General features: G+C 34.8%; 1 protein-coding gene across 4 annotated transcripts in view; it reads left to right on the forward strand.

Annotated features, from left to right (window-relative positions):
- NLGN4X (neuroligin 4 X-linked) overlaps positions 1-4,011 on the forward strand; it is a 147,030-nt gene extending 143,019 nt beyond the window's left edge. For all 4 annotated transcript variants that reach the window (XM_015848830.2, XM_015848821.2, XM_015848811.2 and 1 more), the window contains one exon: positions 1,790-4,011. In XM_015848830.2, coding sequence (XP_015704316.1) covers positions 1,790-2,639 — 850 coding nt within the window. In that variant the 3' untranslated portion in view covers positions 2,640-4,011. The remainder of the gene's footprint in view (positions 1-1,789) is intronic.
- The last annotated feature ends 284,347 nt before the right edge of the window (positions 4,012-288,358 follow it).

A 288,358-nucleotide genomic window follows, 5' to 3' on the forward strand; every position in this document is an offset into this window, starting at 1 on the left:
TGTATTAGAATCAAATGCCTCAGTACTTGGAAACTGATTTTTTTTTTTTTTTCCTGGCTTCAACCACAGTGAATAATTACTAATAAATTACTATTTTCAGAATTCATATAATAAAGCAAATAATAAAAAACAGTTACCATTCTTGAACTCTTAGTTTATATCCTATTGAGATGTGAAATACTTTATCAAGTACGATATGGAAAAAAAAAATAAAATCAAACCCACAAACATAAATGAAACAAAGTACTAAAATTATGTAGAAAATGAATATTTCTTTATCTTGAAAATGGAAAAAGTGTTTCAGATAAACAGAGGAATGTAAGAATCATAAGATTATTAAAGCCAAATTACTAGTCCATTTTGAGGATGGTTAAAGAGTAGATCTTTATGAACAGCAAAGGAATACTAAATTTGGCAATCATGCCCATGAGCATATGGAAACAGAAATGAAAAAAAAAAAAAAAAATCTTTAAAATATGTAACAGTAGTTCTTCCTATTCCCATAACATCCTTAACAGTATATTGGAAGAAAAGGAAAACATTAGAATCATTTTCAATGGAAATAAACTAATGCATGTGGGAATGGAAAGGAGAATGGAAAGTTTTCAGAGCAGTGCAAAGAAAATCAATTATACGCTCTCAGTAAAATATATCACAAAATCTCTGAAAATATGCTTTACTGCTAGAGAGGATTAAAACTAATGTAGATCATAATAGTAAACTATTAGATTTATTTTAAACTCTATTGGTTCACACCCAATGAAAGTTATATTTATCCAAATAATGTTCACCAAAATTCTATGTGTATGTTAACTTCATTTAAATACCTATTGTGCTACAGACTTGTCTTGATTTTGAATCTTTGATTTTTTTGAAAGAAAAAAAAATGAGAAAAAAGATAGAAGTAACATAAATGCAGTTAAATATTTGGCTTAACTAAAGTTCAGTATGATAACAAAAAGATAATTAAAAAAAAAAAAATTGAATCCAAATGTTTAATTGCAATTGTTTTCAAACACTGCTGCTTAGTTAACTAATGTAAAATTTTTCAGCCAATATTGGTCTTATCCTTAGAAGGTAGGATAAAACTAAGGTTCCATAATACGTACATAGTTCCTTGTGCATTGAACACTTATTTAATTCAAAATGCAAATTATGGAATGATTTCTGACAGATAAATAGTTCAAAGGCTTTATCCCAAAGTAGATATCAGAACAAATGGATATTAATAGCTTGGTAAAGGAAGACAGGGACAGGTTGTATCCAATTACCTGTTCTAGCCCTGATAGTCTGTGTTTCGAAGTTTTTGTGTAACACACATCATTATGAATTTTCACACACATATATTTTCAACATTTTCATAGAGGTTAGGTGCCTAATTACAACAGTGGATGTGGTGGTATAGTAATTTAGAATACTGATGTCAAATCTCAAGAAGAGCTGAACCCTGAACCTAAACCTCTACTAACTCTGGGAGAAGATAATTAATACTTCTATAAGACTTTACAATGTGCAACTGCCTCACAAAACTCCAGATGAGCTTTTGATAACTGAAATACATCCTTTTTTTGTTTTCATTCAAGGAAGTATTGTTGAGTCAGAGATACACTGTACAGTAAGTACTTAGACTTTTGTTTATATAATAAAATGCATTATAAATGTTGGGAAGTTTGACTAGCTTCCATTTTTGGGTTAAGTGCAGGACTAACCCTTAACCAAGTGGCAGAGTTTTGTTGTTGTTGCTGCTGCTGCACTAAAATGACTATAACATTGCTTTTTATTTTTGTAGAGATCCAAACCAGCCTGTTCCACAAGACACAAAGTTCATCCATACAAAACCCAACCGCTTTGAAGAAGTAGCCTGGTCCAAATACAATCCTAAAGATCAGCTTTATCTGCATATTGGCCTGAAACCTCGAGTTCGTGATCACTACCGAGCAACAAAAGTTGCTTTCTGGTTGGAGCTTGTGCCACACCTTCACAATCTGAATGAAATTTTTCAATATGTTTCCACAACAACTAAAGTACCCCCTCCTGACATGACATCATTTCCTTATGTTACTCGACGCTCTCCTGGTAAATTGTGGCCAGCCACCAAACGCCCAGCAATGACGCCTGCCAACAATCCCAAACATTCAAAAGACACTCACAAAACAGCTCCTGAGGATACAACAGTTCTGATAGAAAACAAACGAGATTACTCCACAGAGCTGAGTGTCACCATCGCCGTGGGAGCATCATTGCTGTTCCTCAATATTTTAGCTTTTGCTGCATTGTATTACAAGAAGGACAAGCGGCGTCATGAGACTCACAGGCGCCCTAGCCCCCAGAGGAACACAACCAATGATATCGCACGCATACAAAATGAAGAGATCATGTCATTACAGATGAAACAGCTGGAACATGACCATGAGTGTGAATCGCTGCAGGCCCACGACACCCTGAGACTAACCTGTCCACCTGACTACACGCTTACTTTGAGAAGGTCTCCAGACGACATTCCACTCATGACTCCCAACACCATAACCATGATCCCAAATACATTAACAGGAATGCAGCCTTTGCATACTTTCAACACCTTCAGTGGAGGACAAAACAGTACGAATTTGCCCCATGGACATTCAACCACTAGGGTATAGCTCAGCCCTTCCCCCTCACAAGCCACCTGGAAGAAAGAAAGGAAGAAAAAAAAAACACAACAAAACAAAACAAACAAACAAACAAAAAAACCAAGAAGAAGAGGATAAAGTTATAATACCATTCATTGAACATCTTGTCCAAATATTAAATAAAAACAAGTAAAAGAGAAGGAAAGTCATTATTTTCTTACTGTTCCTTCCCAAAGAAACTCTGATGTTAAAGATCAAGTATAAACCCTGTGAAATGTGAAAAGTGTACATTGCTGTTACAATTCTGCTTTAAGATCTCAAACCCTTTAATTGAAAGTTGAGGCCAGAATAAGTCACTTAAAACGATGTTTTGAGCATAACAAGCAAACAGACTCTTCTGGAACACAGAGCCAGAGACTGTACAGATGTTCTGGTTTTGGCTTTTTTTTTTTTTTTTTTTTTTTAAATATTTTTTTTTTTTGTTTAGTTGGTTTTTGTTTGGTTTCTTTTTAATAAATAAAATTTAAAAAAAAAATCTTTATGTGCCATATGATGAATGGCCCTTGGTAAAACAAAGACATCATCACGGGCTTTTACCCAGCATATGAAGCTGTAATCCAGATGGGGGAAATAGAATTTTATTATTAATAGCAAAAATGGAAAAAAAAAAAAAAAAATAGAGAAGGACTGACTATGCAGTAAAATACGTATAGTTCTGTGCATAGAGGTGACTTGCCAGCCTGAACTATATTTAAAGAAACTTTGTAAAAATGTACATAGATGTGCGTTTAAAAACAACTACAAAAAAGAAGAAGCTTTTATTGATGTTTTCAGTTTGAAAAGAGCTTTTAGAAAGATTGTGCATTCGGTTGTGACCTATGTGTATATACATTAGTCATATCACCTCTGTTTCCTCCAAGGCCAAGGGAGGATTTTCTTCTTAATTACTAGCTGTAAACAAAAAACATGCGGTTTTTCTAACATTTCATTTATATGAGGCCATGATGTCATGCAGAGGATGAAGTTGTCTGTGTGACCTGCATATTTTCTCTTACAGGTTACACTTGTGCATGTTAAAGTATTCATAGGAGACTGCTGTTCTTTTCTGAAACCTTTTATTTTTTATTTTTTTTTAATTTTTATAATTTAATTTTGTGTTTGCTTTTGTTAAATTGCAACACAGCAATGGATATGAAAATGGAAAATAATACAAAACAAACAACAACAACAACAACAAAAAACAACAATTAGTATCATAAGCTTGTTGAACTGAACCAAGAGAGATATCCAGTAATTTGTGTTCAAAGAGTCCAGTTTGTTGTTCTTGGTTATTGAGATAAATTATAAATTATGAGTTATGATAAATTATGAGTTTTTGCCCCCACAGCAGCAACAAAAAAAATAAAAATAAATCTGTTTATATAAGCCTTTTAAGAGCAAAACTATATCCACCAGCAGTTGCAAAGGAATCTCAGCTGAGAAAATACCTCCTCAGCTTTGATAAACAAAAGAAAAAGTGAAATTTGAAAGTTGGGAAAATGATGGTTTGGTTGGCTGGTTGTTTCTTTAAAATAATCAGAAACTGTTCAGAAATAAACAGCATTTAAAAACTTCTCTGCCCACTATTCTGTTTTGCACTTGAGGAAAGAATCTTCCTGTCGGAAAACACTTTACTGCTTTATTAGACAGCAGTGCCATTGCTAGTGAAAATTATGGAAACAGAAGCAGAGATGTGATCAGATGTTCTGCATCTGAATGTGATTTCAAATTCCAGATAACACCATTGTCAGGAAAGGCAAAACTCTTCACTGTTTATTCCCTTCTGCCCTTCCTTCTCCAGGAAGAGCCTTGCAGTGCTATCAAACAAGGAACTTAGTAATTTGATTCGAACAACTGATTTGAATGTGAAAAGCCAAAAATAATTTCTCACAGATGAAGACTGCTTTGTATTTTGTCTTAGAAATTTAATGTGTCATCAAGAGATCGTAACCAAAGATATTTGAACAAAATTGGTCTGCACTTGAACATGGTTATCCCAGAAGTTTTTTGTATTATAAATTCGTGACTAAGCTGCATCAATACCATATGTCCCATAGTAATCTAACACAGGATGCCTTGTACCTCTTTTTGTTTTCTATTTTTATTTTATTTTATTTTATTATTTAAATAAGACATCTTGGAATAGTCCTTCTGGTGAATAAAGGTGACAAAGTGATTCACTGAAGTCAATACAACTCCTTGTTTTAGCATGTAGTAAAGCAAATTCTGAAAAAAAGAAATGAAAGGAAAGTTAATTATATGACAAAAATGCAACATGTGGCTGATATAATCCCTTATCTTTGATAAATGTACTTTTACCTGACCTGAATGCTCAGGTTGGAATGTGATGAAGCAACAAGCCCAAAGTAAAAGTCGTAGCAAGTGGAAAACCACCTTTTTCACTGATCCATCACATAATGTTGATTGATGCTGACTCATTGACCAGTCAATTGCCACCACCTATGTGATGCCTCAACAGAGATGCAGAAGTTCATAACTATTAAAATAATAATTAAAAAAAAGAAAAAAAGAAAAAAAAAAAAAGAAAAAAAGAAAAAGAAAAAAAGAAAAAAAAGAAAAAAGCTTTAAAAAAAAAGAAATAAGGTATTGATGCTTGGCATCATAATCAGTTGGATATGTTTGTAATGTGAATTACAGTATTTGTTTAGTACTTCCAATTGTCTTCTGCTAGCAATATGTACAGTACTGTGTCAGGCTTGTGACATTTGGGTAAAAAAAAAAAGTTCCTGTAAGTGAATGATTTTAGCTTTTAAAAGTAATTGCAATCAAGTTGATTTAATAATTCAATACATCTGGACTAATGTATGATTTATAGAGGGAACAGATTTATAGGGTCTTAATAGAATTCTATAACAATAATTACAAAATATTCTTTGAAAACTGTAAAAGAAAAACAAAAGTACTTTCCCAGGCTTATGTTCTTGACCTTATGAGGCACGCAGGGTTTAATGGTTTCTTCTGTTATTGTTTTGCGATCTTTTGGTTTTTTGCCTTAAGTAATGATAGAAGATATATATGGCTGGACACATATGTATAAACTTTTCAGCAGCATTTTTAATAATAAATATCACAGTATTTTCTAATGCTTTGTGCAAAGAACTACGTGTTCATCCTTTTTTTTAATAGAAAGTCTTTCAGAAGTACATTTTCTGCCCCATCTCCACTTCATTATCTAATGTAAATGATGCCTTGATACACAATACATATATTAAAATACAGAGTTTGCACCATTAAGTTAGCATTGAGTTTTCATGGCTTTTCGAGTTCTACAAGGCTACGACTAAAAGGAAATACGATGAGGGCATAAACTCCTTATATTTATTATCTGTATGCACTGCAAATCCCATTGAAGCAATGGTTTAATTGTTCTTTTAGTATTTTCTGTAGCACTGAAAAAGAGCTTAGGTAAGCAGCTTCCCATAATAATGTGTAACTTAGCAGCTGAAAAATATATCTTCCAAATTAAGGTTCAAAATGATTTAGAAGATCTAATACATCCAACCTCCACAAATAGATATACTTTCACTTCATATTTAAAATTTAGATAAACAACAAGTTTTGTTAGAAAAATACGTAGGAGTAGAAATATAAGTTACTCATATATGTTAAGAGAAATTACATATATTGCAGATATGTCAATATCATTCATCCTTCAGAGTTGAGTAAGCATATATAAGTTGTTTTTTTTTATGCTATTAAATTAAATTTGTGAATCAGGTTTCCCTTCACTGGACAGGTACATAGACATTTTATTAATTTTGGCTGGGTATTGTTTGCTTTCTGTCATTATTCTGTTGAATAGAGGTACTAATAATAAGGTTTGATGAATTATTAAAAAGTATTTGCAAAAAGCAAATTCTGAATGATTCATATCAGATTTTTGATATGAAAACCAAGCTTCTGAGATAGAAACATATTATGTGCCTACTGACCTAATCAAACAGCTTGAATTTTGAATATTCAATTTGTATATAAAGCTTTTGCAAATAAACTGCAGATTTAGAATTTTTCAGCAAATATGTTTAATTACAGGTAAACTGAAATTTCACAGCTTGCTTAGAGATAATTCATACACAAGAAAAGAGGCTATAATTGTGTCATTTCTGTAAACTGTTCACCTTAAATTGCTGGGTGAACTCAATAACCTTTTTGGCAGTTATGGATTTCACATTAAAAAAAGGGTTTGGAAGTTTGTTCTTGCTAACTAATTATTGTGTTGTTTTCTTTTTTTTGCTATCTGAGATATAAATCTGCAGATTAGTATGCTTCTATTTGCGCTAAGGAGTACAACAACTAAATGGTATTTTATATTACACAAAAATCATACAAGAGAATACCATGATAATTTTGTTCTTGTCTCATATTTATAGATACACATCTGTATTATTTAATTAGAGTTAACTATTTTTCATATTTTCATCTACAGCTCTTTGACATCATAAATCTCATCAGCCTGAATCTCCACAGGCCATAAGCAGCTGGTAAAACTGGAATATTATGCATTTAACATTATAAAGTTTAAAAATATTTCTCATCACCTCAAAATAAGTAAGATACTGACCTTTTATGGAGGAAAATGAAAAATAATGGAGAGGTTTGGAAATGCTTAAATAACTTTCTTGAGGTGTAGCATAACAAACAACATATCATTCAAACCATTTTCTTTGTTTTCAGCTATGGCCACCAAGGCTCTCACTGTTATTTATGTTTTTGGAAGTTATGCTTTCAGTTTTTTATGATCCTCTCAGACTAGTTTATCCAAATTTTACTGTGGTAATGAAACCCAGCTCACTCAGGAGTGATATATGTAGGTTCCTCCAAAAGTAATGCCTCCACCATTTGCTATGTGTTTTCTCCAGCAATTTAAAATCTGGGCAGCCATTTGGAACATGTCTTGTCCTTCATATCACTGTCACCATTGCTGAAATGTGCACCTCACTGTGCTCACATCCATTATTTGGTCTCCACAAACATTTGGCAATTGTCAACATATACCTGTGGCCAATTCATGGTGGAATTCAGTTCCATTCAGTTCCTTCCCTTCATCCACAGTTCCAAGCAGGCATTTTTTTTGTCAGACTGCCCCTCTACTGCCATAATACTAACATTTTTCTCTGACATCGTGGGCCAACATAAAAAAATAGGAAGCATTACTTTTGGATCCACCCTCACTGCTGCAATCCAGTCACAAAATCCAGATCAAAAAGTTCTGTCAAAAGCCAAATAAACTTCAGAGGTAATTAATGAGAATATATGTTAATATTGCAAAAACTGAAATGTAGAATAAACATGTAATAAATTATCTACATTTGCTGTTTTTCAGTTGAAAGTTGACAAGTGTTTACAATATGCACATTTTCCCAAGTTATTTTTCTGCCCCTTCCCCACAAAAAAAAAAAAAAAAAAACAAGATTTTTCCAGCCAGTATTTGTCATTTCTTGAATATCCACTTACGTAAATGAGAAACAAAACAGATGACATCTTTTTGTTTCCTGCCCTCAGACACTGAAAGCATTTTTTTTTTTTTTTTTTTTTTTTTTTTTTTTTTTTTTCTTTTTCCCCCACTCCTATCTTACTTCTCATCAGGAATTATAGTTTATCCAGATGCTTCAGGGTAATCCTGAAATTCCCAAATTCCTGGTTTAATAGTAAAGGAAATCCAGACCTAGATCAGACATATATTTACTTGGACTAGGAAGTAGTTTTCTTTCTCCCCCACAGCCAAACTATGGCGCAAAAACATTATGAACTTTAACTATGCTAATATATCTAATTTCAAGAGACCACTTTCACCACTTGTGGTTTCTCATGTCATGCTTTTTATTGTACCTAACTCATACTAAGTACATGCATTATCCTATATATCTTATCTCTTTTTCATTTATTTTCCTGAGAGCTAAAGATGGATTTCTATGTTTTGTGTGGTTGTTTTTTGTTTCTTTGCTTGTTTGTTTTCTTTCTTTCTTGCTTGCATGTGGGTTTTTTTTGTTTCTTTTTTTTTTTTTTTTTTTTTTCCCTGTCACAACAGTTCTGTTTGACCTCAGATGTGTTCTATTCTGTGTTGTATGACTGAGGGAGCATTTTTCATCTGTCATTTTCCTTGCAATGTTTTTACTGCTCAAAATGTTCTCCTGAAGGAATATCTACATAACAGTATTCACATAACAATTTGTAATCTTGGAGTCTTCATCTCTCTGCTGCCTGCACTTTGTATCAGTCCAACCGTTGTCATTTGACATGGTGCTTTTCCTAGTGGGGAGTGTCAGCTTGGAGCCAGGTTCTCTTGTTACACTGCTATCATTCACTCTCAGCATTTGTTTCTTTTTTCTTTTGGTTTTGAATCAAAGATGAGCTAAATTAGTCCACTGCAATATTGCAAACCAAGTTTTCTCAAATATTAAAATGTTATTATTCTTAACTCTTGTTTAGGTACAAGATTTAAACTACATGGTATCATCAAAACAATAACAAAAACAATATAAAATATTTGCATTTCTTAAACCTTTTACAAAAGGTCTCCCATCAGAGCAAACTAATAGATGCCTGGCACAGATAGCCTTTAAGGACAGGAATTCATGGTATATTTGAGTACTAACTCCCATCTGATGAAGATATTTCTTTCTAATATCTATGGAAATAAATACAATTACCATTTTCTTGCTTAACTACATTGTATCCAAAATGTTTAAACAAGAGCTAAGTTAAAGCTCTCAGAAACTTTAAATACCGGGGGTCACACTCTAGTATTCTGCACTTGTGGTTATTTTGCAAAAGCAGCAAGTTGAACTTGATAGAGAGTAGTCGCGCTGAGTGCTGTCTACTATCCAGTCACTGTATATCCCACTTCAGAAGACAGAATAGAATTTGCATGTTTTAGGCATAGAACACTGAGAAAACATTTTTAATGGAATTAGTGCTTTCAAACAGTAAACAGCAGTAAAGAAACTGAAGGGAGAAGGGTTTAAAATAAATAGGAATTAAATGTGCATGGTTCCTAAATGAATTTGACAGGCAGAAATACAAAATGATATGATACTCTGAGATATCAACTTAAAACAACATGACAGATTTCTATGCAGATTGGTCAACAGAAAAAAAAACGAAAAAAAAAAACCAACAAATTCTCAAAGGATGGGTTTGTACACGGACTAGTCAAATCAACTAAGTAGAGATAATTAGTTTATAATGGGATTTTGAAAAAAGGCATTGTGTTATAACGTGACATCATGTGGGTCAAGATTTGAATATAATCTACAGTACTCGTCTGGGTATTGAGAAATGCAAAATTAGATCCCAAGATGTGCTACTTTTGCCAGAAAATGCAGCTATGGTAGAAAATATAGAAAAGTGAAAAGTGCTCTTATGTCTGTAAATGACTAAAGAAACTTTCAAATCATTTAATTCCAAGAAAAGTGAGGTGCCAAACTTGATAAAAAGGGAATAATAAAAATAGAAAGCAGGCACAGTTCCCATATGGAGAACATAGAGGTTAACAGATAGGGATTATGCTCAAAATCTGCTTCTGTGATACAGAGGGGTGGAAAAGAAAGGTCCCTAGAACATGCTGTGTTCTAGTAACCACTGGCTCTTAAGACATCAAAAATAATATTTCTTAGAGTTGCTCAGATCTTGGGGTCTAAACACAGATCAGGTGAATATGCATATAGTTAAAATATTTTGTTTGATTTGCAACAGCTCTACAAATTACTGCTTCAATAAACAGTAAGTAAGTACAAAGATACTTTTTTGTTTTTTTTTTTTTTTTTTTTTCCCCTGAGTCTATGGATATGAAGTAATATATGCCAAGGACACATGGAATAACTGCCTGCAGCTCTCAGACCTTCAGCACTCAACTAAAGACAACCAACCAGAGACTCTAATTGCTGGAGGTTTGGGTAGCTGACAGCTCTACCAGGCATCAGATATTCATCAGCTCCTGCTACCACACTATCTAGAACATGTGTGTAAAGTATTTTCTTGTGGAAGACAGTCTGTTGCTATTGAAAACTGTCATCTATCTAGGGACCAGTACAGATTAAAACATGATTATAAACTGATAACTGTGCTGGCATAGCCAGTTTACAAACAACTTTCTTGGCACTCAGCAGTTTACTAAGACATGAACAATAAGAAATGCAAAAATGTTTTCAACAAGGATCTTGTGAAAGAAATACCAACTACAAAACAGTAAATGCAGACAATTTTGGTTAATGAAATCATCACAGTTTAAAGGAATTCAGCTATTTCTTCAAACTCTCCTGAATCTAGAAGTCAAATTTATTAACATGAAACCTGCATGTAATCCTGGGAGAGCAGATAAGCACAACAAGTTCCATCTTGTGGATATATACTAAACTAAGTTCTCTGTTTGTACTCGAGATGTTCCCTCATCTTTATCTGTCCCCTGGAATTATTTGGTTTTGATATCACCTAGCATAGTTTAGTAGTCTACACATATGATCTTGTAGAAATCTACTGTCATCTCTGCTCTTCCTGAAATTACAGAAATTAACCACATTCAGATTTTCCTTATGTTGCCTTAGTAAGAAATGAGAATGACACTCTCCACTTAATTTCACAGGAACAGCAGCAACAGTTCTAAAGCAGATGACTGTTATTATTATTTTTTCTTAATCTGTTAATAAAATCAACTTAAGGCATACTAGTACTTTTTTCCACTGGATGGGATTTGAAAATTTTAATTTTTGTTTATTTTTTTGTGTGGGATAATATAGAAGCTTATAAAACAAATGTGAGCTAATTCTAAAAAGTAAACCAAAACAGTTCTTAAATGAAAAAAAATACAAATTTAAAAATTTAAAAAAGATAAAATGAACAAAACAAAAGTATTGATTTATTTCTGAGACATTTATATATACATCAGTTTTAGCAATCAGTTTCAGAGCAGTTCTGTACTGTAAAATTCAAAGCATGAGAACACAGAAGTCATTTTATATCATATCACATTTGAGAAAATGTAAGTACGCTTTCTAGACAAGAGACCTAGAAGTCTACTTATTTAGACACCTGGGATTTCTACATCTACCGGTGTGTACAGATATGATTATGACATATAGATTTATATGGTTATTATTCACTTCTTGGCTGCCAGTTTTCAATGTCAGATTATACAACTTACTTTCAACTATTTATTGACACAGAATGTGCAAGATACCAATGCATTTCAGTGGTATTTTGGAACACATAGTATTAAACTTGTTTTTTGTTTTTGTTTTTTTCCTCAAAAATAATGTACACTTGTTTTTCCCACAGATTCACACAAAAATGTAAAAAATGTAAATAAGGAGTAGCTGACAATGTAACTTGTCTTTTCTTCACTAATTTGTTGAATATGAGTCCTCAGCTATCATAATTCTGTTGCAGAATCTAGTTCTCATTCATCCCTCAGAAAAAGAGAATGAATATCATTCACATGTGAAAAGTGTTATGGATAGAAGTGTGAGTAAAAGTGAGTGATCCAGAATGGACAAACCTGAGTCAAGAGAATGGCAAGAGCTACAGAAGAAAAGGGGCTGTTAGCGACAGACACTTGGCAGATAGGGAAGTGAACTGAGCCTGTATTAACTGAACAGAGGGAATACTGAAGGGAAAAAAAAAAAGGAAAAAAAAAAAAGGAAAAAAAAAAAAGAAAGAAAAAAGAAAGGATACACTAGAAAAGAGGAAGAGAGAAGAAACAGGAAGCACAGAATGAGCGTAGTAGTTCAGAAAACTACACAGAGTGAGAAGTAATGCTGTACTGCTAAGGTGCGTTTATGTTAGCATTTTCACTTGGATCAGGAGCATATTGTAAAAGAAAAACTCCCCATTCCCATTTGTCAGATCTTCCTCACAAGGTAAACTTTGGTTCACATTAAAAGCAATCTTGGGGCAGAGTTGGGCTTCATTTCTATGAAGATATCTACTAAGCCAGATGATCTAGGACTGCACCCCATCTCCAAGCCAATCTCTCAGATCTATGGATGCAAAACAAATGCTCTGACACTTCCACACAGCCCTGGCATCAGTTCTTGTCCCTCCTGGATTTTACAGGCTAGAAATTTACAAATATGGCTTTGGGGTATAAAATGATGGACATTTCCCACCCTGTTAAGGCTAATTCATCTTGCTAAGTTCAGTTCATGGTTCACTGCCTCTGATTTCAACCACAAAATTCTTCCTAAACTGTAAAGTCTTAAAGCCACTTGCAAAACATCTACTTGTCTTGAAATTCTGATCAACTGTATTAAAAATGAAAGCAGTTCCCACTGTTGACTTTAGACATACTGGAAAAGGGGTACTAGTTTTCCTTTTTTAATTTAAATATAGTAGATACAAAATTGATAGTAGGTCTAATTCAATTTGTTACCTACTTTTATAACACTAAATCTTCTGTTAAACATGTTAGTAGCAAAATACTTCCTCATTTTATTTTATATTCTATGTTCCTGACTCTAATGTAAGAATGCCAGGCACTCAAGGATGATGTGAGTGGGCATACACAAGAAAATGCTGCTAGTACTACTAATCTTCAGTATTGCAAAACTTTTTTCAAAATTAATGCCAAATTTTACTGTTGTCCAATGGCATTATCAAATCTAGACACTGCCATATTTCTTGTATTTTGTCCCTCACTTTGGTAATACTTTTTCTTATGAGATTTTGGGGATAATAATTCTGAATGTCAGTGTTAGGCTGTATAATTCCTCCCTGCTTACATCTTGTGATTAAATATTACAGGCAGAAACCACATATTTTTCACTAGAGTGTGCAAAAAGAATGGATAGATATACGTTATGGTTTATTTTCTATTTCAGACACAGTGAGTATTCTAGCGTTAAACCTGGTCTCTTTATCACTCTAGTTTTTCATATTTCAGTTATAAGCCCTGTTATTAAATAAGAAATATACACAGAACAGCATATTTTTTTCTTAGTTCCCTTATAATTCTGGAATCAGATCAAAAACTCCTAAGTTTGCTTGTAATCTACTATAGAATCTATATTTTAAAACCTTGTAATTTAAAAGAATGTAAAAACATACATTTTCAAAATATAAATTAACTTCCATCAGACTCATTAAAAAAAAACCAAAACTTAAAAATCCTAAAAAATTATGAATAAAAAAAAGTTATAAAAGGGATCCTATCCTTGTAGACAATACAACTTGTGTCTATTGCTGAGTATAGCATATTACTGAGTATACTAGCCTAAGCACATCACTTCTACAGTCTTTAAAAGTACTTATCAACATTGTTCTTTACCATGAGTAAAATATTGTTTGATTAAATTTAAATTTGTATAAATGATAATTCAAATCCCATTCTATTTCACTTCTCCTCTTTTCATCTATCAACTTATAATATAAATCACTTATTTAAAATTTTAAAAGCTCTCAAGATTTCTCAGGAACATGAAACCTTTAGAACAAATACTAGATTTAAAAGCACGTATATTTTTAAAGAATCTAAGAAAAACAGCTGTTTAGATAATATTTTTATTGTTTGCAAATGAAATTTTACTAATTAAAAAAACAAACAAAACAAACAAACAAACAACAAAAAAACCAAAACAAATACCTGACAAAAGGTAATTTTATCAGAGTGTACTGCATTAAAAACTAAGTTGCTGCATTTCTAGTGCTGTTTTAATTGATGGAGTTAGAACATTAGAAGACCTCAAATAAGCAAAATGTCCCATTTTTCGTTTTATCAATCCTACTTCACCGTGAAAAATTTAAGATCAGAAGGACTAAAAATGCAGTTTGCATAAAGTAATTTCAAGTCAAGAAACAAAACAAAAAAAGGATATCCTGAAGTCTGAGGAAAATGTTTTATTTTCTTTATAGGTCAGTGCAATTATACAAAGTTGATAATTACTTTACTCTGAATATATGAATTTCACATGCCTAAGATTCATTACAGAATTTTAGTCAGATTTATTTTCTGAAATCTGATTTCAAGCTTGCTTGAATTAAAAAAATAATACAGTAATAGGAAAGAAATCAAGACAGGAATCAGAAAAGGCTGTGGGGAAAAATAAAAATAAAAATTAAGAAAAAAAAAAAACAACTTTGATTTTAATTGCAGGAAATTTTTGAAGATCATGAAGAACTGAAGTATCTGGCATAAAATTGAAATCATTCAAGTTATTTTATTTGGGCAAGGGAGATTTGACCTTCGAATGGCTAGCTGTTTCTGTCACGGAGCCTTTTTTCTTGTCTGAAGTTCTTTGAATGTTTATGTCATATCTTGTCTGTAGCCCACATTAGTCATAGTAGAAGCAAGATATAAATATCTATAGTATGATAGTGATATTAGAAGAAAATGAGCCCATTTACTTATCTATAAGTCATACCAAGAAAATCCAAATATCTGTATCTGGATGTCAAAGCATTCTTTTAAAGTCCACTTCTCGTAATTCAATGCCCTATCACAACATGTTAATCTAAAATGATCAAAGCTAATTACCTTTTAATTATTATAAAATGGAAGCATATACATATAAATATACTTCACAATAGAGAGTGAAAACTGAATATTTGTAAATTCAAAAATGTGGTTTGCAAACTGGAAGCAGAAAAGCAATCTCAACAACAATAACAAAAAGCTTTTATTTTTGTTGAAGCATTTGGATAATGCAGGTATTCCTTAATTCTTTCTATTTATTAAGGGATGTCTTCCAGGACACTTAAATATTTATATACTTTGTGTCAAAATAATTTGCAGATTTAGAAATTACAGGTATTATAAGGAAAGTCTTAGTGGTTTAGAAAGTTCCTCTTGCTCTTTGCTTTCACTAGTATTCTGCTTCCCAGTTTATAAGTGATTGGTATGATTGCACCAAGGCAAGGAGTCTTCAGGTATTCAGGAAAAATGATGTAGCATTCAGCAGCTCTAGACTGCTCCATCATGGTTCAACTGCAAACATCCTTATCTATGTATGAAGTTTCTCTGATTTCTGTTCTGTGTATCCTAGTTAAACCTAGCAAATAATAATAATTATATATATATATATATATATATATATATATATAAAACAAAACAAACAAAACAAAACAAAAACAAAACAAAACAGAGGGAGAGAGAATCAAGAAGGCTGCTGTAGTTCTGTCTATCTACAGTCATGCAACTATCAAGGAGTGGAAAGGTGTAAGAAAGCAGTAGAACCCAAAGGGAAGATACACTTAAGGTGAAGGTAGAAGCAGAATAGAAATAGCATTGTATTAGGAGAAAGAGAAGAACAGAAAAGAAGAGTGGCTATGCTGTGGAATGTGAAGAGCCAGAGGTAAAACTGTTGGAGAAACTGTGAGAGAAAGACTGGTTGTTCAGGTAAATAATTAACTTTCAATAATCATAATTGAGTTGCTAATGTCAGAAGCTCTAACATTTTTTGTCAGACTACTGTAAAAAATATATGTTTAAATTCATACTTGCAGAAAAAACACACACTTATGCCTAGCTCTGATTGGAACCTGCACCACTAAACCCATGTGAGTGGGATGAGAACTACACCAAAATTTGGACTTCTTCATGGCATTTCAGTGTTAGTAGTTTTCAATGGCATCAAGGATAACATGTGATTCAGAAAGACACGGACATGGAGAAGAGCCTGAAAGATGATCTCATTGCTCTCTGCAATTTGCTGAGTAGGAGAAATGGAGAAGGAGGTGCTGGTCTCTTCTCTGTGCTAACTGATGTCGGAACATGTGGAAATGACATATAGATGTACCAGGGGACGCTAAGTCTGGGCATAAGGAAAAATCCCTTTACTGTGAGAGTAGCCAAATTCTAGAACAGATTTCCTGGAGAGGTGGTTGCTATCCTAAGGCTGTCACTGTTTGAGGCATTTTGATATTGTCTTTAATAATCTCTTTTTCTTTAGTCATGAAATGATCTGGCACTCAGACTAGATGGTTTTTGATGGTCCCTCCCAACTGAATCATTCTGATTGTAATCATGGGCTGTCTATAGCTAGCATTTCTGAAATATCTCTGAAGCATTTGTATTGAAAATTCATAATAAAAAGGAAACTGCTATCAGGGCAGAGTGTAAAGGCATAAAAGGACTATGCCAGAAAGACTGAGTAGATGAAGGGACAAGGTGAATGACTGCAGTCAGAAGTAGAAAGAGTACTTTTTGTCCATGCCAGAAAATAGATACTGCATTCTGTTCAGTTTTTCTTCTAAACTGTGCCCCGGTGGCGCAGTGGTTAAAGACGAAACTATAAACATACATAAGAATAATATGTCTTAATCATCACGAGGAGTGCACCATGATAATGTCCAATACTTACTTGCAAAGCAACTATTCTAATGTACACTTATGACTTTTTATTTGGAATTCTGAATGCTCACTATCCTGTCACCACTCCCTCAGGGGGTCTTCTAAATGAGTCTACAATCACTCCTTTGCCTAGTGCCAGACCATGATCTGTGAAAGCAGATCTATCCTCTCCTGAGCAATTCTGGGAGATGAGTTGATGGACCCGCGCATTTGCAAGCACAGGTTTTGTTTCAGTTACTTAGACAAGCATTCTCCAGCAGCAGAAGATCTAACAGATGGTAGATTAGTGGTAATTTATCATTATACAAGCCAGAAAGGATAGAATGAAGAGTAACAGCCTCAAGTGTGAAGAGGCACCTTATGCTACAAAGACATGCCAAGAACCCAGTGGTGGTCTGTCAAGGGTTCTCTTGGCTATGGTCCACAGTTGAAAAATGACCCTCTTATCTCCTTAGGACAATGAAAGTCATAGTTCCTTAAACTGGACTACTTTGACAATATCTTAAATATTTTCTTTCCCTTACCCCCACCCATTTATTCTTTTATTATTATTATGTTTAAATACATCAGAATTAGAGTTACTTATGTGAAAAGATTGCAAACATTCACATTGAAATTCATTCTTGAAGATATATATGGAAAATGTTTGTTCACTCATCTATCATAATAGGTTTCCTCATACAAGGTCAGATGAGCAAACAAAATTTAGACCTGAAGGAGTTATGTACCCATTTGTGACATTGGAAAGCACTGTGTGTGTTTCTGTAAAGGTCTAATTAGTAGTCTTTTTATCACTGATATATAAATTAGGCTAAATCTGTTCCCTCTAAGAGCAATGGTAAGTTTTCAATTATGTTCAACACTGATCAAGATATTAATGCTCTCTTAAAAATAAGAAAAATGTGTAACAGTTCCATTGACCTTTGTAAAATGAGACCATTTAAATGTGTTTTTCCTCTCTACTAGAAAAAGAAAAAAAAATAATGCTGGTTTTGTATTAATAATATATTTTAATTTTAGCTTATTCATTATAAGAAATTTACAAATACTTTTACAATATATTTGTAGGATTTAGCTTCTTCTCACTGAATCATATTTGCCCATCTTTTTTTTTTCCTCTCACTTTTTTTCTTATTTTTCCTTTTTTTTTAAAATCAAAAATATCACCAGAATTAGTACTCACACACTAAATCTCAAATTTTAAATCACTACGGAAGACTGAAGAGAATATTGACCATTATGAAACAACATTCAGTTTCGCTAGCACTTTACTGGATTAAATAATAAAGAAATAACACATTCAGAAAAGAAAATGAAGCCCCGGGAAAAAGAAGATATTCAGATTATTTCACTCATATTAAAGAATAATTTATTCCAGTGTTAGGATAAATTATCTTTTGTTATCTCATCACAAAATTCTCCTTTATATGGGAAATATCATAGATACATATATATTTATAATCCTTATTATTATTATTATTATTATTATTTTTAAATTCATATTAGATTGGGATAAGTCAAGAGAGAGAAATAACAAAAATCACAAGATTTTAAATGTAATCTTAGATATTAATATATGCCTGCTTCTGTCAATGTGTACATTTCACAAATAAGAACCAATTAATATAATAGTGTACAAATGTCTGTAACAATTTCCTACTCTATTTAAAAAGACGAGGGAAGGGGAATGAAAAGTGATTGAATTTTTATTATACTAGAAATTTTTCACTGAACTGTATTCATATTGAAATTTTCAATATATTTTTCCAAAAATAAAACAATAAAACTTGTTTTTCTTTGAAAAAAAATATGAAAACAGAGTGACTTATTTATTTTATTACTAATATTTTGTAAAATCAGTTTTATGTGTTCTAAAACAGCATAAGAGTAATGAAGGGCAGAAGACAAATGAAATCTCAGTTTTCATAGTTCATTTGTGGATTATGCACAACAATACTCATTTAGTCCAAAGAATTAAAAAAACATGGATAAAAAAGTAAAATATAATCCAATAGGTATAGAGTTATACAAATTGAAAATATGACTTTACACTGTGTCTCAGCTTACACACAAGAACAGTCTTTAAAGCTTCAGTGCTTCTCAGGATAAAGGGAGAGTAAAGGGAAAACAGCATAGAGTACTTGGATTATCTCATCACATTTCAGTTGAAAAAAAAATAGTATTTTTAAAATTTAAAATTGGCAATAGAATTATCACATATGATCTGACATTAATCTGAGAGGCTATTCAAAGTGAGAAAGGTAAGAATTTGCTTAATTCCATAATAATTATGGAACTGTCAAAGAAATAAATACTTTTGTGTTTCCTGCACGATGCAGGTGAATTGTTTAGAGCACTAACCATTCCACACTAACTTGTGTAAGATTTCAACTCATCTTTCTTATTTCACAGAAGAGGTTCAAGTGTGGGTTTGTTTTGATAAGGACATTTGTGCCAAATGGCATTTAATCCAGAAGCAGAACAAAAGAAGCAAAGAAACTAAGTGTACGCAGTAGGTGAAACAGTGTATTTTCTAAAGTTGATTTTGAAATAGAATTAACTACTCAACTGAATTGAGTGGATCTTTTTCTATTCATCGCATATAAAGCTTTCCCCTAGTTTTGCTACAGAGATAAATGTTTTTATTTTTTACCTTTTTCCACTCTAGTGTATATATATGTGTGTGTGTATATATATATATATGTATATATATATATATATATACACACACAGTCTTTCTATTGATGAAAATAATGTTTTGAAGACAGAATATAAACATATTATTGAAAATGCCAGTTCCCACAGTACTCTATTTCTCAAATTATTATTTTTTTTTTCCATTTTCATAACTTCTACCATATCGGTGTTAATTTACAGATAATTAAGGATACTCAGGACTATTTTTGTTGGTTTCCTATAAATATATTATTGACAAAATAAGTCTTAACAGATATATTTGCTGCATTTTTGTCTTCCATCTAGAAGTAGTGCTGGAATCTCTGCTTGTTATCTTCTCACAGACTATTCCTCTGTGCTATAAAGGGCATCTGAATTATGCACAATTATTATTTTACTCTTTTACTCTTTTTTTTTTTTTTTTTTTTTTTTTTTTTTTTCTCTTCTTCTTCTTCTTGATTGGTCTATTTTAGTACTATTCACACTGTTTAAAGTAGGTCATGTCAGGAGCAAAACTTAACATCTCCTGCCTGAGCCTTTCGGTTTCTTTGTGTTTGCCTTAGAGTTATGTTGCTGACAAAATCTAAATCGGTTGCAGGAAAAAAACAAGTGATCTTGACATTTATCATATAGAGTTAAAGAAAAAAAAAAGAAAAAACAAAATAACAACAACAAAAAAAGTGACTTACAAAGTGTTTTGAAATTATCACTTCCTAGCTTCCTTCATGCTTTTGAAAGGGAAAAAAAAAAAAAAAAAAAAGACTGTCTTTACTTCCATGCCATCATGCTTTTTAAAAGAACACAGAGAAAGTCTATTAATGAACATCAGTCATAACATTTTAATTGTTCCTACAGAAATTTCATTTGGCTTGTTTTCATCCTAATTTGTACTTAATCTTTGCTAGAAGTGAAGAGAACAAACAACATTATTTCCTTCTGCTAAATAACTGCACTTCTGCACTGTATTTTTTTCATAGATGCTACCCTGTTCCTGAGGGGAAAACAAAAGAGAAAAGGGTGAACATTAAGGAGAAAATTAATTTTAGTGTATTGTCCTTCAGTTTGCATCCATCAATTTTCTCAGTAATGGTCATGTACCACATGACAATAGAAGCTTGGCAGATCAGTTTTGATGGTAATGATAAGAAGATCCATAACAGCTTCCTGCGCTCAGATGAGTAATGCTATTAATTCTGTAACTCATCATTGCTCATAATCAAGCAGGACAAAAAGTTTCACAACCATAATGTCATCATTTGCCCATAGATGAAAAACAGTCATTTTATATAATGAGTATGTTATGTTATTTTTCTTCTCTGTCAGCCCTTCACTCAGCTCCTTAGTTCTCTCTGAAGAAGACCTTAAGACAATCCTTTTATTTCAGCCTTGCATGTCTAGATCTTGGCTTCCATCAGTGAAAATAATGACTGAACAGATTCAATCAGATCAATTAAGCACGCAGAAGCACAGAACAGCCTGGATCGGAAGAGATCTCAAAGATCACTTAGTTCCAACCTCCCTACGTTGGACAGGGTTGTCAGCCACTAAATCAGGCAATAGGTCAGTTACCCAGATCTCCATCCAAATTGGTCTTGAGCACCTCTAGGGATGGGTCATCCTAAGCTTCCCTTTCCAGCACCGCACTACCCCTTCAGTGAAAAATTTGCACCCAGTGTCCAACCTAAATCTTCTCTTTCAGTTTAAAATCATCTTCCTGAAGAAATCTTTCCTTTTTAAGTACTGATGAAAATCTAAATTATCAAGAAAACAAATGTAATTTTTTGGAAGTATGTTGGTGTTACATCTCTGTAAATGAAATTTTGATAAATTTTACAGATATTATGTGCACATTTGTGTATTTGTCTTAGAATGTTTTTCTTGATGTTTGTTGTTTTCTAAAATAATGTCATGTACAAAATTTTTTTTAAAAAATCAATTATTTGGAAACACATACACTATATACAACAATACAAAATATTCCATAGAATCTGAATTGTCTAATTTTGGAATTTAAACAGAGCTGCTTCTGTTGAACTCCTTAGGAACGGCCTGAGAGTTCTAAAACACATGTACACATTATCCTTCAATTATAAGTAACCAATAAAAAAGTCATATGTAATTTGAAAGATAATCAAAATTTCACATCAAAATATTCAATAAATAGAACAAAAATCAGTTTGTCAGAAACTCCAAGGAGTTCAGACTACATTATTTCGTATATATATATACACATGTATATATAAAGAAATAATAAGATATATATATAAGAAATAATAAGAATATATATATATATGATTACATATATACACACTAATATATATACACACATATATATACATGCTAATATATAATATGTATATATACATATTAGCATATTGCCAAAATACAGATCATGACTACATCAATGGCATTTAGTTCCACCTTATAGGATTTAAAAGACTAACAGTAGATCTTATATCAGTAGTAGTATTTTTGGTCATTTCCCTTGTACATGATTATTTATGATCCTTCTACTTGTCAGTGCAGTTTCTTATAATTTGTCATTATTCATTGATGAATGATGTATGTAAAAGCAAACTAAAGCAGTGCTGATTATCTGCTGCTGAACTACACCACTATAAGTTACCAGCATAGTATAATACCAGCTTCACTACTGTCGCTGACAGTGAAATAAGCAGGCACTGTATTGAAACTGGTGAAGTAAATACCTTCCACCAAGTAGAGACTTGAGACAAACTTTTGCTGTCTATTGAAAGTTATCCTCAAGGCTCAGTGTATAATAATTAAAACTGATAAAAAGTATTGTGAACAAAATGAATAAATGCCTGCCCCTCGAGCTCTCTCTCACCTGATTGAGGACTAACTGTAGTTCTTCTAAGACTTGGAGTAGGAACTGACAGAGAATGTGTTTTTGTCCTATCTCCAAAATCTAGAAAATTTATTCAATATTTATTTGTTTTGCTGTTGTAATTTGTTTGCGTGCTTATATTTTGAAGATACAATTTCACAGCAGTCAGCGGTTTACGGGCTGGTTTGGTCAAGTTCCATGACTAGTGGGGTAGAGGGATTTCGCAAAATCCATGCCTCCAGAGAAGGGAAAATGGGGATGCCAAAATAATTAGAAAAAAAACAGTGGCAACGATCTGAGGAGAAGCAAACTAATCTACTAAATTTGGTAGTGGGATGCAAGATAATTAGAATTGAAGCCAATAAATCAGATATAATGAGATAGTATCTGAAAGCTGTAGGCCTTGCAGTAATTGTGCAGTCAGGATGGGCAGCAGCAAAAGAGAAGAGTGACTAAGAGAAAAGCCGAAGGAAAGTGAGAGAATGCCAGTGACCCGCCACCACCTTATATGCGTTCCTCCTGTGTATGAATGATATCAGCACAGTGAACAGACTTCTGGGGAACGTAGTTTCTTCTCTTTGCTGTGTGGAACTGGGGCATTAACAGTTTAATTTACAGTACACTATCTGATGTGATGATATGGAATACCAATGATCATAAAACCATGACAACAGCAAATTAATTTCTATTTAGTAGTTAAACATACTGTGTATCATCCTTGTTACTAACCTTTGTATGAGAAAGACTGGTCTAACATATCAGCAGCATGCTGGAACAGCAAAACTTCTCCTACAGGACCACTGCTTTTGGGTTATTTGTACTTGACACTAATTTTCTTCTTGTTTTCCTCTTTAATTTTCTTTATGTATGTTAGGGATGCAATTTGTCTTCAAAACATGTTCCAAAATGATCTCCTATTCTGTCATGATTCATACTTGCTATTTTGTCCAGATTTACATGTGACCAGGTATTGGATGAGGAATAGGAGAAAAGAAATGACTGACAGTCTTTCCAGCCTGTTTCTACCCCAGAGAACTGTTCCTGCCACATTTGACTAGTCAAGTTTGCAGAAACATGAATTTCTGTGTCACATTCTTTATTCCCCAGCAGACAGGTAATGAGGTGAAGTCACAATCTGAGAGTCAATAGCAACATGTCAATTAGCTTTGAGATGAGAACACAGGGAAGGCTGTGTTTTCAATAATAATACTGAAAAATGTGTAGAAAACAGCTGTGTGGATGAGAAGAGCTTTCAGATATACTATCAGCAAGGATGATGAGCAACTTTTCTTAAAGCGCTTTTTATAAATTCAGGGAATGGAGCCCTGGGGCAAAGCTGTGATTTTCTGATTGTACTTTTGCCAAATTGCAACTATTTGAGAATAGAGATTTTTTTTTCAGGCAAACTTTTCTTGTGCTTTTCTCACACTGATTTATTCTATTTCATCTTCCTGTTCCAATAAGCAGGTTCCCTCTAAATATTAATTAAATTTTCTCGTACAGAAAACAATCTCTTTTGCTTTGTGATTGTTAAAGATCATGCAACTGCTCTAGAAACATGGAAATAATGCAAGTAAGTGTGTATGGGGAAAGAAAAAAAAATGAAGGAGAAAATGGAAAAAGCACAGTTCATATTGATTAAACATGAAAGATCCAGACAGAAGTAAAATATAGGGAAAATCACAGCTAACTCACAAAAGAACATTTTCCCCCCAGATCCCAGGGAAAGGTCTAGAAAGCTCTTTTGTGGACAGCAAAAATCAGTGTTTTCTATTCTCCTAACAAAATGAAAAAATATAATAAAATGAAAAAAAAAATATGTATTGTGTAATTATAAGCAGCCAGTGTCTTTTCAGCTGTGTGGTTGTTCTTTATCCAGAAAGCATGAGGATTTTTGGTAAATGTTGTTTTATGTGTGCCACTCTCATGCACCCAGAGATGTATTTAGTTTCAAAAGATATTAAGCGTTATATTAAGAAATATAATCCCCAGCATCATACACTAAAATGTGAAATCTTATTTTGTACTGCATCGTGGATGTAGTCATAATATAAATTCTATTCTGTGTCTATTTTTTTTGCTGGTGGTTTTTTTTTGTTGTTTTTTTTTTTTTTAATAATTCCCAACTGAAATACTTTATTATTTAAATTCCACTTCACATTCTTTCTCCATTTGGTTCTGCTTTTTTCATCTAATTAACATTTCACGTATCATAACTTCTTTTATAGGTTTGAGTAATTTAGTCCTATTAGCACTTCAAAAATCAGAGCTGTGAGTAGTTTGCTTAATTGTTTGAGTAGTTCCTTTGCCATTACATAAAGAACTCATACATACTAAGTGGTCTTTAACATTTAAAATTTCATGTGGAGATTATATTATGAAAGATTTTTTTTTTTTTACTAATTGCTTTTAAAATGATTTGAAAATAATCATAAGTAAAAAATAACATATTTTAGTGCTTGCTTTTATCAGAGATTTGCTTTCAATCAATATGCCACAGTTCCCTTAAAGTTATATTACTTCACCTAAAGCATGCACTCTGAAAAAAAATAGCCATCTATCAGAATCTTACCTTGAAAAAGAAAGAACATCTCTAAGAATGTACCAATTTAATTCATAATTTTGGCAGCATACTTTTATCCCCCAGGAAAATTTTTTGCTAAATCTCTAACCTAAATCTGTAAAACAAGTTACAGGTACTGCTTTGTCTTCTCTTAGAGTCATAACATTGTAGCTGACTGATTTTAATTTTACAAGAATATCATCCAAAGATCCTGGGCATCCAGATACAAGCTTCTTGTGCTTTCCTTGCTCAAAGGAGTAATATGAGGGAAGCTACAAAGTAAAGAGAACTAAAAGTGAAAGTCATAAAGAAGTTCTACTCCCTTAAAAGATGAGGGAGTGGAAGAGGAAGAAAAAGAACAGAGAACAGGAAGGGGACCAGGAGGACAAGCTAGAATTAAATTCTTTAATTCAACTACAACCCAAAATGTTTATCATGTTCAGACTACTGCTGAATGAAAACCAGATTGTGGATGCATGTAGGTACATCCTGGCATAATCAATAGAACTACTTCTTCAGGCTTTTTGTTTGTTTGTTTGTTTTCCAAATTCCTTTCTAATGACACTGGTCCACAAACAGCTGCTGTTCAAGGTCCAGCTGGAGTACAAACCACTGTCTCTTCTGTCATCTTCTGTTCTCCTGGGTTGTTCCACTTCTTTATTGCTATATAACCTGTTCATCATTCACTGTGTTAGAACCTGAGTTATCACTGCTTAGAGCCTGATATATTAAATAAAAAATTCTGCTGGTTTGCTTTTAAAATTGCAGAGTGAATCAGAACATCTTCAGTAGGGCAGCCATGTGTTCAGGAGAAGAATCTAGGAGGGAAGTGACTACAGTGGAAGAAAGAAAAAACCCTTCTTGCCTCACACCATGTGATTTCCAATAAAGAAAAAGACCTCTACATCCCAACTTGTGAAAGTAACTTAAGATAAAAAGTGTGAGCAGTACATTCTTGTATTAATTACTTATTAGGGGGGAAAAAAAATTCAAAGTGATTTTGATTTGGTTTTGTTTTTACACTTTGAAAATAAAAAGTAAAATGTTTACTTCTCCCTCTAGAGAAGGAGAGTTTTATTTAGGACAAATGCATATTTTGACATTTGATTGTTCTGAGGAGAATGAAAAGGAAAAGAAAAAAACATAGAGATGTTTTGAGTCATGTCTCATTTTTCTCTTTCAAATCTCATTAGAAAAATTCACTAGCACACACAAAGAATCAGTTTTTTGTACAGCTCTTCTTAGGAATCCAAGTCCCACTGAGTTTCAATGAGTCTTTGTGTTTGATAGCATCCCACTGAAGTCAGTGAGTGCAGGATGAATCCTTTTATCCCTTATACACTTTATAAATGTATGAGTCACACACTACACAGCCAGGGAAGTGTGGCTATCAGCCAGATTTGTCAGGACTGAAGCCAACACTGCTTTGTTGATATGTTCATAGGAAGAGCCATAAAAGAATGCAAATTAGTCTTTGCCCTTTGTTGAAACGAAAAATACTGCTTAATGTTTTTAGATGCCTCAGTACCAGACAAACACATTCAGAACACTGCCACATTCTTATTTCCCAGACTATACTTTTTAATGAATGTAAAAACACATCAGAAAATCTTACTTAATTCTTACTATTGTCTTTATCAGTTCAAAAAAGACACTCATCCTTCTCTTTTTATGACTGTTTTGACGTACATATCTATATGGTTCCCTTCTGTTTCTTTACTGTTTTAATGATAACATTTAACAGTTCTTGAAAAATAAAATGCACATAAAATAAAACTATTAAGTTTGACATTTATGATCATACTTCAGACAGAACTTAATCATACTTACAGGTGCTTACAGTGATCTTGAAAGTATTTCTAAAGACAAGTAAAACTGTATCACAGCTGCTCATCTACTTCAAGATATACTAATCCTCTACTTGTTCTTATAGAATTTTAAATAAAAATCAATAGAATTTGGGCTACAATCAAATGTAGAATTTTTTGCACTGCAAATAGTGCTACTATAGATGTCTTTATCAATAACAAAAGCACCAAAAAACCCACAGCATTTATGATATTAGGATTATATATTTGAGATAAATAATTTAACAGGAACATGTTCTGCTTGTAAAAGCTTCAGTTTCCATGTAACATATTTCAGCAAATCAATATGGGAGGAATGCTTGCTTTTAATGTGTATCCTCATTGCCATGGAGCATTTTTCTTGACTGTTCATTCAAAAATGAGCCTTTTATTGACAGAGAAGTATTATGTTCAGTGTATAGAATTAATCCAGCTCTGAGCTGGATTAACTGGCCCACAGATTCTTTGGACAGACCACCAGAGCACACAGGACAATCTGTATAATGGGACTTTCACAAATTATTTCCAGTCCAGATATATTCTCTTGTCTCTTCATACTTATGATCTACAAAAGGGAGGACTTGAAGCCTGCTGGCAAGTTAGTAACATCTTTGCCAAGAATCACAAGCACCAAATAATGACTAATTTACATGGGTATCTTGTTTTTGTATTTCAAATGGCCTGTTTCTCAAAACTAATAATTATTATATATCCCTTACAGTTCTACAGGACAGCCAGATCACAAACTTTTGGAAGGAAATATGACATTAATTCCTTAAAACTAACTAAAGACAAACAAAATTACAATTAAGTGATTTGAGGAAGTTCAAAATTTCCCCTCTGTTTGCTGCCTGGTTTTATACCGTGGATAGTGGCACATACTTGAACACAAGTTTCAAAGTTTTGCAGGTAGACACTGTGGCTATGCAATCAGGACCTTACAATCTTAAAGCTAACCTTCCACTCTGTCTTCATAAAATAAGGAAACTGGGATTAAATGAATTCCGGTTTGTGAATTAGCTAGGACAGTACTTCATTCTTTATCAATACACTTTTCTCTCAGATGCATTGAATCCTTAAGGAGGCTCAGAGGAGGATCACCATGCCTGACACAATGGTGAGAGAGCTAGACACTGAGTGACAACCCTCCCCTGTCATAGGTAAATTAATATTGTCATTGTTTATATGCACTAATTTACCCTTGCTACTTGAAAAATTCTTTTTGAGTAATAGACATATAAAAACACATTTATAAAGATGCTTCTGGCAGCCAGATTCTCACCAGACACATGCTGAAAGAACACAAATATGCAGTCCTTGAAGTAGTGCATCTTTAACCCTGTTTTTTTCATGAACTAATATGTCCAAATGGTTAATATTTGTTCTGAGTGGACATTTTGATATCCCATAGAGAAGCAAAAAATAAAAGTTGTGTATGCTGATACAGAAGTGAGATTGAGAAAATATTTCAATATTAATCTGTTACTAATTAAGAAAATACACCATTGCTGTTACTTTTTGATTAGAGCTCAGGCTTGCTAGTGGCTTAGCTTCAGTGGAAGGCAGGAATAAAGAAAAAAATCCTTTTTTCTCCTACTTATTCTTCTGTAAGTCTGTAGGTCTTCCTGTAAGTGTGATTAAGATCTTTAAAAAAGTGTGCAAAGTTTCAAAGTGAGTTAACTGAGAAAATGTAAAACTTACTAAATTGCAACACTATTTTCTGTTTGGCATGTTGGTTGTTGGAAAGGATTCTATTAAATCTAAGAGAAGATTGCTGGTAGAAAGAAGAACTAATGGAAAGCATCTGCATTTAGTCAGTTTTCTTTAGTATTTCTTGGCACCGTGATAATAAATGACTCCATTAGAATGGAAGCAGGTTGTATGCATTCTCTTGTCTGTATTCCAAATTCACATGCACAGGTGGTTTTCTTCTACTGCTTTTTCATTAAGATTACCTGACAACACAAGAAAACAAATCTTGAACTAGAAGTGAGTTATGTTTGTAGCTAAATTGTTTGCTTGCAGCAAAACAATGTATAAAATGTGTGTGATTCTTACCACTTACATTCCTTGTCCATTTTAGCCTAGAGTAATTTTAGAAGTGTAAGTAAAACCATGTCAGTCAGGCTTATTGAGGTAGATGTGAAACAGAAGTCATTTGAGGAAAGAATACAAAATACTTGTTACAAGCATCATATCTATCTGCTTTTCCAAAGAAGAGTCCATTTTAAAGTGATTCTAAAGGTATTACATTCAAAATATAACTTGTGTTAAAAAAAAAAAAAAAAAAAAGAGAGAGAAGGCAGGTAGAAGAAACACTGAAACACTGATGGGGGATTCTAGTTGTCTCATTAGAAAAGTCTTAATACATTTCCAAGAAAACAGTTTAGCTAGAGAGCTTCATATGGTTCTAATAATTAAACCAAATGCAGAGGGAAGATATTTTCCTAATAAGAACTTGAACCTTTCTGCTTTTACAAATAAGAGTGTTTCTGGATGAAGATCTGCAGTAATCATAGAGTCATAGAACTCTATGGAATGGTTTGGTTGGAAGGGACTTAATCTAACTCAAAATTTCTATACAGATCATGTCTGTACAGATCTAAATGGAAAATACACTGTTATGTCTTAGAATTTTTATTGCCCTGATTGCCTAGTCTGAAGAAGTAGTTGACAGGTGCTTTATAATTCCTGTTTACATACCCAAATTCCATAAAAACCTTGAAATCCAGCTGTAAAGCATGTGGAGAGGCAAGGAATCTGGAAGTAGCTGTGATATTTACTTTTGTGCTCTGGAAGTTGTGGCTCATATGTATTTCCATGGAAGCTATAATGGATACAAAGAGCACAATAGCAGTGCTTGATAGAATAAATTCTCAGCTATAAAACAATGTTTTCCAGCACAGTCACCACTTTCACTATCACCACTTTCACTTTCACCACATTTTCAATAGTAAGGAACAAGAACCCGCATGCTGCACTCATAAACATCTGCACCTTTGGAGGCAACCCACAGTTGCTGTTGCCACTGTTGAAATGTGCCACCCACCACTGCACTGTCCTTACACTCACTGTTTCATCTCCTTAGACATTCATCAAGCACTGATGTACGTCAGTGGGTATAATTTCTTTTTTTTTTTTTTTTTTTTTTTTTTTTTTTTTTTTGTTTCCTGCATGGAAGAATTGCATGCCTTTGCTTTCTCTGCAGTTCCATGTCAGACACTATTTTGTCATACCACCCCTCCATTGCCACATGTCACATGGCAACAACATGTAATGTAGAAGGGGTTTAATATCTACTGCCCATTACAACCAACATCCGCGCCTCTGGACTCGCCTCAAGCAACGTAATGCTTTGGAGCAACCCCACAGTTGCTCGTTCGCCACTGGTTGCAAATCTGTACTGCCCCCACCACTGCGCTGTCCTTACACTCACTGTTTCATCTCCTTAGACATTCATCAATTATTTTTATTTTGAAATAACAACAAAAAATATGTCAACAAAAACATCCAAAAAGCACAATAATAGAAATACTTTTTAAATGAATGCAAGAAAGAAGGAAAAATATCTGAATATATAGACCTCTTCCAAAATGTAATTTAACAAACTGTAATCAAGCACTCTGGGCCTAATATCAGCTGCATAATACACTTATTATATTTAAACAAGAGAGGAATAAATAAATTAATACATTAAATAAAACAGATATTTTGAGAAGAGTGTTGTAACTAAATAGTGCAGTCCTTCCTCAGAGTTTGGAAGAAAGAAGTAATCAGTAATAAACAGTATTTTTCTTTATCTAATCCTCATCTGTGTTAAGAAACATAGGAAAACCAAAACAAAACAAAACAATAAATGAATCAAACTACATATAACTGCTCTTTTGGTTAATCCAGTGGTGTGTTTAATATCTTGCATTTTCATTATTTGCAGTGGGTCAAGGAGGACTGACAGCTAACCAGTCGGCATAAAGAAACACCTCTGCTGCTTTACTGAAAACTTGTAGATAAGACAAAGTCTCATGTATGGCTTTGCATATCTAAACAGAATATTTTAACATCTATTAATTTTAGAAAGTTTGATGATCTTTTCTACTTTGACTTACATTACAGATAAAACATATTAACTAAACTTTCTCTTTCTTCTATCATGTATTCCTCTCTATTTGTGCCTTTCTCTCTCCCTCTTTTTTTTTTTTTTTTTTCTTTTTTTTCTTTCGGTTTAAATCTTATCGCTTATGTAACAATGTTTCTGTGTATTGTGTGTACTAAGGAAAAAATCTGAAACATATTGATACATACACCATTCAGTGCATGTAAATGCTGTCACTGCGGTATTGTCTGTAGACTAATAATAACAACAATAATAATTATGATAATAATAATGTGCAACTTCTATATCAACAAAATAGCAAATAGTTAGTCACTATTTCATGTTGCCACAGTGTTAAGCTCTTCTTTCCTACAGTAGTAGATTTGGTTTTGAGAATTTCACTGATGTTTATGAGTGTTCCAGCAATTAAAGTATCATTGAACCACAGAATTGAAGAATTGAAGAATGGAAGAAACCACTGTGGATCATCTTATCCAGCTCATCTGCTAAAAGGACCATCTCATCCAACCCACATCCTGTAACATATTTCCTAGAGCAGGTTACTCATGAAAGTGTCCAGGTTGGTTTTTAATTTTTTTTCAGCAGTTTGGGGAATGTGTTTTGTGTTTGGATCTCAAAGGAACACACATGCATCTACTGTACTACTAATAAAAAATCTGGTCAACACTTGAGGGGCATCTGAGGACAGCTTTGAACACGTAAGTCAAGCAGAAACCTTCAGATTGGTGGATAAATAGTTTACCATGTTTAAAATCCTATTGATACCAAGGAAAGTGACTTTTTATTAGATGAATGGGGCAACAAAGTCCTTAATGATGAGAAAGCACTCTTCTTGAACAAGACAGCTATAATTTAATAGAAGCAATTGGCATAAAGCCTTTTAATTACAAGAACACAATATATTGTTTCACATTACTTTGTGCAGTTAAAAAAAAAAAAAAAGAACAACAGTACGGTAAGACCCTTTAGGCAATTATTATCAATGCGTCTAGAAATAAATTATAGTATCTCTTAAGAAATTAATTATTTGAATTTTTCTCTTAGAAGAAAAATTGCCATCAGTATTTAAGAACTTATCCAATATACAAATCAATCTGTGTTATTTTAAACAACTTGAAAGGACATCTTATTTTCTAGAAGCAATTGTGTTGGTATATAATTTTGCCCCCTCTCAGTGTGGCAACTCTGATGTATTGAATTGGTAAATTAATGCTCCAAGGGAAAAAGCACATAATAAACCCCTTTGAAACAACTGGAGTGGAACTGAATAATTTCTAGTTTTAGTTACATTAATGAGACCTTAAAGGGACAGTGTAACTAAGATTAACAAAGATCTTATAACAGTGATGATTTACCATATCAATTTGGAAAATCTTTTTTATAACTCTCAAATGCATGGCATCATTTTCTTGTGATCAACAGACTTCTGATTTTTATCATTTTGTATCAAAGGCAGAACATAATTTGATTCATGACAAGGGACTTCATCTGGATCAGAGGAAATAAAAATTAAAAACTAATTCACTAACAGTTGTTTTGAACATAAAGACTTGATTCCTATCATGTGAAAAAGCAAAATATTCTGCTATGGAAGCCTATATATCATAAAATTTGGAGTAAAAGTATTTCAGTGTAAGAACCATTGTTTCACAGTTGGCTTGAAGTGTCCCCACTACCCTCATCTGAAAGGACAAATTTGGCCTCAGTTTTGTTTCACAGAATAGCTTCTTCTTTTCAGGTGAATATTTTGATTTTAGAACATGCATTGTATATTGTCCAAAGCATGTTGTGATGCTTTTCAAGGGAAGAACAGTCAGCTGTTGCTTATGCTAATGTTTTATGTATGATTTTAGGACAAACTTGAAAAAACACTAGATTAGTCTAATATAGGTTGATAGTAAAAGTCACATTCTGTACTATTTATTTTATTTTTTTTAATGGAATACATAAAGGCAAACTTTGTAAGCCCTCTACTTCCCTTCTTTGCCTTTTAGGGAAATGATAAATACTGTCCATTAGTCACTAAGATCCACTTCTATACTACAGCCTGTCTTCTCCATCCCTGACAGCCTCAGTCTTCTTTATTCAGTCTGTTTTTAAATTAAGTCAAGATCAGCTATGAGATATGGTTTAGTGGTTTGCTGTAGCTACAGTAATGGGAGGATGACTGGACTAGGTAATCTTGTAGGTCTGCATGAACTACATGATCTTGTAGGTACTGCATGAATAGCACCCAAGTGTAAAAAGATCCGTCTGCAAGATGAATTGGGAATAGATAAGTTAACACTTTTTACTTTTTAAAAACATTTTTATTTCCCAAATTATTGAGTAGTTTTCTTTTTGTTGTTGTTTTTAAGAATGTGTAAATAGAACTATTCAGGTTTCTTTCAGTCTGTGTCTTTATAAACAAAATTATATTGCAGATTGATTTTATCCCTACTAGAAAAGCTTTTCTAAGTATACAGCATTTTTGTCACAAAATTTTAATTTCCTATCAGATCATTCCATATTATAATACACTGTGTTCTCTTAGAGTTCTCTTAGTTCTCTTAATGAATAAGGTTCCACATGCAGAATCCTTTTACTGAAATATCTTTATCGTGGTTAACTTCAATTTGAACTTCCATACCAAGAGGTATCCTTGGTTCTTAGATTTTATGTAGGTTGCTCCAAAAGTAATGTCTCATATTTGTTACCATGGAAACAAGAGCTACAAAGAACATTATAACACATAGTGCTTACATACACTCTTTAGTCTCCCTAAACATTCAGCAAGTATTGATGAATCCCAATATGTACAACCTTTTTCTGAATGGAAGAATTCAATTCCATGTATTTGGTTCATCCACTCTTTTGTGTCAGATACCATTTTTTTCATACATCTCTTCTGCTGCCATGTGTAGCACAGCAACAAAATGTGATGGAATACTAGTGGGAAGGTTCAACCTCTACAATACCACCAACATCCGTCTCCATCATTGTTGGTCAACATAATAAAATAGGAGATACTACTTTAAGAGAAGCACTCATTCTTGGGAAGGTTAGTTATTGAAATTTTCAATTGTTCATTGGTTGTGTATCAGATTTTCCAATACATTATCACAATTTCCTAGGAATTTTAGTAGTTGAACCATTATTATTTCTTTTTCACAAGTTTTCAATAAAAAGAAGTGACAAAATTGTCACAACTGGCACTCCGTTTGTTTTTTATTGGTGTCTTTTTTTTTTTTTTTTTGTCTTCTCTGTTAAAAGGACATAAGAAATGTTAATATTTGAATGTTTATGTGCTATTACATAGTATTTCATAACTCCTTAATATATATTCAGCTTTTACCTTTGAAAGCTCAACTCATTTATCTCCTGCTTTAATTATTCTTTTTCTTCAAAATGCATTTCATGTGCTAAAAATGTAAAACTAATTTAACTATTTTTAAGAAATCTTATACTTCTCTGAAGTCAACAATTTTCTGGCATGCTATCTTTGTGACAAAAAGATACATAGCTGCATACAAAGCTCACTATAATTATTCATCTTAAAACAAAACATCAACAACATCTAGATGTCTTTTCTGTCAGAACCCTTAAGAAATGCAAAATATGCAATAAGAAAAGCAGAAAAAAACCTGAGCAAAACATATGAACATAGACAAAGCAAAAAGAAATCCTTATGCAAACAGGTACCTTAATACTCTAGAACTAAATGATTTTGTCATATGGTAGGGTCTGTGGTAAATGTAGTAGGCTGGCATATGGACATTTTCTATTTCACATGTCTCACATTTACAAAGAGAAAAATGAAAATAAATGAAATAATCTTGAAGTCACAGGAGTTAAAGCCTATTATATAACCAAATAAATAGGTTAAAAAAAATAAAATGTTTTTTTAAGGTATCTGTTCCACTGAGTTCCTGAGACAGTTATGCTAGAAAATTAATATTTTTGTAATCATAAAGTACAAAGCAGACAAATGAAGCTGTTTAGAAGCAAAAAAATTGTTTATAAGTATCTCTGGTGTATAATAAATCATCAAAACAAATAGATGAGGAATGTCAGAAGTGAAAGTGAAGGGTATGATTAAGATTGATATCTGTACAGTTAAAACAAATTAACTGGTAATTTTAGTACCTCTTAAAATAAGGTTTCAGAATAGCTTTTGATAAAAATTAAGAACCACCAGTTACATAGGCCAGCTTAAAAAAGGAGTTTTTAAAAGAAGGCATATTTTCTCACTTTATGATAAATTTGGGAGACAAATTCTTTATGAAATTTAGAATTTCATTAACAAGTTCAGATTCATTACATTTAGTTATGACAAGCAGTATAGTTACAGTAAATAAAAAATGAAAAAAGTGTACATAAACATAAACAATTCAGAAAGTTCATGATCTTGATCTTAAACTTTTTAAAGCTTTAGATAATGTCTATTTTGTCAAGATGCATTGGAAAATAATATTTTATGTCATCAAACAAAGAAGGGTTTGCCATCTTTAAAAAAAGAAGTACAAAATGATCGCTAGTCATGATTTTGGTCAACGAAAAATTCCTCTAGAGTTGTTACAGAAAATATCCAACCATAAATCATTGTCTCAAATTTCTCTGCAGCGTCTCCATGACCTCATTCTTAACTTCCTCACTTTGACTTTTCAGTCATATTACCTTTTGTTCTCATTATCATATTACCAATCAGCTGCATTACCTGACATCCTTTTCTAACTCTTTAATTATAAATCAAATGCATAGTCCCTCTTTTATCCTTCTCACTTAGACTTAGTTTCTGTATCTGGCAGAGGCCATTTCATCACATAATGATTAATATAGAAAGGGTTGTTGAAGTACTAAAATAGATTATGTTCAGTAAGAGAGAGCCTTAGGGAATTTTTGTTCCCTACGTTCAGTTGAGATTTTTTTATTATTATTATTATTATTTTTTAGGCATAAAATATAGCTAGATTTATGTATTTTCACTTGCAACAGACATTCCGTATATCATTTCTGAAATCTATGCCACTATTTTGAAGGACTAGGTAAATTTCCTACCGATAATGCTCCTAATATTGCTGCTGATCACACAGATCAGGATATGAAGCCAGAAACCACCATGCATCCTGAAAATGTAGGTCATCCCTTCAGTCTTCGGTGAAAAATAATAGGAATAAAAGGCAAGTCTAAGAACATGTGTAAAAGGATGTATTGAGATTAGTTGCCCAGGGCTGGCTGAGATATCCCAGAAAAGCCAATGTAGAAATCTGTAATACAAATACTAAGATTGTCATGAAATACTTGTAAATATCTCTGTGTGTATACAAATTGGTGAAGTGCACCATATTGCAAAGTTGTCTGAATAAGCACTTTTCAATGGTCCATAAAGTAGACTAATTATTCAGTCTTCACAGCAAAGCCAAACTTTTCAGATTTAGGTAAGAAAAACAAAGAAAAACAAAAGATAAACCCTTCTAGAATTAGAAGCACATTTTACTTAAAAGGAGTGGGAGTTGATACATGTTGAATTGTCACTGAATAATAAGTTGTATTGAGTGCAAAAGTGGAAATTTAGGGGGAAAAAATAACTAATTAAAAAGATTTTTCTTCCTTACTACCCATAATTCCCAGTTAGTGAGTTTCAACAAATACTTTCAACAAAATACTTTTACTCCTCAGGATCTAATTACCAGGCAGGATGCAAAATGGAAATATTCTCCACTTGTTCTTTAAGAAACCTGAAATACATGATAGCCTGACTTAGTATTGTGATGACAAACTCAGCTTCAGTGTAATCTGTTCTTTCACTCTGGTATGGCTCAAAATACACTGAAGTGTACTAAATAACCCTTACAGCAAACAAACAAACAAACAAAAAAAAAAAAAAAGGAAAGAGCTTTAGCAAGTATTTATGTGTATTGTCACATAAAAATGTCTCAGAATTCTTTTTATGGTGGTTTTTGATTATTTCATCTCACATGCATTTTCAGATTCCTTTACTGAAACTGTGTGTTTTTAGATTCTCTGAACAAAGACTTTTTAAAAACAGATTCTGGTTTACATGTTCTTAACGCAAGGACACTCTTTGGAATCCACTCCAAAATAAACCTTCAAGGAATTATAGAATGATAGAATTACCTAGGTTGGAAAAGATGTTCAAGATCCTCTAGTTCAGCTGTTCAACTAACACTAATATTTCCCGAGTAAACCATGTTCCTTAGTGTAACGCATAAGTGTTTCTTGAATACCTCTAGGCATGGTGATTCAACCAACTCCCTGGGCAGGCCGTTCCAGTGCCTGACCATTCTTTTGGAGAAGAAATTCTTCCTAATATCCAATCTGAACCTCCCTGGGTGCAACCTGAGGCCATTCTCCCTTTTTCTGTCACTAGTTATATTGGAGAGAAGGCTGATTCCTACCTCTCCACAACCTTCTTTAAGGTAGTTGTAGTGCATGCTAAGATCTGAGCCTCCTCCAGACTAAACAATCCCAATTGCCTCAGCCACTCCTCATATGACTCCTGACCCCTCACCAGCTTTGTTGCCCTTCTCTGAATTTGCTCCAGGGCCTCAATGTCTTCCTTGCAGTGAGGCACCCCAAACAGAGTTCTTGAGATGTGGCCTCACCAGAACTGAGTATAAAAGGATGATCACCTCTCTGCTATGCTGTCAAAACTATTTCCGATACAAGCCAGGATGCCATTGGCCTTCTTGGCCACCTGGACACACTGCTGGCTCATGTTTAGCTCAGCGACTAACACTCTCCAGTCCTTTTCTTCCACACAGTCTTCCAGCCACTGCAGTTCAAGCTGATAGAGTTGTCTGGGGTTATTGTGGCAAAGTGCAGGACCCAGCACTTGGTCTTGTTGACCTTCATCCCACTGGCCTCAGCTAAACAATCCAGCCTGTCCAGATTCCTCTGAAAGGCCGTCCTACTCCCAGGCAGATCCACGCTTCCCCCCATCTTAGTATTATCTGCAAGCTTACTGAGTGTGCACTCAATCCCCTTATCCAGGTCAATAAAGATATTTAACAGGATGGGCACCAAGACTGACTGAACAGTACTTCTGATTGGTCACCAGCTGGATTTAACTCCATTACTCACCACTCTATGGGGCTGGCCTTCCAAACTTTTCTACATCTATGTATGAATCTCAAGGAAAATGTATAAGGCATGGTTGACTGTAGTCCTAACATTTTATAGTATTTATTTCCATTGAAATCAGTGCTATATTTTCCTTCATTTTCCTTACTGCATGTCTCCCTCTCAATCTCTCTCTCCACCCCTTTCCCTCCCCCTCGCATCCCCCCCACCCCCCCCCCCTCCTTTTTTTTTAATGTATTTTTTAGTGCTATAACTTTGTCAGTAGCTTGGAGAATACTTTTATCCAGTCTTAAATCTAAGACATAAAATTGATCTGCTAGCACTTTTTACTTGTCTCTCTGCCAAATGTCAAATGGTTTTCTATCTGATTTGAGGCCATCTTTGGCCTACTGTACTTTCAAAAATCTCAAACTGTTAGACTTCTTATCACTACCTTCAGATACAAGTTCAATGCCTGACATATTTTATTTATCCATTTTATCACTGAACTTATTTCTAATAATGTTTTTTTGTAGTCACAAAAATAAATCCTTTCACTCTTTGATATTTATGCTCTTTAAATAACTGTACATTCATCAACTAAATAATAATATATACAAGAACTTTTCCCATCTACACTCTTATTACTTAGTATTATTGCTATTAAAATGTGAATATTTTCAAAGAAATCCAACTCACACGAGATAACTTTGAAGGAAAATAACATTTCAACATGTGTGACAATATGAGTACAAGCTGAAATACATATGGATAGTCTTCTAGGTATTTGTATATTATGGTGTGGAAATGTGAGTAAATGTGTTGAAATATGGTTGGCAAGATGAAGTAATGCTTTACAGGTAAAATTAATGAAATGTGATGTGTTGAACTTGGGTCAGGGAAATCCAAGAATGTGCACATACTGTGAGAAGAATTCACTGATAACAGCCATGCAGAGAAAGATTCTGAGATCCTGATGGATGAAAAGCTGGACATGAGCTATCAGTGTGTGTTTTCATCCTAGAAGAACAGAAATATCTTGGACTGCATCAGAAGAGGAATGGGCAGCAGGGAGAGAGAAATTTTCCCACTCTATTCTGCCCCTGTGAGGTCCTTTTTGGAGTACTGTGTCCAGGCCTGAGGCCCCCATTACAGGAAGGATGTGCAGCTGCTGGAGTTGATTCAGAGGAGGACCCCAGTGTTGATCAGAGAGCAGGATTACTTTTCCTATGAAGACAAGCTGAGGGGGATGGGCTTATTCAGCCTGGACAAAATGAAGGCTCTGGGGACGCCTCATTGCAGCCTTCCAGTATGTACAGGACGCTGATAATGAGGTGGAAAATCAGCTTTTTACACAGGTAGACAGTGATAGGAGAAAGGAAAAAGGTTTTAAACTAAATGGAGTGAAATTTAGGTTAAATGTCAGGGGGAAATTTTTCACAGAGATCATGGGAATGTGCTGGAACGGGTTTCCCAGAGAGGCTGTGGATGCCCCTGGAGATCTTCAAGGCCAGGTTGGATGGGGCAGCCTGATTTAGTGCCTGTCTTAGTGGGTGACAATCCTGGTGGTATAGCAAGGGGTTGGAATTATATGATTTTTGAGGTCCCTTCCAGCCCAAGCCATTCTTTGATCAAGCATTCTTAACTATATGACTTCAATGTAATATAGATGGCATAATGAAGATATGTGTATTGATAGTGGGTATTCTCTGGCCCTTTTGTACTGTGCTGTTACTGACCAAGGGTCTTAAAGAGAAGTGCAAATGGCACTGAAAATTCTGTGAAACTCCATATTTTGAAATAAAAGTATACATGGACCCACAGTCTTCATCACTGTTCAGGCTTGGACATCCTAACATGCAACATATCTAACATCTTAGTTCTATTTGTGCTGTCTTCTCCTTTTAATACAGAGTGATAGACTAGGAGCACAAACAAGACTAGTAGTTCACAACACAGATGTTGTCACACAGGAAACTGTTAGAACTACAACAAGCTGTACATATAGTTTGTGGACAAAAATTGGACAATTTACCTTAAAATGTGCAACAAAAACTGACTTATCTTGCATTGATTTGGTGGAATTACTGGCATTATTTGCATTTTGAAGAAATATGAGATACAAAGACATAATTAATCAAAAGGAGCTGGTTTTAATTTCTATGCAAGCATTGCATAACACTATAGGATTATAGAAGATGATTTGCAATTATATCTCTGGATCAGAATTTTACTCAAAAGAGAATGCAAATGTCATTTAGTATGAATTGCTACAATTTTGCAGTTCTAAACTGAAACGTTAGCACAAGTAGGTGAGAACACTGCATCTATTTTCTGGTGCATAGAACCACTGTTGAGAAAACATGCAAAGATTAAATGAATTATGCCTAGCAAACAAAATCATTGCTCTGCACCAAAAAGGTTTACTTACAATAATGTAAGCCAGAAGACTGTGCACAGCAGAACTAACAAGTTAAATAAGTCAGACATAATGATGGAGTTATATGCTTCCCAGAGAAAGCTAAGGTACTACAATAGTCTATTGAAAAATCCTGTTCAGTGAATAAGACTGAAAGCATGGATAGGATATTGACACTGGTAAGAAAGAAACCAACATCATTCAGTAACATAGAAAATGTAACAGTTTCATTAACATGTTGGTAATTCAACTCTATCTTAAATACTGCATCAAATATTTTAAAGGGATATTTTAGAACTAAATATTTGGATTATAAATTAAGTTTCTATTGGTGAGGAAAATGAAGTAAAGGACTTTATTCTGTGAAATGTTGGAAAGGCCTAGATTTTTTGATTTAGAAAAGGGATGATGGAGAGTAAATGTGACAGTTTAACATTAAAGTAAGGCTAACAGAACTGCATGATCAATTGTGGAGAATCTTTTAATCTGATGTTAAATATAATCATGTTTTATTTGATTTCAATCCTGGCTCATATAACATTTATATCATTTAATAATTGAAAATAAAATCTGGGACTGACACTGTAGAGAAAAAAAAAAAAAAAAAAAAAAGCACGTGTGAATCTGTACAAGAGAATGTGGATAAATGCATCTTTCACTTGGATTCTTGTTATAGATAGCTGTACAGGACAAAGTGATGATCCACATAATCTCTATTTATGTCTTTTTGTAAGAAATATATACTAACAAACTGACATGGCTAAGAATCTTCATGGTAAATTTCTTATGTAAGTTACTGTAAAATTGTGTCAAGACTTGATTAAAAAAACCCACTCTCTTAAATTAAAGATTGACCAAAGTAGATGTTACCTCTGACAGCCACTGTATCCAAGGCTGCACTGCCAGGGACTAGCGATCTGTATTCACTAGGGCCATAGCATCATAACACCAATATGGTGGAGAAGCAAATGGCATTTTATTAAGGCACTACAATTCATTAATACACATCCCACTACATCTACGCCCCTTAAGCATGCATCACACGTCAATCACAGAGCAGGGGAGGTCCTATTGCGTTACAACCCGATACCTCGTTAACGCCTACTACAACATTTCTCCCTCCCTGTGCTCAACAAAGCCTTGCAATCGCAACCTGCACCCTTCTATAAACTCTCACGCAACCTGTGATACTCCGTCCATTGGTCTATAGTCTTTTCCATCATTGGTCTCAGGCAGTTTTGCAAGCATCCTATAAAGCAGATCAAAATATATACAAAGATTGCAAGTCCTATAGAGAGAACCTTGAGCAGTTGTATTAACCATGAGCCCATTCCCCCAAATAGTCCATCAAGCCAGTTCCTGAAGGGAGCACTCTCATCCTTAATCTTCTACGTATGTCCCCACATCCACTGCAGCTGTTTTTGGATAGACATGCTGTGATTGAAAGTAGCCAAGTCAGCTGCATGGGAAACACGGCCCTTGTTGTTGTGAGGATATTTGTTGTTGCAGGCCAACAGCCACAACTATTGCCACCACCAACCCCTCGTTGGTCAGAGGAGCCACTTTGATCTTGTCCAAGACATACTGAATGATCTCACCTGGGGTACTATGTGTACCTGGAGCAGCCAGTAATAATGCCTTAATGTTATAATGTGATTTCTAGAGGTCCCTTCCAACCCCTACAATTCTGTGATTCTGTGATTCTGTAACAGAAATTTCATCCAGGAATACTGTAATGGAAGGGACTGCTTTTCTTAGACTATGAGAATTATACAGTAGGATATAAATTGTAAGCACACCACCTAACCTCCTATTCCTCACTGTTTCTCTGGGCCAACAGATAAGTCCCTCCAACAGCCACAGTACAGTAAAAATTTATACCCAGGCCTTTAGACATACAACACACTTAAAGTATTTATATACAAAATTTCTGATGGAAGCAGTATGCAGAGAATCTTCTCATTTAAGAGCATCTGGTCAAGGTCTTTTTGACTACTGAGGTCCTTGAGTATGGATTCAAAACTATTTTCAGTACAAAAGGGGATAATAAGGAAGAAGCCATGAACACGAAAGTACATACAGAGGTACAAACCTGACCGGGGGATGACAACACGGGGAGTGATGAAGACAAACCTGATATGATGCACTACTTAATACTTGGAATGGGGAAATGTTTATTTGCCAGTAAGACTTCCTGGCTTGTCATATTTGGATGATAAGGAAAGGGAAGGGGGCAAATATGTAAACCTTGAACAATTAGTATTAACGTAAACAAGCACAAGAAACCAACCTGGTGAGTTACTTTAATTGATGGGCAATCAAGAAACTGCTAGGAAAATTTGCAGCTGGAAAGGATGTGTATCTGATGGTCCAGTATGTTGGAGAGCTTCAGTTGGGGTTGTGAGAACTGATGAAACAACAAGCAGGGCAAAAAAAGTGGGGAGATCTGAGGAAGAGCAGACAGAAAGGGATGTAATAGGCTGCAATAGGGATCGTTCATATGTAAAACAAGGCTGGTCAGCACACTTCTCTGACCTAGCTCAGCTCCTAATCATGGCAGTTTGTACTGTCTTTTTATTTTTGTTTATATCACTCTGAATAACAACACTCTCTATCCTCTGTTTATGTTTTATGTGAGATCTGTGTGTAGGTGCTGTTAATAGCAGCATCTTGTCTGTACAGTCTGTTTGGCCATCTGCAACAGTGTCCTTTTTGCATCTGCCTATTTGTCTCTGGGACACAAACTCAGCTTTACTACCGACTGAACCTGCAAAATGAAAGGCAACAGCTTCTTCTCCCAGCCTGGGCAGAGATGCTTGTCTCCTGGGCACTGGGGTGGGCAGGGTGGCTGGAGGAGGCAGAAAGCCTTCTTTTAAATGCCATAGAGGAAAATATTCAGAAAATTCATATTTCTTATCTCTTATTAGAATAAGAAAATCTTCTTAAAGCTTTTATATTTTATTGACTCGGGTCTGTAGCATTTTGTCTGTGAATCTTTGCCTATCCCTTATGTGGATATCACCTTAAGGTGACAAAAATTGACACAATATTAACATAGCATTCAGATTTTATTTCTTGTCCCATCAAGAATTTATCTTCCTCTTAAAATGTACTGTCTGATACATTCTAAGCTTCCTATAGAAACTGATCAATTCATTTTTATATGCAATTGCATTTACTCATACTCTTTTAGGAGTATGTGCTTGAGAATTTGTGCTTATCCTCACTGTGAAAGCTTTCAGAAGTACTGGAAAGAAATAGCTCGATCTCACCCACTTCAGAAAGACAATGTGACAGTTGTTGAGTCAGGGCTTTGTAATAATCTCCAGCTAGCTGCAGTCTAATAATGTGAAGAAAAATCCTTTCCCTCTGTTTGATATCTGTACCACTTATAGGACAACATTTACAGTCCAGAAACAAGCCAAAACTGATTGCATTCCATGTCCTAACAAAAGAGTAAATTCTTGAGTTACAATATTCATGGGAAAAGACAGATGAAAAAAAAAAAAAAAAAAAAAAAAAAGTGTATGAATGCAGCATTTATATACAAGGATACTTGAGTGGAATGTTTATACTTGCTTACATGAAATTGAGACCTGTATTAGTTATTTTCTTCCTTCTTCTGAGTGGCCAGCCCCTATTACAGTACTGCCAAGTTGCATCCTATTCATAAACTGAGCTATATTCAGCTCTTGTTTATTGATCCATTTGGAAAGGTCATTATTCAGCAAGTCCTAGGCGTCCAGTGACTCATATAAGTACTTCATTGAAGCGTTCCTCTGTTTTTATTTTGAAGCGTGTTTTCTCTACATATTTTTCACATGCCCTCCCTAGAGGGCACAGCCTGTCAATATGTCATACTGCTGCTGGATTTCCTGGTTGACCCCAGCCAAATACTTCTGCGCAGTTTCATAGCAGGGATCTCATTGTATTCAGAAAGCTGTATTCCCATGTATTTTATGGGGACTCTAGTCCAACTTTTGTTCTTTCATTTCACAAAACTGTTTTTCATGCCTCTCAGGCAGGATCATTCCTTCCTACTAGAAGTGCTTTCAGCAGTTGATGTTAACAAACTCTGCTTTTCTCTGCAATGGCCACAGGAATATAATGAGCTTCTGACACTGTGTATTGACACCATATACTCTGCAAAGGCAGTTACAGCTACTTACCCACGAAAACAACACTATTATGCCTGAGATTTCGTCTCTTAAATAATCTAATCAGGTTAACGAAGGAAATAAGTCTGATTTGCAGTGTAACACTGATATAATGTGGGCCAGAACAAAGGCATATTGTTCATAAGCACTATTTAAACACTATTTAGAATATTAAATAAGACCATGCCCAAATTTCTATGAACAGAACGACTTACTTTCAAGTAATGCATATGCTGAAATCATTAATACATTTTTTTAAAATTTATAGTGCTGTAATACATATAACTAAATGAAAAATGACAGCAATTGAAAATATTTGGATAAATGACTTTTTCTTTTTTTTAAACTGAAGATGAATTTACAAATGAACATGAAAAAAATCAGAGTTTACAAGATATTTTAATGTAATTCATCATAGAAAATGATAGACGGTTTGTAAGGGTAGAGTTGAATTGATTCAATCAATAAGTAGCATAATAGTGTAGGTGCTTCTGAAAAAAACTTTTCAAAATATATTTTTTGTATGTGTATTGAAATATGTGAAGAAAATGTAGAAAGAAAAAGAGGTTTGGCATTTTTAATTCTGTGCTTGCCAGCATTCTGTTCTAAATTTGTGTCTGTCAGTTTTTTGTTTGCTTTACATTTTGCTTCAGCTCTGTATCTCCCTTTCTTTTTCTACCTCCAAACTATCTTAGAAAAATCTTCCTCTGAGCCCTGAAATCCATAGAAAGTTATGCTGGTCTTCTTTTAATTCACTGAGAGGGTGAAAAAAACTATTTGCCAGTAACTATTAATAAGATATATGTTATTCTGTATCCTCTGCCATATTTACTTTTCCACAGCCCCTTCTTTATGTACTAATAGCTTCCCAAGGGGGTGGGACAGTAATATGTATTTTCAGTTCACTTTCATTCTTTTCTTTCAGTTAGTTTTCCAAGTCTTTCTATTAAGTAACTGTTTCAAAACTTCATTGACTGCATAATGAGCAATTGACTTTCTACCACAGTTATTCATACTGTGCATGTGTAGTAAATGTTTAAGCTGAATACTGATAGTCATAGCATAGCTATTGACCACCATATTAAACTAGGAAGTCTATTTCACAGCAGGAAAAAGTAATTAGAGAGAACTGTTTGAAGGTGCCACTTTGTGAGATGGGATTTTGTTTTGTTTTGTATTACTTTTTCCTTGCAATTAGATTAAGAGTTATAGACATACATGTAAAATAGTAAATCCTTTTCTATTATACATGAATGACAATGCAGGACAACTGAGTCAAAGATAAAATACATGATTTTCTTACTTAGTACTGTATTTACAAGATGTAAAAAAACTACAGAGTAGCAAATGATAAAAATATCTTGCTTCATTCCTGTAGTTGCTTTTATGCTTTCTTTCTTTATCCCTTGGTAATATCACATCCATCTGCCTGTAGTTTCTCTATGTTAAGCTCATTTGAAACCACCTATGAAAACTAAGATGTGTAAAGAAACGAAAGGATACATACAGCACTTCTCTTTCTGTCTTTGCTTCCTTAAATCTGTCTACTTTAGTCAGTTTAAGCTGAGGAAATCTTCATTTCTTTCAGGGTGTGTAGCTCATATACAATTCTGTCCCTACATATCACACTTAAGTGCTGTCAACCTTGGAAAAATATATATCAGTTATCTGAACTAACTCATTTTTCTGGTTATACTGTTACATTAAACATCCTCACTTATGTAGGTACAGAAGTGAAACGATTATTTGCAATATATTTATTCTTTCCTCTACTTTTTTTTATTGAGCATTTTGGTGAGCCAAAGCAAATGACTGGTGAGATTCTAGCATTAAGAATAGCATTCAGGATGAATTTTCCAGTGCAATCCTTATCATGTCAGAATAAAGGTTAAGCTTTTCATTCCTTCCTGAGCTATTTATGCTCTTTTAGAAGATCCATACTGATACATTTCATCCATATTTTATTCAGAATCAGATTTCTTTTCAAACACCTGGAGTATACGAAATATACGGAAATGGCTTAGATTTTCTTTTGAGTATTGTTTTTATCTCTTATTTCATATCTTACATGGAAAATCTTTTCATCTATTTTCAAGGGTATTCTAGGACTATAACACTGCTCAGGGAGAAGATCAAGTTAAGGAGCCCACTCACGCCTCTGTAAAAGTATTAAGAATATATATAATATGCATATATATATATATATATATATATATGTATTTATGTTTGTATGTATGTACATCATCTTAGTCTCGTGCAGGTTGGAAGTGACCTTAGAGATCATCGAGTCCAGCCCCCCAGGATTTGAGCCTCCTGTGTAGCAGAGCGGCACTTCTACCACTTGCGCCACAGTGGGGATTCGAACCCAGGGCCTCCGGTGGTGCAACGCGGCATTCCTACCACTTGCGCCACCGGGGCACACATGTATGTACATGTATCAAAGACATCTGTATGTAAGATGGTCATGGCACTGAGGTTGTCAGGGCTTGAGATGCATTTGGACAATTATCTCAAGAATCTCTGTGGTTTGCTTCTGACCTGAGAGGTTCTATGAATTTATGATTGGAATGGGGTGCCCTGGAAAAATGTTGAGTTCCCATTCCTGGAAGTACTTAAGTGACATGTGGAGTAGTTAGCAATGGCACTCAGTATGCCAGGTTGATGACTGGACATGATAATTTTGAAAGTCTTTTCTAATCTAGGTGATTTTATGATTGTATAGCAATGTGGGACTTTAAGTGCATTTGAGCATTCAGATATATATGTGTAAATAAATATGCACATGCACATTGCATGTGCATGCACATCATATATCAGATGAGGTCTAGACTGGACATAAGAAGGATCTTGTTCTTTCAGAGAGTGGTCAGGCACTGGAATAGCCTGCCCAGGGTGGTGGTGGAGTTGCCATCCCTGGCAGTGTTCAAGAAGAGTCTGGATAGGGAACTAGGACATATAGTTTAGTGGTTTTCCGTAGATATGGTAAAGGGAGGATGGTTGTATTACATGATCTTGTAGGTCCTTTCCAACCTTGTGATTCTATGATTCTATGATCACACGGTTTCATTCTAGACCTATTTTAAAATATCACTAAATTAATTTTTATAGATTTCTTGTATGTTCCTACAGGCCAAGCATACATGTGTGTATGAATATTTTCAAATAGAATCCCTGGTTTAAAAACAGTGTATGTTATCTGATGTATATTACTGTCTACTCATGTATTAACTATGTTCAACTGAGATTGTAGGAAACTGTTTCTTAGATTATTATAATTATTTTTCTACTGTTTGATAGAAAAATACAACTGTTAACTGTAATGCCCTGCTAAAGCCTACTGCGGACTCTTGGTTAATTTGTGAAATGTCATCTGAATTATAGTTTACAACAGATACAGATACTGAACAACTGTATTACTGTTGAAGATGGTAAGATTTTTATTATAATAAAAATGGATATAATAATAATGGATAATAAAGATGGCTACCAGACTGAAGAATATACTAGGTTTTCAGAAATACGAACACTTTTGTATATGTTGAAAGCTTATATATGAGGTGATCATATAAACAGAAAACCTTTGAGTAGGAAAATATAATGGAAAACATTTCAAGTAATTCTGATACATTTTTCAGTTTTCTATTATTTAATTGAAGTAACTTATGTTTCTATTTTCTCATAGCATGCATGAATATTTTGAGGGTAAGGAATTTTTTGGCTCACAGCCCTCACTGAATATCAGTCAGAACCATTTTATCACCAAATACAATTCTGGACAACAGAACATTTGAGACATTAATATAAATTAGTTGCAGCTTTAGCAATAAATATTAATTGGTAAAGTCCCATCCATCACTATTTTATCCATGATGAAAACATTTTCCTTTGAAATAATGAATTTCTAAGAAACTCAAGCCATTGTTTTTAATCATTTAAAGACTTTAGCCTGATCTTCCACTTCCCTGTGGGAGACGCTTCTCCATTAATCAATGAGCAAATTGAATGTCTATTTCATAGTCTTGGAAGATCTTCAGTTTTACTTAAGTACCTTTGGAACTTCCTAGGCAAGTCTTATAAAGTTAGAATTTGGCATCAAATGATGATCAGAGACCCTGCAATTCCTCCATCCATGACATTAGAATGAAGGAAAAGTTCACTTGAGTAGTGAAGAGGAAAATTCACACAATATTCTAAAAATAAATGAGAAGTCATAAGAGGAAAAATATGTGATAAAATTGAAGATTAGAAAATGAGGAAAGGTCATTCAATTTCCTTCTTAATTTTGTATCTGAATGTTTTATCATGGTATATTAGTAATGCCAAGGAGAAAGAAATAGCTGCTTTCTTTGCAGCACTGACAATGGAGTGGAACAGAATACGATTTGTGTGTGGCAAACTACTTATGTGAAGCATTTGATCCTTGAACCTTTCAGGATTAAACACAAAATACTGATAGTAAAAAACCTGAAAGAAAGTCCACTGTAATAAATATACAATTATGAGGAAAAAGAAGAGTTCCACAGCTTTTTACCTCAGAGTCTTAATGTGCTTAACACAGAGATAAATACTGCTCTGTTTCTATTATGTGCTAGCCGTATACTGATTAAATATAGAAAAGGAAAATTGGTTGCATAGAGCAGTGCTCCTCAAGTTTGGCTTAAAGACTTACCCAGATAAGGTGTGCTCAAAGTCTGTCATTCAAAGTCTGAATCTGTTGTAATATTTATTATGACAACAGTACTACTACACAGCATAATAAATGGGGCTGGAATTAAAATGACATTTAAGATGATCTGTAGATATAGACAAAATTAACAACGACGCAATGTCCACATTTTAAAATGTTACGTTCACTCATTCATCAACAGATACTTACAGAACTTTACTGAATTTTGCTCCCTGTTGATCTAAGTGGTAGCTTTTGTTCTGTGTAGACAGCTGGCTACCTATTCTTTGCCAAGACCTGATATGAGATGCAGCATTAAGATTCTTAAATATATTCCATCTAAAATGACATGCGATAATATTCAGTCATACAAAGTATAATATTTAGTACACATATATATTCTTTGAATGTATATGTCTATATGTATATATGAAACTATATATATGCAAATTGAACTAAAGTAAAAAAACAGTTATAGTCTGCACATTGCCATGTAACTGTTTTGATATATCTCAAGTTGAACAGATTTTATTTGCAGTATGATGTCAACTACATATTTTAATGAATATTTTTCTGCCTAGAAAGCAAGACAGAAAAATGTCACCATAGTCAACTCTCATAAGGATGTGAAAATACCTTTCTGGAATCTTCAGGTCCATTCTCATATATGACCAGAAATGTGGGAAAGCTAATTGTAATGTCACATCGCTACTCTTCTTCTTTTTTTTTTTCACTCTTTTTTTTTTTTTTTTTTTTTTTTTTTTTTTTTTTTTGTTATCTTACTCTGATGAGTAGAAATATATTCAGGAAGAAAAACTGGTGGCAGTGTTCTGTATCTGCTTAATTATGAAAAAAATGAAAGTGATTTGATATTTTATCCAGATAGAATAAATGCAATATTTGAAGAGTTCACAATTGGAAACTATATACAGTTTTTGCTTCTATAAACTGTAAACATAATAATAATGCCCCAATATGTAAGGTGGTGTGGATGAAAAATCTATGGATAGCATGAACATCATTTTTCATTGTGCCTGCTAGGAATCATTAACTATTACTACAGGACCTGAGAATAGGATTAGTATTCAGGTACTGAGGAAACACAAAACTACATTGCACATCCACTGAGTGTTGTCAAAGTTTGTAAAACTTCAGATGTTATGGGACAAAAGCATATTGTTTATATAAATAGCTTAAACACTATATCAACAGTGCATAATTGATCTAGAGTTAGCAAATTAAGCTTATTTGTCTTCCCACTAAGTGTAGCCATTCAGCTTAACATTTTAAGTTGGGTGTTTAATTTTAGTATATGCTTTTCCTGTAGTCAGTGGGAGCCACTCATCTCTTCTAAAATAGATGTTCAAGATAAGCTGAGTGTATCACTCTTCTTGTAAGCTGAAAAGAAAACCAGGTGACAATAGAACTTAATTAATTTTTTTGACCAGCTAAAGTCAGATTCAGTTAATCATACCCTACAGATAGAGTGCTGATAAAAAAATAAAATAAATGCAACTCACTGATTCAGACAAAGACTGGACATATCAAATTAAAATATGTACCTGGCAGATGAATATCTGTGGCACCAACTTTATTTTTCAAATCATGTTGAAGAGAAAGAGAAAGAAAAAATCATGCACCATATCACTTTTTTTTTTTTTTTTAAGTTCTTATTGATATATTGAAAGGATTGTAGAGCACTTATTCTATATAGGCTGACAGCTTAAGCAAGATGAAGTGTTTAAAGCACTCATTGCCTCTATGCTGATGAACAAATTATTCAGTTACTTCACTGATAAAAAGCCTGCCTTGTTTCTGCATTCTGGTCATGAGGGATATGGGGAAAACTGAGATGCTCAATAACTTCTTTGCCTCAGTCTTCACAGGCAAGGACTCTAGTCTCACCACTCAAATTGCAGAAAGCAAAGTTAAGAGTTGGGAGGAGGAAGATCTGCCCACTGTAAATGAAGATCAGGTTTGAGACAATCTAAAGAACCTGAAGGTGCAAAAGTCCATGGTACCCAACAAGATCCACCCATGGGTGTCATGGTTTTATGATCATCAGTATTTTACATTATCATATCATGTAGTGTACTGGGAATTAAAGTGTTAATGCCCCAGGTCCACACAGAAAAGAGAAGAAATTACATTCCCCAGAAGACTGATCGCTGTGCTGATATCATTCTCGCACAGGGGGGAATGCATATAAGGCGGTGTTGGGTCATCTGACATTCTCTTGCTTCCCTTCAGCTTTTCTCTTTGCTGCTCTTCTCCTTCACTGCTGCCTGTCTGACTGTGCAATTACTGTAAGGCCTACAGCTCTCAGATACTCTCTCATTATACCTGATTTATTGCCTTCAACTCTAATTATTTTGCAATCCGATACCATATTTAGTAAATTAGTTTGTTTCTCCTCAGATTGTTGCCGCTGTTTTTTTCTAATTATTTTGGGATTCCCCGTTTCCCTTCTCCAGAGGCATGGGTTTTGCGAAATCCCTCTGCCCCACTAGTCACGGAACCAATCCAAACCAGCCTGTAAACCATTAACAATGGGTCCTGAGGGAACTGGCAAGCCACAATCCATCATATTTGATGGATATTGATGTAGCAGTTTCATGAAGTTGCCATTGATTGGAAAGGGGGAAACATAACCCCCATTTTCAAGAAGGGAAAAGAAGAAGATCCAAGGAACTACTGGTCCGTCATTCTCACCTCTGTGCCTGGCAAGATCGTGGAGCATATCTCCTGATGGCTCTACTGAGACACACAGAAAATAAAGATGAGGTGATTGGCTTTACTAAGAGCAAATTGTGTTTGAATAAGTTGGTGGCCTTTTATGATGGAGTTACAGCATCAGTGGATAACGGAAGTGGATTTATGCAGAGTATTTAACACAGTCCCACACAACATCATGATCATCAAATTGGATTTGATGGATGGACCACTCACCAAATAAGGAATTGGCTGGATGTACACACTGAGAAAGTTGCAGTCAAGGGCTTAGCGTTCAAAAAGGAGACTGGCGATAAGTGATGTTCCTCAGGGATCATTGTAGGGACAGGTGTTATTTAACACCTTTTTAGGTTATGTGGATAGTTGACTGCATCCTCAGTAGGTTTGTAGACAACACCAAGTTGAGTGGTGCAGCTGATGTGTTAGAGGAAAGGGATGCTAGATGGGACCTGGATAAACTTGGTAGCCCATGCCATTCTCATGAAGTTCAACAAGGCCAAGTGCAAAGTCCTGAACCTGAGTCAGGGAAATCCTAAGCATAAACACAGACTGGGAGGACAACAGCTTGAAAGAAGCCCTGAGGAAAAGGATTAGGGAGTGTCAGTTAATGAAAGATCCAACATAAGCCAGCAATGTGCACTTGTGGCCCAGAAGGACAACTGTATCCTGGGATACATAAAAAAAAGCATGACCAGCAGGTTGGGGGAGGTGATTCTGACCCTCTACTCCACTCTTATGAGACCCTACCCACAGTACTGTGTTCAGTTCTGAGGCCCTCAACACAAGAAAGATAAGGAGCTGTTGGAGAGAGTCCTGAGAAGGACCATGAAGATGATCAGAGCTCTGGAGCACCTACCCTGCAGGGATAGGCTGAAGGAGTTGAGGCCTTTCAGTTTGGAGAAGAGAAGGCTCTGGGGGGACTGTGTAGTGCCTTTCCAGTATCTGAGAGGGGCTGACAGAAAAGCTGCAGAGAGACTATAAGGGCATGTCAAGACAGGATAAGAGAAATGTCTTTAAACTGGAAGAGAGTAGGTTTAGACTAGATATTAGCAAGAAATTCTTTACTGTGAGTGTGGTGAGGCACTGAAACAGGTAGCCCAGCAAAGTTGTGAATGCACCCTCCCTGGAGGTGTTCCAGGCCAGGATGGAGCTTTGAGCAGCCTGCTCTAAAAGGAGGTGGCCTGTGCCTATAGCAGTGGTGATGGAACTAGAGGATTTTAAAGGCCTTTCCCAGTACAAACCATTCTGAGATTCTGATTATTTCAGTGGTAAAAACTGGCTTCTGGCAGTTTCAGAAATCTTGGTATAGCAGCATATACTTTAATTCCCTTGCACATCATTTCCAAAGAATTGCACTGCATAACCCTTAAATAGCATTAAAGAAATAGCCTTGTAGAGAACAACATTTTATAATTCATCAGTGCTTGTATTATTAGTCCCTTATTTCAACTTTGTGGTAAGAGGGATGATACAAAGCCTTTTTTCACCTCTTTCTAATGGCAAATTTCCTTTAGAAAGAAGCCTTGTGTGCATAAGATGACAATTATATTGTCACAAAACAAGTGATGGTAGGATTCCTTGTTTATAAAAGCTAGAGATCAACAAGATTGCTGTAATTCTTTAGAATCTTTCAGTTTTGGTATCTGTTAGATCTTCTAAAAAGCTAGCCTTATCAGATTGCTCACATAAATGTTTTCTTGAATTATATGAATTCCTATTTGTGAATCTACCTTCATATCATATAGTCAATCTGCTATGACCTGGACCTTAACACTTTGATGCAATCATGGTGAGTGAAACAAATAAAATAAACCGACTACTTATATGGTCCTGTCACTTTTTTTTCTGAGACACATTGTTTCTGTGGTTTCCGCTTTCATGTATTACTATTGTGACTTACCTAATTGCGTATTTTATTTTGGCTTTCCTGGGGCACTTGCTGATTATTCTGCATTAACTGAGTCTTTGATACATGTTTTAAATTTTTGAGATTTTTTTAATGAAAACAAATATTTCTTGACAGTTAGTTCCTCTTTCCCTCCTTAATACAGTATAATCTACATTTATGCATGTACTCAAGAGTAGTCATTCAGCAAAACCATAATTTATTTGTAGTTTAAATATTTTCTGTCACTACCTCTTTTCAGAATGATACAAAAAGAAAAGATGGATTATAGGAAATAGGATATAGTCTTTTATTTTCTACTAAAGTTTGTTAATTTTATTTTTCATCGTGCTTTCCAACATTTAGATTTGAGTAGTTTTATATCATTCAATTTTATTTTATTTTAAATGTTTTTATTTGTCTTAAGAGAACCTATGAGAAGAATTAGACCCTTTGTATTACTATTGTAAAATAATTAGCCCTCCAAAATAATTGTAAAAAATGAACTTTTATAAGACATCGTTAGTTCAGTGCACAGCACAATATGCCAATGAATACAACATCTTTAAAAATGTCTGCTACAGCTTACACTGTCATTTTAAAATCTGATTTTCAAATCTACCTCTGCCATAGGATTTTAAAGGTATATTAAAGAGTAACAGAAAGTATATGATCTGTGGGTACCATAAATAAAGAAAAAGATATGATTGTATTTGTAAGGATAGATTTTTGTAATAACAGTGTAGGAGATTCAGTCAACTCTAATACAAAAAGGGCAAGGTAGAAAATTTTAAAGGAATCTTATCTGTGTTAAACATCACATCCCTCTTCCCTAAATATATATTCATATAATAGCCAAGTAACTTAGACATTATTTTATATTTTTTGACAGATGACATAAGAATAGTAAAACCTTTCATCTTTAAATATGTTTGAAATGGTAGAGAAGAAAATATTAGGAAGAAGGGTGTCATATATATTAAATATATATTGCAATAGTAAAAACCGTGCATATCTATCTATATATATTTGTTCTTTTTTTAATTAAAAAAACCTAGCTATAGCTGATGATAATAAGCTGGATGATCTGGAAAACAAAGATACATCGAACAATTTGTGTTCTGTAACTTTTGGTAACCTCACACTCTTGTAGTAAATTTGGGAGAATATGCCAGAGAAAGACACAAAGCCTGGTAACTTCACTGTGGCCTTAGGTATAGCAATGATCTAAGAGGATTTATGAACAACAGTGACTTCAAAGTTTTTTGCGAACAGTCTAGCAGAAAACAAAAAACAAAACAAAACAAAACAAACAAAAAAAAAACTCACACAAAAAAAGGAAAAGTAGTTGAATAAAGAGCCCTTCTGTGTGGGGTAAGAACATGTCAGTCACAGTACAATAGGCTGAGCCCACAGTGGAGTTGTTACACCATAGGGGCCTGGATCTTGACTGAAGGTACGTGGAGGTTTATAGCCAACTAACCTTCACAACAGCAGTCTCTCACACCCTCTCCTCAAAGGATGGGGAGAAAAAAAAAAAAAAAAAAAAAGAAGAAAAACAACAACAACAACAACAACAACAAAAAACAAAACAACACCGTTTGTGAGTGAAGTGCAATGTAATTAAAGGAAAACAGAAAGTGAAAAACAAGTGAAGATTGTATAGAAGTAAAGAAAGAGAAAACAATTATTTTTTACTTTCCATTAGTAAGCCATTTCGAATCATGTTTTGGGAAGTAAGATCTCAGTAAGCAGTCAGGACAGACCATTATATAACAAGTTCAGCTCTTCTTCCCCTTTCCCCCCCTTTGATTGCTGAGCACGACATCAGATGTCATGGAATATCGCTTTTAGCACTGTAGTTCAGCTGCCCTGGTGATGTTCCCTCCCCACTTCTTGCTCTCCCCTTGCCTGCTGGCTTTCAAAGGTGGGGTAGATGCTGTGCAACAGACAGAACCTCAGTATGATATCAGCACTGTCCTATCTGCAAATACAGAACACAACAGCATAGGGTCTGCTGTGGGGAAAGTTTACTCCACCCCTGCCAGACCCAGTATAAAGGAGTGTCCATTCTCTAAGGTCCATGTGGTGTCAGATGGATATGTTGGCCAAGCACATTTGTACTCTAGAGATTCTAAATTGTTGATCTCTACAGGAAAAGAAAAGAAAAAGGAAAAAAAAAAAAATAAAAAAAAAAAAAATAAAAGGTAAGAAAGACGAGACCACTGAAAAAATGAGAGAAATAACTAGGAAATGCAATGAGATTATGTTATTATCTTTACAAATTTTATATCTACCATTCATATGTACAGTCACTTACCTACAACTCTAAATTCATATTCCTTCTCTTCCTCTTCTGTACTATTTCATCTGAACTACTAACAGCCTGACTGCAACTATTATGTTCTCATTTTTACCCTGGAGAATTTCCATTGATTCCATGCAGTTTCTTTTGATTTATATCAGGATGAGGAAGATGAAATTCAATTAATTTGTTTTCCGTTATAAAAGAATGAGGAAAACTTCACAATAGCCTTTTGACATAGTCTATTCCATTATACCTTCAGGAAATGATTGCAGTTAAAGAAAAGTATCTCTCATTCAATTTTTTAATGTCTAGTTTAACCTTTCCAGACACATTAACCTTTGTATTACTATTAGTATTTCAACCTTATTATTCATAAAATTCTTTTTCTCAAAATATTTGATATTAAACACATTTTAATGCTTCCATGACTTGAAAATTCTTATTAATTTACTCTTCCACATTCCTGACCCTATAAGAGGAGGTGATTTCCATTAGTGGGCTTGTGCTTATCTTACTCAGTTCTGACATGCAGAATTGCATTTTGCCTAATTGCTTGCCAAAATTCATCAACTGGCTAACTGATTTGAAGCTCTGTATGTTAGTGATAGCTACCATGGTTGGCTGAATAAATCCCATGATGGAAAAGAGCTTTAATTCCAATATTGTTGTTGGTTTGTTTGACTGTTTCTGTTAGACAGTTAGTAAATATTACTCATTGTATGTACCAGGAATAATAAGCAAATAAATCTTTGTTCTAATAAAAGAAGAAATAATTTATCTTCATATCTGAAATAATGTATATATATTTATATCTAAAGAAATTACCTGAGCCTAATAGATCACGGAGATACAGTCCTGAAAAAGAGCAAGTACTGTTTCCAGCCCTCTACTAAATAATTTGCGGAAAGTGATGCACAGTTGATTAACTTGGTGGAATATGCTGTGAAATTACATATCTTGAGGTCTTGGATCATTCATCTTTTTAGAGCTGATACCACATTTCTGATAACATTTGACAGCTGTCCTTTCATACAGCAGGGTAATTAAATGGCATTGTTCTGAATCTACTCCAGACCGACCTCCTATATTCAGCTTCTTTCATGCACTTAAATGACTGAAGTCTAATCATAGCACACACACACAGATCCAGGGATGTAGAAGGATAAGTGATAAAAGGCATAGAGCCTTTTATAAGATGCAAATAAAACACATTTAGGAATAGAAGAAAGATTATTATGGAATCATGTAAGTATCACAACAGGAATAGAGTACTGTATTTTACAGTATAAAGCTCTTCACTATATTCTCCACAGGTGTATGCATCTCTCAGGACTGATGCAAAAATTAATATTAAAAAAAAATAAAGGTAGTGTGCTACACTATCATCATAAATGGTTCCATTTGCAGAAGACTTAAAAGCTGAGAAAACTCTGCACAAACAAGGTTTCATATTTTAAGAATGAAAGTTATAAATTAACTATTTTACTTCCAGGAATGAAAAGACACGGTATAAAATTTATCTACTGAGTGTATCTTTTAGCTAATAAATCAAACATTATTTATTATTTGCTTGTTTTCTATTCTGTTACAGTTTTATGATTTCAATTATTGGTATTCCACAACATGACATCATGTATTGCACTGGGAGGTGAAGATTTAATGCTACAGTTCCGGGTGCCTGCCCCAGAAGAGGAGAACTACATACTACATCTCCATACTACTATGTATTTCCATTTTCTGGTCAAGGGGAAAGATAAATACTTTCCACAAAACATTGTCCCTCCCCTTTTTGATCTCAGCAGTGTGTGAGCTCCCAAGACCACCTCACCTCAGCATCAGAATGAGACCTTTGGCTTTCTGGAACTCTCATATTATTTGATTTTATTAGCTTCAATTCTAATGATACTGTGTTATATTGTATTATATTGTATTATTGTGTATTATTTTGCTTTCCGATATCTTATTTAATAACTGTTTCGTTTTTAGGCCCATCTCTTTATCTTTTCCCCTTTTTCCCTTCTTCCTCTTCATGGGGCAGGGGTCCATTTGGCCCTGCTAGCCACAGAACTGGACCAAACCAGCCAGTATACCACTGATATTAGTCATAGTTATGAAAATCAAATACATCATCATTATTTGTAATGTTTAACAACAACAACAAAATAATAAGTATGTCTAGGAAATTGGTGAGTTCTGCATGGATATTTATTTGTTTTCTCAAAAATGCTTAGCCAATTGCAATCTAAATATGAACTTCATTCATATAAATATTTAGTACAACCTAACAATTATCCTTCAATTATTTGGGATAGAATATTAAAAATATAAAATAATACACATAGAAGACATTCCAGATATAATTATTTTTGTTACTCTAGTTTCACTGACTTTCTATAGACTCCTGTTACTAAAATATTGCAATAGAATTTTGTAATCGTTTCTTCTGTTCTTCTCAACTGAATCTTCAGTGCATTTCCTAACTGCTTTATTCTTGCAGTATTGTTGTTATTATTGGTGCTTTTTTGTATTTTTATTTGGCAATAGTATACCATGCATTTTGTCATCTAACTTGGTTCACTTGCCCAGCTGGGAAAACCCAGTTGTCAGTCAATAATTTCTGAAATGTGAGTAGTTGAAAATGTTTATATTTTTTCAGTGAGGTTTTTAAAAAATCATTTAAAAAAAGAAAGAGATTAGATTAAAGAAACATAGAACAAAAAGAAATAAATGCAATCAGTTAATCTTGAATTTTTTTCTTTAGCTAGGTAGTGATAACATAGGTGTTTTTTGTTGTTGTTGTAGGTGATGGTGTTTTTTCTCCTTGTTTTCTTTTTCTTTTTTTTTTTTTTAATTTTAAAATATGTTTCTTTATTAAAATCTCTAAAGAAAAGACTGAACCCTCTTTAAAGAAAAGCTTCTTAAAATCCTTGACAATGTGAAGCCTTAAAACACTATATTCTCTAAATAGTAAACAAGTTATTCTAATGATTTCCAATTAAACAAACAAGTGAAGAACAAAGAACAAAGAAAAACCAACTCTACTGATAATTTACAATCGCAGAAGGATGTCTATATATCATCAAAAGAAATGTTTTTCCTTACAGTCTGTCTCTCTAAAATATTTAATGAAACACAAAAGTAAAAATGAGTGGGTTTTGTCATTGGAAATTTCAGCATGAGTTCCCTAAAAGAGCAAAGTACTTAGTTCATGAAACTAAGTACTAATTGGATACTCTCATCAAATAGTCATTTTGGGGTGTTTCAAATTTTCAGCTTACTGTGATAGAAGGCAGCAGCATTATCTTACAAGCAGTTTTGAAGAGTGATGTCAATGATTTATAAAATCAAATTTAAGAGTTTGCTTTTCCTGAATTTACATCATATTGAATGTTAATCTCCTGTTAGGAAAAATTGTCCTAAACTGTTTAGATACATGAGCAGTAGACATTAGACAGTATTTTTAGTTTTGCTTCCCTTTTTTTTCCACTGGAAAAAATTTTTGACTATTACTTTAAATTGAACTAGGTTTGAATTATTCACTGTATTTTTACATTCTTATAGAATAACAGCATATATTACAATAAACTTTTCTTTGCACCAAGTTACTCAAAATCAAGTGCAAAGCTATTCAGCATTATACATAATGACACTTCCACACAGAGGGGACTATGATAATTCAGAAAATGGGAAAGCCTGCTAAACATAAGTTTGCTTTGATTTTTTTTCTTCTCTTTTCTTAGTAGGAATATGTTCTCCGTTTTAATTTCTATGCCTGTAGCAATATTTCCATCAATTCTTTGTTGTTTGAAAAGTTCTCATAAACTTCATGCAAATGTCTACGTGGGCAGTTCTTGAAAGCCAAGCTACTTAACAAAGTGAGCTTTTATCAAAGCATTAAGCTGTTAATAAATGAAGAATGTTTATCCTCAGAAGAGCTTCAAAGAGTGTTTTGATGAAGATGAGCATTCTTTCTCTTTTGCAGCTGTCCTTGCTTGTGGAGGAGAGCTGGCAGGCCAGACAGCAGTGCTGCCAAAGAAGTAGGAGGAGGTGGGCAGGCTTTCAGTGCAGGTGTTCCTTTAGAGCGTGCTGTTTGATTACATCCTAAACTGTATCTGTGAAAGTAAGGCTGCTTTGTTCTTTTATGTATGCCCTATGCTATTTTTAACCATGATAATTAAATAATAATTTTAAAAAATAGAAAAAAAGGTGCACTTTTTAGACCTATGATAGAATCATAAAAAATTTCTTTCTTATTAGTAATGTTGCTAGGATCAGTCTTTTGTGTAACACATAAGCAGCAATACTAAATGAAAAGATTCACATATAACCAAAATTAAAAGTAATCAACTAAAAGATATTTTTTTTCTTCTTTTTGAGAATTTTGTCATAGAGGTCTAGTTTAATAGCTCAATAGTTGAATAGTTAGTTTAAGAAGCTTTTTAGCACTGGGGTGTTAATTACAGACTAAGTGGTTTAAGCAGAAGTTGAACTGCTGTGCTGCTTTCTGTGCCTGCTCTTTCAGACTTCATTACAAATAGAGCTCCTGAACCATTTCTCTCTCCCTCTTAGTTTAGTGTTAGTGTATTTTCTTTGCTTATGATTAATATCTTTGCCCTTTGTACATGTAATGTATATATGTATTTCAATCCGATTGAAATTGCAAGGCAAGTCCTTGGGGAAAAAACAAACAAACAAACAAACTAGAAATTATTCCATTTGTTACTGATATCTTTGATGCATACAGGACAAAGACACCTGAATATACCACCCATATGGACTACAGATCCATAATAAATCCAACCGTCAATAACATCTTCATCATCAGCTGCCCTGATAAACAAGATCAGAACAGTATGTGATGTAACCTAAAACATAGTACTGAGAGGATTACAGCCTCTTACAATATGTATCTGGAGATGTAACTGGAGATGTAACTTTTTAGCTCTATTTTTCTTACTGCAGAGCCAAAATGTTTGAAATGAATGCAAACCTGTCATGCCTCTTTAGGTGTATATTGCTTTGCTATGAAGAGAGAGATGGGAGCCATAAAACAGGTATTGGCCTTCCTTCTACCTACCTTTTTTGTCTTCCAAAAGGGAGACACATATTTCTCTATAATAGTTGCATGGAAAAGGAATTCCAGTATTCATACTACTTAAAAGTAACTTACTTTTCAATTTATTGTTAAATATGAAAGCTAAGGAGCAAATCATGTGTTATGATCTTCTTTAATTTTTATTTTTTTGTCCAACATGATGTATTCTATTCTTCCTGTAAAGAGATACTCTACATAAAATGCTTGAAATGAAACCATAGGACACGACAAATTAAATACACAAAGTTAAAGGTAAAAGCTATCATTTTTCTGACAGCAGATGTAAACAAGGTGACCAAGATTGTTATCTAAGCTACCATCAGGAGATATAGCAGCACATTTTCCAATGTCTAAGACAATAAGACTAGGGTGTTGTGAAGAAAGATGTTCTACTCTTGTAAAAGGAGCAAGCAGTCTTTACCTTCAGGACTAAAAGTCAGATGTCAGAGTCACCTGTAGGGCAGTAACCTGACAACTACAGCTCTAGGTGAGTATACTAGCTGCAAGGGGATGGTGCATGTACTTTGTAAACTTCTCAGTGTTTTTGATCAGAAAAGAACCCTCATATCTGAATTACCTGTGCATTTACTCTAACTAACAGTTTTCTTTACTAGTGACCATTAAAGTATGTTTAAAACAATGAAGCTTCTTTGGCAGAAAAGACAGCAAAAGGTCATCCATAAAATATTGGTGTCTGTCAGCAAACGAATGTTTACTTAGAAGAAAAAGTCAAGAGTAAATATTTCATCAATTCATATTATGTCAGTCAGGTCATTTTATTAGTTGTAAAGATCCTCTTTTCCACCTGCAGTCAATTCATTCAACCTTTGTCCTTCTCTTGACATCACCTTCCAATCATATCTGTTTTTTTCCCTGCTTTTAATTTTTAGGGCACTTTCATATCTTTTAACATTTTATTGCCAAAAACAGTTCCATCATTATATTACAATAGCCAGAAAACAGAATGAGTGTATTTTCTCTAATGTGAAACCAAAGGGAGTGAAGGTAAAAAGGCCCTTTGCTGCTATTTTTCTGACATTCTTTAGGTGTTTTTGTTTGTTTGTTTGTTTGTTTTTTTGTTTTGTTTTTAACCAGAAAGCATGATTTTCTATTTTATATGCTCTAAGTTATTTGTCAAAAAGATAACTCTCCTTAGAAGGTACTGATGAAGAAAGAGATATCTTATTCAGATATCATATTTAGACATCATATTCAGTAGCTAGTACTCCTAGTTAAAACTCTTTTTGAAACTGACTAAATACAGGAATATTATATGCCAAGGTCATTGATTATAACTATATTTATGGGGAACAGAATTACAGTAACAGAAGGAACTTGAACAGAGCAAATAAATACCATTGTCTGAAATTTGAAATTAGACAATTTTAGACAGGAACTGAGCACACATTACTTTAAAAAGAAGAAAATGAACCGTTATACAAACAATATTTTAATACAATGAATTATGATTACATTAAGATTTAAAATTAATCAGAAGTTAGAAGACTTTCATTTCCAGAATTAGGACTGCGGGAATAATTATTTTTCCAGTTTGATAAAAGTCTACTTGATTTGAAAAATCCCATTTACCTGCTTAAAGAGAAGACCAACAGAAAAGTTATTTTTCTTTCTCTTTTCAGTATAATCGTGGTAAAAGGGAAAGCAACGGCTAGTTTTAACTGCTTGTCATAGATTTAATTTTAAACCAACTCTGAAAATCAGTATTTACAGTCATTGTTTTGAAACTGTGTGAAAGAAAAACTGTTTTTCTTTTTTGTCTCAAAGCTTGCTTCATGATGTCTTTCTGGTGATAAGACTCTGACTGACAACTGCTAATTATCTAGGGGGGTGAATGGTGGGTGTCACCGTGCCACAGTACCTCTGCTTATGATTGTAAAGATAAGCAGAAGCAGGACAAGCAGTCTTTTTCAGGGGTGATGCTTGAAGGAGCTGACCGCAAAAGGCAATAATGCTTGTGTCTGGTAATAAAGGCACCACTCCCTGCTGGCTCATCTGTTGGACCTGGAATGTCACACTAAATTGAGAGAAAAGAAGAAAACCCACAGAAATGGGGGATAAAAGGCCCTCACTAAGCTAGGTACTTTGGAGACAAACACCCAAAGACACCTTTGGTGGAGAATTCCCTGAGGGGAAAACTTCTTCGGAAGAAATCCCCCGAGGTGTGCTTGCTGAAGAGCTTCCTGGCTTTCTCCCATTCCCCATGGTGATCAGACAAGTTCCTGAGATCTACTGACCTACTGTGTACCTCGCAGGACTCACGATGGTCTCTACAGAGACTCCTTGCTTACATTTCCTATCTTTCCTATTGCTCATCTTTCCTTCCCCATCTCTCTAAATGGCTAGGACTTGTAATAGACTGGTTGGACCAACATTTGAACTGTTGTTTCTTAATCTCATGCCATGTATATTTCAAAGAGCCTCCCCTCCCTTGTCTAGAGTGGCAGTAGTAATGGGAAGGTGGATTTTACTTAAATGATAGTTCTTAACTATAACCTTAAATTCAGATATTACTTGTTGAAGAAGTCATGTTTAATACCAATCTTTTTTTTGACAGAGTACCTACATAAGTATTCTTTCAGAAGTGTAGTAAGAAAAAAAGGGATGCATAAAAACATGTAATACTACTTCCAGTGTGTTTAATCACAAAAGGACCACTTTATTTCTTTTCTTTTTTTCGTATCATCTCGATGCACAGATTTCCTTAAAGTATTACAAGATTTTACTTAAAGATAAAAAAGGAAAGATTCTGTATATCTAGTATGGGCCTAAGGAAGAACTGATAATCTCCTGACAAATAGCTGAGTATATTTTGTCTTCCAGCATGCAATACAGTGGATGGTTTTATAATGTGCAGAGCAGTGCAGTACAGAAATATCAATAACATATCCACAGAATCACCAAGGTTGGAAAAGACCTACAAGGTAATCTAGTCCAACCATCCACAGATCACCAATAGTTCTCACTAGACCAAGTCCCTCAACACAGCGTCCAAATGTTCCTTGAACACCTTTAGGGTTTGTGACTCCACCACCTCTCTGGGCAGTCCATTCCATTGTTTGAGCACTCTTTCTGAGAAGCAGTATTTCCTAACGTCCAGCCTAAATCTCCCCTGGTGCAGCTTGAAGCCATTCCCTCTAGTTCTGTCACCAGTTACACTAGAGAAGAGGCCGACCCCCAGCTCACTACAACCTCCCTTCAGGTAGTTATAGAGAGCAATAAGGTCTCCCCTGAGCCTCCTCCAGACTGAACAATCCCAGCTCCTTCAGCTACTCCTCATAATGTCTGCTTTGGATCCCTCACCAGCTTTGTTGCCGTTCTTCAAACACGCTCCAGGACCTCAATGTCTTTCTTGCAGTGAGGGGCCCAAAACTGGACACATATTCATGTCCTGCCTTAAAATATGGTGCTCTACCTTGTGCAGAGTTCGCAAGGGTTTTTCTCCAAACAGCATCTCTGGATCTTTGCTTTTTCATTTACACTCTGAATGACTATCATAGAGGCAAATGCCAGTATTATATTGAACGCAGTCATGAGTGATCTGAATTGCAGCTAACAAACCAATCTAAAATACTAAAATGCCAATTGAATATATTTTTTATATTCATGCACTATGAATTGATTTTATAGAATCATAGGATCATGGATTAGCTTGGGTAGAAAATGCCTTAATGATAATTTAGTGCCAACTCTCCTGCCATAAGCAGGGTTGCCACTCCCTAGATCAGGCTGCCCAAGACCCCACCCAACCTGGTCTTAAAGGTGCCCACAGTTGGGAAATCCACAGTTTTTCTGGGAAACCAGTTCCAGTTCCTCTTCACTATCAGAGTACAGAATTTCTGCCTAACATCCTCCTCTTTTAGTTTAAATATTTTCTCCTTGTCTTATCACTATCATAATGTGTTAAAAATCAGTCTCCATCCTGCTCATAAGCTCCCTCAAGTACTAGAAGGCTGTAATTTGGTTCCCCAGAGCCTTCTGTTCTCAAAGCTATGCAAGCCCATTTCCCTCAATTTTTCTTCATAGGAGAGGTGTTCCTGCCCTCTGATCATCTTTGTCTGAAACCTCTCCAATAGCTCCAGATCCTTCTTGTGCTGAGGGACTATCCCTAAAGGGTGGCCAGCTCTGTTTAATTCCTATGTCCCTACAAACAATTTCCCATTGGATCCTAGACAATTATTCCTTAAACAGCCTTAACTTCACTCCACTGAAGTTTGGGGTACAGACTCTGCTCTTCACCAGCCCTGTATTTCTCAAGATCATGAGCTCAACCAGGTCATGGTCACTAAAGCCCAGACTGCCTTCAATCTTAACCCCTTTAATGATCTCCTATGCATTGGTGAGCATTGGGTCCAGTAGTATTTCATCTTTGGTTGATCTCTTCAGTACTTGGACCAGGTACTGAAGTTATGTCTGATGGACTCCAGAATTCTCCTGGATTGCTTGCAGCCTGCTGTTGCTTTCCCGTCAGACATCTGGGTGGTTCAAATCCCCCACCTGGATGAAAGCCTGTGAATATAATGCATCTTTAGCTGAAGCAAGAAGGCATAGGCAACAGAGTACCCTTGATCAGGCCTTGAGAACCAGATGTCCTTTATTGATCCTATCTTTAATAAGCTCTTTAACAGATGATGGCAGTTTCTCAGAGGCAGCTCTTTGCAATCTATTCACTTGTTAACACAGAGAGCAACTCCCCTGCCCCCCCCCCACCTTGCCTGTTCCTCCTAAACGGTTTTTAACCCTCAGTCATAGTATTCCAGTTATATGATTTATTCCATCGTGTTTCCACAACAGCAATCAGCTCACTGTTTTCTAAATGCATCATGTTTTCTGTCTTCTCAGGCTTATTTCCCATATTGCATGTATGTCCAGTATTAATACATAATAAAACATACATAATACAACATAGAAGCACAGGAGCTGTGTAAGGTACAGATATTGCAGGACATGCATTGTTACATTTTAAATTACCAGTTTAAGCTATTTTATTTGTACAAATGTCAGCAAAGAGAAAAAACGCCATACAAGCATGCTACACAGCTGGCTGACAGGTAGCCAGCAGTAAAAATCTGTTAATCTTGAAACAATTAATTAGGATAAAAATCTAAACTCACTAAATAAAACTCTCTCCCACCCTCTGTGCAGAGGGACTGCAGAAGAGCTGGAAATCACTAAGTGCCATTTAAACTCTTATTTAACGGCTTAGGTAGCATTTTAGTGATGATTAAATTTTATGTTAGTGTATGGAGGTGGGTAAAATGACTTAATTAACAAAGGTCAAGAAGAGAAAAGCATTCTAGTTTCCACTGCAAAGTGGAAAGATGGAACAGAAATCCACTCTCTCCATCCCTCAAAGTAATCCCAGAAATGTAACACTGACTTATTTTCAACAAAGGCTTTTATTCACCGTAGGCAGCAAAGAAAAGCAATTGCCAAACAACAATTGTCAGCATAGCAGTAGAAGAAGAGCAGTTCTACTCTAAATAAGGAATAAACACCTCTGAATCACTGGAAGGATCCAGACTTAATGAACAACAATCCAATCTTAATGAACAACATATTCAATAAGATTCTTCTGCTTTTTTTCTGGACAGTTTTGGTTTTTAATCATTATTATTAACTAAAAATCAATTAACTGAAATTTGGTATTAATGTATCTTCCAGTTTTTTGTTGTTGTTGTTTTATTTTTTGTTTGTTTGTTTTTCCTGCATCTGATAGTTCTTCTGACTTACGGTTACATGTTTGTAATCTAATTGAAAGTGAGAGATTGATTGATTGATTCTCTCCAGAAGAAAATATGAAATAAAGACAGAAATATTTAGCTCTTTCTTTTTGGTAAGAAAAGTAAACTAACATGAAAATAGTTAGCATTGCCATATAAACACAGTCCTTAGCATTGCAGTCTACCAAGAGAGAAAGGGAGAAAAATAGAACTGATTAATTCAGAATGTTATACCAATATTTAAGTAGATATAATGGATGCATTTAATGCCCCCTCCCACACAAAACAAAAATAAAAAACAAGCAACAGTCCTTTCTTCTCTACTATTCATGCTGCTGCATATTTCTATGTCGTAAATTTAGAAAAAATATAATCTTGTGATTTCTTTCGGTTTTCCCTATCAGAAAAGAAACAATCAGTCCATTACTAGCCTGGAACCATCCCCTCCATTTAGTTACTGAATGATCTCAATACATGTCCTGGCTTGTTCCTCTTCAATTTAATTTTATTTGATTACATTAAATTTTTCATACCTGAAACTTTCAAAGTAAAAAGACACTAAAATATATATTTGGCTTGTTCTATCTAGGTCAGCTGTGCTAGTGTCTGAATTGATATCCCTCCTTTCTGACTTGGAAACTAACATGATAAGACAGAATTGATGGGTTTTTTTTTTGACAGATTTCAGCACTGCTCACATGTTGCTCACATGCTATACACGTGAAAATGAAGGCATAGATATCAAAGGAGCTTTTTGTAGAGAACAACAACCGAGGGACCTCACCTGATCCTAGCAGGCTTCTGCAAATATTCATCTCAGGTTGTTGATGCCTGGCAGAGAGTTCGGTGTTGGATACCTGTTTTCAGTTTAGAGATAAGCTGGGAGACAATTTTGCCTTGTCTAGTCCTTGATTTCTGGCAGTGAATGCTTGTTATCTTCTTGGAATAACAGTAGAGACTATTGAATAACTGACCAGCAGAATTCTCTAAGGTCTGCAGGTGAGGCAGCTCGGGCTAGATAAATTACACTCATAAGCCTAGGCTTTAATTTAACAGAAGCACATATGTGAGAACATATTTAAACAGAAATAAGTGAAGAGGAGGTGTAACACCATGGATTATGTTCAAAGTTCCAGTGAAAACATGTACAAATTAAATGTACACCATGCTATTATGACTTAAGTTGCCAGATAAATAGTTGGGCAAGTGAGCTAAATTCAGTTGCTTCCAAACAGGCTGCAGCTGGGAGACCATGACTACCCAAGATACACATGCAGATCTCTCATTGGAGACCTATGATCTTCTGAAGAAGCACCAGAGGCCAAGAAAGTAAGCATCTTGGACAAACTGAATGAAAGCAAGCACTTATATTTAAGGAATTTCGATCCTGCTTCTTACTCTGAAGTTAAAATTATCCAGAAGCCAAAATAAAAATACAAGCCATTCCTTCCTTGAATTAATTTGAACATTTACCTAACAGCAGTTTTTAAAGGTGACATAAGGGTTGTTTTTTTCTTTTATCATCTTCCTCCTGTTCCCTCCTTCCTCTAGTCCCCTTTCAGTAAGCTTTCAGAAAATCCTCAGATCTAAACACCTTTACAAAGATGCATGCTTTATGAGTTGTTCAGGCTTTGTCTAGGCAATCAGACTAGTAAGATAATTCACTCAAGGCCTGTTCTGTGACAGGTGAAAGAGCAGCCCTCACATCCTCAGAGCTAATCTTTTCATGGAATGAGTGCCTCATCTATATCACCTATGGTGAGTAACCTCTGGTATATGCTGTCCTTCACCCCTCACTAAGGCATTGTTTGAGAGTGAGTTGTTTAGCATAGTCAGAGAGACAGCAAGAAGCTTTCTGATAAATAAGCAGTAGAGCTAGAGGAGCGTTACTGCCTGAGGTTGTGCTCAGTATGCAACACTAGACATAGTCTCAAAGTAAAATACTGCACTATTAGCTCTGCTTCTCTCAACTTCCGCTTCTGTTGAGTTTACTCAATGAAACTTCCCATCCTAAAATTGACTAGCGTTGCAAGGTTATCCACATATATATCCTTTTTTTTTTTTTTTTTTTTTTTTGCTTTCATAGACAAACTGGAAGATGACTGCCAGACAATAATGCAAGGAAGACCTGAGGGTCACGAGCATTGGGATGGGTGACAGTTCAACAAGTGACAAGGGAGTAACATCTGAAACTGCTGGGAAGGCACTATGCAACCAGTCACAGAAGCATGAATTAGAATTTGGCTATACAAACCCACTAAGATGGTAGAAAGACACTGTTACATGACTTCTTGGCAGCATGTGGAGGCTGAGGAGCAGGGGGAGTGTTTATGTACTAATGCCCAGGAGATGCCTAGAGGCTGCCTCTGAGCCTGCTGAGCATGAGATCTGCTTTCTGTCTAACTGGCTGAAGTCTGCCTTTTTATAACACCACTAATTCCAATATATGTAATTTGATTTATTTCCAAAAAGACAATTTTTTTTTCTCTAGCAATACTTGAAAATAAATCATGATATCAGTATAAACATATTTTTGATAACTCCCTAGCAGTGTCCATTTATGTGATTACAAGTACAAAACAAGGACGCTTTCTGCTTCTCTATTATGACTGAGTTATTTCTTTCCATTTTTAAACACTGTTATGCTGAAAACCACAATGCTTAACATTTCAATGCAATATTTTTTTTTTTCATCTTGAAAAGGCACGTTTTATCATTTTCAGTTTTAATTAAATTACTGCTCTAAATTACAAGGGGTTTGTCACATGAGTGGAAGGATCTACACGTAATGCTGTATAGCTACATGCTTCTTAATAAGGATCTTCCAGTGTGCCAAAGTCTACTTGGAAAGCAATTGGATCAAAAAAGAAAACAAATCCAGAAACCTGCAGAGATATAATCATGTTCTGGTTCTTTTCTAAACAAAGCAATTGGGAATTTCATATGACATTTCAAGACCCAACCAATTGGTACTTCTGATTAGTGATGTATAAAATTCAGAACTCACGTACGGCCTTTGGCCCCAGTTGTGTAGAATTTACAGGTGCACAATTGCACCATGGTTTCACATCAGTGGAGCATGCTTTCACTTATAGCTGAAAGAGCAGCTAAAATAACAGTCTGGTTTTAAATAGATTTGCCAGACAGATCAGTCAATTATTTCTACCTTTGAGATAAACTACATTTATACAAAGCTTAAATAACAAATATGTCTACTTCAGCAGCTGTCCTAGTATCCTGCTACAAGGATTAAATATAAAAACACTTGTTAAGTTTTAATCAAAGTTTCAAATAGCAAGCTCATAGCATACTCTCTTGTTGCTATTTCAAATGGAAATCATTAACACTTACTACACTTACTTCTTCATGCCTCTTGCTTTCACAATTATTGAAGATCTTTACCTACTTCCAGGTTGAAACTTAACAATCAATGAAGAATTATCCTCCCCCCCCCCCCATCACGGGCACAGATTGATCTAGATAACTCCATTATCTACATAACACATATATAAATTTAACTTCAGAGAGGATAGCTTGCATAGAAAAAACAACCAAATGGAAAATAATTTTATTTTATTTGAAAACATTTTATTATTAATTTGCCCTTATTAACTTTACTGCTTGGAGTAATGAAAAATACATGAAATTCTCATTTGAATATTTTTTCCCGCTGATTTTTCCTACCTGAAGTCAGTTGCATACCATGTCCTCATCTCAGAGGACAAAGAGGAGCAATTTGACTACTTAAGTGGCACTTAAATCATCAGATACTGATGTCTCAATGCAGACACACACAGAAGTAGAAACATACACACTCCTTTACTGCTGTCAGTAATAATCACCTAGTAAAGTAAATGAGCAATCAAAAAAAATCTGTTTTTATTATATACACACATGCACAATGGCTGTGTGTTTCAAACTAACAAACAGTATATCCAGTAATATTGATGTCATGACTTTTGTGAGTTGTTTGTATAGATATAACTGAGACTTCATATATAGTCTTTGCTTTGGACTATCATTCCATAAATGCCGTATTCTCATGATCAAAGGTTAATAAAGAGAGAAAGCAAACCAAAGTTGAAGTCTTCTGAACTACCAAAAGCAGGCTTTTGGATTTATGTTTTCTTCCATCCCCTCCAGACAAAACATATAAACAAACAAACAAACACAGTTACTTTTATCTGGGTGAGAGATATTCTGTGGTGAATCATCTGCAAAGCTGACCAAATTCAGTGTAATAAGCAGGTTAGAAGTACAGCAGTCAAGGAATAAAAGCATTTGCTGTGCTGCTGATGTTTCACTGATTTGGTTGCACTAGGTTTTGGTGATAAATATTTAACTCAGAAGCAAAAACACTTTAATAGAGTGGTACAGAAAAGGTGTTCTTTAGAATAAGGCTTTTCCATCACAAAGACATTTTTGGAAGTGTTGATTTTACAAAGCAAAGCAATGCAATTTTTTTTGTTGAGTAAAAGTAAATGTGTGACAGAATACTATTGCTACATATATGAACTGTTGTAGTCAGAGAAAGAACTGAGTTACAGTTCAGTCAGTCAAGTTGCTTTTTTCTTTTTATTTTTTTTACTCTAGTTTAAGCTGTTAAACATTTTAATTACAAAAAACTAATTTCAAAAAAGAATGGATTTTTCTTACTTAAAAGTCAGTCAGCTTTGAATAAAGACAAAATTTGGCAACAACTGATTTTGAACTAAATGTGTATTTATTTTTTTTAATTCATTCTTTACTGAGATTTAACAATGGAGGACTTTTTTTTTTCTTTTCTTTTTTTTTTTTTTTTTTTCCCCCTCATTGATATGTTCATTTCATTTTGATTCTAAGCACATATAAGTACACATTTAACCTTATGACTAAACTATATGTTTCAAGGCTAAAACCTAAGGTCTTCAAGTAGAAGTCATGGAAATGGGTATTAAACACTCCTGTCACATGCTGATATGATAGCATTCTTGCAGTCACTCAGAATAGAGGACTTCAGTGTCACTGGTTAGCTGTATAGCTATCCCTACTTTACTCTTTACTGCATTTAAGGAACATGAGAGGAAACAGTTGAGGTGCATGCTGATCTTAATTTCACAGCTGCACTAGGAAAAACTAAGTTTATTATCTGGAGGAGAAAAGGGAGACTATGTCTGTGCTGGATACCTGCAGCAACCTCTTTAACTACCATACGTTGTTGTTCCATGCACCTGCTGCTGTCAAGGCCATCTGTCATCAAGGCACCAGAAGAGATCCACAGTCAACTGATGAGTTAGAAAAATGAAGTGCATAAATAATGAAGACCTTGGAAATTAAAATCCTGAAATGGTAGTATTCTCTTTACCACTGGATAGGGAACAAGACATTTCTACCTTATGCAGATACATGAAGAAAGAATATGAGAAATATGGCGATCAGTCATACTGGATAGAAGGCTACTTTGGCTCACAGCAGCTTGATTACAAGTAGTAAAAGGTAGTACAGTGTGTCTGAAACTTTACATTTTCAAACGTGTTTTGCAAAATACTTTACCATTTGAAACTGCTATTTAAGCTTGGTGTTGCTGGTGGCTATGTCGTCACATTGCATTACTCCCAAATGAAGGCTAACAAGTCATGAAAATGTAGAAAACCAGGAAACATGGTTACTGTTAAAATACAGTGCATTTCTTACTGTATCTCATTTTACACTATTTTAATGCTTTTAAAGCAAATACTTTAAGTAAAAATATGAATGTATATAATTTATCTTTCCCTTTTCATAGAAAAAAATGTTTCTGGTGTGGCATAGATAAAGAAACAAATATTATAATTTAAAACATAATAAGTTATTGTAGGAAGAAAATCCACGACAGCTTAGATAAATGTCTGTGCTCCTCTGTGATAAAGGGAAGGAAATGTTATATATGCATGTTTGTCTGAGTGACTCTTTTCTCTCAGTACTTTGTGTTTGGCCTGGAGAGAAAACTAGATGTTTCCATATATTGTGGACAGAAGTTTAGTATACTTTAATGTAAAAATATATTTAAAATTAGATTTGTACAGTTGTATGCAACAAAACCTGGGTGAGATTTAGAATTTCAGAAGCCTGCACTCCCTTACTCTTGTGACTCTTATATTTCTAACTGCATGTTGTCTGAAAAACAAGAAGTGAGAATGTCAACTGGGATAGGATTTAATTACAGATACAGTTACTTCATAGGAGTTGTTCTGAAGAAATATTTAGAAGATNAAAGTAACCCATCAACAAGTGTGCTGAAAAGCCCCCGTGGGGCTCTGCTTCTTTGGTTTGGGGCAGTTTTTAAGCTAAGTTTTGTACTTAATCCCCATCTAATTTACATTTATTTTACATGCTTAGTACTGTTGTTTCTGCTTCCAGTTCATGGACACAGCCTCATGAACCTAACCAATGCCCTGTCACCATGACCTTACCAAGTGGGCACTGAATTCTGTGCTGGCCCTGGTATAATCATCAGTCCATTATCTGGCCCTGATCCTCTGCTAGAGGCTGTGGGACTAGGTCCTGGCCAGGGAGGGTCTATTATGACTGCTCCTGGCAGGTTATGTATTTCTCAAAGTTCCAATTATTTAGTTCCATTATTAAAAACGCTGGGACTGATAAAGTAAAAGCAATGGAAATTTTGTGTTTTGTAGTCTCAGAAAAGAGGAAAAAATTATCATTACATTTCAGGTGTTAGAATTAAATACCTGATTTGTCTGAGGTGAACATAATCTGTAGTATTGTAATGTAGCTGAGGCTAGAAATGTGCAACGGAAGTAATATAACATTTTTTTCTCCACAGTTTTCGAGCTAAAGAAATTTCCAACCATGAAAACAACAACAAAAATTTTTTGCTCTTAGCCTGACAGTACTAAGTTAAATTGTGCTTCACTGAGTATTTAGGTCACTTTTACTGATATTCTAATAGTTTACTTATTATTTGATCTTGTTTCAGTCACTCTGCTACCCCAACAGCCTTCAGTCTTCAGTCGTTCCTGTCATATATTCACTCATACGGTCTGGAGTATTTCCTTGTAAATTGTCTCTGTGTCTGTAGACACTTGGATGATTTCTTTTAGTGGCTTTGCCAAAATATCCATTTTTTTATGACTTTTCATGAGAGTTAAAGGAGCTTTAGAAAAGTGTGTCAGTAAGCTCTTAAACTAAATGGGTCTTTAATGGTTTTAAATTCTCTGGATTGCAGATTATAGTTCTGCTTCTTTTGGTTATTTCATAATGGCTGATTTCCTTCAAAGAAATGATTGCAAGCCTAAGACAGACAAGAATTCAACAACAGTTTATTCTAATGAATGAAGTTTTGAAGTATGTACTATGATAAGGGGAAAAAACAATCAACCATGATTTTTAACAAGAGCTCTAAAAGTTAACCATTACGTGTGCCTGCTTTGTAATGGATTCAGCTTTGGGGATGCCTGAAGGTGTTTTACCTTTCAAAGAGGATAATTCTTACATGGATATACATGGAAATGAAATGAATTAACTGAAGTGGAAAAACTGGGAGGAAATTGTGTCAAAATAGCTTTGCTTAAAATGTAGAAATACTGAATTTTTGACACACATACTCTCATGAAGGACAGGGTAACTATATGATTTAAGACAAAAATACTATCTTTTAGATAGTTTAATCGAATGTGGTATAGAGTTTAATGGAATATATATAAAAACTATCTCAAATAAAAAAAAACAAAAAACAACAAAACAGATCTTCTGAAAGCAATTGTAACTAAATAATTAATTGAAATCTACCTATTGTAATTTTGATCCATATCAAAATTTAATCATTTCAAATAACAGAGGAACTTTCATTGTGTGCATGCATCTGCATCTACATCTACATGCACATCTACAACATATATCTATTAGTATACACATAAATACCAAAATATGCATGTAAATTTGAATGGACTGTAGCCTATGTGGATTATGTGTCACATGTAATCTAGTACCAGCAAAAGAAAATTCAGCACAAGTTCATTTACAAGTTTCATGAATTTTCTCATCAACAATAGTATGATTTCACTAGGATCAGAAATTAGCAATACTAGCATAGGTTAATTTACTCTGTATTTACTATCCTAATAGTTATTCTCTATTAATTTATTTCCCTGCTTTGTTTCCCACATTTGAAGTAGAATTCTAGTCTTCAGGGTTAATGGTCTAAAATTAAACAAAACTATTGAAGTCAGTGGAAGCAGACATTATTTGAGATCTTGTCCTTATGGGCAGCTTTTAAAATAACATTTAAAAATACATATTTTCTAAGGTTACCTTTCTTATCTGCCCATCCAGAAATTCAGTCTCCTCTTCAGTGAGATAAAGGGAGAAAATAGATTCAGAAAGTCTCATAAAAATTTATGCAGTGTTGCCAAGTTGGGATTCAGATAACATTTTTTAAAATTATTGCTGCATGCATATTCATCTATTTCTGACCTTTACTTTAGCTAAGGGGCTGACTCATGGGTCTGATAGTATACTGGTTTAGTTTACATTATTGTCTTATATTCCTTTACACACGTGAGTGTAACTGTAGTCTCATCTTGGTAACTTTCTAGCATCAGGCAGAATTCAGCCCTTAGCAACCAGAAGCTAATTTGACACAGTATTCACTGAAGATTAAAATGCCAGTTCCAGGTTTAGTGCAAAACTCTTTCAGTTCAGTTGCAGTGTAAATATATGGCTTATATATCCATTTACAGAATCATAAATTCGTAAAATGGTTTGAGTCGGAAGATCATCTAGTTCCAACTATAAGCCAGGCACCTCCCTCTAGACCAGATTGTTCAAAGCCCCATCCTGCCAGGTCTTGAATGCTTCCAGGGAAGGGGCATCCACAACCTCACTGGGCAAGCTGTTTGAGTGCCATGCCATCCTTGAAGTAAAGAATTTCTTCCTAATATCTAGTCTAAATCTACCCTCTTTCAGTTTAAAGACATTTCCTCTCATTCTGTCGTTACCCATATTAAAAAACAAAACAAAACAAAAAAAAAACAACAAAAAAACAAAACTGCTATATTGTAGGTCCCCTTTAGGTATTGGAAGGCATATTCTGAATAGGAAAACATTCATATAGTAAAACATTTAAACATTTCTGCTCACATTCAATGTGTATTCTAAAAGCGATGCATTTCTAAGAGTTATTTTGATCTCATTATGCTGTACAAACCATGAAGCACTATGCAAAATATTATTCTCAAGATTGTATTTCCTTTGAAAATTCAGCAAACTCTGAACTGGTCAAATTGCCGTAAGTTCCTGTATTTTATCTCACAGTAGTGCACCAAAAATGAAGAAGTGAGACATCCTCCTTATGATTAGCCTGGAAACATCTGGACAGTAGAGCATTGCTTGAAAAGTAGTAAATAATTAAATTTGCAATTCTGTTTCTATTTCTCCATTCTGTACTTCATGGAAAAATCTTTGGTACTCTTGTTATGATTCACTCTGACTTACACACCACAATATTATCTCTTAGTCCCATATGTTTTCCTATTTCAAACTTCATCCTCTAATCTACAGCCTGCTAAAAACTTCCATATTTGAAATCACCCGAGTTTCCAGCTCCTTTTTATTTATACGCACATAAATAACTGACAAAACATCCCACAGCATCCTAGCATTCTAAACTATCAGGAGTTTTGCTAACTATTACTTCAGAAGCTAGAAAAACCACAAAGAAGCCAGCAACTGAAAGCCACTGCATGTCCTTGTATCACTGCTTAGCTGCTGGTTCTGGATTCTGTTTCCTTGGAAACAAATACTGGGCAAGTGAAAACAAAGTAAGGGTTTTAAAATTCTGACTCTAAAAACTGTTGCTATATTTGCTATATCTTATCCTGAGAAGCAAGAATGAAAATACACTGCATACTACTACTTTATGGTAAATCATTCCTATTGCTACTTCAGTGTGGATGGATACTGGAGAAGTTGTTTGTTCCTCCTATTGCTGAGGTTGCTTTTATCCTTCCAAAATATAAACATATGATTAAAGAGAAATAAAAATGGCTTGGAAATGGGCCAAAGGCCACAGCAAAGAATAAGACCTATCTGTCACATTCAGATGCTGCATGAGCAATACAATTACCGCCGTGGAACGACAGCCTACAGGCTCTTGGAAGTGCTAATTTCTGACATAATAAATTGAACAAGATTTCAGTTGTATCCTTACAGAAACATGATAACACTGTTAAAACACCTACAACTCTTCTAACACAGGAGAAATGGAGATGCCTATTTATGTTCTGCATATGTATCTGAAATATACATATATATATATATATGTACATATACATATCTGAATCTTGTTTCAGCAGGTTTAGAACAGCTCTGGAAAACTGACCAAACAGAAATTTTTAGTATTTTTAGTATAGATCCATCAGAAATACTATGACAGCAACATTTCTGGCAGTAGATTTAGTCTTGGCCGGAACTAAAAAGATTTTTATTAATATTAATATATATTTTTTTATGTGTGTGTGTGTTAAAACATGAACAAGTTGAAGGTCAGTGCTGCAGGAAAAGGATTATTCTTTTTTGTTACAGATTTGTTTGTGTCAAGTTTAAGATAAGAGATGCTCATCTGATTGACCTTTCAGTTAAATAGGATTTTTTTAGAAGGATGTAAAAGAGAATCACCTCTTTGCTCTCTAGCAAAGTTGGTTTAAATCACAAGGGCAATGCTTGGCAGTACAACACAGTCATTTTCATTGAATCTCTCTTAGTGACAAATGCAACCTTTGAGAAATCTTATTGTTTACACAGAATATAAATTGCTGCTACGTAAGTGTTGCGATGCCTGCACAACTCAAAACAAAATCCATTGTGTGTTCAAGATTTTTGAGCTTCCAGACAGTCACTTTCTTAACTGCAAGCTTTCATTCAATAATGTCTGCTTTTCTTTTATACTTCCTGGAAAAAATATGCAAAACTAGGGAACTAGTGGAAGAAATACAAAAGGTTGAGTTAAGATATAACTATTCAGAAATATGAACCACAGATGTTGCATACAGGCTGTTTACATTCCAGTTAGAATCTTTCAGGCTGTCAATAACCAGAAAAATGCATCTGAAAATGATTTTTTTCTCATCCTCCTGCTTCATACTTACTCCAAGCCAAGCTTTGTAGTACACATCGTCTTTGGATCACTTTTGCTCTTATTTAAGCTGTTGCAAGATGACTTTTACCATCACAGACCCCTTTTTCTATACTTGTTTGCTCATTTATTTGATTGCTTTTGTACTATAAATCTTTTAGGTTGTGTTGGTTTTGAGTTTTTCTTTCTTTATAAAGGCACTGGAGTGCTAAAAAATCTCAGTGTTCTTACTAAGTTGTTTCAGTGTATCCATTTCGGTGTTTCTCAATACTTGAAGCAGGACTTAAAGATGTAAAAAGAAATAGCATAGTAAAAATGTTTGTATAAAAAGATGAGACTCTGTAAGATCTCTATGAGACTGTGAATCAGAACTTTGCTTATGGTATGCAAATTAGAAAAGTTATCTGGCTTTCGTTAGAGCCTTATCTCACTCACTGCTATACCCAATATTTTCATGATCAAGCAAGTCGAAGAACCCTAGGTAAGTGGGATTTAATATCATTCTCTGAATAAATTGTACAAAGAGTTAGGAAGGTATGCTACACCAAAACTTCCTTCTTTGAGTCAAAAGAACACCAAACATATATCTATTGTGGTAGCAATGGTAATAGGAGGATGGTTGGACTATATGATCCTTCAGGTCCTTCCCAACCTTGTGATTCTATGATTCTATACCTACAACTTCTCCATCAGAGTTTAGAGAAAGGGATTGCCCCTTTACTCTTACACTCTGCTGTTTCAGAAATAATGCTGCATTAAGAGTAGTTTATCTCTACTTCAGAATTTACCCTCCCTGCAAAGAAACAGCATGAAATATGTTAATAGTAAAGTTTTGGAAGTCAACCTGTAAGCGTATAGATTCAATTGTCTTCATGAATCAACATGCTCATTTCCAGAATTCAGTTTCTCTATTCCCCTTCTGAAAGAACATTTCTATATACTTTAAGACAAAAAAACTTGAATGACTTGGAATCACAGAACCATCAAATCACAGAATTGTAGTGGCTGGAATGGAAGGGACCTTTAGAGATCATCAAGTCCAACCCCTCTGCAAATCAGGCCCCCTACAGCAGACTGCACAAGTAGGCATCCAGGTGGGTACTGAATATCTCCAGAGAAGGAGAATCCACAGCCTCCCTCCCTAGGCAGCCTCTTCCCTGGCTCCGTCACCCTCACTGTGAACAAGTTCCTTCGCATATTGGTGCTTCTTGTGCTCCAGTTTATGGCTGTTTCCCCTTCTCCTGTCCCCACAGACCACTGAAAAGAGGTTGGCCATGTCACTTTGACTCCCACACTTAAGACATTTATAAACATCATTAATCACTTCTGAGTCTTCTTTTATCAAGGTTGAACAGACCCAGTTCACTCAGCATTTGCTCACAGGAGAGATACTCCCGGCCCTTTAACATCTTTGTGGCTCTCCACTAAACTCTCTCCAGGAGAATCATCTTACCCATTCTTCTTGGTTGACTCTTGATTACTAAGTATAACCCTTCATGGTATCTTGATATACAGACTTGGTATACAGACTCAGCTAAACATGTTTTCAGTTCTGGTAAAAGAGACCTTCCATCAAGAAATGATTTACCTCATAGGAAAGCAGGCCACTAAACTAGGTACTGTATTCTTTTAATGACAAAAATGTGTGGTTTACATTTCTCATCAGAATCTAGTAGGACCTAAAATTATATGAGCTTCAAATGGCAAACAACAACATGTAGTAACTAATGGAGAGAGTTACAACAGCCAAATAGAGGAGCAATGATACAATTCCATTAAAATGTGAGAATTTATAACACGAAACCAAATCTTCCTCTCCTATTATTCTCATGAATACAAAAGCATTAATCAAGTGTTTGATAGCTTCAGGCACAACTACTGTGATAATGTTCTTCTTAAGACATAGAAACTGTATTGATATCACACAAACTTCAGATCTGGGCATGTTTATCTGATCTAGAATTAACTTCAAAAATAAAGGATGATTGATTAAATAGCACTGAGGCATAATAGCTTAAAGTACACTTGTCATATTCAATGCAAATTCTGGAAGCAACAAATAGATACTTGTCAAAACTTGTCATTTGTATGCTGTTGAATGATGATAAAATGTACCGTGTTTTAGGAGTCTCTTGTTATGGGGATGTAATTAACTGTGGCTACATTTAGGTAGTGTTTTTGCTGAGAAGATCAACAGCTCCGATTGCCTCTGCAGGGAGTGCATTTGTTTAGAAAGATTCTTAGCTTTTCTGAAACTGTCATCTAGTTCTCTCCAGGGGTTTCAAAGCAATCATCCCCCTACTCCAAGGAACTAGTAACAAAACCAAAGCATAACATACAAAAAAATTAACAGCTTCACAAACTCACTGAAACATACATAGCGTTTTGATCTTGAAAAATAATATATATATATACCCTCTGTTAAAAACAGTTTAGTCCCAAGCTTTGTTTGTGAACTGCCATTCTCTAGCTGCAACAGAATGAATAATCTTCAATAAAAATGCATGGTGCCTTGGTGAAATCTAACCCATTAGCAGTAAATTTTTCTGTGGTCTATACTGATAACATGTCTAATGAATAAAATAATCTTTACATCTCCTTAGAATATACTTAAAAGTCATGAAGTAATCTGTCAAATTAAGGTGAAAACTATACAAAAGACTTCAAATGCTTTTAATGACAAAACAACAATTTGTCTGTATAATGCTGCTTCTGACACCACATCTCTGTACCTTTCTTAAGCTGGAACTCAAAGGATACTCACAGGATACTCAGTATTTAACAGGTCCCACTATTTTCAGCAGCCCCCAAATCTGTCTCTAAGTGAAATTAGTGTGCAGTGTAGCTGTACTGAGTTTTATACATGTGAAATACATCTTCCTTGCAGGCTTTCCCTCAGTTAATGAGAATGCCAAGTGATGGAGTTCAGTATTTAGAAAAGCAAATTTTCAGGTTTTTTTTGTTGTTGTTGTTGTTTGTTTGGGTTTTTTTGTTTTTTTTTGTTTTTTTTTTCCTTTCCAAACCTGGTATGTCTGCATTATCTCTTCAAAGCAGAACTTTTTAAGGCTACATCCAATGCTGTCAAGAAAAACACAGACTTCCCTCATTTAAAATAAATAAATAAATGGGGTTTTTTTTAGGCTGGAAGGGACCTTGAGCTCATTGAGTCCAGGCAGGGACACCTATGACTGGTTACCCAGTCCAGGTAACTGTTGAAGCTCAGCAATGAGGGAGACTCCACAGCCCCTCTGAGCAACATGAACAAGTGCTCAATCTGTCACAGTAAAGAAGTGTTTCCTGATGTTCAGACACATCTGTATTTCAGTTTGTGCCACCTCTCCTGTCCCTGGGTACCAAATAATGGAGCCCAAGTCTGTTCTCTTTGCACATTCTGTTTAGTCAAGAAAAAATCTTTTCTTCTCTAGGCTATACAGTATCAGCTTTCCCTCTGAACCTTCTCTAATTTTCTATTATTACTACATATTATTAGATTTCAGAACACATTTTTCTATATTTTTAAATGAACTACCTTAGCTACTTTGCTAAGAAGTTCTGGAAGTGTAAAGTTCTTCCTCAAGCATCTTCTCATAGACTTCTTTTAAAAGAACAGACATTCATTTAACCATAGGAGTTGAAGGCATTTTACAGTAGGCTATAAAACCATTAGCATTTCTTGTAAGATTATAATAGCTTCCCAGCAGAAATCTTGTTTATTAATAGAGTATGTAGTCAAACTGCAATTTACAAGTCACTGTCTGTCACAGCAACTTGCTCTGGAACTAATATAGTTTGCATCAAAAGATGCAAAACATAGTTACATGTGTCTGCAGTTTAATATTTTGATTATATGCTATATATTATATTACAGATGTCATTTACCTGGACCTGAGCAAGGCCTTTGACATGGTCCCCCATCACATCCTCATCTCCAAATTGGAGGGAAGTGGATTTGATGTGTGGACAACTAGATGGATAAGCAATTGGTTGAAAGGCTGCAGACAGAGGGTAGTAGTCAATGGCTCTATGTAGAGGTGGAAGCTGGTAACAAGCGGTGTCCCTCAAGGGTCTGTCTTGGGACCGGTGCTCTTTAACATCTTTATTAATGACATCGATGAGGGAATGGAGTACGACCTCAGCAAGTTTGCTGATGACACCAAACTGAGTGGTGCGGTCGATACAGTGGAGGGAACGGATGCCATTCAGAGGGATCTCGACAGGCTGGAAAGCTGGGCTCGGGTGAACCTAATGAGGTTCAACATAGCAAAGTGCAAGGTTTTGCACTTGGGCTGGAAGAACCCCAGGCACCTGTACAGGCTGGGAGGAGTGGTCCTTGAGAGCAGCTTGGCAGAGAAGGACCTGGGGGTCCTGATGGACAAAAGACTCAACATGAGCCAGCAGTGCGCTCTGGCAGCCCGGAAAGCAAATGGGATCCTAGGCTCCATCAGGAGAGGAGTGGTCAGCAGGGATAGGGAGGTGATTGTCCCTCTCTACTCTGCTCTTGTGAGGCCCCATCTGGAGTACTGTGTCCAGGTGTGGAAACCTCAGTACAAAAAAGACATAGAGATTTTGGAAAGGGTCCAGAGGAGGGCCATGAAGATGATCAGGGGGCTGGAGCACCTGGCTGGAGCACCTCCCCTATGAGGACAGGCTGAGGGAGCTGGGTTTGTTCAGCCTGGAGAAGAGAAGGTTGCGGGGTGACCTCATTGCAGCCTTTCAATACCTGAAGGGAACTTACTCCCAGGAGGGGAGTAAACTCTTTGAAAGGGCTGACAATAGCAGAACATGGGGAAATGGTTTTAAGTTAAAAGAGGGAAGATTTAGGTTGGATGTTAGGGGGAAGATCTTCACTAGTAGAGTGGTTAGGCCCTGGAACAGGCTGCCCAGGGACGTTGTGGATGCCCCGTCCTTGGAGTTGTTCAAGACCAGGTTGGACAGGGCCCTGGTCAACCTGATTTAGTAAATGTGTATGTTTGGTGGCCCTGCTAGAAAGGGGGGTTGGAACTACATGATCCTTGAGGTCCCTTCCAACCCGGGTCATTCTGTGATTCTATATGAATGCTAAGGAGGTAATGCTTTAATTAATTTCCAGCATTTTGGAATATTTATTCATATTCATATTTATTCATTTGATTTCCTAATTCACTCTGACAAGGATAAAAGAACGGTATGTTTCCAGCAGCATCTTATATGCCAGTTTTTAATAATATAAGGTTTCCACCTTTCCAGCACACCATACTAATCTGGCTATTATACTCTAAAACAAAAAGAAGGAGAACAAAGACAAAGGCTGCAGGACATTTAGAATAGGAGGTCAAACTAGATAGCCTCAATAAGTCATTGTTGCTCACTGTTCGTTTTGCAAGTCCAAAATCTTTAGTTGAGAAAGCATTCCTTTGATCATCTTATTTGTAAAACTAAACTCTCATGTGTGATCTTGGATTGTTGTTGTAACACTTTGAAAGACTGTTTTTGTGGACTGACTTAATTTTTCTAGGTAAGTCTATTATTAACAAAATATGGACTCTACTTTTGTTGTTGTTGTGGTTATTGTTGTTATGTCAGAACAAAAAAAAAATGACTTATCAAATCAATGCATTATTACAGAAGAAATTTATAGACAAAGCAGTGTTATTTAAAAAAATGGAGTACTACCAAATGTATATCTAGAAATTAATCTCATTAATGCCATTCTGAAAGTAATGCTTCATATTTGTTTCCATGGAAACTAGAACAGATACAAAGAGCACAATAACACTGTTCAATACAGCAAATTCTCAGCTACTGTTTTTCAATGTAGACAACACCACTAGCTATGTATTTTTATAGCTATGGGTTTTTTTTAGTTATTTATTTTTGTAACTATGTGTTTTTGCCAGCAATGATCAAGTGCTGCATGCCACAGTCATAAAAATCCGCACCAGCTGCACATAGCCATCTGGAATTGGTATGTCTTTCACATCACTGATACCACTGCAGAAGTGCACTAACCACCACCTCACTGTGCTCTCATCCGCTCTTTGTTCTCAATAAACATTCAGCAAGCTCCAGTGATTGTCAATCATGGAGGAATTCAATTCCACACCTTTACTTAATCTACACTTCCATGACAGATGCCATATTGTCAGACTCCGCTCCGTCTGTTACACAGCACAAACACATAAAGTCATACTGGTGGGAAGGTTCAACCTCTATTGTCATGCCATCAACATCTGCCTCAAATTTTATGGGCCAACATAATAAAATAGGAGGCATTATTTTTGGAGCACACTCTGTATAATTTGCTTGTTTCATACACACATACACATGCATGTATATATATTCTATATCATATATCAGATAGCATACTGACAGAGCATATGCCTCTTTTTCTGAAGATCTAAATAAGTTTAACTCCAGAGATTATAATGTAGGAATGATAAAATGTAAAAGAAAGAAGTTATGTCATTTGGGTTTTTTTTTCTGTCTTTTCTTGTGTTTCTAGTGTTATTTTTTCATTTCTTTGTTTTGTTTTGTTTTGTTTTGTTTTGTTTTATTTTGTTTTGTTTTGTTTTTGGCTGAGAGAATACACTTCACTGAGATCTGCTGATAAAGAGCAGAAACACCTACATTCACAGGAACCCAAAAGTAACAATTAAAATGCTGTCATATGCTGCAATATTTTGTGGACTACTGCTTAGAATCCAAGAATTAATTTGCTGTCTTATGAATTAATGAATTAAATTTAAGCAGCAATAGTGTACAAATTTTTAATAGACTCCCTTACCTGAAGAATTAAACAGGAAACACACTAGATTTTGTCATAATTTTGTTAGCAGATCAACTGTTAATATCTTTTTGTTGCTTTTTTTATTTTTATTTTTTATTATTATTTTTGTAAGGTACCCATCCTCTATTTTTGTGTTGAAATGAGTTTAAAGCTATAATGAGAATGCACAAAAGGGAAAAAAATAAAATAAAATGTGTTGTTTTCAGGCTTGATGGATAGAAACAGTAACTGCAAACCAAGAACTAGACTATGGCTCAGATGTGATCTGTGCTTTTAGGATTTTTCCATCAGTAATACTTTGTGACATTTTCCAAAGAGTAGTCCTGCCACAGCAATGCTCATTTCCTGTCAAGCACGTGCAAATCTTAAATGAACACGAAATACAGCAGTCTACCCAGAGGAGTTTTTCACCTTGAAATAAAATTTTATTAGTGTCACATTACTGAAAGATCACAATTTCCTGTGTTTGCTGCGAACTGAACCAAAGCCACTGATCACAGAAATAAATCAGACATGTACATGAACAAAAGCTAAGTGACACCATTTGAGCTGTGTGACAGTATTTCATTTTATTCACAAATTGGGTCATTCCACTAACTGGAAAAGAGGGCACTGGTTGTCTTTCCATGGCTCCTTTTCGATTCTGTCATAACAGACAGAAAAGTTATTGCCCTCCTGGGCTGTAGTTTAGCACTTTCTTGGATCTTGCAGGGTTACTAATGCAATTGCTCTTGAATGCATTTCAGTCAGAATCATTCAGAGTAGCTAGTGTCTAAATGATTTAAGCTAGCCCATTTTCTTCTGTCTGCAACAGATTAGGGAACAACTGGATATACATTTTCATATATACACCTCACATGACATTTTAAGAAATTAGTAATAGTAATTCCTTAATTTAGGAAAACTTGAATCAAAGGAGAATTTGGGTACACACGTGCTCAAGCCATTACAAATACATCAAAGCAAACTGTTCCACATCTCTGTAGTCTTTCTTTACTTTGTGGGATAGAGCACAAATATAGGAAAAAGTGAGGAAAAGTTCTAAAACTATGACTAAAAATTTACACAGGTATCTCAAAATGAGTGAACACTGTAAATTCATTTAATTTGCGAAAGGCTATGCTGCTGTTTGGCTCAACATAATGTGTACAAGTATTGCATGCAAATTACATTGATAACTATTTGAACAGAAAAGAATATAGGGAATGATTAAAGCACTAGGTCCTAAGGATTAACAAATCTGCTTTAGATTAAAAAAAAAAAAACTACCAACAACAAAAAACGCACCACCAAAGCTATTACTGCAAAGTGATTTTATAGTTCTGACTGAAGAATAAACCAATGTTCTCCAGAAAACAGAAGGGCTGCTCTTGTAGAATTCCTCCTGAGTCCACAACAGTAAAATCAACCAGACTATCTACATTATTCAAGCTGGGACATTTTATTCTTATCCATTATCTCATCTGTATTACAAGATCTGATTATAAACATCACCATCAACAAAGCAGCTGTGTTTTATTTGATGGCTATAGTAAAGTTTATTGCCATCACATGTCCTGTATTTATGCTGTTCTTCAAAATATAACTGAATGACAATATAGATATCTATATTGTGTATTGCAGTATGCATCATACAGCAGGATACACTAAAAGCTCCATCTAGAGTAAAATGTTGAAAGTAGACTGAATTAAAGAATCCAGATGGATATGTAGAGTATCTGGAAGACGTGAGGAGCAGCGGTGCCGTGCAGCCCAGAAGAGGCCCATGGAAGAGCAGTTCACCCCCTTTAGCCCATGGGCACCATGCAGAGCAGATCTCCCCATGCAGTCATGAAGGAGTTCAAGGGGCAGTGGTGGCTGAAGTCAGGAAGAGGCATGGCCTGTTGGTAGCCCCGCAGGAGCAGCCTGGGCCAGAACTGAAACCCATGGAGAGGGGCAGCAGTGGGGCAGGAGGGCTGGGGGAACTGCACCTTTGGGGACACTGTGGGGCAGTGCCTAAAGGGTGGTCCCCACAGTATGGAGCTGTGTTGGGGCAGTGCTGGGAGAGCTGCAGCCTGTGGCTGTGTCCCCCCTCCATTGTACTGTGCACCTCTAGTCCCTTCACTGAGGGAACAGAGAAAACAAGTGGGAAAACCAGAAGGCTTTGATACCATGCTTGCATGTATACTCAACAACAGCAAAAATGGTGGTGTATTATCATAGAATCATAGAAAGGCTTGAGTTGGAAGGGATCTTAAAGATCACCTAGTTCCAACACCATGAGCAGGGCTGCCAACCACTACATCAGGCTGCCCAGTATCACATCCAGTGATGTGATATGAATGCCTTTAAGGCTGGGTCATCCACAACTTCCCTGGGCATCCAGCATGTCACCACCCTGTCAGAGAAAAATTCACCCCTGACAGCTAATCTAAATCTCTACTAAGAATTCTAGACAGAAATCCAAAACTCAGCATTGTACATATCTCAATCAGATCCAGTAACAGTTATTATTGGAGCTCCCTGGAAGAAGGGAAAGAAAACAGTGTTATAGCATACAGTCCTATTTAAGTCATTTAATCTGCCATATATAGAGTCACCTGGGCTAATTAAAAGAAAACACAAGTGAAACTCAGGAGAATATGCTTGTTTACTACTGGACTCATTGTCATTTCTTCTGTATTTAAACATGATATGTAAAAAAATGATGTCATCCAGTACAACGGTATTTTTACACTGCTGTTAAGAATTTTGAATTCCAAAGAAAAGAAGAGGCAAGGTACACTGATAGATCTGGAAAAAATAAAAATAAAATAAAACAAAACAAACAAAAAACCTCTGGAAAACAAACAACAACAACAACAACAAACCTTTTTGGTGAGATATACTTGGTATACCCTATCATGTTTCCCAGTTTATCTAATGACTTGAGAAGTTTACTGACAGTAGAGCAACACAGTGGCCAATAACATGCACAACTTTGCTTTGCTGATAACGGCAGGTGTCAAGGGAAGCAAAAATTATGAGTTTTCAAAGTGGCCTGGGTTAGCAAACTAATTTGCCAACATACTAATTTAATGGCTTACAAGAAACTGTTTCTCTGAAAAGAACATGGCATGCATGTCCAAATGATTTCTATTCAAATTTCTGCCCTGGCAGAACTCCACTGTTCAGATCATCACAAGAGACTGGAACTGCAAAAGTCTGGCTTCTTTCTTCTGTGGAATGCTTGGCAAGGATCAACAAATGATACAAAAAGGAAGGATGAAGTAAATCAGGAAAGAAACAGGAAATGTAAATGAATGCCATGAATAGGATAAATGTATTATAGGGTAATTTATGGCACTTGATATTAAGTCAAAATTATCTTGTAGCTCATATTTTTTCCCTTGGTAATATTTATTCCACATGTCAACTTATTTATACTGAAGAATAGTATCCCCTCTGAGCTTTTATTTTGCTGGATAAAACAATCCAAGGTTTTAAAAAACCTCCCATAAAGAAGGCTGTCCATGCTCTTAATCATGCTGGCAGCTTTTCTCTGTATTTGTTTTAAACTGTATTAATTTTCTTTTATTGTAAACTGTGCATAGTATTCCCAGTGAGAACTTATGCATTTTAACCATCTCTACTGTATATATTGTATGGCTTGGATATCCAATAGTCATTTGTCTCTTTTTCATAATCCTATTCTTCTAATCAGTTACAACAGACAAAGAACTGCTTCTTGTTGTTAATCACTTTGAAGATTCAAGAAGTTTGCATTCTTAATCCCTTCATTTTTGAGTTGCCAAAGACTACTCTTTCTATTGGTTCCACTGTCAGGATCAAATAGCTTTTCTGCATAATATGCTAAATCTGAACTGTTCTTTTTTTAATGCATCAGTGCATTATTTTCAATAAAGTGATGAGGGAAATGAACAGTCAAAAACAAAAACATCTTAAATGTGAATCACAGAATTATTCAGGTTGGAAAAGACCTCAAAGTTTATCTAGTCCAACCTCAACCTAACCATAGCACCTGAACTCTAACAAGACCCTGCTAAATACCTCTTCTTTAAAAGTGGGTTTGGAAATCATTATATGGGATTCCAGAAAACGTAAAAATGCTAGTTCAGAATACAGCATACTAATCTGTATATAGGTTTGGAGTTTGTAAAGAGGAAGCAACAGAGAAACTTCCCATCTTTCAATCTGCCTTCTTCATCCCCAGAGAGAGAGCAATTTATAAAACACAAGAACATGTGTATTGTACTGATCAGTCCTATAGCTGGCAAGTGTGCAGTGGTTTTCTGTTCTCAACCCCTCAGGTTTCACTTCAGTCTTTAATAATTATTGGCTTTAGCCCTAGAGCCACAAATTTAATTTTAAACCATTATATTTATCCATTAGTTTCAACCACCTTTCTTGTTACATAGTATTAACTCAAATGGCAAGCAGCTGAAAAGTGAATGCCTTTAACACTATGTATCAGCCCTTCCTGGCCAGGATATCATGCAATTTCCAATACTGCTAAAACCTTGTTGAATATTTTCAGTATAAGCATTATTTTCTATATTCAGTAAAAAGAATAGTTCCAGGAACTGGAAGGATTCCAAAACAGTAAGTTGAAAAGGGTATAACATTTTTATGGCATTATCTGAAAGAGCATAAAGACAATCTGCATTCCTACCAAAGTTGTGCTGTAAGTAGGCCACAAAGCCAGCTGAGATTGCATTATTTCTGCCTCACCAGTTAGCACCTTTTGATGAGAAAGCAGATATGATTTATGGTGGAACGGAGGATGACAGAGCCCAGCTGGAAACATTCATACTACAGGAGTTGAAATGCAAAAAAAAACCCACAAAAAACTGGGTTAGTGTTGAAATGTAAAATGTAATCTAGGTCATAAAAATGTAGAGAAGTAATTCATTCTCACAACACTGCCAGTCAAGGACTCTAAAATCATGATGTTTTATTTTTTATTTTTATTTGATTAGAGATATATATATATATATATTTCCCCAATAAGAGTATTCCTCCTTCCTCCTATCACATACATTAAATGCAAACTAAACTACTGCAAACAAAAATCTATTGCTGCCTGAAGGTTGTTTAATGACCTATGATAAACAATTACTAGCTCTGTTACAGGTGAGAATGGACATGTTTCCACATATCTAACCTTCACATTTGGTATTTATAGCCAAGCCTGTTGTTTAGATTAAAAAAAAACAAAACAAAAAACAAACAAACAAAAAAAACACATATTCATGTTAGTTTAACATTTACTAAACTTATTTCTATAAAAACAACAGTATTTTGATTTAATAATACAAATCATACTTAGAAAATCTTTTTGTTTTTCAAAGATGTTAGAAGCTGTCATGGTGACAATAGACTGATGCACAATTTTCTGCAAGAAATTAATTTGTAAGCTCTTTTTCTGTTATTTGCTGCCTTTCAATTAATAAAATAAAACTACTAGACTATTTAGAATGAATTCTGAGCACAATCTGAGAGTTTTCTATTTATACATTAGTAGTCTTGCCTGTAGGCTCTGCCACTTTCTGCCTTGGCTGTCCAGCTCCTTGTGAATGTCCTGGATAAAAGAGAACTGCAGAATATTAATCTGTGAAGACAAAAAAATCAATATTTCCACTTCTGCATAACTGCAGAATTCTACTTACCTCATTTGGAACTAAAAAGTGTGATTAGGGGTTTTTGTTGCAAAGTTATGAGAAAGGAACTCTAGCTATGGTCTTTCATGGGCTGTAACAGTTCTACACATGATCAAGTTATGTGACCTGTCTATAGTGGGCCGAAAATATAAAAATAGCAAATTTTTGTTTTTTCTTGCCTTCCTTCAAGGTGTGTATCTTTCTCTGAAACTAATTATTTTGCATTGTCCTCCAAAAACAGTTTTTTCCAACACAAGTTTTCCCATTTTACTCCATGTTCTTACAAGATAGAACTTTATAATATTGTAACTAGTGGCTCAATTTGCTCAATTACGCCATGTTTATTTACTGCCCTCTTTGTCATTGCTTCTGTTATGCTATAGAGTTGGTACATGTCCAGGCTGCTTTCCAAAGTTAACAGCAAGTTGCCACCTGTATTTGCAGTCATAGGGCTCCTGGAGTCATCTGGAACCTGGACTTCAGAATCCTCTCATATCATCCAACTCTTCACTCCGGTGAAGATCTTCAAGGATTGTCAGAATACAAGAAAAGCTGTTCAGTGCAGCAGCTGTGGAGCAAGATAAACAGCATAGGATAGGTAATTGATAATTCACTGTACATAGAAATAATTGCATAGAGGAAAGTATGTGCATAATATTTTCTCAGATACATATTATATTTTACAGAAAGGTTTATAACTATGGAAACTTATCAAACTTATTTTAAATATCTGCTTCAGCTTATGCTAATGCTCTCAATAGCAAATGCTTATCTTTTCTAAGGAATAATACAGCACTGAGATTCCCAAGTATTTGGATAATACTTTCAGAAATATGGTCTTATTTTTGGGTGGTCTGGGTAGAGGCAGAAGTTGGACTCTGTGATCCTTATATGTCTCTTCCATCTTGGGGTATTATATGATTCTTCGATTGTTATTTGCTTGAGCATACAAAGTGGATTGCAGTTGTTTCATCAGCATAGTCTTCAGATTTAAAACCTACAGAGAGCCTTGTAAGAGAAAAAAGTGTAACTAAATATATTAATCTTTTTATTTATTGTTCCATGTACTCTGTGGCCTGATGGGTAACAAAGTCAGGAAAAAAAAAAAAAAAAAAAAAAAGCATTGCTTCTAAACATATGTACAATTTTAATTTAACTGCTGCTATGGCTCTCCATCATCTCCATCATATTTGAGAAGTCGTGGCTGTCAGGTGAGGTCCACTCCCATATACAAGAAGGGGAGCAGGGAGGACCCAGGGAACTACAGGCCGGTGAGTCTCACCTCTGTGCCTGGGAAGATTATGGAACAGATCCTCCTGGACAACATGCTTGATCACATAAAGAATGACTATGTGATCCGAGACAGCCAGCATGGCTTCACCAGGGGAAGGTCATGCTTAACTAATCTTGTGCCCTTCTATGATGGAGTGACGGCGTTTGTGGATGAAGGGAAGGCGACTGATGTCATTTACCTGGACCTGAGCAAGGCCTTGACATGGTCCCCCATCACATCCTCATCTCCAAACTGGAGGGAAGTGGATTTGATGGGTGGACCACCTGATGGATAAGGAATTGGTTGAAAGGCCGCAGACAGAGGGTGGTGATTAATGGTTCTATGTCCAGGTGGAAGCTGGTAACAAGTGGTGTCCCCCAGGGGTCTTGGGACCGGTGCTATTTAACATCTTTATTAATGATATCAATGAGGGAATGGAGTACGACCTCAGCAAGTTTGCTGATGACACCAAACTGAGTGGTGCGGTCAATACGGTGGAGGGAACGGATGCCATTCAGAGGGATCTCGACAGGCTGGAAAGCTGGGCTTGGGTGAACCTAATGAGGTTCAACATAACAAAGTGCAAGGTTTTGCACTTGGGCCGGAAGAACCCCAGGCACCTGTACAGGCTGGGAGGAGTGGTCCTTGAGACCAGCTCGGCAGAGAAGGACCTGGGGGTCCTGATGGACAAAAGACTCAACATGAGCCAGCAGTGCGCTCTGGCAGCCCGGAAAGCAAATGGGATCCTAGGCTCCATCAGGAGAGGAGTGGTCAGCAGGGATAGGGAGGTGATTGTCCCTCTCTACTCTGCTCTTGTGAGGCCCCATCTGTGTACTGTGTCCAGGTGTGGAACCCTCAGTACAAAAAAGACATGGAGATTTTGGAAAGGGTCCAGAGGAGGGCCACGAAGATGATCAGGGGGCTGGAGCACCTCCCCTATGAGGACAGGCTGAGGGAGTTGGGTTTGTTCAGCCTAGAGAAGAGAAGGCTGCAGGGTGACCTCATTGCAGCCTTTCAATACCTGAAGGGAACTTACTCCCAGGAGGGGAGTAAACTCTTCGAAAGGGCTGACAATAGCAGAACACGGGGAAATGGTTTTAAGTTAAAACAGGAAAGATTTAGGTTGGATGTTAGGGGGAAGATCTTCACTAGGAGAGTGGTTAGGCCCTGGAACAGGCTGCCCAGTGAGGTTGTGGATGCCCCGTCCCTGGAGGTGTTCAAGACCAGGTTGGACAGGGCCCTGGACAACCTGATCTAGTAAATGTGTATGTTTGGTGGCCCTGCTAGAAAGGGGGATTGGAACTACATGATCCTTGAGGTCCCTTCCAACCCAGGTCATTCTGTGATTCTGTGATGGTAATGATTATTCTACTTCCAAAATGGCATCTGTCTGTCCCCATAGCTATATGACATATTTCACTCCTACTCAAGTTCTTACATTTTCTCAAATTTTGCTTTGAAATTGAGTTTATTGCTAACATCAGTTTATGCTTTTCTTAGTTTTTCATTTTGTACTTACATTGAAACAAGTCTTAGTTTAATAGGGTAAAGAAAATATATTGCATCTTTGATGCTATAAGAAATGAGAATTAAATAACAGGCTCAAATGCAGGCAACCAGCAGTGTGATGCTGTTTCATAATAATGTATTCAAGAGGATGAAATTCTGTCAGTGACCTGCATGTCTAATCTTGCTTTTTCAAAGATACTACAGAAAGAGAGTGAGAATTTTACTGCACTAAACTCTGAGGGGGGAAAGATCCATTTTATAAAACATCACTGTAAACTTTCAGATCAAATCTTGACCTACCACTGGTTACCACTATGAGGAAATGATAGGCTAAGATAAGTTGCTGTTGAAATATAAGCTTCCCCTTTCACTCTTCTGTTTCTCATTGCAACATGCATTCCTTCAGTTCTCCAAAATAAGCACAGCATGTCTTCCCCACACAGTGATATGCTGCATTTTTTGTGAATTCTAAATCTTACACTCTTCACTATTCTTTTTCCTTAAAGAAGAAAAGAAAAAAATCAACATAACAACAATAAGGAAATCTATAAATAGCTAGGAAGTTAAATGTTTCTGGTGCTATCAGTGAGTTTTCAGAGAGCTGGTGATTTTGATGGGCTAGCAAGTAATCTCAAATTCAAAGCTTCCATAAGGATACTTTCAACAAATTCTAGCAGTAGGAAGACTATTACTGATTTCAGTAACATACATGTAGTATAGTAACTTCTGAGAGAGAATACCAAAAACATTTTAAGATTAACTTCCTAAATCTTTTCAGGTGATTTCCATTCAAGAAATAAATCGAAGAAAGCTAAAAGAGTTATCTCTGTCCTTCTCCTACTTCTTCAGTTCCATACCTTTTAATTCATTTATGAAATATATTGAATCTAAGTAGCATGTTATGGTTGCATTTTCAGATGACTGACATCTTCTTGTAGACCTACGTCTATCATAGCCCAGGTCTGACACATGTATACCCTAATGCAATGTGGTAGTTCTGCTCTCCCATACCTGTTTCCCCATGCTTCTTTCAAAAATGGTTTCTAAAAGGAATTCTCCTGATCCTGGAAATTAGCAGCGAAAGAAATTACCATTTATTATGTCATTGCTTTATCTTCGTACTGACACCACTAAATTGTCAGCTCCAACAGAGAATAAAAAAGTAATTTGCATACAACTTTTCCTTAAAATAGAAAACTGGGACACTGTTTCAAGTTTTTGTGAAGTAAAAACTGTTTTTCATTGGTTTACAGAAGTCTATTTTGTCACATATTAACTTATGGAAGATGAGATTTAAATATTTTACATACTGAATAAAACCTTCCCAGCTAGCTTTATTTGGTTTTGTTTGAAGAATAATACTGTCTGTACTGAAGTATACTCACCATAGCATCCTCTAATTAGGAAAATAGAAGGACAGAGACAAGTGTAAAAATAATGTAATAAAATTAATAAAGACAATTAAGATAAGAAAAAAAAATTGTGCAAATATTATAAATGCAAAATAAGTATGGTGGAGATAACAGAGGAACAGTAAGGAAGCAACTAAAATAAGTGAAGAAATCAGTGTACAAGAAAGTTTCAGAAAAGTGCAAAGCAGTAAATAAAAATGCAGAAAAAAAAGCAACTTAAAAATGGAATATCATATATGAGTCAAGGGAAAAAATGGCAAGTAAATGCACGTGTTATGAAAAATCAATAATGCGTATAAAAATAGAGCACAAGTAGAATAGGAAATGAGTAGATCAGGAGGAATAAAAAAGGAAGAGAGGGAGGATAGTGATACAGTAATGGTATGCAAAGGATATGATGACAGCTCTCTGTGCTGAAGGAGATCAAAAAGAGTGTGTGTGGTGCTTTCCCCAGCATCTGTAGGAGACTTTGGGATACACATTTAAAATTCAGTTTTAAACCCAAAATGACAGTTTTGATATAGGAACCACGCATATTTCTTGCTTGTTCAAAAAAATATGATTCACTGGATGTAGCATATAGCATACGAAACAGCATTTACAAATGGTTATGCCAAATTTCACTTCTTTCCCTCCTCCAATCACATTTATTATTACTGCTGAAAACTTGACTATTGAACAGTATCCTTTACAACCCTCTTCTGGGGTGGAAAGGTGGGTGAGAATAGTAATTTTTCCTATATATTCTGTAGCATATGGAACATTTTTACAAGGAAGTGACAGGCCTCCTCTTCCTAATTCTCAGAAATCCCAGCCATTCCCAGCAACCTGTTCACCTGTTTGCTCCTGAAGTCACACCCCCACCATCTGCTCAGCTATCATTACCTGGCAAGACCTGCCACCCTTTCTTGTGTACCCACAAGTACATCCCAAGAGCTGCTTTTCCTTTGTGCTGGCCACCATTTTAGAACACAGTACTGCTATTTAATGGCAGGGATATAGAAGATGATTACTAATTGAAACAATATTTGTTATAAAATTCACCCTGAGTTCACAAGACATAGATTAAGTCCAAACAGCCTAATGGGACTCAACCTCTTTAAAAGGCAACTATCCATGCTTATACAAGTAATGTTCGTAAGTGTAAATACATAAACAGTTATCTGCAAATTTTAATCAGGAAGAAGCTCAATTGTCTTTTCCAAATATCTTCTATACCTATCAGCTGCACTTTCCACGTGGGCTAAAAGTTAAAGACTTTGTTAGTTTTTAGTATTACTGGCTATTTCTTTGAATAAAACGTTGCTTGACAGAATATAAATAAAAAAAGTGGTGGTCTCATATGTCAAGTACTGTCTGATTTGCTGTAAAATTTCCTCAGTGTAATGCTTTTGCTGTGACTAAAATTAATGAATAGAACAGTTGATGACCAAAAAAGATTTCAGCACAACACTTCCTTAAAAATTTGTTAATTAATTTTATCCCAAATCTGAACTACCTATAAAAAAGGAATCCACAAACAGCTTCAGTGCTTCAGCCAAGACTTTTTATACTAATTTCACTGTGATATGTCTGTGTAATTTGCAATTTTCTTCAGAGTGATGCAATAATGGACACAAATTGCTAATTACACTGTTTAAAAAACAATGTTAGTATTCTGTATTTCCATAAGAGTGCTGACACTACTGGCCACATTGTTAGGAAATAATGCTGCTGATCAGCAGAAACTGTTGCTAAGACTCTGAAATTTGATTTTACAGTAACATTTGAGGAAGAATGGTAGGAGTAAACTCCAAAGTTTAATGTGCATTAATAATAAGTATTACACATTACCAAGGCAAAGCTGGAAACTGACCAAACTTTTTTTTTTTTTTTTAATTAATTCACTTAAGATAATTCAGTACTGATACACCAGAAATCTGAACTAGTCTGCATTTTGTATCTTGATTTACTTACAGGAATGGCATGTAACAATAAATAACATATTGACCTTTTTGTTACTGTAGTTTATGTATTTTGCTTTGTTTTGTTTTGAACAGCATAGTTAACTTTAATTGGGACTTTAAGTTTCAGATTGAAAGCTGAATCATAATTAAAATGAAATTGTATTGAATGCAGAAGAGGACTGAATGCAGCTGTTCTGCTTGAAAACATTTTAAATGGAAATTTATGTATCTAAGTAAAATCAGGTCTTCTGTAAGTATGTTGACTTGTACGATGATCAGAATGTCTCACAGACTCTTGGAGGAAAAGGCAAACATTTTCAGTTAAATGTATCCTATTGCTGAATTTAATGCTTTTATGCAGATTTTATTTAAAGAAAATCATCGTGTCTCTCAGGAGGAAGCTGTTTAAAGTGATAAAAAAGTGGAATCAAGATTTGTTGTTGACTGCCAGTAAAATGCACAGCACGTCATCGATCTCACATATAAATAACTTTCATCAACTAAATGTATGTCTTTAGCCCTTTGATGCCAAAAACAAATAAACAAGCAAATAAATAAGGGTGTCTGAGAGTTTTAAGTGTAACATAGTAATTCAGAGCTTTAAAGAACCACAGTGAAGTAACAAATACATTTCTGAAATGTGAAAAATTGGAGAAATTGAGATGACTGCAGCTGTTTTTGACTGACTGGGTAGCACCTACAGCTACTAGCTGACAATTTCAAACAAGGAGGCACTCTACTTAGCTTGGTTTTTTGTTTGTTTGTTTGTTTGTTTTTTTCTTGTTTTGTTTTCATGTTATGTAGGCCAATGTTAAGAGGCAGTCATGTGTTAACTTAGAGAGAAAATGAATCTGTTTTAAAAGTCAAGGTTTAGAGTAAGGCCAGTGGATTTTCTGACTAAACTGTTGGCCTTCACTGATGGAGTGAGTGATGGCAGCAGTAGACAAAGGAAGGGCAACTGGTGTCATGTACCTGGATATGTGAAAAGCTCTTGACATGGTCTCATACCGCATCCTTATCTATAAATTGGAGATATATGAATTCAGTGGATAAGGAATTGGTGAATGGTAACAGCTAGAGAGTTGTTGTCCATGTCTCTATATCCAAGTTGAAGGCTGGTGATGAGTGGTATCACCCATGAGTCCATCTTGGGACCAGCGCTCTTCAGCATTGCTTTTTGATGATAAACTGGGAGATTGTGTGTACTCTCAGCAAGCCTGCTGATGATGCCAAGCTGAATGGTGCATTTGACACAATAAAAGGAAGGAATCCCAACAAGGGGGACACATAAAACTGTGGATGTGAGCAGAGTAAAGTGGTGTGCAGTATATTTAGGAAGTGGTGACAGTGACATGAAGACGAGCCATGTTCCAGATGACCCTGTACAGCTGTCAGACCAGAAAATTAAGATGGTCTTGATAAGTTCATCCATGCAAATCATCAGGTTATGACCAAGGAACTCTGTATGGGGAAGAGTATTGGCTTCAGTGTGTTGGAAATTATGCTGACAGTGCTGGAATATTGTGAAGTTTGTGCCAAGAACACTCACACGGTAACAGAAAGAACAAAATATGCAATTTTGTCAGGACTTATGGAACCAGTACAAGTCCAAAGGGACCATTTCCTGGATCACATCATTACCAGTGACAAGATGTGTTATCTCCACTACAAGCCAGAATCAGAACAGCAGTGCATGGAGTGGCAATACCAAAGAAAAAGTTTGAGACTGCAGTTCACAGATGGTAAAGAGATGTGCAGTGTATTCTGAAATAGGAAAGACATTGATTCTTCTAGATTTCCTGGAACCCCTACAAAACATCAAGTCTGACTACTATATTGTGAAACTGACTAAGCTGAAGGTTTGAACTTCTAGTCAGGCAAGAGAAGGAGCCAGCCCTTTTCTTTCAATGCCAGGCCTCACACCAGTTTGAAGACAGTGAAGCACATTGCCAGTCTTGGCTGGACTATCCTACCACACCATGTTGTCTGGTTTTAGCCCCTTCTGAATTCCATCTGACCAGGCTGATGAAAGATGAACTGTGTGGGAAACATTTTCCCAGCAACAATATCATTGTAGCAGCTATGAATTATTGAGTCACCTACTCTGGTGCAATTTTTTACCAGTGCAGTACGCAAGCTCTTGTTATTTGCTGGCAAAAATGAATAGCTGAATGTGGTGACTATGTTGAAAAACAGTTTATTGTAGGTGAGAATCTTCTCTATCAAACTGTGTTATTGTGCTCTTGTATTTTCTGCTGTTTCAATGGAAATAAATAGGAAGCATTACCTTCAGAACTACCTATCTAGATTGATATTTCCAATTGTTATATATTAGAAAATAATTTTACAAATGATATAAAGACTAAGTTTCACTTCTTGCTTGCTGTTTAAAGTGGGCTTCTGATCACCTCAGCCTGACTCTTTTAGTGATCCTTGACTAATAGTGAGTAATACTTTATTTATGCAAAACTGTGGTCTGAGAGCATGAACAAGTACTCCCAACTGTGTGTATGTTAGAGGCAGTCACATTGGATTATATAAATAATTTATTTTGTTTAGGATTATGTATGTTAGCCATCCTTTATGGTGGCTAGGACTCATCTAGGAAGATGAGAAAAGATTCTACAAGGTGAAAATTATGTATTATCTGCCCAGACAGGGAAGCTTGTTCTTTTACCAAAGCAATAAATGGTTATACTTAAACACAAAATACAGAATATCAAAACAAGACTTTACACAATGTTGTTAAATTCTTAAAGGGCACTGAAGTAGCTATGCGGAAACATGCTGAAAAGCAATTGGAATATTTCTTGAAGCTGAATATGCTACACATTCTTTGTTTTATGGACACTGATTTTATTTAAACATACCAATTGAAGAATGAAGAGAGCATTAAATGCTATAAACTCTTTGAAATTGACTGAGTTTAGGATACTGCAGGTTTTTGTTTTTTTTTTTCTGGAACATAGACTAAAGTATTGTCAGTGGTACAGGAAAGAAATCTATCATATTTTATTCCCAATGACACAATGTATGCATATATTAATGAAAGAGAAAATGGCTTGGGGAAGAAATATGTTTCAGTTTTAAAAATTATCACATAGCATTGAAATTATGAAAGAATAGTGAGAAAAAGGAGGTGTAATATTGTCAAGGAGGAGCACAGCTGTCAGATGAAACTGAAGTGTTGGGATGGGACATCAGCTTCTGGGAGGTAGTATGCTAAATTCATGGAATGAAGATGTTTAAATTTTATGAAAACAAATGACTGCTACTATGAAATTCAAGATGTCACAAATGTTTTTCTTGTCAATGAAAAAATAATCTTATTTTTTATTGTCCTATTGCCATATATCAGGATTGAAGCGGAAGTTTCAAGTCTTCAGGGTCATTTATATTGCTTTTCACCATTCCGAGGATATACTAAACACCTAGGTCCTTCTCTCCAGAGCTCCCTTCCACATGTCCAAAGGTTTTCTAGTACGTTCCTAGCTACCCAATAGTGTTTTCTAATACATAAATGTCCAAAGATTTCCTGAGTTGCATTTTTCAGTAGAAAAATTTCATATGAAATTTTAGTGTTTGAAAAGTTTAGACTATTTTCACTCACTACTGTCATGTTTCCAACAATGAAATATTTGCTTTTAAAGTTACCTGAAAGCAGAGAAGTATTTATTAGTCCATGGTCAAAAGTCTTTTAAAACTTTTTTCTTTCAGAGAGGGGAATACTTTGATGTCTTAGCAGGAGTTTCTCCTTTGATAGATCTGAGATTAAACTCATGCTACTTTTTAAGTCCATCAAGTATTTATGTGTGTTGTCAACAGGTCAAAGAAGGGCAGAGAACTATCCTCAGTCCTGTACTCTATCTTTGCATTTCTAGTTATAGAGTGGAGACTCACATCATCTGAAGGTAAGGCTATGTTCCACTCCTTTGATCAGCTACTTAAGAGATAAAACATATTTTCAGTCTGTGATCATTCTATTCTATAGTTATCCTTTAAAATAATTGTAATTGTTTATTGCAGGCAGAAATCTCCCAAAAGTAAGGATGAGGATGGGAGAAACAATTTTTCTTAATGACTTTGGAGACAACTACAGCAAATAGAATTGAGATTCTGTGGCAAGGTTTTGGTAGCAGGTTAGGAAGCTGCAGGGGTGGTCTCTGTGAGAAAAGGCTCTCTGGTCATCTGGTATTTGATATAAGAAGAGCGAACTCTAGCTGCTCTAAACTGGAGCCATACTAACCAGAGCCAAGATATGAACAATACCGGTTGTGCTTCTGAGATGGTATACTGAAGAAATGGAAAAACAGCAGCTGGGAGAGAGGAGTGAAAAAATTCAGATAGAAACATCCCTAGCCAGTGGAGCAGGAGGTACTCCAGGCTGGAGCAGCAGCTCATTGCAGCCCTGGAGAGGCCTGTAGTGGAGCAAACCATCCGCCTACAGATCACAGAATCATAGAAAGGCCTGGGTTGAAAAGGACCTCAAATATAATCTAGTTTCAACCCCTTTCCCATGGGCAGGGTCAACAACCACTAGACCAGGCTACCCAGTGCCACATGCATGCTGGCCTTGAATGCCTGCAGCTATGGGACATCCACAACCTCCTTGGGAAACCTTTTCAGAGGGTGCCACCACCCCCTAAGTGAAAAATTACCTCCAACACATATCTCCCTTGTCTTAGATCTTAGATCTCCCCATGTGACCATGAAGGAGTGCACGGGGTACAGCCTGTGGGTACCCTCACAGGAGCAGTCTAGTTCAGAGATGCAGCCCATGGAGAGGGGCAGTGTTGTGGGGCAGGAGGGCTAGGGGAGCTGCTGCCCCAGGGGACTGTGTGGGACAGTGTGTGAAGGGTGGGCCCTGCAGTACAGAACCATGCTGGGGCAGTGCTGGGAGAGCTGCAGCCTGTGGGAAGCCCATACATATTCAGTGTATTTTTTCTTGTTAGTCAACTAATTCTGTATTTCCTGATAGTATTTCAGTTTCTATATCTATAATACTTTTGATAATAATTCTGGTTGTATCTGTAAAGAAAAATTTTGCTTGGTACAGTTTAGAACAATTCACTATTTTATTTATTTATTTATTTATTTATTTTCTCCTACCTATTTCAAATTATTTTGTGGTGGTTTGGATTTCTGTTGTTAAAATTAAAATATTTTCAAAAGGAAATCTGAGATTATATTGTATGACTGATTATACTTTATTTGTACTCTCTAAAAGCCCTTTCTGAGGCAATAGTGAAGTTTCTGCAGTAGCACTTAGAAAAACATTCTCACCTGGAGATTTATCTCATTAAATACAAAATGTATAAAAGACTCAGGTGCTAAGTATGTATTCATAGCCCAAATATGTAAAAATTTTCAGAAGAATCTGTTGCACAGTATAGATTCCCTTCAAGTTTTATTTCATGATAAATTCTGTTATATAGATTATCTACTGTGAAACTGTTCACTGCTTAACAAACTTAAGTCATGAAATTCTATTTCATATTCAAATGGAATCTAAGTAGCTGAATTCTGACTGTAAATTTATAAAAAAAACCCAACATTTATTTTCTCACGTTTATGCATTTTTATTTGGTGATGCAATACATTTTAAAGCCCTGAGCTTTCTGAAGTCTAACACTTTACCTTACAGGCATGCACTTAAACATTTACACTGTTTTAAAATTGATAAATTTGGGAGACTTCCTGGTATATGCCTTTTTACCACATAGTTGTATGCACTGCATATCCTCCTGTCTACTGCTGGTATCAACACACAAAGACAAAAGAAGTTCTGGCAGTTGTCCTGGATTCTGAAAGGAACAGATAACTGCCAACCAAAGCCAATGTCAAAGCTTCCATGACTTAGGTAATTTTTTCCCATACTCTATGGCAAAACATTTTAGTTGCATAAATTTACATAAAAATAAGACAAACAATTCATCCCATGAAATAAATTTCCCGAAGAAGATGATAACAGACAAATATTTGGATATTAAAGAACTATCCCTGGAGGAAAAAGAATCCATTTGATCCATTAATAATGAGAAACTTCTCTTTGATCCTTTCTGATCCTGTTACATCAGAGAAAGCCATGAAAGACAACATCTTGTTGTGAAATATGTCAGGTTTTGCCAGAACAGCAACAAAAGCGGTTATATTTATAATCTTGAAAAGAAAAATGTTAGGCAATATCTTAAAGAGATTGAGTATCAGGTCAAAATAATAGTTTTCAGTGCCTTCTGTCTCCCATACTTTAAATCACATAGATTAAAAGGTCATACAAAGTAAAAATATTCTTATAAAAAATATACATTTTCTTTTTATTTTTTTTTAAATATTCACACTAAAAGAAATATATATATATATATATATTAGGAAAGGAAAATTAAAGGTTGACTGAGCAGTATGATATTTTATGAGCTGTAGGTAATATGTCACTTGCACGGCAGAACTGATCCAAATATTCTATCTATATTTGTTGAGATAAAATAAAATCCAGCTCTGCTAGTGAAGACTTCATTGCCAACAACATGTTTTGATTTTTCATCAGATTGTTGAGGGGAGGATATCTGTCCTCTGGATTAGTAAAAACTCACTACTGGTCTTGCAACCATGGGTCAGGAATATATTATGCCAATACACCCATTCTACAGATCCAAGATCATCTCCAGAAAAGAAACCGATAAGGACAGAAGGACTTTAATCTCAGTAAGTGTTGTGAGGAAGATGAATTGGATATAGTTAACAGATAGCATCATTAGTTAGCTAAATGTTTTACTGTAATATTTTTCATTTAATAAAGTCTCATTAGAAATGTTAAAATCACAACTTCTGAGATTTAAATTGTTTTTAAACTGCCAGTTGCTTCAAAAAATATCATTTTTATTACTTTTGTATTAATGAGAGATAAAAGCAAAATATCAAGCTAATGCATATTTTTTTATTGATGAAATGTCTGATCACTTATCACTGGGTTGATTGTTTGATAGATAAGGAACTGGCTGCCATATTGTACCCAGAGAAGGGTGATCTATGGCCCAGTGTGCAGATGAAGGTCAGTGATGACCCTCAAGGGTCAGTAGTGGGACTGATGCTCTTCAACATTTTCAATAGTGACATCAACAGTGGGGTCGAGTGTACGTTCAGCAGTTTCAAGAATGACACCAAGCTGTGTGTGATGTGGTCAAAACACACAGGGGACAGTCTTGAGCAGTGGGCTTGGGAGAACATCATGAGGTTCAACAAAACCAAATGCAGGGTGATTCACCTAGGTCATGGCAACTGCTGCCGTCAATACAAGTTGAGGTATGAAATAATAGAGCTCAGCTACACCAAAAAGCATTTGGATGTATAGATGGATGGTAAGATGGATGTGAGCTAGCACTGTGCCAATGCAGACTAGAAAGCCAACTGAGTCCTGGGCTGCAACAAAACAAGTGTGGTCAGCAGGTCAAGGGATATTATTCTGCCCCTCCACCCTGCACTGGTGAGACCTCACCTGCATCTAGATGTGAAGTCCACTGTACATGGATCTGTTGGAGCACATCCATTTAAGGGTCACAAAAGTGATCCAAGGAATGGAACCCGTTGAGGACAGGCTGAAAGAGCAGCAACTTATCAGCCTGGAGAAACCTGTAGCAGCCTTTCATAGGGGGCTATATAAACGGGATGTATTCTTCATCAGGGTCTGTTGTGATAGGACAAGAGGAAATGGTTTCAAACTAAAAGAGGGGAAGATTTATACTAGGTATATAACAAAATATTTTTAAGATTAGTTTAGTGAAGTTCTGTAACGTTTCTCAGAGAAGTGGTGGATGCTCTGTCCTTGGAGATACTCAAGGTCAGGCTGGATGGGGCTTTGAACAACTTGATCTAGCTGTAGATGTCCCTGCTCATTGCAGGAAAGCTGGACTAGATGACCTTTAAAAGTTCCATCCAACTCAATTCTATGATCCTATGAATTCTCCACTAGTCAACAGTTCAGCACAGAATATTACAATGACTAAGATCACATGGAGCAGCAATTCTGTCTCAAGGAAGTTGACAGTGGTTGCACATTGTGTGACAGATACTATGGATGTTTTCAGCAAGATCTGGTAATTCATACTAAATGAATGGAGAAAGGGTACAGAAAGCAGCTTCAGGAATCTGTGGAACAAATATTTGAAACTGAGCTGTCAGTGTTAAAGACAATCCAGGAGGGAATCCTGCCTTAAATTACTAGAAGGACTGTTCTGCTTTCCCCGCAACTATGGATTTTGTATCTGCACTATTATTCACACCCTTCCAAGTACAGTCTTCAAGAGATTTTGAGTTCCTCTGTTCTTAATGTCTGAGTAGTAGCACAACTTCATATTTAAATATTAAGCAGACAGGTTTTTAGGGAGGTGGTAAAGCAAAGCATTCCTAATCTGTTCTCAGGGAAGATACATACAGGAAAACTAAAATTTATTCTCTTGCCATTTTAGCAGCTTCTTTCAGTGAGTTTGAATGAATAATGATATGATGTGTTTTGATACTGCTGCTCATATTTCACTTATCCTACTGAGAATTATGAGGTCCAAAGGAAACGAGAACATGATATTCTTTATTAACAAGGTGCATTCAGAGGAAATAGATTAGTGATTTGACATGGTAACGGCTGATCAAATCAGTTATTATTCCTGCTGAACAGTTAACTATCTGCCAAAGTTGTGACTCAAACAAAAATCTGTGCCTTGCTGGAATTAAGGGCAGTTTTCACCCCCCTGCAAGCAGTTTTTTCTTGCATATACAAGCAATTGATTCATAGTTTAATTCGAAACTTTGGAGTCTTTCTTCAGTTGATGCTATCATTCTATAGAGATACTAACCAAAACTCGATAATATACTTTCAGAATTTCTGGTAGCTGTAATTGTTAGCTATATAGAGTCATGATACTAGGCCACCAGTTAAAGATATATTAAGTTCTGTAAGAACTAGTTAAAGTACCTGTCCCAGAGATATTTTCACTGCTACCTTGTCATGCATTAGCTGAAACACGCATTAGTACAAAACCTTCCCAAAAGTTGAGATTAAAAACAAATAATAAGAAAGCTTTGGTGATTTTGCAGCATTTTCATTTAAACACTTATTCCTGATTACTGCTAACAGTAGTTATAGTTTCACAATCTCTGATATATTACACAGCTCTTAATGTTAAGAAGGAACAATCTGTGCAAAAATTAAGCTGGGATTTCATTATGGTCCAGCTTTGAAACGTACATTCATTGTACAGAACCACTCTAGGCATATAGAGTTAGGAATCAGTTCACATTATTCTCACTACAGGATCATGCTCTTATTAAAGTCATTAGCATTGATGATCTTCTTTCCTCCCTACCTGCTCTTTTTTCACTGAAGACATTTTGATACACAGCTGACAGATCATCATTAAGAACAAAGCATCCATCAAAATCAGTGACTAATTGTAAAAGGGAAAGAAAAAGAAGTACAAATCAACTGAAATTAGTATCTAAATGTTAAATGGTTTTACAAAATTTTCACCCCAATTAAAAAATTTTTGAAAACACCTTTCAGGTTTGGGTAGAGAATATGTATATCACTTCCACTCTCTGTGTAATTTACACTACAGCATTCTGAATAACAAGTCCAGGTTTAGACTGACTTAGACAATGTGTTTTCCAATCTGCTCTTTATTACTTGCTGCATCTGAATCACCTTTCAGGATACTTTCAAGGTCAGATGGTGATAAAAAAATAACTGGTGAGAAGAATAAAAATGTAACAAAGCCTCCATGCAATAAAGAAGCATGTAACTACCAAATGGAATTGAACAAGATGAAGAACTTGCTACAGAAAAGTGTTGGGCAAATGTTCCCAGGGAAAGTAGCATTGTCTTGCATATTTGTGGAATGGATAATTCCATTAGAGTACAAAACCAAATCAGCTGTAGACCTTAATGTTTTAATTGAATTACATACCAGTAGTATCAGAATATAATATTCAAAGGAAAAAAAATAAAAATAAAATTACTCAGTATAATCTCTGTCCAAAGTAAAGATAACTGGAAATCAAAAGATCGAGTACCAGGTAATAAGTAACCTTTTTTTTTTTTTTTTTTTTTTTTCCTTCCAAGTTAACTATATCAAATAAAAATAACCTAAAATAAGTAAAATCTGTAATAGTAGTGAAATAATATTGGTACTTTTCCAAATGGAAAAACTTTACTTTATAATGTGGTAGTGTTGTAGTGTTCTCTGGAAGAAGCATAGATCTTTAGTCCGTCAGCTAGGGAGACATAATTTTTAAGGTTGGAAGAAGTGAATGTTCAAGCAAATCTCACCTATCTGTAATAACTACCTGATGTGGGAATAGGAAAAAAAAAAAAAGAAAGGGAACCAATGATGCCCAAGGATAAGAGACAATGTGCAAGAACTGAGATGGAAGAAATTCCATTTCCAGAAGAACTTAGACATGCTTCAAAACTGGACCCACATGAACCTAATGGGATTCAACAAGACCAAGTAAAAGTTGTTACACTTGTGTCAGATATCAAATCCCAGATATGCATGCAGACTAGGAAAAGAAATCTTTACCCCTTTCTGAGGATCAGGTCTCATCGAACACTCCAAAGGTGACCAGCACTTAAATGAGGTTAGAGAGGGGTGGACGTTAGCTCAGACCTTTCTGGTTGCTACTTTCACCTGTGCTCCTAGAACTGGCTACACCCCTTCACAAGGTGTCTACACACTGGTTCAGGCCATGAATTCTCAGTTCCCATACTACTAATTAGTCTTCCATTGATACATAGTAGAAATGAAGTGCTAATATTTAATACATGCAGAACTGAGATATTTTTGCATTAATTTATTAAAGACCTGTATAGCATAAGAAGGTGATGACAGTGCCTTTAAATGGGATACAGGCACTATGAAGCATAACAAATAATAAAGAAGGAAAATTGGCTAGAGCCTTTCATCAGCCAGTGACACTCAAAAGAAGTGCAGTCTCCATCCAGATAGATGCTATTCCTTTGGCTGCTAACCCTTACATAAAGGAGAGGAGGGGTGGATCCAGGCTCCACCTTTTCCAGTCACTCAGGTTCATTGCTTCCACTTCAACACCCTGGGTTAGCCATGCTTTCTCTACTGGTGCTCAGCCATTGGTTCAGGCTGTCACCTGGTAATTCCACTGCAAGAACTAAAAAGACATTTCAATAGAAGTTTGTTTGAGATTCCAAGAAATATTTCTTTGCATTCCTACTCTCTTTATTCCTGATAAGTGATGCTTACTTTTAATTTTGTGTTTTTCAATTTGCTTTGTTTTTTGTTAGGTGAAAATTTTGGACCTGGTGGTGTACTAGGTCACCAAACATTGTGTTCAAATAATATGTTCAAATATGTTCTGAACTCAGCTTATTTATTTTTGCACCTTTGACCATTTATCCCTAAAATGAGAAAGTTCTATTTCATAATCATACACAAGTTCTGTAATTCTGAAGTAAGATGAATTAAAGCCAAACCTAAGTTTGAATATTTAGAAAACAAACATTTGAAAAGGATATTTTTATTATTGTCAGTTGCAAGTTTTGGACCTTTTCATGAAACAATTTATAAATTGAAATAAATTATATGAGACCATTCTTGGCAAGACTTCTGTAAATCGCATAATTTAAGTGTTCTGTGAGATCAGGTCATTTTTTAGCAGAGTTTTAAATTTGGCAAGGCATTAATTTATTTTGTGTTTTGAAGTATGAAATACATCATTCTTGGTTGTTTTGTTTGTTCTTTCCAGTTATTGAAAAGCAAAATTTTCATGTCTGTAATTTTTTATAAACTGCAATATTTTTTAACTAGGATGGCAGATGTTATTATTTTTTGCAACTCAGTTTGGCATTTTGAATGCCAATATTATATCCCACCATTACATTTCAAAGAAAATGATTATTTTTCCTTGCAGTGATCATCAGGAAGATTTATGTTTACCCTAAACAGCATAGAAGAGACAGTCCATTATCATAGTATTGAAAGAATGCTGGCCAAGCATTCAGCTTAAACTTATTTAATGAGTTTATATATGTATATATATATATATAACTATTTTTTTTTTTATAAGCAGATACCTCTGGCAAAGTTATGAAAATATTTATTCAGTCCATTATTCTTATTTCACACAGAGTCAGAATCTTCTGAGTGGTGCTCAGTGACAGAATGAGAAAGAATGAGCTAAAAAAAAAAAAAAAAAATATGCAGTAAATTCTAGTTAAATATGAGATAAAAAGCCCTGCTGTGAAGGTGGTCCAGCAGAAGCCTGGACTAGACAGACCATCAGAGGTGCCTTCCAATCTCAGCCAATCTGTAAGTCTGTAATTCTGTTATAAAACATTTTCATTCATACATCAATTATATTGTAGCAGATACGATACTATTACTTCACTGCCTTCAGCTATCTAAAATTAAGCTGAATTTGAGATAGCATCTCCTCTTACCAACTGAAAGACACAGACACTTCTGTAGGCATGTAAGACAGGTAGGAAAGGTTACATAAATTGTTCAATTTTAAACTGAAATTGATTGTGCTCCAGCAGGGACACTTGCTCCCTTTTGTTGTTATTATTGCTGTATTTACAGTAAGTGATACCTCTGAAATAGTTCATAAAAGGAAGTTGTCATTTTCTATGAAGGAAATATAAAGCTACAAAAGAGGGAACTGAAGGGAGATCTCACAGTAGACTAAGGCTTCCTTATGACTGGAAGCAGAGGGGAAGTGGAGGGCCAGTTACCTTTCTCAGGTAATCAGTCACAGAATCTGAGCAACAGCATGAAGCTACAACACAAATGCTTCAGGCTGAGTGTCAGGAAAAGTTCTTCTCTGAGTGTGTGTTCAGGCACTGGAGCTGGCTCCCCAGGGAAGCTTTCATGGCACTAAGCTTGATGGAGTTCAAGAAGCATCTGGACAATGCTCATAGGCATATGATTTTTTAGATTGTCCTTTGTAGATCCAGGAGATGGATTTGGTGATTTTCTGAGTGAAAGGCCACCCTTTACAGATAATAATAATAACAAAAAAAAAAAGCAGATGAAAAAACTGTAAAGCCAATATTTCTTCAAGTCATCTGGAAAGATGCAAATCAAATCATTAAAAGAACTAAAGTCCCAAACTTGGCAATTTCCACCTGGTGGAAAAAAAATAAAAATAAAAATAAAAAAAAAAATAATTGGTAAAAGCACAGATAAGTGCTAACAGAACTAGAATAACCATATGAGGGACCCTTGCAATAAAATTTTAACAGTACCTCATCCAATATTCACAATTAATTGTTACTCAAAGATAGATAAAATACATTCAATGGAAATTCATGGGGAAAACATATATATATATATATATTTTGAGCAATATAAAAATATAAAGCTCATAAATATACCATGCTTTTATATTTTGAAAACATGTTAATACTTTGCTTCCATTCTCAGTTTTTCAGTACAAAGTTCTGTTCTTAAAATGTCTGAAAAAAGAATTCATAGAACACACTGTCATCACTTCCAGAACATGATTTTGTCACTTACTCTCTTTTTGTTTAGGAATTATAAATATTATGTTGTTTATGATGAATAACATTTATGAATACAGCTGAAATATTACATGTATTTTGTTCCAGAAATTGTATTGTATTTGGAACCGAAGTAATATGAAACACAAATCATGAAGAGCAGAAGGATGATTTTCAAATAAAATATTTTGATAACAGGCTGAACAAGAAATACGCTATTGTTTTTTTTTCTCTGTTGCAAAGTCAAGTCGCTCAGTCCCCTTCGTTGATATTCACTTCAATTAGTTAATAGATTTACGCACCCTCCAGGGACAGAACTTAAGTATGTTGGTGATTCACAGACTTGAGTGAATTTACTCTCCTAGTTCCTTATCTAAAAAAATCAGTATACTATCTTCTCTACCTGCAAGAAGTAGATATATTTTCTTGATCTGTCACAGACTGCTGGTCTGGGGACTGTATTCATATATTTCACTGTGTGATGTTTAGAGAAGGTCTGCTCCAAAACTATGTGAATATTTAGTACAACTGATCACTCTATTTCAAGGCAAATTATAGCATGATGTACCTCAACTATAATTGTTTTATCTTGAGTCTGAACATCCCTAGCCTTTAGCTGTGCATACAAGCATACTTCTCAGAATACTTTTTAGTACTGTCTTTTTCATGTGTAAAATCTTCACTATCCTGAAGGAAAAAAAAAAAAAATAATAATAATTTAAAAAATAAAAATAAAAATAAAAAAAATTAAAAAAAGCAATGTTTCTCAAGCATGCTTTTCAGGCTAAAGTGATACAATTCAATGAGTTTCTCTGTTCATGCTGGAGCACTGCTTGAACTACTGTGACTCATGGAACTTTAAATATTCCTTGTCTTCTCTGAGAACAATTCAAGGCCATCAGATAATGTGGCAGCTATTCATTTTGCAACAAAGCACAGGACTCAGTAGCAGAGATGGAAGATTTAACAGAAGAAACACTCCTAACATTCTTTAGAAGTACTAGCAGATCACTGCTGATATTTCCCTGAAATTAATGTGCTCTCTTTCTTTATTCATTATTCACTCCTTTCCTTTCAATTGAAATCAGATGGGGTAGCGTGTGTGGGGAAATTATAAAAAGAAAAGACAGTCTTCCTTTGGTAGGTCTTACTTCATCACTGACAGACTGACTCAAGTCTTTGTGTTATAAAGTCTGATATTTCCAGTTGATTTTTACTGTATCCCTTATAGGAATCCTTTTAGTTCTAAACTTTCAAGTAAAATTTCCTTTTGCAATGAATTCTAAAATAGTATATTTGATTTGCTTTGTATCTCTCTCTCTCTCTCTCTCTCTCTCTCTCTTTTTTTTTTTTTTTTTAATTTTATATTTAGGAAGTTAGGAGTATTTTAGGAGTATTTTGTAAGATAAAAGGATGATATATTTTAAAATATAATCCTTTTAAATTTAAATATTGCGTACATATATTCTTCTTTGATTTAGCCTTTAAATATCCCTCTAGAAATCTTTTATAACAACAGAGACTCTGCTGTGTTATTTGACCAGGTTTCTGTCTAATGTAGTATATTAAGAACAGACAGCTCTCTTAATTATGATCAGTATAGTATGAAGCATATGAAGGTTAGTTATGGATGTAGAAAATAATGAAAACAAGGTGATTAGAAGTGATTCCTTTGTAGGTGGGTAATGAGTAATTTAGCATAAAAAGATGTTTTCTGTTTGACTAGTTAACTGCTTTATATCTTAAAGAATAGTCCTACTTTTCTTAAAAACAAAGAAACAAAAAAAAAAACAAAACCAAAAACAAAACAACAACAACAAAACAAAACAAAAAAAAAACCACAGACAAAAACCAGCTGTAAAAAATACTTTTTACCTTAAAAAGTGAGTTTAATTATCTTTAAAACCTTCATACTTCTTTGCCTCAACAGTGCCTTCTGGCAATGATAACTGCTAATTAATTATGTATTTTGAAATAGACCTACTTCTTTTATCTATTTCTGAGCATGGCTGTCCTCAAATAAATTGTACTACAGGAATCAAGATCTGAGTCTCCTTTCTCTTCTAACTTCTTCATATTGTTTGTTGCATTTTCACTGAACACAAAAGATGTAATGCAGTGGGAAAGTAATCCCCAATCCAACAGTGACAAAAGCATAAATTACTGTCTTGGTCAGAAATGGAAACAAAGACAAAATAAGATTTTGTTGTGGGAAATCCAAATACTGTAACAGCTTTTATTATTATCTCTATCAAAATGCAGCAAGGAATCTATGGGGAATTTTACATTACTTACCTTACTAACAAGAATTCCCTTTGATACAAACCTCATTTTCTCGCATATTTCCATTGTCCTGAACCAATTATCTTTATCTTGTGTGAACGTGATACAGGAGACCTCATTTTACTCCTTCATTAAAAGTGTAGAAGAACCTGATATCTACTCTATCAATCGCCTTTCATCATAAAAGAGTACTAACAAACAATAGCCTCATGTCATGGAATCACTGTAGCTCTGGAGTTACAGACACTGAAGAAATTATCTTCTAGATCTTCTATATTTAAATAGATAAATAAATAAAATGTGAAATGAAATAAAACTTTTGCTGCACAGTAATCTTTCTAGTTAATGCTCCTATTGAACATTAATTTTAAAACAACAGAAAAAGTTTCTATTTAAATGGTACATAAATAAGACTGAATTAATAATTCATTAAAAACTGAATAGTACTGTGCAAGTACAGGAATAGCTGGGATATCACAAAGAGTAAGGAGAGAGGAATATGAAGATTTGAAGCAGCATGGAGCAACATGTCAACACATCAAAGCATAGCAGTTTTTTTGTTTTTTGTTTTTTTTTTGGTTGCTGCTGCTGTTTTCCCCAGGCCTAGAAGTATTTAATTAACACCCCATGCAAATGACATTGTTTGAAGTCATAGCACCAATAAAATCAATGGCAAAGTTGTTAGTGCCATTGTGAGCTGCAGAGTTTCTCTACTGAGTCCTCTAGGAGTTGTTCTAAATTAAACTTTTCTTCATATTCCTATTATTATTAATTAAATTTCTTGATGAAGACTTGAAAGAATATTCTTTATCATTCACTACAAATGAAAGAAATTTAGGCAGACAGACCATAAGGACATGTGGAAGTTGACAGCATCTGTTTCATTAAAGCTATCTGATCAAGAACCTCTTCAGTGCAAATGAAAGCACAGGGAGAAGGGATAAACAAGAGGATGCAGAGATATGAATCTGACAGACATGGGACAGAAGAGCCATGCCAGGTGCTGAAGAAGACAAAAAGTCCCCTGACTCTTCATGATGGCCATTAGAAAAAATCAGGCATAGCTCTGGAGAGGGCCAGCCTGGACTTTGTAAGTAAGAAACAAAAGCACAGGGATTTCAAATGGTTGAAAAGCATCAGCAGAACCATACAAAACACAGGAGGGAGTGTTCAGGTGGCAGAGCTGGGAGAAGCAGTGGAGAAACAGGCAGATGGGTTACATTTCTTGGCTGTGTGCAGGTATGGCCAGTCTGCATATTTACCTGATTCTGCCCTGAGCTTTGTCCTCGCATCCTGATCTAATCTATTTCCTTATTAAATCTTGTTGCATCTTTCCCTGTACTATCTCCCTCTACCTGCTGTGAGGCTGCTGTGGGGACAGAGTCCTAGATGCTCAGGGGTCTGAGTGGGTTTGGGGCCAGAGGCTGGAGTCAGACAAGAGTGAGGAGCCCCAGGATGGCAGCGGCAGCAACTGGAGCTGGTGGGATCTCAGAGACACTCATTAGAAGTAGGTGGGAGTCAAAGGCATAGATCCTTGGATAGGAGAAACGTGCATCCACAAACCGCCTATGTGGTAAGTGTAAGGTTCTGCACTGAGAGCTGAAGCAGGGCTGCATTCACAGTCCATATGCCTGGTGATTACTGCTCAGTGCAATTGCCTGAGTTTCTCCAAACCTAATAGAGATAGGAACCAGGCAGAGAAAAGGGATATACCAGTATTCAGAGTGACCTATCAATATGAGGTGTTCCTTAAATATAGCTCATTGTTATCCTTCTATAAAAAGGAAGTGTACACCCATGCTTTCATTTTTGGACTTTTATATATTCCTGTTTCAACTACATTGTAATGAAAAACATTGTTAGAACTCAGGAAAGACATTCACATGCAGCACGCCTTCACGTATTTTGAAAAAATATCCTCAGTTCAAGGCTGTTTTGAAAGACTTTTGAAAAATCACTATATTGTGATGAATATGAAATACATAGTAGAAAGGTAAGTGACTCACCTGAAAAATATGACCATAAACAAGTAGAGATTACACATGTAGACTATGGTACAGGATGTGCCTGTTACTATTTCCCATAGATGATGCTTTAAAAAGCTAGCCATTCACTGATATGACCTTGCTGAGACTGAATAACAGAAGAAAAAAATCAGATACCTTACATTAAGAGTACATTGATCAAGAAACATGACAAGTTTGACATTTAAAATGTGAGTGATGTGACAGTTACACAAGATACATCTTACAGCTACGTCAGTGGATTTACACGTTTGCAAGAAGTCTGAATTATGTCTTCATAAGCAGGTGGCATTTTCAATGTGCAACTCTTCTAAAGCTATCATTTGCAAGACAAAAAAGATAAACTTTCACAGCTGAAAGGTTTTATATCAAGTTCTGTTTCAAACAGGTAAAGATCTGAAAAAAAGCATGCAAGGGGTCATATCTGGGTAAACATACATCAAGATGTTTACTGTTCTAAACTATGAAGAATGTACTTTATCAATAGGGGTTTTTTTATTGTTGTTACTGCTATTTTTATGTCAGCAATTTTAGAAATCAAGATATTACTGATGTTTAAGGAGGTGTTTGTTTGTTTGTTTGGAAAATATTTTGTTTGTTATTATAAAATACTGTCAAATTAAAAGGAAAATATTCCACAGATCAAGGATAAATCCAAAAATAAAAATTTCTAATTCCTGTAATATACATAAGAGACTGAAATAGACCTTGACATAGCTTAAAAATTCAAATATCACATTTTTACTCAAACACATGCTCAGAGCTAACTCCAGAAATACCTAAACACTACATGTACAGTACCTATGAGTAGAGGAATTCTATAAGTTAAAGTAATTCTATCCTACAGCCAGCTCGGTGTATATCTGTTCCTCAAAATAAACGGATGAGATTATAATTGACTTCACAAACACGTTAACTGAAATGTCATATATTCATGGTTCTCTCATGAATGCTCTCTATGAAACTGAGTGAACTAAAGAGTCTGAAAAGTGAAAGCAGATGAGGTTTATAATTACCGTTAATTAAAATCTACTGAAATACATTCAGAATTACAGAAGAGTGAGAGAAGGAACTGAAAAGAATCTCAAAATGGCTTTAATTGATGTGGACCTTAAAGATTACCTAATTCTAATATAAATGTATAGCCATCGTTGAGAATGATATCTCAATTATGAATTCAGATTTTAGAAAGATATAGGGAGAATCTAAGATGCATAAGCCCTGAAAAAAATGTTTTAATATAAAAATGTAAACAGCGCCAATTTTCATGTGAGAATAGTTAGCAGAATTTATACTGAAATTACCGTACTACAATTGCATCAAAACAGAGAACGTAGTTCAGCTGTGGAAGAAGTTAAGACATAATGTCTTTTCTGAAAGTAGTGACACATGAAATAGCAGTTCACTAGCCATTAATTTTATTCATTATGGGGAGCTGAAAATTACACTGTGACAGTAAGATATAAATGAAGATTATTCATAAAGCTGGCTTTTGAGAACATACACATCTTGAAAAAAAGGTGTGGGCAGAGAAGGGTGGGTATATACAGGAGGGAGTCCTGTACTGTCCCTCTGTACTCGGCATTGGTGTGGCCGCATCTTGAGTACTGTGTTCACTTTTGGGCCCCTCACTGCAAGAAAGACATTGAGGCCCTGGAACATGTTCAGAAGAGGGCTACAAAGCTGGTGAGGGGTCTGGAGCACAGGCCTTATGAGGAGAGGCTAAAGGAGCTGGGATTGTTCAGCCTGGAGAAGAGGTTCAGGGGAGACCTTATAGCTCTCCATAATTTCCCGAAGGGAGGTTGCAGTGAGCTGGGGGTTGGCCTCTTCTCTCGTGTAATCAGTGATAGAACTAGAAGGAATGGTTTTAAGCTGCGCCAGGGGAGGTTCAGGCTGGACATTAGGAAATATTGCTTCTCAGAAAGGGTGGTCAGGCATTGGAATGCACTGCCCAGGGAGGTGGTGGAGTCACCAACCATGGGAGTGTTCAAGAACCGTTTGGATGTTGTGTTGAGGGATATGATTTAGTTGGGAAGTATTGGTAATGGTTGGACTAGATGATCTTCTAGGTCTTTTCCAACCTTGATAATTCTTTGATTCTGTGATTCTGTGAGCCATGGATGTGCACGTCTGTTAGTCCATAGTGAAATACTGTCAAATACTTTGAAATTTTGAAAGAGTGGCATACAGAAACAGGTGAGTAGGGGAAGGGGTAAAACAAATTTTATGTGGGTTTCCTAAAGAAAGATCATGTTAGATTCGAGAAGTAAATTTATTTCCTAGATAATAATGAAGCAATATTTTCAAACTTCAAATTTGGATTTACATAGGAAATGTTAAGTGATGGTTGTGAATTGAAGGACTGGTTCAGGAATGTAAAATGCATAGAACTATCTAAATTAAGAAATTGGAAATAACTGTGATTTGAGTTGAAGCAATATGACTTTAAAAGAAAAAACCTACTGAAATTTTTCAAGTTCTATTTGAAGATGCAACTTGTCTAATATTTTATAGCACTGATTTAAGATTAACACTGAGGTGTTAATTTTCTTTGGAAAATATTTTCAAAATAGAGGTAGATTGAAATGTTATGCAGAAATACCACAATGACCTTACAGACTGAAATCATACATTATGGTTTATATACATTGCTGTACTCTGTGAAAGCATTGGGGTTTAAACTGGTGTCCCCTGGTGGCAGAAGTGGTAGGAATGCCACGTTGCAACACTGGAGGCCCTGGGTTCGAATCCCCCCTGTGGCACAAGTGGTAGAAGTGCCGCTCTGCTACACAGAGACTCAAATCCCGGGGGTTGGACTTGATGATCTCTAAGGTCCCTTCCAACCTGCACGAGACTATGATACTATGATGAGACTATGAAACTCATAGAAGAGGTATTTGGAGACTGCTGACTTTTTCCTTTTTCAGTCAAAAATCTCTGAAGTGTGTATCTTCATCTATCTGAGGCATGCATACCTGTCAGCATCAAGTGCTCATGTTTACTTCATTTACATCTATGTATAAAACTTTTAATTACAGTCATCTGAAGCTGGGATTTATGTCCTTGCTGTATTTTGCAACAAAATTCTAGTATATGCAAAGTGGACAGAAAAATTGAGAGAAAGCAGATGTGTGTTTGCCTCTCCATGCATATTATGTTTGATGAACAGTGACTTATTCACAACATTTCTCTGGTGCTCAGCATTAAGTGAATAATCTTTGCTCTTGTGTCAGATATGAAGTCTCCTAAAATAACCATTTATTAAGTAAACATATTTGTTTACTCAGCAGCTCTTTCTCCACCTATCAAATTATATCCTGAATATAAATATAATGAGGGTAATTAAAAAAAGATAAATACCAATTTCACAGTAGACTAATATAACTTCTAGCGGCTTCCCTGGTGCTTTCTATGCAATAATATAGGGTTTATGAAGTCTATCAAACATTTTTATTGATCATATCAGTGAATTGGATGTTGCTTTGCACATTTATGGAACATCAGTGAAGTGATATGTTCTGCAGTTTATCTGTGAAAATACCTCTAGTTTAGGTATTATTCTATTGTTTTTCTACTATAAATCCAGATTTCCATGAGCAGATAAAACTGAAACTTATTTTTCATAAAGATAATATGATACATATATTATCTAAGACACACAATATAATGTTTATATTTTTCATTTTTCTTCATTAAAAAGTCAAGTTTATGGATTCTGTTAGAGTGAAAAAAATATTTTTTTGCACTTGACAAGACACACTCTCTATCTGCATGTGAGCTAAAGAGTTAGGGTAGACTTTCTTGCCTTATAAACCCATGAGGTCACTTAACTTTAGAATAATGCCCCAGCTTAATTTTAGTTCAAAAATTTTATGCAAATTAAATCTATGATTTAATTACATCATAATAATAATGATAAAAAAAGAGTTGATAAAGCAATTTAATACAAGGACATTACTGCTGGAGACAGAATATAGACGTAGATAGAGCAAGTTCTGACTCATGATTTTATATGCTTATTACTAATGTTTTCTACTTAACTTTAAAATGTTGTGTTGTTTCCAAAACCTTCAACAGTTCAAGTTTTGTATAACTTTGAAAACAATAACAGTGCAGTAGTAAATACAGACAGGCGAGTATGCAGATGATGCCAATCAGCATAGTGTAGCTAAAACTCTAATGGCATAAACAGTGGCATCCAGTGCACCCTCAACAAGTTTGCAAATGACACCAAGATAGATGACTGGTGCAATTGATGCAACAGAAGGACGAGATGTCATTCAAGGGGAGAAATTGCTTATGTTCCATCTCTGGAAATGCTAGTTGTAACCTATTGTAATGAAAAATGTCTTGGCCATAGCAGGGCAATTGAACTAGAATATCTTAAGGTTCCTTCCAATCCAAATTCTTTTATGATTCTATAATTCTATAATTCCACATCCTGCTAAAACCAACTGTTGGCCAAAAAGGTGATGAAATCATAATTCCTGGCAACAAATTTAAGACAAGTTAGAAGTGTATATCTTTGTTTTGAGTTGAACTGCTTTCAAATGTGCAGAGGTGTATGTTTATGTGTGAAATAAGAGTAAAGTGAATTTGTTATCTGAAAATATTTTATAAATTGAGGGTGTTTTTATAAGAGCTCAAGAACTAATTTTATATATCTAATTGCATTTGTTCCCAATATCTAGGGCTTTTAAAAAATCTTTTAAAAAGCCTTCAGTAATAACTGTCATTCCTTCCTACTTTTATTTCCTAACAACTTGAGAATATCTGTCATTGTCAACCATCCCTAGTAGGGCAAATTTTGTGAAAACCAGGATAGCAATAAAACATGGCTAAATTACTTGTCTCTATGCACCCAAAAGAGATATTTTTTTTAATGAGTGATACTTTACTGATTTCTATTTGAGGAATGCAGATAGATTCAAAAGCAAATCTCTACCTAAGAAAATACATAATCTGATGCACCAAATATACTCCGTGAGAGAGTTGAAACTATTCAAAAGAATAAATATAATTCTCCATGCATTAGGTATAGGACACTTTTAGTAACAAAAAAGGGAATAAGTGGATAAAATGTGCATAATAACCTAAAGTTACCTTTTTGTTGTTGTTGTTGTTGTTGTTATTGCCACCATCCAAGCCATCTACTTTCATCATAGGTGTTCATTACTGTGTCAGCAGATCAGCTAACCTGTTATAGTTACTATACACTGGTCTGGTATAATTAATTATATCTCCCTTTCTTTCTTACATCCTCACAGCAAAATAATTTAATGATGTCTTTTTTCAAAAAGTTATAACCTGCATTTTTGTCAGTGATAAATTTCATATAAATGCTACTGTCAAATAACACAGGAATCAATAGTAATTTAATTGCAGATATGTCATATCCAAAAGGTACATGTTTATTAAAAAAAAACCAACAAAACAACCAAAAAACAAGGTGGGGTGAGATATGCCTTTTGAGATCTTGCTCCTTGATTAAAAGAAGACTGTAATAAACAAATGGTCTAAATTCACATTGTTTGTTTGTTTGTTTATTTATTTATTTATTTATTATTTATTTCTGACAGGAATTAAAGTTTGGGAACATAACAAGTGGAGACCCCTTTTCTACTAACTTCCTATACGTCAAATAAGGGTGCTTGTAGGAGAATAAACATCTCTTGTAATGAAAATAATTTTGTTATGGAAGTCTGTTGTTTAAACAACAAATAATTTAAACTGTCCTATTTTAAATTAAAAACTGACTGCTTAAAAAATATTAAACTAAACTATATCATTAAATGTCTCTCCAGAATTTGAGTAGATTATCTATTATCCAGTCAGTATGAAAACAAATTTCACTTTTTAAAAATGTTTTGCTTATATGAGTTTCCTAGTCATAATTTCACACAATCACGTTGAATGCATTCTTTTAAAGTAAAATGTTTTCTGTCCTTTCTTGGTATTACATAAGAAGATAAAACATGATTGTAAAATGTTATGTTTGCATTTCATTAGCTTATTAACACAACAGTTGGTAGTGAATACATCTGCTGAATATATAGCCTGTTTTAGTTTTCTTTTTTTTTTTTTTTTTTTTTTTTTTTTCTTCCTGGACTCCTAAATAACAATCATCTTTAATTTATTTTACCCACCATCTGTGTGATATTGCAGTGGAGTACTGCAATGAACCTTGGATTCTAGTATGTGAAATATCCTGATGAATATTATTTTTTTAATCAGAATACTCAGCTGTACAAACATAGGGCTGAATATTACAGCATTGTTGGTATTATTAGCATAATAAATAGTCAAGGTTGTGGCATTTGAAATCCAAAATAGACTCAATTATATATCATAATTATTAATTTAAGTGAAATACAATATTTTCATTATATAAGATTAACAATAAGCCACTCTTTTAAGTTATTTATGAATTTAAAGCAAGCAAGCAAGCAAACAAACAAACAAAACAACAACAACAAAAACCATATCCCAGAGAGTGTCCTGGAAAACTGTACTTCTGATCCTCAGTTTCTAAGTTGCTATGCAAACTTTATTTTGAATATAGTTATACAGGATTAGAATTTCCTCACTAATTAATGTTGCATTAGTAGCCTAGAGAAGTCCCCATTAAATACCATAGCATACCCAGATAAATCTACATCTAGCTATTTTTACAGTAGCTTCACACTTTAATTGCAGAATAACATAATTTTTACCTCAAGATTCCATCTCTTGTTTCAGAGTAGCCATTCAGTATCTTTTTCCATTGTGGTACGACAAGCATTAAAAAGATGCTCAGTCTTCAGGGCCAAGAAGACAAAACACTTATTTTAACCAAGGTGAAAGACAAAAGCACATTTACTTCTTAAATATCTGTACATAACTAACTATAATAAATAAATAAATAAATAAATTCAGAAGTAATGCAAGGTAAAACTGTTCCTAGTCTCTCATTTGCAAAGCAAGCTACAGACCCATAATGCACTTTCTCATCCCCCCACTCAGTGCATATGTCAGCAATTAATTGTTTTTACAGAATCTTCCATGTTACAGACAGGTCTTTTTTCTCGGTGTTCCAGTGGTAAGATCTTACTACTCATCTGTCTTTCTCACTTGTATGGCAGAGCTTCTACAGAAAGATACTGAGAATGAGAAAAAAAACCAAACATCCAGCATTTCAGTTCTGTTGAGCATTCAGCTGATATTTTTGTTGCCAGATAAAGCTATTTTGTATGAATTTCCATTCAACTTCTTCAGATCTGTACAGAAATAGAATTGCTAGAGTTTTTGTGTGAAGAATTAATCTTCCTAAATTTAAGAATAATTCTCTTCAGCATTAGAAAACTGAGATTTTATTTTGAGTTTTGTATGTTGGTTAGATGAGAGCAGAATTCCTGGACGATAATAAAAAACACATTATGTCTTAGCAGCATGATGACCATCTGTCATTAAATCATATATTTTTCTATTATTAAATGTTAAAATGAAAAACTTTATAGTTTTGTTAGTTGCTTTTTTTTTTGTTTGTTTGTTTGTTTGTTGAGTGTGCACACCATTTATATTTCACAATGTCAGGCTGAATTATTCTAATAAAAACTTAAAAGACAATGTACACACTGTACAAATGATTATTGGAATTAAAACTATCACATTTTTTAAAATCATCTAAAGTAAACAGAAGGGAAAATTGGTATTTTAATAGGAAATGTAGGTAATCATCTGTACCAGAAGCACTGCTACCTAAAATGTATGTTCCTCTAGTTAAGTCACAAAATACACTTTTTTTTTTTTTTTTTTTAAATTTATCATGGGATTTGGTGCCTTGGGTTAATTTCACTCTTTTCTGATGAAAAGGGAGAGAAGAAGCATCTGAGAATGAAAATTGTGTGAAGTCCAATGGTACGAATGGGTACTGTAAGCATTAAAAGAGAAGAAAATAAATGAGGTTATAAAGAAATATGATGATGCTTAAATAACATGACAGAACAAAACAAGGACAGAAGAGGGCAATGTTTCCAGAAATAAAATTACATAGGGTAAGATTTTATTATCTAGCCTTTATTTATTTTTATTTTTTTTTACCAGTGTGAAACCTTTCAGAATGGAAGAGCTACTGCTAAAATAAATTTGAACCCAAGGTTATGATAAAAAATCAAAACCAAGATGAACAACAGATAACATACTCTTGGGATCAGTGATGTTTAAAATCTTCATCAGTGACATCAACAGTATGATCAAATTCACCCTCAGCAAGTTTGCAGTTGTGTGATGAGGTTGATATGCCTGAGGAAAGTGGTGCCAGACTTGAGAAGTGAGCTCTAGTGATCTTCATGAGGTTCAACAAAGCTGAATGCAAGGTCCTGCACCTGGATCATGACAAATGCCAATTATCAATACAAGCTGGAGGATGCAAAGTTTGAGCACAACCCTGCCCAAGAGGACTTGAATGTACTGGTGGCTGGGAATCTGGACATGAGCCAGCAATGTTCCCTCGCAGCCTAGAAATCCAACCACATCCCAGGCTACATCAATATAAATGTGGCCAGAAGGTCAAGGCAAGTGATTCTGTGCCTCTACTCTGTTCTGCTGAGACCTCATCTAGTGTGCCATGTCCAAATGGATATTTTAACATCCACATTTGTAACAACTAAGTAATAGGGAATAGAGAATGATAAGTCTCCCTTCCACTTAAAAGCTCCCTTCAAATACTGAAAGGCCCTAATTATGTATTTCCAGAGTCCTCTCTAAGTTAAATAAGCCCAACTCCCTCAATCTTTTTTTAAAGGAGAATTGGACCAGCTCTCTAATCATCTTCATGGCCTTCCTCAGGACCCGCTCCACTGGTTCCTGGGGGTCCCAGGCCTGACTACCAGTACTTCGGATGGGACCTTACAAGGGCGGAGTAGACAGGGACAATCACTTCCCTCACTCTGCTGGTCACCCATATTTTGGTGCAGCCCAGTATACCCTTGGCTTTCTGGGCCACAATATACACCGCTGACTCATATTCAGCTTTTCATCCATTGGGATTCCCAAGCTTTTCTTTGCAAGGTTTCTCTCAAGGAGTTCTTCTCCTAGTCAGTATACATCTCTGCTAACATCCTGACAAAAGTGCAATAACTTGCATTTGCACATGATGAATCTCTTTAAGTTCATATGGTTTCACTTTTCAAGCCTGTCCAGGTCCCTCTGAAAGGTATCCTTTCAATGTATTTTATCAACTTCACCACTCAGTTTGGTGAGTCAACAAATTTCACAGAATCACAGAATTGTGAGGGTTGGAAGGGACTTCCAGAGATCATCAAGTCCAACCCCCCTGCCAAAGCAGGTTCCCTAAACCACGTCACACAGGTAGGCAACCAGGTGGGTCTTGAGTATCTCCAGAGAAGGAGACTCCACAACACCCCAGGGCAGCCTGTTCCAGTGCTCTATCACCCTCACCATAAAGAAGTTCTTGAGCACATTCGTGCGGAACTTCCTATGCTCCAGTTCATAGCCATATCTCCTTGTCCTGACTGAAAAGAGTCTTGTCTCGCCACTTTGCCCCCCACCCCTCAGATACTTATAGACCCAGATCAGGTCCCCTCTCAGTCTTCTTTTCTCAATGCTAAACACTTAGCCTTCACTTAGGCTTTCCTCATAGGGGAGATGCTCCAGGCCCTTCACCATCTTTGTGGCCCTCCACTGGACTCTTTCCAAGAGATCCCTGGGTTTTTTTGTATGGGGGAGCCCAGAACTGGACACAGTACTCCAGATGAGACCTTACCAGGGCAGAATAGAGGTGGAGGATCACCTCCCTCGACCTGCTGGCCATGCTCTTTTTAATGCACCCTAGAATGCCATTGGTCTTTTTGGCCATGAGGGTACACTGCTGGCTCATGGCCAACCTGTCATCCACCAGGAGACCCAGGTCTCTCTCTGAAGAGCTCCTCTCCAGCAGGTCATCCCCCAAAACTTGCTGAGAGTGCACTTGATCACACTGTGGCACTGACAGAGATGTTGAAGAGCACTGGTCCCAAGATGGACCCCTGGAGGACACCACTCATCACCAGCCTCCACCTATGTATAGAGCCACTGACCACTAGCATCTGACTGCAACCATCCAACCAACTCCTTAATCACCAAACTGTCTACCTTTTAAATCCATCCATCTCCAATTTACAAAGAAAGAGAGATCGTATCAAAGGCCTTGCACCAGCCAAATTTGGTGATATTAGTTGTCCTTCCTTTGTCCACCATTCCATCATAGAAGGTCACTAGATTGGTCAGGCATGATCTGCCCTTGTTGAAGTCATGCTGACTGTCTGAGATTTCCTCCTTGTCTTGCGTGTGCTTTAACAGCTTCCTGGAAAATCTATTCCATGATCTTCCCAGTTACAGAAATGAGTCTCACTGGCCTGTAGGTCCCTTTCTCCCTTTCTTAAAAGGCTTTTTTTTCTCCCTTCCTTAAAAAATGGGAGTGATACTTCCCTTTTTCCAGTCCCTGGGGACTTTGTTTAACAGCCATGACTTTTCAGAATTGATGGAGAGTGACTTGGCAGCCTCATCATCTAGGTCCTTCAGGACCCAGGGATGAATATCATTGGGTCCCATAGACTTGTACACACTCACCCCATTAGGCGGTCTCTGACTTGCTCTGCTATTATAGATCTTCATGGAAGGCATGAAATGCACCAGGATTGCCATCCTCAGGTGTTCATACCACAATTATCTAGATTGCATTGGTGGGGAAGTTGCTTTTCCCTCTGTATTTGCGCAGTTGGGCCTGTGACATGGTGATGTCATGGCAGTGCTTTGAGGTGGCTGTGCCAAGATGTTCTCCTGTAGAACATCATAAAGGTTTTAAGTAAGAAAAACTAGGTTTTTCTTGGATAAGAATTAGAAACTCTTACATTTAAAAGCCTTCAGGTATGCCTGAGCTGCCTGACTCCTTTAAAGAGCATAGACATATTGAGAACAAAGAAGCAGATAACCAAGTATGGTCTATTACTAGATCTGTTACCTCTACCATGTGAGAGTTATTGATGTGACAACAAAGAAAAAATGACTAGATGTAGCTTTAATATAAATAATGAATATTAAGAAATTCAACAAAATATGTCAGTTATTATAAAAAATGACACTGTGCCTATTTAATGTTCATAGCAGTCACCTCTGTGTACTGAACTAGTTAATTTAACTGCACATCAGTGAGATTATATATTTTTTTAATACTTTACAGTACATTTTGCTAGTATGTATATGTGTTTAAAATCCATATTAGGAAAAAAAATGTCATGATTCATATAAACAAGTTTTGTTCTTTTTTCACTGAAAAAATCTTGCAGGCCCTCTGTTGATATTGATTTGAGCTTGCTGCTTGAATAATACATTAAATGTAAGCAAAGGAAGTGAATTATGTACCACAAATAACTTGTCAAATCCTGTCCTATAAAGCATTACCAAGCAGTCTTGATACAAGTTGATGAGTCAACAAAAAAGTTTCAGTGGAAGCCTTGAATATTTATTTATATTAAAGAAAATACTGAATAAAACATAGAATAAAAGATCTACTTCCAACTGAGTATTTCTCCTTGAGCTGGTTGAAAATTTAAATAGATTTCTGTTTTTCTATTTGTTCTTACTAATTACAGGGTGAGTTTTAAATATTGTATCACATAAACAAAAAAATAGGAAACTGCAAAAATAAAAAATATTTTAATATATCTTATTTTTTTCCTACCCAAAAGAAATAAAACATGCAATTTTATCTTATAGGTAAACTTATAAATAAGTTTTTTACATTGATAAAAATAATTAATAATGGAGAACATTGGCTGCATTAAACTGTTGCCTGTAATCTAGTAACATGTTAAACTCTCTAGATCTTGCCCATTATAATTTTGAAACCTTTGTCGAGCCTTCTTTACTTAAGGGCTTAAACGCATAAACATTTACCACATATTTTGGCTTTATCCATTTGTTTCTTAGTTCCATAGGAGCACAAACTTAATTCACACTCATTCTGTCTATTGCTGTTTTTCTATGACTTAGATGTGTGTTGTGAATACTCACTGGAATCTTCTATAACAGCACAGTTGATGAGGGTGCATTCTGCTGAGCTCAGTGGCGAAATTTTTCCTTTCTTCTTTCTTTCATTGCTTTCTTTCACAGAATCACAGAATTACAGAACTGTAGGGGTTGGAAGGGACCTCTAGAGATCATCAAGTCCAACCCCCCTGCCAAAGCAGGCTCCCTAAACCACATCACACAGGTAGGCAACCAGGTGGGTCTTGAATATCTCTAGAGAAGGAGACTCCACAACACCCCTGGGCAGCCTGTTCCAGTGCTCTGTAACCCTCACTGTAAAGAAGTTCTTCTGCACATTCGTGCGGAACTTCCTATGCTGTACTTTCATTCCATTACCCCTAGTCCTATCCCCACACACTACTGAAAAGAGACCAGCCTCACCACTATGGCTCCCACACCTCAGGTATTTAAAGACCTGGATCAAGTCTCCTCTCAGCCTTCTTTTCTCAATGCTAAACACTTAGCCTTCACTTAGGCTTTCCTCATAGGGGAGATGCTCCAGGCCCTTCACCATCTTAGTGGCCCTCCACTGGACTCTTTCCAAGAGATCCTTGTCTTTTTTGTACTGAGGAGCCCAGAACTGGACACAATATTCCAGATGAGGCCTCACCAGAGCAGAGTAGAGGGGGAGGATCACCTCCTTCGATCTGCTGGACACGCTCTTTTTAATACACCCCAGTATGCCATTGGCCTTTTTGGCTACAATGGCACACTGCTGGCTCATGGCCAATCTGTCATCCACCAGGACGCCCAGGTCCCTCTCAGCAGAGCTCCTCTCCAGCAGGTCTTCCCCCAGCCTGTACTGCTGCATGCAATTATTTCTACCCAGGTGCAAGACTTTACACTTGCTTTTGTTAAACTTCATCTGGTTTCTTACTGCCCAGCTCTCCAGCCTGTCCGGGTCTCGCTGAACGGCCACACAGCCTTCAGGCGTGTCAGCCAATCCTCCCAACTTCGTGTCATCAGCAAACTTGCCGAGGGTGGTCACTATCCTCTCATCAAGGTTGTTGATGAAGATGTTGAACAAGACTGGACCCAGTATAGACCCCTGGGGGCCGCTGCTAGTTACAGGCCTCCAGCCAGATTCCACACCACCAACGACAACCTCTGTACTCTGCCAGTCAGCCAATTCTCGACCCACTTCACTGTCCACTCATCTATCCCATACTTCCTCAGCTTTGTTATAAGGATGTCATGGGGGACAGTATCAAAAGCCTTACTGAAATCAAGGTAGACTACATCTACCTCCCTCCCTCTGTCCACCCAGCTAGTGACATCTTCATAAAAGGCCACCAGGTTGGTCGAGCATGACCTCCCCTTGGTGAACCCATGCTGAGTACTCCTGATAACCTCCTTATCACCCAGTTGTCTGGAGATGGCATCCAGCACAAGCTGTTCCATCACCTTCCCTGGGACAAGGTGAGGCTGACTGGCCTATAATTTCTTGGATCTTCCTTCTTGCCCTTTTGCCCCTTTCTTCTTTTCTGTTTTTCTTTCTGTCTCTGTTTCTTTCTTCCTGTTGAATGAACAGAAGTTCCTTTTGGGTGTCAAGAAATAAAACATTTTTATGTATGTGTTTTTTGATTTTGTTTGCTTGCTATTTCAGTAATACTAGAGTGTGGCCAACCAACAGGCCTTTACAATGAAAAGTAGCCCAGAGGAGATGAGTACAAGTAAAGTGCTCATGAAGATGAGGAAAGAATATGGGAAGTATGGGGAAAACACAGCTGTTGTAAAGGAAATTGAAAACATAAAGGGCTCCAGAGGGTGGAGCTGTGTTAGCTGAGAGGATCAACTGGCTGTGTCAATGGCCTTCTTCCAGTTAATCTAAAAGATAAGAGTATCTTCCTGAGGCAATCAGACCAACAGAGGGGAATTCTGTCTATCATCTGTGATCAGACCATCACAGAATAGAAAAACTGAGCAGCCAACAAAATGTTTTTGAAAAGAGTTGAACTGGTTTCAACCTACATATTCCCTCCTGGTGATGGGGAACAAGCAGCATCATGACATTAAGCATGGAGAGACTCGTAACGAACATCAGATCTGTATTGTGATCCAAATGTATATTCCAACATATCAATTACATTTGAAATAAGACTGAATTGCATTTCAAAATGATATCCAGTATCTTCAAATAAGTATAATTGATATAAAAATGTCAAACATTCCTCATGTGGAATGTAAAAAAACTTTGTCAGAAAATACTGGAGAAATAGCAGTAAAACAACTTACAAATTCATTAGCTGCAGTGTAGGAGGTCTAATTATAGGACTGATTTTCTCCCAAGGTTGTTGAGAATTAATTTGCTTTAAAAAATAATAGGATATGTTTGGTTTGAAGTAAGAAGTATACTATTTTCAGTGATTCCCTTGAAAGACTCCGTCTATGGATCTTGTTTTTAAACTTCCGAATTCTGGTACATTACATTAGAATGCATTAAACTGTATGTGTATTTCCATTCCTCAGTTTTACAGTTTCATAACAAATAATGACTCAATCATTCTCATTTTTAATTAGTAGCATTCCTATATACACGTCTGTGTTTATTACTGATGTTTATAAGAATACATACTTCTTTCTTTTACTGAAAGTGTTGTTTTTCTTTTTTCTTTTTTCTTTTTTCTTTTTTTTTTTTTTTTTTTTAATTAAAAAGATTGTATATACAATTTGTAGTGAAATCTCAGAAAAGTGGTTCTTCTGGCTAGGATTCACTTTTTGAGAGGGCAAAAGTAATAACAATTTGATTAACTTTGATGCTGAAGAATCTGGCTCGCTTTCCTATTCACAAGGAGTATTAATGTCTTGGCATCAGTGTTGAGGTTGGCTCTGCAACTCAGAGCCAATGCATGAATACTCAGAGAAATAATAACACTGAGCCAGAATCTCTGCTGCGCCAATTAGAAAATGCAGTACAGGATCTGAGCCCAGGTGGACAGTACCCAAAAATGCCACCTGTTGGCTTCACTAATTTTTGGATGTTCTGCAAGATCCTCACACACTGGAACACACTAGCTGATCCCTCCACTGCCATTGTTCTACCCTGACATATTTCCACTACAGGGATGAGGACAGAAGTCTAGGTATATCTATGTCAGCTTTGCACTGTCTCTCACTGGCTAAGTTCTGTGGAAATTTGCCCTTTAGAGAAAGATGAGAAATAGATCACTGAATTACAGAGTTATATGGCATCAGCTTTTTCAAGTTAGGGGTTTATCACCAGCCTACTCTCCCTAGTCCCAAAATCCTAGAAAATTGTTGTTAATAGCAAAAATGCTATTTATAACATTTTGATTAGTTAATTTTATTCAAATATTTGATACTATTACAGAGAAAAGAATTTGTAGCCCATCTTGTTGATTATCCTATGCATTATGCAGGCTTGTTACTAATGCTACCCTTTTTCAACTGATTTTTATGGAATTCTTTTTGGTATCAATCTTTATAACTTGACAAATTAAAAATAAAAATTGAAAAATCAAGCACACAAGCAACAACATCAACATGGTTAAAATAAGTGAATAGCTAATCTATCTGGGACTAAAACATAATTAAATCCACTATAGTTAGGTGTTTTATCAGAGCAATTCAATCCAATATAGACATTTTTATAAACACACTGCCTATTCTGAAGTACATATGAAGCACAACAGTCAGACATTTCACAGTAATGGTTAGTTATTCTTCCAAAATGAAAACAACAATAAATAGTAACAATAAGGCTTCATAAGATTCAGTTTGCTTGGAGATACTGCTATAACATAAATTTAATACAGCAAGTAGCCTATATTCATTAGCTCCCTGTGAAAATACAGGTCTAGAGGCGTCAACATGTGCAAACAGCTAAAAGATAGATGCAATCTTGCTGGGTACATTTGCATAAAAAGATACTTTAAATGTCCAGAGACAACTAAAAGTATGGTTTTCACAGTAGGATCAAGAAAATATAAATTGAGTTATAATCCAGGAAATGTGGTCTTCTGTTAAAATAAATGAAATTAAATAAAATAAATATTTAATATAAATAAATATTTTCTTATTTCTAGAATTCATGAACAAATTGAGATTTGGCAGGATTAGACAAAGATGATACACAGAAATGACAATTTTTAAGTCTTTTTTTCCCTAAACAACATTACACTGTATACTTATGAGATATATGCCTTTCAGTTTTGGGTCACATTTCGTACTAGTGGGAGGAGATTAGTTTATTCCAGGTCTAGAAATGTTGATGATAATTATTATTTTCTGCATGTATTCTCTGTTTTGTCTGTAGAGTATGTACGAGATACAGACTTTACAAGGCCACTACTATTTTTCAGAGTTCTGTAGTTGGTTACCTGTGAAGGAGGAATGTATTCTCATGGCATTCCTAGCAATGGGAAGATTTTTGGAGTAAAAAGCTTCTAAAACAGCTGTGTAATAAGCAATTTTTTTAAACCCTAGTAAATCTTGTTTATATCCATAATCAAAAAATAAACAACACTGTCCTACAGCATTGTTATAAAACAGAAGAGTTCTTCTCTGTACTTAACAGTAAATTGCATCACAAAATCATAGAGTCATTGAAGGGAAATATGTTACTTGCACATAAAACACTTCAGCAAATTATATATGCCCTCACTGTCTCTCTCTATGCTAGTATTAAAGCTGAGCCCTTTGAATAAATGTCTTTGAAGTCAATGTCATTTAGCATTTGAAGTTAACAAGTAAAACCAGATGACTGAGGGTACAGAGGGAACAAATTCCTTATTCCAAAGGGGTACGGAGATGACTGGTAAAACTTCTTTTGAACTAAAAGTGGTCATAATCAGAATGAGGAAAGAGGAATCAATATAAAATAAGAGCAGGGGAATATAGACTTCAGTAGTTTGCAGACTAAGAGAAACAAACACATTCAATAAATAAAAAGTTAATGATGATTAAAACTGTAGCAAGCTTCTTTCAAGCAAGAAGTTAAAGCTGACACAGAAATCATTTGTTCATATACAAGAGGACATCAAATCACTTCATCAGTGTTTTTGAAACAAGAAAAAAAGAATCCTTAGGGCTACATCCACAGAACATCTGACACTGTACTGATGGCGAAAGAATGCACTAGCTGCTTCTTGGTCATTGAGAGAATCTGGTCAATGAATGAAACTACAAAAAATGCTGTAGAGAAATCTATGCTTCCCTTAGTGGAAATAATCTTTGACGTGTTTTCCCTCTGGGGGAAATGCTTGGCTTTATACAGACACCTGGTAGCAATCTCTTCATTAGAAATAGTTGTGTTTGGGTTGCATTTTGATAGAACAACTGTCATTATCTTGATTAAATCAAACTCTACATTCTGAAAATCTTATGAGAACAGCAATTCTTTTTGTTTTTAGGTACTGTGAAAACACATACCAAGTCATTTTGCAAGATAATATATATCAGGTAAATCAGGTTGTTTCTTTTATTCAGGATGAAGATTTCTGTTTTATAGAATTAGTTGTTATTTCAAGGCCATAATAACATATTCAGAAGAAATCAGAACAGTACTTGGTAGCTGTGGTAGAAGGGTTAGCTCTTTGTAAGCATGCTTTGGTGAATAAAGTTACAGAAACAATTGTATTGATCTAAGAATATACAATTGCATAAATTCTGCTGAGTATTAGGGATTACCATTTTGTCCTATGTGTTTCATCTCAACTAATGATTTCTGTGTCATTTCTCATTCAATTTTTTCCACATCCTACCTCTCATAATAGGCTGACTCAGATTTTACAATTTATATTCAAAATATTGTCCTGGGCAAAAAGAAAACATACCTTATAAACAGCCAAATATTTTTTTTTGTCCATGATAGTAACACCTAAAATCACTTACATAGTTTTTGTCTACACTTTTTCTTACGTTATTCCCACCCTTCCCCTGATTGTTTCCTAAGGTCTATACCTTCAGTTTTTGAATGAGTTCTCAGTATCCTGAGTCCCTTCTCTGAAGTATCCTGATCATGATTTCTTCTTCCTCAGATGATTCTCATGGAGTGCTCTCTTCATCTTTGCTAACACGCTCTATATTTTCCACAGTGGCCAAACTTTTTTTTTTTTTTTTAATTTTTTTTTTTTAACTAAATTTGTTTTTTTTTTCCAACACCCACATTTCATTAACTGACCACTGATGAGTAAGGTCCCAAGGTCTTCAGTGCCAGCATGCACCTTTCTTTAGCTTTAATCATTTCACACTTAGAGTCCTCTTGAATAGACAAAGAAAAATATCTGACTGGATAAGTAATGAAGGCTGAAGCACTTTCTCTACAGCCAAGTCACTTGAAATAGCAATTAGTGGATGAAAGATTTTTTTTATTTTGTATAATTGTATATATATTGTATTTTACAGTCTCTCAGGACATCATGGAAGTTTCACTGCAGCTTAAATACTGTCATAGTATTGGTATAGCCTTTAAAGTGACCTTTCTCTGTTGTTCAATAAAGGCAACTATCACAAACAACATTAGCATGCACATAATAATAAGCAGTATAATGACTCTTTAGATACTTAAGCTACATTAATATCTTTCAAGAAGATACAATTTATATTCAAATTTCACATCTACTCCAAAAGCAATGTCATTAACACTGCACAAAACCACACACAAGGAAACAGAATTACTCTGTTTTTTCATTGTATTATCACATACTGATGTACATTAAAAAGGAGGGTTGTTTACAGAATGTGTTGGAGAGTGACAGAAAAATATAGATGCAAATCTTGCTAATTCTCACTTGAATTTCAGATATTTGTTTTCATACGCAATACATTTTGAATATTGACTTATAACATTATCTTCAAGGAAAAAAAAAAAAAGAGTGAGATGAGTACTGATGTATTTATGTGGAAAGTGCAAGACTGAAATACTTTGCTTGTCAATGGGAGCCAGTGCATCTGAAACTAAACTAGGTCTTTATTAAGGAAAGATATAAATTTTACCTAATATTTATAACATTTTGGGATGACAGAAGTGAATTTTTCTACTGGTACATGACATCAGGTTTCAAAGTTAATTAAGGCTGACAGTTGAGCAATATTCCATCTTCAAGTACAAAATTACAACAGACTCACTGCTGCTCTGATATTCATTTGTTAATGTTGTGGACAAAACACTAGCATGTGTTGTAATAATTTATTGTAATACTTATTATAATTGTATTAATAAAGAAAAAGGATTTCTACTTGTCCTAATTTTCTGAACCTAAGTTACTTTGACAGAAAAGAAATAACCTGAAAATATGGTGTCAATTGCCTTTAATACTTCTAACAGTTGCTGATCAGTTGCTTTAGTGGGGCGTGAAGAGATGTAAAGTTACATTCAAAGTAGTGTGAAAAGATCAGTCCATGATTGATTGTTCTAATGATGAGTTGTCCAAATTATTACTTCTTCAGTAACAGTCCAGACTAATATTAGGCCAATGTCATGATGTCCAACCTAAATTCAGCTGCATCCTATCCTGGTAGAGTATGATTAAATTATAGAATATGCAAAATTCCTGTAAAAACTCTACTTGGAGACAACACATAATAGTCCTTAAATATCAGAAAATTCTGCCATAGTATAATTATAGTATTTGTGATTACTATACTGGTAAAGTATTCAAGGAAAATAGTCTTAACAACTATTATAGGTAAGTGGTGAGAAAGCTGATGGACTTGTTTTTATTACTGGGCTGTTGAAATCTCCAGTTTGTTTTGGAGGTGAGAACAGACGATCAACTACTACATAAGAGTAGAATTTCGGAAGATAGTTGTAACAGTTTTTAAAATTCTGATGAAGACATGGACATTAGTTTAATTCCTAAAATAAAACATGCAGTTGCTACAACTGAGGTGTTTTACATATTCTGTCAGGGTGAAAAGAGTGGTTGGAGTTATTATGGAAATTTAAAAAGTGAATAAAGTATGTATGAATATATGTTTAAAGAACGGATTTAAAAAAAAAAAAACAACTTTGGGGCTTTTAAAACTCAAAAGCAATGATTAAGTGAAAAGCTTTGTTACGACCTTGTGTAGATTTCAGAAATCATCCCGGGAAATGTTTTACATAAGTACATAATTAACTTAATGAATCAAATTTACTGCTCCTTCTCAGAGGGAAGCCAAAAATTCACCTCTGCGTAAATGAAGTGCTTTAAATGATGCTTTGTTTACAGTTTCTTTTTGGATTTAAGGCCAGTGAATGAGGCTCTGAGGATACTGCATAGAAAGATAATTACATCACAGTCCTAAATGTATGTTGGTAGGTTGTAGTGGTTTCACTCTGATGGGCAGCTCAACTCCAGCACACCACTCTTTTACTCCCCCTCCACAAAGGTAGAAGAAGAGAAAATATAATAAAAAAGAACTCAAGGGATGAGGTAAAGAAAGGGAGGTCAATCAGTAGTTAATGTCATGGGTGAGGCAGATTAATTGCTGTAAGTTGCACCAGGGGAGGTTCAGGCTGGATATTAGGAAAAAAATTATTCTCAGAAAGAGTGGAACAGGGTGCCCTGGGAAGCAGTGAAGTCCTATCCCTGAAGTTTTTTAAGAAATATGTAGATGTGGCAGAGTTTAAAAAAAAAAAAAAAAAAAAAAAAATTATAATTTCACCATCTTTTCCTTTCAATGAAATACAGCAGATTTTGTTTGTTTTTCCAGAGTTCTAGGCTTATTTTACAGCATTTCAGATATATTTTTTTCCCCAGATTTACCCTACCAGATGCCTGCCACATCTACATAGCTGTAAAAATATTGTTAGAAGATGCCTTTAAATGCTTTTAAAAAATATTTTTTAATGTAAGAATGTGTATGCACTGCAATGTACTGACTATATATCTATGTGTGCGTGCGTGTATAGCACTGTGATTCAACAAACTTATGGTCCCTGTAGCTCAGATCAGCTCAATTCTCTAGCACTGAACTCAAATTAGTAAAGATGTCTGAAGCCTGGATTAATGCAAGTACAGTCAGGTTTTCTCTGATTTCATGGACTAAGCCATGTTTTTCCAGGGCTATTAGGTATTACTTTGGAAAGAGGCTTACATGCAAAAATGTGTAAGTAGTTTATAGCCAAATACCCTTCTCAAAAGCCACTCAAACATTTGATTTTTCTCTTTCTCTCTCTCTCTTTTTTTTTTTTTTTTTTTGTAATTCTTCATCGGTGGTGGTTGAAAACTGTACTTATCCAAAACCAGAAAAAAATGGCATAATATGAATTATTTTTTTAATTGTACTAATCACTTGAAATATATGTATATATTTCTCATAAATAGATCTAAAAATTAATTTTCAGAACTTCTAATTTAAAATTTCTGTTCATGTCCGTATAATTGTTACTGGTTTATGCATTGTCAAAAGTAAGAGTAGTACTGTTCATTGTGTGTTTTCAAAAATCCTGCTCTTAGCTTTTATTTATTTACTTATTTACTTTTAATCTGCACAATAATAACAATTACCTGCAATGTATTTTACATGAATTTCAAAATTCCTATACTTAAATTGAGTCACTAGAATACCAAATGTTAACTCTTAAAATTTAATTTAAGTGAAAAGGTCAGCTGTTTTGTTCTCATTCTCCTAACAGAGTTGGCTAACTTCATAGTTGCAAGAGAAGCATGATGTAACATTACAGAGTGCCCCGTATCAGGCCTTTTATTTCAACAAGAGCCAGCTGTTTGATTATTCATGAGCTTCCAATTTAGAAGCCAGGAGGCATGATATTCTCAGGATTTAGAAGCATCAGGAGAGTACTTAGTGAGAACTGGATATTTTCTGAGAATAATACTACAGTAAGTAGTGTCCTGCTTTAATTAAGCATAAACAGAAGGGTTTAATAACTAACTTTAAAGACTGATATGTGAAGCAGAAAATAAAATATGGAGACATAATGAACATACAAATGTACCTAAGGAAGCCAATGCTGAGATTAGATGTGAATTTGTGAGTACTATATTTTCTTTATAATATTCAAAGATTTGGCTTCCAGAATTCTGAAAATAATATATATTATTTATCACCCCTATAATGCTAACATTTTTTACCAATGTGGGACACATAATTTAATTTCAAGTGCTTCACTATTTAATTCAGTCTTATGGCATACCTGTGATACAGAAAAATTATGTTTGGCCCAAATCATATTCACTCTGCTTAAAGTTTATTGATACTTGGTAGTGACACTAGAAGAATGAAATTTAACCATTGAAAAACAGCTCCCACTAAACCTATACATCATACAGTATTCCATTATCTAATGGGTAGTGTCCCTAGACTCATGTGAACTTAATTCTTCTATTCTGGGTCAACTGCACATGGATGCATAAGGAAGCATGTTTCTTATTAATCACAGAATTACAGTGTCAGAGGAATTGAAAGGAATATCTGGAGATCATCAACTCTAGCCTTCCTGCTAAAGCAGGTTCCCTGCAGTAGGTTTCACAAGAAAGCACCCAGGCGTGTTTCAAATATCTCCACACAGGGAGACTTCACAACCTCTCTGGGCAGCCTGTTTCAATTCTCTACCACCTTCATGGTAAAGGATTTTAAAATTCCTGTGTTCCAGTTTGCGCCCATGGCCCCTTGTTCTGCCTCTGGGCACTACCGAAAAAAAAAGCCTGGCCTTATCTTCATGGCTCCCACCCTTTATATATTGATAATCATCAATAAGATACCCTGTCAGCCTTCTCTTTTTCAGTCTAAACATCCCCACGTCTTCTAAGCCTTTCTTCATACAGGAGATGCTTCAGACCCTCAGACATCTTTGTGGCCCTCTACTGGACTCTGTCTAGAAGTTCCTTGTCTTTTTTGAACTGAAGAGTTCAGAAGTGGACACGGTATTCTAAATGTGGTTTCAACAGGGCAGAGTAGAGGGGGATGATCATTTCCATAGACCTGTTGGCCACTCTCTTTTCAATTTACCACAGGATACTATTGGCCACCTTGGCCACAAGAGCACACTGCTGTCTCATGCCCAACCTGTTATTTACCAGAGCACTCAGGTTCTTTCTGCAGAGCTCCTTTCCAACATGTCAGCCCCCTAACCTGTACTGATCTATGTAGTTACTCCTTCCCAGATGTAGGACTCTGCACTTGCCCATGTTGAACCTTATAAGGTTCCTCTCTACCCAACTCTCCAGCCTGTCAAGGTCTCACTCAGTTGCAGCACAGTCTTTAGGTGTGTCAGCCACTCCTAGCTTTATATCCTTAACAAAATTCCTGAGAGTGCACTCTATTTCTTCATCCAGGTCGTTGATAAATATGTTAAATAAGACCAGATACTGAAAGATGCTAAAAGATTATACAAAAATAATAAAATTATAAAGACATATTACCTACAATATATTTGAAATCACCTTGGTTTCTATGTGTTTTAATTTAGCCTAGACAAAGGCATTTTAACTAGATGTATCAGACTGTCTCAAAATAAATCAATATTATTTAAAAATGTCCCTTTGTTTTAGAAACATAAATCTTTACATTTCTGTCTGATGTATGGTAAGAAAAAGAAGAAATTTACAGCTCTTGTAAAGAGATCCGGAAGGGGTGGGGGGGGAGGGCAGAAAGGGGAGTGTAGGGCACAGTCATAATCATGACATGAGGACCATTACTAAACTTTTCATCACAATAATCTCAGCTTTCTTTTCAAATTAGTCTCCTGCTAGTAGTTTGTTTGTTAACATAGGATACTAGTTATGCCAGCACATTCACACGGTATTGAAATGTTAACTATCCCTATTGTTTCCCTGAGTGCTAGGATTCAAAGAATGACTGTGTCTCCCTACTTATGAAAGCAGTAAGAAAAGACAATTTGCTCTCATCTCTACCTTTTCCCTTGAAAGAAGAATCAGTACACTGAATCGCAGCTTGAGGGAGATTAATGAATGTAAAAGAATGGAATAGAAAATCTGTGTCTTCCAGGTAAAATCCGTTGTACATAGGAATGCTTCTGGGTAGTGGTGCATGGTCAGCTTTACTAGAAAAGAGAGAGAATATTGCTTGCTACCAATTTTTTTTCTGTGCTAGTTAGCATTATTCTAGATAGTGTTCAAGAATGGTTTGAGAGTTGCAGGAAAAAGAATAACTAATATCCAACATGCTGGTTTCTGTGATGTTCCTGGAGCTGAGATGGCTATGTGCTATGTCTAGTTAGATGGCTAATCTATCTCTGAGAGAGCCAAATTCCATCCTGTGTATGCCCACATATATCAAGAGGCAAGTACAGGACATGAAGAAGTGGCCTCATGTTTCACTATTGGTAGTTTAATTAGACATTATAGAAGAAGTTGATCAAGTATTGGAATGGTCCAGCCAGGGAAGCAGTGGAATCCTCATCCCTTGTGGTATTCGAGGTGTGGATGCGGCACTAATGGATGTAGTTTAGTAATAGCACTCAGTTGATGGTTGACCTTTAAACTTAGGTACTTCTCTCATTCATTCAGTGAAATGTGGTTTCTGTATATAGTTACAAAATCATAATTCTAAAACTGCACAAGAGAGTTTTTGTCATGTCCTCTGTTGTCATTTTAGAATAACTATCTTAAAAATTTCCCACAATACACACAGCTGTAGTACAGTCCTTTTTCACAATTTGTTTAACAGGTAAGATCAATCCATAAATTGTGTTATTTGCCTAAATATATCTTCAAGGATTTGAAATCTCATCACTATTACCATAATATATAGCTGCTTTATGGGAAAGCTTAGAAAACAGAAAATCTCTCTCTCTCTCTCTCTCTCTCTATCTATCTATCTATCTATCTTTCTATCTCTCTCTCTCTCTATCTCTCTCTCTATCTATCTATCTATCTATCTATCTATCTATCTATCTATCTACATCTACATCTACATCTACATCTATATCATCTATATCATCTATATCATCTATATCATCTATATCATCTATATCATCTATATCATCTATATCTATATCTATATCTATATCTATATCTATATCTATATCTATATCTATATCTATATCTATATCTATCTATCATCTATATCATCTATACCTATATCTATCTATATCAATATCTAACTATATCTATATTTATCTATATCTATATCATCTACATTTATATCTATATCATCTTGTAAAGGATGGAACTGTTTTTCTTTTATTGTCTCGAAGCTTGCTTCGTGAGGCCTTTCTGATGGGCAACTGCTAACTCTCTAGGAGAGTGAATGGTGGGTGTCATCGTGACACAGCACCTCTACTGCAGGACAGGCAGTCTTTCTCAGGGGTGCGGCTTGGAGGAGCTGTCCACTGCGAAAGGTGATAATGCTTGTGCCTGGCAACAAAGGCACCACTCCTTGCTGGCTTATCTGTTGGGCCAGGTATGTCGCACCAAACTAAGGAGAAAAACAACCTCACAGAAATGGAGGATAAAAGGCCCTCACTAAACTGGGGACTTTGGAGACAAACTCCCAAAGACACCTTTGATGGAGAGTTCCCTGAAGGGAAAACCTCGTCAAAAGAACCCCCCGAGTCAGGCTTGTTGCAGAGCTCCCTGGCTGTCTCCCATCCCCTGAGGTGATCAGACGAGTTCCTGAGATCAACGGACCTATTGCATACCTCGCTGGACCCACAGTGGTGACTATCTCTTTTGCTCTCTGCAAAGACTCCTTGCTTATATTTCCTACCTTTCCTATTGCCTACCTTCCCTTTCCCATCTCCCTAAAACGTCTAGGTCTTTAATAAACTGGTTGGACCAACATTTGAACTGTTGCTTCTTAATCTCACGCCGGGTATACACATATCAAAGAACCTTGCCTCCCTCCTGTAAATTGGAGCGAGACACATCTATATCTGTATCATCTATATATCTATATCTATATCTATATGTATATATGTATATATGTGTATATATATATATATATATATAAAAACAGATCTATATATAGATATATAGATATAAATATCTGTATATAGATCTATATTTAGATATAGATATTGATAGATCTATATCTATATAGATACTATGTAGATATATAGATATATAGGTATATACACTTAGCAGACAAAATTCCTTGAAATGTTTGGTATTCTTGTCATGACTATATTAGAATTGTAAAGTGCAGTAATCTACACATTAAATTGTGGAATGTAGTTTCAGAAAAAAAAAAAATAATCTGATATACTATTTAGATACCAAAAATGAGGAAAAAACTGAATTCCTTGGGAAATAATCTGAACTAAAGTAGTAATTAAAAATAGATGAGATAAGGAAGAAGATTTATGCAAAGTTAAATTTACATTTTTTATATACATTAGGATAGAAGGAAAAGGTGAAGTAAGAAAAAGGAAATACATGTAAAATACATGAACTGAAATGCAGAGTAATATATCAAATGCAAATGAAACAGAAAATGGGAAAATGTTGGCAAATGGAAAAACTTATGTCTTCATAAGGCTCATACAGAAAATAAATACTAAAGGAAAAACTTAAAATTATTCCAGAAATAATTATATGTGGCTAATGAAGAAAATGAAGACCAAAAAAGACCAAAGATGAAGGGTAGGAATAGTCCATGGTGGGATGAGCTTATCCTTGGGGTCACCAAGGGATCCATGCACTGACAGGTGGTATTCACCTTATTCTGATAAGAAAGTGAACAATAACCTGTCAAAATTTACACATGACAAACATTTTTTTTCAAGAAAGTAAAAAAGAAGAGATTGAAAAATATTACAGAAGCTCATTGTATTCAGCTATAATACACGACAGAAGTCACTATTCATAAATTGTATGTAAAGCATGCATGAAATCATTACCCTAACTATAGAGACAGTATTATAGCTTTTGAACTAGTCATTACCATTCTCCAAAATAATCTTGGAGTAATTTTAAATGGGCAAATACCATGTCAGAAACTACCAATGAGGAATATAAAACAAAATAATATATCGTCATTATATAAATGCATAATATACTCTATGCTGAACAGCAACAATCTCAAAAAGATCTAGCAGAGTTAGGTACTGAAGAGGATGAAAATGATGATTGGAAGTATATAATTACTTCGATATGACATGACACTAATGCATTTTTCAAGTCTGAAAGTAGAAACAACTGGAAGATAAGAAGATTTGTACAGCTGTGAATGGTTTGAAGAAAATAAATAAAAAGCGGTTATACATTTTTATCTTAAGAGGAAAATTACAGAAATTGATTGAATAAAAGTCTAAACCAAGGTAGTACTGAGCCACTTATCTATAATTATTTCACTGTCACAAGATATTTAGAGGGGAAAAAAGACGGCTCAAAAAGAGGTTGGACAAATTAAGAATTTTTTTCATCTAGGCATCTGGTGCAAAATTTGACATACCTTTAGCTTGAGTAGAAAAAATATTTTTAACTCCTAAGAAACCAGAAAATGTAAAAATGTAATGCATGAAGAGAAATAAAAAAGGCAGAGGAAGATAATAATATTAAAAATAATAATAATAATACAGGATAGTCATAAGCTTATTAAACATAGTTTGTACAGTATTACTATAGTATAGTGAATCACTGATAGTGGAGTTGCCATCCCTGGCAGTATTCAAGAGGCATCTGGATGAGAAGCTATGAGATATGGTTTAGTAGTTTGTGGTAGCAAAGGTGGTGGGAGGACAGTTGGACTAGATGATCTTGTAGGTCCATTCCAACCTTGTGATTCTATGATTCTATACATCCACTGTAATGACAGTAAATTTTAAATTCCATGCAACAACAAAGAATAAATTAAAACAAGGCAGCAAGTGAAAGCAACAGTGTGTCCAGATTTCAGCTAGGACAGAGCTGAAAATCTTGAAAAACTGGGGATTTGGCCAAATGAAACAGCTACTGTCTGGGAGCTGTCTGGGCTGAGAACAGGTTGATGGGTGATGAGAAAAATATTGCATCACTTTTTTTTCTTTTTTTTCCGTTCTTCCTTTTCTGTATTAGTAAATAGTTTTTATCTTGATCCACGATTTCTATTTCATTCCTTTTTTTATTTTATTTTATTTTATTTTATTTTATTTTATTTTATTTTATTTTATTTTATTTTATTTTATAATTCCCCCAACTCACTACAAGGTGTGGACTAAGTGAATGTGAGTGAATTTTAAGTTAACCCCATTTAAATAAGATTTATATTATACATATAAGTATATATATGACAGAGATTATTTTAATGACAACATGCTTCACGCTTTTAGTTACATAGATAAAGAAATCAAAGCAGTTTGTGTAAACAATATGGATAAACTAAGGGGATGAGACTCTTGATTGCATGAATGGCTTGTTTTTGTTTGTTCCATAATCTGAATTGTCTGTGACTGTGGTAGATTGTTTTCAGCTAATTCCTTGCAGCTGTTAGTAAATTACAGGCTCTGCTTTCCAAGGCCACTTAGGGAAAGGAAAACTAAAGCTATTTAACCACTAATCTGACTATGTAATGATCTGAATGAAAAGAGGAAAAACGTTTGCGATTTGTATTTTTCCAACAAAGAACATGTACCAACAACCAATCACATGACTGAATGGCTACAGTTTATTTATTGACAAAAATAAAAGTTAGCATATACATTTGAAAATGTGAATACAGCAAGAAAGCTAAATGTTTTGTTGTTGCTTTGTTATGTTTTGTGTTTGTTTTCATTAACTTAATGATTAGCCAAACCACATTTAATAGTAGTAAACAGTACATAGGGTGTAGTAACTTCAGTAGTAGTAGCAGACATGAAGTTAGCGATTGTAAAAGAATTTTAGTTACTGTATTCAGTGTAGGCAGTAATATAGTCAGATACATAGAATTCAACTGAGTATCTTCAGATTATTTCAGCCTCATTAGTATGTGTTTTGATATATTTAAATGTAAGCACTGGTAGATGATTTTTAGAAGAGTCTCCAGAATAATGTGGGCTATCAAAGAAATTATACACAGATAGTAACTTTCTATTATATGGAATAGTATCTTTAATTTTATGACGAGATAATCTAGTCTAAAGAAATGTGAATGCTTTCTTATTCTGCCCAGATTAACTGATTTCATATTCACAAATCATCCTGTATTACATATTCCAAAGCTACTGATAATAATAGAGATCATGAATACTGGTTTGATATGTATTATGTCTGCTAAGAGGAAGAGATGTTATAAATAACCTACATCTATTATGTCCAAAAACGTCTGTTAGGCCTCATGTCTTATGAAATTTACAGTCAATGTTACCTTGTCTTATTTACTTCTTACCCACTAATGTTGCTATGTTTACTGCTACAATAGCACTCTTACTTTTTTGAGCAAATGTTGGACATGAGGGCAACAAAATAAAGGATTTAACTAAGAGTTACTGAATTCCATCTGATTTTGATCCCAAAGACATGTGGGTATATCTTTTTTAAAAAGCCCTTATTTGTTAAAGATACTTGGACTTCCAAAGGAAATTTCTTATCCAATACTTAGCTGTTTAAGGACTTCCTTCCTCTTCCTTCTTTCTAATCTGTAAATTTCAAATCACTTATTTTTGTAAAGATAGAAGTGAGGAAAAAGAAAGAAGAAAATAAAATATGTCACAAATGATTGTCCTACATCCCTTTTTATCCAGCAAAAATGACAAAATAAATCCTTCTTACTCACTTCATTACAGGAATCAGTGATTGAAGAGTTCTGGTACAACTAAAATTCCTAATTGTAAGTTTGAATCTTGTGTTTCACAGCATTTGAAGCCTGGTTTATTGGTAGTTTTAAGGATTAAAAAATACTTTTTTTTTTATAATATTGCTTATAAAACATTTGTGTCTTACATTCTTCATAGCAGTCTGTAGGCTAAAAATAAGATGAAATTTAAAAAGTGGAGGAAGTAAAGCTGTAGCTTGCATCCAGGAGAGTCAAGGCATCACAGCTGGTAGTACTCAGAAGGCCTATAATATGGTGGTCATCCATTAATATAATTTTTTTAATATGAGCCTTGTATAAGTTATTATGAATGGCACTTTGAGGATTTCATTTAAATATTTCAATTAATTACCACTTAAAATTAATAAAACTACATTCTGTGAGTTTACAGATCACTGCTTCCTTCTGTTTCAACTAACTTTCAAATTATATGTGTCATAATTAATAACTAGAACGCAAAAAGGTTATAGGAAAAATACAGAAAATGCATTGCAGTAAAAAAAATATAGTACATCCATAGGCCAGATTACATATACTTTACTAAGAAAATCTAATATCAAAACATTATAAAAGACATTTTATAAACTTTTCTACACATGTATTTTTCAACTCTGCTAGAAAACTTGCCTTTCCCTCAGTATTAAAATATAACAGAAATTTGGATTTCTCTTTTCCTCTTTCTAGTTCAAATGGAAACAATCACCACTCTACACAAATAATTTCAGGAAATCATGTCATTTTGTTATGCTGAATCCACTTCTATATGGGATTCTTTCATTGTCTAAAGCTGTTACATAACATTATATGTGCAAAGATTAAAGCCAATATAGTTGTTTTTTGGAAAGGTTTTCCAAAAAGAAACATAAAAGTTTTACTTGTGTACCATCTGTTCATTTCACAGGAATGTATTTCTACTCTTCATGTTTTACAGAGTGTGTACTGTCAGTTCATCTCTCCTTTGCTAAATTTTATCAAAATATCACTGTAGTGCTTCTGCAACTCGGGAGCTAGTTTGGAAGAGTGTGCGTTTCAAATATGCCTTGAATAGAACACATTCAACTTTCTACGAGGGCTACAATGAAAATAATGCCTCCTATTTTATTGTGTTGATGATATGGCAGCAGAGATTTCCTGTCAGTATTCTGCTACATGTTGTTGCTGTGTGAGAGATGATGGCAGAGGAGCTGTCTGACAAAAGGGTGTCTGACACAGAACTGTATATGAAGCAAAGGAAATTAAATTCCACCATGAAAAAAAAAAAAAAAAAAGAAAAAGTAAATAAATAAATAAATAAAGGTCCCCACTGACATCCACTGACATTTGTTGAATATTAAAAGACACCAAACAGTGGATGTGAGCACAGACAATGGGTCACATCTTCTGGTGTAAATATTTACAGTGTGCCACTGTCAAAAATATGTAGTTAATTGTGGTGACTGTTGAAAAACAGTGTTTTTGACCTGAGAACTTACTCTATCAAATAGCGTTATCTTGCTTGTTATATCTGCTGCATTTCCATGGAAGTAAACAAGAGACATTGCTCTTGAATTGGCCTATGACATTAATAAGAACAAATAATCTTTCCAGCTATTTTATATTCATATTCCAGCATCTCTTCTTTCTGAAATGGAACAGAAGTCCTTAGAAAGTGAGACACACTAGTGCACTTGTGGTAACATGAGTGAAAATGAGAAATTCCATACAGTACAATCAAAGTTTTTATTTGTGCTTAATCAGAACCTTTCACAATTGCACTGTGGGAAATTATGTATTTTTTTAATCTATTTCATCCCTTAATTTTTCACTAGGATATCTCATTTTTTTTCCCCCTCAAATTATTTTAAAGCAGATACTGCTAGCAATTAGAACACTCAATTCTCTTGGACCATGTAACTGATTAACTTAGTATATGTGATAATATCAGTTAACATTCACAAAATCTGATGGTGTACTTGAGATTTAACATAATTTTTATAGATAAACTGCGGAAAACATAAGAAGTAAAGTTCACCAAAAACAATTTATCTTGAAGGCGTAATAATTCTCTATTTAAAAAAAAAATTTAAAAAAAAAAAAAAGATATTTTCTGCTTTCTTGAGGAAACTGACTTAAGGGTAAATAAGCTATAATAAAAAAGCTCCAGAAAGCTGAAATTCCAAATAATTAAGAATGGAAATTCTTTTGTCCACTAATATATCACAGTGTGGTTGGTAATCTCATCTTTCTTTTTTGTTGTTTGTTTGTCACAGTGGTTAAAATTCACACCACTTCAAATGATTGAGCTCTTCAGAAAAGATTAAAGTGGAGTAAAGGGATAAATATCTGCTTCAGATCTTGCTAGTTCCCTTACGACTGCAGATCTCTACAGATTTGTTCTAAAATTAAACATGAATCTTTAGACTCTCTTTGTAAAGGATGCTAGATTCTTATTTATTTAGTTTACTTGAGTCCCACGTTAGATACTTAGTTCATAAAATTACTTTTGCATCATTTATGCTCTAGATATTCTGCCTCCAGCATATTTCTTTATCTGCAAAACACTGAATAATAATTAGGCCACATGTTCTATGCCATTTTTCATGCTAATTTCCTGTGAATCCTCCACTCTGTCTTTTATTTTTCTTTATTTATTTTCCCCCCACAGAGTAGAAAAAGACAATTTTTTTTTCTTTCTTCTGAAAGGCTTGTTTGAATCTTCCAAGTAGTAATGAAAACAATTATTAATAATTTTTTTTTTAAAAAAAGAAGTTTTTTGATTCTGCCTATTGCATTGTGTAAATATATATATATATATATATATATATAATATTTATTTGCTTGAATACATCAGGTTTTAAAGACTCCATTTGTCACAGAATTATAGAATGGAGTTGGAGGTGACCTTAATGATCATGAAGATCATTCAGCCCCCTTACCATGGACCCCCTCCAAACTGTTCTTGAACTCCTCCAGGGATGAAGGATATTCTTCTAATACATTCATATTCATTTAAGAAACTTTCTGGTATAGCGTGTGGTTTTGTTGACATTTGTACGTAGAGGATGATAAGCTCAAGCTTTAACAGTTTCTTTTAAATATCCTGGATTGTAGCTTCCCAGTATTCATGTATGACCTTTCTTCAAAGTCACTGTTTTAACCAAGTTGATTTAATTGCAGAGATGAACTTTAACTTCTGAAGAGTAATAATCCACTAATTTGATGCATGTGCAGTTATCTTTCTTGTACTCTTCAACAAAGTATCCTGTTAAAGTTCATTAGTGGTTGGTCAGGTTTCTGATACAAAACAAAGTAAAATGCTGTTTATTACAGTGCTATCCAACTTTTTATTTGTAAGAAGGCATTTAATGACATTATTGTAGATTTGGCTCAGCTCTTTCTCATACATGCACATATATAAAAGAAAATTTTAAAATTGAACTTAATTTTAAATATATTTCAGTTTAGTAAGTAAATATAAATTCCTAAAATCTAAGAAATTTGATGTTCATCACCACAGTGAGAGGACAGTGAGGTAGTGCACAGTTTTTGTTTTTGTGTTTTTTATGTTTGTTTTTTGTTTTGTTTTGTTTTGTTTTCTGGATATCAAGAAGAAAAAGCTCGATAACAAATGGCATAACAAAGTATCTGCTTGGAAAAAGAGAATAAAAACAATATTATATATATATATATATAAAATAAAAACATATATATATGTATGTATGTATATAATATATATATATAATAAAATATAAATATATTTTATTATATATATATATATATTAAAAATATAAATATAAAAATATATATATATAATAAAAACAAAATCTTACATTTCATCAGATACTAGAAACTCCGCTTCCAAGTAGAAGTGGATAGACTCTTGGCTAGTTTTTCCCACAACACTCTGAGCAGATTCTGTCCATGCAGTTTCCCCCAGTACAGAGAACACCACTGACTCTTTTAAGTGATTATATATTTTAAACTACTCATTATTTTTAATATGTGACACACCAACAAATGCAAAAAGGAAACAAAAGAGTTCACCTAGGATATTTGTCTATGTGCATCTAAATTCAACTCCAGCCAGAATGCATGGTCAGAGTCTTCAGAGGACATTTCTTCATAGGTACTGAGAGTGTTTGATCCTACACTCTGTTTCAGTGCTAAGATGTGGACAAACAAAAAATATTTATCTATTTTATTATGAAGTACCACAAAATAATTGTGTAATTGTTTTTGTGTTTCAGAGCCTACCATCATTAGTTTAAACTCAGATGTTGCTATAAAATTTAATGTAAAATAAAACAATGAAAAGGAAGCATTGTCTTGTCTTTACAGCACCACAAAAGTCAGGCTATTGTGAGTGATAAAGCTAGCTAAAAAATGGTACCATATACTATTCAGGGTATCAGCATGGCTAAAATCTCCAGACCTATGGTTTCATCTGCCATTCTAAAGCAGCAGTAGCTGGACTGCTAAAATAATCAAAATCAAAAGGGGCAATACATATTTACAATTACAGTGAATGATCCCTTTACAATCCAGTTTACACTTATTTAAGTTACAGGGAATTTTTCTGTCAGATTTCATATAGTTTTGATGAATGTTCAGTGACTGAAGCAATTATTAAAAGAAACCTTTCCATATCAGAAATAATCCCTCAGATTCTGGCTGGGGTACAATCAACCTCTAAAGATATTTTGACAACATACTGTCATACTGTGGGAGTTAATTATGTACTTCAATTATCAGATTGTATTTATTTTATTTCTGACAAAATAAAGTTTGAATGTTAGGTTGAAAGGATTTCAGACAGGATGCCAAAAATATAGATGTTTTTGTTTCTGCAAAAATTTATGATTAACATAATAGATGAAAAGCATTGTCTAATGCTTATTCATTTACAAAGAGGACATTACCATCAGTCTCATCAGGATATTCCTGGTTACCTGTTGACTTTATGCATTAAGAAATCTCACAGCAAAATAAATGCAGATTATCAGTATTCAGTGTTGGATTTCCATTTTCATCATGCATAAAGTATGGACAAAAAATGGGCAAAAAGAAAATATGTTGTATATATAAAGTCAAATATCTTACTTTTAGTGTCATACAAAGCTTAAAAGTCTAACCAAATATTTATCCATAGTTCTGTATGAGACAAAAGAGAAATATGTAATAATATTAAATAAAAATAGAGTAAACATAATTGTAGTAATAATAGTAATACTGTCAAAATTATAGCTCATGTTCACTTATTTCAATGTACCTTTGCACTCTGCAATTGATGACATCAGGCTTTATCAAGCAAGCTGTGGTGGTGAGTAGCACGGACAATAGTTAACGCATGTCACGTGTGCTTCAGGTTCTTTCTTCCGCTGGGAAAAGAGCAATGGTGATAGGTTCCTTCTTCTACTCTTTCCCTTTCTTCCTTTCCTTTCTCTCTTTTTTTGAATTTAGTATGGTGACTTTTCTAAAGGAGTTCTAGATCATCTTTGCTCTTCATTGAGCTACAAGTCTATGTACAAACTAAGTGGTACATTTTATGTTAAATGTCTGTTCTTTGATCTCTTTGTTTACATTTGGGTTGGTTTTGTTCAGCTCTAGGTCTGCATTTCTTTAATCAAAAACCCAAATCTTTAATCCAAATCCAGTGAAATTTTATGTCCCCATTTCTACAGCTCATGCTGTACTACTTTATGCTGCATCCTGTGCCACCACTTCCTAACATCTCTGTTACAAAGCCAGGACTACTTTTCTATATGCTGTTTCATTATAGTGGAGTCATAAATATTTCATTTACACAGAACAAATTCTTTCTACTACTGCCTGTATTAAAAAAAAGAAAGAAAAAAGAAGAAGAAAAAAATCACTTATTTCATATAAGAAAAAAAAAAAAGAAAAAGTCCAACAAAAGCCATAACCACATAGTCATTTAAAATTATAGTTTGCATCTAAATGAGAGCAAAACTCAAGAAATATAAGGAAAATTTCAGAGACAACAGTCCTGCTATTATTTACTGTTAAGGCCATGTAGCTTATCTCACTGTCCTGATACAGTACTATATTACTTGGCTACAATGCCACAGATGGTCTCCTTCACAGGTAGCTTTGCTAATCTTTTAACTATGTTCCACATGAGAATATTTTGACATTTTATGTGAGTGAATTGAGAACATTTCTAGACTTGATGCTTTATGATCTTGCTGAATACTTTCATCTCTGGACTGTTAATGACTTTGTACTACATTTCTCTTTTCTTTCCATTTCTGTTTAGAATTTGCTATTATTTTATTGGGCAACATATGTGCAAATATCTATATTTGTTCATATATTTATATATAACTAGTCTTGTAGAAGAAAAAAAACCAAACCTTGATTTTGCATAGAGATTTCACCTTGGGACATAATGTGCTCCGTAATGAAAGCCATTTCACAAAAGCTATGACTGTATTTTCAGCCACAGACAAATATGAATATGTAAAACAAAGTAGAAACACAACATGACCTTTTACTTCCTCAAATTAGGCCTTAAATACTTCTAGCATTCCCTCTAAACATAATCTTTTCAAAATTGCATTTTGTTTGGTGCTACCACATGGGCATTTGGCATTTTACATCACTTTGCATCACAACACTGCCTTTGTGAACAATGTGTCAAATTAATACATGTGAAATGTAGCTGAAGCTGGTGAATCTGAGTATCTACATCACACAAAGATGAAGCAGATTTATTTACTTATTTACCACTTAACTGAAGTCAAATTTTGGCAAAGAAGTTAGAATGAATGGGCTTTAAAGAAAATTGGGAAATCATTTCTTCAAATCATTTTTTGTTGTCCACACAGCTCTTTAATACATTTAAATAAATGCACACATACATATATGAAAACTGAGAAAAAGGTTGTCTTAAACTGGTGTTTTACATATATACAATGTTAATAAAATCTTAACTTTTAAACAGATGATTCATTTTACAATGAACAGATTCTCATTTTTGTTTAAACACAGTTTTTTAATATTAATTCTGAAGAAACATAATAAAAAATAAAAAGAATGGGTGAGAGTATGAGAAAGGAGATGCTTAAAATGGGTCTTACGATGAATAGAAGCAGTGAGCTGAAACCATTTTTGTCACTATTGAAACTACCATTTTTTTTTGTAATTAAAAACATGTATAGCTTAAAACAATACTCCAGTACTGAATTGACTTGCACAGAGTATGGCTGCTGTATATCACACTTATACTGGAAAGAGTCCTGGCTAGAATAAAAGCAGGAAATGACCTAACAACACAGTGAATGGAGTTGGCAGTCATAATTACTTTTTTCTTCTTGGTCCACTACTTTATAGCAGTATATTCATGCTACAGACATACATTTATGTCTGTGGTCCTTGAGTAACTCAATCCAGATTCCCCTCCTTATCAAAGCAAAGATGAGAACACGTAACATATTGCTTTCTATGTTCTATACAATTTTCTCACTCTAAACATATTCTTCACTTATTCCAGTGTCCTGTTTCCTATTTGTAAGGTGTGAAATATGTACCCTTAACTTTTCTAATTTGACTTGGTACAGAAAGAGTCCTTCTCTTGTTTCAGAAACTTCAAAATGAAAGAAAAAAACACAAAACTTGATTATATATTGTGAAGTTACAGGAGCATCCCATGAAATGCATAGGCAACCTAGGCCCATTGTTGTGTATCTTGCACATGCTGTTCTACTCTTGAGGATTCTAGCCCTAAACCAGACGTAAATGAGGAAGTGGGACATCATGTCAAGTGATGCCTGAGGTGGTAATAATCAAAGGCAACAGACCTGTACGTTACAGGGTGCAAAACCATAGAATTGTAGAATCAGAGAATAGATATGGTAGGAAAAGACCTTCAGGATCATCAAGTCCGAGCTCAACCTAACTATACTACCCTAACTCTAAGAAGAATACTGCTTCCTTTATCTTGAAACCACAAACCTGCAAACACTAAATGAGTGATCTATGTCATGTATCATGATGGCTGATTTGAGTTGTTCACTGCTTATTGTATTAAAAGATAAAAAAGAGGAGGCTTAACATTGACTGACTATGGAAAATACAATACATCTTGTTCCTTCAAGATTATACAAGAACCAAGGGAGAGTTCTAAGGAAAAGAGGAAAAATAAAGGAAAAGGAAGAAAGGAAAAGAAAGAAGATAGAAGAAGAAAAATGTAGAGAAAGAAGTAATAAAAGAAGAATAGATACTAGGAAATATAGATTTTATCAGAGAATACAACAGTCAGTAAATTTAACAGCAGAAGCTTAATAAGATGGAATATTAAATAATATACCTACTTAGTAAAAGTAGGAAAATAAAAAATTTGATAACAGCAAATATAAATATCTAATTCTATAGCACTAGGAATATAGATAACATATATATAATGTCATAGCAGGTATATCTACCATTCTGCTGAGATAGGGCTTAGAAAACCTGATTTATTGGCAACAAAATCTTTTAGAGGATTTCTTTATGTGAAGAAAAGCACTCAGAGAGATAACTTTGAAAAAACAAACAAACAAACAAACAAAACTTGATTAGTAATGTCAGGATTTATGTTTTAGTCTGAAAATATTCTTAATCAGTTGAAGCTATACTGTCTAAGCCAGTGGTTTTCTGAATAGAATTAGACATTTTTGTTTAGAAGATGCATTTTTGCCCTAACCTTTAGAAAATTATGTTAGTCCTACATTAACTGAATTGAGATCTTGAGGATAACATTAACCTTTTATTGCCTATTATAGAACAGGTTCTACCCTGACCTACAGATTACTAGACATGCGAGAAATTATTATAAAGGACAATGACCTGAAACCTGAAACCTGAAACTACTGCTGATATATTTTCAGTTTAAAACATTATGGGGGGGAGGAAAAAAAAAAAAAAAAAAAAAATATATATATATATATATATATATATATATATATATATATATATATATATATATATATTTTATGCACCGGTATCAAAATGTATTAATAGTGGCAATGAAAACAGTGTAAACTGGAAAATCATATGCAGGAAAGAAGTTGCAAAAAATAAATGCATCAATGAAACTTCTAATGACTTTCAGCTGAATATTCCATCTTAGTCTCAGTCCTTCAGAGTATCTAACAATTATGGTAAATTGTACCTTATCCTTAAAAACAATTGGTAAATTATGGCCAACTTTGAACTTCAAAACATTCTCAGAATTTAAGTATTGGCTTCTAGTATACTCAGGTTTTTTTTAAGATTTATCATAATTCACAGACTTTTAAATCCTCAAACCAATTTTTGTTTTAACCCTAAAATCTGTTTAAATCATACCATATCCAATATATGTAGAAATCATTGAATGCAAAAAGAAAAATCAGGTTCATTTCAGTTAGAACTGGAAGAAAAAAATATGACACTTATTGAAATTAAATGAGAAAGCGTGAGAATACAGTTTCTTGTAATTAAAGTTTGGGTTTTTGAGAGGAGTTGTTATTTATTATGATTATGATGATTATTATTATTATTTTATTTGTATCTCAGTGAAATCTAGTCTTGTTTTATTACCGTATTGTATGGTCTAACAAGACACCATATGTATGCAGCGATCCAGATTTTTACAGTAAACAAACTTTAACATATAGAATTAATAGTCCAGAAAGAAGTGGTTGAAAAGCTTTAAACCAGCAAATCTTCATGCTTCATTTTCTTTCTTAGTCTTATTTTGTTTCTCCAGTAACACCTTATTCCTAATGACAAGACAGTAACTTCAAATATTTATTCACACATTTTCAATTCTGGATATTTTCTATCTGATTTGAATGCATTTTTTGTACTTGAATCTGTTCTGTTGTACCTTTCTCACGTATGATCTGTTGAACAATATTTCTGTTCAGGAATGCTACAATTTATTTTCAGCATTTAGAAAGTTTGAAAATTAAACCTGTAAGTTAGATATTTGCTTTCATATTTTGATGGCCGTTTTATATAAATGTTTTTTACTGTTCTTTATTGAATCAAAGATTCCTCCAAACTAAAGGCAAAAGTCAAAGTATTCACAGATGAAAAATTTTCTGTCCAGACTATTTTATTTGTGCTGTATATACATATATACATGACACTGTACATGACTGTAATACATATACACAGAGAGTTATAAGTTCTTAATTATTTTATTTATCTATAGAAAGAAAATGATATGGCCACCTAGTTGAGAAAGCGGATAAGCGTATCTCATATAGTACATAACTAATGACAGCATAATATCTTGGCACAAGTATTTGCCCTCACTGGAAATTATCACTGAAAATTGGTGAAAATTGTTGCTTTTTCTCCACAGACAAGGCTTGAATGGTGTCAAAAGCAGCTATTCCTACAAGATAAAACAGTAATATGCACTGGATGTTTCATTATGTCATTACTCCAGATCCATAATGAAAATTGACTGCACATTTACTAGGAGGCTACTATATCTATGCTATTACACTGTATGTACAATCTCTTACCATATGTGGATGTTGAATTCACTCAGGATTATTCTTGTTTTATTTAAGTGTCAATATCTGCTTTGAAAGTATATTAAAGATTCACAGCTTCAAAGATTTGATGATATCCAACTTAAAATTCGTTAATTAAACATTGGTGCTACTCATCTATTCTGTCCATGTTTTGAAGGAAAGGCATCTCCACAGTTAGGTTCAGAAAAACAGATGGAAAATTTGAATGACAAAAATAGTTTTTATCAGTCATTAGATAATTCAGTCACACTGGAGATGACTATATTCAGTGTGATGGAAAAGCAGAGGAAATGAAGAATGTAGTAGTGAGTAGAGATGATAACAGGAATATCCTACTGTAAGATGACTATTTATTATGATTATTCATTTTTCCCAATTAAATATATTTAGCTGAGCCATGAACCAGACATTGATTTTGTGTCTACATTTTGGCTGATGTTAAAGAAAGGGTAAACCGAAGAATGAACTGAAACTCAGTATAACTGCATCTTCTCTAGTAAGAAGCTCAGAATGATATTCTCTGAATGAAGTGTGAGATATACAAAGTAAATATTAATCTTTGATCACAAGAACAGTTCCTGTGTCTTTGTTTAAATACTACAAAGTAAGCTTCATTGCCTTCTTTGATGAAGTATTTATACAACACAAACATTTCATAATGTACTGAGCTACCATAAATCAATTTGAAATTAGTTTACTGTCAAATTGATAGATCTCATTTTAGTATTATATTCTGGAGAAGCTTTAACAGGTATTTCACACTGTGTAATTTATACAGAATCAGAAATAGATAAGGAAACAAATGTTCGAAACCAATAATTATTGTCACTTTCATTTATAAATTCTGTTAAGGTTAGAATCAGTTGAATACAATTTTGAAACAGCTTTTAGACAATTTGTGCATAATCTTAATTCTAGTGTGTACACTCTGAAATCACTTGAGTTAGATGTAATTCTATTCTCTTGCAGCTGTTATGAGCATTTAGGTAAACAGCTTCCCCAAAACTATGAACAGACCACTTGTCAACAGTCACGAAGTAGTATTTTCTATGTTTATTTTTCTGCCCACTGTGACTGTCAGAGATAATCTAAAGCAATGGAAACACGTGTGCAGGAAGACATTCAACTGTTTTCTAGCACCACCATATAGGTGACAATTTGCTCAAATTATTCAATTTCTAGTCTCTGTTAAATACAAAACAAACAAACAGATAATAAAAAAAACCTGAAGGTTGCTATATTTTAGAATAACATATAAACATGAATGTAGCTGGGTTCCCAAAATCTAAGAAGTGTAAAGTATACAAAAATTTGTAAAAATATAGTTTATATACAATGGATGTATGGATAACCAGAAGCATGGTATTATGTACAATTATGGCTTTTCAGGCCTTCAGAAATCATCTCAATCACAGCACAGAGTGGTGTAATCATGTTCCAAAGCTACCTGCAGAAACACTATTTTTCTTGGCTCTGAAGGAAAATGATATCTTTTTCAGACATTTGGAAGTTATTACAGTTTGTTTCCGTGCAAGCAGTTACTCAAGCATCTGTAAGTAAATGTGGAATACTCTTCACATGCTGTAGATAATATCTTTCCTACACAGTGAAACATAGTGCAGGGGTTTCTGGGCTCAGCTATTTGAGATACCTGCCAAACCAGCAGTGAAACCAACCAGCAGTGCATTGCTAATGCAGTAGTAAGTCTTGCTTGTAACTAATTAGAATTTCTGTATGTTCTTGTTTCTGTGCAAACACAATCTCCTAGTGCAAACAGTGCTGCTACATGATGACCCAGTAAATCCAGTACTGCTTTTGTTCATAACAGGCTACAGACTGAAATTTTGAAAACTTTCTCTTATGCCAAATATATGATCATTTATGTTCTGACTGTGCAAGCATTTTATGTCTTGTTATTATAGACAGCGTAAGGATGAGATAAATGTCTTAAAAGTATGGATCAAGAAAAAAATCCTCACTAATTGCCTGTTGCTGGTCATTCAAGAAGTGCTCAGCTTAAAAGCTGAGGGGAAATAAATAAATAAATAAATAAATAAATAAATAAATGAAGTTGTATGTAATGAAAGAGTATTTGCTTTTCATTTTATAATATACATAACAGATAACACAGACAGAAACAAAGGGGCTGATCTTCTGAATGATTTTAATGTATAGTAAGCTTGATTGTTGAACCTACGTAAAACTTAATAAATTGATACTGTCTCAGGATCTGGAGGCTATTTTCTCCTCCTATTATTGCCCAAACATTTAGAATAATATGAAGTCAGTTTTTCACTATAAAAGGTCATAAACGAAATGGAATGTGGCAATTTTAAGAACAAACAATTTGTAGATCTATCTAAGGCTATTTAAAGGCTGTTTGTTTTTGGATGAACCTAACACATCTGAAAAGGTTTCAAGCTGAATAAACACCATCTAGTAGGGTCACTGTGCCTTATGGGCATGCAATGGAAGGAATAGAATTGTTCTAGGTAGTTTGGCAAGGCATCAGACATCTAAATCATACTGAAAGTGTTAGGAAGCAATGCAATGACTCTAGCAGAAATGATAGTTTTTATGATTTTGTTTTGTTTACCAGTATGGCTATAATTAAAAGGTAAAGAGGAGAATTCTTTGCTTGTAAATAAAAATGAAATCTTACACTCTCATATAGAAGGGTCAAAAGGCTAAGCGATAAATAGAATCAAGCATGTGACTGTAAAAGAACTTATTTGGTCCTCCCAAGTCATTTCAGTGGTGTAAGACTGAAAAGAAGTTCAAAGGATTTAAGCTCATCAAATTTTTTTAATTCATGTCCGTGTGCTACATAAATGAGAAAAAAATAAGAATCTAGAGGGAAGCAGAGATGAATAAATGGTTTTAAATATGAATATTAAATAAATATATTTTTGCAATCCCGACCAAGAAAGATTGCTTGAAAGTAGGAGGACACTTCTAACTAGCCCAAACAAGATACGGGAGGTGCAGCCTGCAGACTGTTTGCTGTGTGCTGTTCCATTTATTTATAAGTTAAGTCAAGGTTCTTGGGTGTGTTCTAACTGAAACAGCTTAAATCCAATAAATTTTGAAAAGATACATCATAGAGGTGCAACACTATAAGTAAACTTGTACTATCAAAATATATTTCACCTTTCATTAAAACTTATGGAAGGAAAAAGTACGTCATCCTGATTTATTTAACAAAAGTATTTTTAGAGAGAACAAATTACAGAGCATACTTACAAATAGCTTCATTCAATACTTTATAAGGTTTCTTTCTGTTTATTATTTTTATATTTTGAGAATAAAATTTGTAATGTCATTAATTCTCTTTTTTTTTTTTTTTTTATTGCCACTGAAAATGAGAACTATCTCCTGTATCAGACTTCTGAATCCCTCCTGGCACATTTTGTTGTGGAAGGAATTTATGCATGTAGCGTCCTACTACTGCTATTCTGGTCAGTGCTATAAATAATACTGGATATGGAAATATTTGAACTAAACTATAGCCATTTTGCTACTCTTATTCTCATATTCTAAGGAGAATTTGAAAGTTCAGTCTTCACCTTGTTTGTAGGCGCTCAGGAGGCTATATATGCATATACTTGACCAAAAAAAGTGAGAAAGAAATAGGATTTTTTTGTAAGGTAACACTTTCTTGAAGGCAAGTGTGTGATTAATTTACCTTTAGAATTAGATCAGTGATGCCAGGTTATTATCCATTTACACTGTTTCTTATTTGCTTTATCAACAGTCTATGCTCAGTGGGAAAATTAACTGTAAATAGAAAATGTATTTTCCTTCTCTTTGTGCCAAGAGGGTTCAAAATTAGATAACTGTGATAGATTAGACAGCTGGCATCAAACCTGACCTCTTTCACTCTTCTATTTGAATGCATTATAATGTATAACATCAGTGCCCCCTACTAGGACAGGTTTAGAGTGCAAGCCAATATAAACTTTATGTTCACACATCATGATACAAATTCTTAAACATAATCTAGTAACTTCTACTAGTTTACACTTTAAATAGCATCATGGAAAATATTCCATGCTTTTTGCTGGATTTGTGTCCATTTGATTTTACTGGATTAAAACAGATTATAGCTCATGAAGGATTTTCTCTTGAATTCTGCTCCTAAATATTATAATCTTTTCATCACTGCCAGATTGCAGAATCACAGAAAACAGAATGCTTTGGTTAAGAGTTCTGTTTTGTTTCATTTTGTTCTGTTTTGTTTTTTTCCTTAGCTATGCCTGATGTATTTCATTTTAAAAATTCCTTTTGTTTTCTATTTCTTTTTAGATCTGTAGATTCATACATTAAAATGTCAAAATTGGGATCCTGCTCTGATTATACTTGAATATATTTTAAAATGGGAATGGTGGATGATTATTTATTTCTTTGGTGATGTCAGAGCTATTAATCTTTCCTTCAACTCTGTCATTGTTATTGCTTTAGGGCTACAGTGCTCTGTGCTGAATATATTAATATGCATGTTTGTCACCTCATTTATTTCAGTGTTTTGAAGATAACTTGCTCTTCCTAGAAAAATGGAAATAACTAATATTTGTCCGATAACAGATTCTGTTTTGATAATAAGAAATTCAATTTTTATTAGGGTCTCTAATGAATTTTCTACACTTTTTCCTGACTACATACAGGTTTATTTTGTTTTTTTGGTTTTTTTTCCAAATCTTGAGCAACAGTCTTTTCAGATGAATTTTAATAAACCTATTTCATTATCTTCTCACACATTTATATATGAACATTTAGTGATATCTTTTATCTGCCATGAGAGGTTTTGCTGTTTCTTCTATATGAAAACAAAAACGTTAAATTATACAGCACATAAGACATGATATGCATAAGCAAAAATAGTTTTTTTCTTCTGCTGCTAGTTTCTGTTATTGTCTTGTACTTGGAGTAAAAATAACTTATCCTCAGGCACCAATATATGCTGGTATATGCTGGAATGTAGAAGTAGACATTCTGGAAAGAGCTTCATAGAGAAGGACCTGGGGGTTCTGGTACACACAGAGCTGAACTTGAGTCAACAATGTGCCCTTGCAGGAAAGAAATCTAACAGTCTCCTGGGTTGCATTACATAGGGCATTGTGAGCAGACCAGGGGAAGCAGTCTTTCCCCTCTGCTCGTGCCTGATGAGATGCACTTGAAATGTTGATTCCATGTAGGGGCTCCCCATTACAAGAGAGATGGAACTACTGGCAAGAGTGAAGCAACAGAGCAGGACACTGATTAAGAGGCAGACTGCAGTACCTTATGTATGAGGACAGGCTGAGAGACATGGAGCTGTTCAGTCTGGAGAGGAGAAGATTCAGGAGGATTTTACTGAATACAAGAAAGGAATGTATAAAACAAGATTTATTTTCTGTTGGGTCCAGCGAGAGGATAAGAGACAAGGATGCTACTATTTTTAAACTGTGTGTGGTCAGATGCTGAAAAAGGTTGTCCAGAGAAATTACATAGTTTCTAGCTTTGAAGAAATTCAAATTTGTACTGACACAGACCTGGACGATCTGTTTTCACTAACCTCATTCTAAGCAGATGTTTGCACATGATCTCAGGATCTTGCTTCCAGTCTGTGGACTTCTTTGGCAGCAATCTACAAATAATTGCTGCCTTCATCAACAGTCTTGACTGTAGACAATATTTGGCTCAGTTTCAAGTAAAATAAATAAATAATTTTTGGAACTTCAAAAATCTATCAGGAATCATTCCACAGAAGAAAGCTACTTCAAAATAAGATTATATTATAATAATGATCAATCATTAACAGTATAGGCTGTATCAGCCAAAAGGCATATTTGTGCCTCAGTAATGCCTCATCTGTCTTTCAGACAACTGGCTAGGCTCTCAGCTGCACCTGGGCTTTTCTCAACCTGACCTTCCCTGGCAGACTAAGAATTTTGTGCCAAGGAAAATCTGAATATTAAAAGACTTTAAAATAAGTGTCCAGAAGATACTGTCACATCCCTGGGAAAATTTAGGAGATGTGAGAATCTGCCATGAAAATCATGGTTTAGTGATGAGACTCAGTAGGTCAGGTTGATGTTGGTTCTTGATCATCTTGAAGGTCTCCCAATCTAGGCGACTCCATGATACTACTGCCTCAAGTGTAGAGGTCTCAGAACTCTAGTTTTAAACTGTGGGTTCTACTTTTTCTACTGTCTTTCTTACAGATATATTTTTGAGGCTCTCTCTGAGCCTCAAAATTTGCTCTGGTGGCAAAGCTGAGTAATCTGACTATTGCCTTGCAGAAGAAACCAAACTATCTTCTCAGACAAGAATTTAAACAAAAAGTTTATATTCTGGAAAGAAATTACCTCCTGGAGATTTGTGTTCAGATGAAGACTTCTTGATTTGTACAGAAACAAAGAATGAACTGTTCCTGCTTATTTATCTACTCCTTGGTCTTTTTCATGAATCTAACTGTAATAGTATCTCCTCCAATAAGCAGGCTTATCTTGCTATCTTTGTCTATGTAGCTAAGTATATTTATTTATGTATATTTATTTAATGTACGATTATTTATACATATATTTATTTATTTATAAATATATATAATTTGAATTTTTATGATGACTGACAAAACAGGATGAAGACAACATAAATATATTTATCTTGAATAGAAAACTTAGTGAAGTAACTCATCTGCATGGATTTCTGTATGCTGGTTAATTTTCTAAAAGAAAAACAGATAAGAAATTGGCGTGGAAAATTTCTAATTTCAAAATTATTTCATAATACTTTGTAGAAAGATAACATTGTAACATAATTTTTCAGATACATGTATAATTTACAAACATCTTCTGTTTTAATTTATTACAACGTAATAAAACCCTGTAAGAGCTAGGTCATAGGAAAAAAAACAAAACAGGTGAGGGGTAGAATCTATTTCTAGATCTTTTCCTTTGAATAGTTCTTGTGAAATTACACTTGGACAAGACTCTAGAGAGAAAAATCAATCCAGTAAAATAATTAGTTCTTCTTGAAGAGAATCTCAAAAGAATAGATGCCATCAAAAATTCAGAGATATTAGGCTAATAGCCTTGTGGCTTCAGCATTGGGCTCTCACAGAGAATGTAAAAGGGTGAGAGAAACATACATGTAAATATATACATGTATATATATAATATATATATAAAATTCACTTGCTTATGTAACCTTCATGATGTGAGCGTATTTGAATTGATATGTACAAAAATAACATAAGTAGTTCAAGAAACTAGACACAACTGAAAGTATATTCTGCTTCTCGGTGTCTGATTCTGAGATGAAGTGGCACCTTAAGTGAGGAGCCAGTTCTTACAATCTGTATTTCATACAGATTAAGCATGTAAATAGGCAGTTTTTTCCTCCAGCTACAGGAAGTGTTGCAGTCACAAGCTTCTGTCCTACTGGGGTCTTCAACCCCCCTTGTGTTGCTCACCAGTGCACATGAACCCACTGATGACATGAGGACTGGAGGCTGTCTGAGCTGTACTGGCCATGCATTGGTGGAGTTCAAAGTACTGAGATATATTAGACAGGCAAAGACTAAAATCAAGTTACTTAATTTTAGAAAAGCCAATTTCCAGCTCTTTTGGGAGTTAGTAAAAAGAAAACTCCCTGGGAAACTGTCCTCTAGGACAGGGGAGCCGAGCAGAGCTGACAGTTCTTCAAGGAAGCTTTCCTTAGGCACAAGGTACCTTCCTCTGTTGTAGGAAGTCAGGAAAGGAAGGAAAGAGACTGACATGGCTGAACTAAGATCTGCTGTTCAAACTGGGGAGCAAGACAAAAATGTGCAGGCAGTGGAAAAAGGACAGATACTCTGGAAGGAGTATGAGGACCACAGGGATGCTGATATACTGCATAGATGAAAGCCATGGCCAAACTTGAACTGGACTTGGCAAGGTGTGAAAAGAAGAACAAGAAAGTCTTCTACAGGTACCTCAATAAGAAAAGGAAAGTCCACAAGGGTGTACCACCTCCTCAGTGAGCAATAGGTTAATAATAACAGACAAGGAGAATGCAGAGGTACTTAATGTTTTAGTCTCAGTCTTCACTAGGAAGTACTCTTCACACAGAACTCAAGCTAAGAAGGTTGGAACTACAGAAGCAACACCACTCTTGCTGTAAGCATGATCGATCAACTTCATGACCACCTGAGGAACCTGAACATTCATAAGTCCATGAGTCCTGATGAGATGCACCTCAGAAACCTGAGGGAATAGCTGTTGAAGTCATCAAGACACTCTCAACAATATTTAGTATCTTAGAATTACCCAGGTTGGAAAAGACCTAAAGATCATCAAGTCCAACTACATTTGAAAAGTCTTGGCAGTCAGAAGTCCCTGGTGACAAAAAAAAAAAAAAAAAAAAAAGGCAATGTCACATGCATTTTCAAGAAAAGTAGAAAGATAACCCAGGAAAAAACTTGTCAGTCTCACCTCTGTGCAAGGGAAGATCACAGAGCAGATCCTCCTGGAAGCTATGCTAAGGCACATGGAAGAGAGGAAGGTGATACAGGATAACCAGCATGACTTCACCAAGGGCAAGTCCTGCCTGGCCAAACAAGTGATCTTCTTCAACCATGTTCAGTGCTACTTGAATCTATCCCAGACAGTTCTGTTTGGAACTACAAAAGTATTTGCATTCCTTTTCAGCTGTTCCAGCTCTTGAGGAGGAGATAGTAGACTCTGGAGAACTGTCAAAAATTTCTAAGTCATGGAGATTTATGGCAAGAATGGGGGAAAAGGGAATGGAGAGAAAGGCTCTTGGAGGACAGAGATTAATTTGGCCTAATTATGTGAAAGATTTGGAGTAGAACTGATGGCAAATGACTTTGAAGATGTAGTAACAGAGGAAGGTTTTGATTACTGTCTTCTGTATCACCCTCCAGATGTATTCTCAGGTATAAAATATGGCTATAATGCTGGGAGAAATATGATCCAGCATTTTTAGTACATTTTGCAAAAAAAAATCTCTGAAAAAAAATAATATATCTGTAAGGAAATAAGCATTCTCCTTTGTCACAGAGGATGTTTATCATAGGGTTGAGATTCACTGCTGTTTCACAGACCCTCTTTAAAGCTGCAGAGGAGCTTAGTGAGAATATGAAAACAGAGCAGCCTCTCTTCAAATGTCACTGAAGTCTCATATCCTGTCTGACTGACACCACACAGATCTTTCTTTCTTCTTGAAGATTGTTTCCAGGTTGGTCTGCAATGAGAGTGTACTGGAGCATCTTAGTTTTTTCTATGTTTAACAGGGCTATATGTTCAGTCATGTTTGTCAATTGAATGAAACAGATGAATACTGTGATCTATAGAAAGGCTTACACTTAAGTGGAATCTTCATTAGTAAAGTGTCATATCAGACCAGATATTAAATCCAAATTATTTCCTTCTATACCAACTGAACTGGAGGTATGAGGAGCTTCAACGTTAGGCCACCGATTTGGTTCTTTTAATGAAACAAAACCATTGGATTTTACAGTGTTTTACAGCAAGTATAATAAATTATTAATTAACAAATACATACTTTAAATATTAATAATAAGACAGAAGACCTGTCTCTTTTCTAATTTTCTCTGTCCCACTGTTCTCCCTGCAAGTAAACTCTCTTCCTTTTTATGCTTACTTGACTCTAGCTCTGTGCTGCCTCTGTGACAGAGTATCATTCGGCTGAGCTGTGCATTTCCAAAGAAGATGCAGAAAGCTTTTCTTTATGTATTATGGACTCTGACTTGTATTAAAATTAATGCTGGACCATTAATTACTGCTTGGAGTGCAGTGTTAAGTTTCAGTGCTAGCTTCCACCCATATTTCTAAAAGAATTCCAAGCTTCACCTGAATTCGTACTAAAATTGTCAAAGGTCCTGTAGAATTAGTAAAACAGCTACATGAAAAACCAAGGTACTGCATCACTTATACAGCAACAAGTGATACTTAGTTGTTTGGAATATAATACACATTTATATATGTAGTTCTAATAAAATATGTTACAGGCAGAATGGGAGAGGTTTTATACTTACAGTATCATTTTCATTTCTTTTAAGCTACATCACAGACATAAAATGTGTAGCAGCTCCGTGATGCTTGAAAAAATAGTAGCTATTATACATTTATAGTACTTAACAGGAGTCCTGAAGCTTTCTATGTCACACACAGAATCACAGAATTATCAAGGTTGGAAAAGACCTAGAAGATCATCTAGTCCAACCATTACCAATACTTCCCGGCTAAACCATATTCATCAACACAACATCCCAACGTTTCTTGAACACTCCCATGGTCAGTGACTCCACCACCTCCCTGGGCAGTGCATTCCAATGCCTGACTACCCTTTCCGAGAAGTAATATTTCCTAATATCCAGCCTGAATCTCCCCTGGTGCAGCTTAAAACCATTCTAGTTCTATCACTGATTACATGAGAGAAGAGGCCAACCCCCAGCTCACTACAACCTCCCTTCAGGAAGTTATAGAGAACAATAAGGTCTCCCCTGAGCCTCCTTTTCTCCAGGCTGAACAATCCTAGCTCCCTCAGCCTCTCCTCATAAGGCCTGTGCTCCAGACCCCTCACCAGCTTTGTTGCCCTCCTCTGAACACGTTCCAGGGCCTCAATGTCTTTCTTGCAGTGAGGGGCCCAAAACTGAACACAGTACTCAAGGTGCGGCCACACCAATGCCGAGTACAGGGAGACAATTACCTTCCTGTTCCTGCTAGTAACACTGTTTTTGATGCAAGCCAGGATGCCGTTGGCCTTCTTGGCCACCCACGCACACTGTCGGCTCATGTTCAGCCGAGCATCAATCACTACCCCAGGTCCGTTTCCTCTGCACAATCCTCCAGTCACTCCGCCCCAAGCCTATAGCGCCGCCTGGGGTTATTGTGGCCAAAGTGCAGGACCCGGCATTTGTCGTATAACTGGAAAACATTTTTCTGCTTCTTGATGAAAAAGAACAGAAATCACTGTCTTACAATTGAAATCTCTTACAAAGTGGATGTATAGAGCATAACATTTCCTTTGTCTAATGTTTGCAATCAGGAAACTGAAGAGTGCTTTCAAGCAATCCCACATATACCATATCTGAGTGTAACATCAAGAGAGTCCATGTCAGATGACAACTGTTCACTATACTTTTAGTTACCAAAGGAGAAGCTAAGCATGTAGGCATTACTAAGGAAAAGAGTACTTCAGAAAATAAGCACACACCAAAGAAGCAGCAGTACTATTAGGCAACATTTTAAGAAACAGAAACAGGAGAAGGGACCTAACAATATTTGACATATGACCAGATATTTATTTATAAATTTGACATATAAATTTATAAGACTGTTTAATTGAGTGATAGATTTAACAGAGCTTGTCAAAGAACATTTTCCATGCCTAACTTATGATTTTCCTAATGCATATTTACTTCTTGTAGTGGCTGTCGCTCCCATGTCTGATGCGCATTCTTCTGGGGGACAGCAATCTCCCTTCACTAGAACCATTGCAACACTGACTTCAATGTGGGGTTGCAGCAAATGGCATTTATTGCAGTGCAACTAGCACCTTAAGTACACTACTTGCTTTGTCTATGCCCCTTAAGGCTGTGTCAAAAGCGTGAGTCAAATTTACATCACAGAGTGGGGGACAGAGCAGGGGAGGTCCTGCCCTGTCACAACCCCTGTCCTTGCTAACGCCTACTACAACAACTATTATTTCAGCTACAAACTATGGTAACTTTTCCTCCTCAAACTGAGTGGAATCTCAGTAACATTACTTAGAAGAAGAAGCATTAGAATCTGTGAATCTGTAACTTAGCCAGTGATAAATGTAATTTAGTGTTAGACTGTAGTATTAGGAAATGAGTATAAATCATAAGCTTTGAGTGTCTTTTCTAGATTTGCAATATATAAATAATAAAAATATTATATATGTATTATATTATATATTATAAATACATGACTTTAAATAAAGTTTCTATTTGGAAGATGAACACTGTAAACTAAACAAGATTAAAATGGCACATAATGTCATTTTAATAAAAAATAATGAGTATCTGTTCATCTAAGCATGAGACCTAAAACTCACAAAAGAAAATATGGTAAATTCATCTTCAACAGGATTTTGCATTATGAATTTTCAAAAAATAAATAGTAATTAATAAAGAAACAAGCAAAAAAAACCAAAAAAAAATACAAAACAAAACAACAACAAAAACAGACAGCTGATTGCTTCTACTTATTTCTCAAAATCCACTTCTATGATCTGTAGAGATTTTTAATTTTAAATTGGGATGAAAACCAAAAAAATTTTTTGAGTGATCATCAAATGTGGTTACAGATAAGAAGATAAATAATGAAGACCTATATTGCAACACGTTGAAGTCCAGGGACACAACACAAGGCATGCTGTTCTTTAGTTTTCACAGTAAACAGGGTTCTGGATGTATCCAGAATGGATGGATCTATTCTAGATGTAGCTGTGGTAATGTTAGTAGGTATTTCACTATATTTGTCATCTTTGATTAGCCATCCGAAACTACTAGGACTGAGCAATAGTTTCTGCCATACTTGGCTGGAAAGTCTCACAGAGATTTGCTATATGTGGCATGATAATTAAAATAATTGAGACTTAAATGACTTAAATGAACTTAAAATAAGAAAATTATAAGAGGCCTCTACTGGCAGATATTTTTTTTTAAAGATAAAGTAATTTAAATTCTTTAACTTATTGTTGCACTTTAAAAAGTGAGTTATGCAAGTGAAAATGAGATCAAGATTTAGTGTTTAAAGTGGGAAATACATCAGATTTTATGAGCAGCTTTTATTTAATAACAAATCAATGGATAAGTCTGATTGTAGTTTTGTGTAAAAAATATTTCCTTTGCTGTAGGTCCCATGGGTGGATGCAGTGATGCAAATGATGTCTTACTCACATCCCTTGATCTCTTAGCTACACTTCTTTTTATGCAGCCCAGAATATCGTTGGCTTTCTGAGCTGTAGCATACACTGCCAGATCAGGTTGATCTTCCAATCCACCAGTCACTCCTAAGTCCTTCTCCACAGGGTTACTCTCTCACCGTTCATCACCCACTCTTGTAGATATGGACATTATTGTCCGAGTAATGGCATTATCTTAATTGTCTTTTAAAAATCACATGTAAATGAAATAAATTTCATTGGAATTGACTTATCTATAGGTGAAAAGTTGACATTTACATTCCTCATATTTATATTCTGGGAAAGACATTTTAATATTAAAAAATAAATAAAATAAAATAAAATAAAATAAAATAAAATAAAATAAAATAAAATAAAATAAAATAAAATAAAATAAATAAAGTAAAATAAAAAGAAGAACATAAGAGTTCTGCATGCAAAGGGAGAATGAACAAGAGAGAGTATATGTGACCTCAGACAATACCATAGGATTTCTAAATATGTAGAATGCAAGACTTTATTATTATTGCTCTCAGATTTCAAAATGAAATAGTCACTTTTTTTTTTTTTTAAAATATTATTATTATTTTCTTGAATTCTGCTACCTCTGATTCAATGGGTAAGAAGCAGTATTGTTATTTTGGATCTTGGATGTTCGACCAAATGTTAAATAACCATTGTCTGTTGCTGAAAATTAAGGTTTGCAATTTTTTTTTTTTTTCATTAATGTTCTTTGCTTTTAACTCAAGTAACATCTCATTAAATGTAAATGTCAAGTAAAACATTTCAAGAGATTTAACTTAAACCAAACAGCTGTTTCACTGTTCAGAACAGTGGGGTAATATGCAAAAATAGAAGGACTGTAATAAAGCTCCTCAAATAATTCAAAGAATGATCGGACCATGTATGTATTGCAATGTACGAAGTCCCGGTTGTGGTATAATGGCCAGCTAAGCACTGCTACACCACTCTCTCTCTCATCTCAACATAGCAGAGAGAAAAAAACGATGAAAAATAAAAAGCTCATAGGTTGATATAAGGACAGGGATATCATTTACCAATTACACTCATGGACAAAACGTATAAAGCATAAGGCAGATTAATGTAATTTATTACCTATCATTGACAGAATACAGCAGTGAGAACTAAAAGCAAAACAAGAACATCTTTTTTTTTTTCCATCCATCCTCTTCTACTTTCTCCTCCTGACCAAAGTAGGTGAATGAGGAATAAGCAATGGAATTAAAGTTATCCCATGATATTTTGTCTCTGCTGTTCCCTATCATCACTCTCTGCATCTGCTCCACATAGTGTTTTTCCCATGGAATACTGACCCTCCTGAATTGATCCCTTATGGGCTTTCCAGGGTCTGCAGCTCTTCAAACACTGTTCCAATATAGATCCATACCTCAGGGCCCACTCTTCAGGAGCAGACAGATCCAATGATGGCACCTATAGGCAGCAGCTCCCCAGGCCCTCTTGTCCCACCGTTGCTTCTCTCTATGGGCTGCAGCTCCAGCCTGGAGTGCTCTTGTGGGAGTATCCGTGGGCTGTGATTCCTCCAGGCCTACTCTATGGCTGCATGGAGACCTCTGCTCTGTGCAGTGCCCCTGGGCTGCAGGGGGATGGCCTGCTCTTCCACAGGCCTCTCCTGGGCTGCAGGGAACTGCTGCTCCAGCTTGGAACTACTCTTCTCCTCCTCCTGCACTGACTAGTACCTGCAGGGCTGCTTCTCTCCTATTTCTCACTCTCTATCCCAGCAGCTGTTGTGCAGCAATATTTCTTTCTTTAAATCTGCTCTTCAAGAGTCATGAGCATCACTCATGCTTTTAACTTTGGCTTTTGGGGCCAGTTTGGATCTTACTCATATCTAACTTGGGTCAGTTTCTGTACTCTTTTAACAGAGGTCACCACCATTACCGAATCATTGTCATATAAACCTTTTGCAGTCACTAAATCAGTTGTTGTCCATGAACTAAAGATGGAAATTTAATATATATCCATTACAAATAAAGAATACTTGCAGAAAAACTCGGTGACTTCACGAAATCTTTGTGAATACTTTAAAGTGATCCTCTGACAGATTTTATATCTGAATAATTATGTGCTGTCTTGATTTTAATGAATAAGTTCTACTCTGAGTATTACTGTACTGTGCTGCCAGTACATGTGGAACAATACATGTGGAACTCAGAGCTATTTCTTGTATTTTGATGAATCAACTGAATATATTAAAAATTATTTTAGTGAGAGTCATTGAGGATTGAATTTAAGGAAAAAAAAACAAAAAAACAAAAACAAACAAAAAAAAAGACTTCAGAATCTTGCAGTTAGATGAACTAACTGAATTATTAGAATGTAAAAAGCAACTCAAAAAAGACATCATGAGTACCAAGATTATGACATTAATTAGAAGAGCTGACAATAAGGAAAGTAATTCCTGACAATTGAGACAATGTCTTTGATTGCATGAGTGTCTGGTTTGTCCAGCCCAGAGAAGATGAGAGTGAGAGTAGGCCTTGTGTAAACCTACAGATTCCCCATGAGGATAACATCACTTGTCTCTGGCAGCAGCAAAAGGACCTGAGGGAACAGCATGAAGTTTATCAGAGGAGGTTCATGCTGATTATTAGAAAAGGTTTTTCACTGAGTGGTCAGGCACTGGAACAAGCACCCCACATTACTAGTCATTGCATCAAGCTTGTTGGATTTCCAGTAGCATCCATCTTGAGGTCTGTATATTTATTTGTTTGTTCGTTTGTTTATAGCCACAAGCTTTCTATTACCTCTTTTTGGAGTCTCTGTTTATCACTAGACATAGCATTTAACTGTCTGTGAAAACCCTGTCAGTTTTATTTTTAACATCCTATACAGTGTAGTCAATTCACTTCTCCCTGACATTGTCACCCCAGCCCAGGAAGGTCATCAGGCAGTCCCGCAGACCTAGGCCTGTACGGCAGCACCCATGTGCTACAGCTCCATTTGGTAAAGGCTTCCAATTTGCCAATGGTATTTTTTTCCAGCTGGTAAAAGAAGGAAAAAATGCTATGGCACATCACCACCTTGGTCATAGTCTCACACTGTCTGGAGCAGAATTTCTAGGCCTCTGTCAGACTCTCTGACCTAGTGACAGCTGATGTCTCTGTCAGCTGCACTCCTGAGTACCAACTAAATATGTGCTGACAAAAACAGATGAGTAGGAGCCTGATACTCCCTGCTCAGCTGTCTTTTACAAACTGCTGCTGGCCTTTTTTAAAAAAGGAAATCCTTCCAGGAAACAGCAGAAAAATGCTGGCTGAAGAAATACTAAGAAACTTTAAAATATTTTAAGAGAAACATAAACCTGGACTAGCAAAAGAAAATATATACAAGACTCAAAAGAAGCAACAAGGAAAAAAAAAAGTGATCTTTCCCCCATCATCCTCAGCATGTTTATGATTAAATTCAAGCAGATTGTATATGTCTATGAGTACAACAGTTATTTTGTTTCTTGACTTATGGTGGAAATAAAGAAAGCCATGGGAATTGAAAGAAAAACATATTTCTTCTGTCTTTTGCCAGAAATACTGAAAGTGTGAGGCCATAAAACTTGAATTTCTTATCTTCCTACTCCCTTTCATTCTTTGCAATGTATTGTGCTGGACAGTTTCAAAATAACAAGTTGTTAATGCTCATTCAGAAAAGATTAATGATAATTGTGTGGAAAAATAAAAGAAAAAATCCAGTACTAAAAAACAAGTGGAAAAAAAAAATCCATCTGAATCCAGCTGCTAAAATCTTCATAGGAGAAAGCAAGTTTATAGCTCATTGCAGCACATTAATTAGTACAGATAGTTTCTTTATACTCCTGACATTTGATCTACTAAATATCCAGCAGAGCTGATCAAAAAGACAATCATAGTTCATTACGCATAAAAAAGTGCATGCTGATTTGAGAAATTCTCAGTGCCTCAAATTAGTAAAAGTATTCCAACAATTTTGAAGTACTCTATATAGCAAGAAGTTACAATTCTGATCATTTTCAAACTCACTCTTAAAAATTTCTGAAGTACTCCAATAATTCATCAAATCAAATATGTCATAACCAGAGTAATGATCATTTTTAACTTTGTAGAATATATCCTGATTTTTCCAAACATGGAACTCAGGCAGAAGAGCAAGACAGAAATGTAAAAAGTCAGCTCAGAATGACTGCAAATTAATAAACAGTATATATAAATCAGAAAAGTTTGTATTACTGCCAGGCAGAAAAGTGATTTTTTCAGTCAACATTTTCCAGTTGGAATAATGAATAGATTTTAAAATATCATGAATGCCATCACAACACAGAAAGTAAATTTTTATGATGTTCAAATAAGACTGAAATACCATTTGTGTTAGCACTGACCATTATTTCCTCAATTCACAATGATCTGGTGGGATGACCATGGCCAGCTGTCCACTCTGCTGCTCATTCAGCCCCTCTCCTGAACAGGAGAAGGACAGAGAGGAAGTAATAAGATGAAAAAGCTTGTGAATCAAGAAGAAGACATGGAGATCACCTAACAATTATTGTCTCAAGCAAACCAGACTAAACTTAGAGAAAGTTAATTTAACTTGCTGACAAGATAAATTCAGGTGGTGAGAAACAAAAAATATATAGTAAAACAATGCCTTCCCCTCAGCATCTCTTTCCCAAGCACAGCTCCACTCTTTCACTCCTGACTCCTCACATTCCAGAGACAGAAGTGAGTGGGGGACTGGGAGATTGTGATCAGTTTGTAAAGATTCCTCTTTACCTCTCCTTGCACCTCACAATTTTCTCTTGCTTGTCACCATGATGTGCAGTAATTCTCACAATACAAAATTACTATATTTTAAGATATTTTCTAATATCTTGAGTATTTATTTTGAATCAATGTTAATCTGTACTTTCCACTAAGAAAAGTAGAAGATTGCCTTCAAAATACGCAAGAATTTTTTTTATATAATTAAAATGGATGGAGTCCAAACACATCTTAAAGTCACTATCCTCACAATAAAAACATGTTTGAACCATAAGAATGGCATGAAACTAAACGAGAGGACAGCCAGGTTGGGTATTAGAAAAAAGGTTCTTCAATAAGAGGGTGGTTGGTCTCCTGTTGTATTAGGCGAAATACGGGGAGCTTATCGGGATGTTTTGTGGCAGGCCCTTCCCCAGTTTCTGGAAGAATCTTGGTGACATGCAATGCAGTAGGCGTACACAAAAGGCATAGTTTATATAAGTGTGTGTTTGCTTCAATAAATAGCCATTTTACTGCTCACCACCTTGGTGTCACTTCGGTAGTTGGCCTAGCTGCGTGCTTCTGCAGGAGTCAAGATTGTAAAGTCATTAACGATCATAAAGCCTTCAGGTCTCCCCAGAGAAGTGGACACTGCTTAAAGTCTGATAGAGTTCAAGAAGCATTTGGACACTGCTCCTGGACATATACCTCTGTTTCTTGGCCAGTCCTGTGTGGAGACAGGACTTGAACTCAGCAATCCTTCTAGGTCGGGATATTATGAGTCTATGACTTCAGGCATCCCTTTCCAGATTGGGACACTATCAGCCACCATCCCTTAGGACTGTCTTTTCAGGATGAAAACACCGTATAGTACAAATACATAAATACTCTTTTCTGAATAATTTTTGAGATATACAGGTGATTACAATTGTATTTAGTTAGTTAAAAGTGACCATGCTAACAAAAGGATTTCTTATTTGCATGATATGAAGCTATAAGCCCAAAATAGGAAGAGATCTAAATATCTGTATCTTTAGAACAAGAATGGATTTCAAAACGAGTCATCTATGTCCATTTATAATACCATTTAATCAAATTATTATTTTTTAATTAGAAAAACAACCTCCAAGGAATGATCCTATTGATGCAGTATAGCTCTCTGATTACAGAACTGTACACTCAACTCAGAAAGTTAGCACTACACATCACCTGGAAAAAAACACCTAAACACATGCTTATGTGCTAAAGAAACAAAAGTGTAGTTATGTAGCAAATCTTCTGTCACATTAGTGGATATTAAATAGCGATTTTTACTGTATGATTTTAGAACAAGAGTGATTAGGTACTAGTATTTGAGAGTTGAAGATTCTCATCTCTGAGCACTTAGAAGAGAAGAAAGTTGACCAACCTGGTAGCATTCTATGATGTCATTACTGTCTGGGCAGAGAGAGCAGTGGATGCTGTGTATCTTGACTTCAGCAAAGTTCTTGATGCTGTCTCCCACAACATCCTTGTAGGTACCTTATTTCACATGATTACCAATGAAAGCTTTATTTCCTTCTCAGTATATTTGTCTCATTAAACATTTGTAATTTTCATTTTGATTCAAACAAGTTATCATATAACTGGCCCTTTAAGCAGGAACAGATTAATCGGTTGATGCTAAGATAGTTCGAAAAATGTTACTGTCACCTGATGACATTTTTTTCTGTGCAACAGCTTAGTAGATTTTATTTTATTTTATTTTATTTTTCCAGAATAAGATATAAAGCAGTCAGATCAATTAAAAGGGTTAGGAAATCAACTTCCTTGCTCATCGATGCATGCATATTGTTGTACTGATTATTTAGTTGTCAAATTCTGGAAAAATTAAAAAAAAAAAGAAAAAGAAGAAAAAAGTTCCCTCAAATTAACAATAAACTAAAGAATAAAAGGTTTTTCTTTATTTTATTTTTGAGAAGATTGAGAGTTGGATTGCCACTCTTTTTTCATCTTTACCTCCTTATAGCAAATGATGTGGCAGGCACAGGCTTCATAAAACCTAGTAGCAGAAAACAGAGTGGACAGAGGAATGTGAGGATTTAGAGTTACTGAGAGATAATGAGGATTCTTCAACTAAAGTCTCTAAATAAAAGGTGGAGATTAATCTCAAAGGTATATTGTGGATTACAAAGACATTACAGACTTGACACAAGCACTACTGGATAAATTTCTATGGCTTGATATTTTTGGGAGTTGGGAGAGATGGTCTTCTCTGACCTTGAAGTAATAATCCTGTTATCAAAAGGTGATTAGAGTAAACGATCCCTGAATTTAGGATATAAGGAAAAGAAAATAGGAGTAGGCATGCTATTGTGCAACACAAGAACCTTCTTTTGCAACCAAGGATGTGAGTAATTTTAGCTTCTGTGTGTATCTTAGCTGTCTGTGTCAGATGCCTAGTGGGTCTGTCTCTTCTGTATCCTGATAATACTTGTCTCTCTTGCTGTTCTCAATACATTCTCTGAGTTTTCATTTTTTTTTAATCATTTATAAGGTCTTCAGCATAGTGTGTGTTCAGAAGTTGTTTTTATACAAAATGTCATTTCTGAGAACATAAATCAGTTTTATATATATATATATATATATATATATTGAATGTGAGTTATCTACACACATCTTGGTTTCTATATTATTTACCCAAGGCTGGTACTACTGGTCTTAGACCAGAGACCCTTTGCAACATCACTTGTACTATACCTAAGGGAAAAGTACCAGTGCCACAACTCTGAAAAGCCATTGCCTCTCTTCTTACCCTCAGCTGAAGATGCAAGAAGAGAGATTATAGGTTTGGAAGGAACAAGAAAATCTTGAAGAATCACAGGAGTAAAGATGAAGTGGAAAAGAAAAATATCTGAAAAAGAAGTTTTCAAAAACAAGACAATTGAATGAAGAAAACACCACTGTTCCCTTATGTTTACTTCACTGAAGAGTACATTATTGTTACCAAGACAGACATGTAAAGTTTTGAATTGGACATAGAATCATAGAATCACAGAATCATAGCATCATAGTATCATAGTGTCATAGAATAGTTTGGCTTGAAAAGGAACTCAAAGATCATCTAGTTTCAACCCCCCTGCTATGTGCAAGGTCGCCAACCACTAGACCAGGCTGCCCAGAGCCACATCCAGCCTGACCTTGAATGCCTACAGGGATGATGTATCCACAACCTCTATGGGCATGCTAATGATGAGACAAATTCTATTGTTTGCCTTGGCTTATATTACATACACTTTCACATTATTTACTTGACTAAAGCTGAGATGTCATTACTACCCCCATCTTTAATTACAATGGAAACTTCAGATGAACTGCAGGTCTTTCTTTTTTCCTTAGTTACTCCTTCTCACGTCTCTTCAGAATCTTCCAAAATTGGATCAGCAAAGATAGTATTGCTATGATACATATCCAGATAGAATGCATCATTAGGGTTCTGTCTAGAATCAAGCCCTAATTTTGAGTTTTCATGAATCATCTGCTGAAGGAAGAAAATAATTGACAATCAGTCTATGGAAAAAAAAAAAAAAAGAAAAAGAAAAAAAAAGAAAAAAAAAAAGGAAAAGAAAAAAGAAAAAAGAAGTTTTTATAATGGCTTAGTAAATTGTGTAGATTTAGTACAGCTTGCCAGGAAAGACACCTAATTTTATTTATATTTTTCTTTGCATAAAAATCTTCATACTACCTATTGCAATCTTCTATTTTTAAATTATCTTTCAAGTAAGGCATCATTCTTTTCCTTAATAGTAGTGCTTGATATTGGAGATCTTTCAGTGTTATTGACTTCTGAGTGTTTATTTCCCATTTTTTAACTGCTTTCTGTTCTATAGAATGACTATGTTTTGGAATTGGAATTTCTGTTTCTTTGTTTCACTTTTCCATTTTTCTGACTGGACCAGTGATGTCTTCACTGGAAGTAGCTGAATGTTAGCTGAACTTAGTTGGCGTAGTTTTCTTTGTCATAAAAGAACATAACAGTAAATAAGAATCCAAGTAAATAGGAGTCCAAAATTAGTGAGACTGTGCTACTCCTAAGCATTTATAAAAATATTAAAACAAGTTTTCTCAGAACCTAAGCAGAATTTGAAGTTTAATGGTTTACAGTAACTTGAAAATTTCTTTTGTTCTTTTTAGTAGATATTACTGTTTATTCAATCATATAAACACTGATAATTAAAAATATCACTAGTCATGTCATAAAATATTGTCAAATTTTTGTTTGTTTGTTTGTTTGTTTGCTTAATATTTAATACAAGAAATACTGAAGAAATATGCCATGACTTTATCTTTGTAAGTTTGATCTAAAATATTATGGAACACAAAATACACCCCCATAACCTACACTTCTGTAGCAGATCTAGTTTAAATTTCCCCTTGAGGCTTGCTGCTGCTTGATTTTATAAACAGGGTTGCCAGTGCTTCCTGTCTGTAGGACAGATGTCAGCACATCCTGACAATCTAGCTTCAAGGCTCAATGGATGTGCACCTTGTTCTGGTGACCAAACACTTGTCTCTTGATGATGTTAACGTCCTTAATCAACCTATTGCTGTGTACAATTATATCCTTGCATGAAAGATAGTGAGGGATTGTGGGTGAAGAGGGCAGGGTGATAGCTTAGCAGCCCTCTTACATATTGTAGATATTCACCTTGTCATTGATTATGCTGACTGTATTGTCAGGGTCCGGGAGTGGGTCACGAACATGCTTTAAAACTGAGCAAAACAGAGGACTTAACCATATTAAATATTAAAAGAAGAACTTGGATGGAATATTTAGCATTCCTTTGTTCTTCTTGGATACTTTTAAAATTTTTCTTCTGATGGAAACAATAAGACATTTTATTACTGTAGCAAGAAGGAGAGGAGGTGGGAATGCAGTTCCTTCAGTTTAAAGAAATTAGTTGGACATCATTAATCATTGCTGAAAATAATGAATAATTTGTTTGTTTCTTCTGTGAAATCAATTCCTTGTAGAAAACAAAAACATTCAATCTTTGAAAAAGAAAAGACAATATATAAAGAGTATGCATGTAGATATATATATATATATATTTCTCTTTTCAGTTCAGGGAAGGACATAGATACCTAATAGATAATTTAATAACATTCAGAGAAAAATAAATAAATAAATAAAATGTGATTTTATTACTGATTCTAAATAGTTTGAGACAAATGAAAATTAGGATCAATGAATTGTGAAATTAATTAATGTAAACAAAATGAGAGTGTAGGTAATTTCTATTCATTTAATCTGGTCTTGGAATTTCCATAGTTTAAAGCAGTGGTTGCTTTCTCCCCTAAGGTTATAGTGACAAGTACATGCTCAGTCCTACTATGTATACTTGCACTTAGTGGTGGTCTGAATCCAACCAAAGTATCATAATGAAAAATAATTACATATTAATGTAAAGCAAATTTACAGAGGTGTTCTTAAACTTTCATATCTCTGTGTTCTTAATTACAGTTTTGATATCCTTATGCTAGTTTACAACTATATGCTTTTTTTTATATATAAGCAAAGTTAATGGGCAAAATGTATCACTGTTTCTTATGCTAAGTAATATTTATCTGAAATTAAGATATACTACAAAGACCTCTGCCACTTAGTCAGCAAGTGCTTTAATACTGCCTGCTTCAGCCAAAGAAATTTATATGCATGCAGTGACTCAGGAAATAGATGCCATAGATGAATTCATTTCCAGGCTGTGGAGGCTTTGAAAAACAAATAGTGCTTCTAATGAAGCTAGGGAAGGCTATGTCCTTACAGAGTAAAGTTTTGTTTGTTTGTTTGTTTGTTTACTATGGATTGTTAAATAAAATCAGTACATTGATTAATTCAGATTTGACTGCAGTGCAACTCTATAAAGATACATTGTTAGTGCATTTTGTTTTGTTCAGTTTTTCTCTTTTTTAAAAAATTCTGAAACTTTTCAGCTGCTTCTTCTGTAATTATCACCCTTACAGGTCTTTGTTTCTCAGGTCCATTTTTCTTCAGAAACAAAACAAAACACTTCTGTTTTTCTTTTTCTATTTTGGCTATTATTGTATGGATCACCAGATTCTAATATTAATCTTATTTCTTTCCTTCTTTCTCTTTCATTTCTTTTTTTCTCTTTCTTTTTTTTCCTGTATAATATTGTATTTCTTTTCAGTACTTTTCATTCCTACATTAGTTTTTCATAAATAATATTTTTTCAATTTGATTTTAAAACCATTGCAAATCAATAAAACTTTTTGAAACTTCAAACTGAGAATATTTATTTATTTAATTATTTATTAGTGAAAAAGCAACATAAAACCTTTCATGAGAGGAAATACATATAATTTATTAAATATTACATTTCCTGGTCTAACAATTATTTAGTCAAAGAAAGGTTGTTTTTCAGAGGAAGAATCATTAATTTAGCAAATAGTAGTATATAAAGCAGGCTACTAAAGCTTAAATCCCTTGACTTCATAGTTATAAGACTTTAATTAACTGCTTTCAAGACTCAGCATGTCCTATCTTACTGTGACTTTAGTGGATCATTGTGTGAGACACATGATTTATTTGCACATAAGCAATTGCCAGGCAAAGACTGGAAAAAATATAACACCCATATTAGCTAACAAGATTACTGTTATTAGCATTACTTGTTTAAGTATCTACTCTTCTAATTGTCAGATGTCTTTTCTATACATTTTTATAATGTACTAAATTTTGTATACATTTTTATAATGTACAATTTTGATAGAAGTTATTGGTGCAATCTTTTCATCTTAGGATAATTCTAATTTTGGCATTATTTTAGATAACTTCTTCGAAATTCTCAAGAAAAATATCTTCTGAGGTAATCATAGGATTACAGCATACAAATACATGATACAAATACTATAAAATTACATTAGCAGTACTGAAAGCAGAAAAACTTTCAGTTCACATATTGGAACTCTACTTTGCCTACAAAATGAACTGTATAGTGTCTAAAAGCCAGCAAGCTTAACCTTGAAAGTTAGCAAAATTTCAAACTTTTCTAAACAACCAATTTCAGTAAGAAAACTATCCTTTCTCATGACTTGGCAGACAGTTTCAAGAACATTAGTATTGAATTATTTCATTTCATTTTACTTTTTTGTTAGGATATGTTGGTAGAGATTTTTCTGGAAGGGGGAGCAAAATTATAGCACAGGCCACTTGGTAAGTACTAACTTCATCAGTCCAACAGAACTGAGAAATTGTCAGAGATTAATCTTCAGGTTTGTCTTGCTCATTTCAGGATCTTCCTATTGAATACTCCAAGCACTAGAATATGAGTCAGTCATTTGATTAGCCAGTAACCATTTTAAAGAGAGATATACAGAACAATTTCCTGGCTTTTCTTTATTTGCTTGGAAAATGTGGAGCTCAGGATAAAATGTTTCATGTTCCAGGAATGAATCAGGACAGTGATGTTACGTTGGGCTCCTGGGATGGCAGGAATTTATTGGGCATAAAATACTGGCTGTTCAAAGGAAGTAAAAGATACCCTATTGTTACACCAACATTCAGTTGCTGTTGAAACGTTTTATATTTTCACTTAGTTTAACCAATATTAATAGTTGGAGGATTTTTTATTATTTTTTTTTATTTTTTTTTTCATTGTAGTCCACATAGCTTCAGAAATTCAAGTAAAATTTCTAGACATTTATTTAAAAAGAAAAAGCTAGAAAATTGTCTCTATATTTATTGTCAATTTGTAAGTGATTGGTGCAAATTAACCTTGACACATTTGGAGGGAATGTGTAGGGCATGCTTTTGAGAATATCTTTATCTTCATGTATCTTCATGTATGCAGAGATGTTATTGCTTTCTTATGATAGTATTAACCCAGCTACCATATGTTCAGATTTTAAAGAATCAATTCATAGTGCATTTATTTTGTTGGTACTGCTGAGCTTAGACACTAGCCTTCTGAATAACACTGACAAGAATTTTGCTCTGAAAAACTGGTTTGTTATGAGATCACTATCAACTTTCTCCAGGCACTGAACACCTGACTTACATTCTTAAGGAAACAGAAAGGTCAATCAATTGTCTTATTGTTCTCCGTGTATTTGGATGGTAGCTCAATAGCTACAGTAAGAAATATCAAAATTAAATGCTTAACTACTGCCTTTCATAGTTTCTTCATACCATCTTTCATTTTTTAAATAATCTTGTCATCTTTTTAGTTAGTTTTAGTAAGATGTTAAGTACATTATTAATTTATTTATCACAGGTAGAAGTAACAAATTTGTAATTTTCTTGCTACATTATGACAGCATGTCTAGAGAACTGTAAAATTAGATTAATATTTCCTGTCCAGAAAGACATTAAAGAAAAAAGCATTACTTTTGGAGTGACCTATATACATGTGTTACACACATGGAAAATAAAAATGGGCAGAGGGATGTGGAAGAAACAACTGAATATGATCACAATATAATCTTTCTTTTCTTGTTTTTCCTTTTCCTTCATAGAACCCTCACGTCAAATCTGTAGAAGTATTATTCTTTCAAATCAAATCTTCAGAAAATCTTCAGCAGAGGAGGAGGTATGAGCAATAAAATTTAATTTCAGGAGAAGGGTCAAATTGGAAGTGCTCACATATATTTCTCATACAGATGTACAGTACACAATCTTGTTAAATCTCAGGGGTTTTGTGGTCAGCTTTTTTTTAATTAGTTTTGTGTGTGTGTGTGTGTGTGTGGATATGGGTGTTTGTTTGCTTTTAAATGGAGAGTGTATTTATGAAAATATCTTCATTGTGTTATAAAATACACAAATAGGCCATAGGACTGAGCTTCTTTTGCAATAGTTTCAAATGAGGACTGCTGCTTCTGTGGAAACACCATTCACTTCTAAATACACAGAATATTTCACACAGTGAAATACATCTGAAACGTCACATTTTGAATGCTGTAATAAAGAGATGTTCTAAAGACAAATTTACCTTAATACAGATATTAATTCATAATAAATAAATAATTTATATCCTTTGTCTATACAAATTTTTAAAGTCAATTTTACTTACATCACTGAAAATAATGCTTCCTTTTATTTTTATGGAAACTACAACAGATACAAAAAGGACAAAACACTATTAATTGAGCAAATTCTCAGCAACAAGACACTATTTTACAACATAGTCACCACCATTAGCTATTACCATTTGGCAGCAATAAGCAAGAGCTTGAATGCTGCGCTCATAAAAATCTACACCATCAGAGCTGATCAACTGTTGCTATTGCCACTACTGAAGTATACCACCCACCACCTCACTGTGCTCACATCCACTGTTTGGTGTCCATAAACAGCAAGCAATTGCTGATCAATGCTAGTGGGTGCCATTTTTTTTCTCACGGAGGAATTCAATGACACACCATTACTTCATACACACCTCCATGCTGGACACCATTTTTTCAGACTGCCCCTCTGCTGCCATCTGTTGCACAGCAACAAAACATAGTAGAATATTGATGGGAAGGGTTGACCTCTAATGACATACCTCCAACATCTGCTTCTGACACTGTGGGCTGATGTAATAAAATAGGAGGTATTATTTTTGGAGCAGCCCTTGTGATAATCAGATCTTTCTGGTTTTCATTTCCAGTGCTACCTTGAAAAGTCATGTGCCAAAAGAATACTGAAGAATTTCCTCTTTGCTTTGCGATCAACACTCATTCCATTCTTGTAACTAAAATGTACTAACTATACACAGAACAGACATTCAATGTCATGTCATTGCAAACTTTGCTATCTCACTTCAACTCAGTGCACAAGCAAATAAATATACCACAGGTGACTGTTGCTATAAAATATCAACTCATAAAATATCTATTTACCTTTACTATTTTACCTTGGGCTTTCCATTTAGAAGGAGGTCGTAGCTAATATGAATAAATATGAAATTTCATAGAAAATAGTTATTTGGGGGAGGGTTTCTGTAAAGTAATTGATAGATAACAGTTAAATATTTAAATACAGCTATGGAGTTTTAGTAAAAAAACAGCTGATATGGGTTGTTCCTTCTGTGATGTGATTAATGGAGACACACTTCAGAGAAATTTTGAAGTGGTGCTCAGGGACTTAAGCTGTTTGACACTCATTAATGCCAATGACAGCTGAACAGTCAGATCACTGTGTACCACTTTGAAATGTAATTTTGTTTCAGTAATGGTGTACATGGTATTTTAAAATGTTTTAAGAACTAAGCACTTGAAAGTAAATATTTTATGCAAATTTGATTCTTCAAAATGGTAGTTGAAGTTTTCAAGCTTGCATATCAATAACTATTTTCCTAATCTCATGCTGCTGTTTTAAAATCCAAAATGTCAAAATTGCTAAACGACATCTTCCTTAGATTAAATCAGTTCAAACTGTATTGTCAACAGAGTTCATTATGAAGTAGTACAAAACATTTGTTTTTACTAGAAAATACTGTAACTAAATGAGGATACAAGAAATATAAAAAGCACAGAATGATGACAGCCAGGGTTGAATGGAAATTTTCTTCCTTGTCCTCTCCACTACTGTCACTTCTTACTGTTTTCCTGTGCTGTGGTTTGGAACATTTCAATTTTGAAAGGAACACTTAATGAGCATCCAAATGGAAAAAGACACTTGAATAAAGAGAAGCTCTTTGAGTTTCATGCAGTGTGCATGGATGTACTGATACTGAATGAATAGTAATTGTTCATAGAGGATTTGCTGACCCACATCTCAGCTAACATATCAGGCAGGATATTTAACTTTCCTTTTCAACATATTGATTATGGAGCAAACAAAAACAAAAACTAAGAACAAAAACAAAACAAACAAACAACAACCCAGCAACATCCAAGCATCTATAATCATAGTCTTGTTTCTTTACATTCTATTATCTAATTATTTATTTCTTTTTACATCTTTAGGGCTGTTTTCATGCAAATCTCATGGAGAGATAAGAATACAACAATAACTAAAATATTCCCCATTTTTGTTTAGTAGAAAATAGAAAGTCTGCATAAATGCTTCATTAATTAGAAAGATTGTATCAGTCCTTCCTAGTACTCCAAAAAAGGAGAGAAGCTTTGAATTTTGTGGCAGTTCTTTGCGATATCTGGGGAAGGTTTAGATTGAAAAGAAAAATGTTGAAACTATGATCTCAGCTTGGCCTTAGTTAGAATATCTGTCTGCACCCAACCACCTGATGCTATCAGTCTCCCAGGCAACCAAATCCTGTTTTCAGAGGATGATCAGTTGTGTTACTATTGCTTTTTTGAATCAGTTCCATCCTTGACTACTCAGTGTGCTTTTTGGGTACAGTTGCAATCAGTCATTAAATTCCTCCCTTGACACACTGTTGATCATACCTGATTTCCAGGTAAGTCCAGGTCTGGATGGACTTACTCCAGTTTATTCCTCTTTAAAAGGATTAATTCATAGATTATCCTGATTCTGCTGTCACTTGGAACATACGACTTACCAAATGACCCTTTGTGCACATACAATTGTATTGCAAGCTGAAATATACTTGTGTTAAAAACTCTAAGAGTTGACACTTATACTCTCATAAAGATGTTATTTATTAGTAGTTAGAAATAAATTGTAAATACTCACATGACACATTTAGAATAAAAAAAAATATACATATAACATGTTTGGGTTTTATTTGTGTCTGTTTTTTTGTTGTAATTACTGTTGATTGGTTGGTTAATTGTATGTTTTTTGTTTTTGTTTTTGTTTTTGTTTTTCAGTGTTAATTTGTAGGTGCAGGGAGGGTTTTGGCAGTGATGGAGCACCTGTGATATATGGAAGCTAGTAGGTAGTCCTCAGAGTACTCTAAATGAACATTTCTGAGAAGTGTAAGTGCTGCTGAGCTATTTCTGACTTACTGTTCTCCATTTGCCTCATCAATGGTAAAGACAGATGTCTCACTCCAATTTATAGGAGGGAGAAGGAGCGGAAGGACTATTTAGGGTGATAGGGAAGTGAAGGCGGGCGATAGAAAAGATATAAAATATAAGCAAGGAGACTCTGTAGAGAGCAAAAGAGGTAGATAGTCACCACCATGGGTCCAGCAAGGTGTTTCATAGATCCCTTGATCTCAGGAACTCATCTGATCACTGTGGGGGATGGGATAAAGCCAGGAAACTCTGCAGCAAGCTTGCCTTGGGGAGGTGGAGGGGGGTTTCTTTTGAAGAGGTTTTCCTCTCAGGAAATTCTCTGTCTAAGGTATCTTTGGGAGTTGGTCTCCAAAGTCCCTAGTTTAGTGAGGGCCCTTTATTCCACATTTCTGTGTTTGTTTGTTTGTTTTTTTTTAATTCTTCTTCTTTTCTCTCAGTTTAGTGTGACATACCTGGCCCAACAGATAAGCCAGCAGGGAGTGGTGCCTTCATTGCCATGCACAAGCATTATCACCTTTTGCAGCAGTCAGCTCCTTCAAGCCCCCCACCCCTGAAAAAGATTGCTTGTCCTGCTTCCACTTATCTTTACAATCATAAGCAGAGGTACTATGGCATGGTGAGACCCACCATTCACACCCCCCTGGATAATTAGCAGTTGTCAGTCAGAGTCTTATCACCAGAAAGGCCTCACGAAGCAAGCTTTGAGACAAAAAAGAAAAACAGTTTTGTCTTTCACAGCAGAGCAAGGACAAAGGTTTTATGGATTACAAAGTTCAAGGAAGAATGATCTACTCAAACAACTCAATATAAAATACAGAGGAAAAGTATTGTCTCAGTACCATGCTAATTTGATTCTTTTTCACTTGTTTAGTTCATTTCTTATTAAAGTTCTAATTTGAATTGTTTAGTTCACTTGTTTTTTTCTCTTTGGTTCAACTGCCTTGTTTCCATTTTAACTACAATAGTTTCATTTTTGTTGTTTTTCCCAGCAGCTACTGTTTTCACAAACTGTGATGAAATTATTTGAGAAACACTTAAATGCAGATGGAACAGATGAAATGCTGTTGTAGCATAAACAAATGAACCACAGACTTACTGTATCTCAAATTGCAAATGAATATAAAACAGTGAATATATTATTTTCAAATTGAAGAAAAACATTAGACAATTCAAGTTGTTAATTGACTTCCTTTGGGTTGAGTATTGTAATCTAATAGGTGCTATCATCTCATGCTATGGAAATGGTAATAATGAATGCAGACTGTTTAGATTTCATATTTGTGTACTGTACTTGACAAATGATATTAGTATCATACAAACTGAGATTTCATTACATTGCTTATAATATAAAAGGGGGGTGGAGGGGGGTGGGAAGTATTATTCTTAAAACATTAATGGAAGTATATGATTTCAGAAGAATTTGACAAATGATTAGCAAATATATTAACAGATCTTTCAAGGTGCTGTGTTTAACATAGTGCCATTATTGCAAAGATTAACTTTATTTTTCTTAAGTGACAGGTTATATGCTACACTGGAAGGATGTAAAATAAGGATATAATGTGTTTCAAAATAATGAAGATATTTGTTCTATTCATTTAGCAAAATGTCAGGACAATTATCTAATTGCAGTGAAGACAGTAATTCTTTTAACCCAAAGGTTACCCATCTAGACCAAGAGAAGCCAAATGATATTTTTGGATTTAATCAAAACTTCCAATTCTGTTTCTCTCTGCTTCCATCTGGAGAAAATGTCCAGTATTTAATGTGAAGGGTAAAAATTCCCTTAAATGGTTATAGTAAATTGACTTACATCAGACTGGCATCTGCAAGCTGGATTCAGAACCAAAATCTCTAAACCACACTTGCATTGAAAAAACATAACAGAGTTTACACTATTGCTATCACAGCTATTATTTCCATGTGGTGAGCTACAGTGAATAAAAAAAATAACCGACAAACACCATCCTTATGTTAGCCAGATATATTTTAAGCTGGAATAGAAGCTATTAGATTAATAATATTAAAGATTACATGCACCAGTAATTCCATCTGTATTATAACTGGTCAAGATAAATGTGATGATAATGGTGGAGAAAACACACTAATTTAATCACTTTGCTTCTTTGCTTCATACACTTTATTTTCTTTTGGGAGCTCATAAAAGGAAAGTTCTATTTCACTAACTCGATATTCTTGATATCAACATAGTGGAGAAAGGAAGGTGGTAGATGTAGTTTATCTGGATTTCAGCAAAGCTTGTGAAAACTTCCATCACAGTATCCTTCTGGACAAATGAACAAACTGTGAGATGAACAGATACAAAGTAGACCTCACATATGTGTCTGCATTTTAGAGGCTGCTGGATAACATACTTTGATATTTTTGGGTATTAGTCTGAATTAGTCTGAGAATTAGACTCAATCTAATTTGTTCTAGCTTTAACTATGATTATAACCTATTCTATTCTATTCTATTCTATTCTATTCTATTCTATTCTATTCTATTCTATTCTATTCTATTCTATTCTATTCTATCCTATCCTATCCTATCCTATCCTATCCTATCCTATCCTATCCTATTCTATTCTATTCTATTCTATTCTATTCTATTCTATTCTATTCTATTCTATTCTATTCTATTCTATTCTAAAGTGGCCTAAAATGCTTTCTATGCACTGCAGAGACATCTCAGTGTTCAGTTTTTGTCTGTCATCAGCAAAATTCTTTCCATGAGCAATGAACACTGCAGTATTCATTGCCAGTGGCACATAGCAAAGCCTGTCTTTTTCTCTAGCCTTAAGTGTTCTTTCTAAGGCAGATAAGCAGTCATCATTCTCTTTTCTGTAACTTGTTCTGTCTTGCTGTTTCATTCAGTTATGTGACAAACCCATCTCTTGACATGACTGATGGAACTGGGTGTGATGTGCCATATCATACACAGTAATAGCTGACCAAGAACCGAGTTTTCTTGATTTCAAAAATTGCAAGATTCTAGGCATAGATTGAAGAAGAAGAAAAACATTTCCCTTGTTTATAAGCTATGCAAAATACTTTCTGGACATGAGTTCTTGGAACTATACTTTAAATAGCAAGTGAGTTCATGGAATGGCAGGGAATTTCTCATACTAGCTTCAGTTCACTAATTATCCTAATAGAGAGGTTGTTAGGTCCCTTAATATGAATGTTTTATTAAAAAGAAAATTTTAGGGATGACTCTTCCTTTTGCAAAAATTAAGATAAATTTCTGCATAACAGGGTTTTGGTTGCTTGTTTTGTTTGTGTTTGCTTGTTTTTAATGAAAAAACAGTTCTCAGTGTGATTTTGAAAAGTTGCTGAAGTAAAAATTAATAAATTATTTTCTTTAGTAGATCAATTCCTTATGTAGCACTTTTGAAATTATGAGTCTAATGAAACCAAGCATTAAAGACAAAAAAAGAATATATGTCTTTCTCAAGAAATAGGAATAATTAACTTTTAGTTGTTTCCATTTGCCAGTGCTGTTTATGCAGAATTAATTTGTTTAACAGTTACACAGTAGTGTTGTGATTAAAGTTTGTTTTGCTTCTATTTATTCCTGTAGTAAACTGTCTTTTTTTTTTTTTTGGTCTTTTTTTTTTTTTTTTTTTAATTCCTGTTTTCCAAGTATAGGGCAAGGACATAAATGTTTATATTTTGTTTTTTAATTCTATTATCACAGTCATTCCTCAGTGGGTAATGATATTTTTGACTGTAAAATAGAATACATTCAAATGACTTAGGATGCCAAGGATTACCTGGTGTAGGGAACCTGCTTTGACAGGGGGGTTGGACTCCATGATCTCTGGAGGTCCCTTCCAACACCTACAATTCTGTGATTATCTGTGTCAAGTAAGATAGTTTATTAACAAATTTGTGGAAAATGATATGATTTGAAATGTACTGTCTCATAGCATAGAAATGTAAAATAAAAATATACAAAAACCATCATCTTGCACACTCGCAATAAACATGCCCTCAGCTGTATTTATTACATATATTTATATGTATATGCCGAGTGATATGTAAATTGTCTGTCTGAGGAGGCAAAGACTTCATTAACAGGGCTTTACAGAACAGAAAAAAGATATATTAATTCTAAGAGAGAAGCACAGTATCCTAATTATTAAAATCTGTATAAATTCCTTGAAAAGTTACATATTGTGAAGTATTTTCAGTCAGGGTGTCCTGTAAGAGATTTGAGTTATGAAATATTTTATTGCAACTTAACAACCTTGACCAGCTTTATATGAAGGAGCATGCATCCACATTGCATGCAGACAGATAATTCATTCAAATTACCTGCATTGCAGCTAAGCAACTGTTAAACTCCTCTGATATGCTTCAGCATTTAATGCTACCTCCCAGCCATGTAGAAAGCAAGTTGTCACAGGATCAGAGAATTCATTATTCACTCACTATGCTGGAGACAGAAAATTACTGTCAGTACTCAGTACAATGGTTTTTATCATTTTCTAGAACAAAAGGCACAGTTTTTTTCTTTGTTTTCTTCTTTTTTTCTCTTTTCAAGGGAGTTATACAGCAAGAGCTTTGTCAGCTTTTTTGGCCATGAACCTTGAAGAACTCACTCAGTTTAACAGCCTCAATATCTTTTCAGCACTATAAATAAGGATCTGTTTTCCCAAGGTAGGCAGCATTTCAGAAGCAGGGACAAAAGAGAAATGAAATAAGAGAGAAAACAAACAATGATAGTTCAAACTGGGCAATCACCAGACTATCTCTTTTGACACTGAGGATGCCAGTTTGCTGTAAATTATCATTGCGTGGAAGGGGACTGTATTTTGTATGCATCTAAGTAGTTTAGGCAGAGAAACTGCCTAGCATTATTTCTAGCAACACAGGTGACCTTATTTTATCAGATTATTATACTCAACGAGGATAGATTTGGAGTGCTGTTGACAATTGTTCCACTGCAGTAATTAATATTTCAAAGTGAAATCCATGGAGCAGATGGATGACAGTAAGCTTTCTTAGTTATTTTCTTACTCCTCCAAAAAAGGCTACTTGCTTAACAGGAAATATCAGTGTCTCTCATAATCTTTTCCTTTCCTGTACTTATTTACATCCCTGTACAACATAAGGTCTGACATGGCCAGTGTGTTCATTTTCATGATCATACTTCAACCTTTCTCTCATGAGCGCTGTTGTTTGCTTTCCAGTAGTGATTCTCCTTTAGAGCAGCAGGGCTTCAGTACTGCTGCAGGCTTCCTAACATTACAGCCCTGCAAATGTCAAATGTTGTTCCAGAGAAGCCTGCTGGCTCAGTGGTATCCGCTTGTTTGAATATCTCCACTGTTTTGAGCTTTCTCTTCATCCTTCTGCCCTCAAGAGCACGATGTTTGGCATACTTCCCAACCTTGCAACAGCCATGCCAGAAACGGAACAGTGTATTCTCAATTGAGCCAGATCCACAGGCTGCTCAAGGGCCCTTACGAGGCAAGCAGACCATAAAGCTTTAATAATTTTGCTAGAAATATAGTTCTTATCAATGAGGAAGCAGTTACTATGTATTTCAAGCACTTTTTATGGATTTATAATAGTAATACATATATATTTTTTCCTGTGTGCTAACAAAAATATTCAGGCTGTTGCTCAAATGTATTGAATTTCATGAACTTCAAACCATATCTGGCAGTAAAGGACCACATATAATTAAATACTAGTTTGTTAGCCTATTTATTTTAAGCTGTCAACATAGTTGTTATTTTTTTTATTCCCATGGAGACCTCTTCCAGCTTTTATGTTATATCTGTAGTTTAGTAAGAAATAAACAAACAAACAAATTAAATAAAAACAAACAAAAAAAACCCTGAAAATCAGGAATTTTAGTTAAAATTTAAAAAAAAAAATAGTATCCAGAAATAAAATAAAATAAAATAGAATAATAATTTTAATAGATAATAATTTAAATAGATAATAATCTTTACAATTAATAATTTGTGGTATTCTTTCTCCACATTGTTCTCTCTAAATGGATGTTTTGATAAAGCTCAAGGGATGTCAGGGATATGATTAACAAAATATGGATGTTTTATTTGCCAGTTTTACTGAATTTCCTTATCAATTCTAAATTAAATCTAAATAAATCTACAAGCTGAAGGTCCATCTGTATAAAACAGTGAGAATAAAGGAAGGGAAAAGGAACAACAAAAGAAAAGAAAGCCCAGGAAATATATCTTTTTCACTTGACAGACTAGGCATCTGCTATTAAAAATCACATGAAAGTTATTAATATCATCTATTTAACAACTGCATTTGCAAACAGGAGAGAAAAATTGAATTTTTAAGATGTGATCTTTAGCTAGTGGGAAAAGGTTGTTTCAAGGGTTTATAAGGTAAAGAGAATGCTAATGTTATGGGCAGAAGGCATGGCAGGGAAGGAATCTAGGACTGCAGAAAGCTGACAGAGTCCATCAAAGCTATTATAGGAGCACCACAGAAAGGAAGAAATCTACTTCTGTGAAAAAAGCACACTAATGACAACCTTTAGACTTGTACTGAGACTCCTGAATACAGAAGACCTAGAAATGTCAGGACTGATATTATTTTTTATTCCAAAATTATCTTCTGGATCTTTTCCTAGTGAGGAAAACAATCTTTGGAGAGATAAGTGAATGGTAAGCAAATTTTAAGTTTTTATTTAGATCTATTCAGGAACCTGTATCTCATCTGTGCAAGATTCTATATCTCATAATATCTGTTCATGTCACAGTAAGTGATGCAATGGCACTTGTCATCAGATATTTCTTCTTTTAGCCTATCCCAAGAGACAACTTTCACTACTTTAACTAGATTTCAAAAACTGAAGAAATATGTTGGGTAGCTTGACTGGAAGTGAGTTCTACAGATTTGGACATGTTCTGAAAAGACTCTGAGAGAAAAAGAAAAATGTCTATAAAATCAAGCATCTCAAAGTCTCTGATTGGATTGAGATGCAGTCCTGCGCTGTAAATTTCAATTACGTCTCTGTTACTACACAAAGCATAAAATGAGAGCTAACAGAAATTAAATCTCCTTGTCCCACAAGGACTATAAGGAAAATAAGAACTGTATTGTCTGTTTGAAGATCAGAATCATAGAATTCTTTTGTGTGGAAAAGACCCTTAAGATTATCAAATCTAACTCTAAGTCTAGCTCTACCAGGTCCATCACTAAACAGTGCCTCTAAGTTCAGTGTTCACATCTCAAATAAGTAGCTCATATGGTACTTAAAAAAAAAAAAAACCTCATAATTTTTTTTTATTTTTTATTTTTTTAAGAAAAGTAACTCTAAGAACTGCTAGCAACACTCCAAAGGCAGTGAAAGCTCTCTGACAGTCTACTAGCAGTTAAACAAGGATGTTTATGCTAGGAATGGATGGAACGTTTTCCTCAGAATGTACTTCTCAACAAAAAATGAAACATTTCAGAGGTGTATTGATTTTGCTGACCTTTTCAATAGAAATTATTTCAGATGTAAGATACAGTCTCAATTACATTCAGAAAAAGAAAAATGACACACACACACACAGGCACACAGGAAAACACTGCCTTTCTCCATTTAATATTAGGCTTTTGGAGATGTTTATTTTATTAAAAAAGGGAGAGGGGTGAGGGAATTGTAAAACTGTGTTTCCATTTTAGCCTGTAATTGAATACATGAATATATCTCCAAAGTATATTTTTCACTCTTTTTTTTTTGTCCAGGAAGATACTGTTTAGCATTGTCACTTTACCCAAATGTATTTATTTGGAGTGGAAAAGTTACTTTTCTTTATAATGGTACAATGATGTTTCATTTTGGATTTACAACCAAAATAATGTTGATTACGCTCATATGTTTTACTTCTTGCGTAACACCAAGGCTTTCTCCAATTGTCACTTTTCTCCCCACCCAGTGAATAGACTGGGAGTAGGCAAGAGGCTGGAAGGGAACATAGCTGGGATAGCTGACCCAAAATGATCAAAATGATGTTTCACAACTGACAATACTATGCTCAGCAATAAAATGGAAGGAGTTAGAAAAAGGTTGCATTGGAGACTGGATGAGCATAAGTCAGCTGATAACAAGTGATTGTTTCTTGTACCATTTCTTTTTTATTTAACACTAGTTATTACTATTATCATCATCATCATTATCATCATTGTTATTATTAATATAGCACATTGTCTTAGTTTTCCTTTCTCTATTCATATTCCTTACAAACATATGCATGTATTGACTATTATTTTGGAAACCTTGAAGTCAGAAGTTGTGAAATGTTTTTGAAGTTCATTTTATTTCAATTGATATTTTATTCCTGAAGGTAAATGCAGTTCAAACATCAAGTACTTGGACAGAAGAAGTTAAGAGAGTCTGGATACCCATTTCTGAAAACAGAAGCTAACAGAGCAAGCTACAAGACAACAGCACTGCTTCTGACCTGCTGGAACTGAGAGTAGCTGCTAAGAAACATTTTTCTTGTGTGCTTATTCTGTCAAGTGCAGATGTGGTAAATAGCTAAGGAGCTGGATTTGGGGCAAATAGCAGGTCTGTTGCTATGCCATAACAAAGAACAGAGGATCTCATTCTCAAGCAATTTGAGACACTGTTGTTACCTCCCAGCCTCACTATCTGGAATATTCCATCTGAAGAAAGAATTTCTAAGCAACGGTCTGAAGAAAGAAATGCTTATATATCCCAAGAGGTTCTTTTTGTTATAGTGATTACTTCTGTGAATTATTTAATAATAACACAAGGAAGTTTGCCTTCCAGAGTCACAGCTAGCAGTAAGGTAAAATGCAGGAGTGTTCTGAATAAACTAATTTGTAGGAACTGTATGATCACATTATTTAGAACATGGATATTGGCTTGCAGTAAGGAGATCAGTGTGTGTGACAGTTTACAGAGATGATGGCTTTTGCGTAGTGCTAAATATTGTAAGATGTTTCTTACAGACCTTGTATTGCCTAGAAAATTGTGCATGTCAGCTTCTTGTAAGAAAGCTAATAATTCAAGCAGGCTATAAACGCAGTTTGGGGAAAGTAAAAAATGTAATATGATTTTAATTTCAAATTATGAAAAAAGATCTTCATCCTATATTTTCCACGTGCTCACAGATGAAAAAGTGAAAAGGAAACAACTTTAAAGGAATTTTGATCTGGAAACAGGACATTTTCCCTTGGACTTTCAGTGTGGGTTTTTTTGGAAATTATCTTAATTTAGGATTCTTTTAAACATTTGCATCAAATGTAGACAACATTTTGTAGATTACACTATTGTAAGTATTCATAATAGAGCTACCTGTCATACTCCCTTTACAGCCCATGTTGGAAATCTTAGAATCATTAAGGTTGGAAATGGCATCTAAAATCACCTAGTCCAACTAACTCTGAACCCATCACCACCATACCATCTAAATCATGTCCCTGAGTGGCACATGTACCAGTTTCATGAACACGTACAGGGATGGTGGCACTATCACTTCTCTGAGCAGCCTGTTCCAATGCCTCATGACTATTTTTCATGATCAGTTTTTCCTAGTATCCAAGCTGAATGTCCCATAACACAACTTAATACCATTAACACTTCTTGCTAGTTACCTAGGAAAAAAAAAAACAAACAATCCCCACCTCACTACAACTTCCTTTAAAGTGGTTGCAGAGTGATAAGTTCTACCTTTAGTCTCTTTTCCAGTTTAAAAAATCCCAGTTCCCTCAGCCATTCTTCAAAATGATTGTTTTTCACACCCTCCATAGCTTTGCTGCTCTTCTCTGGACATGTTCCAGTACCTCAAGCTTTTAGTCAGGGGCCCAAAACTAAACTTGGTACTCCAGGTGCAGCCTCACCAGTGCTGACTACAAATCTCCCAAAGACTTCTCCAGGCAGAACAAGCTCAGCTCCCTCAACTTTTCTTCATAAGAGAGGTGCTCCAGACCCCTGATCATCCTTATGACACTCCACTATACCCACTCCAACTTCTCCATGTCCTGTTTGTGCTGGGGGCCCCAAGCTTGGACACAATACTCCAGATGGGGCCACATGGAGACAGAGTAGAGAGGGACAGTCACCTCCTTCACTTTGTGCAACATGTTTCTTGGTAGAAATTGTAGTATCATAGAATAGCCTTTGTTGAAAGTGACCTTTAAAGATGATCTAATTCAACCATCTTGTCATGGTCAGGAACAACTTCAACTAGATCAGGATTAGAGTACAAAAATACTCAACTTTGAATACTTTCAGTAATGGGCCGTCTAAAATTTCTTTGATAAATCAGTTCCAGTGTCTCACCACTCTCTTATATCCAGTCTAAATGTACCCTCTTCCAATTTAAAACCATTGCCCCTTATCCTGTCAACACAAGCCCTGGTAAAAATGCAAGTTTTTTAAAATCATTTCCCCCCCCCCCCACATCAACAACATATTAAACTTATGAAAAACTATTTTGAGATGTACTACCTGACTAGCATTCTTTTTGTTGAAAATAAATAAATAAATAAATCATTAATCTATTTTTTATTATTATTTACAATAAATAAATTATATACGTAGACATCACTTTTTAAATAGAGATTTTATTATGTTTTGATAAAATCATTCATGTAACGTATCAGAGTTGAGACAAATAAAATAGAAAATATTGATAGTTTCAATGTCTAAATACAGTGCACCAAGAAATATTTTTGCTTCAGGTTACTGTCAATTATGAATTACAGAAAGAAAATATAATCTGCTGCAGCAGTATAAGAAGCAGTAACATTTCATGTATAATAATAATTAGGGAGCCCCACTCTATGTTATTTGTGGCTATTTCAAATTATGCTGAACAGAGAGGAAAATATGCAGGTTGTTCTGAGATTAATGCCTCTTATTTATTTCCATGGAAAGCACATCTGATACAAAGAACACAATAATACCATCTGATGGAGCAAATTCTCAGCTACAAAAAACTGTTTTTCATGTAATCAACATGTGTGCCCCGGTGGCGTAGTGGTTAAAGACGCCGCCTTGCAACACTGGGGCCCAGAGTTTGAATCCCCCCTGTGGCGCAAGTGGTAGAAGTGCCGCTCTGCTACACAGAGGCTCGAATCCCGGGGGCTGGACTCGATGATCTCTAAGGTCCCTTCCAACCCGCACGAAACTATGAAACCTTTAGCTATGCATTTTTGTCATGATGAACAAGAGCCTGCATGATACTTCCCATCCCTTGGGGATATTAATGGACAGGCTGGACAGGGTCCTGGGCAGCCTGATTTAGTGGGTGACAACCTGGCCACAGCATTGGGGTTTGAAACTGGATGGGGTTTAATGTCCATTCTATGATTCTATGGTTCTATTATTCCATGACACTGGAAAAAATCTGCACCCACTTCTGTGTCTTCACTGTTGAAATGCAGCACTTGCTGCCTCACTGTGCTCACATCCAGTGTTTGGTCTCCAATAAACATTTGACAATTGTTGATGAATGCCACTGTGTGCCATTTTTTCTCATGAAGGGATTCAGGGACCCACCTTTGCTTCTTGCATATTTCCATGTCAGACACCATTCTGTTAGACTTCCCCTCTTTTGGACAGCAAAAAAAAAAAAAAAAAAAAAAAAAAAAAAAAAAGCAACAGAATATTGGCAGGAAGGTTCAACCTCTACTGCCATACCACCACCATCTGCCTTCAAAACTGTGGACTAACATAACAAAATAGGAGGCATTATTTACAGAGCAGCTTTCATAAAAGATGTGCAGACATTGCTATTTCTCATTCAAATGATGATAAAATAATTTAAAATCACAGGTCTTGTTAATGTCAAACTCAGCTCCCCCCTTTCATGTTAAAAAGTCAGCACAAAGGAAACAAAAGGAAACAATGTGAAGAAAAGCGTGCAGTCAAATGACCATGGAGACCTGTTAATTCATGTATATATATATATATATACACACACACACCATAGATGTATTCCTATAAAAAAGAAGAGCTGAACAGAGACTGAGATAACAATAGTTAACATTAGTAACAATTTAAAGGCTGATGGTTTGCTTTGACAAGTGCTATAGGTTAGTTTTCGATGGTTGATATAACAGATACCATAAACGAAGCTGAAATTAAAAGATGTTGAAGTGAATTTGGGGGGGGGGGGACAAAAACAAAAACAACAACAAAAAAAGGTACATTTTCTTTCTCTAAGCTTTCTTAAAAACATGGAGGTAATCACTGATTATTCTGATATTGAACAAACCTATGCTGCTTTTGCTTGATGTGCTGTTCTTTGAATTCTGCATTGCCTTTCTTAGAAAAAAAAACAACCAACCAAACAAACAAAAAAACATACTTTCACATGATAGACTTCAATAAACTTTTGCACAGATACTTGCCAAAATCCAAACATGCCTAAACTGTCATGGGTAATAACATTAGCTTTGTACACAAAATACACAGGCAAGCAAATGTGTCTAGAAAGTATCTTTCTGATATATTTGTTGTTTCATTACCTTCACATATTATAGTTTTATTGCACTTATTTTCATGTTCATTTGTCATTTTCCTTGTTTCTTATGTGGTTGATAACCTCACCCTTTCATCCAGCTAGACAAAATTCTTTATATCTTATCTTTTCTTCCAGATCTATCTATTACAACCCATGTCCCTGAGGAAGATTTGGTATTGATTGTCTTTGTCTTGATAACCTTCTCTCCTGTGTCCATTACAGATTTGGCTGTCATTTCTGTGGTTTATTTTACATATATATATATATTGACATGTAGCAAATTACTTTGTCTTAACTATGTTGACTTGTTCTCTTTCTTTCTTTCTTTTTTTCTTTCTTTCTTTCTTTCTTTCTTTCTTTCTTTCTTTCTTTCTTTCTTTCTTTCTTTCTTTCTTTCTTTCTTTCTTTCTTTCTTTCTTNTTTCTTTCTTTCTTTCTTTCTTTCTTTCTTTCTTTCTTTCTTTCTTTCTTTCTTTCTTTCTTTCTTTCTTTCTTTCTTTCTTATTTATTTCTTTATTTCTTTATTTCTTTTTTCTATCAGAACCAAAACTAATTTGTTATTTGACCATCTTTTACATCTGAATGTTGTGGTAAATATAAAGCAGCACATTTGTATATTCCTGTGCATATGGTATTCACCTTGCAGCTCTTAAGTGAGTAGTACACAATTTTATATTTTAAATTAAGAGGTGTAGATATATTTCAGTTTTCCACATCACAGTTTCACTTTAGGATTTTCACTTTTTAGGGTAGTCAGGCACTGGAATGCACTGCCCAGGAAGGTGGTGGAGTCACTGACCATGGGAGCATTCAAGAAACGTTTGGATGTTGTGTTGAGTGATATGATTTAGCTGGAAAGTATTGGTAATGGTTGGACTGGATGATCTTCTAGGTCTGAGCAAATTGCTGTGCTGAGCTTTTCTACCAGGTTAAACCACAACACTCTCAAAAACTGGAAAAACAGGTGTGCCTTCCAGGACCAACAATTAGTGAAATGCCTCTGCACAACAGAACAACTGTCATGCTAAGCAAAAATTTCAGACTGTTCAGACAGCTTTATTTATAGTGGAGTTACTGAGCAGCTGGGAATCACTACCAGAGCATCTTAGCACTCTCTTCAAGACGGCATACACAGCATACTATCATGTCTAGAAGTTAAGTGCACTCAATGTGTATAAGGTAATAAAGTATCAAAAGGAAACAGAATGTTTTAAAAACAGCTGATTTTACTACCCCAGCAGATACTGTATACCTGAGAAAGCTATTCTTTCAGTCAGTAATTCCTAGTAATCAAATACAAAACAGTATCCACTCATGTCTCACAGCACTATGCAGAAAAATAAAATAAAAAAAATAAAAATAAATATCAAGGTAGTCATACTTAATATGATGTGGTTTCATTGACTTTAATGTGACCATTGAGTTTAACTTTTCACTGAGAACTGTATTAGTATGTTTGCTAAAATATGCCACAGTCTTTCATTGAGCTTCAGTATTGACCATGGAGGCAGTCAGAGACCACTATCTGCACAAATTGTTACAACTGCTACTGTCTTGCTAAAGTGGCTCTTTAGGGGGGATACTTAGTTTGGAACATTTGAGACCTTGATAACTACCTGTTGTACAGAAAACTTATTCATTCAATTTAGTAGTCCAAAGGTTCTGGATACCAGTGATGAAAAATAACAGTTATTTACAGATTTGACAACACTGGCAGAAGCAAAAATAGCATTATATATTGATACTTTGCATCTTGAGTCTTGACTTATTGGGCTTGCTTGAATTTCTTTGCTATTACATGCTTAAGAAATCATTTGTTCAAAAAGAACTCTACACGGTGGGTGGTAATTCTCCTCAAATTTCATATAGCCAGCAAATCAGTAGATAGTCATGCAAAAAGAAAAGAAAGATGAGTAGTACTAAACTCTCTATTTACTTGCTGAAATAAGTAGAACTGTCAGTATTGAACAAGTTTCAGCAGTTCAAAAGGTAAAACCACATTGCCTCAATTCTGGAAAAATGCTACTCTTCTTCTTTCCTGTGTGTATCACTTTTAGATGCCTTATTGCCTGGATTACTCTAGGCTATTCTTTACAACAAAAGAAACGTGTTTTTCTATGTATTTCACAGTATGAATTTTCTACAACTGTTGTTGCAATAAACCACAAGGAAGGAGGGCAACCCAGAAATTAGAAATTCAGGGTACAGCATTTGATTACAATTCATCAAATGCTGGTCAGACATGTGGAAGTTGTAAAATGTATTTCCAGTTGCACAGACGTACACAAAGTGAAAATGCTAAATCTTTCTTTTCAGAACACTTTTTTGTTTGTTTGTTTGTTTTGTTAATGGAGAGTGTTGGGGAAGAGGATAGGGAAGGGAGTGTATAAACAGGAGGGCGAATGGCTGAACAGCTGCCTTCATAGGTGGGTAATGATAGGGCAAGGAGTAATACTTTTAAACTGAGACAGGGGAGGTTTAGGTTAGATATTAGGAAGAATTTTTTCACTCAGAGGTCACTGGAACAGGTTCCCCAAGGAGGCTGTGGATTCCCCATTGATGGAGGCATGCAAGGCCAGGCTGAATGTTGCTCTGCACAACCTGGTCTGGTGGTTGGTGACCCTGCAGGGTCACTTCCAGGGATGGGACTTCAGAGCTTCTCCACAAATCCTTTGAAACCTGAGAGGTGAATGTCAATGTAACTTCTCCTCAGTAGTCAAAGTTTATGTTGCAGGATAGCACTAATGGGAATCTATCAAGAATGTCGTACACATATATTATGAATAATGTTAAATAATTACAGTAAACAAAATCATATGGAAGGAATGCATAAACCTTTGAACCAGTACTTTGTTTAGGTGAGCTAACAAAAATTTGTCTTCAAGCTTCACTTTAACGTGTCAGTACTAAAACCTGAAAAAGACAGAGGTTTCTCATACTGACTTACAATGTTCATTTACAAACTTACATTGTGACCAGTATAATATCACCAACAACACATGTTTGCAATTACTTCTATGTACATTTGCAGGATTTAACAGGATCTAGTTTGTTTCTAAACACAGTTTAATATTGCTGTACTCCCTAGATGAAACGTATTTCAGAAAACCATCCTTGCATGTTATCTCATGAAATGTAAGGATCTTTTAAAAATAATTTAAATAATAATAATGAAAAAACAAAAAACATTCCTAAATACTCATAGTAAAGGCGTGCTCCTCTTCGCACCTTTTTTCTAGTGTATAATACCATGTATATCAGTGTTAGACATTTGCTGTCCCATGTCATTTACAGTGAAATGCAATCCTCCACCGTCTTTCCATGTATCAATATTAATGCAGTGCCTCTAAAGGCATCAAATCACAACAGTGTAGCAACTTATTCCTCATATTTGAGAATCACCTTAATTCAGATTAAATTCAGCCCTTCAGTTCTCTTGATAAAATCATACATAAACTAACTTCTGAGTGATTATTTAAATTTAAATCATAGGTGCAGCTTAGAGGCAGTTTCTAAGTAATACTAACCCCTCAAACATTTCTTTATCCAAACTGAAAATCTTTTAAACACCAAAAAAAGAATAATAACAGAGTTTTATTAGGACATTAGGGTGTGTAAAAGCTAATGGTGATTCCCCCTTATTTTCAGTGACTGGAAATTATCAGCTGAATTTAGTTTTCTTCTGTCAGATTTTGGTCAACTGTCATTTCAAAAGCCTCTAAGAACACAGTAGATTAAAAAATGTTAATATATTTACAAGCTGAACATAAACAACATTGCTGAAATACTAATTCTCTATAACACATAGCTGTTCACTCACTACTCTCAAGTAGATGAGGAAAAGAATGGGAAATAAAATTGAGCTTGTAGGTTGAGATAAAAGCTATTTTAGTAAGACAGAAAAGGAAACAGAACGTCTGTTGCTATGTTGCATTTTTGTATATATGTGTATATATATATATCCACAATTCAATTACCCATCACCTGCTGACCAAAACCCAGGAAGCAATACAACTGCCCACCAACTGATGACCCTCTAGCAACACGGCATTTAACCTCTCACTGAAAAATGTTCAGCTGTACCCTGAGCTGTTGCTGGGACAAAGTTTTTTATACTTTTCTAATGAGAAAAGAAATTTTTAAAAATGCAGTAGATAATTGGTTTTCTACTCCTTGAGAGCATAAGGAAGATGATTTATCAAGACAAGCTATTCCGTCCAGATAAAACACATTTTTTCATTCTTTATGTAGTTGGTTTTGTTGTTGTTGTTGTTTCCTTCCTTCCTTCCTTCCTTCCTTCCTTCCTTCCTTCCTTCCTTCCTTCCTTCCTTCCTTCCTTCCTTCCTTCCTTCCTTTCCTTCCTTCCTTCCTTCCTTCCTTCCTTCCTTCCTTCCTTCTTCTTCCTCCTTCTCTCCTTCTTCCTTCCTTCCTTTCCTTCCGGTCCTTCCTTCCTTCCTTCCCTTCCTCCTTCCTCCTCTTCTTCTGTTTCCTTCCTTGCCTTCCTTCCTCTTCTTCCTTCCTTCCTTCCCTTCTTCCTTCCTTCCTTCCTTCCTCCTTCCTCTCCTTCCTTCCTTCCTTCCTTCTCCTGTTCCTCTCCTTCCTTCCTTCCTTCCTTTCTTTCTTTTCTTTCTTTCCGTTTTTGCATGGTTGTGTTTCCTTTTTGTTTTTTGTTTTCTTTTGTTTTGTTTTGTTTCTTCCTTGTTAAAAGGGACTGCAGATGAAAGCAGGAAAAACAAAGCAATATGAGCATATTTACAGAAGCAAATCAAATGGAATACCTAGCCATTAGTGAAATTAAAATGAATTCTTTTTTGCAGATGACATTTGTGGCTTTCAGAAATGTGAAGATATAAATTAAAAAGATATTGCAAAAGAGAAAATGGAAAGCAACAATAAAACTAAGAAAACCAGAGAAAATTAATAATTTGAATATATTATATATGTGATATACATAAGAATGAGGTGGAAAATTTATATTTAAATGAACTGATTTCTATTTGATTAGAAATAAACTAGGAAAACAAAGTCATTTAATTTGTCCGCGCTTGCTTTCTAAAGTGTACACAGAGGTGTTAATAAAGATCTACAAGGCAATTTGCTGTCTATCAGAAATAGAGGTGCTTCATTTAAATAATGTATAATCAGTAAAAAAGAATGTATGCCCACTCTCAAAATGGGAATTATTTCTTCTTTGCTGAGTATACCCCATTTTGTCCATAGTGCATAGGGTTTTGTTGCTCACGCATTATCTTGTTACGAGTAAATGTACCTGACAGATGAATTTCTGGCTTGTTCTCTTCCTTTTTACATTTTTCTCCTGCTTTGCACTACATATGACGGAAAGTGAAGATTTCCAAATAACCATCAAACATTTTCAATTTACATCCAAAATACATGGCAAACTAAAAATGGGATAGAGAAAGATATGGATCAAGTTTAAATGTAGCACTTGGCAGTGTTTAGAAACATTTCTGAGTTGACAAAAGAAGGGCTGATGGCCAGCTTGGGTAAGCTGGGATCTTCTTCAACAATTTTTATTTATTTATTTACTGTCTTTTACAGTCATGGTCAAATTTAGCTCTAGCTAGGCTTTCTAATTCCTTTCTTTCATAACTTCAGAGCATTCTTGTAGTCTTCTTAAATTTTCTTCCCCTTCTTTCAAAGTTCATAGTCCTTGGCTGTGTCACCAACACTGTAATAATTTGTTGATTTTCCAGATTTGACTGACCCTTTCAAATTTCCTTTTCACCAGAAAGATAGATGAAAAAAGTTACCTGAGCTCCTAAGTCCCTTACTGTGTCTCCTGGGGCTTTGTAGTCTTTCAGTAAAGTTTTTGATACCATTTCTCACAGTATCTTGCTAGAAAAAAATGTCCAACATAAAGCTAAAGAAGTGAGTAATGCAGTCAGTGAACAATTAGATGATGGGTAGAGCACAAAGGTTCATAGTAAAGGCAGTCAGTAACTAGTGAGAATCCCCAGGGCTCGGTTTTAGAGATAGTCCTCTTTAATATTTTTATAAATGAGCTGGACATGGGAATCAAATGCATACAAAGTAAATTTGCAGATGATAATAAATTAAGGGCAGCTATTGATTCCCTTCAGAACAGAGAGGCTCTGCAGAGAGATCTTGACAAATTAGAAGGCTGGACAATTACCAACCACATAAAATTTAATAAGAGCAAGTGCAGGACTCTGCTCCTGGGATGGGAACAACCTTGAATCTGTGTATAAACTAGCAGATAAAATGTTGGAGTGCAGCTCCATGGAAAGAGAGCTGGGAGTTCTGATTGATGACATATTAGTCAACAGTGTGTCCTGGTAGCCAAAAGGACCAGACATATCCTGGAGTATATCAGGCACGGTACTACTAGCTGATCAAGTGATGGGATTGTCCTATTCTACTCTGCACTGGTGTGGCCTCATCTCAAATACTGTATGCAGTTTTGGGTAACATCATGTAAGAAGGACATAAAACTATCAGAGGGACTCCAAAAGAAGGCTATGAAGATGGTGAGGAGCATGATGTAAGAGGAGAGTCTGAAGTCACTTTTCTTCAGCCTAGAGAAGTGGAGACTGAGGGCTGGCCTACAGCTTCCTCACAGGGGAAAGCAGAGGAGGAGGGGTTGATCTCTGCTCTATGGTGATCATTGATCTGACCCAAAGAAGGGCATGAAGTGCATCAGAGGAGGTTCAGATAGGATGTAAGGAAAAAACATTCACTAAGACGTTTGTCAGACACTGGAACAGGTTCCCCAGGGAAGAGATCACAGCTTCAAGACTCATGGAGTTCCAGAAGCTTTTGGACAATGCTCTCAAACTATCGTTAATTTTTACATAGTTCAATGTGAAGTCATTAAGTGATCCTAGTGGGTGTCTTCCATCTAGGGACATTCTATGATTCTATTTAACACATTTATTTCTCCTCTGTAATGAGTTTTTATTAATATTATTCATTCAATAGGAATATATATATTAAGTTGAAAAAATCATTATAATAAGACTGTTGGTATTTACCCAGTTTAAATATGTTTTGAAATTACAAAAAGCTTTGAACTAGTTTCACACAGTTACATTAAAAAGTTGTCTTTTTCAATAGGTTGCGAAATGAATGTGCCATTGAAAAGATGTGTGTATTCTGATGATCAAGTCTCCTTTTTCGTGAAAATCAGTTTTGCTTCAATCTACTATTGATATGGTTGTAACAAGTGAAATGCAACAAATTTTCCCTGCTATTTCATCAAAATTTAACTCTGATATTTGTGTTTTTTTTTTTTAAAGTATCTCTATTTTACAATATTTATTGTTCTTTGATTTTTTCATACAATAAATAAGAATCTAAAATGTAACATGAAAAGTCCTCAGGCCTGCTGTAATGTCTGTCAGTGTCAACTGTGATGAGAACACTACTGTTGACAGCATAGCAACAAGTTCTCTTTTGTTACTTTTCTTTTTGATTCCATTTTGATTGCCATTAAATTGCTTCAAAATGACACCAATTTATACCAGACCAGAAGAAAAGAAGGTTTTATACTCAGTAAAGGCAATTCAGTCTATTAAGCTTTCTCTTTTTCATTCTATTCTTTAATAACTATATATTTTGTAAGTTGTTTATACATTTTAACACTGTTATTACCAACAGGGTACATTTGTTTCCAAAAGCTGTTGCCATATTATGTCTTTCAACAATTTCCACAAGCTTGTATTATTTATCTACGATTCTTTGTGGGAAATAAATAAATAAATAAATAAATAAATAAATAAATAAATAAATATCACCTGTTAAGAATTGCTGTAAAGTTTTCAAGAATGTCTATTTGTTCTATATTCCAGCATCCGTACACATCTAGCTCTTGGCATCTCATTTTTTTACATTCTGGATATTCACAGAAATTCCAGTGATTAATTAAGGAAATGTGTTACTCAGAGAGTTTGAAACTTTGTATTTTGATGAAAAAATCACTCTAAATGATTCTGCATAGAATCCGGTAGTTTTGTCTTCAAAAGTAGATACAGATACAGTACTTAGAAAGATGACACAGGTCTTCCCGATTCCTTAATTTAATATTCCAGATTTAATTTCTTATTTCAGGTGCTTTTTTTTTAGACTGGAATTTTTGCTATTGATTTTTTCTTTGTAGGTTTCTCTTTGTCTGTTTAAAAGAGTTCTTGTGCATGTTAAACTATGAAAAGGAAATTAGCTTTTAGTCTTCTTTCTAAACTAGATTTAGCTAAAAAAAATAAATCTTGTTTGAGTATTACAAACTGTAGGAGTAAGTGAACAATTAACATTGAATAGAACAGCTCTATAACTCTACATGAGATTCCAGTAACAATCCATGGGCTGTTAATTACCATTCTAAAAAGGAACTGGATCAAGACAATAATCTGTTTTTCATATCATTAACTGACAATATTCATATTTGATGTATGGACAACAAATAATTTAGTTTTGTCAAAAATCATTCCATTATTTGGATCTTGGTGTATAATGAAAATTTCATCTAATAGCTGCTAGTTTCTTTTCAGCATGCCATGGGAGTTAATGTAAAGATCATACAATCATTAAAACTGCTTATTTGTGGTTAATCTCTACAAACTGGAAAAATAAAACAAGCAAGATGGTAAACATCATCCATACTGAAAAGTACAGACATAGGAATTAATAAACTGGTGTTACAGTAAGCACTGTAGGTTTAAACTCCTATGGGGGTAAAAAAAAAATAAAATTAGTGCTACTTATAAGTTAATATGGTTCTTACCAAGATTATTCAACTTTTATATTCTACATTTTCAGTTGAATTATTATGAAGAAAAACTGCCAGAAAACACAAGGATTTCTTATATGTGGAAATGTGCGCCCCGGTGGCGCAAGTGGTAGGAATGCCGCGTTGCAACACCGGAGGCCCTGGGTTCAAATCCCCCCTGTGGCGCAAGTGGTAGAAGTGCCGCTCTGCTACACAGAGGCTCGAATCCTGAAGGCTGGACTCGATGATCTCTAAGGTCCCTTCCAACCCGCACGAGACTATGATACTATGAAATTCTTGAAGAAGTAATCCTTACTTACCTAAAAGTGCAAGCATCCCTGGTGGAACTAGTCATTTTGGTTTCTTTGTTTTATACTACACTGGTATAAAATGTATGCATGAAAATGTAGACAAAATCAAAAAGAAAGTTTTCTATATTTGCATTATTCTTTGCATTCCTAGCAGGAAAATATTTTGCTTAAGCAGTTTAACATACGTTTTAGAGATGAAAATCTTTAGTGTCTTTTGATGAATAGACAGTTAAGCAGATGCTGTTATTAGACCTTCAGTTAAAGGGAAATTACATTAGATAATTTCATGTAACATTTTTATGTTGGATGCCTCTCTGTCAGACTCCCTGGAATTTATATTTCAGTATTTAAATTGCACCACATGAGTAGTCTCTCAACTTGAAAAAATAGCTTATTCTTAACTGAGAATGTTATAATTCGATTTTATAGCTGCTTAAGGGGGCATATAATATGCATCACTTCCTTTGTAATTAGTTTTATAATTTTAAATGTAATTATACTGAGTGATTAATACTGTAACAAGAATTTTCTGTATACAAAATTTGTGTGTGTCATAGATATTAACTGCTTTCATATGAGGTCCAAGGGGATAAGGATGTTTAAAAAGAAGTCTCTTCAGTTCCTGCTATCTGATGTTTGTAGACTGTAGAAAAATTAAAACTTTCAGTGAGACTACCAAAGTAGGCAGGGATCACAAAGACTAAGATTTTCTATTAACAGAGTTCCTTCAGATTCTTACCCTTTTTCTCCAGTCAAAGGCCTTGAGTACAGAAGGAGACAGTGACGTCCAAGAATTAGTGATGCACTCTGTCATGGTTCTGTAATTTTTGCTATTGCTGTTCCACATCATAACATCACGTGGAGCACAGAGAACTACACGTCCCAGAGGACCTCACAGTCAGAGTGGAAAATATGTCATAGAAGTGATGTTCATTCTCTCTCTCATTCCCTGACAGCAGGTGTGGGTGTGCATCCAAGCCTTGTGCATTCAACTTCAAAGTAGGCTTCTTGGTCTTTGGAAAACTCTATCTCCTATTTTACTTGATTTATTAGTCAATTAGATTCTATTATACTCTGTTATCTAGCATTCTGATATCATAGTTAGTAAAATAAGTTTTCCTCCTTAGATCATTGCTGCTTCTCCGTTTGTTTCCTTGAAACCAGCTCCTATCTCCCTACCCCTTTCCCTTTTCCCTTCCGATTTTTGGGGCCAGGAGGCCCATGGGCCTACTGCCCCACTGTCATGGACATAGATTTATCTAGATAACTCCATGACACACTCTATAAGTCTATAATACTTTGTCAGGAGAAACACCCTTACCTCCAACCATAGGCTTGGTGCAGTGGTCCTTATTTGATATTTAAAGTGTGGTATAAGTGGGCCAACTATCTTCTGCACTGCAAAATGCTTATTTGCTATTTCCTGAGATATCAGCCAACTTGAATTGGCTTCATCAAGCTTGACTGTCTGAAAATACACTTCCTTTTTCTGAATTAAATTTTGCAAGAGAGAACTCAAGATTAACTGTACCAGTTAAATGACACAATGCATGCTCTAGTGTCTCATCAAGGAACAAAGAATTTTCATCACCATTTCCAGGATTATTTTTGTCTTTTACAAGTAGCCATTCTATTTTAAATGAACAAACAATTAAATAAACAAACAAACAAACAAAAACCAGCCACAAGTCAAGAAGTCTTTCTATTGGTATAAATGTAAATGCCTTTTATATTAGGCAAGTACTGGGCTCTAGGTAGCCCTGCTTAAGCAGGGTTATTGGATCAGATAACCTGCAGAGGATCCTTTCAGTATCAAACATTCTGTGAATTTTTGATTCTGCCAATAAGTCTTTTTTTTTTTTATTTTTTTTTTATTGTCACATTCATAATGAATTTACAAGCAATTTCTCATATAGTTCTCTATAATTAATCAAATCCTCCTACATTCCATCTGCAGCATTTTCAGTACCTTTAACACATTTTCAAATCTGGCATAACATTTGCCATTCCCTCCTAATCTACCAATTTCAGTAAAAACTACATTTCATCTCTTTCAGTAGAGAAAAATCAGAATGAAGTTCATTCATGAAAAACAATTGTGTGTTTAAGGAATAAACTCCCCTATGTGTGCTGTGTAGGAGAAAAACAGAAGACCCATTCCTCCTTACTGTCCTAATCAACACTCATCTCTAAGGAAGTTGCTATGACCCACATGCAAGATCTTGCACTTTGTTGAAGCTCATGAGGTTCTCCTGTTCAAGCTTTTCTGGATGACATCCCATCCCTCAGGTGTGTTGACCTTACTCCACAGCTTGGTGTTTTCTGCAAAACTGCTGAGGGTGCATTCAACCCCACTGATATGTAACTGATGAAGATATTAAAGAGTACTAGTCCCAGCAGTGAATGCTGAGGGACACCACTTATCTCTGATCTCCCTGCAGACATTGAGCCATTTACCATTGCTCTTTGGATTGGATCCCACAGTCTGTTCTTTGTCCACTGAACAGTCCATTCATCAAATTCGTTTCTTTCCATTTTGAAAAGTGGGGTACTGTATCAAAGACCATACTGAAGTGCAGACAGATGTCAACAGTGTCTCTTCCCTGCGCCCATTGATGCAGATACACCATCATAGAATGCCACAAGGTTGGTCAGTCAGGTTTTGCCCTTGGTGAAGTCATGCTGGTTCTCTTCTATCTGGGACTACTGATCTGCCAGAAAGGAGAAAGACAGTATGTAGGGACCTGGACAGACTGTATAGATGGGGCAGAGTAAACTGTATGAGTTTCAATAGGGCCAAGTACTGGGTTTTGTATTTTGGTCACAACAACCCCAGAAAACCATACAGGCTTGGGGAGGAATGGCTAGAAAGCTTCCTGCTTGAAAGAAACCTTGGTGTACTGATAGGCAGTCAGCTGAACATAAACGAGCAGTGTGCCCAGGTGGCCAAGAAGGCCAATGGCATCCTGGTCATGATGACCATCATGAATGTTGTGCTGAGGACTAGGGAAGTAATCCTGCCCTTGTACTTGTGATCCTGTACTTGTAATCCTGTAATCCTGTAATCCTGTACTTGGCAGCGTTGTGGCCTCACCTTGAGTACTGTGTTCAGTTTTGTGCACCTCAGTACAGAAAGGACACTGAGGTGCTGGAGTAGGTCCAAAGAAGTGCAGCAAGGCTTGTGAGGGCTTGGAGAATATGCCTTATGAGGAGAGACTGAAGGAACTGGGGCTGTTTAGTCTGGAGAAAAGGAGGCTGAGGGAAGACTTTATTGCTCTCTTTAAATATCTGGAAGGTGCTAACAGCAAGGGCAGGGGTAATCTCTTCTCAATGATGACAGGTGACAAGACAAGGGGAAATGGCCTCAAGTTGTGCAAGGGTATGTCTAGGTTGGATATCAGGAAAAACCTCTACTGAAAGGGCTGTTAAATACTGGAATAGACTTCCTCTCCTTCTTTCCTTTCCCTTTCCCTTTCCCTTTCCCTTTCCCTTTCCCTTTCCCTTTCCCTTTCCCTTTCCCTTTCCCTTTCCCTCTTCCCTTTCCCTTTCCCATTTCCCTTTCACTGTCTGCTTTTCCCTTTCACTGCTGCTTTTCCCTTTCACTGCTGCTTTTCCCTTTCACTGCTGCTTTTCCCTTTCACTGCTGCTTTTCCCTTTTCCCTCCCTCTCCTCTCCTTCCTCTCCTCTCCTCTCCTCCTCCCTTCTCCTCTCCCTCTCCTCTCCTCTCCTCTCTCTCCTTCTCTCTCCTCTCCTCCCTTTCTCCTCTCCTCTCTTCTCCTCTCCTCTCATCTCCTCTCCCTCTTTCCCTTTCCCTTCCCTCTCCCTTCACTTTCCCTTTCCTTTTCCCTTCCCTTCCCTTTCTTTTTTTCCTTGTTCTCTCCCCCTACTTGTTCTCTCATACCACTGATTAGGGGGAGAGTGAGCAAAAGGATTTGTGGCATTCAGCTGCTTGCCAGGTTATTCTGAAATGATGAAATTTGTTTCTTAAAGATGTAACACCACAGAAAATATTCATAGATTGATACATCTTCCTTTTCCTGTGCCCAGTGCTCACACTCCTATCTGTTTTGTAGTTAAAATGCAGTACAACAGCTGAAATTGTTGAGAGTAAAAGAATGAAAATAGAAAAGCCCAGCTGCAAGGCAAAAAACATGCTTTTCCATGTCTTATATCTATCATGGGACAGTTAGACAGGAAATACTCTGTTTTGCTGGTTTTATTATCTTGGAAATATTGTCCTTCCTCTCAAAGCTCTTATGTGTAGGTCAGTTCATTTTAAACTGCTCATATCCTAGGAGCAACTTAGGATTGCTCTGAGACAATTTCTGTAGAAAACCGAGTCACTAAACTTAAGGATTATAATCATGCATCGTGACTCCCAAGCAACACAAGATGTAATCAGGAAATATTATTTGCCCAGTTAGCAGCATTATGATCTTTTAGGCCTTTTCCAACCTTGGTGATTCTGATTCAATGATTCTATGGTTACGTTATGTCTTGTTATATTGTGTTATATTACCATGTAATTTAAAGCTTCCCTGTTGAAAAACAACAACAACAACAACAACAACAAACTGGAATATAAGCATACAGACTGTCCTTAAGTATTAATTTTGAAACCTACTATATAAAACATGGATATTAAGCATCTATCTTAATAACATTTATCATCATTGCATTTGTGGAATACTGTAGATAAGTTACTTCCTAAAATCTAGCTTTGAAACTACATAAATGTTTATGAAAGTTTGGAACATAGTTCTGTTAATATTCCAAATATCCTGAGATATTTATAGTGTCTTCAATGACGAAGCTTGATTTTTCATTTCTTCTCAATTAGTTTTGGATGTCTGTTCTAAGGAAATTACATATAAACCAATAGAAATTAATATTGCTTAAAGAAAATCTTCCAAATTGCTCATACTTGGATTTTGTTACTAACACACTTTTCCAAAGTGAGAAAATAATTGTATGTATTTATATTAAATTTACCAAGATTGTATTTTAGTTGAATGATGATCACTCATTCATTAATTACTGTGAAAATGTAACTTTAAATTAATATAATACAATGTTTATAGAACTATAAGTAATTTTGGCCATATAATTATTTTATATTCTTTCTTCTTACCAGTCAATAGTTTGAAATCAATCTGAAAATTCAAGTATTGGGCACTAACTTTTCATTGTGTTACAGTGGTGTAAGAGTCCACTGATAGTTGTATTATAACAATCCATTCTACTTTCTAGATGTTTGTAACTAGTTGTATTACTATGGCAATTCTGTAAAGTAAATTTATCAGAAGAAAACGATCTCTCATTGCAACACTTAGGTACTCTATTTCAAGGAATAATCTTGAAAAGAAAGAAATAAAAAGCATCTGAATCTATGTAAATATAAATATATCTTCATAAGTAGCACTTACAATTCAAGTAAGAAATTCATTTAGTTTCTTTCCAGGCATAGCTCTCAATGTAAATTGTTAGATAAAAAAAGATGGATAAAAAAGAATACATTGAAATGTTAAAACAAATATACAAGCAAAAACCTCTATGTAATGCTAGAAAAGTAAACTGTTTCAGATCAAAATCTTGCTATGTAAAGACTGGATTGCATTATTCATGAAAGTCAGAAGTAGACCATCTGGGAGACTTTTATTTTTATTTTTTTATGTCTAATTAATTCTAGTTAATTTACCTAGAAAAGGATCCACTCATTTCCTCTATAGAAAGCAATAAAATAAAGTAAAACAAACAAACAAACAAACAAACAAAATAACATTCTCACTCTATTGTTACCAGTAAGATAATCCACATTTTAATGTTTCAGTCAAATTAGTTGAATCCTTGCTAGTGATTTTCAATAAATCATAAAGAGGTAAAACAATTCTGCATAGTCAGAAAACAGCTAATGTTGCAGCATTTGATAATGCTAAAGTGTAGGTAGTAATTGGACTAATGGTATACTGATCTTAGATAATTTACTGAAAATCTTACAAATGAAATGATGAATATAGAACTATAGGACTTCAATGAAAATGATTTCAGCAAAGAAAGTTTATGAAAAAATATGTGTATTTTTAAAGCTATTTTAGGGTCTTTTTTGACAAAATTATATTTTTAATTTTTTTTTTATATCAGTAGTAGGTTTGATGTAACTTCCATTACCACAGAATATTTGATAATAATATTCCTTATTTTCTTTCATGCTGGAACATAAGGTTAAAAAATAAATAAGGCACTACTTACAAAACCAAAGTTAACAACATATAAAGCTGTTACATAATGTTTTATCTCCTGAAAGCTTTCAGTTTCTCACATTAAGTAATATAGCCCGCTATAAAATGGAACTGTTGCTTAACTTGTCAAGATTTAATTTTCAAAAATGTATAGATGTCGACCAAGTAATATATAATTGTAACTTCTAACTTATTAGAGCAACACTGAAAATATGTCAAATATGTCAAAGCCATTTATGTTGTATTTACATGTGACTCAGTTGATAGCAAGGAACACAAGAACAGTGTGACATAAATATACTACTTATTTCAATCAATTTACCATATTTTTCCTTGTCATAACTAAAATATTTTACAGTTACTTGATTTAGTATACTTCCAAACACTGGAATATGTCAATGCTAAATGAAGCAAAACCAACACTGAACAAAATTTTTTCAGTGAATTCAGTTTTAACAAAAATAGGAGAGATCAGATTGATAAAAATGCCCAAAATGATATTCCATGAGGTTTAGTGTATATTTCATATAGGGACCCGGAGTTCACAAAGGAGCGTTTAAGTCAGAAATATGTAAGGATCTGGCTAAAATGCTGTGTTTATTTTCCTGTCTATTCTTTGGACAATTTTATATATTAACTTTATGTACTTAAATATATCTAGCTCTAAATTTATCTGCTAAATATCTTTCATAATAAAGAAATTTATTTATTTATTTATTAAGTAGATAATAGAATCATAGAATCACACTATCATAGAATGGTTTGTGTTGGAGAGGTACTTAAAATTATGTAGTTCCAAACCCTCACCAAAGACAAACACCTTTCTCTAGATCAGGTTGCTCAAGGTCCCATTCAACCTGACTTAAACATTTCCAGGGATAAGACATCATCACCTTCTTCTAGTACATGTTGTCATGTCATGACACATTTTTAATGCACCCCCAAATCTTTCTTTGCAAGTTTAATCTCAGTCTACCTATCTCTGAACTTTGTCAAGGTTGTTCTGGATGTCATCCTTTTCCTCAAGCATGTTGACTGCATCACATAACACGATGTAATCCTCAATGACTGCCCATTTTATCAACAACAGTGTTAAATACCAGTCCCAAAATAGAATCCTGATGGACATCGCTTGTCACTGGTCTCAAGTCATTGACTCTTTGGATACAACCATCCTCCTAATTCCTTATCCACCGAACAAGCCATCCCTCAAATTCACGTCTCTTCAGTTTAGAGACAAAAAACGCACAGGCGTGATTTAGCCTTAGTGAAGCCATGCTGGCTGTTACCATTCACCTCTTTATTCTGTGTATGTCTTAGCACAGATTTGAGCTGGGTGTGCTCTGTGATCTTGCTGGATACACAGATGAGACTGACTGGCTTGAGGATCCTTAGTTCTTCCTTTTTCTTTTTTTAAAAATAAAGTTATATTTTCCCTTTATCAGTCACTGGGAAATTTACAAGACTGGCACAACTTCTCAACAATTGTGATTTAACAACTTAATCTGCTAGTTCTGTTAGAATCCTAAGATGCATCTCATCAGGCATCATGTATCCACATTCCTTAGGTGATTATAAATCTGATCTACTGATATTATGAAGTATCTTAAAATCATAAAATATTTCATGTTGGAAGAGATCTGCAAATCATTAGGTTTGAGCCATGGCTCTGCAAAACTAAGAATCATACCATATGTCTGAGAGTGTCAACCAAATGCTTCCTAAATTCTGGCAGGTTTGAGGCTGTGACAGCCTCTCTGAGGACCTTGTTTCAGTGCCCAGCCATCCTTTCAGTGAAGACCATTTTCCTAATATGCAGCCTCTCACACAGCTTAATGCCTTTCCCTCAGGTTCTGTCACTGTCACAGGACAGCAAAATCAGCATGATCATCTACTTCTCCTCATAAAAAAAGGTGTAGGTTGCCATGAGCTCTCCCTTCAGTCTTCTCCAGTTTGAACAGTGACTTCAGCCTCCCTGTTCATACATCTTGCTTTCTAGAATTTTCACAGTCTTCGTAGCCCTCCTTTAGTTTTATATAGTTCTTATATTGTGGTACCAAGACTTCACACAGTATACAAGTTGAGGCCACATTTGTGCAGACTGGAGTATATCTCATACCCTATGAGATCATGCTCAGCAAAAAAAAATTGAATGGAAGAAGTGGAAGAGAGAGCTCTCATTAGGGAAGTGTCTGCTTCTTGAGAAATTGTATTAAGGCCCTCCTTAAGATGTGGCTGAACTTTGTTTACTGATGGAAATTATTATTATTTTTTTCTCTCCTTTTGCTTTTGTTTTGTATCAGCTGTTATTATTATTATTATTATTACTATTATTATTATTATTATTATTATTATTATTATTATTATTATTATTATTATTATTATTATTATTATTATTATTATTATCTGTATTCTTTAAGCCACATACATCTCAAGTCTTCATGTCTTTTTATTTCAAATCATTTTGTTCTACTCTCCTACCCCTTCAACCTTCATCGTGCTAAGCAGGAGTGAGAGAGAACAGCTGTGTGGTACTTTGCTGTCTACCATGAAAAAAAAAGAAAAAGAAAAAACAAAGGCATGTAAGCAAGCAGAAAAACAGGAACTAAAACAAAAAACAAAAAACCTAAAACTAAAACAAAACAAAACAACAACAAAACAAACAAACAAAACAGTAAAACTAAAGTAATGGAAATTTAGTATTTTCATAACATCTTCTTGTAAATACTGCACTTAATTTATGGCAATCTTTCTGTTGCAGCAGACTATCCATAGTAACAAGTCATAGAGGAAAGTAATACTCTACAAGCAGATGAAAGTTCCAAATTAAAATACATGGTATTTGGAAAGCAAATGAATGATGACACAAATAGTCATTTTTATGCTAAAACTCCTGAAGACGATAATTACCTCATCTATTACCTCTACAAAGAACTCTGTAATCAAGGTGCTGAATTAAATCAACTTTGAATAAACATTTTTAAATTACAAAGAAAAAAAACCCACACATAAAATATTCTGTTTCTTTGCTTTACTGGAAAACACTTGTGTATGCACATACAAATAACATACATTCATTTGTTATATTTTTGTTTAAGAAATTCTTAATGACAAAAAATAGATAGTAGTTGACTTCCCATAAATTATCAAAGGATTAAAGTCTATGCACAGGGAACATGATGCAATAATTCAATAGTTCACAAAAATTTATAGAATCCAGTGATTCCTTGCAAAATTAATATTCATTTAAAATCTTCTCTCTGAGTGATGTCTCTCTCATCATTAGAAACATATCACAGATTCTATTTTAATATTCCAGTGAGAAATTCAACAAGGAGTTTTGTTTACTTTAAAAAAAATTTCCTCCCATATTTATGTTAATTCCACTGACTCTGAAAAGCTATATCCATTTGTCCAGCAATTTCCTTTCTTGGATGACACTCTGAACTAGTATTCAATATATAGACTGTAGCAATAATCTCTGTGAGCAGAATAGAAACTTCTTAGAATATATCAAAACCAAAAATCATTATGACACTTTTTTCTACATTTGGCTTCATTACACTTGCTATTGGGAACACAGACAAGAAGCCTTTCAGTGTATTGATAGAAAAATTAGTACATAGTAAATAGATGCTCTTGAATTGTTCCGGTTAGAAAATCCTAATCCCTTATACAAATTGTATAATATATATTTTTGTATTTGTACATAAATTTGTATACATATTGTACATTTATGTATATGCATACATGTTAGATATTAAATATAAGAACTTTTACCTATATTATCTGCAGCACCTTCACCATTTATGCAGCTTTTAGTTTTCCAGGAAATAACGGACTGCTTTATTCACCATCATTTGTCTTTGTTTCATATTTCTTTTATTATTGATGCAGATTGATTTTGTCAGATTATCTTCTCTGTAGTTGATAAGAATCCTGAATAACTCATCTTTTAATTTCACCAAAGCTGATAAAATGAAAGTACTTTTTGTAGCTATGGTAACATTTATAAAAATGTCCAACTTCAGCTTTCATGCTTAATGTGTTCATCATTTGGGAGGAAGTAATCAAGAAAAATGACATGAGAAAGAGAATCTGAGGATAATTATAAAATACTTATTGAATACTACAAATTAAGGACTGGTTCTGTCAAATATTTGCACAGAGTAAAAAAGGAATAAATTCAATATCAAGAATCTAATAAGATCATGGTTAAAATAAAAAAGATGAGTCTGGATAGATAGAAATGACATTAAGATATCCTGGCATCAAACTTGAAAACGTATAACAAGAATCAGAGATAAATCTAAGAGAACAAGAAATACATAAGCAAAATACATGTATTACTGAAAATAGCAAGTTGTATAAGTATCTAGAAATGCTATTTTGATTACTTACATATAATTCTACTTTAGTTACACGATATGACAAAATAATAATACGGTGTTAAAATAGTCAGTGAAAGTGGTAATTCTTGGCTCTTTTCCATTCCATTTTAAGTATCCATTTAAAGTGTAAGGCAACTCACAGAATGTATTTTACGTCTTACAGATATGCATTTTATGTATTTAGCTTTGAATATATGGCTTAAATACACTCATTTCAATTAAAACTTTAAATTAAAAAAGGTGAGAATAACAACATTACTCCAGTGATCTCCATGTTAAAATATGATGAAAGAAGAATTACCTATTTTTCTCTGCAAAATTAATCTTTTTTTTTTTTCACCCTTTCATGCATGTTTTCCTGGAAAAAGGATTACTATTAAGGCAACAAGAACTTTCCTAGTCTGGCATCAGATCTGTAATCTGAAGAAATTTCAAGCCCCTTTTATATCAAAGCATGATATAAAATAACAAGCTAATAACTTTAGCTCAAAAATTAATAATATTTAGAATTGATATTGTAACATTCTATTAAGATAATATTTAACATATTCAGACAAAAATTGTTATCAGAGTGTTCAGAGTGTTATCATTAACACCCCTAAATTCAGAAAATCAAAATGTTCCATAAAGCTTTAAAAAGGAAGGGAGAGTGCTAGGTATGTAGACAGAAGATTATCCCAAGCACAGAGTATGGTTTTCTTCTGCATATTTTGCACATTATTTCTCAGTGCTCCAGAGGAGTTAATATGCAAAAGTGGTGTCAACTTTTATCATTGAGTACTGACTACTATACCAACAACAGACTGTAACTCCACATAGAAGTATTTTCTTGAAGAGTGGGAGGGAGAAAAAGTAAAAATTTCATTTCTAATTTTGTGCCATCATAGATATTCTTACATGGAGAAAAACAATCAATATCTCTTTTTCTGCCAATACTTTGTACTTGATTTAACCTTAAGGTATTTTATAATTAAAGACATACCAAACATAGAATTTTCCACAAAAAGCCTGTCACTTGTTGAAAAAATACTTCCTATCACTGTGTACAAAACTTATTAGATGTAAAGCTAAGCAGATGTTAGATTTCTCAGGGCAATGGTGAAGTCACAGAGAAGTAGTTCTGATCAAAGCCAGTGTACCTTCAAGATCTTTAAGAAAAATAAAGGGGAAATAATATAGAGAAAATCTACACATACTCTCTTGATGTCATATATTACTGATAAAGTGAAGTAGAATGCTTTGTTGCATATTAACAGTTATGAAAACTTTCCCCCCTTTTCCCTTTTTCTTTGTCTAAATTAATTATTTCTAGTGGGAGGAACATACGTATTCAAGTTCAAAGGTACAAAAGTTTAATTTGGGTCTTAGTCTTCCCCTGTTTCCTCTGGCAAAGCTGTACTGATATTTAAAAAACTATTTTTGATGGAACATCTTTTATTCAAATTCAGGCTAAACTCAAAAATACATACTATCCCCTCTAAGAAGCAATTTTTTTCCAGATTGACTCACATGAAAGAACAGACAAATAAGAAAATATTTAGCTTTGAGTGGAAACACATTAAACTGCCAAAATCTTCCAGTTAAACTTGAACTTCCAGATTAACTGAAGATTGATCCGTGCACAGATTCTCTGAAAAATACCACTTGGGATATTCTTGTACGTAGGTTGCTCCAAAAGTAATGCTTTCTGTTTATTTCTATGGAAACTACAACTGATACAAAGAGAACAATAATACTGTTTCGTGGAACAAATTCTCAGCTACAAAATGCTATTTTTCAACACAGTCACCTCTATTAGCTATGTGTTTTCACCAGCAATAGACAAGAACCTGAATGCTGGTCTCATACAGTCTGTACCAGCAGAGGTGACCCGCTGTCACCACTGCTGAAATACACTGCTACCTATAGAACACTAAGAAAGACAATTGTTACTTTACAAAACTCCAGCCCACTGGCTTCTTTTCAAATTTTCTTTCAGCATTTTTATTTCCCCCTCCTCAAATTAAACCCAGAGCCAGAAGCCGATATTAAGTATCTGAAAGTTCAAAAGTGACATCTTAAATGACATTTAAATACTGAACAAACAAATAAAATTTAATTTCCCATGAAATATCTAAATTTCTTACAAATTTGTCCTGGCTAGGACACTTGATAAAGAAGCCAATCATCCACGTCCAGTGACCTCTTTAGATTCAAATCAAAATTCCCCATTATCTGTTTTTTTAATATTCCGCATTATACTCACTAGCTATGAGGTTGAGGGCTGTATTACTCAAACAGAGGTGATTTTAATATTTTTTATTTTTATTCAGCTAATTCTCTCTCATACAACCAAAACAATGATTGAGAAACCACGTTTGGATCACTAAAATGATTTATGTAATCCCCCGTTATTTTCACTATTAAGAAAGACAACAATAGACAATGGATATCTGGATCTCACAGATGATATGGATATGTTCTTAGGGAATGGAAGATATGGACAAGAATCTCTTCAGACAAAACAGTTCAAAAGGAAGAAAGTTTTTTCTTTTTTTCTCTAAGGCATGAAATATGCACCAGTTCTAAATGTAGTAGTAGTGCAGTGTAAAAATATTAACTCTTAACACTAGAACACAAGTATGAGAAGGGGAGACTTTAATTTTAGTAAACATCTATGTAATTAAGTTTAGATATATTAGTACTTTTCCTAGTTCTTTTTTTTTCTTCTTCTTTCTTTTTTTCCTTCTCTAATTAAAACAAGTGATTATACACTTTGTTTATGTAGTTAACACACTTAGATCTGCTTATATCTTACAAAAGTCAGAAAAAATGCAAATATTTAACAAAAACCATGAGACAAATGAGGTGAAATTTATGAAACTGTAGGAATGAGATCGGCAACAGCATATTAAGACATGCTCTACACTTGACTCATTTCCTTACTTTTAACAAGGAACTAAGATGTAGAGAATGAAGTGACAGTGCAGTAGGTTACTTTTAAATAGTTTTATTTCTTAGTACTGTTCTATTCTTCTCATCTTCATCTTACCCAAGGATAAGTCACTAATGTTCATCAGTCTAAAATATTTAGTCTTTCCTTAAAGGATCTTTCAGAAAGTGTATGTGTTACTGGTGGTTCATTTTATGACAGGATTCTAGCGTTAAGCCTCCACGAATCCGACCTGGTCCAGCCAGGGCCTATTTAACTACACGTTCACACCAATATGGTGAAGAGCTAAATGGCGTTTTATTATGCGTGTTAGCGGTTTACATAAGCCACTATCTACTTCATCTACACCCCTTCTACATATGCATAACTCCTTCTACATATGCATAACTGAGCAGGGGAGGGCCTATCGCGTTACATCCCGAGTGTTCGTGCACACCTAATACAACATGTATGTGGGATTAAGAGGTCTGTAAAATACTTGTCATCTTCCAAAATGCTACAATAAAAACTGATTTTGTCCTTGAAGAATGATAATATTTCTGCATTGCTTTAAAAAAAGGCTTGACAAGTTTTTAACAATAATGTGGACATTCTTAAATATAAATACAGAAATCTTTCCTTGCTCCCAGATAATTCTAAAATAATCAGTAAGACCATTCTTTAAATGTTGAGAATAGCTACATGCAGAATAAATGAGAAAATGGCATCCTGATTCTTATTTTATAGTAAATTATATAATAGGAGTAACAACAAAGCTGTCAGGAACATAGTATTAGCTAAGGTCTATTAATTTATTATTTACTCAACTAGTAGCTCAGTTTTTTGGCATATGATATCTTTTAATCCTCTGAATAGCATATGAGTTGCAAATCCATCAAGCAAAATGATGCAGTTTCTAAATTTTCAGGTTTCAAAATCTACTAAAATTTTCCTTGGGCAGGGTAAAACATAGCTTTCCTTTGTATCTCCAAATCTGCCACATCCTATCTCAATTATGCAAATATTATCACCAGCATTCTTTGTCTTATTTTCATTAAACTTGCCAATGCACTTCCATGGGGCACTTTTTTGCTACATACAATTTAGAATATATGTATAACTCGTCATTTTAGAGTGGGGTTATTGCATAATTTAGGATGATGTTCAAGTCGTAAAAAATCACAAATCATGTGAATGCATGAAACATCATTTTTAAATAAGTGACAGAAATTCTTAATATGTCTTTTTCTTTATTTGTACATAATTCAAAATTTTAGAACTTCTACCATAAATTAGTTAGATCAGCCCAGTTATGTGAAGCTAGTGCTTATGGCTATGTAACTGGTACCAAAGTTACACCTCACATCTTTCTGATGGTTTTGTTGATATTATTTGTTGTTGTTGTTGTTGTTTGTTTATACATTCATTTACTTAAACTCTGCAATGAATATTTCCAAGTAATCTCAGTTGTTTGTTCGTTGGTTGTTTTTTAATTTTTATATTTATATTTATATTTATATTTATTTTTATTTTTATTTTTATTTTTATTTTTATTTTTATTTTTATTTTTATTTTTATTTTTATTTTTATTTTTATTTTTATTTTTGTTTTTATTTTTATTTTTATTTTTATTTTTATTTTTATTTTTAATGAAATACAAAATGGCTGAAATTCATGGAAAAGGTGAAAAAGGAAGAATGAAAAAATATATCTATATAAATCTCACATGCAAGAAAGATGAAGAAAGCAAAGAAATCTGAGACAAGAAAAAGAAATCTCAAATCACTTATGTCAATCACATTCAGCATTTTCTAAACTTTATTATCTCTACACAGCAGATATGTCAAGAGCAATATTTTTAGGGAAACACAGAGCAAGGATATAATGAATGCAATAAGATAAATGGAAGGAAAATAAAATTCAAACAACACAATGTTGAAGTTGAATGCAATAAACAATGGTCTGTAGTGATGCTAAGTCAGAGTAGCAGTTAACAAATAACAGATGGAATAAAGAAGAAATATTATGCAGGAACAAAACTGAGCTGATTAAAAGTAAGGCAAAATTAAAAAGGGAAATGATTGCTATATTAATGCCTTTGTTTTCATTATAGTGTACCATGAGAATCTCATTAATTGTTCATCATCAAGCTTCCCAGAAATAGACCTTTCTAAGATTAGGACATTTTAATAAAAAGAAGGTTAAAGGAGAAAGTATAAAGAGACATTAGCCTACGTATAGCATAAAAGTAAATTTTGCTGAATGAGGAATTTTCAATACAGCTGAACAAAGAGCTTTTTCTATTTTTTTCTAGATTCAATCAGGTGAAATCTTTATTTCATAGGAACCAAAATAATTGCTCTAATTATGACCTTCTTCCCATGAGTTCATTACATAATTTTATATACTATTATTGACTCTGACAGAAACTACAAATGATTTTGAAGATAAGTAGGAAATGCGAACACCCCTGTTTCTTGGCAGGTGGAGAAGGGGAAGAAGCAGAAAATGTAAGAAGGACAACAGAGAGGATATTCACCAGGACCACAAAGTAGCTGAAAAGCTGAGAAAGAAGATTAAATTAAATTAAAATAAGAACCTCTCTTCAAAATATCTTAGCTATCCACTGTTTCTTCTGACAAAATGAGAGCAATTATGACGTTGAAATGTGTATGTGATAATTATTTTCCTTGGTTTCTATAAGCAGAATAATTCTTTATCCTACAGTTCCTGTGACTACATCCATCTTTAACACTGTGACAGGGTTAAAAAACATGTTCTAGTACAATGCCAAATAGTTCATATATAACATTGTTCAAGTAAATTATTTTGGAAATGATCTACCTTGCACTGTTTTGTTTGTTGTTATTGTTGTTCTTTTTCATTTTTCTTTTTCTTTTTTCTTTTTCTTTCTTTTTTAATGCAAATTAAGATATTGCCTGAGGCTGATGCAAGTATAGGAGAGGCTTCCTAACAAGCAAAGACCAACTGTCTTTCATTACAGTGAAATGACATGCCAGCATTCATGTGTCTCCTAATTAAGAAGATTAACTTAATAAATCTAATTTATTTCTATTTCTTTTAGAAATCTATATGAAAGTATTTAGATTGCAAACACTGACTGAGGATATGGTAAAACTGAATTAGACCCTTCTGCCTAGTCTGTGATGGTTATTGATGTGAATCTTTTGCAGCCACTCCTTTAACCTAAGTATATGAAAGTATATTCAGAAAATAACTTTCTTTCTAGGCAGAGTATCAACAGCATTGATGAAGAACACAAAACATAGAAAATATCATGCCTCATACATCATGCATTTCAAAGTCATCCTCGAATTATTAAATGATTTATATGATTGTATATGTCACTATATCTTTGAATGTATATGTAATTTTTTATTTATTTTTTTACTGCAAAATCACAGAATGTTTAAGGCTGGAGGGAACCTACAGAACTCATCTTGTCCAAACTTCTTTCTCAAGCAGGATCACCTAGAACAGGTTGCCCAGGAACCAGTCCAGGTGTCATTTGATGATCACCAAGAAAATTTGCAACTCTACAATTTCTCTGAACAACCTTTTCAGAACCCTGTCATCTGGACAGTAAAGAGGCGCTGAGAAGAGTCTCGTCTCATCATCTTTGCATCTTTCCTATTGATACTTACAGACACTGATAAGTTCCCCACCAGGCTGTCTCCTCTCCAGTCTGAACAGTCCCATCTGTCAGCTTCTCATTGGAGAGGTGCTCCAATGTATTCATCATCTTTGTGGCCTAACACTGGATTCTTTCAATTAACATTTCAACATTTCAATTTAAGGATGTGAGAATGGCAGACAAATAAGCAGTTCTCTTTAATATAAGCAAGAACATAATGTATACTGTAATTCACCATATGGTGTGAACATGGGAATTTACTCAACAGCTTAACCAAGAAAGACAGAAACTAACAGCTTCAGTTAACACCAAATATGAAAAATAAAACAAAACAAAACATCCTTAAGCTCTCCCTGAACCACCAGTTGATATCCAACACATTAGAAATACTTGGAGACATAACCTAACAGCTGAGGATTCAGAAGGGAAGATAAAACTATTTTGAAAATGTGATCTTATATTTATTTACTTTAAGATTGTATAAAAACACATTCAACTTGAAGCCAATGGATCAGAGAATCATAATTGTTTTTACACTTATGGAATGCTTTCTGGAAGATTTAACTTTGTTTTCACTGTTATTTAAGCATTTCACTGCAGGGGAACTGTTCTTAATAGCATAATTAAGAAGCAATGCACAAACAATTTCCCATTCACCATTTGCAATCCAGAATAAATAACAATTGGATGGTTGTTAAACATGATGCTATGCACTGTGCAACAGGAGGCATAAATGACATTACAAAGCTAAATGATAATTAGTATCCTGAGAGGTTGACATTTATAGACTAAATAAAAAATAAAAAATAAAAAAGATTTCTATTCACATTAGTAACCTGAATAAAGATGATTTTCAAGCACATGGAATTTACACAGATTACTTTACTACTTTGATATTCTGCAAGATTAATTTTGATAAGGATGTTCAATAGATGTTAGTGTTTCAAGAGGGATAAAATATTTTGTACGTTTAATTTCATTCTGTGATTTCTGTTAGTATCTGAAAATTTATGACAGCTTTAAACAAACAAAGGAAACAAACAAAAGAAATAAATATATACAAAAAAAACAAAACAGAACAAAACAAAACAAACCTGCAGGCATACAGTATATCTTTAAAAGGTGATATCGGGACCTTCTCCTAAGACAGGTGTGGCACCAACCTTACAGTCTGTGATCTGTGGTTGCATTATTTTAAGGATCTCAGAGGAACAAAGGATGTTTAATTGCTCATCTGACAGGTAGTATAGACCTGAGATCATGTACTTTTCATTACCTGGTACAGTCTTTTCTCCTCTTCACCTGCTTTTTTTTTAAATTTTCTTTACCTTTTTCCTTTCCTTATTCTGCAGGGAGGAAACGTTTAGCTATAATAGTGGCGGGAAAAAAAAAAGTATTCTTACAAACATAAACTAAACAGATATATTAAACAAGGAATTTTTACATCTGCTGACAATCCAATCTTCAGACTGTAAGTACAAATAAAAATGTGTTATAATTTTAAATTTCATTCGCGTGAAAAATAATTTCACTCTGAAGTGCTTTATTAGCACTTTAGGTTTGTGTTATTTATATTACAGCCCTTGTCTGTAACTGAGATATTTATGAAAGTAAAAAATTTGGTTTATAAGCAGTTCTCTCAGCTAACGTCATTGTCTATTAAAAATACTTGTTTGCCCTGAACATGTATTTGGACGATTTGCCTTTCTGTAAACAAAATCTACATACTTACAGAATCTATAGAGGGAACAAAATGCTTTTGGGATTTATGGAAAAGCTCTACCTCATACTCATCAAGAACATATGAACTAATGTGTCCAAAGAAAAACTCCCAAATCTCTCTGAGTAGACAGAACTTTTTCTTTGTTAAAGTAATAACTACTTTAGCTTTCTAATGCACTGCAAAGTGCTAGCTGACTAAAACCAACAGACAAGAAATAAAAATAAAAAGAGTTATAAAGAAAGGGTAAAAATCCAATAGAGAAGATGGACAAAAATCTTCTGATTAGTATAAAGGATGGAAGAAGAGTAAAAAGATGATAGAAGAAATATGTAGAGAAAATTGCATTTTATAGAATTTTTTCAAATTTCCTTGAAAAGATAACGGCAAGGAGAAAGAAAAGCAAAACAGTCTTTAAATGGTGAAAGAAATAAAAAGTGTTTCATTTTCTGTCACAGTGCCCAAATATACATTAGCACTAATCCGTAAAAGTCAGAGCAAAAAAGATTTCCAACTAGTCTATTCAGGCACATGCAGTGCCTTTGAGATGTTTCCAGTGACACAAACAGCGCCACAGCTGGTAAATGACATAAACATTAGTTGCTTTTGTAAACTGTCCACAGGATTTATTTATCAAATAGGAAACACACATTAATAATGATGTCTTTTGGGGTTTGTCCCATAATCTACCAAAATCAATGTAATTGGAAGAGAAGTTTGTTCACAGCACTTTTCTAAAGTCTTTCCTGAAAAACAAAACAAAACAAAGAAAACAAAAACAAACAAACAAAAAAAACAGTGGCTGAGAGGCATTACAGAATCAAAGAATCACAGAATCACAGAATTACCCGGGTTGGAAGGGACCTCAAGGATCATGTAGTTCCAACCCCCCTGCCTAGCAGGGCCACCAAACATACACCTTTACTAGATCAGGTTGCCCAGGGCCCCGTCCAACCTGGCCTTGAACACCTCCAAGGACGAGGCATCCACAACCTCCCTGGGCAGCTTGTTCCAGGGCCTAAACACTCTCCTAGTAAAGAACTTCCCCCTGACATTCAACCTAAATCTTCCCACCTTCAACTTGGATCCATTTCCCCTAGTCCTGCTATTGTCAGCCCTTTCGAGGAGTTTACTCCCCTCCTGGGTATAGGTTCCCTTCAGGTATTGAAACGCTGCAATGAGGTCACCCTGAAACCTTCTCTTGTCCTGGCTGAACAAGCCCAACTCCCTCAGCCTGTCTTCATAGGGGAGGTGCTCCAGCCCCCTGATCATCTTTGTGGCCCTTCTCTGGACCTTTTCCAAAATCTCTATGTCTTTGAGCCTGACAATGTTGTTATCTCTGTAGAAAATCTTGGTATCACTTTTCCTGCGTAAGTTCGTGAAATTCTTTATGGTTTGTTGTTCATTTGTTGCTGTAAAATAAAAACACTATAACAATACAAAGATTTTAATGTTTTCAACAAATCTGTCCTTGAAATTCATGTTTTTCTGTCATTCTAATTTTATACTCTAATTTCTTTATATAATTGTACAAGAAGATCAACAGCCCACCAACCAAATATACTTTAGTACATGCTTTAATGTGACTTATATATTACTAATAAACTAGAGGATTAGATTCTTTAGCCTTATGAAAAAAAAAAAAAAAAAAAGAAAAGAAAAGAAATAAAAGAAAAAAAAAAGAAAAAAGTATTTACATTATTACATTCTACTTGGATGTTCATCACCAAACACCATGAATGCACAAGGGAACAATAACAGAGAAAGAAAGACAGAACTGTACAAACTATTGGTTGGACTAGATCATCTTATAGGTCCTTTCCAACCTTGTGATTCTATAATTCTTTACTATCCCACTGCACAGTAGAATGAGACCAAGGGATGAAGAGGGGACTGGGATCCAGGCATAGCTACAGGGAAGACTGAGAATCTGGATTCAGTTGCTGAAGGTATCTATGTTGTAGGTACACACTCATACACACATATATATACACACATATATGCAAAATATACATACACACATTTATAAATGTACATATTTGTGTATAACCATAATATGTTAATATATGCAGACTGGCTCAGCCAAGATACATACATATTTAGTTACACACATACATACTTACACATTTAGATATTTTGAGTCACAGCTTCATCTTGATCAGCTACACAGGGGAACGTGATGAAACCATTGGTGATGATTGTGTGTGCCTATAAATTTCTCATAGAGAGTGAAATATTGAAGCTTTATTTAGATTCTGAACTTCTAGATTAATGAATGTGACCTTGTATAACAATAAGATTGCTTTCATTGATGTCCAGACAACTGCGTGAACTTCTGATTAAAATCAGTAATTTGTTTTTATGCTACCTAAAATTAAAATTGACTTTTTCTGCTACAGAAAGGAAAATGGTTGTCTTGGAAATGAAGTTATACTACACTAGTTTCATTCCATATGTTACTGCTTGATATTTGTATAATCTTATAGGCCAGTACAATGATGGGAAATTTTGAAGACTGTGAGTCAAGGAAAACCTCAAGAATGAGTTGAAACATTAAACTGATATGTCTGAATGCTGCTTTAGTACTTCAGTTCCTGAACAACTCCTCTGCTTGAATTTATCCACTTCTATTTCTTATACTTCCTAATGAAAAATGTATCCATAATGGAAAAGGTAACAGTATTTGCATGACTCTTGAAAATGTGATCAGTGAATTAATTGAGTAATTAGTATATTTAATTTCTAATATTTAATTAGCATACTTAATTTATACTTTAAAAACAAAACAAATGAAAGTCAGCACACTAGTGCCAGTTATTATTAGTGCAGTTAGTATGTTTCCATCATAAGTAATAGATCATTTTTGAGTAACTACGTTTTCCAAATAAATTGTCTATTTATCTTATTTTCAGTAATTTGGAAATAGGGATGTTGCTACATCTTTAATAGGTGATGTAAGCAATAGATAGCTCAGCCAGCACACCTCATTACCATGGATATTTTAAAATGCTTTCTAATATAGAAAGGTAACAGATGACAAGTTGTAATAATTAAATGTAAATATACAAAATGTTATCTGATTCACTAAATTCTTAAGAATTCTTATACATGTGATAAAAAAGGCTAAATTTCCTTTTCCTAAATTTTTCAGTGATATTCATACTAGGTAACATCTGCTGTTCCTTCAGAACTTTTGTGTGAAGCAATCATTTTACAGTCTAATTTCCTGAATAAGATCACTCTGAAAAGCAAATAAAAATGTACATAATATAATGTACTAAAATATTGATGCACACCATCACTATATATTTTTTATCTCTCAGTGATATTTTTGTCAAAAACTAACCATATGCAGTGTGTCTTTGCTCTCATATGTCTTATTCCACACAAAGTTCTCTAAGTGAATTACATTTACAGATCTGTTATTAATAAATAAAAATCTGAAATTACATTGTCATATGCTTTATATGTTTGACTATGTATTGATATATTAGGACACTCACGTGCTGAAGTCATAGATTCATAGATGCATAGATTCACAAGGTTGGAAGGGACCTACAAGATCATCTAGTCCAACCATCCTCCCATTACCGTAGCCACAGCAAACCACTAAACTACATCTCATAGCTCCTCATCCAGACGCCTCTTGAACACTGCCAGGGATGGCCACTCCACCACCTCCCTGGGCAGACCTGACCATTCTCTGAGAAAAAAAGTTCCTTCTTATGTCCAACCTAAACCTCTCCTGGTACAACTTGCGACCATTTCCTTGGGTCCTGTTTGTTGCCTGGGAGAAAAGCACAAACCCCCCCTCATCACAATCTCCCTTCAGGAAGTTGTAGAGTGCAATGAGGTCTCCCCTGAGCTTTCTCTCCTCCAGGCTAAACGATCCCAGCTCCCTGAGCCTATCATAGTATCATAGTCTCGTGCGGGTTGGAAGGGACCTTAGAGATCATCGAGTCCAACCCCCCAGGATTTGAGCCTCCTGTGTAGCAGAGCGGCACTTCTACCACTTGCACCACAGGGAGGATTCGAACCCAGAGCCTCCGGTGTTGCAATGCGGCATTCCTACCACTTGCACCACCGGGGCACACAATATATGTCCTCATAACACTTGTGCTCCAGACCCCTCACCAGGTTCGTTGCCCTTCTCTGGACACATTCCAGCACCTCAATGTCTTTCTTGTAGTGAGGAGCCCAAAACTGAACACAATACTCGAGATGCAGCCTCACCAGAGCTGAGTACAGGGAGAAAGTCCTGGTACTTAAGTAGACATAAAATCACAGAAATGTTATAATGGGAAGATCATCAAGTCTAGCTGTCATCCTGTTATTACATGCCCAGAAAACCATGTCCCCAAATGCTACCTCTACACAGTTCTTGAAAATTTCCAGAGATGATGACTCCACCATTTCTCTGGACAGCTTGTTCCAATGCATTATCACTATTTATGAGAACCACTTTTTTTCCTAGTATCCAACCTGAACCTCCCCTGGCACAGTTTAAGGACATTGCATCTCAACCTATTGCTGTTGCCTGAGACAAAAGGCAGCCCATCCCCCCTGCTTTGATACAACCTCCATTCAGGTCACCGTAAAGAATGATAAGGTTTCCCCTGAGCCTTATTTTCTCCAGATTAAGCAATCTCAGTTCCCTCAACCACTCTGTAAGATCTGTGCTCCAGACCCTTCACCACCTTTGTTGTCCTTCTCTGGACGTGCTCCAGGGTGTCAGTGTGAATGTGGCACTAAAGGACTTGCTTAATGTCTAAAGGAGTTAAGACTGTACTTGGTAGTTCATATAGGTGATTTGTCTTGATGATCCTTGATGATCCTGAATGTCTTTTTCAGTCTAAATGATTCCAATTCTGTGCCACCTAATATAAAGATATTGAAAGATTTCAAAATTCATAATTAAATGGTATTCTCCTGATACTTCTATATGCATTGTTGATATTCCTGAAGATATTTTATATCTTCACAATGGTACTTCAAAGCACACTCCCACAGTGCGTGAAAATTTATCCATTACCAGTCTAATCTGACTGAATAGATAATAAAACCAATTTCACTGATTCTGTTTCACAGAAACTATATACAACTGACCCAATACTTTTAGCACAGTAAAATATTCAGAAGGGACTTCTTAATAAGTTGTTTTTCCTAATGGGTCCTACAGCTATAATAAATCCTGTAAAAAATTACTATCCACGTTAACATTCTTTCAATTAGTAGATATCTGGTAAGAATCAAGAGAGATCTTGTTCTGATGTTTTAACAAAGCCACGAGGCAGAAAACACAGAAAATAGAATAAAAAACAAAACAAAACAAAACAAAACAACAAAATAAAAAAGCAAATGGAAACATTATTGAGCTTTGATAATTTTTTTGTTTTATTTTGTTTTATGGAAAAAGGTATGTAATACATGTAGGTCACTTTAAATGCTTATGTATACTTTCTCAAAAAAGATATGGTTTGTGAGAACTATTGATAATCAGAATGTAAAACATTAGTAGTATTATTATAAGATTTTCATAAAAATAATCTTTTCTGAATGCTGTGTATTAAAATGAAGGTATGAACTTGCAAAAAAACAGTGTTTCTACATCAGAGTTCCTTTCTTGTTTATCCTGAACTAGCTTTCTGTCACTTATAAAGTGTTCTACATCCTAACCATGTTTCTCATTACATCCTTCCTTCAACTTACATTTGTACTGTACATTTGTACATGTTGTGACCATAACTACTAAAGTCAAATTCATTGTGTCTAAGAAATAAAAAAGGTCATACATTCTTCAAAGTATGGTAAACTAAGACCTTCCCCCTCCCCCCTACCCTTTCCCTCGCATAACTGATGTTCTAAGTCTGGACCAGGAACTTGAGATCATTTGCTGCCACTCTTAACCAGATCACTCTAAATCTATAAACATGACTATAAACACTATGAGCCATAAACAAAACATGTGATGGGAATTTAAGTTCTATTTTCATTCCTTTACTAATCTCTCCCTAAAAAATGTAGGACTTTTTATTTACTTCACTTCCCCCCCAAAAAACAGTCTATCAAAATTAATCAGCTAAATTAATTCCAATCGTTTAATACTTTATAGGTAGTAAGCATATACTGTCTCTAATTGTTAAAGACTTAGATGTGAAACATAACATTTGTTTACCATCTCGTAGCACTTGCCTCTTATATAAACAATGATACACAATTGATTGCTTAAATATGTAGAGAGATTACTAGAATCATGATAGGTAATCTATTCTTTCTTCACATAACAATTCTTTTGAGTTCTAAACTTTTGGTAAACCAAAATTTTAGGAGTTTGGTTGATATACTTTGCTACCTGTGAAGCCTTAGCAAACACTCTACAGACAATGGAGACTGAAAATATAAAATTAAGATTATTTATTCTTTGATTTCTCTCTCTCCTATGATGACTGTAGAAAGATAAAAAAAAATGAGATGTCTACAGAGGGAAGAAAGATCTACTTTGATGTGGAAAATAATCTAGGGAGGATACCAGGATGCTGAAATGGGTACTGGAATGGAAATAGACTGCTACAGAACATCAAAAGAAACAGATCCCCAAGAGAACTGTCTGAACAGTAATTATAAGTTTCCTTATGAACAGACTTACTAATGCTAGCAGTATAAATTTACCTTGGAACTCTTTGGGTGCTTTGCATAGATACGTGTATATATATATGTATATATATGTGGATGAAGTTATTTCAGAGATTTTTAACATAATTAGTGCCATATTACAGAATAGGATTTTTTTTGTTGTTTTATTTTTTTCATAATTATGCATTGGATGTATATTATACTTCAGGATCACATACCAACTGTATTGCCAGAGAGAATAGTAGCAACTGAAGTCCTTAGAGCTGTGATGAAAAAAGACACAAATGTCTAAAGGATAATGGTATTACATTATGAGGCCTAAATGCTTCTGGACTTGTGGACATGGTTAAAATATATACTCTTTGACATATCAGAACTGCACTTGCTGCCAGTTTTAATATTTGGAGGGTAAGATATGTACCCAAGAAAACATAGTTTCTTACAGTGTAAGATTCCTCATACCTGAGAAATCCTGACCAACTTCTTTTTTCCCTATGAAGATTCAAATGAAAATTAAGTGATACATAGTTTAGGCATTGCGTAGACATGTATACATGTGACTGTACATACAGTATTGTTACTGCTACTGACAGACTGTAGACTGAGCTCTTCTTGAACTCACTGCAATTTAGTTTTCTTTGATTTAGTTTTGGCAGTAATTCTCTACTTGATCAAGAGTTTATGGCTAATTTGCTTTATTTTCATTTAGCTTCATGTGGCACAATCATAGCTTCAAACAGCAATAATAAGCAGGTCTTCTATGTAGAAAGAGGTATTTACACACAAATATACAGCATACAATGAACAAAAAGGTCTATCTAGCGAAAGCCGCCATTAACTAAAAACAAACCACACTTGAGGTGGTGAAGGTGCATGCAAGTGCCTTGCATATATCTGTCTTGCGTTCCAAACAGAAATTTGTTTTTCCAAATAATTACTTGGAAAAAACAAAACAAAACAACGACAACACCAAAACAGAAAAAAAAAAAAAAAAAAAAANAAAAAAAAAAAAAAAAAAAAAAAAAACACAAAACAATACAGAAATATGCAGAATATACAGAAATATATTATTAGCATAATTACTTTCCAGATAGCTGTTTTTCACTTGTCTTCTATAGAAAACTGGTGTTGCTGGAAAAGATCTGGTTTAACATATACCAAGGTATTGCTGCACTTCAAGCATGATAATTTCTGTGCTAATCATAATGATCACAGAATCACAGAATTATCAAGGTTGGAAAAGACCCAGAAGATCGTCCAGTCCAACAATTAAGTTATATCAAGTTGCTATTAATTAATGAGTAGTTAATATTAAAGGAAGAGGACTTCTTTTAATGTTTCTTCTAAGTGTCCTGAAAATTATTTTTTTATTTAAAGACACTCCAAAACATGCTAAACAATAATTTGTAATAAATAGTTCCCCTAATATTTCAATGAATATAACACTACATTTATTGCAGTAGATTTATTCACTCTGGCTGGATTCAAACCTTCCTCATAAGCAAATGATGCTTATTGTGAGACCTATGACCTTGTCTGCATGACATCTCTGATAAACCAAACTGAAAGATGGAATGACTCAGAGAATGTGAATATCTGTGGAGACTATAGCCATAAGTAAATGTGCATACCAATTTATATTTAATACTTATGAGCCATTACTAGTAGAAAATTGAATGACATTTGCTAACAGCATAAAGCCAGGAGTTTATGTTCTTCTTCTAAAGCCATTAGACCTAAAAGCCTCTGATGGATCCTTCAGCAATTAATCAACTCTGAATAAAGTATATCATTTTTCCAGGGAAGACAGCAAGTCTGTGGAAAGCTTCTCCTAAAGTATGCTTATCTAAGAGAGTTGCAGAACTATTTAAAGCAAACGGAGAGGTTCATGTAGAATTCTTTATTTTTGGATATCTCTGAGGTTTTATAAAGAGATAAAACTGATAAAGCTTTTGAACATGTTTTTGCATGCCATCATTAAACTGAAAAAGAAGAAAAATAATTGCAAACAGTCCTAGTATTTAAGAAAACAGAAGACTACAGAAAAATTCAGTAAAGGTCCTACTTGCAAGATGAATAACAATTTGAAGGAAATCTTTAAATGGTATGGATTTGTTTTTCATTGAGAAATTGAATTATATTGTAGAGCTACCTGAAGAATTGTAAGAAATTGTCTTAAAAGTCTTAATATTTTTAGTTTAAAAAGTAAATATTCTATTAACACAACAAAAGTTTTCCCACACGTTACATATATATGCTTAATTTTGGAAGATTAAAATTATTTTGCTACACTTTGAGAAATAAATACAAGTGATTTTTTGTCAAACATATCTACAGAACCAGAATTTGGACCATCTAGCCTGCATTAAATTCTATTGAACTGTGGATGTAAATTTAAAACTGAAACTTCCAACATCGAGGAAGGACAAAAAAAAAAAAAAAAATTGGGATTGATTCTGCTGTTCCATCAGCAAGGCATGTGACCTGTTGTTTCAGTTAACTATTTCCTAAAAATGTTTTATTCTGAACAATAGACTGCTATTACCCTGATTAGATTCAAATCTGCAATATCTCAGTAGTCTTTCCCAGTAAAATAAAAGAAGTTAGTAAAGGTAACAGTTGTCATTATATGTTATCGCTCAACTTTTAACTTGACATCATCTTTTTGGGAAGATCTCGAGGATCAGTGCTATCTTAGACATAGAAATTAAATATATCAACTTTTAGAGTAATTCAAACTCTGGATATGTCTGTCATTAAGAAGAACTGAACCTGTGAATCTATAGGTGTAGACACAGACATTTATGTCATCAGCAACAAAAAGAAGTCAATGGGAAGCCTAGTCTCATCCTTTGACAATTGATGTATTGTGGCTTCATTTTATATTTTCCAAACTTGAGCTGGTCTTTAGAAGTTCTTCCATGGACCTTATTTTCCTTGGAGAAGTTCTGCTGATGTAACTACTATGAATAATGGATCTGATGCCTTTACATTAATATTGAAAGTAAAGCTACAGTTGGCTGGCATTTACCTGCTCTGTTCACTTTTAATGGCAAGCTAAAATTGCCTGTTACATGAATAATAATGACAAGGGAGCCTGAGAGACCTGCCAGTGAAATTCTTCTCATACAGGATATTTTGGGGGTGTTTTTAAACTTTTTTTTTGTTTTATTTTATTTTATTTTCCACAGATCAAAATTGTGTGTGTTAATGAAAACCTAGGTTGCTTTTCTTTTGCTCTGTTTTATTTTTAAGCTTAAATATGAATCAAGGTTAGCTATATTGAAATCAATGACACTACAACAAAATTTGGAATCAGATCAAAAATATTCAAGGCAAGCCATCTGAGAGCAAGGCATTATTTTCATTTAACATCTTCTGACTTCAAAGTAGATCTTCTCCAAATATTGCAATTACTTAAAGTATTCATTATTTTTCTCTGAAGAAAGTGATAATTCTAATGCAAATTATTGTTAATAATAAAAATCATAAATTCTAGTTCACTTTAAACATTTCCCTGTTTAAATGTGATCAGAAAACAGTGTGCATTATAAAGGATCTCTGGAAGGTATCTAGTGCAATCTCCAGTTCAAACTTTAAAGTATTAGGTTGTTAAGGGTTGAATTTCTGCAGGGGCAGCGATTCCACAGTCTCTTTGGCCAGCTTGTTGAAATACATAATCACTCCCATATAAACCCTTATTTTTTCCCTCATGTGCAGTCAGAATTTCCCTTTATGTGATCTGTGGCTACATCATCATTTTGCTATGCAACTCTACCCACCTAGAACTTAGCATGAGAATCTGTTTTATTCCCTGTTAAGTAGTTGCAGAAAATTTTAGCCTTCCGTCCTTAAGGCAGAACAAGCCTGTTAATCCAAAATTCTTCCTCCTCATACACTGAAAGCACTTTAACCACATAAGCATCTCAGTGGCCTTCCACTGATTTATTCCAGTTTGTCAACATTTTTACTTGGATAGCAAAATCACAGGCAAGATTTTAGATGTCACTTAAAAAGTGATGAAGAATCACTTCTCTTGCCACACCATCTACCCTCTCACTAAGAGAACTATGTAAAGTATGCATATACAGATGCATGTAAACTGCATCTCACTCGCACAGATGATTCACATGTAACAGGACCTGTGGTTCCTTTCTGAAGTGTTGTTTCACTGTCAGCTCACAGTCCATAATGTTGTACTCCCTGGTACAGAACATTTTTATTAAGATTTTTCAAGTTTGTCCTCGTCCATAATAATCAATAGCTATCCTCAGCTTGGAGATTGCTATCAATTCTCACAAGCCAACTAACTTGGACTTTGAGCAAAGCTTCTTCCGTATTCTAACTATAACCTGTTTTTATCTAATTATCCTATTTCAGCAGCATCTTCTACAGGTGTCTAAAATTAGATATTGTCCCACAACCGAAACTACTTAACTAAAGCTAGAGTAGAATTGTTTCCATATTCCTTTGACAAGAAATAATCTCCAAGTTTTCTTAATTTGTTTTTGTTCACTGTTGCCACTTTCCAAACTAAGACACTGGTGTCTAAGAAACATGATGATGTAGACCAGCGCTCATTTAAAATAAATAAATAAATAAATAAATAAATAATGAAAATGAGTTTGACATTTGTTACTTATTTATTTTGCTATCTGAAAGAGCATCTAACTAAACTGAAAATCTACTTGATAGCTCTCTCTTTTTTTATTTTTTATTTTTTATTTTTTTTTATTTTTTTATTTTAGCTTCCATCTATTACCAGACATTTTGGAGTTCTGTAGAATTACTTTATGTTTTCTTTCAGATGCTTGGAGGCTCATTGTAGCCCAAGAATGTATCCTGAGGATACATGACACTGGCTTACAGTTTCCTCTATGTTATCTCTCGCATAAACTGCGCTTTAGAAACATGAAGCAGATCAGAATTCCAGAGACATTTGCAATATGGGGAAAATGAATTTATATTCTCACAATTCTTGAATTTTTTAAAATCTGATTACACTAATTAGGTAGAAGAAAAAGTAAATAATATTCTGCACTAGCAGTTATGTTTTTAGAACATAAGAATTTGTATACATATCCTCAATGGACTACTGCTATAAATGTTCTTGAAAGCAAGAATTTATTAGGCTTTAAAGCCAGAATGTATTTATATGCAAGACTGAATATACCCACTTTATTATCTTAAAATATAAAAATATTTTATTTGAATAATCAAAGAATCAGTTAACTGTGTCATAGGTATACTAGTTTTTTTAATCTTCAAAATATCAGACGTAAAAAACACAATTCAGTTTCTTGAACATATGTGCCACTTGAAACAGGTGAGGATAAAATCAAAAGCATGTGGTCCTCACAAGATACAAGAGACCTCAGAGGAGGCCTGAAAATTACAGAGCAGCAGATGTTGATAAACAAGGAAGTCATAGTATATTTGTATGGGGGACTACAGTGAATTTGGACTTCAGTTTAAGCAAACTTCAGTGATACATGATGCTAGTGGTAACTTTGATATCTATCCTTCTTTATTATCAGTTAAAGCCTCGTAAACACTGTTCCTGAAGCCTCAAGAACACTTCATCCTGCATTAAGGCTTCCTTCACCCCTAGTCAGAGAACTTTAAATAGCACTGCAGGAAGGTAAGTTATTTTATAGGAAGTTTATCTTCTACCCATGCACTGTCAAAACACAGTTGCAGTCTTGAATACATGATTTATTGGATGGTAAGCAGGACCAAAAAACATCAAGACACATGTGGGGTCCTTAGCAAAAACAAACAAACAAACAAACAAACAAAAAAACAACCCACAATCCACATTCAAATTAATCTGCCTCTAACCCAGACAGTGAGATAGGAATGCTAGAATGAAAGCCCACCCTTCATGCAGGTGGGGGCTCACAATCCTGTGATTAGTTACTCATTAAGTTCATCTATATAAAATACATAGCATTACTGGCATTTCATGGTTTACAGATACCTATAATTAGTATAGTTCACTAATAGGAAACACAAAAGGTGTTTCAGGTGCCATGAATTTTGTTTCCTACTCCAGTCTTGAAGGTGTATTTGTAAAACTGAAATCTACCATACTAATTAAATACCTAAAACTCCCCAGATTACTTAAAGATTTAGATGAGTATTTCATTTTTCCCTTTACTACAAAACTATAAAAGGAGAGTTGGAAGGGACGATGAAGTACTGCTGTTTAACATTTATGTGACAATTTAGCTGTCGCAGTTACTATGGGAGTGGAAAATCTATATTCAATAAAAACCTTTTGAGAATTTGTATATGCATATTTTTAATGTCAGAGCAAAAAAGAATAGTCAGAATAACAGAAGCATGTTAATAGAATTATAATATTGCAGGCAGAAAATAAGACTTTTATGAAATATCTAGTCATTAATAATTAGACAGGTTTAGTTTTAAGAGATTGATATTTTGAATTTAAATTACACTCAGACTTCTGAATATCTCTATAGGCCTCAATCTTTTGTCAGGAATGATAAAAGAAAATGACAAATTGTATCTATAGCACAGTACTTTCTAAAAGCCTTTTCCATACTCAAAGACAGGATTTTGGAAAAATAATTCTCTTCTTTGTTGTTGTATGACTTCTTCACCTTGTGAATTTCTCCAGTCCAGCTACACACATAGATGAGGCAAGGTCCATGGCTTACCTAGTCAAACATCTGTCATTTCAGTTCCCAGTTTTAAGGTGGTCTCCTACCCTCCTGCCACTGTTTGTTTTTCAGTTGAGCTTATACTTATTTTCTTATTTATTTATTTATTTATTTATTTTCTTGATTGTAGAAGAGTAGAATTCTTGGTCATTAAATTAAACATTAGGTAATCATATCACACATATGTGGGTTCATGTTAAAAAAAAAAAATTAAAAAAAAATCTGCCTGGAATTACCTGTACTGTTGAAGGCAACCAGAAAATGTCAGTCTTTAAGTTCCCCCATCACTTTTTACCAGTAACTCATCAGTGAACTGAAACAGAAATGCATTAATTAAATCAGTTCATGATGCTGCCATGAATATGCATCAGAAATTTCTGAAACTAGAAAAAAACAAGAAGATATTGCTGTATTTTAAAAATGGGAGAAAACCATTTTTTAATAACTGTCTTGTTATGAGAATAAACACATGTACGTAAACATACATTTTTGATGCTGACAAGAAGTGTTTAAATTACAAGTTCTTATGCTTGGGAAAGTTTATGCTAAGCAGGATAGCAAAAAGGAAAGTTCACTTATTTCTTATATATCTTTTCGTTTTATTTAATATATATTTATTGATTTTAGTAAGGAGATTTTATGAAATTATGTGTTATTCTTTCACTTCTACTTTATCATTAGAAAAAATTAGTAAAATTACTATCATAGAGTTAAAGATAGTTAAATACACACATTTGCGTAGTTGTTTGTGATAATTAAATTATACATTTATTTTTTATTTTTCTCCAAAGCCAGAATTCAGTTTTGCTTTCTTAAAGGTGAACATTTTCATAAATTATTTAATCTGTTCCATTCAAAATTTAATTGTTACAAAGCTTGGGATATGTTAAATTAGTTTTACATTTAGGAGGTACACTGATGTTTGTAATCAAGCATTTGTTTGATGACTGCCTCATTATTTACAATTTACAATCCAGGAATTTGCAAAGTAAAGTTTTGCAAAAGATGATGAATTGAAATTAGGAATTATCAAGTGTCTCAACTCTGTATGTCAGATGTCAGTCTGAAGGTCTCAATTATCTACCCTTATTTCCTCTTAAATAAACTTTTTTGCTCATGTTTTTTTTTTGTTGTTTTTTTTTTTTCTTCCCATATTTCAGCATATTAGGTTGCTCTGACAGCTCTGACAATACTTGAATGCAGGCTTATCTACATTAATTTGTCCAGCTTGGTTTTAAATGACTCAAACAATTAATTTCTTTTAATTTCCCTCGGGATGCTGTTGCCTAGTCTAATAGATTTGAGTGTTAGCAAATGTTTTCTCATTCAGTCCTAATTTTACCTTCTCATTTTGTCTGATTACACTCAATTATAACTCTATATATTAACTTTAACAATTCTTCTCATTTCTTGTTCACAACATATGAATGAGTTAAAATAGTTTTAGAATGGGCATTTTGGTCATCACTGAGCAACACTCTTATTTTGTTTCTTAAATCAAATCATACTATTGGAACTGTTAAATTCTTTTTTCTTTTTTTTTTTCTTTTCCTTGAGGGTCTTTTTAACTCTTAAATGAGTGTCAAATATAAAAATAAATAAATAAATACATAAATTATAAAAAAGCCAAAATGTCAAATTAAAAAAAAATAAAAAAATGAGGCTTGTTTTTTGATTGCAAAACTTTTTGTTAAAAAGGCCACTACAGAGTAAATCATCACAGAATCACCCAGATTGGAAGGGACATCAAGGATCATGAAGCTCCAAACCCCCTGCCTGGCAGGGCCACCAAACTTCCACGTTTACTAGATCGGTTTGCTCAGGGCCCCATCCAGCCTGGTCTTGAACACATAATGTAACATATCAGATTCTATTTGCCTTCCCAAATGTCCAGGCTTTCTTGATTATTTATATGCAATGGGAAAAATGTGTTTGTTAAATGAGTTAAAGAGTGAAGCATGGGGTAAATCTACTCCAGCTGCTTGAGCCCAGGACTACTTCTTTCTGGCCACAGGGGCTGACCCCTATTCCCAAGGAGAGGTGTTCTCTGCCCAGGCTAGGATGCCAGCTGTTGCTCTTCCTTTTGCCATTTCAAACAGTGGTAAAACTGAGCATTTATCCCAGAGACGCACAGACACACAGACTGACACAAGACACTAACACAACTGGTCACACAGATTGCTCCAGAAAGGGGCTGCTTTTAACCATACTCTTGAGAAACATAGTCACAAACAGCTGAGTCCCTTCTCCCTCTCTGGCTTGAAGAGATAAAAGTTCAAGAGTGCAGGCACACACACAGAACTCTCCAGGTTTGCTGGCACATCTCCTCCATTCACCCAACACTTCCCACCTGAATTCATGACCACTGGAACAGCCCTTCTGTTCATCCAGTACCTGGGCACCAACTGGACAACTTGGTCTAGCCTGAAGCTAATGGCACACAGGCAGCAATCCCAGACTATTTGTTCATGCACACCACATTTGTAAGTCCCAAAGTCCCACTGGATATACCAGCATGAATTTCCTGTCCACTTCATAACTTGGCAAGAGCCTCTGGATCCTGCTACCCGCTTTCTGGTCCAACTTAAATTTTCTTAGCGAATGCACATGCACACCCCATGCATAGCAGGCTTGGGGAAGACAGACACACTCAACTGCCCCAGCAGCCAGCACCCACAACATGAGCCGTGACCCACATCTCTGTTCTCGTTGCCAGTACAGAGCTTCATACTTGCTGCATTGACACCACCCCTCCAGATAACATATTTGACAACACACACCTGGCACCATAGACCATTGGGTGCATACATCCCTGGTATGATTCCAGTAGTTGGCATTAAATTCCATTCACACTATCTCTCCTGACAGCTAGCATTTAATTCTTTCAAGGCACACATACACATGCATAAGCCCACAGTTAAATTGTTTCCCCCCTGTGAATGGTTTGGGAACAAACACTGTACCTATCTCAGAGACAGAGGCACCCACACTCCCATGGGATCTGTCTACAGTAGTTGGCATGCATTCCACTCATGCCAGTGACTCATTATCTGTCACTCTGGGCCCAAAGTCTGCAGGACCTCTTCAGGCACAGAGCCAAGGAGCCTCCAACTACTGACCCCGGTCACTCCAGTAGGTGGCACCACAGTCTGCGGGCCGACACTCCGGACCTGGCTGCAGTCGCTGGCAACGATTCTGCTCCCGTACAGGCAGGTCTCGCCAGTAGTTGGCATCTCGGCCTTGCAGCGCAGGCAGACGCATACAGGAGAGAGTGCAAATGTGCAGAGAATTAGGATTTAATGAGGAAAGACATAAGAAGATAGGACAGACTGACGTGATCAGGTGCAGGGCTCTGCAAAATGTTTACCATCCATCACTGTTTTACATGCAAATGTTTCTTCTCTTCCCTTTTCAACTGCTGCCACCACTTTACTGTTCCTGCTCCTCCTTCCCCATACATTTGCAGAGCTGTGCAGTTTTCTGCTCCGTTCCAGAACAGTTCACAACCTTATGATTAGTAGGGTTCATCCTTCCTGGAAGTAACACCTGTAGCTTGTTAGCCCATCAATTAGTGTGACTGGGAGGTTTGTTTCTTGTGATTGTCTCCCAGCTTAGAAGTTTTCAATCAAATAACCCTGCTGGAATAGACATTCTTACATTCTCACATGCCCTAATGGATTAGTGTGGCTAACCAGACTTGGTTCCTGTCACTGTCTCCCTTTCTTATTATGCCTTGTTACCTTGGGAAAGGTTCTTAACTAAGTATCTTTGAAGGAGCAGGCTCTTTCTACATACCCTTAGAGGATTTCCTATCATTTTCCTTCAATAATTTTTTATCTGTCTTGCTCTTTCTTTTTTCCTGCTGAGCTCATCATATCAGCATTCTGTAGTCCAGATAATTATATAAAATAAATAAATAAATAAAATTGTTATTTACACGTGAATAACCTTACTTTGTGAAAAAGAGCAACACATGTCTAATTAACTTGACATCAAAAAACTTTTAGATAAATTTTAAGCTGGTAGCTTTGGGACAGTTGAAAAGTTTTTGTTCAGCTTAATTTTCTTCTTTTTAGATTTGAGATACTTTGTTGCTTGTTTACTTTTATTAAATTTTATTTTGTTTTGTTGTTAATTTCATTTTGTTGCAACATTTAATTTCCTGTGTTTGTTTTTTTTTCCTTTTCCTACTGACTACCATGACCCCCTCCATGGTATCTTCAGATATTACAGAAACTTAAATTGGATATAGCACATAACTGATTTTATAATCACTCTCTTTTTGCACCAGAGGAGGAGATTACTTCAAGCATACCTGCATTCTTTTTTGCTGAGAGAATGAATTTTCCCTTTCACCATATAACATGCAGGAATTACCAAGGCAGGTAAACTGCACAGCTTAGGCTAAGCAGGAAGATGCAAGAGGATTTTCCCTGGGGAATCCATGGACTGCCCATCAGATCAAGTCACGCCTCAACAGGCCCTCAAACAGGACTTCGACCCGTATCTCCTAGCCACACACAATAGCAGTGTAAGGAAACTTTCTTGAATATTCTTAGGTAGCTCTTTCAGAATTATACAGAATTTTACAGAATTAATCTTTGGAAGGGCATTCTGCTTTTAAGGACTTGAAAAATGCTTCAGTTTCCCCATGGGAAAGTAGTACTGTTGGAATGCTGTAGAGAGTCAGTAAATCCTCAGTGATGCGAGATCTATGATAAATGCAAGCCACTTCAAAGGGATATCTAAAAGTCAGCTTGGATGTGTATTTCACACAGCTCCAGATGTCTAAAGTCAGGCAACTGAATAGTTACATAAAAGCAAGAATTGCTGTTTTGTCTGTTTTAGAATGTCCCTTCATTTCCATCTTCCAATCCAGAGCAATGCAGGTATAGGGTCACACCTGCCAGCACAATCCAGGTGTCTGAATAACTTTATCTTAGAGATGCCTTTGCATAGGTAATAAAAAGAACTGTGAGTATACTGACTGGATAATTAAGAATATCCTGAGCTGCTCAATGGAAAGACAGTGAAAGTTCAGACCTTATTTTGGTTTCACTGACATACTACATGCTGATTCTGCTCCAGGACTGCCAGATGTACAGATAATTCATATACTTAAGCACTCATCAAACAAATCTAATGCAAATTTAATGCAAGCCATATCAGTAATTCAAGTAAATATAAGCTCTAATGATTTTGCTGTTGTGTAAGAAGAAGCACAGTATTAAAATTTGGTTACTACCCAGATTTATGCATGGAGTTTGATTGCTGTTGTGTTTTAACCCTGTGAGGCATTTAAATATCACGCAGATGCTCACTTATTCTCCCAAGGTGGAATAGAGGAGAGAACAGAAAAGGTAAATGTGCAAGAATACATGGGTTATGATAGAGTTTACTAGAAAAGCAAAAAGATGTTTACAAGCAAAATGACAGAAAGATGTTTAGTCACTTCAAATAAAGCAGGTATCATCACATCATACAGTTAAGTAGAATCACAGAATCGTAGAATGACCTGAGTTGAAAAGGACCTCCATAATCTTCTAGTTTCAACCCCCCCTGCCATGGGCAGGTTTGTAAACCACCAGACCAGGCTGTCCAGAGCCACATTTTCTCAAGTAGACAAACACCATCATTCCAAATGCCCCTTCTTCCTCATCTTTTACTGATAAGAACAATGCCATATAGTATGAAATATGTCTTTGGTCAGTCTAGGTCAACTTACCTGGCTTTTCTCTCTCCCACCTCCTTGTGTATCTGCAACCTGCAGATTTCAGTAGAACAGCATGAGTAGAGAGTGTGTAAATCCTGCTCTGCAACTGCTAAAAGCACAGGTGTATTATCACCAGTATTTTCATAAAAAATTCAAACATAATATCCTACAGGTCTCAATAAATAAATAAATAAATAAATAAATAAATAAATAAATAAATAAATAAATCCCAGCCAAAACTATTACAGAATAGATATAAATGCATTTTATCATCTAAGACATTCACCAGTCGTGATATCTGCTTGAGTTGACATGGCACAGGAGACCAAGTACTTATACCAACTACTGGAATATAAGATGCTCAGAATTTTCTAAGAAATCATTAGCTGCTGATGTTCAGGATACTGGTTAATGCACCTAACCCTCAAGAGTTGTCTGCTACATATGGTAGTATGATAAGAACAGGTATTTAGTTCAATCGGGTAATCCATTCTGTTTTGTTGTTTTGTTGTTTTGTTTTTTGTTTGTTTGTGTGTGTGTGTGTGTACAAAATTAACCTCTTGCAGCTATGTGTACTAAGTGAGAAAATAAATCAGTTTAGGTGATTCAATCTGATTCAGTCAATGTGCACAACATTCTTTTCTTAACTGGCTATTAATTTGAATCCCATTTGTGTAAACCTGTAGCTGAAACAAAATCAATATGATTAAGTAAAGGAAAATAAATAGTAAGTTCCCATCCTTTAATTTAAAAAAAAAAAAAAAAGAAAGAGAAGACACAAAATGATTTAGTCATCCAGCAAACTATATTGTGGACACAAATTGAAATTGTAAAGCTGGTGAAGAATTAATAAAATATTAGTTATAATGTCATAACATTTTTTTAGTAGAACATGAAAATAAACACAACACTGATATCAAGAACATTATTATGACTATGAAATGGCATGTTTCAAGCTTTCAAGGAACTCTCAAGTGGTGTTACCTATGATAGACACTTATAGAAATGTAGTTCAGAATCTGAAGGAAATCATAATTATTCTAGAGCAGCAGAATTTGGGTCAAAATTAAGATATATATTTAGGTGTAAATGGTGCAATTTATAAAAGTTAGAGAAAGTCTATGTTTGACTATAAATGTGAATGTGATTAAAGTATGAGTTAAGCTGCCATTAAACTCTTAACAGAACTGAGAGTTAATTGCCTAAACACAAACATTCTGTACCTTTTGAGGTGTTTTATTTTTGTTTGATTTTCTTCTGGTTTTGTTTGTTTGCTTGTTGTTTTTGTTTTGTTTTCTGGTTTTCAGATGCCACTCAAGAATGGCATAGGTATTCTATCACACATTACTCTAGAAGAACTAGAGTACTAGAGAAACTTTGAGGGCATCATATCTCTATTTAGGCAAGTGAATCAAATCAACGATCGCAGCGGTTAATGTAATTTGGAAAATAGTCTAACTGATTGAGAAAAGTATTGATGCTTAACTAGGGTTTTTTAAACTGTCCCTTCCAAACTTAGAAAAATCAGTTGCCCTCTGCTTACAGTGCAAGTCAGAAACACTAACTTTCAGTGACAACAGAATATGCTGATTTCAGCATCAGCAAAAAATTCAATTTTGCCTATGATAGAAATATCATCACATATTATATACCAAGAATAGAAAAGTAAGAAAAGTTATTATTTTTTAGAACTATGTAGCATAAATTAAATACATGTGAAGCATTTCAGGTCTCTAATATTAGTCATTTATTATAATTTAAGATAAGAAATTTAATGGGACTAGCAAGTGAAAGGCTGGAACCATGGGAGAATTCTTTCTGGAATAGAAACTGTAGCCCAAATTAAAGTGTTGGATGTAGAAAACAGTACTAGACATCTAACTATGGGCAAAGTAGGTAAACAGTTCAGTGAATATAATGCAAATCGTTGCTCAGTATCTATTAGCGGTTTTGATTTCCATTTATTCTAACATACATCTAGTCTGCATGTGGAAACCTCAAATTGAAGTATTTCAACTGAGACTGCCACTAAATTTTGGTTAATATAATCTGGATAAAATAAAAATAAAACAAAATATTAGAGATCAAAATCTAGTGTTTTGGGTTTGTTTGTTTGTTGTTTGTTTTTGCTAAATACTGTGCATTTTTCAGTTGTTTTTCTTGAACAGGTTTCACCCCTTGCAGGTAAAAAATAGGAGTGTCCTTGGTTGTGAATTAAACCTTTATGTAGACCCACTATCATTTATGATGCTTTATCTACCCTACCTAACATTCTGGTTATGCCAGTGATACTACCTGAGGTCAGGAGCAGTTGGGTATAAAACTATTGGTCACAGTTGGGTATAAAATTTCATTTTGAGTAAATAAAATACCTTCTTTTATTGTTTGCTTTGTTCTTTTTTGTTAATAGCAAGGAAAGAGGTTAGAATTATTGTTTTGGCTAATTAATTTTATTTTTAATTTCATAGCATGCATTAATTGGTCAGGCTACTATATAAATCTGTGAATTCTAAAAATTTGTTTCTGAAAATGTAACATATTGTATGCATTTCTGTATGCATTAATGGTCATATATATATATGTACATTATATATATATAATGTAACAAGAATCTTTCTTGTATTAAAAGTTAAAATATAGAACATTTAAAAATCAAAAGAAATCAAAGAATAGTGATAAAATTGTAAACTGAATAAGCAAGTAGTTGTGTTAGAAAGGAAGGTCAAGTCTCCGCAGCATGAAATATTTCAGTGCTTCACAAGACTTCAAAGTAACTTCATGGATCAGTCTCAGACAAATTGTTTTCAAAAGAATGAAAAATGTTTTTATATAAATCCATGCACGTATACTGCTCTATAGACATATGACAGCAACTGTAATTTAAAAAGACATTTAGTTTCACAGCTGCAAAATTATGTCTTATGGATCAGGAATCTCGCAATAAATTGTCATTTCTTGTGGTGCCTATCAAGTAGGTGCGCTGTTAAAATATTCAAAACATGTGCACTCTTTTCACAAAGACTGCTTTACTTAAAGGAAAGCATTGATTTTTGCCAAGAGATATACAGAAAGACAATCAATCAATGACAGCCTTGTAGGAAAACTACTAGTCAAATTAACCTTGGTTCACATTTTGCATTCCTTGAGGTCATGCTTTTTGTTTCTTTTTTACTCCTGGTGATTGAGGGACAACCACAATTAGAATCAGTCATAGTCAATTTTCATATCTGCATGAATGAAATGAATGAAACAAACAATATATATATATTATGGAAAACTTTACACGTTCTGAACAATTCTAATTTTTTACCATGAAATGTGTTTTTCCTTTTCTTATTTATGCATGTTTGTTCTTTATGCTATGCCACTTGTTATACCCAGTTATATCTTTTTAAAAACCTTAACTGCTTATGTGTTTTATCTGATATAAATGATACCTCTACTCTTCATGACTTTTGTTTAAGATGAATTTCTTGAGATTTCATCACCTTCAACCTACAGAAGTCAATGCAAGTCTGAAGTAAGAAATAATTAATTTTCTGACTATTTCTTGAGGAAAAAAAAAATAAAAATCCAATCCAATTCAAATATTTAGGTTTAGAAACTGAGATCTTGCAGACTAACAATGTTTTAAAATTAAAAAACATACTGTCATCCTAAATTAACACATTTTTATCTAAAGAAATACACAAATACAAAAGTATAATCAAAACCAAAAAAGCTTCGTTTGATTTTAATATAGTTGCAAAACTTGAGCACATTCTTTAAAAAAAAAAAACAAAACACAAATCTATTGTTTCTAGAGAAGACCTGCATTTTCAAATAAAAATAAAACAAATTCTGGTCTTGCGACCACATATGACAATATTAGAGAACCAACCTATAGATTTGTTCAGGATTTGACAATAAATAAGTAAATAAATAAATAAATAAATCTAGATAAGCACAGGAAGAGAAAAAAAAAAAAAAAAAAAAAAAAAGGAAAACAAACAATTAAACAGGTGGTAAAACAATAGACCTTCTTCAGAAAAAAAAAAAAAAAAGAAATAAATGTCAAATGCTTGTTATTGTTCAGTGATAAAATTGAAGACAGAACTGTATCCTCTAATCCTTTATATTTCTCCCTAAAACTGCGTTAGATACTTTTCAGTGATAAGCAGTTTTGATTTCAGAAGTCCATAGTTCTTCAAAATAAATATATTTTAGAAAAGAATACAAATAAAACACATTCTTGAGAGTTTTTTTCCCTCAAAAGCCATTACTTTATGGGATCATACCTGTTCAGAAATCTCCTGAAAGTTGAAAAATTGGATCTTTTAGTTTCTTGTCAATCCAGTCAGCATATTTTTCAGAATTTGGTCCATCACATTTTAAACACCTTAAGCACTTGGTCTTTCATTACATTACTTCCCTTAACAAATATTCCTATAATCTTATCAAGAGATGGGTTGTGCTTATCGCTACCTAGGAATACCTTGAAGGTAGAACATGATTCTCAAATTTTAAGACCTGAAATAATTTCCATAGTAAGACAGCTGACATCGAAAAATCATTTTAAATTTATTCTTTTGAGGTCAGACAAATAAAGTTATTGAGAATAGAAGCTTAAGATGTTTGCCATGACTGTCTTTACAGCTTAGGACTGGTCATAATATAATCTTAAGTACCCGTTCCAATATATCTTTTCAGTTTACTTTCCACGCGTCATGCAGTAAACTTGAACAATTTGGACCTAAAGAGAAAATCAATATGATGCTATGTTTAACTTATATGTTATAAAATATCATTTTATATCTTGTTTTTGAAGAAGTTTTTCCATAGTCATCATGAATTTAGATCAAACATAAAGCTACAGGCTATCTTTTAATCACAAGTTACATGGCATATGAAGAAGGCCATAGCTAGCAGTTTGATTTGTTTATAATTATATGAGACTGAGGCCTGTTCAGTTGCATGCATATGTAAGATTGTTCATGTGTATGCAGATTTGTTGAGTTGGATCACTGGACACTAAATAGCATGTATTTGTATTTGAATGTCTGGCAGTGAGGGGCAATGTATTTTAAACATTTTAGGTATGTCCATTTGCATGCACTGTTAATGGACGCTGTAATAGAAAAAATATTTTTATAAGATTTTGTGAAAATTATGTATTGGATTCTGACTTCACGTGGTAGAATAATTAGAAGTGACAGCTTCCTGGCAGCTACATTGTTATCTTTTTGTATGATGATAATAATAATAAAAAAAAATCTGACAGCTGTTTGACACCTGAGAGACTTCCATCTATGTGACAGATTCCTAGTCTCTCTTTATGCTCAACAGTGTGAAAAAATAGTGTCCTTATTGATGAGACATACCTAAATTCACTGTAAAATTTATTCATCTTTATGGTGTTTTCTGTGTCGGGGTGCTGTGTGACTGACTGACCTCGGAGAGGAATTAAAGTGAAGCAACACCAAACTGTCCAGATGCAATTTTATTTAAAAATGAACAGATCAAATTAGCTTGGAGATCATGATTATTGGTGCTACTTAAGAAATACGCTGTTAATGATAAGTTATGATGATGTCTTATGCCATGCTCTAATACAATTTGAAAAAAAAGGGAGATAAATAGAGTGAGAGAAAAAAAGCTAAACATGGAAAGAGCAAGAGAGTTACCAGCTTGGATTCGACCATGTCATGGCTGCTCTTCCAGAGGTGGGCACACATACCTGAACTAGCAGTCCTTTGCCTTATACATCGTTGTACCTCCTCAGACCTAAAGAAGATCTCAGTCCTTCTTCACAATATTTGAGAAATCAGTCTGGGATCTCAAGTGTTCATTAGGGCCCCTTTAACTTTGTGACTGAGGTATGGCCCTCCCCTGTGCAATTTCAGTTCAAGATTCACAGTATTCTGAAAATGCGTCAATGGATCAGAGGTACTTCAGCGGATCTCACTCTCCTCCCGCCAAAATAAATGCAGGCCCAGTTTGCAAGATCTCTTCCTCCCCCCACTAAGATCACTTGCTGTAATTCAACAGGTTTGCATAGTCTTCATCAGATAAGGAAATCAGTCTGAAGGAATAACTTGCCTTCAACAATTCCTCCTGCAACTACCCCTTATCTAATTACTTTGATGATCTTGGTTTTCACAGCATGTGTGCAAAATGCATGAGAAACTTGCTGTTCCACAAGAAGGGAAAATTTGCCTTGCAATGGACTACACACACATATTTTTCCTTTTTTTTTTTTTTTCCCCCCCCATATGCTAATGAGCATAAAGGAGAGAGTAAGTCACTAAATTTAATGTTAACTTATTGAGCACTTCAAAATGAAACAGTGCTGTGCTGCTGGGTCCAATATAACATACCACTCACAGTGCACAAGTCTTGCAATTAATATGCTAATTAGCACTTTTATTTAGAAAGAACAAGGTTATTTGATTATAATCCCATTTCCCCTGCTCCCTTCAGCAATATGGATTGATCAGCCAGAGTAACAGCAATCCATCCAAGTTGCCTGAGGAATTATTTTATTTTTTTCTCTCTCCATACAGATCTAATATATACCACAAAGAAAACATTAGACAAATTAGGTAGAAACAGTGTACAGGATATTTTTATTTTTCTTTCTTAGTTTTATCTATATGTAGAAATTTCAGTTGAATGTGACATTTGTTCAGTACATCCTGGAGAATCCGTTTGTTTGTTACTGAAATCAGCGTACTTCCTTTCTGACTAAAAATAAGTAAGTACTAATTCATAATGTTCAGTTACACAGCATTTAAATTGATCATGTATGGTTTTTTTTTTCCATTGGCACAGCAGGTTTAAAAGGAGATAGAGAGAGGAAGGCAGAATGCAAGTATATATATAATGTGCATATATTTATATGTCTACATGTATGTGTCATTTTACAAAAGGTGTCTGTGTAATATTTTTATCCTAAAATTTGTGTCCCAGGTTCTTATAAGTTGTAGAGTTAATTCTAAGTCAATTTATACCAAAGATTGCTATACCTGGGATGGAATTCTTAACTTTTTTTTTTTTTTTTTTTTCCCCATTTCTGTTATAAAACAAATGTGATGATGATGATGATACGTATGTATTTTAGATACATTGAATTGTATCTTTTAAACTGAAATTTCCAAACATAGGATAATATTATTCTTCAGGAGTTTTCATCAAGCAGGGAATTATTCAGACCATTACAATACTGTGCCATTTTATACACAGAAAAAAAATATCATTTAAAACAGAGCATACATGAGCTGTGCACATATTCAAGCTTATAAGTGGGCTTAGAATAGATGAATAGCTATTTTTGTGAAACACTAATCATAAAACATATATATATATATATAAAAACAACAGCAACAACAAAAGCAAACCCCATAACCCACAGTGAATATATAATATTGGCTTTTATTTTTGTTTTGTAGTTTGGGGATTTGTTTATTTGTTTCCCTAATACAAAGTAGCAAATGCAGTATGAGTTCTCTTATCATTTACGCATTTCTTATTCTGGGCTTACAGATAGTTGACCCAGCACCTATTCGTACTTAATATTTGATTCTAACACATACACCCATACAAATATCTTTATACTGAACAAGTATAAAGTGGGGCCAGAGAATGCATGTTTTCTTATGATCTTTCTACATAGACACTTAAAACATCTACTTAGCTTTGTGATGTGTCATTAACATAAGGGCGGGTTTTATGCTCCTGTTCTACTGACAAAGATCTTGTTAACTATGTTTTTTCTTCTTTATGAAAGGACAAAATGGAGATTTTAGAATGTATGGACAAATAATCTTTGCTTGATCCCTGTATGTTACAAGTACATCTTTCAGGAAATATATTTTCCATCATTTTCTTACATTTCTGTTTTATTTACCTTATGCATACCAAAATAAGTTCTGCACCAATTGCATTGCAGACTGGAACTTTCAGTTTAGATACATGAGAGTAGGCAATAAACTACTACTATTACTACAAATATATATATATATATATATATATATATATATATATATATAATAAGGTCATAAAGTTTTCTCATTCACCTCATAACAAACCGTAGCCTTTAATGTTCACACTAAGTCTTAATTATGGTTGACTTTAGCTTCCTAAAGTGCTATTTGAAATATTGGACTACTACTATTAAAAAAATTCTAGCAGATATAACTCCGGTCCCTCAAATGGAAGAGAAATGTCTTATCCACTGTTAGAGTCAATTTCATATATAATAATGATGTATATCTACATATATATATGTAGAATATGATAATTAGGTTCTTTACCAAAGAGGAGAAATTTACAATTTGCAGTGGAAATAAGTGCTATCTGTTTTTTATCATTTTATTTGCTATCTAAATATCTTTTTGTATGTGTTTCTTGAAAAAGATGTAAAATACATATGGATTGTAAAGATGAAGTTTCATGCTATTCTTAGTATTGCCAAAGCTCAACTTTGTAAAGCCATTATTTAGAATACAGGCTGGGAGAGTTAGGGCTCATCAGCCTGGAGAAGAAAAGACTCCAGGAGGACCTTATAATGACCTTCAGGGGCCTCAATGGGGCATATGGGAAAGCTGGGGAGGGACTTTTTATAAGGTCATGTAGTACCAGGATGAGGAGAAATGGCTTTAAACTGGAATAGGGTATATTTAGACTAGATATTAGGAATAAATTATTTACTGTGAGGGTGGTGAGACACTGGAAAAAGTTGCCTAGTGAGGTTGTGGATGGTCCCTCCCTGTAATCCATCAGAGCCAGGAGGGATGGGACTTTGAGCAGCCTGGTCTGGAGGAAGGTGTCCCTGCCTATACCAGGAAGCTGTAACTAGATGATCTTTAAAGGGCCCTTCCAACCCAAACCATTCCATGTTTCTATGATATTATCTAACAGAAATATTTTTTTTATGATATTGCTGACAATTGTGCTTGATTTTTCTAACTGTGCTCACTGACACATGTAGAGGGGAAATATGTAACACTACCTAAGATGTAACAATTTTTGATTCAAAAATTATTCCTTTTATTATCTGTGTAAATTCCATTGAAAGGTTAATGAATGTTTGGCAAATACAATACCAGAGTGGAATGATTGTGCCACATTTTTTTTATTTTTATTTTTTCACAGCACTTGTGTTGGGATGAATTTGTCTAATGATAAAAAGTTTTCTATTAAAAACTTTGTGCTGGATCCCCATTATGAACAACACTCTGTTACAACTTCTTTTATAATAGTTTATTAAGTTTGTCCTCTAAGTATTCAAGATGGTTTTCTAATGGAAATAATAATAATAATAATAATAATAATAATAATAATAATAATAATACATGAAATGAAAGTTTTCAGAGCATGTAGCCCTTAACTAAGCTGTAGGACACATAAGATTTTTTAGTTCTGGATTAATAACATCCAGCTGATACAATCGCTGGTTCACAATTAATCATCTTGACAGGTGAAAAATAAAAACAGAGCAATTTCTCCTGGATTTTAGAGTAGCGACCAGAGAGGTCAGGATATGTACACAGCTGAAAAGTCAAACTGTTGGTCTCGATTGGAGAAGTATTCCTCATCTGGGGCCTGGGGACTCCTGTCTCATTATTACTGTAGAAGCATCTGCAGGCAGACCTACACAATGCATTCAAAGAGATACATATGTACATATTTATACACTTTCAAGTACAGGCATAACAAGTTATTCTTCTCATCTGTGCCATAGGCCCTCTGAAAAACACAAGGAAGTAGAGAAGCCATCATAATATTTGTTAATCATTATTAAGTATCTAGGAAAACTCTGTATTAGGGAAAGTGGTAATTGAAGAATTGATATACATTTGATGTAGGGAGGGGTAATTCAGTTGAGAGTTATATCATTTGATCTTGTAGTATATCTATAAGAAAGAGCTTACTGTGAATGTGATTTGAACTTCATCACTGTTTTGTTAGATGCATAGCTTCCATACACACACACACACACACACACAAATTATAATAATAATTAAAAAAAAAAAAAAAAGGAAATATCTTTCATTTTATATCCCAAGTGCCAGGTTATCCTCAGCATATTATTTACTGTAAGATTAATCCAAATATCTAGATTATTTAAAAGCCCTTAGTAAGTATATTTATTTGTTTATTTTTTTAACCTGCCTGCACTATGTGTGACTTCAGCACTGTAAATAACCTGATGTCCTCTGTGAATTGCTGGATTTATTTGGTCTCCTCAAAGATATGAATCACAAGAGGAGAACTGTCCTCCTGACAGAAGTTTTCCTCCAAATAGCTTTCCAGTTTTTGCCATCTTATTATTATTATTTTTTTTTTTAGATGTCATCTAGCATGGCTGAAGAGCTCTGTTTCTGGGGAGAAAAACACTTCATCTTTGCAGTTTCTTTCTGTAAACATACATTTAAAATTATTTTGCAAGCACACAGTTCCTTCTTCAGGTTTAATGTCTCTTCCCCTACAGAAGACACCATAAATCAAATGAGTTAAATGAGACATGAGAAGAGGTGAAAAACAATGAGAGACAGAACAGAAACGAAGAAAGAGGAGAGGAAGAATTACCTGAATGAAAAGTAAAATAAGATGCCAGGTACTGGCAAAATCCTAAAATATTGAGTAGAATTTTTCACTTCAGAGAAGATGAGGTTAAGGAGAATGATTTAAATATTGCAGTCTTTGTTTTGATGGTAATTAGATTATTTGATCTCAAGCATAACTGAAAGCTATCTCAATATATGTATGCATTACACTTGTATGAGTTCCTATGATTTCTTTTAATCTTTGACTGCAATTAAATCTTCCTGATAGTATACTTCAGATAGTCATTGAGTGGAGGAGGCTTAAAGGAATGCTTGATATTTTTGTAGAAGAACATATATTGATAGATCTTACTGATTTTCCTTATGCAAACTGATAATTTAAGCCTAAAGGTGACTTTTCTACTTGTGTTGCCCTACCATGCTGAAGCTCTGCCTTGACATGTGCTGGATAGCTACACAGTATGCATTACAAGTCATAATTTGGTCCCATTAGTTTAAAGTAGTGTGTCATTTTGGCCAGAAAACTCATTCTCCTAGTAGGTCTCCAATACCACACTACTGCTTCAGAGCCTAAAAATATATATTTTGAGTTTAAATATAGTAACTTACCACAGGAAATAAACAAACAAATAAATAAATTAAATTAAATAACATAATAAGTAAGAATGAAATGTGCAGATATAAAATTTGTTGGGATGGAAATTAATATTTATATAATCCTTTGAATGATTACAACATCTCTTTTTTTTTTTTTTTTTAGTATATGAAAGTATTTTCTGGAATATCTTCAGGTTATTTCATGTGTGAAACTCATGAAAAACAACTCCTGACAGAACTTTCCATCAGCCATAATCTATCAATTTTAGCTTGACTTTTAGTAATATCTGACTCACTTCTCTGGATTCTGCACTTGGATAATGAGTTGAGTTTGTAATAATGAGTTGAGTTTGTGTTAATTAACCAGACACTTTAATCACCTGCAATTATGTATCACAGTATTCTGGGTTTGTTCATCTTTGTCGAGGATTACTGTGGAGTGATTACTGAGGAGTGATAATGCAGTGTGCATCCCCCACCAGTTGCACCATCCCAGTGCACACACCAAACTTTGTGGATCTATTAGACTGAATGTCTTTATGACAACAATTATGTTTGATGTCCTTCTTAGTCCTTAGAACAGTTGTCAGAACACTGAACAAACTGAATTTTGGTGATTGTAAGAGCTATTTATAACCAAACACAAATTTCCTTGCTTTGAAGTCAAGAAAATACACAAAGCCATTTCTTTTAAAACGCTCATAATGAAATTAACTCATACTGTGTAACTTGGAAACATATTTTCTTTATGCTTTTCAACGTGTTCTACTGGAACTGAAAGGATAGCTGCAGCAGTAGAATAAAGGGTTGATTTTATATTCTTCTCTGAGTCTTCATGGTGGGAAGACTCTCCAGAAACACTGCTGAGAGAAATAAGACCTTGACTACATCTGTCCAGCTCTACTTCATTAGGTGGTTCTGACATGTGCTTGGAAAACAAAGAAAATAGATTTTTTACAGATGAGATTGACCCAAAAACATTAGGCTGCATTTCCCTTCTGTGATGATTTAGACATGCACAGTAATGAATTAATGAAGCACAGATGGTCTCCTAATAACTTTAATCCTTATAAAACACATGGAATTTGAAACTAGAAGAACTTGGTGGATGAGAAGCTGGACTTGAAGCAGCAGTGTGCACTTGCAGTCCAGAAGGCCAATTGTGAGACCTCATTGTGTCCTTCTAATGCTTGAAGGGAGCATTTAAACAAGCGGGGCACAGGCTGTTTACAAGTGTGAATCCCTAGGACAAGGGGGAATGGTTTTAAACTAAGACATAGGAGGTTTAAGTTTGATATTAGGAGGAAGGTTTTCACTCAGAGGGTGGTGGCGCACAGGAATAGGTTGCCAAGGGGGTTTGTGGATGTCCCATCCCTGGAGGCATTCGAGGCCAGGCTGGACCAAAGGATGTTGATTTGAACCCCATCTTCTGCTTGTGTTTTGAACGTATATGATCCTTGAAAGGTCCCTTTCAGTGCAAACCATTCTATGATACTTTGAAAACAAAAAATAAGCTGGTTTTATTTTATATGGTTTTTATTATTATTTTAGATGATTTAGGAGAATTTCTCTTAATTATCCTGATTTTTTTGCAGAAGTGGGTTTTTTTTTGGTTTTTTTTTTTGTTTTTTTTTTTTTTTGGTCAGCTTTTTATGTTTCTCCCTTGTTTTCTTTTGCAATTATGAAAGTGTTTTGTTCTCATTTTCTCAAAGAATCATTATTTTTTTTAATTATTATCCTTTTTATTTAGCAGTTTTGAGGGGTTGTGACGTTCTTATTTTTGTTATTTGATTAATGAACAATTAATTGAGAGATTTATTTATTTATTCCTTTTTTTCTTTTTCCTCCTAGATAAGTTCTTGTCATTCATTCCCTTGTTAGGTTGACTCTACGTTCCAGCCACTTCTGTTGTTGTTGTTGTTGATGATGATGATGCTAAGAGACACTTACACTTGTGTCCTTCCCTAGAGTATGCAGTAAAGCTAGATAAGGACTCTTTCTGTAATGATAAGAGAATGGGAATGTTTTAAACTAAAAGAGGGGGATTTAGATTAGGTATTAGGAAGAAATTCTTGTCTCTGTGGGTGAGAGGCACTGGAACAGGTTGCACAGAGAAGTTAAAATTCCCTACCTGTGTAAATGTTCACAACCAGGTTGGATGGGGCCCTGGGTAGCCTAGTCTAGTGGAAGATGTCCCAGAGGGTGGAAGGAAGGTGGAAACTAGATTACCATTAAAGTCCTTTCCAATCCATGATTCTGTGATTTCAATCTTCTTAGGGATTTCTTTTTTTAAATTTTTCTTTAGAAAATGTTTTTTGTTTGTTTGTTTGTTTTAATCTTATCTTTTTTTTTTCTTATTAATTTCATTTTGATGAATTGCTAGGTGTGCTTTGTTTGTTTGTTTTGTTTGTTTGTTTGTTTTTTGTTGTTTTTTCTCCTACCAATTACTTTCGAAGAGTTTTGGGTTTTTTGGTTGTTTTTTTTTTTTAATCCATCTATTCATTAGAATATTTCAAAAATATGTTATTATTAAAACTGATTTTATATGTTGGTGACAATACTCTTCACTCCTTTCAAACTTTACTAAATGCATAACAATTGCTACACATATAAAGCAGTGATTTTCAGCACTGGGGAGTGAAGGAGGAAAAGGATTACCCCTATTCTACTGAAGCAAATAGTAAGAAGTGACCACCAGAAAGATGGGAGAAGGAAGGAATTGAAGAAACCTCTTATAATTTGAATTTTAGAAAAAGATTTCTCTTTATCTACGGGGTTTTTTGAGCTTTTTTTCCCCTCTTTTTAAAATTTTTTATTTTTTTATTTTTTTTTTTATTTTTTTGTTGATTATCTGGTATTGAATAGTGGTACAGGAAGAAGTATGTTTCCCCTATGTATTCTTAATTTGTTAGCTGTTTTTAAGAAACATCTCTGTTTGCACCTTATTCTTAAACTGAGTTAAACTGTCTTTTAGGAATTATCTGTAAAACAAAATACAGTTTTTTGTTTGCTTTTTTGTTTGTTTATTTGTTTGTTTGTTTTAATCTCCATTCTTGTTATTTCGGTTAATTTTCTTTATAGCAGTTTATACTGTGTGCACGACCAGGGAAATGATCCAAACTAACCAAAGAGGTGTTCCATGCCACATACACATGCTCAGCAATAGAAAGAGAAAAGAGAGGGTTTAGATATTAGTTGCATTTTATTTGGGAACTGTCTGGGTACTGGCCTACCCATGGGAGTTGGGGAGTCATTAACTTTGTATCTGTTTTTGCTTTCTTCCTGTCTTTTTCCACTCTTCTTTCAAGTATTAAATTTTTTTCCTCAAACCACAAGTTTTTCTTGTTTTTGCTCTCCCTTTATTCTTCCCTGTCAAACTAAGGGTGGAGGTGAAAAGTAAGTAGGTGGCTGTGTGGTGCTTAGATGTCTACCAGATGTCTATTGGGGATAAAGACATTTCTGTATCTCTGCTTAAAGTAATCTCTATACTTAAGGTTTGTCTCTTAGCTATCTCTGGGTTTTACTTGATATCTGAATTGTCAGAACATGATTATTGTTGTGTGGTTTTTTTTTGTTTTTTTTTTTTTTGTTCTTGGTTTTTTGTTTTCATTCCTGTTTTATGTTTAGTAGATGTCTGGAATACAGCTTGATACATTGTCTTGATTTTATACTAGAATGGTATGAATATTACAATTTGTCGTTTCTAGATTACCTGGAACATATTCTGAGTGAACATAGATCACTATGAACCCATTCGTGCAGCTAGGTCCATAAATTAAATGCACTGTGCTTAGTCTTCTACCCTGAATTCATCTGGTCTTAAAATGCAATAACAGAACTTCCTTAGCTACACTGAACACTGTTTCAAAAAATGAATAGATCATTGTAATAGTACTTATATGAACATCTAGGTAGATGGACTCTTGTAAGTCATTCTTTCCTTAGTCATGGTTTCTTTAGTTACGTATTATAAAATTGTGAAATAGAAGAAGTGTAATCCTTGGGAGTTCTTATGGATAGCATGCTGAACATAATCAAGCAATATACCCTCATGGAAAGGAATGCCAACAGCCTCCTGAGCTGCAATAGGCAGAACATTACAATTAGGTAAAGATGGGATACTTCCTCTCTATTCAGTTCTGGTGAGACACATCTGGAGTTCTGGGAGACATGGACAAACTGAAGTGAGTTCAGTGAAGAGCCATGGAGATGACTGAGAGGTGAAACATCTGACACAGGATGTAAGGCTGAGAGTAGTGGGAGTGTTCATCCTGGAAATGAGAAGTTCCACTGAGAAATCCTGTCAGTGTATAAACCTGAGACTGGAAAAAGACACTGGAGACAGATGACTTTCAGTCTAGCCCAGTGAAAGAACAAAAGGACACAATATTAAGCACAGGGAATTCAACTTGTAAAATAAATAAATAAATAAATAAATAAATAAAAATCAATGAGAGTATAGCAAGATGAGCAGGATGCTCAGAGAATCTAATTCTTAGACATGCAACATGTATGGAAATGGTCTTGAGGAACCTGCTTTAACTGATCTAGCTCAGGTATCACAGAATCATAGAATCACCAAAGTTGTGAATGACGTTCAAGATCATCCTGTCTAACTCTCCACCTACCACCAATATTTCCTCAATAAACCATGTCCCTTAGAGCAACATTTAAAGGTTTCTTGAACATTTCCAGGGAAAGTGGCTCAACCACCTCCCTGGGCAAACCATTCTAGTGCCTAACCACACTATTGAAGAAGAATTTTTTCCTAATATCCAGCCTGAACCTCTTGCACAGTTTAAGATCATTCCCTCTCATCCTATCACTGGTTACACAGCAGAAGAGGCCAACTTCTAGCACGTCAGAACCTCCTTTTAGAGTAGTTTTTAGAGTACACTCTTTTCTGGGTAAAGAACTGGTGGGCTGGGCGCAGGGAGTGGTGGAGAATGGAGTTAGATCCAGATGGTGACCTGTCAGAAGTGGCATTCCCCAGGGGTCACTGTTAGGGTCCATCCTGTTTAATACCATTACTGATGACCCGGATGAGAGGATTGATGATATGATCAATACAGGCTAATGGATGACCTTCTGGGGAAGAGCACTGTGGGCAAAGACCTGAATGTTCCTGTGGACAGCAGGTTAGCCATGAGCCAGCAGTCTGCCCTTGTGGCCAACGAGGCCAATTGTATCCTGGGGTGTGATAAAAGAATTTGGCAAGCAGGTCAAGACAGGTGGTCCTCCCCCTCCACTCTGCCTTGAGCCACATTCCGAGAACTGTTTCCAGTTCTGCACTCCCTAGTTCAAAAAAGACAGGGATCTCCTAGGAGTCCAGCAGAAGGCCAAAAAGATTAATAAGAACCCGAATCATCTCTCATAAGAGAAAAGGCTGAGTAACCTGGTTCTGTTCATGCTGGGGAAAAGATGACTGAGAGAGGATCTGATAAATATTTACAAATACCTAAAAGAAGGTGGTAGACAAATGGATGAGGCCAGGCTTTTCTTGGTTTTGTGTAGCGATAGGACATGCAGTAATGGCCAAAACCTTGAACAAAGAAAGTTCCATACAAATATGCAGAAGAACTTCTTTATGTTAAGTGTGACAGAACACTGGAACAAGTTGCCCAGAAAGATTGTGGAATCTCATTCTATGGTCATATTCGAGACCTGGCTGGATGCCTATGTATCTGTGAGAACTATTGTAGCAGAGCTTGAGCAACTGGGTTGAACATGATTATCTCTTGATGTTCCTTCCAACATATGTGATTCTGTCATTCTGTGATAGCTCAGGTTATTCTATGTATTTCTGTGTATTTTCTGTGTATACCCTGCTGTAAAGCAAAACAAGAACTTTTAAGTCATACTATCTTCATAAGTTTCCAGCCAGAAGTATTTGGCTCATTATCAAACATCCGACCTTTTAGTTGTAACCTATATCTTTCCATTACTCTGTTAACAAGCACCGTAAAATCTACCAAGTAAAAACAGAATGAAGCTTAGCAGTCTGAAAAAGTGGAATGTAGTGAGAAAAAAAAATAATAATTTAAAAAAATAAAATTTCTTGTTTATTTATTGTTTCACATTCAGAAATAAATTATTTAATTGCAAAATCCACTGTTTGGGATGTTTTCCACTGGTATCTAGCAGACAGCTTGCTGTCTGCTAGATACAGACAAAAATTCAAAAATTATTCCTGTACAGACCAAAAGAAACATGTTTTTTAATGAGTCAAAGAGAAAAGGAAGCATTAAGAAGGGAAATGTAATGAGACAACAAAGACATTAATACTAAAGTAGCATTTTTGTTCCGTTGCACCTTTTTCACAGACAGTGTGTTAATCAGTTCACATTGATTAGATAAGCTGAAGCACTTTCTAATTGTATGTGAAGTAAGTCTGAGCCAATATCCAGAGAATATTCCTGGTGACAGGAACAGAGCAACATCACACTTGAATATTATTGAGAAGAATTAGAAGTTAATAACTTCTGTGCAGATGACAGATGCTTTAGGAGATTACTGTATTTGTTTCTGGATTACAATCCATACAAGATGTTTTATCACTACTAAGTAATTCTCTGTGTTTGTTTTATTTTTCTTTTACCAAGTTGGATGTAGACAGCTTGAACTCTGGTTACAGCTTTAGTAGGATGTAGTATATACCTAATCTAACCAATATAGTCCTTAGCTGATTTAATTTCATTTCTAAGTAGGGACTGTAGTGGATTTTAGAGATGTTTCCTGCTTAATTTGTTCATGTGTATGTGTATAAACATATGATCCCACACAAATACACATATTCTTATGAGCATCAATATAAACAGTATATGTTTTTATGTACATTTATATTTTCTTATGTATTATTTATCAATTGTTAATGTTGCTTAATTTAATGAATGAATAAACAAAATAATAACAATATCACTCATTATTCCAAGAAGTGAAAGCTTACAGGTGACCTGATAGTGGCTTTCAGCATCTAAAGGGGAGCTACGAGGAGAGAAGGGCACAGACTCTTTAGCAGGGACTGGGGTGATAGAACAAGGGGAAGTGATTTCAAGCTCAAAGAGGGGAGATTTAACTTATATCTAAGGAAAATTTTTTTACAGTGAAGGTAGTTAGGCACTGGAACAGGTTTCCTAGTAACGTAATTGATGCCCAGTCCCGGGAGGCTTTCAGTACAACACTAGATAAGGCCCTGGACCTTGTGGATTGACCTGTTCATTGCAGCGAAGTTAGACTACATGGCTTTCAGATGTTCCTTCCAACTCTAAGAATTCTGTGATTCTATGAAAACTGAAAGATGTAATTTCCTATGAGAAACACAGTCTACATAATGGAAATAAAAATGAGATTAATTAATTTTGCATTGGCTGTTTTTTGTTTGTTTTACTGTGAAAATTGATTAATTGTTTTATCTTGGTCAATCTTTACATTTGAGTGTAATATAATAGAGTGTACAAACATAAAAATACATACTTTTTATTCTACATAGTTGTTTTTTTATTGTGAGAAAAAGGAAATAATTATTTATTTATTCTAGCTTAATGTTAATTTATTTATTTAGCTTAATGTTGGAAGAAAAATGCAGTAGTGTGTATGCACTCTGTACATCATCAGAGAAAATGATTATTCACTTCAAACTGCAAATGATTTTAGGAGTTCAGCAAAAAAAAAAAAAAAAAAAAAAAAGTTGTATTTTAAGGGAGACTAAAAAAGAAAAAAAACGAAACAACAATAACAACAAAAACAACAGAAAAGCAATAGGGCTCATTTCCATTTTTTAAAAGGAAATAATGTCATATAAAATCAGACAAGCCCAGAACCTTTTTAATCCTCTGAGGATCTGATTCATACATTCTCCAGTTACTTCTTCACTGGAGTTTTCAAAACAATTATGGACCTTTTCTATATACTTGGGTAATTAATTTGTTATATGGATCTGCACTGCACAAAGGCATCCTTGGGAATGTCCAGTCCAAATAAAGTGAGAATTCAATCCTAGAATTTGGATCATAGAACTGTAGTTTTAAATGAGTATCCCACCAAACCAACTTTGTCACATTTAACCCCACATGAAACAAAGCTGTGCTGCTGTGAGTTATTCAAGATCCTATTAGCTCTCCTTGACTTCAGTCAGAGCTGAAAGTATCCCACTGAAGTAATTATCCTCACTCTGCTGAGAGAACAGAAGCAACTGACTGGGGAGTAACTGCTGCTGAGGCTCAGCATTGCTCACACAGCAGGAGTGGGGATGAAAGGCATGAGGCCACATCACAGAATTCACTCAGACACCAGGTCAAGAGAAGAAAAGAAAAGTCATTGCCAGCAGTTCTATCTTTTCCTGAGGCGGGAAAAAAAAAAAAAAAAAAAAAAAGCAGCTCTAGATAGCTCTCAAGAAGGACAGAAAACAAAACAAAACAAAACAAAACAACAAAACAAAACGAAACACAAAAGCAACCAAGGAAAACAAAGACTACAGAGCCTCTGTATTCAAAATATGGAGAGAAGGAAATAGAAAATAGTCTACTCTCTAGGTGTCAAGCTTTTAAATGATGCACTCTAAGTCTTTTGGTTACTTATACATGCTATTTTAAAGACAGTGTGAAATAAAGGTTAGATGAGATAACCGTTTTGTATGGTCTAAAGAATAACCATAATTTTAGGAAATATAATCTAAAATGTGGGTAAAACATAGATTATAGTATTTCCTTTTTTTTTATAAATACATAAAATATGTTCATTTATATTCCATAAAAATGATATGGTATTGGCATAGAGCTGATTTACAATTCAATAAATACTTATCAATTGTTTCTGTTTAGGTAACACTGGATAGAAGATGTATATTGAATAGTCAATATAGCAAATTTTATAGTTTAAAGTATGATAAAAGTTTAAAATAAAGATGAAAATAAGTGATGAAATTTAAGTCTATCCAGTATAAAAAAATGTTTGAAAACATGGCTAATTACATGGAATTGTACAAGGAATGTATAATGACACAAATATTGTGAAGGGTAATGCTAAGTCCTGCCACTGGAGAGGAATCATCTCCTGCTTCATTACAGACTGGTGGCTGGCTGTCTGGAAAGGAACTATGCAGAGAAGGCCCAGGGGCTCACTGCGGGTGAGCTGAATAGGAGTCAGCATTCTGCACTGGCAGAGATGGCCCTTATGGCTGCATCAGGAAGAACACTGCCAGTAGCTCACGAGAGTGATCTTTCCTCTGCTCAGCCCTGGTGAGGAGCTAGGTTTAGTGCAGTGCTGAGCTCCCCAGTGCAAGAAAGACATACACAGACTGAAGAGAGTCCAGAGAAACAACAACATGAAGGAGCATCTGACATAAAAGGAGAGGCTCAGAGAATAAGGACTGCTCGGTTTCTTCTGAAAAGGTATGTAATTAGTTTGCATTAAATAAAGCCTCCAATTTGAGTCTACCCATGGTAACTAGAAATCACAGATGGACTGGTGACAAAACCAAACAATGGTTCCAAACCAAAATAACAGCACAGATAAAACTTCATGTTGTTCAGCTTTTGCTATGATCCAGAATGAATGTCAACATTTAAAAGTCCTTGAAAAATGTAGAACATGAAGATCATTTGTCACATAAAAATATGTCACTGGCAGAAAATGACTTTATTACAGAACAGTCCAAAGTCATATGAACATCTTGGGAGAAATCTTAGTTGTAAAAAAAACGTGTGATAGTTTCACTAAAGATAATCAGACAAAATTTCTCTCCTCATATGGAAGATAGAACTTGGAGCATATGTGTACCTATATGATGAAATGTGGCACTAAAATAACTCAGCTGGCAGCACAGTAGGGCTGAATAGCCAAAGCATATCATCATGCTGAGAATGAGCTAACCTTGGGTAAAAACGCTCCCACCAATCATCATAGCATTACCAATGGCTAATTGACTAATTAAGTGACTAATTTGCTGAGACATTATGTGACTTGCAGAGTTAAAGCTAGTGCACAGCCAAATAACAGTAAATCCTGTTCCTTACTCCCTTCTTCGTCCATATCTGTGCCTGAGAGTAGTAGCATATTGGCTCCCTAAAGGAGAAGAGATGGAAAAATGATCTCCTGCTACCACATACATCGATCTACCCCACTTTACTAGAATAGCTGTACACATTTACCCAGGAGATGAAGGCGAAGCCAATTTCGAAGTCAGTCTGTAGCTAACAAAGAAGTAGTTCTGCCACCACAGTGAATTTATCATCAGTCTACTACCGAAGACAATGTAGTATAGACGTTCTAGTCTTCTGCATGATGGTCAGGGATGCAGTGTGAGTGGTAAAAGATGAGAGTTAATTACAATCAGGCACTGTGCATAAAGCAAGCTACACTGAAATAGGTTTGTATACCTCTGTCTGTCCTTGGCTTGTGTCTTACAGTAAACACATTTGAGGCACCAACCTTATTTTATTGCACTTCTATGCAATGCTCCAACAGGTCTGAATTTGATCCTAATATTAAAGAATAAAGTAAAATGAAAACAGCAGGGAACAAGCAGCAGTTCCTTTTTGTTCCACTGCCAATTTCAGTGGCAGATCTGTTAGATATTACTTTATTTCTCTCACCCTTTACATCATGATATTGAACAGGAAACATCAAGAGCAGCAGAGGGCATGAAAAATTTACTAGGAACAGAGAAAAATGGCATTATCACTCATTCATCTCGACCATTTCTGCCAGAAGGAGTAACAACATCAGAAAAAGATCAAATTTATATTTTTCTTTTCCCGTGATTTTATTTTCCTCTTTCCTTCCCTTCTTTTCCATTGCTAAGACTGGCCTTTGAACAAATTTCTCAGCATTTTTAAAGATTAAAGTGATGTCAAATATACTAAACCTCATACAGGGAAATTCCCTGGAGCTGCACAGGAAAATTACTATGCAAAATTACTAAGGAATGTAGCAAGAAAAGAAAGCATCAGGGGAGAATGACAAGCTAAAGGATGAGTAAAATACAAAATTGAAAAAGAAGATAATGATTGTCAGTCTTCATTTAAAAGGAGAAAAAAAATGGTTTTTATGACTTTCTTTTAAGATTCCATGATCCTTCTACCAGCAATTAGAACCTATTACTTGAAGCAATAGCAGTAAACAAAAACAGAAATAGATATATATATTGTAGTGTTAAGTTCAAACTTCAGAACTACGAAGACAGGTGCTCTACACTGTATCCAGATAAACTGCTGTCTGAAAGCCCTGCAGAAGTGGCAGTAGAAGATTACTGAAAGAAATACATGTGAAAAACACACATATCTCACAAAACATATCTCATTTAGGAATTAAATTATTCTGGTTTTTATAGGAATATTTTATTTAAAATTAAAAAAAAAAGGAGGGAATATGTCATTCTGACTGATGTTCTTAATTTGTCAAAAGAAGAGTAAATAAATAAATGAATAAGTAAATATATAGAATGAAATCAGATTAACTGGTGAAAATATGTTGAGTACAGGAGAGCCTAGAGCCAACATATTTTTTTTTAATTATTTTTTAATTTTTTTTTAAATACGCACATGCTGAGAAAATATTCTGTAAAATGAAAGTCTCATGGAATTTTCTAAATTAAGTCTCATGGAATTTTTGAAAATAGATTAAAATAGATTAAAGTTTGTAAACAGATTTCTCAAATGCTTAATATAAACCTATTTGATCAAAATTGAAGCAATGCTTTGATATGGATCTCAAAGGCCCTTCTGTGTTGTTGCTGCAATAGCACATGCTTTCTGACTGCTGCCTCTGCTGCATCCCTGATCCAGTCTCCCTTCAGCATCCTGAGTGAAGCTGCAGTGGTAACAGCATGTGGAGAGTATGGAAGATGGCTCTGTGGTGATTCATTTGCTCTTTTGACTTTTCTTAAAAAAGCCTGCTTTCTTGTCTTTCAGTTTTGACCAACTCCATTTTAAGTTAAAATGATTTCAAGGTATTTGTATTTGCTGCTGCCAATACATTATCAAGTATACATCAATGACCCTGCAAGTCCTGTTTATTATGTTCAGGAAATGATCAAGTTACTAAAAAAGTCTGGTTGTTATATGTGACATGCATCTTTCTCTCCTTATTATGAAGTATAGAGTGATGGAAATGCTAAAACACTGACAAATTTGGAATAGGAAAATGCTGTTAAAATTAGGCCTCTTCTACAAGCTTCCTGGGATTCAGTTTCTGTAATTTTCTTCTGAAGACTGCTGTTCTGAACTGTCCTCTATACAGGTCAGTAAACTACTCATTTTCTTCTTCCAAGTGAAACTGGGTATCTGCACAGAGTGTGATTTGTCATTTCAGGCTGCTGCAGTTGTTGAGAAAGACAGCGATGAGTACTGTTTCTGCTTCCCCAGACTGTATCCTTTATCTGTACTGAAGATTTTTCTTAAAAATTTTCATTACTTTCTTACCTTGTTTTAAAGAAGAGAGTTGACAATGTAATTATTAATATTATTGTTATCATTTGTTCGGCCAGATCCATCAGTATGTATTATATTTATAATGTTTTTCTGAAAACCGAAGGGGACAAAAATAAATAAATAAATAAACGAATAAATAAATAAATAAAAGACAGATAAAGGCAGGATACCTACAAACAACAGAAACTTGAAACTGGTATTAGTTGTTTGAATTACTTCTGTGAACTTTTTTCTATTTACATCTTTCTATATATACCAATAAATAGCTATAAATTCAGTTGAATCTCAGCTTGACTGGTTGTGCTTGTTCATTTCTAGCTAAACTAAGATAAAATTTAATTGTAGCTGTTTTATCTTTTATAATTAAAAACAAATCTTATGTAGACAACATGCAGGTTTGAACAAAAGCTTGTTTGCTTTTTTCTAAATTTTTATTAAGAGATACTGAATCTCAAAATTCTGCAGCTTTGCTCAGCTGAAGTAATTGAATTAATTGATGTAATTGGAATAGGGAAGGAGAAAAAAATGTTTTATTTATTTTTTGCCTTACTTTTCTCTTCTGGGTAGAATGTGACTCTGAACCCAGCACCTGGGAGTGAAAACGGTTGTAGATATGCTGCCATCATTAAATAAGGGCGGTTATCTAGTGTGATCCCAGAAACTCACAAATTGCAGTCATCCAAATAAATTCCAGGAGCAAGGAAAACCAAACAAAGTGCCAATTTCTCTTGTTCTTTTCTTTGCCAAGAACAAGGTATCCAACACAGCTCCAACATTTTTGCCCATTGCAAGGACAAACCAAGTGTCTTTTGCCAGTCTAAGGAACTCCAGTCCAAATATTGCTTTCGACAAACTAGCACAGTCTGCTACTACAGACAGTCTGGAATTGTCATGCAGAGCTCAAAGGAACTTAAAAAAATCCCTCGTAAATGTTTGAAAGCTCTAATAGAGAAGAGTTATCCCTACACTCCTTAAGACTTATCCATCACACATTAAGGTGTTCACAACATGGCTTATCTTTCCCAATGTTGTTTTCACTGCTGAAATGCAGCACCCACTATCTCACTGTGTTCACATCCACTGTCCGGTCTATAGAAACATTGAGCTACTGTCAATAAAAGTCAATGGGTGCAATTTTTTTCCATGATCAGAACTCATCTGATAACCCACGGCACTAACATTTATGTGCCTAAAATCTCAGTGTTGTATGTCAGACAATTACTGTAGAGAATTGCTTTTACTGTAGAGAATGACAGAATTACAGGGGTTGGAAGGGACCTCCAGAGATCATTGAAACCAACCTCCCTGCCAAAGCAGGTTCCCTACACTTGGTAACACATGTAGGTGTCCAGGTGGGTCTTGAATTTCTCCAGAGAAGGAGACTTCACAACCCCCCTGGGCAGCCTGTTCCAGTGCTCCTTCCCCTTCACAGTAAAGAAGTTCTTGCACACATTTGTGTGGAACTTCCTATGCTCCGGTTTCTGGCCGTTTCCCCTTGTCATGTCTCTACAAACTGATTAAAAGAGTCTGGCCTCACCACTTTGCCCCCCACACCTTAGATACTTACAGACCTGGGTTAGGTCTTCTCTCAGTCTTCTTTTCTCAAGGCTAAACAGACGAAGTTCACTTAGCCTATCTTCACTGGGGAGATGCTCCAGGCCGTTCACCATCTTTGTGGCCCTCCGCTGGACTTTTTCCAAGTCTTTTTTGTGCTGGGGAGATCAGAACTGGAAACAGTACTCCAGATGAGGCAGGACGGAGTAGAGGACCTCCCTCGACCTGCTGGCCACGCTCTTTTTAATGCACCCCAGAATGCCATTGGCCTTTTTTGCCACGGGGGCATGCTGCTGGCTCATGGCCAACCTGTAATCCACAAGGACACCCAGGTCCCTCTCTGCAGAGCTCCTCTACAGCAGGTCATGCCCTAACATGTACTGGCGCATTGTTGCTGTCTGCTTCCACACGGAACACCTACAACAGTGCATGCAATGATTCCTTCATAGGTACAAGACTCTCTACACTTGCTTTTGTTAAGTCTCATCCGGTTTCTTACTACCCAGCTCTCCAGCCTGTCCAGATCTCACTGAATGGCAGCACAGCCTTTAGTTGTGTCATCCAGTCCTCCCAATTTAGTATCATCAGCAAACTTGCTGTGGGTGGCCACTATGCGCTCATCAAGGTCACTGATAAAGGTGTTGAACAAGGCTGGATCCAGCACCGACCCCTGGGGAACACTGCTAGTTACACGTCTCCACCCGGACTCTGCACCACCAATGACGACCCTTTGTGCTCTGCCAGTCATGCAGTTATCAAACCACCTCACTGTCCAGTCATCTATCCCACACTTCCTCAGCTTTGTTACAAGGATGTCTTGGGAGACAGTATCAAATGCCTTGCTGAAATCAAGGTAGACTACATCCACTGCTCTCCCCCCATCCACCCAGCCAGTGACAACATCATAGTAGGCTACCAGGCTGGTACATGATGGCTGTACATGAAGTGAATAGAATTCAGAAAACAGCCCATGTTTTCAAAAAACTGGCATTTAAAGCTCAATTTATTTGGCCAAGACGATGTGAGTTGAAATAGAATATGCATCTACATGACAAAGTCTGAGGAAACTTAAAAAAAATTAAATGCTTTTTTGGTTAATCTGAGGGTATAAGGCAGTTTTGTCTGTTTAACATGATAATGATGTAGGTGGTGATTTTAAGAATCTTTAAATATATAATTAAATATATAATTTCAGGAACTTAAATTTAGATATCTACCAGAATCATTGGATTGTAAAAATATTTTTGGGGATCCTGATGTTGAAAATAAGCATTTAATAGAATAACAAAGTCTTTAATGTCTCCTAAAGTTTCTTGTGGATCAAAACACTTTCTTCATTACTTCTAAACTTAGAAATTCAGTAACAACTGTGATCAGGAATGCTGAATCTACCAAAATGATTGATGAAGGAGATGGCAGATAAGTAACAAAGGCCACCATATAGATTGTACTGAAGTAATTAAATAGTAATTGAACAAGCCAAAAAATAGTATCACTATTCTAAAAAATAATATTCACTGACAGGATGCTGGCAATTTTTTACTATGCAGAAATCTTTTTACCTTACTTGGCAAAACTAGATGTAGTGCATAGCTATAGGGAATTCTTCTAAGGATCTCTTGTGCATATGGTTTTATTTAGGGATAAACATACAGGAGAATGCACAAGTTATTTAATCTTATGACATAGGCGTTTTTTCCAGGCTTTCCTCAAGTACCTATCCTAAGACATCAAGCATTTTGAAGCTAATTGCTATGCTCTTTAATGTGTAGTATTATTCTCATGGCCAAACTCACTGACATTCTACAACTGCAATCTGTGCAATCACTGAGCTAGACTTTTTTTTCTCATGAATAAAATTCTAGGTACGCACCAAATATTTTCCTTAGAGTACAATGGAGGAGTAAAGGACATACCTAAATGTTAATACCTAGTGTTATTTCAGATGTTATAAGGAATCCAAGACATGTCAGGGTTTGTTGGATGAGACATGGCACCTCTGCCTTTCTGGAATTGTATCTCAAGGCCAAGGATACACTCCAGAGCACCTTAGCTGTCACTAAATACTAGATACCTTAATTCCTCTCCTAGGCTGTTTATGTGTGGTTTACAGACTGTAGTTTCTTATTTCACTTGGAAAGCTTGAGTCAAAGGTGATTCAAAAAAATTATGAGTGCATTATATTTCTGCTTCCTATCTCATGGGCCTTTGACAGCATCTAGCTGTAAACGGTTATAAATGAGTTTTTAATGCTCCAGTTGGCAACACCTGACCCTTCAGACAGTTGCATAATACGCTTTCAAATAATCTCCATTGGGCTATCATTTGAAAGGGAGTTTTGCCATGGCCTGATAGCAACCTGTGATTTATGAATTTCTCTGAACACGATTTACAAGGAAATAGGATATTATTAAGAAGCAGCTGTTTTTAGCAGGTCTGACCTAGGTCAAAGTGGCTCTAGAGTGTTAATGATTTTGTTTGCCTGTCTCAAGTAAATTGCTTGCAAATGACTTGGTGAGGCAAAATTGCTTTAAAATAGAAACTGGCAATGGCAGGCTGCAAATTGTTAGTGTGTTTGCTGACCACAAAATTAGAAAAGGTGTTCAATGTAATTTGTGGGGGAAGAAAAAAAAAATTATACAACATACATTGTTCCTTCTTATGTGTAATTCATAGAGAAAAATAGATTATCAGTAAGTATGTGACTACCAATGAGTATTAAATTACTTTAAGAAGTCTAAAAAGAAAAGATAGTACAGATGGTAGAAATGAAAAATATAAATGACACAATGGAAATCATTCTTTCTTGATGGGCTGATAACCTGATCTCAAGCACTAGCTGAAAGAAACTGAAAATATTTCTCATTATGTCAAAACTTTGACTTCAGACAAGATTCTATTGCACAAATTTTAAACATAAAAAGTCTAGATTTATCAAAATCAAATGGGGTTATTTTGATTTAAAATGTACCTTCATTTAAACAATGGAAATTTATCTTCCTTTTTTAAAAATTCTAAATATTAGATACATAAATGTGTGTGTGCAATTGTTTTTATGTGATGTAATGTACGTTTTCAGATTCCATTTAGATGGAGCTTGATTTTAAAAAATTTTAAGTATTTACTGTGCAGTAATAAGATGTACCACACTGTACCATAATATTGCATACAATAGTATGAGGTGGTGTGGGGCACAACTATATGGGATGTTTCTTGGAGAGAAATATTTGCACACTCTCACAATATTCTAGTAAACATGTTCTCTACTGAAAGGTAAAAAACCTTTGTTTCTATGTTGCAAAATGTAGGTGTTGTCCTTCTCAGCTCCTTTTTCTTCTTTTTTCTTCATCTTTTTTTAAAGGACACTGACCAAAAATTCAACATCCAGAACTGAGCATCCAGTTTATGTCATAATACAAGATTTACTTCCTTCCATAATTTCTATAACAGTGATGACTAAGTTACATAAAACTGTGTAAGAATCTCAACATTCCATTTGTATACTAGTCATGATATGTAACATACAGTTAGCAGAAATCAGGTAATAATTTAACCTGTAGACTACTGCTGGTCTTATGAGAGAAGTAGAACTTGAGGTGAGTAGGGTATCTCAGTACACACAATACATTTCTACGGAAATCTGCTTTTCTGCAGGATTATCATCTCTTCATTTAATTCTGAATTATTGAACTTCTTTGTAATTATCCACTAAATGTATCCTTGAATTAATATATTCAAAGCTGAAAATGCCCACAAGATACTATGAAAGTGCAGTATGTCTTTATTTATTATGTATTACATGTTTTTCATATAGTTTGGGTCAAGAATGTAGTTTCTGCTTGAACTGCAGTTCTGCTATTTATTCTCTAAGCCAGATTCTAAATTCAACTAAATCAAAACTGCTGATTAAACTTAATCTGCTCTCTGATCTACAATCTAATTAGAGTACAGCTTCATACTGTTTAGCCACTGGCATACTCTTTGACGTAAAAAGTAATGGAGCTCTTTGTTATGTATACTGGGCCAGATATTTGTGTACCTTCTGTGACTGTTTGTTTAACTATGTACAAGTTATCTATTTCTGAGTCATGGGCAATTATAAGATACTTTCTAGGACCCTTAATTTTAGTGATATAAGACTGTCAAGAAAAAGAGTACTCAGAGCCTTTTTGATAAAAAACAGATTTCTGCCTTCTGAGCCAACTTCTCCATCTGCTCGCACCTTGAATTAAATCCTTTATGTTTACGAAAGCACAAATTGTGCTTGAGAAATTGGGGAAATGAGAAACTTTATTCATGTGACTGAATTCTAGTTGACAAAAAGACTAGAGTGGAGGTCTAGCCTTCTGGGCAGTCAGAAAATATAGACAGAGCCTTTCAAAATGTAATTCTAAACATATACAAGTGAACATTACATACTGTTTACATTAGTTATCTATGCTAAGATGGAATAATTTGCCTATGGAAGATTCCTCACCCTTGTTTACAGATGGAGCTTAGATCGGTAGTTCAGACTAAATTGCTAGCAGCCTGAGTTTGGCAAAAGCAAGCAATTGTAAAATAAGAAACAGAAAGTAGGAGGCAACAGCTCCTTGTTTCCAAACATCCTAGGTCTTGTACCATATTCATTGCATGTGCTTTTACTATTAGAAGCCCTTAAAGAAAAAAAGCCAAATTGTTGGTGACACTGAGTTTCTATAATGTACTTGTGGAGAATTGTTATCACTTTCACTTATTAACATTAGAAACTACATTTATTTACATATTTATTTATTTGCTTGTTTGTTTATTTTTAAAATGAGATTTCAATATGTAGTAAATCTGTATGCACAGTGCACTGTATTTGAAGACCATGCAATCTAAAAGATATATAAATAAAAGCCTTTAGGTTCCTGAATCTGACAAATGCTATATGACTACTGCATATGTAAACAATATTCTTTAAAAATCATGAGTAATAACTAGTTGTTTATTTCATTTCCTATGTCTTTATGTTAATTTGTCACTTCACATGTTCTTTCATATTGGCAGTTTCTAAAGATAGCCAGCATTCTGCACCTGCATCTCTTCACATCTTTAGAAATTTTCTGTGATGAATAGTGTGTGACTCACAAACGCACTGATTCTCATAAACTTTAAATCATATCTTTCCAGCTTCTTCCGTTATACAGATTTCTTGCTGCTGAAATGTCAGTACCTATAGAAAAAAAAACAATGATCTTCCTGCCACCTGCTTAACTGAATTATAAGAAAAACTGTGTACATTTTATTTTAGTGTTTTAAAAATTCAAGCAGGAAAAAAAAAAAAAAGTTTCAAAAGCAGGAATTTTGAAACATAATGCTTTTAGGAGGTTGAATTAGGCTTAATGCACAGCAAAGAAGAGATGAAAGGAAGGAGAAAATGAAAGAATAGAGGAAGGAAGACAGGAAGAGAAAGGGAGAGATAAATAAAAGCAGGGGAAAAAAAAGAAAAAGCAAATAAAAATTAAAACTAAACTAAAATAAAAACTAAATTAAAATAAAATAAAGCAGAGCACAGAGGAATCAGCAACAATTTGTAGGTAAGCCTGGCAGTTTTTGTCATGGTGGAAATATGAACATATTCACGTATAGAAAGATCAGCCTAGGTAATGTAATTGCCATCTAGCCTTCATCTCTGTGGGTAAACAACGGCCTTGATTTATGAAATTCAATGTATATATATATGTGTGTGTGTGTGTGTGTGTGTATGTGTTGTAGATAAGTATGTATGATCCATATACCTTATACTTCTTTAGTCAATGAGGAGAACTGTAGATATTTTTGCCCTAATGTAGAACTCTAATATTAATCACATGCCCAGAGTATGAGATACAGATACTATTAAAAGAATGGATAATTTACCCGATACTCTTTCAACTGGGGAGCATGTTTAAAACTGTTATTTTCCCTTTTTGGAACTGTAGCTCTTTAGACAATTTCTACAACAATTTCTCCATTAAAAAATATCTTCAGGACACATTTTCTTTTTTACCTGTAAAAGTGTGGATATATTGTCCTGTGTGCTACCTCATGGACTGCAAGGGGATGTCCTGCTCCTCCATGGGCCTCTTCTGGGCTGCAGGGAGGTGCTACTCCAGCCTGGAGCACCTCCTGTCCTCCTGCTGCACTGCCCTTAGTGCCCACAGGGCTATTCATCACACATGTCTTACCCTTCTCTCCCAGCTGCTGTGGCACAGTGGTGTGCCCCTTCCTTAAATCTGGTCTCCTGGCATCACTCATGGTGCAGCTCTGGCAGTGGCATGTCCTTTTGGAACAACTGAAGGTGCACTGCTCTGATGTGGGGCACTGCTGGGCTCTGCTCACAGAAGCCACTCTTGCAGCATTCAGCCAAAATCTTGTCACATATGCCTAACATGTAATGTTCGCTATGTTATTTTTGTGTATATGTTGTGGGGTTTTTTTTGTTTGTTTGTTTTTAACAAAATCTATTTTCTAGCTTAAAGTGTTAAACAAAAATTTAAAATGGGGATGTCTACATATAATTTTATAAATCAATATAAATTGGGTATTTGATCAAGTGGGATTTTTGTTTGCTTTCCATATATATATATATAATAACTCAATGGGCATTTCATCAGCTGAAAGCGTAGGTCAAACTCAATCCTTGAGAGCAAGAAGTTGCACTGACATTTCCGACAGAATACAATATCACCCCATTCAATTAATCTTCAGATGTTTCTTATTTGTAAAAGGACTCCTAAGAAAAGATTTAGAAGAGCTGAGTCACTACTATTTCCACTAGAGAAAAAGTTGTGAAACACTGTTTTCAAATGTTTTTCTACTCTGTAAATGGTGAATAAGGGTTTGACAAACTTCTGAAATCTATGAGGTAAGAAAATAAGTGAAGGAGCCACCATAGATGATGTACTGGAGAAATGGTGCGGAGGCTGAATGCAGTTTCGAGAATTCAGCCAAACTTATTGTTTTTCAAGAAAGAAATAAAATCAGCTCTCCTTTCTTTTCTTTCTACCTTTCCAGAATTCTTTTGGTTATGATTTTATTTTCCATGAAGATCACTGTTTTCCTTCCTGTAGACTGATGACAGGTGTAAATTACCCCACTAACCTATTATGACAGTTTTCTATTTGGCAGTACCTGAAGTGGCAAGAGTGACTCTAGGTACACAATGGAGCCAAGTTCAAGGAAAAGAAAGGTAACAAATGAGTTGGACCTTCCTCTTTGGACAGCGTCAATCTCTGCAGACCAGATTCATTTTGTAAAGATAGAGCAAGTAATGAAACTTGCTCTAAAAATGAGGCCATAGATGGAATACACATATACATATAATTTATGCACGAGTGACATCAGTAGCATAATGAGAGGCAGATTTTAGAAATGTGTATTGTAGAGACCTGCAAAGAAGCTTAACAGTACTCAAATTCTGCAGCATTCTCATGTGCCTGATAAGAATATTAAAAACTCTGAAGAAGCTATAATTTGACAGATTTGAACCAGTAGTAGCAATTCTGAATACTTGAAATGAGTGCAGCTGTCATTTTTCTGTCAAAATATGCATTTATTATTATTCATGAATTTTCCACTTATTTTGTGCCAGTGCAAAAAATTAAATACTTAAAAATCATATATTTTTGCCCATAAATTTTCTTTTTTATTGGTATAATTGTAATAGTAAATCCATAATTGTTTTAGTGAGATACAAAAATATGTAAACTATTCTTTATGTCTTGAGTTTCTAGATAAGCTATTGCAGTTTTCAGGTATTAGAAAGGCATGTGAATCAAACCTTGAATTCCATACCAAATTTGTTATCAGCTGAATTGCCTGAAGGTTCATTCAGAAATGCCAATCTGTGCTCCAAAGATAATTTATTTATTTATTTATTTATTTATTTTTAAGACTCCTATTGTAAAAATCTCCCTGCTAAAAGATTCAACGTCTATCAACTTCTGATTCTACCTATGCACAAGTGAAGCAACTACTTCAAGGCTCTCTTTCGATTATTGAACCTCATCCTGTGAGGTACATTTTAGTGACAAGACTTGATTTTGACTTTATTTCCTGTTCTTGGTTTGAAAAATACATGAAAAAAAAAAAAAAAAAAAAAAGCCACTGTGAGGAAAGAGTTGAATATTCTTGAATGAGAGTGTTAACTGCTGTGCCTAGAAACAAGAGACTGCTTTTTCTCTGCACAGAGCTGTAGCTCCTGAACAATTTCCAGAATGCATTTGCAGCAACAAAACAATTATTTGAAAAATACACCAAATACCTTGTTCTGAGATAACTGGACTGGATCCAATCTGAGGCCTGCACCTGTCCTGTGCAAGTACATTTCTGTGCTGTTCATGGAAATGACAAAAGATGATTTACAGAGTTAGGACTTGGGCAGGAATATGATTGGATGTCTTTGCACAAGGTACTGTTGGAAATTGCACCACAAATTTTAATGGAAGTGCTTTCACCTTCTCATTTCCCTTCAGGAGGAGGAATCTTATCACCATGACTAAACTTCAGTAAAAAACACTGCAAATCTGCTCCTGAGTCTTGTTTCCTCCTTGGCCATGGAAGGTCCAAATCTCTTCTGTGAAGCAGGGTTAAATATATAGCGCCATTGACAATTATGTCAGAGTGGAAATGATCAGCCATTATGGAAGCACCTTCATCTAGGTAAGACAGTGAAGCTCCCAAAAGCACCAGTCCATTATCTCAATAGGAACTGTTGTTTTAATTCACTACAGAATTCTTCCCTGAAGGGATCACAAAATGGTTTCCTCTCAAAAAGAACTAAAACATACCAAGCTCTACGTTGTTCTGATTTTTGTTTTAATAATTGCTAATTGTTTAATACAGTATTTTTAGGGAGACTTGTTAAAGTTGTTGGATTTTGCTGAAAAATTCTGATTCCTGGAGTTAAGAATTCCTGTCAGTTAAGAATTTTACTGTAAAATGTAATTGAAAAGCATTCTGAAACTACTGATAGACATTGACAGAAATTTCATTGTCACACACACAAAAAAAAATAGTTTTAAATAATTGTTCAAAGATAATTCAAAGTTATACTAAAAAAAATATCAAAATTAATTAAATGAAACTATATTTATTGACCTAAATTGACCTTTTTTAACAAAAAATAATTTTAATACTCATTTGGTAGGAACATTTTTCTTCTGGAAGTCTAGTGTTTGTCTTAAGACAAAACCATCCTTCTGCAAGAGATCTGCCAATGTTTATGTGATATAAATATATTTATACACCACATATATACTTTTTAACAAAGAAAAATATTTCTCTGTGTGTGCTAACATTTGTTCCATGTTTTACGTATACTTTATATGCATTTTGTTACTTCTGAGACTGAGCTCTTGTAACTTAAGCAGGATAGAATCTTGTGTAACTACCTTACTCTATGAAACAACAAAAAAGATACATATCTATGGATTCAGAGATGAATGGTTTTTTTTGTTTTTTTTTTTCCATGTTCCTAAAAGAAGATAGATGTGCAAGACTTCCTTCCCCCCACCATACACTACCTTAAAATATCAGTATTTGCACTTTTCACTTACTTGTGCTGGTAGATGACATTTCATCATTTTTGCTCCCTATTTCACTGCTTCCTACATAATGGAACTGGTTATGACTTTTCATCCTCTCTTTAAATATTTTGTCAAATTACTACTGAAGACGCTGGGAAAGTAAATGGAAAAGTAAGGAGTCTCCTCAGTCATTATTAAGTAAATTGAATTGTGATTCTTTAGGGCATACAATATGATGAAAACATCAGATATTCACATGAGCTCACAAACTGTTGAATGTCATTCCTGAATGATGAGTAAGGCATTTGATTTTCTTTCCTTCCTCCTTTTCCTTTTCTATTTCCATGACTGTGAAAAGAATTAACAAATGTTAAACCTCCTAGATTTTATGATGTAATGTAATTGCTGAAAAGGTTAGTGGACAGGACAAGGCAATTTCTACATTACAGCTCTCAGATGTCAATTGTAAATTTACAGTCTAAAATGTTTATTTGCAGTATTTTAAAAGAAAGAAAACATATTGGAATTATGTCAGAATTTGAACTTATGATGTTGTACAATTTAATTCTGATAAACTGTTAATGTTAAAACTGTTAATTATAACTGCATAGTATGTGTTCTGCAAAAGTGAAATAGATACTTACAGGAAAGTAGTGTCAGGATTTTAAATGTAAATGTATAGATAATAACATAGTAGTGTTAAAATTCTATTGTTTACAATTGGTCTTATGTCCTTTTTTTTACAATGGTAGTATCTCCTTTTCAAAGCTCTGAACTACTTACTGTAGGCTATATTGTAGAGTTTATATTATTGTGTCCATAAGCACACAGAAACCAAAGCCCATGTATATTTGCGGGTGCCACTACGTACAATAATAGCAATATGTACTCATACACAGTAATACTAAATTTTAGCCATGTTTTCTATAATAATGCTGATATGCATTCTGTCATGAAATAAAAATCTTTGTATGGTAATTCTCTGGTGCTTTCTCAGTTTTAACGGAATTAATCTGGAAATTAATTTGAATTTTTAACGTAGAAGATGTTTTGTGTTGCAGTATAAATTTAAGTGCATTTATTGATTAATAACAGTTTGTTTAAAAACTGTAGATTATTAAAAATATTTCCTCATGGTGGAAAAAAAAAAAAAAAAAAAAAAAAAAGAGAGAGAGAGAGAGAGAGAGAGAGAATGTGTTTTAAAATGTTGTTCAGTATTTATTTACAAGTTATTGAACCATATGCTGATTTTTCTTCTGGATTCCTAATGTAATTTTTAGTAGCACGAGATTTTATTTCTCCACATAAATTACTGATGCTCAAGTGGTGTAAACACCAGATGGGGGAAACAATTAAGAGACGAAACAAAGGAATTGACCAGCTTGAGAAAAAATAGAAGGCTTGATTAAATAAACCACACATGCAAAAAATGTATATGCACATAAACACACAGACATACAGATGTTTTAAATAAATATATTTGCTTGCTTGTATCATCATCAGCCATGAATTCAAATGACAGCTATATCCAAATTAGGGCTATTATGGGTTAGAAGTACAGATACAGCTGTCATGATTAATACAGTTAGTAAATCTGCATGTATAAAAAAAGAATTATGAAAATAAATGAGCAAATATTATGAAAAGCTAAAAAGAAAAATGCTAGAGTCAAGAAAATAAAAAAAAAGTAATAATTACACACACAAAAGAAACAAAAAAAAACTCCAACAGATTTATATACTTCCTAATCATGTTTTGGGGATCATACTATTTATTGGAATGTCAGTTATACATATAGAGATTTCTCCAAAATCAATGCCTCCTTTCTTTTTCTATGGAAACTACAATGATTACAAAAAGGACAATAACGCTATCTGATAGAGAAAATTCTCAGCTACTAAATGCAGTTTTTCAACATAGTCATCACCACCAGCTATGCATTTTTGTGATAAACAAGAGTCTGCATTCTCTGTTAATATAAATATTCATAGCTGTCCAGAACACAATTTGTTTTTCGTATTGCTGTTGACACTGTTGAAATGCACCACCTACTGCCTCACTATGCTCACATCCGCTGTTTTGCCTTCATCAGTGTTCAACAAGCACTGATGAATGTCAATGGGTGCATGGGTGCATGGGTGCATGTCAATTTTTTCTGCATGGAGGAATTCAGTGACACACCTACTTCATATGCACTTCTATGTCAGATGCCTTTTTGTCAGACTGTCCCTCTGCTGCCATCTTTCACATGTCAACAAATAGTTACAGAATGTTGGTAACAAGAGTCAATTTCTAACTGCCATATTACCAGCATCCACCTCTGACTTTGTGGGTCAACATAATAAAACATGAAACATTGCTTTTGAAGCAGCCATCATATATTCACTTCTGTAGAAACTGACACACATACATGAAGAATATTACTAACTCCGTGCTAAGTAAAAGAGTGACGAAAGAGATCTGCCACAAAGTTTATTCATTCTTTATATTCACAATTTGCTTGTACAAGTTAACAAACACTCCTGAGTTACTTTGGATTCTCATATTTAACACTGATATATTGCATAATTTTGTTACATTCTTTACTATGTTCTTCAATGGGATTTGACTCTGTCGTTTCCCATTTATCTGTTTCTCTGCACAGGCAAATATGTCTTAATTCAGACTTTTTAGACTGTGCTCCTTGATGCCTTACTTTCCACCAAATAGTGAAAAGACACTGGCAGTTATATATGGATAGTATTATTTAAATTCTTAGAAAAATATATATTTTCCTGTATATATAAACACCTTCACAACTTTTAGTGTTGTGAAAAATAGCTAGATTTATTTGAAATGAATTCCCAAAGCATTACTGTCTTCTCAGGTCTCTCTAGGCTCTTGCAGTAATATTTTTGTTTTTATCTCACTTGTCAGGGAAAAAAATTAGCATGATTTAGCTGCAAGGACGGAACCACACTCCTCAATGACATAGTATTCATTTTTTAAGCCAGATGAGTACAGCATCTCAATAGTAATTTCTATTCTAAGGTTTCTGCTCTACTGCACAGTCCTTGCAGAACACATATGCACATGCACACAGTCCCACCAGCCCAGACTCCAGCTCCTTTATCTGGTGCAGGTGAGCACCACAGATGTGTGAATTCTGACCACTTACTGTGCAAGATGTACCAGCCTTTGAATCACAGAATCATAGAATCATTTCAGTTGATCTTTAAAAATCGTCTAGTCAAACTCTCCTGCAATGACCAGGGACATCAACATCTAGATCAAGTCTCTCGGTCTTGTCCAGCCTGACCTTGAATGTCTCTAGGGATGGGCATCCACCACCACCCCGAGCAACCTGTTCAAATGCCTCACCACATTTTTGTAAAAATTTCTCCTGTATAGCCATCCTAAATTTCACTTTTTTCTCCCCTTGTCCTGTCACCACAGACACTACTAAAGAGTTTGTCACCACCTTTTTTATAGCCCTCTAATAAATACTGATAGGCCTCTGTCAGGTCATCTGCAAGCCTTCTCTTCTCCAGGCTGAACAGCTTGTCTTCACTGGGAAGGTGTTCCATCCCTTGGATCATTTTTGTGGCTCTCCTCTGGATGCTCTCCATCAGGTCTATGTCTTTCCTGTACAGAGGGCTTCACACCTGGATACAGTACTCTAGTTGAAGTCTCACCAGCAAATGGGAAGAATCACTTTATTTGACCTGTTGGCTATGCCTCTTTTGATGCAGCCTTGGAAACAACAGGTTTTCTGGGCTTTGAGGGCACACTGCTGTCTCATGTTCAGCTTACCATCCACAAGTACTTTCCAGCAGGACTGCGTTCCATCCCAGCTTGAACTGATACTGGAGGTTGCCGTGACCCAGGAGAACTCCAGTACAGAGTCTATACTACAGGAGAGGCAGACCTGTTTGAGTGTGTCCAGAGAAGGGCCACAAAAATTATCCACAGAATGGAACACATGTCCTGTGAGGAAAGGCTGAGAGCACAGGGGCTTTTCAGGCTAAGGAAGAGAAGGCTCTGAGGTTATCTGATAGCAGCTTTTCAGTATCTAGAGAGGAGATACAGGAAAGAATGAGACAGAGTTTTTAGCAGGGTCTCTGGTGACAAAGCCAATGGAAATTGCTTCAAGCTTAAAGAGTGTAGATTCAGCTTAGACATAAGGAAAAAAAAAAAAAAAAATTACAGCGAGGGTGGTGAGGTTCTAGAACAGGTTTCCTAGTATTGTGATTGATGCTCCATTCCTGGAGACTCTCAAGGTGAGGATGGATGAGGCAACCTGATCTAGCTGTGATGTCCCTGTTTGTTGCAGGGGAGTTAGACTAGATGGCCTTCAGAGTTCCCTTCCAACTCTAAGGATTCTATGATTCCATGATTCTATGATTTAAATATGAATCTAAAATTATTATTATAAAACATTCAGTAATCTCATATCCTGTGTCCGCAAAATTTTGTTGTGTGTATCTTCAAGAACTGCTGAAAAACCCCTATATATACATATATACATAAATATATATGCATATATATTGGTATTATCTGTTTTCTTTGTGTAGCATTTTTATTCTAGGATCATCAGACACACCTATCTGTCTTTCTGGATGTCTATATATCTATATTCTGTAGCATGTTTCTACTTGTGTTGTTGAGCTCCTGATTACTACGTGGTATCATGGGATGAATGTTGCTGATTAAGGATGAAGAGCCACTCAGCCTTGCCTGTCCACTGTGTCTATCTGTTCTTGGAACCATAATTAGGGCTAGTGGAGTACCTAGTTTTCAACTGTCATTGGCCTGGAGAACATTCACATTCTAATCAGTGTTGTCTGCACATATTATTTAAATACATTAAAGTATAGAAGTGATGAGCAAGGAAGTTGTTAGCTGACCAGGTTTGTAAACTACTTGTTACTCAAATGTATTAATATCAGTTGTGGAAAATGAAATTAAGAGTTTAATTGTTACTTTTTAAAAAAATTCAGCCAGTAAAAGCCATTGTGTAAAAAATAAAATAACTAAAATAAAGACTAAATTAGCCTTGTGGGAAAAATAGTTATCTCTAGGATTTATCTCTTAATAGAGGAAACAGCTATGACTTATGTAGAAATGTTCTGGTAAATGGAATGCTAACAGACACATTACAAAGGCAAGAAATTACAATTTAATGGGTGTTTTAATACACTTGTGCTGCATTTTTATGCAAAGCTAGTATTCATGAAAACAGTAAAATGAAATGTTTCTAAAGTACCTTCACAAAATTAAGTTTGCATTTAAAACATGAATTTAGCAGACAGTTAAGGAGAAGTCCAATTAAAACCAAAGAAATTTAGAAATTACTTACTTGTCTCATTCTGAAATAATTTTCTGGCACCTTCTGAAATGTACATTAAATTGTGTTTCCTGAGGAGAGTGCTGGTTAGTGCAAAATCCACATTATGCCAAACCAAATTCAGACAGTGGGATTAATCTGACTGGATTAAGATATCTACAGTATGCTTAATATATTTGGAGGTGGTTGAATCTCCATCCCTGGATGTGTTTAAGAGCTGTTTGGATGTGGTGTTCAGGGATAAGATTTAGCAGAGGGTTTTTAGAGTTAGGGTACTGGTTAGGCTGTGGTTGGACTTGATGATCTTCAAGGTCTTTTCCAACCTGGGTAACTCTATGATTCTATGATTCTATGATTTTGGGCTTGTCATGCAAGTAATTTAAGACAGGTCTTACCTAAATAATACTGAATAGTTTTAATATTAGATCTGATTCCTACTCTGTGTACTTAGAGAAACAGTGATGATGAATATGAGTTTACATAATTAATGAGCATTTTAGTGTATACATTCATGCATTGGGCTTCAGTTAGTTTAATATTCAAGTGCTTGACTTCATTACTTAAATGCAGTGGTTTTATATAAGTATCATATTATATTGTCTATGTCTCTACTGTTTCTCTTCTAATTATATATAATAACATATATTACAGAATATCTTACTTTCGAAAGCAATCCAAAGAGCTTGCTAGAAAGATGAATAGACTAACAGATTAATATCAGTAAATGAAAATATTGGAGAAATACAGTGAATGAATAATTGTGTGGTGCTTAGCTATGTGTTAGGTTAAACCACAATAGTTATGGACTGTATCGTACAAACTTTAATCTAAATAATTTGTACATAAGTAAGTTGTATGAACATATGACAAAACATACCACATTAATTTATGCAGTTTATGCATACCAACACACCCTTAATTGCACTGCACTTATTATATTATAAAACATTATCAGGAAGAAATGGGGAAATAAATTTTGGACAGTTAAAAAAAAAAAAAAAAAAAAGTAACCATTTATTTATTTATTTCTCAGAAAGAAATAGAGGTAATTAGCACATGAATTGTCATTTACCACTTTCGGTAAATAATGATTTCCACAAGACACATTGTTTGAAATGCTGCATTTCTCATATTGCTAAACTCTTCTTACGATATTTCACTTCCAGATTACTGACTGAAATTTAGCTTAAACTGGAACAGAACAGAACAGAAACTATCACTATTTGACAGCTCTTTAATATTATGCGTGAAACAAGGTAAGACTAATCACTACCATTTCAGTTAGTGTATGGCATTCCCTTTATGTTGAAATCACAGACATCATGACCTGAACAAATGTTCACTTCGCCTTCCTTATAGAAATATCTGGGATTTTTTAATTCTGATTTTCAAATGAAGGACAAGTGAATTAGATTTATTTTGTTTTGTTTTCTTTTGTTTTGTTTTCTCTAATAGAGGAGAGGGACAGAGAAAAATTTCACTAAAAAACTTAGTAATCAGGACCTAGTTTTAATTCAGTGTAGCATGAATATTTGTAATAAGAGACAAATACTGCCTGGTTCCTCAACCCATCTCAGGAGCTCCTGGTCAACTTCAAACACAAAAAGGAAGCACACAAAAAAAGGAAGCAAGAATGAGTAACCATGATGGTTGTATGCAAATACTTGAAGGGAGGGACAAAGAAGACAGAAATGAATTATTTTCAGTGATGTCAGGACAAGTGGCACTGGGTACAAAATGAAACACAGGTTTCCTTTTAAACATCAGGAAATAATTATTTATGGGTGATGGATCTTTGGAATAGCTTGCCTAGAAAAGCAGCGTCTCCCTCCATGGAGATCTTCAAAATACATCTAGACATGATCCTGAGCAATCAACTCTGAGTGACCATGCTTGAACAGAGTTCTAAACTGGAGTTGTTCCAGAGATTCCTTCCAATCTCAATCATTCTGTTGTCCCATAATTCTGTTTTAATTTTTATGTAGAAAACAAGTTATTTTCTACTTTTCTTTTCGGAACATTATGTTTCTCTATTTGCTAGTATATTTCCAGGCTATTTTTCTTCTTAATTTGCATATATGACACTTTTCTGCACACATTAAAGAACACTTATCCTTTAATTAGAGCATAAATACCATGAGATCTTCAAAGTAGAAGACACGAATATACAACACTGCTAAATGCACAGTTAAATAACTCAATTCCTTCATTCAATTATATTGTTTCAAGACTGTCTACATCTGTATGTAAATTAACTTATCAAATACATTCTTTACATAGCAGGCAAGTTATAAAATCTGAAGACCGTCATCATCAATACTAAGCATATATTTTGAGGCAAGTGACCTGATCTTCAGTTTCTGAGCTTCCATATAGCCAAAGTAGATCTAGTCAGTATAGTAGAATGAACTTTGAGGTAATGTTATTTTTGCCAACAGGATAGGCACAGATGCAGTATAGCCATGGCATGTAGAGTATATAGTATCTCGTTGTAAACCTGCTTTCTTAAGCAAGAGAGACATAAGTTGCTATATTACTGTTTTCTTTGTATTATCACTCAGTCTTAGAAAATATGTTGTTTAAAAAAATTAAGAAAGAGATTATCTAATTCCTCACTTAAAATTCTACACCAAAACTTAATTGATCAATTGTTACAAAATATTGTGATAAAATTCAAAGGTTTGTATGGGCTGGTGGAATTAAAGGTGTCAAGAGCTGCAAAGCAATCCTTATGTTCTACTGCTGCAGCTGTTTCTGTGAGAAGTTGGTTGAGAATGTATTGCTGTCACTGAAGTGAGACTCCCATCACTTTCTGGTAGTGTTTCACAGTTTTTCACATGGAGATTTTTGCATACAGATTATAAAAAAATGGCCAGATAATTAGTTTATCAGATGTACCTCTAGTATTAATTTAGGACCCTAAATTTTTTTACAAGACATAAGACATAAACATCTGACACCATTTGGGATACCACAGGGAAACCTAAAAAACCTAGCGGATGTGGTTGTTACAACACAGTACCTTAAGAAGACTTGCATAAATATGGAGAGGCAGCTGAAAAACCAGTAGAATTTTACAGATCACAGACATGTTGGTTGGAAGGCATCCCTAGAAGTAATTGAGTCCAGCACTGTCCTCAAAGCTCAGATACTGCCGTAGCTGGATGAGAAAAGATGCAGCTATGCAGCTTCTCAGGGTAACATGTAATAGAAATAAACTTTTTTTTTTTTTTTTTTCCTATGTTCAATGAAAATCTAAATTCATAGTTTGTCATTGTTAACTTCTGCTATGTTCTGTCTAGTTGGAAGACAGTTAACTGATTTTCATGCATGAATTCAACAGTCACTGACACTCATTATTCAATCTTCCTAGTACCACCTCCACTTGAACTTATTTTTCAAGTAAATAGTAGATGCTAGAGACTTTCATCTACTTCCAACAACGTTCAGTTTCTCATCTCCAGGAGTTTTTTTCTTCTTACTGTACTTGGATATCCTCAGTCATACTGACTTCATCTGTGGTCATAAAATGTTGGATCTTCCATCTGTAGGTTCTTGGTGAAGATCCTGCCAAACTCTTGCTGTCATTCTTCAGAAAGTGAAGCTGACATGTCTACCCACGCTTCATTTCATTTGACTGCAATGGCACTACCAGGTTACACTTTGCAGAAGTAAGGTTGCATTATTTGCAGAGGGGACATTACCTGTCCTCTTTATTGTCCATCCTGGACATAGGAACTCATTAGCTGCCAGATAAATAGGAAGCCAGATTTGAGTCTGTTCCTACACGAGTTTTCACAAAATGTATGAATCTCTTAGACTCCTGATTTTCTAGCAAGAGTGCTTTGCAAGTGATATATACTTCAGGGCATTCTGAGTATCTATGTCTCCAGCAAGGCACACTTACACATCTCACACATATATATCAGTGTATGACAGATGTGCATCAATATATTTCCACAGTCTGAATTCTATCTTAAATGCAGTCATCACACACACAGAAACACATGAACAAAAAGGTTGCCTATTGTGAGCTGGAACTACATCTGATTAAAAGACTGAAAAATAAAACAGCCACAAATTTACATCAGTAGTGCTTCTCAATGAAGAATTCAATATCCTAATTATATGCAAAATCTGATTTTTTTCTTTTCTCTTCCCCCCCTTGCCCCCCCCCCTATTTTCTTTCTATTGCATTCCTAAATGTAGACATGTTCCTTGAATCACTCATCAAAATTAGATAGCAACTTGGATATATCTTTTTCTCCTGGAAAATAATGATATGCTAAAACATCAGCTTTAACAAAAAACTTAGCTTCATTTGCCAAATTTCATAAGTTTTAAAAATGAAAATATAATTAATGAGATCTCTGTTTATTTCTGTGTATAAAACCTTTCTGATCATTGTTCAATATCTTCACCTTGTCCTTTTCTGAGTACTGCTAGATACTGAGTTGGGCTTTTCATGAACATGGCAGAATGTTGCAATTAATATTCTAAAACTTACAAATTTAGTT

This window comes from Coturnix japonica, chromosome 1, assembly GCF_001577835.2.
Source record: "Coturnix japonica isolate 7356 chromosome 1, Coturnix japonica 2.1, whole genome shotgun sequence".
Classification (NCBI taxonomy): domain Eukaryota; kingdom Metazoa; phylum Chordata; class Aves; order Galliformes; family Phasianidae; genus Coturnix; species Coturnix japonica.